The sequence below is a fragment of the Meriones unguiculatus genome, chromosome 10 (genome assembly GCF_030254825.1).
Source record: "Meriones unguiculatus strain TT.TT164.6M chromosome 10, Bangor_MerUng_6.1, whole genome shotgun sequence".
Classification (NCBI taxonomy): domain Eukaryota; kingdom Metazoa; phylum Chordata; class Mammalia; order Rodentia; family Muridae; genus Meriones; species Meriones unguiculatus.
Genome location: NC_083358.1, coordinates 45,971,976 through 46,260,333, shown reverse-complemented (window position 1 = coordinate 46,260,333; position 288,358 = coordinate 45,971,976). Strand labels below are relative to the sequence as shown.

Below are 288,358 nucleotides of genomic sequence, written 5' to 3'. Positions count from 1 at the left end.
ATTCTTGTTCCCATTCATACCTCCACCCCTTACTGCCTGTCCAGCCCCCTTTCCCCATCCATCTACAATGTCTATTCTATTTCCCCTTCTCAGTGAGATACATGCATTTCCTCTCCCCTTCCCCTCCCCCAACCAGTGCCTTCCTTGTTACTTAGCTTTTTTGGGTATGTGGATTGCAACATATAATCCTTTACTTTATAGCAAATATCCACTTAAAAGTAAGAACATATTATACCAAGTGTGTCTTTCTGGGTCTGGGTTACCTCACTAAGGATGATCTTTTCTAGTTCTACCCATTTACTTCCAAATATCATGATGTCACTGTTTTTAATGGCTGAGTAATACTCCATTGAGTAAATGTACAATGTTTTCTTAATTTACTTTTCATTTGAAGGACATTTAGTTTATTTCCAGTTTATGGCTATTGTAAATAAAGCTGCTATGAATGTAGTTGAGCAAGTGTCCTTGTGGTATGGTGGAGCATCTTTTGGGTATATACCCAGAAGAGGTATAGCTGGGTCTTGAAGTATATCTATTTGATGGTTTTATGGGAGACCATAAAATTGATTTCCAGAGTGGTTGTACAAGTTTGTACTTTCACCAGCAATGGAGGAGTGTGCCCCTTGCTTTATATTCTCTCCAGCATGAGCTGTTGCTTGAGTTTTTGATCTTAGCCATTCTGACAGGTGTAGGATGGAATCTCAGAGTCATTTTGATTTGCATTTCTCTGATGGCTAAGGATGTTGAACATTTCTTTAAGTGCTTCTCAGCCATTTGAGATTCTCAGTTCCCGTTTAGTTCCCATTTTAAATCTGGTTTGTTGATATCTAATTTACTGAGTTTTTAAAATATATTTTATATATCAGCACTCTGTCAGATGTGGGGTTGGTGGAGATCTTTTCCATTGTGTGCTGCCATGTGCAAACAATTTAGCTAAAGATGATTCTCTGATCTATAGTTGAGCAGGTGAAAGGCATCAGTCTTTTTTTACAAGTCAGTTTGGGCTGTATAATCAAACTTTAATATAAATTTCTATCCATGTCTTATGAAAGGGTGTCATATAATAATAAGTTCTGAAGAGTCCATAGTCGATGAAATTTATTGGTTGTGCAGAGACATTTTCATGTCTCAGCCAATCTCAGAGCTATTTCCATGTTGAGGGATCAGCATATACATGGCCTGTTTTGTTGTTCTTTCTGGTTTCTTCCTTTGTTTCTATAGCCAAAATTTTCAGATCTCCCTCGGTCAAATATAATCTTTATTAATTTTGAAGGAATCCATAGTTTTTGTTAAAACAAAGGCAAAACCTCTCCTCAAACACAACACATTTCCTGACTTCCACCCTGAAGTTAGTATATCTAAGCATAGCTAGATCCTGACCTATAGGGTTGTAAGATATATCTGTAACATGTTTTATGCCATAATGTCTAAAAAAATTGCTGTATTCTAATGGATACATGTGCTGGATTATCATCAGCATTAACCTCTAAAAGCATTTCCAAGGTAACCATTACCTTTAATAAATGTGTAATCTCAGAATCATTATTTTCAGAATCCAAGAAAAATGGCCATTGTAATTCTGAATATGAATCTATGGTATGGTCCACATACTTTAATTCTATTGTATGACACTGCTCCAAGGTGGCATCTTTAGTCAGGATCTGTATTTTTAAATTACCATGTAAATCATTAGCTACTAAATGATCCTTGATAATATTAATATAATATCTAGTCTGACTATGTTGGTTTATAGCCGAAGCTTTTTTATCTAGCATCTCTATGGGCTGCCATCCTACAATTTCCTTAAGTCTTTATGGATTTCTCTCATCTGTTGTCATTGTTGGTTCCAGAATGGATTCCTCTGAAGATCATTTATTCTGAGTCACAGGATTTTCCAAACTCATTTCTATAGCCTCCACTCTAGTATTTAATTTTTCAGTCTTTTCCTTCTCTGTTTGTTTTCTTCTGATCTGTCTTAAAGAGAATATATAAATTGCAATCATTACTGAAAATATGATTATGTGTATGCTGATAACTGAAACTGCTATATACAGTCCAAGTGCCCTCTGCCCTTGTGTTTTCATTTTTTAATGTGTAAAATATTTTTTCTTTTTGTTCTAACTCTCTCCTTTATTTTGGAGATGTTATTATGTACCTTTATGGAATAGTTTTTGCTTATTTCTTTCTCTTTCCTTTCTTTGGAGACTTTTCTCTCGTTTCTTTGAAGATTTTACTTTCTATATGTATTTATATATCTCTCTTTTACCACTTTTTAACTTAATATCTTTTTCTGTATTTAATTTTCTCTAAATTCTTTCTCATCTTTATGTGGCTTACTTTTTAAAATTTTTACTTAACCATTTTTTTGTGTACTTTTGTTAGTGCATATCTGCTGTGCGAAGTCTCTCTGCCCTGCTGTCTTTTGACAGTAGGAAAGGTGCAAAGGTGCAGGGTTTTTTTTTTGTTTTTTTTTTTTTTTGTGGTTCTGTGGATATCTGCTAGGTCCATTTGATTCATAACGTTTGTTAGTTCCACTATTTCTCTGTTAAGTTTTTGTCTGAATGACCTGTCCATTGGTGAGAGTGGGGTGTTGAAGTCTTTCACTATTAATGTGTGAGGTTCAATGTGTGAGGTTCAATTAAGTTTTAGTAATGTTTCTTTTACAAATGTGGGTTCCCTTGCATTTAGGGCATAGATATTCAGAATTGAAATGTCATCTTGCTGAGTTTTTTTCTTTTCTTTGATGAGTGTGAAGTGTCCTCCCCCTCCCTTGTTTTTTTTCAATGCAGTTTATTCAGGAACCTTGAACAATCCTCGGACCCTGGGGAAAGCCAGCCCACAGCTTAAATAGCCTCTGGGTAGCCAACCCAGGCATGCCACGTGGGCAATGCAGATAGGTCCACATACATGGAAGCAAGCCAGATCCTCAGCCTTAGCCAAATGTGGAATTGTTCGTGACAGAGAGCACTCACCATCGGGAAGGTGGAAGGCGGAAACCAGCTCCATCTTTAAGGCATAGCATTCCGCAGCTCTCTACAGTTCCCCCTTTTTGTTTTAGATGCATCAGGCAAGAGTAGAGGTCTGATCTCTGATATTAGAAATAAATTGGGACTTTGTACAGATGTTCGTTTAGGTGTCATCCACCCAAAGAGCATCAGACCCGTCCATTACCTTTTTCTCAGAGGCGGGACCTGGGGCATCAACCCGCATGCAACTAGACATGCTCTTCTCTGGGTCCAAAGCGGCTGACCCTGAGTGCAGTGCTTAGCCTCTCATCCTGAGCGTAACATTTTAGCTTTTTATGGTATCCAACCATGCTTGGGGAGAATGTCCTGCTTCAATGGCTGTAAAGGTCTGAATGGTCATGGCTGCATTACGCTGTTGTGAGACTCTAATCTTGCATATATACCACAGGCAAACCAAGGAGACCAACACCAGAAGGCCTGCTAACGCTCCCATGCCCGCCCATTCCTTCAGATGATTCATGGCTGCAGCAATCCATGATGATAATCTTGTGGCTAGTCCTGCGTCCACTCTGGTAGAATTTACTGTGACAATGGCCACTCTCAGCTGCTCCATCGTAGTATCGAATTCTCCAGTCCAATTACCTAAAATATAGCTCGACAATTGTTTAGACAGATTTGCAGCACAGGAAAAATTCTCATGTTATATGCTAGTGACTCAAAGTCCAGCATATTTTCATTGACAGCCAAGTTGAGCGATTTGCCATAGGGTATCAATTTGCTCCTGCACGAGGTCAATCCTCTGATTGAACACCATCAAGCTTCCTTTTAGTTGAGCATTAATTCCTTTATGTACAACTAAGGCATGAGCTACATTGGCTAAATGATTGTTCAGGGTCTGAGCAGTCTGCCCAGTATGACTCATGGCTAATGCCCCGGTGGTAGCTCCAACAGCCGCCAATGAGCTCCCCCTCCCTTTTAAGATTGATTTGTTTATTTATTTATCTATACAGTATTCTGTCTGCCAGAAGAGGGCACCAAATCTTATTGTAGATGGTTATGAGCCACCATGTGGTTACTGGGAATTGAATTCAGGAGGACCTTTAGAAGAACAGCAGTGCTCTTAACCTCTGAGCCATCTCTACAGCGCCTCCCCATCTTTTGTGATTAATTTTAGTTGGAAGTCTATTTTAATAGATATTAGAATGGCTACTCCAGCTTGCTTCTTGGGTCTATTTGCTTGGAAAATCTATTTCCACCCTTTACTCTAAGGTAATGTTTATTTTTGATGTTGAGGTATATTTCTTGTATGCAGCAGAATGGTGAACCCATTTTCAGATCCTGTGTCTTTTTATTAGAGAATTAAGTCTCCTAATATTGAGAAGTATTAATGACCAATAATTGTTAATTCCTGTTATTTTTATGTCAGCCGTGGTACTGTGGGTGAGTGAATGAATGTGTGTGTGTTTCCCTTCTTTTGGTTTTACTGCTGTGAAATGACTTATTTCTTTATTTTCTTGGGTGTATTTAACCTCATCAGGTTGGATTTTTCCTTCTAGTATTTTCTATGGGGGTGGGTTTCTGGATAGATATTGTTTAAACATGTTTTTATCATGGAATACTTTTTTCCCCCATCAATAGTGATTAAAAGTTTTTCTGGGTATAGTAGTCTGGGGTGACATCTATGTCCGCTTAGAGCATGGAAGACATCTGCACAGGCCCTTATGGCTTTTTTAGAATCTCTGTTGAGAAGTCGAGTGTAATTTTACTAGGTCTACCTTTATATGTTACTTGGCCTTTTTCCCTTGCAGCTTTTAATAGTCTTTCTTTGCTCTGTACATTTAATGTTTTGATTATTATGTGGCAAGAGGATTTTCTTTTCTGGCCAAATGTAACTGGTGTTCTGTAAGCTTCTTGTACATTTATCTCCTTCTTTAGGTTAGGGAATTTTCTTCTATAACTTTGTTGAAATTTTTTTCTGGGCATTGTTGTTAGGTCTTTTCATCATATTCCAGATTTCCTAAATGTTTTGTTTCAGGAACATTTTAGATATTAACATTTTCTTTGACCAATATATCCATTTCTTCTATCATATATTCTATGACTGAGAGTTCATCTGTTATATTCTGTTGATGATACTTGCATCTGTAGTTCCTGTGTGATTAGCTAGGTTTTCCATCTCCAGGATTCTGTGTTTGGCTTTGTTTATTGTTTCTATTTCCATTTTCAGGTTTTAAACAGTTTTGTTCTATTTCTATTTTGTTCTATTTCTGTTTAATTGTATTTTCCTACATTTTTTAAGGAATGTATTCATTTGCTATTTAAAGACGTCATCATCTTTAAAAGATTGGATTTAAGGTCATTTTCTCATGCTTCAGCTGTGTTGGAATACCTAGGGATTGCTTTAATAGGCTATATGGGCTCTAGAGGTGCTATTGTTGATTAAATTCTTATGTTGGCCTATAGTCATCTGGGTTTAGGGGTTAGTATAGGTTTAGGTGCTGATTTCTGTATTTATCTTTGTTAGATGTGTGTTTATTTTTTTTTTACCCTCCCCTTGGTTTTTGTTTCCCTGTATAATTTTCTGGCCTGTGTGGCCTGTCTTTGGATCCAGTAGGATGTCTCCACTAGCATTTTTGTAGCAACCTGTGCAACCTCTGAGATTTTGCCTCTGGGGTTCTTAAAAACTGTGTAGTTTTTAGGAAAGTAGCGATCTTCTGTCAAAGTTGTGGGCTGGAATATGAAGCTGAGGGGATGGGATGTAGTTTATGGTTGTTGTGTGTGCTTTTATGGAGTTGGCAGGAATAGAACATAGGCAGGGTCATATCTGGGGTCCCTGATGCTGGCATGATCTCCAGAAAAGCAGGCATAGTTGGGGGGTGGAAAATCAAGACCAGGGGATGGGGTGCAATTTATGGCTGTTTGGAATGCTTTAAGGTGGGGGTTGGTGAGCAGAGGACATAGAATAGAATCCCTGGTGCCAGCATGGCCTCCAGAAAAACAGGCCACTTGAGTATGTCTTAATCTATCATAATGGATCATACCAATAATGATAATAATGCCATATCTTCAGAGTTTTAGTCTCAGGAAGGAAGGACCCTAGATGTGTTAACCATTCTTTGAAGTTATATCTTACCAGACCCAGATTGCAAAGCTCCCTCTGTTTGTTGTTTTTTTTTTATTCCAAACAAAGTCTAGCTTACAAGATTCCCATTCCACTGCCCTTTTTAGATGGCAACATCGTCATTAAGTGGTTAGTTACATCATAGGATTGAAAGTAATAAAACAAACTTTTTCTTAATTCAGAATGGTCTTCTCTCTAATTAGAGCAAATTATTGAGGTTTTTGATATACATACATAAGTGTTTTTGTTTGCAAAGTTCTATGGATGAATAATGATCATACATTCCACACAGAGACAAGATGGAAATGATTATAGATAATTAAATAAAATACCATTAGGTCATTTTCAGCATGTAATCACAACAATGGTTGTGGTTAGACTTATTATACAAACATATGGTGAAGAGGATGACTCATGAATGCCAGGATTATGGAGGCCTTAGGCGTTCTCAACATGGACCTTCTAAGAAATTAGTTAGAGGATTGCTGAGCATGCACAGTGGAGCTAAAGAGTAAAGGACGTGACTAGCTCTTAGCCATTGCTCATTGAGTGTTAACTATGGCTTAAGTCATAAAAAAAAACATATTCTCTTCCTTTCTTATCCTTCATTCCTTTCATCTTGTATTCCTTCTCTCATTTCTTCCATCTAAAAAGTAGTTACTGACAGTCAAATATGTACCACTCATTGGCTAGTTATTTTAAAAGTCATAATTTAATTACCACCAAAACCACCCTGGTTCTGTGGCCTTGGCCAAACCAATCAATCCTCTAAATCTCAGTTTCTACACTAAAAAATAAGACTGGAAATATAGCTCAGGGGTAGAGTGCTTGCCTATTATGCATTTTGCCCTAGACTTAGTTCTGACCACAAAAAAAAGAAGAAGGAAGAAATAAAAATAGAAAGAAAAGAAGGAGTAAAGGAAAGAAGGGAAAGAAAGATGCCTCTGTGTTTGTACCTTTTAAATTGATCAATTAAATTAGAAGATTAAAAACAGAAAGCTGAGGAGGAAGTAATGGGAAGAAAGCAGGGAAAGAAAACTATAATCAGAATATAGAATAAATTAATTAATTAATTTAAATAAGATAGTCAATAGGATAAAAAAAAAGAAAATTCAAAATTTTTGTGACAAATACCATGCTTAACACCCAAAAGCTTTCTAGTCATAGTGATAGCATCCTAGTGCTTAGCTTTAGGGCATACCATGAGAAAACACAGTTTCAATTTTCAGCTCCATGATTTAACAGCTGTGGGATTATTTTAAAATTCAAGCTTCAACAAATTGTTCAAGAAGAATGAATGAATAGGGCTGGAGAGATGGCTCAGTGGTTAAGGGCGCTGTCTGCTCTTTCAAAGGACCTGGGTTCAATTCCCAGCACCCACATGGCAGTTCACAACTGACTGTAACACCAATTTTCAGGGATCTGACACCTTCACACTAACGCACATAAAATAAAAATTAAATTATAAAAAAAGAATGAATGAATAGAGATAATTCAGAATTTTATTTTTGTTTCCATTTCTTTATTAGATGAATTACTTCAAGGGCTTACAGATTGAATTTTTGAAATTACATTGTACCAGAAGCCATTAGGATAGGGACCTTCTGAATACCAGACAATCTTCTTAAGCTCTTTCTCTGTGCATGTCTGCTTCTCTCTTGTCCTATGTATCCCATACAGTATCCTGAAGTGAACCAACTTGAATGGTTTAGTATGGTATTGTGGCATCTCTTTATTCCAAAATAAGAAACAGGTGGGAATAGCATGTTGGGCAAAAAATAGGAATAGAAAATCCCTATGCTCCCTTCATGTATACTGGTATTCTAAGAATGAAGATGTCCTAGTTTTGTGGAAGAGATTTAGATTGTGGTCAGGAAAGAACTGTTCTGCGTAGGCATGGAAGCTCTTCTTTGCATGAATAAGGGATAAAGCAAAGAGAAAAGTATAGGAGATAAGGAGAGAAATAGAGGCAATAATAATAATAATAAGTAGAAGATAATAGATAATAGTAGATACACTCAGTGCATAGTATTGAAAGGAAATCATAAAATCAAAGGTAAAATTTCATAGCCATTCTCCAATTGGGTTACATAGTAATGTGAAGAGGGACTGCCTCTGACATAATCTGATTGGCCTGCTCTTTGATCACCTCCCTCTGGCGGGGAGCAGCCTTACCAGGCCATAGTAGAGGACAATACAACCATTTTTGATGTGAACTGACAGACTAAGATCAGAAAGGAGAGGAGAACCTCACCTATTAGTGGACTTGGGGAGTGGCATGCAAGTAGAGGGAGGAGGGAGGGTGGGATTGGGATGGGAGGAGGGAAGGGCTTATGGGGGGATGCAGAATGAATAAAGTGTAATTGATGAAAAATTTTTTAAAAAAGGGGGAAAAAATAATTTAAGAACCTTAAATGACTTTCAAAAGTGGAGGAAAACATGGAGTTAGTCAATTGGCATGGAGCACGTCTCGCCCCTGGGGGCAATGGTCTCCTGAACCTACTCAGACCTCGGACACCACCACTGCTAGTTCTAGAATTGACGCAGGATGTTCCAACGAGGGGTTAAGGCTTCTCATAATATTTCCTATAAGCCCACACCTGTTTGTCTATATCCCCCATTTTTATTCATTATTAGCCATTCTCATTTTAAACAGCAGAGAAAGTCAGAATTTCACACAGAGTTTAGGGGATATAATCTCTACAAAAATATTAATAAAATTTGAATAGAAACATGAATTTTGAGAAATGGCATAAGAATTCTTGCTAAGTGCCTTTCTTAGTCTGATATAGCAAAATGACATAAATTGTGTGGCTTATACACAAATGTTCAAAGGCTGGGGAGCCTAAGAGTAAAGTGTTAGACATGCTGATGTCTAGCAACTTCCCATTTTTTTTAATTGGTTTGATGTCCTCATGTGGTAATAATCCTGAACAGGCCCTAGGTTCTCTAAAATGGCTCTAGACTTCTGACCTAAACCTCCCCAAAATTCCACCTTCTAATATCCTGACCTCAAGGGGAAACATTCTTAGGAACTCAATAATTAGATGTTTATGTTCAAAAAAGAGAAAAAGAAATCACTATATGCCTCTGACAAAAATGCTCTATTTTGTGTCTGTCTTCTTTAAAAAAAAAAAGCATTTATTTATTTAGTAGTATGAGTGTCCTATCTGCATGTACAGATGCATGCCAAAAGAACGCATCAGATCCCATTATATATGGTTGTGAGCCATAAACACTGAGCCATCTCTCCAGCCCTCTCTTTCTTCTTGATGAAGATAAAAGACTTTTATAAAAGTTCATAAAAGTAATCTTAGAAACACTGGGAAAGAATATACACCCAATATAGGCCAGCAAGATGGTTCAGTGGTAAGGGTCTCTGCTGCTAAAACTGATCACCTGAGTTCTGCAGAATCTATATGGTGGAAGAAATAAATGACTCCTAAATTTGTTCTCCAATCTCTACTAGCATGTTGTTGCACTTGCATGCAACACACACACACACAAACACACACAGTTCTTTAAAAATGAAAAATATATTAAAGGCAGGTATAGAAAGAGATTGGAAGGGAGAAATGAAAAGGGAAAATGATATAATGTTTAACTTATAATATTTTTTAGATTGTTTTTTTTTAATTTTTCAAAATTATTAATGTTTTTATTAATTACAGTTCATTCACTTTGTATCACAACTGTAACACCCTTCCTCATCCCCTCCAGATCCCACCCTTATTCCTTCTTCACATCTAATGCCCCTCCTCCAGTCCGCTGATAGGAGAGGTCCCTCCTCCCCTTCCATCTGACCATTGCCCATCAGTTCTCATCAGGACTGGCTGCATTGTCTTTCTCTGTGGCCTGGTAAAGCTGTTCCTCCTTTAAGGGGGGAGGTGATCAAAGAGCCAGCCACTGAGTTCATGTGAGAGACAGTCTCTGTTACCATTACTAGGGAACCCAGTTGGACACTGAGCTGCCATGAGCTACATTTGTGCAGGGTTCCTTCACAAGATTTCCTGCACTCTGATCAGAGCTTGGCTATGAGTCTCAGCATCTGCTTCAATACCCTCCTAGGTAGAGACTTCCAGAGACCATCTGTGGTAGGCTCCTGTTCTGTTCCCTGTTTTCTCCCTCTTCTGATGTTCATCCCATTTTACTTTCTGAGTGATTGATCATCTTACCCAGGGTCCTCCTTCTTCCTTAGCTTTTTTTTTTTCTTTTTTTTTTTAATGCAGTTTATTCAGGAACCTTGAACAATCCTCGCACCCTGGGGAAAGCCAGCCCACAGATTAAATAGCCTCTGGGTAGCCAACCCAGGCATGCCACGTGGGCAATGCAGATAGGTCCACATACATGGAAGCAAGCCAGATCCTCAGCCTTAGCCAAATGTGGAATTGTTCGTGACAGAGAGCACTCACCATCGGGAAGGTAGAAGGCAGAAACCAGCTCCATCTTTCAGGCGCGGCATTCCGCAGCTCTCTACAGTTCCCCCTTTTTGTTTTAGATGCATCAGGCAAGAGTAGAGGTCTGATCTCTGATATTAGAAATAAATTGGGACTTTGTATCAATGTTCATTTAGGTGTCATCCACCCAAAGAGCATCAGACCTGTCCATTACCTTTTTCGGGGGCGGGACCTGGGGCATCAACCCCCATGCAATCAGACATGCTCTTCTCTGGGTCCAAAGCGGCTGACCCTGAGTGCAGTGCTTAGCCTTGCATCCTGAACGTAACATTTTGGCTTTTTATGGTAGCCAACCATGCTTGGGGAGACTGTCCTGCTTCAATGGCTGTAAAGGCCTGAATGGTCATGGCTGCATTACGCTGTTGTGAGACTCTAATCTTGCATATATATCACAGGCAAACCAAGGAGACCAACACCAGAAGGCCTGCTAACGCTCCCATGCCCGCCCATTCCTTCAGATGATTCATGGCTGCAGCAATCCATGATGATAATCCTGTGGCTAGTCCTGCGTACACTCTGGTAGAATTTACCATGACAATGGCGACTCTCAGCTGCTCCATCGTAGTATCGAATTCTCCAGTCCAATTACCTAAAATATAGCTAGACAATTGTTTAGACAGATTTGCAGCACAGGGAAAATTCTCATGTTGTATGCTAGTGACTCAAAGTCCAGCATACTTTCATTGACAGCCAAGTTGAGCGATTTGCCATAGGGTATCAATTTGCTCCTGCACGAGGTCAATCTTCTGATTGAACACCATCAAACCTCCTTTTAGTTGAGCATTAATTCCTTTTTGTACATCTAAGGCATGAGCTACATTGGCTAAAAGGTTATTCAGGGTCTGAGCAGTCTGCCCAGTATGACTCATGGCTAATGCCGCGGTGGTAGCTCCAACAGCCGCCAATGAGATGGCAGTAACAATGGCAGCTGTAATTCCAAGATCCCTTTTCTGTCTGAAGAGAGTCATAGCGTGAGGGGCATCAACGAGCACAGGCCCCCAGCTAGGCATGCGAGTAACCAGCTAGTAAATTTACTAGCATTGCAGCATTGGGCAAAAAAGCAAGTATCATCACCACAATTACTTGGCTCTATCTGGCTAATAATGAATACAAATGGGGGATATAAACAAACAGGTGTGGGCTTATAGGAAATATTATGAGAAGCCTTAACCCCCTTGTTGGAACATCCTGCATCAGTTCTAGAACTAGCAGTGGTGGTGTCCGAGGTCTGAGTAGGTTCAGGAGACCATTGCCCCCAGGGGCGAGACGTGCTCCATGTAAATTGACTAACTCTATGTTTTCCTCCACTTTTGAAAGTCATTTAAGGTTCTTAAATTATTTTTTCCCTTTTTTTTTAAATTTTTCATCAATTACACTTTATTCATTCTGCATCCCCCCATAAGCCCCTCCCTCCCATCCCAATCCCACCCTCCCTCCTCCCTCTGCTTGCATGCCACTCCCCAAGTCCACTGACAGGGGAGGTTCTCCTCTCCTTTCTGATCTTAGTCCATCAGTTCACATCAAAAGTGGCTGCATTGTCCTCTACTATGGCCTGGTAAGGCTGCTCCCCCTCAGGAGGAGGTGAATAAAGAGCAGGCCAGTCAGTTCATGTCAGAGGCAGTCCCTCTTCACATTACTATGTAACCCAATTGGACTCTGAACTGCCCTGGGCTACATCTGTGCAGGGGTTCTGGGTTATCTCTATGAATAGTCCTCGGTTGGAATATGAGTCTCTGGGAAGTTCCCTGTGTTCAAATTTTCTTGTTCTGTTGCTCTCTTTGTGGAGACCCTGTCCTCTCCAGCTCTTACTATTTCCCAGTTCTTACATAAAATTCTATTCACTCTGCCCAACAGTTGCCCATCAGGCTTAGCATCTGCTTTGATAGTCTGTACGGCAGAGGCTTTCAGAGGCCCTCTGTGGTAGGTTCCTAGGTTGTTTCCTGTTTTCTTCTTCTTCTGATGTCCATCCTCTTTGCCTTTCCCGATGGGGATTGGACGTTTTAGTTAGGGTCCTCTCTCTTGCTTAGTTTCTTTAGATGCACAGGTTTTAGTGGGTTTGTCCTATGTTGTATGTCTATATGAGTGAGTATATACCATGTGTGTCTTTTTGCTTCTGGGACAACTCACTCAGGATGATCCTTTCCAGATCCCACCATTTACCTGCAAATTTCATGATTTCCTTATTTTTCATTGCTGAGTGATATTCCATTGTGTAGATGTACCACAATTTCTGCATCCATTCTTCAGTTGAGGGGCATCTGGGTTGTTTCCAGCTTCTGGCTATTACAAATAAAGCTGCTACAAACATGGTTGAGCAAATTTCCTTTTTGTGTGCTTGAGCCTCTTTTGGATATATGCCTAGGAGTGGTATGGCTGGATCTTGGGGAAGCACTATTCCTAGTTGTCTGAGAAAACGCCAGATTGATTTCCAGAGTGGTTGTACCAGTTTAAATTCCCACCAGCAGTGGAGAAGGCTTCCCCTTTCTCCACAACCTCTCCAGCATGTGTTGTCACTTGAGTTTTTGATCTTGGCCATTCTCATGGGTGTAAGGTGAAATCTCAGGGTTGTTTTGATTTGCATTTCCCTAATGGCTAGTGAGGTTGAGCATTTCTTTAAGAACTTCTCTGCCATTCGGTATTCCTCTACAAAGAATTCTCTGTTTAGCTCTGTTCCCCATTTTTTAAGTGGGTTACTTGGTTTGCTGCTTTTCAGCTTCTTTAGTTCTTTATATATACTTGATATGAGTCCTCTGTCAGATAAAGGGTTGGTGAAGATTCTTTCCCAATCTGTAGGAGGTCGCTTTGTTTTCATGACGGTGTCCTTTGCTTTGCAGAAGCTTTTCAGTTTCATGAGGTCCCATTTATTGATTGTTGCTATTACAGCCTGTGCTGTTGGAGTTCTGTTCAGGAAGTTTTCCCCTGTACCAATGAGTTCTAGGGTATTCCCCACTTTTATTTCAAGCCGATTTAATGTGTCTGGTTTTATGTTGAGGTCTTTGATCCACTTGGACTTCAGTTTTGTGCAGGGTGATAAATATGGATCTATTTTCATTTTTCTACATGTAGACATCCAGTTGGACCAGCACCATTTGTTGAAGATGCTATCTTTCTTCCATTGCATGGTTTTGGCGTCTTTGTCAAATATCAGGTGTTCATAAGTGTGTGGGTTTATTTCTGGGTCCTCTGTTCGGTTCCATTGATCCACCATTCTGTTTCTATGCCAGTACCATGCAGTTTTTAAAACTGTTGCTCTATAGTACAACTTAAGATCAGGGATGGAGATTCCTCCAGAAGATCTTTTATTGTAGAGGATTGTTTTAGCAATTCTGGGTTTCTTGTTATTCCATATGAAGTTGAGAATTTTTCTTTCCAGGTCTGTAAAGAATTCTGTTGGTAATTTGATGGGCATTGCATTGAATCTGTAGATTGCTTTTGGTAAGATGGCCATTTTTACTATGTTAATCCTACCAAGCCATGAGCATGGGAGATCTTTTTATCTTCTCATATCTTCTTCTAGTTCTTTCTTCAGAGATTTGAAATTTTTTTCATACGAGTCTTTGACTTCCTTGGTTAGGGTTACTCTGAGGTACCTTATGTCATTTGTGGCTATTGTGAAGGGTGTTGTTTCCCTAAATTCTTTCTCAGCCCTTTTGTTTTTTGTATACAGGAGGGCTACTGATTTTTTTGAGTTAATTTTGTATCCTGCCACTTTGCTGAAGGTGTTTATCAGCTGTAGGAGTTCCCTGGTAGAGTTTTTGGGGTCACTCACGTATACTATCATATCATCTGCAAATAGTGATAATTTGACTTCTTCCTTTCCAATTTGTATCCCCTTGATCTCCTTCAACTGTCTTATTGCTCTAGGAAGGACTTCCACAACTATGTTGAAGAGATATGGAGAGAGTGGGCAGCCTTGTCTTGTCCCTGATTTCAGTGGGATTGCTTTAAGTTTCTCTCCATTCAGTTTGATGTTGGCTATAGGTTTGCTGTATATCGCCTTTACTATGTTTAGATATGTGCCTTGTATCCCTGATCTCTCCAATACTTTAAACGTGAATGGATGTTGGATTTTGTCAAAGGCTTTTTCAGCATCTAGGGAGATTATCATGTGTTTTTTTTCTTTCAATTTGTTAATATGGTAGATCACATTGAAGGATTTCCATATATTGAACCACCCCTGCATACCAGGGATGAAGCCTACTTGGTCATGGTGGATGATATCTTTGATGTGTTCTTGTATTCGGTTTGCGAGTATTTTGTTGAGTATTTTTGCATCAATGTTCATAAGAGAGATTGGCCGGAAATTCTCTTTCTTTGTTGAGTCTTTGTGAGGTTTAGGTACCAAGGTGACTGTGCCTTCATAGAATGAGTTTGGTAATGTTCCTTCTGTTTCTATTTTGAGGAATAGTTTGAAGAGAATTGGTGTTAGCTCTTTTTTGAAGGTCTGGTAGAATTCTGCGCTGAAACCATCAGGTCCTGGGCTTTTTTTGGATGGGAGACTTTTGATGACTGCTTCTATTTCCTTGGGTGATATAGGACTATTTAATTTATTTACCTGGTCCTGATTTAGCTTTGGTAAGTGGAATCGATCAAGAAAATTGTCCATTTCATTTAAATTTTCAAATTTTGTTCCGTATAGACTTTTGAAGTAAGTCCTAATGATTGCTTGGATTTACTCAGTGTCTGTAGTTATGTCCCCCTTTTCATTTCTGATTTGGATGGTGTCTGGCTGCCTTTTAGTTAGCTTGGCTAAGGGTTTGTCTATCTTGTTGATTTTCTCAAAGAACCAGCTCTCGGTTTCATTGATTCTTTGAATTGTTTTATTTGTTTCTAATTGATTGATTTCAGCCCTGAGTTTGATTATTTCCAGCCGTCTGCTCCTTCTTGGTGTGTCTGCTTCTTCTTTTTCTAGGGTTTTTAAGTGAGCCATTAGGGTGCTTGAATGAGCTGTCTCGAATTTCTTCTTGAAGGCACTTAGTGCTATGAACTTTCCTCCTAGCACTGCTTTCATTGTGTCCCACAAGTTTTGGGTATTTTGTGTCTTCATTTTCATTGAGTTCTAGGAAGATCTTAATTTCTTTCTTTATTTCTTCCCTGACCCAGCTGTCTTTTAGTAGCAAGTTGTTCAATTTCCATTTATGTGTAGGCTTTTTGCTATTTTTGTTGTTACTGAGGTCCAGCTTTATTCCATGGTGATCAGACAGGATACAAGGGATTATTTCAATCTTCCTGTATTTGTTGAGGCTTGCTTTGTGACCAACTATGTGGTCTATTTTGGAGAAGGTTCCATGATGTGCTGAGAAGAAGGTAAATTCTTTTGTGTTTGGGTGTAAGGTTCTGTAAATGTCTGTTAGGTCCATTTGATTCATGACCTCTGTTAGAGATATTGTTTCTTTGTTTAATTTCTGTTTTGTTGACCTGTCCTTTGTTGAGAGTGGGGTGTTGAAGTCTCCCACTATTAGTGTGTGGGGATCTATATGTGGTTTAAGTTTTATCAATGTTTCTTTCACAAATGTGGGTGCCCTTGTATTTGGGGCATAGATGTTCAGGATTGTGATGTCTTCTTGGTGGAATTTTCCCTTGATGAGTATGAAGTGTCCTTCCCCATCTCTTTTGATTAATTTTGGTTGAAAGACTATTTTATCAGATATTAGAATGGCTACTCCTGCTTGCTTCTTGCGTCCATTTGCTTGAAAAGCCGTCTTCCATCCCTTTACCCTCAGGTAATGTCTATCTTTGTGACTTAGGTGTGTTTCTTGTATACAACAGATTGCTGGGTTTTGTTTACATATCCATTGTGTTAGTCTGTGTCTTTTTATTGGAGAATTAAGTCCATTGATGTTGAGAGAGAGTAATGACCAGTGGCTGTTAGATCCTTTGAATTTGATGTTGGCTGTGGTCATACGGTTGTGTGCTTGGTTGCTTTTTGTTTTACTGTAGTGGGGTTATTTATTTCCTGTGTTTTCTTGAATGTAGCTAGCTTTCTTGGGTTGTATTTTCCCTTCCAGTGTCTTCTGTAATGCTGGATTTGTTTGTAGGTATTGTTGAAATTTGTTTTTGTCATTGAATATCTTGTTTTCTCTGTCTATGAGGACTGAGAGTTTTGCAGGTTATAGTAGCCTGGGCTGACATCTGTGTTCTCTGCATGATATCTGTCCAGGCCCTTCTGGCTTTCATAGTCTCTGTTGAAAAGTCAGGTGTGATTCTAATGGGTTTGCCATTATATGTTACTTGGCCTTTTTCTCTTGCAGCTTTTAGTATTTTTTCTTTGTTCTGTATACTTACAGTTTTGATTATTATGTGGTGGGAAGATTTTCTTTTCTGGTCTAATTTATTGGGTGTTCTATAGGCCTCTTGTATTCTTATTGGCCTCTCCTTTAAGTTGGGAAAATTTTCTTCAATGATTTTGTTGAAAATATTTTCTGAGCCTTGGTGCAGGGAATCTTCTTTTTCCTCTATTCCTATTATTCTTAGGTTTTGTCTTTTTATGTTGTCTTGAATTTCTTGGACGGTCTGTGCCAGGAATTTTTTAGGTTTATCATTTTCTTTGACAGATACATCTATTTCTTCCATTGTATCTTCCACACCTGAGATTCTTTCTTCCATTTCTTGTAGCCTATTGGTTATGCTTACCTCTGTAGTTCCTGCTTTCTTCCCTAAGTTCTTTCTCTCCACAATTTCTTCCATTTGTGTTTTTTTTTATTTTTTCCAATTCTATCTTCAGGTCTTGAGCTATTTTGTTGGTTTCCTTCCCCTGTCTGACTGTATTTTCATGTTTTTCTGTCAATTCCTTCAGCTGTTTGTTTGAACAATCCACTGTTTCTTTTATTTCATTCAGTGATTTAAGCATTTCCTCTCTAAAGGCCACATACTTTTTGGCTTCAGCTTCTTCTATTTCTTTTCGTATTTTATTTGTTTCCTCTGTTATCATCTTCTTGAGCATAGATGTTAGGTCGTCTCCTTGAATTTCATTTATGCTGGGGTGTCTAGGGCTATTTGCCCCTGGATAACTGGGTTCTGGAGATGCCATGATGCTCTGGCTTTTGTTGGTTGAACTTTTATACTGTCCTCTACCCATTGGGCTATCTTAGTTGTTTGAATTTAGTTTCTGGTTGTTTCTGGACTGTTGTAGTGGAGAGAATCCCTTTGGTAGGAAGATGGTTTTTCCTCCAGGAAGCCTTCCCTGCTTTTTGGGTATAGTCCCTGGATGTCTGGTGTTTTTCAGGAGTTGCTACAGCTCACCTCAGGCATAGAGACCTGGGTGGTAACTGTGGTCCTGATTAGTCAAGAGGGCTCTCCTCTCACCGGGAGAAGTCCTGGGGGCAGCTGCCCTCCTTCTGGGTTTCTTGCTGTAAATTTAGTGATGAGCTGCGGTAATCTGTGGCGGGTGAGTACTGCTCTGGTGTCTTGGGGCACTCAGTTCTGTCTGTTTGCAATCTGCAGTCTGCTAGACTTTCCCTAGGTGACCCCAGCAGCACGGTTTCTTCCTTCTCTGTGGGGTCCTCTCCGGACAGGGGTTCCCAGTCCCTGTTGTACTGGGGCGCACAGCTTGTCTGTACCGCTGAGCTGAGCGCAAAGCTCTCCGCTCATGGCAGGAGCTCGGCTGTGATGGTGGCAGAGACCTTCCGGGGAAAGACAGGGTGACCTGTGATCAGACCCGCAACCCTGCTTCCCCGTGAGGTCCCCCCGCGACTGGGACTCCCAGTCTCAGGTACCCTTGTGCCCACGGATCAGCCTGGGAAAGTGGCTGGGACACGCTCGCTTGCGGCTCCAGCCTGGAGACCCAAAGCCTGCGTTACCCGGGATTTCTTCCGGGTTCTGGCTGGGTAGCCGTGAGTGGACCCGACCGATTCCCACGCCGTGGGAGCCTCCCCTCACCTGGGAAACACGATCGATGTAGTTTCAGGGCCCCAAGTTCAGTCTCCTGGTCTCTGCACGGAAAGTGCTGTCCTGCTCCTCAGATGCGCTGTTTTCCCGGCGCCGCCATCTTGGCTCCCCCCCAAGTTATTCAATATCTTTGAACATGAGAAGCAAAAAAAAAAAAAAGTATGTCAAGGTAATTCAAGCAATTTAGAAACTTTTTTCATATAAGGAGAAGTCTTAGAGCTGGTTAAACCAAGAAGAGCAAGGGGATCTATATTTGGACATCATTTTGCTCTGCTTCCCCTACAAGTACCCTACCTTGTAGCCCTGATGGACAACTTCTGTCCTGCACATATGCGAAGCTGTTTTCATCCTTTTTTATTTCAGTTTCTCTTTGGGATACTCTTCCTTCTCATTTTACCAGCTGTCTTAGTCAGCTTGAAGCTGCCTTAACAAAGCACTGAGTCTACTGCATTGTTCAGATAACAGATTTATCTTCTTACAAGTCTGGAGACTAGAAGACCAGTGTGTGTTTTGAGCCCTTTTGTTTTCTGGTTTGAGTTCTCCTCCTGGTGTGGAGAAGGCACCTCCTTGCTGTGTCCCTAAGTAGCAAACATTGTGAATTCTATGATGTTTTTTATGAAGAAACTAATTCTATTTAATATCACCCAGACTTTATAACCTCATTTATTCTAAAAGTCCCTATCTCTAAACGCAGCCAGTGGAGATTATGCCTCTAACATAACAGATTCAAAAGTGCACAGGCATTTACTCTACACCACCCAAAAGGCTTCTCTTAATCCTTTAACATATAATTCAAACCTCATTTTCTTTTACAAAGCCTTCTTGACCCCCATGCTAGAAATCACTTCCTTCTAAGTTTGTATATTTTATATGATGTAGTGTATTCACGCAGAAAAATAATGGATTTTTATGTGCTACCATCATTAGATTATAAGGCATTTAAGAGTAGGAACAGTACTCTGCTTTTTATTCTAACTCCTAGAACAATGTTTGGCACTAAAATGCTATTTAACAAATACTTCGAAAAGGGGGAAAGGAAAGAAACATTGTAACCTCAACTTTCCAAACAATTGAATTAAAATGCTGTAATGTCAGTGGTCCTGCTAGTTCAATGATAAATCCAAGTTTTAGTAGTTAGGGTAGCTGAGTTAAAATGATATATTTTAAGATAGGTATGGTGGCTCACTCCAATACTATTAGCGCTTGGGAAACTGAGGCAAAAAAGGTGGGCACAAATTCAAGGCAATTCTGGGCTACATAGTGAAGTATAAGTCAACCAGAATGACTTCTTATTTCAGAAACAGACAAACGAAAACCAAAACAAATAAGTAAGTAAAATGTTTTTTGACTCACCAGATATATGGCTTCATTACATGCTGTGAGAGATTTACAATAATTCTTTATAAGGTGGACAAAGTCTCACATGTAACTCTACCTCACCTAGAATTTGTAATCATTCCTCTGTCTCCCATGTTCATATTGAAGGCTTGTGATTCAAAATTTTTAATTTTGTCAATAAACCTCCTATTTAATAGAACTGGATTTTTCTCTTGGATCTCAGCTAGTCTTAGTTAGTTGTCTATACCAGAAGTCATCATTTAGTGTTTTTGATGCTGACCTAAACACTCTGCAGGCTAAGGAAGAAGGCTAACAAGTTCAAGTCCAGTCTAGTCTGCATAGCATGACCTTGTCTCACAGAAGAAGGAGAAAGAAGAGCATAAAGAGAAAAAGAAGAGGTAGGTGGAACAGAGAAAAATGAGGAATGCAGTACAGCACAGTGCCCTTGAAGTGCCTCTTCCTGGAGCCCTGTTTATAATGGAAAGAATTTAGCAATCTTGAGATGACCGTGTTCTAAAAAAGCTCAAGCTCATTGTGTGTAGAGACCCTGAAGTCATTTCAGCCACAATTCTCAACTTCATGGAGCATCATGGAGCAGAAGTAGGCAGGTTTGTTGTACTCTGTCCCCCAAAGTGTAAATAACATCTTTATATTGCTGTTGTAAAAAACGTTTGTGTACAAACGTTTGAGTGGCAGTAACTCATGTAACACTTATTCCACCATTCCTCTGGTCTTATGTGAAAGTAGAAATATGACTATTTCCTGCCTCTTGCCACTACTGTAAGAGATAAATGTATTAGAATTTGCAGAGCACTTACAACATCTGCAACATTTGGGCCAAAATAAGTACATATAAACACTGGATATTATTTTTATGGAAATGTTTTATTTCTGTGGATCAAAACAATTTTGTTGGGGCTGGAAAGATGGCTCAGTGGTTAACAGCTCTGTCTGCTCTTCCAGAGGTCCTGAGTTCAATTCCCAGCAACCACATGGTGGCTCACAACCATCTATACCTTCTACTGCCATCTTCTGGCATGTGGGTTTACATACAGATAGAGCTTTCAAAATAAATAAGTAAAATCTTTAAAAACAAAAATAAATTATTTAAAAAAAAACAGTCTTGTTTGGGTAAAATTAATGATGGCCCATAGATAAGATTTATAAATTTCTGAACAAAGGTCATATTAACCCTTTGATGACTTTATACTTTGTGGTATTTGATTAATAGCCTACGTAGATATTGAGCCCTATTGCTCAAGGAACAACCATGGCCATAAATACTAACTAATTTCTTCCTAAGACTTCAGAGCTCTGACCTGGACAGAAAAGAGTAGTCTTCACATACTTTATTTTTTTTTTCCTTACTGGGATAATATGACACTAACAGGCAAAGCTCTGAAGAATAGAAAATGGCAGTCCTTCCTTCCTGTGAGCTATGAATCCATCATCAGAGGATAAGAAAAACAAACAGAATATTAAGAGACTTCCATTGTCCCCAGTCCTACTGACTTTACAGCAGTAATACTCTTGGCATCAAGACTTCTTACTGCATATCCATTAGTGTGGGAGAAATGAGTGTGTGGTTACTCTCACCTCCTGACTCTAAACCACCACAGCACCTCTCTCCTAGCCCTTCCCTTTAGTCATCATTGTTTAACACACTTAAGGACACAATTGTGGTTTTTACTTCATAAGAAAGTAAAATATACTGATGTTTTCCAAGCCTGCCACCTCTGGGCATATGATGATTTCTACTATATGATGAAGAAGGCCTCTGTGACCCCTTGATTCTCTTGTGCTCCTCCATAACTCAGACTGATTGACCAGTCACTTCCCTCTTTGAGTACTTGGTGATATGGTATGATCCTACCAGTCTCCTCTGGGGCAACATTAGAACTCTAAACCACAAAACAGAGAAGCAGAAAGAAACAAAGGGGCCATACTACAGCACTTTCTATGACTGCAACAAAATACCTGAGTTAACTTAAGAAAGGCTCACAGTGTCAGGGATTTTAATATGTAGTCACTGGCCCTACTCTTTCAGACCTATGGCAAGGTGAACATCATGGCAAGAAACACATGGGGAAGTAAAGCTGCATTCTTCATTATGGCCAAGAAACAATGAAAGAAGAGGGTCCAGGGTCCAATATCTCCTTCAAGGGAATATTCTTGGTGACCTTATTTTTTTGGCCCAGGTCCTACTTTCTAACCTTTGTCCCACCTCTGTTATCAACTAAGCTTTTAGCATATGGCTTTTCAGGACAAATCAGGCACGAACAATAAAAGGGTCCAAGTAGTGGACACACAAAATGAGTAACTACTCAACTGATTTATGAGAAAAAGGGGGGTACTAGGTGGTATAGATGTTAGGTCAATTTCGAGGTCATGGAAAAAGTATTAGTTTTAAAACCACAGATCTGGGTTTTAAGTCTGCCTAACTAGCTGTTAGACCTTGAAAAAGCAATCTGGAACTCAGCTTATTTGTAAAATATAGTATTTAGCTCAGAGGACTATTTTTTACAGTTAAATGAAATGGTGTTGACCTCATGCAATGCAGCTTCTGCAGACATCATCTATTAGCGGAAAATATTTTTTAGTATTTAGGTTGCTGGTATCAGACTGGAAATGCTCTTAGAACCCAGAGATTGCCATAAACTATTTGATTGTTTTTGGTCCCCACAGTTTGAAGTCACATATTATGTTTTATGCTCTCTTTCATGAGTTTCCTTTCTGTCTGAGCCTAAGACATATCTTACTTCAGTGAATTCTAAGTGAGAATCCTGAAAGAAAATAAAAATTGTATCCATCTCAATTGCTTCCCCTTAGCATAACTTTGGTAAAAATCAGAAAAATTTAAGGACAGAAACACCCTGACAAAAGTAACATAGAGCAGAGATTTGTTAATATGATCCTGCTTTCCTTTAAGTTTAATTAAATTCTTATCATAGTCCATCAATCTTTTAACTGTATGACCTTGAATAAGTTGTTTAAGCTCTCCTGCCTCTGTTTACTCAGGTGTTAAGGATAATGGGACCCAGACCATAGAATTACTTGAGAAATTAATTCGATTTATATACACTGAGTTGTCAAATATTGTGTAGAAAATAGAAAATGGCATTTATATATTTACTGATATTACTTTTATTGTCATTATAATCACATATTACATAATTATATATAATATTTTTGTGACAGAGTCTTACTATTTACTTCAGGCTGGCCTATAGTTTATGACATGGCCAAGGCTTGCCTTGAATTTTTGCTTTTTATGCCTCAGCCTCTTCAGTGATATAATTAAAGTATATACCGTTACACTGGCTTAATTAAATATGTTGATTGCATTTTAATGGTCATTTATGTAGTTTAACACAATTTGAAATATAGGTTCAAGCAATTCAAGCTCATCCTTCTCTTTCATATATTATTCAAACATTTAAAAAGTTTATTATTACTCTTCTAATTCACATTTATGTTGGTTTTGGGAGTCAAGCTAGAAATATAAATGCCTGACATCTTTGTAACCTGAGGTATCTACCATCTGATTTTCTGTCTACAATGGAAAGAAAGCTCTCCCTAAATTACATAGGCAATCAATTCATCCTATGCTCCAAGAAAAAGAAATCAGTATATTCGTGATACTGAATCCACATCTCTCTTTCAACCTGGATTCTAGACAAGGCCTGAGGCAGCCTCTTTTCAGCAGCTCAGCTTTCACTAGAGGAGGAAAATCTGCCTTTAGATGTTTTCTTCTCTCTGGCTTTCCCTGAGATAAGCAGCAGCAGCCCCCTTCACCAGACTGTTTGATTATCAAATGTGTCAGTGGTACTCTAAAATAGAAAAAAAAAAAAAAGCAACCAGTCTTCCAGGAAGACCTGAGGGTTGACTTTGAACAAATTGAAGGAGCTTCAGTGAATTAATGGATACATCCTCATTAAGCTGCAGATGCAGGTCACTGGGAGGCTGACTCCTAAGCTGGATGTACAGTGCCACTGCAGGTGGCCAGGATGAGGTATCATAATTTTCCACCCCCTGCAGAGCATTTGCCTCCAACATCTTTATACTCTCATGGTGATACCTGTAGAATTTTTTTTTCTTTCTTTCCTTTAATCTTTCTCTCCAAAGCAGTCTGAAGCCCCAGCTATGCACCAAATATTGTGCTTACTGACAGTTACCAGGAAGATTAAGACACCATTCTTGCTTTCAGAAAATTCACACATCAGTAGAAGCTAAAATGTAAAGAATTCTGTATCGTAATGCCAGGTTAAATTCGATACCCTGTTAATACTCTAATAACACTTGAAACTTTCTCTTTCTGTCACTGATTGCTAGTTGGTAAATGTGCTCGTACATTTCATTAATTAATACATTTACTCCCCAATTCACAATAAAAAGTATGAATCTTTGCACTACTTACTGATTAACACAGACAAGACATTAAATGTCCTCCCTGTAGTAACTTAATCTTTACAACTATTTTAGAAAGAATACTCTAATATTGTTTTCATTCTACAAACAAGGAAACTGAGACATGAGGAATGTATGTGTGTCAGATTATACAACTGGTAAGTCATAGCCAAGACATAAACCTAAGCTTGACTACAAATCTCTGCTCTCAATTACTCAGCTCTGAATAAATGGGAAGATATAAACTCTTTTCTGAAAGATGTCAACTGTGATGACATATAGTTGTTAATTGTTTGGAAGAAGGGTTCCTGAGTATAAACACATTACAATTATTTTAATTAAAATATAATTACATAATATCTCACCTTATTGTAATTCCTCTCATGTCCAACCTTAAATCCCTCACCTGGTATGAAGAAACCAGATGAGGAATCTGGGGTTGATACACACACACACACACACACACACACACACACACACACACATAAACACACACGCTACTGAGTTCATTCAATATTACTTGCAAGTACAAACTTTCAGGACTAACCGCTTAGTATTGGATGACTAATGAGGGGCCTCCTACCTGGGGGATGACTACTTCTGCTCTCAGCTTCCCTTAGTTGCCCTTGGTTTTTTTGTCTAAGGGTGGATGTCCCTTAGACTAGCATGTGTGTTGGTGTTGTTTAGGTCTTGTTTAGGTAGTTATATTCCTGAGGTATCATGAGTGAAATTCCCATATCATTTGTAACAGGTATAATTTTACTACAGATTTCCTGGTTCTCTGGTATGAGTTGTATTGTAGATTGTAGCTAGGCACCCCATAATTAGTTGTTCTCTGCAATTTGACCAATTGTGGTTTTGTGTAATGGTCTCTGTAAGTTGCAAAGAGAAGCTACTTTGATGAGGTTAGAGCTACATTTACCTGTGAGCTTAGATATCAAGACTTCCTAAGCTATTAAACAAATATGGTCAAGGAAGATTTTCTTCTGAATTATTAATTTTTTTTATTAGTGATAAGCCGGGCACAGTGGCACACACCTGTAATCCCAGCACTCAGAGAGGCAGAGGAGGACTATCTCTGTGTGTTCAAGGGCAACCTGGTCTACAAAGCAAGTCCAGGACAGCCAGGGCTACACAGAGAAAGTTTGTCTCAAAAACAAAAACAACAACAAAAAGATAATTCTCTTTCTTATAACATCCCCTCATGCTCAGTGTCAATTCCAGGTAAATGATGTTTTAGATGCAGTCAATATAAAAGATAGAGGGGAAATAGCACCACTTAAACCAGAAGTTAAAAGAGTATTTACTGCAAAACACCCCTGGGAAAAATTTTCAACCCAAACACAAAGTTAACATACACATTGTCATATTTCCAACATGATGCTTGTTGTTATGACTGTCAAAAAAAATCAACCAGCTATTTCCTAAGAGAGACACACTTCACTACCACTAAAACAGCTCAGTTTATTAGCCTATAGTCAGTAGGCATTTCCCTGAAAGGTTCTTATTATCCTCTCCTCAACTAAAGTATGTTATAATTAAAAACGAGCCAGTGAAATGGCTCAGCAGGTAAAAATCACATATACCTCAAATATAACAACATGAATTTGATTCCTGGGATTTACATGGATGGTAGAAGAAGACAACCAATTTCTTCAGGTTGCCTTCTAACTGCATACTGTAATTTAACACATTGTTAAATTTTTAAAATTAAAGTGGGTCTTTTTCTGTAATTGTATAATCTTACCAGATTTGTAAACTATTTAATTACTGCATACCTATTGAAAGCAGAGTGTTGAAGAATCTTATTGATGGGTTAAATTTTTGTTGGTATTTAAAGCAAGAGGTCACAAAAATTAGGTTTCAACTAGTTATCTACGTAGATTTTGAAACATTGTTTGGCTTCTCTTGGTCTCAGTTTAGTTAACTGCAAAATTAAGAGACGGAATTAGGGTTGAAAGCTTCATTTGCTCTCCCCTAACTTTCTCAAATTTGAGATTGTATCAACTTTTATTTTTCTTTTAGTGCTGGGCATTAGACCCAGATTCTTGCACATGCTAAGTACACATTCTACCACTGAGCCACATCCCAGGCCTGGATTACCTTTTTTTTGTTGTTGTTTGGTTTTGAACTTACATATTTATTTCATTCATCAATATTATTTTGGTACCTTACAGAGTAAACAAAAGCAAGTACAACAAAGTTTAAAACTTAGCTCCTTGGATTGAAAAAGAAAAAAAATAAGTCAAAGTCAAGTCTTTATTTTAATATGGCACAGAGTAAAGAGTGATGGATGATTTCTTCGGTGAATACTCTTGGGTGGCCAAAAGATGAAAATAATTTCATATTTAATGACATAGTGGGAGAAACATAAAATAACTCAATATCGTAAATCATTGAGTTTTTTTTTCTTCACAGCAAAAGAAAATTTAACGTGAAGTTCTACATTATGAACTATACTATTCTTGCTTTAAAGCACAATGACCATTTTCAATGTTGTTTAAAGCTAAGCAGAGTAATTTATTCCTTATAATAACATTCACTATTTAAATATCTATTTGAGAGTAAGAAGTAGAAAAGCTGAAAATGTTGAAGAAAAAACACTGCAGACACACTAATAGATAAACTAGAAGGGAAACTTGAAGCCAATGGTTTTAAATTTTCTACTTCCTGAATTTGCTGATTTTACCTTACAATGTATGTAGTAATGATTTTGATAGAGACACATAAATTGTTGTGAGCCATTGTTGGCTTCCTTGAACAACACAATCATCGTTACACTGTGGCTAATTAGTAACTTACAAGCTAAGCTCTGGGCAGACAATGGGGAGAAACTCCATCAAACTGATAAGTAATAAAATAGGTCATCTCCCAACCAATTTAGAGTGTCTGGTTTTATGTTGAGGTCTTTGATCCACTTGGACTTAAGTTTTGTACAGGGTGATAAATACGGATCTATTTTCATTTTTCTGCATGTAAACATACAGTTGGACCAGCACCATTTGTTGAAGATGCTGTCTTTTTTCCATTGAATGGTTTTGGCTTCTTTGTCAAAAATCAAGTATTCATAGGCTTGCGGGTTTATTTCTGGGTCTTCTATTCGGTTTCATTGATCCTCCTTTCTGTTTCTATGCCAATACCATGCGGTTTTTATTACTATTGCTCTGTAGTACACCTTTAGATCGGGGATGGAAATACCTTCAGATATCTGTTGTTGTACAGGATCATTTTAGAGATTCTGGGTGTTTTGTTTCTCCATATGAAGCTGAGAATCTTTTTTCAAGGTCTGTAAAGAACTGAGTTGGTATTTTGATGGGAATTGCATTGAATCTGTAGATTGCTTTTGGCAGGATGGCCATTTTCACAATGTTAATCCTACCAAGCCATGAGCGTGGGAGATCTTTTCATCTTCTAATATGTTCTTCAATTTCTTTTTTCAGATACTTAAAGTTTTTGTCAAACAGGTTTTTTCACTTGCTTGGTTAGAGTCACCCCAAGGCACTTTATGTTATTAGTGGCTATTGTGAAAGGCATTGTTTCACTGATTTCTTTTTTTTTTTTTTTTTTTATGCAGTTTATTCAGGAACCTTGAACAATTATCTGACCCTGGGGAAAGCCAGCCCACAGCTTAAATATCCTCTGGGTAGCCAACCCCAGCATGCCACGTGGGCAATGCAGATAGGTCCACATACATGGAAGCAAGCCAGATCCTCAGCCTTAGCCAAATGTGGAGTTGTTCGTGACAGAGAGCACTCACCATCAGGAAGGTGGAAGGCAGAAACCAGCTCCATCTTTAAGGCATAGCATTCCGCAGCTCTCTACAGTTCCCCCTTTTTGTTTTAGACGCATCAGGCAAGAGTAGAGGTCTGATCTCTGATATTAGAAATAAATTGGGACTTTGTACTGATGTTCATTTAGGTGTCATCCACCCAAAGAGCATCAGACCCATCTGATACCTTTTTCTCAGAGGCGGGACCTGGGGCATCAACCCGCATGCAATCAGACTTGCTCTTCTCTGGGTCCAAAGCGGCTGACCCTGAGTGCAGTGCTTAGCCTCGCATCCTGAGCGTAACATTTTGGCTTTTTATGGTAGCCAACCATGCTTGGGGAGACTGTCCTGCTTCAATGGCTATAAAGGCCTGAATGATCATGGCTGCATTACGCTGTTGTGAGACTCTAATCTTGCATATACACCACAGGCAAACCAAGGAGACCAACACCAGAAGGCCTGCTAACGCTCCCATGCCCGCCCATTCCTTCAGATGATTCATGGCTGCAGCAATCCATGATGATAGTCCTGTGGCTAGTCCTGCATCCACTCTGGTAGAATTTACCGTGATAATGGCCACTGTCAGCTGCTCCATCGTAGTATCGAATTTTCCAGTCCAATTACCTAAAATATAGCTAGACAATTGTTTAGACAGATTTGCAGCACAGGAAAAATTCTCATGTTGTATGCTAGTGACACAAAGTCCAGCATACTTTCATTGACAACCAAGTTGGGCTATTTGCCATAGGGTATCAATTTGCTCCTGCACGAGGTCAATCCTCTGATTGAACACCATCAAGCCTCCTTTTAGTTGAGCATTAATTCCTTTTTGTACATCTAAGGCATGAGCTACATTGGCTAAATGATTATTCAGGGTCTGAGCAGTCTGCCCAGTATGACTCATGGCTAATGCCCCGGTGGTAGCTCCAACAGCCGCCAATGAGATGGCAGTAACAATGGCGGCTGTAGTTCCAAGATCCTTTTTCTGTCTGAAGAGAGTCATAGTGTGAGGGGCATCAACGAGCACAGGCACCCAGCGAGGCATACGAGTAACCAGGGCATACCTAAATTCACTAGCGTTCCAGCATTGGGCAAAAAAGCAAGTATCATCATCACAATTACTTGGCTCTATCTGGCTAATAATGAATAAAAATGGGGGATATAAACAAACAGGTGTGGGCTTATAGGAAATATTATGAGAAGCCTTAACCCCCTCATTGGAACATTTTGCATCAGTTCTAAAACTAGCAGTGGTGGTGTCCGAGGTCTGAGTAGGTTCAGGAGACCATTGCCCCCAGGGGCGAGACGTGCTCCATGTAAATTGACTAACTCCATGTTTTCCTCCAATTTTGAAAGTCATTTAAGGTTCTTAAATTATTTTTTTCCCTTTTTTTAAATTTTTCATCAATTACACTTTATTCATTCTGCATCCCCCCATAAGCCCCTCCCTCCTCCCCTCCCAATCCCACCTTCCCTCCTTCCTCTGCATGCATGCCACTCCCCAATTCCACTGATAGGGGAGGTTCTCCTCTCCTTTCTGATCTTAGTCCATCAGTTCACATCAAAAGTGGCTGCATTGTCCTCTACTATGGCCTGGTAAGGCTGCTCCCCCCCAGGGGGAGGTGCTGGATTACCTTTTTATATCTCTAATTGATACTTTCTCTACATTCAATGACAGTTAAAAACAACATTCATGTTTCACTACAGTTCAAATTCTTTCCAATAGCACTTACTATAATAAAAACTATTGCATTCACTTGAATAAATTATATGTTAGCCTTAGTGTCTAATGAACAATGCAGTTTCCAAAGCACCAATAAATAGACAGGAGGAAGACTTACGTGGTACAGCTTGCCAGTGTTTACAAATACCAGTTTTCTGCTTTTTTCATGGGCCTATGGCTAGATCACATCCTGAAATTAATTGAAATCATGTGTCTGAATTTCAGCAAATGAAATATAAACCTACCTGGCCTACACCACATTCAGGCTTGAAATGTTGAGAACTTCTTGAATGCATTCTTGAATTTTCTTCCCCACTCATTAGTTAAGAAGGCAAATATGAGGAATATAGAGAAAAGGAAAAATACAAGACAACAGAAACCTCCATTCTTGCATGACCATCTGGATCAAAACTTTTTTGTAGACTTTGTTTGGACTGTCACCATGAAAAAGATGTTCAACCATGTTGAAGCACTGAAGTTGAGGCATCAGCTTATCCTGATCTTTTAGATTTTAATTCAGATAAAACTGATTTGTTATGAGTACCTAATTCAGTCCTGAAGGAAAGTGACACCACTAAATTGAGAAAGTATTTGTGGTGGGTACACACACTCCTAATCTCATAATAATGTGGTACTGCCATCTAATAAAATATTTTACTTTTTTTTAAAAATAAACAGTTCTGTGTATCTCAAACTTGCTTTGAAATCAACACGTAGCCAAAATGATTCTAAACTGATGCTTCTGCATCTACCTCCTAAGTACTGAGATTATAAATTTACATTATCATGCCACATATATGTGGGTGCTGGGGATCAAATCCACAGTCTTTTGCATGGTGAACAAAAACTCTTCTACTAAGATACATCCTTAGCATTTTATCCTCTTTAATCACAAATAGGTTACACTAGTTTTTCCACAAAATTAGCTGTACTGCTAGTACCTTTCTACAGCACTTAGCTTTTTCCTCCCTGTCCAGGTCTTTCATAATTTCCCTAATTGCTTCATTATTCAAATCTGCTCTTTCTTTTTTTTTAAATATTTTATTCATGCATGTATTTATTTAGTGTATGAGTATTCTATCTGCAAGTATGCATCATGCCAGAAGAGGGCATCAGATTCCAGTATAGATGGTTGTGTGCCACCATGAAGTTGCTGGGAATTGAACCCAAGACCTCTGAAAGAGCAGGTCTCTTATCTGGTGAGCCATCTCTCCAGCCCTCTTTCTTGTTTTTTTAAACCAAATTTTAGTTATTTGTATGTATGTATGTGTTTTGTGCTCATGAGTACAATGTCTGTGAAAGCCAAAAGAGAACATTGGATGCTCTAGAGCTGAAATGACAGGCAATTTTGAGCTGCTAGATATGGGTAGTGGGACCAAAACTCAGGTCCTCTGGCAGAGCAGAGAACTGCTGAGCCATCTCTCTATCCCAAAATCTCTTTAGCTCTTTGTCATTCATTTGTTATCCTTTATGGCATCACTTCAAAATCTTGAGTTTTCAAATCTATCACATTCTTGACTAATCTCTCACCTTAGTTAAAATTTATAAATGAAGCCAAGCATGGTGATGTAGACTTTTGATCCCACTACTCAGTAAGCAGAGTCAGGTGGATCTCTGTGAGTTAGAGGCCACCCTGGTCTACATTTAAGTTCCAGGGCAGCTAGGGCTACATAGAGAGATCCTATCTCAAAATGAAAAACAAATAAACAATCTTTTAGATGCACAAGAAACATATTTGTAAATCTATCTATTTCTCCTATAGTTCAGTTAACCTTTTCTTCATTAATTTTAGAGCTCTATTATTAGGTACACATGCATTTATATATGTATTTGAGATCCTTATGTTCCTTAAAAGAATGATTCCTTTATAATTATGATTGTGGCATTCACTGTTTCTAGTAGTATTCTCTGCTCTGAAATTCACTTGGCCTAAGTTCTGTCTCTCTGAAGTATTTTGGTATTTCTTAGAACTCCTAAGGGCAATAAGTAAGTAATTGCAAGGCTTCCCATGTTTCAGTGACAGTGTGGTAGTATGCATCTGTAATCCTAGTACTTAGAAGATGGAAGCAAGAGGGATATAAGGTATATTTACAGATGTATTTATTATATTTATGAGTGTTTTGCCTATATGCATATAAGTATAGCATGTACATGCTTTGTGCCCACAAAGACCAGAAGAGGACATTAGACTCCCATAGAAGCAGAGTTATAAATGTTTGTGAGCTACCATGTGGATGCTGGTAGCTGAGCCTGGGTCCTCTGCAAGAGCAGCAAGTGCTTTTAATTTCTAAGCCATCTTTTCAACATCAAGAGCTCAATTTTCATGCTGGCCTGGCCTGTGCTACTAGACAATGCCTCGCCTCAACAAAAAAAAAGAAAAATAAAAGAGAAAAATTATGAAGAATTACTGTCATTTCCTTCCTGTTACCTAATGTCTTAAAATAATTATTTCATTTGGTCAGTTCCTTGTTTTTCAGCCACTATAGTAAAACTGGCTCTTCTTATACCATTTTGAGCTCAATGCTCTAAGTACTATTATATAGTGTCACACTTGATCCTAATTGGAATTTCATAAAATGGTTTTTATTCCTTTCTTCTAAGTCAAAATCCCAGACTCTTGGGTAGTTTAAATAATTAGTGTTAGGTTTCATTGCCAACAAAATCACTTGAAATGAATAAAAGTGCAAAGATTTGAGTGATAGGTTCACTCAAGTTATGCATAGCATAACTTTTCTGTGATTTGTGAATTCATTTACAAAATCAGTGTTACAGAACAAAAAGATCAAAATTAATTAAGTAATAACTTATCTAATCTAGCAATAGTTGCAGTATATGAAATGAAGTCAGTCTCTCTGCCCTATACATTCAAGGATTTGGTGAGAAGAATGAAGAGATATTGCAACCAATCAGACTGAAAGAAAAGGATAAAAAGCAATAAAAGTTGTTTTAAATGGGGACTTCACTGCACCTCTGCTATATTTAAAAATTGTCCTTAAACACAACAATCCTGAAACAAGCTTAAGAAAAACAAACCTGTGTGTGTGTGTGTGTGTTTCTAATATCCTGTTCTTTTTCCTTTTTGAGTGAAGGAAGTAAATAACCTGCAGTGATTAGGAGAAGTCACAAAAGAAATCCTAGGGTATACATGCCTCAGTTTAGCAAAAGTTCTACAGTAGGCTGAGTAGGAACAATGAAGTTTCTACTTCAAAGATTCCTCTTTCTTTTAAAGCATTTGTTATCTTGTCTGGAACATCAGACACACTAGAGTCCCCTTCCATTCTTTCTATAGTCAGAATGGATCAGACCAAACGCTTGCTGTTTCACAAAGGGAAAGAAACTGACATACTTCCATGCAAGGCTGGAAGTTAAATTAAAGCTATCAGGTTTAATTTATCTTTATCTTTGAGATCCTTCACTAAAAAAGCCTCTTTTAAAACATTAGCTATATAAAATATGCCCCATAAATGAATGTTTACTAATATGTAATACTCTTATCAAAAAGCAGCATCTCTTTCCCACATCTAGAAGGAAACCTTGCTGGTCTGCTAGAAGTAGTATTATTAGGAACAAGAGCATTTTCCTGTCCATTCATGTTTCAGCTATTATTTAACTGAATTGTGTCTGGACAAAGATCCTTGATTTTTACATAGTATAGATTTTATATTCAGAGACATTCTGCTATTGCCACAAAAACTCAAGTCAGCACTGTTTCTCTGAATGTGTATAATGTTTCTGAGCATCATTAAACAGTTCTTTAAAAAGAAAAAAAGAGAGATAAAGTATTTGCTTGTCCAGTATGCAAGAAACCTTGAGTTTGATCCTCAGCACCATATCAGCCAAGCATGATGTTACAGGCCTGGAGGAGGAGGATCAGAAGTTCAAGGTCAGCCTAAGTTTTAAGAAACTCTGCTCCAATTATAATGTTAATTTTATCCAAAAATATTTGCACAGACAGAATCACCTTTGACAAAATATTTTGACTACCCTCTGGAGCAGTCAAGGTGTCAGACAATTTTCAAACTTTTGTACAGCACATAGTTTGTGATGGGAGCATCGTTTGGCCTTGAAAATAACACACATATAATATAACAAAGCATTTTTTCAATTCAAGCACAATGCAAATAGTGTATTGACAGAAGATAATGTCTGCATAAGTTTGGGCAGGAATTTGTCACTGTTTTCATACAAATTTTTAAAATAATATAAAATCCAATGGAAGCCACAACTGAACTTTATTTAGTAATTGCTTAGATTATTTTTTAATTAATTAATTTTTTTATTGATTACAGTTTATTCATTGGCAAACAAAAGCAAGTTGTTATCTGTTCCCCAAATAAATAAGCAAACAAAAAGAAGCTCAAGGTCATCCAAGGCTATCTAGAGAGTTTAAAACCAGCATGGGACAAAAGATAATGAGAAAAGAGAAAAGAAAAAAGAAAAGAAAAGAAAACATGGGGGGGGGGGAAAAAGCAAGCTAGTTAAGCAAGCTTTTTTAATCCACTGACACTAAAAGAGAAGTCAGTATGGAGAGTCATTGGAAATCCTGGCTTTCTCTAATTGGAATGCAAAGAGAATTGTTATACTAAATAAACCAAATCATAATTACCCAAATGTCTGATTAGAAACCCATGTTGTCCTTGAATACAAGAATTGAATACAAGTCCTTGAATACATGAAAAGCAAGAATTCATGTGCTTAGACCTAACTTTTCTATTTCCTTCTCACCTTAGGTTACAGGATAAGTCCATCAAGAAAACTGTTTTATTAAGACAATAAGTCCAATTAGTTCATGTCAGAGACAGTCCCTGTTCCTATTACTATGGAACCCACTTGAACACCAAACTGCCATGGGCTATGTCTCTGCAGAAGTCCTAGATTATCTCCATGCATGGTCCTTGGTTGGAGTATCAGTCTCAGGAAAGACCCCTGTCCTCAGATTTTTTGGTTCTGTTGCTCTCCTTGTGGAGTTTCTGTCCTCTCCAGATCTTACTGTTTCCCACTTCTTTCCTAAGATTCCCTGCACTCTGCCCAAAGGTTGGCCATAAGCCTCGGCATCTGCATTGATAGTCTGCATGGCAGAGCCTTTCAGAGGTCCTCTGTGTCAGGCTCCTGACTTGTTCCTTCTTTTCTCTTTCTTCTGATGTCCATCCTCTTTGCCTTTCTGGATAGGGATTGAGCATTTTAGCAAGAGTCCTCCCTCTTGATGAGTTTCTTTAGGTGTACAGATTTTAGTAGGTTTATCTTATATTATATGTCTATATGAGTGAGTATATACCATGTGTGTCTTTCTGCTAATCACCTCCCACTGAGGGGGGAGCAGCCTTACCAGGCCACAAAAGAAGACAATGCAGCCACTCCTGATGAGACCTAATTGACTAGGATCAGAAGGAAAGAAAAAAAGACCTTCCTTATCAGTTGACTTGGGGAGGGGCTTGCGTGCAGAGGGGAGAGGAAGGGAAGGATTGGAACGGGAAGAGGGAGGGAACCGCAGGGGGATACAAAGTGAATAAAGTGTAATTAATAAAGAATGAAAAAAATGAAAAAAAAGACAATAAGTCTTCTAATTCTTAATGTTTATGGTATTTTTAGTGTTGTAATTTAAAAGGATTAAAAGATTTATATAGCAGTCTCTACTAATTAGTTTGAAATATGTAGATAATGCTGTTTCTCTTTTCAAGTTTTTCTGTGTCCTCTTGGTCTCTCAGGCACACTGTTGCTGATTGGTACAAATATTAAGTGCACACAATGACTTTTATAGTGTTAGGACACACTGAAAATAATGTTCTCAAGTTTTCCAGTTAGCTACCTGCTCATTGTGATGCAGTCCCTTCACGTTCTCAGAAGCTTACTCTGCTCTGCAGAGCACCACTATGATCACACATCTACATTGGCACTTTCTCAAGCATCAAATAGGGATCTTATTCCAAAGATAAGTGTAGGGACTACACCATAAATCAGATGATGAGGTTGTGGACAATGTGGACAAAGATGTAGCCCATGGCAGCTCAGTCTCCAAGTGGGTTCCTAGTAATGGGAACAGGGACTGTCTCTGACATGAACTCAGTGGCTGGCTCTCTGATCACCTCCCCCTGATGAGGGAGTAGCCTTACCAGGCTACAGAGGAGGACTTTGAAGCCAGTCCTGATGACAGAAGGGGAGGAGGACCCCCCTATCAGTGGCATGGGAGGAGATGAGAGAGGGAGGGTAGGTTTGGGAGGGGATGAGGGATCGGGCTACAGCTTGGATACAAAGAGAATAAATTGTAATTTATAAAAACATAAATATTTTTTTAAAGTGAAGAAAAAAAGAAAACTAATGTCATAAGCAGTTCTTTCTTCTTGGGAGATCATTACTCTTTTCACAGAGGAAGCAATTATAACTGACCTCTTACTGAACAGGTTCTCTCAAGAGATGGTGCTATACTGATGACTCAAAATCAGCTTTTTCTGGTGAGAAAAAAAATGGTCTCATAACAATGCATGTATTGATGAAAGGAAGTACATATTCTTAAGTTATCTAGCATCTTTATCCCTGCTATTTCATTCATGACTATTGTATTACTGAATTATTTCATTAGCCATGGCTAAGAAATAAATTAAATTCGCAGTCATTATATCCACTTAGTTAACTGTTCAGTGCTGTATCTGCAAGGTATACTCCAGTGAGCATCAAACAGAGACATAAAGATCTCCACACTTTGTACCCACCCCTATATAGATTAGTTTGTATACCTCTGCAAAACAATTTTTGTCCTTGAGCTTCTAATGGTGTTACTTCCAGGCTCCCAAGCTCTCAAGCAACTCATTTTCTACTTACATGAGATTGGTATCTCAAGCAGCATCTTATTATATTCAAACTGAATAACTGATAGTACTGTTTAGCATTCCCCCCATTGGTAGGATTTTCCTTCACCACTGTCCCTTACACATATCCTTAAGTGAGTTTCTAATAATAATTATTCACTTTTTATTTTTTCAGTCTATCCCAGCATATTCTTGCAAATGCTGAAGCAACTTCAAGCTCTTTTCTTCATCCTCTCCTTCAACCCTTCACTTTGGATCAAAACATCTCTTCTCTCTCTCCCTCTTTCAGCATATGAGAAATTTTATTTGTTTTAAGAAATACAAATACAAAGAATATATGCAAAGAAGAGCAGAGCATGTAATAGTAGTCATCTATGCCGGTTTGGGGGGAGGTGGTTATTGTTTTGTTTTTGAGATTTACTTCCTTCTTTTCCTTAATTTGTATGTAGGGTATATGTGTATAGAGGAGTGAGTACACATGAGAGATAGGTGTTTGCAGCTGTGTGGTCCTCTGTTGCATTTGCTATTATTGCCTTGACGAACCAGAAACCCACCAGCTCTTGACTAGGAAGCTCTTCAGAGTTGCCTGTCTCTTCCCCAACATGCAGAAATTCTAATACACATATTAACACCTCACATTTTATGTGGGTGATGAAAATTAAAACTCAGGTCATCATACTTATGGAGGAAAAACTCTTACCCATTGAGCAATCTCCACAGTCACTCAATTTTAAAAAATTATCATAAAAATACTATATCATAACATTTTCCAATATAGCTTATTTTTGTTGATTCTCCTTCTTATTACTGCTCCCACAGACTCCTGCTGTCCAACTTTCACCTATGGTAATCTCTTTTTTGGATTTCAAGTCACATATGCACTATTGTCCTATCCCTCTTTCTCTGACTTCTCATGAAAGTCAGAGAAAAACTTCTTCTTTTCCCCTCTCATGAACCCCTTTCAAGTTCTACAATCTATGCCCACAGTCACTTCCACATAAATATACATACATAAAATTTAAAAGCTAGGATTCATACATAAGATGGAACATACAGTCTTTTTAAGTCTGGGATACCTCACTTAATATGAACATGAACAAACATGGATGTAAAAATCTCCCTTGTGTATTCCCAGAAGTAGTATAATATAGTAGTTTTATTTTATAATAGGGTAGTTTTAATTTCTGAAAATGTCTATACTATTTTCCTTAGTGACTACACCATTTTATTTTTAGCCCAGTAGTAATGAATATGGGTACGTCTTTGCCCATAACTTCATCAATATTTGCTGTCTTTCCGCCCCTCTCCCCCAATAACCATTCTGACTGGGTGAGAAGGAATCTCAAATAACCTTAATTTGCATTTCTCTGTTGGCTAAAGTCATTGAACAAGCAGGTAGTAGAGGCTCAGACCTTTAGTCCCAGCACTCAATGAGACAGAGGCAGGCAGATCACTGTGAGTTCGTTCGAGGCAGCCTGATCTACAAAGCAAGTCCAGGACATCAAAGCTACACAGAGATACACTGTCTCAAAGAAAAAAAAAAATGAAGATGTTGAACATTGTTTTAAATACTATTTTTCTTCACTTCACAACCAGCTGCTCAGTTCATTAGCCTGCTTATTGATCATTATCATTTTTTTATTATTTAGTGTTTAGTTTTTTCAGTTTTCTATATATTCTAGCTATTAAACCCCCTATATTTGTTTTCTTTCTATTGTGTGATAAGATGGCCATATAATAGAAATTATTTTATTGGGTTTATAGTTTCAGAGGGATAGAGTCTATGATGGTGAAGTATATTGTACTTTAATGAAGTTGGGAAGACCTGCCCATGGTGTGTGGCACTATTCCCAAGGAAGGGGATTCTGAACTGTGTAAGAATAGTGAAAGTGAGGCAAGCACAGAATGGGTATATTATGTCACTGCTTTCTCATCTTGACTATGGATATAATGTGATCAGTTCTCTCAAGCTCCTACCACTGTGAGTTCTTGCCATGATGGACTATAACTTGGGATTGTCAACCAAATAAGCCCTTTCTTCCTTAGTATGATTTTGCCAGGGTATTTTACTGAAGCAGCTGAAAATGAAACTAAAACAGGTGTCAAAAACATTTAGTGATATCAGATATTTTGATACCTCCAGCAGCATTCTTTTTTGCTTAGAATTACTTTATCTGTGGTTTATTCTGTTTTCATATGAATTATAGGATTGTTTTTCGCTAGTTACATGGATAACAAAAACACAAACTACTTTGTGAAGACTTAAATTTATATCACTGATTAGCCCTCTCTGAGTTCTAAACTTTCTTTTTTATCCATCTGTCTGCTTAGCATATCTGCTTGGCTATTTCAATGACATCTCCAACTTAACATTTCAAAAGTAAAACATAGGATTATCCATTTATCCCACTTCTTCATGGATTATACTACAGATTTCTCTCTCTCTTTGAAAATTATGGCATGAATTTAATTGACAAGACCTAAAATCAAGATTCTCTGAGTTTTCACAGTCTGATAGCAATTTCTAATAGCTCTTCCTCCAAAGTAAATGTTCAGTCTCTCATCCTCTCTGTTCTTTGCCACAGTCTATTTTTAATGCAGGCTATATTGGGGCTGTACCACTGCCTCTACCTTCAGTCTACTTAGGATTTTAACATCTATCATGCTCTATTTCAGTATAAGCCATAATTCTCATCAGCAGTTTTCAAGTCCAGAAGCCATCAGTGATCCAAGCCTCATCTTTGTCATCAAGAATAGAGATATGTGTAGCCTCACGTTACATGCCTACCATGTGATAAATATTTTAAGGTACCCTGTATTCTGCAAGTTATATCCACATAATCTTCACAACAAACTTATATAAAAGACTTTAGCCCAATTAATAGATGAATAATCTAAAGCTTAGAGAAGTTATGCTATATCTGGTAAGAGAAAAAGTTGAAATTAGTCTTCTAACTACAAAAGGAGGGAGAGACAAAGAGAAATGTCTTGTTTTCCAAGTTGGTTTATGTAAGTAGGCACCTTAACATTCTAGTTGACTAGAAGAAAAGAGGTAGAAGCTCTTTGCCAAGGAAATGAAATTAGAGAAATATGCCCCAGCTATAAGAAGAGCTGCTGTATTTAATGAGAACATAAATTTAGTACCAAAAAGACTGATATAGGTATGAGAGAATAAGAACATTGTTTCAGGAGCTGGAAAGATTACTCAGACATTAAGAGTAGATTTTTGTTGCTATTGAAGAGGATTTGGGTTTAGTTCCTTGCATGTACATAGTGGCTCACAACCCTCCGTAGTTCTAGTTGTAGAGGATCTAATGTTTTTAATAATGGGAATACATCCTAGTAGCAGAGCATTTGCCTGGGTTTGATTCTCAGGCCATTAAAAAAAGAAAAAGAAAGAAAGACACTGAACTAATGTGGGTAAATATTAACAAAAAGTTGCACATACACACGTATACACACCCACACCCACACACAAAAGTGTGATAGTGTTCCAAAAAGCTAAAATAAACCCAAAACTAAAAATTAAAAAAAATCCTCAAACACTTTAGAGTTATTTATCACCAGTATTTTACTCACTTTTTAAAAAGTTTTAGGGGGTTAAAGAGGTATCTTGTTGGTTAAGACCAGTGGCTGCTCTTCCAGAGGACCTAGGTTGAGATATTGGCACCTACAGGGCAGTTCAGTTCTAGAGGATCTGATGCCCTCCTTGTGTACTAAATATGCAAGTGGTACACAGGCATATATGTTTTTATTGTTTTTAAAAAGATGTATTTATTATTTTTACAGCATTCAGCATATATATATATGCCTGTGTACCAGAAGAGGGCACCAGATCTCTCTATAGATGGTTATGAGCCATCATGGGGCTGCTGAAAATTTAACTCAGGACCCTTGGAAAAATAACCAGTTTCCTTAACTTTTGAGCCATCTCTCCAGCCCCATGTTTTTAAATTTTTAAAAAAATACTTTAGAAGCCTAGAAAGATTGTTCAGTGGCTAAGAGCACTTGGTCTAGTAAAAGACCCAGCTTCTGTTCCCAGTATCCATATGATGGCTCACAATCATTTGTAACTCTAGGGTAACTCTGGTTTTAGGCTATCTGATGCCTTCTTCTGACCTCTAAAGGTACAAGGCACACACTTAGTACACACACATACTTCTAAGCAACAAACATATATATATAAATAACAAAATAAATTTTAACAAATTAAATAACATTATTTATTTTATTTTATTATTATTAGTATGTATATGTGTGTGTGTTTGCATGTGTGAGTAAATGAGTACACATGAGCACATATGGAAATAAAAAATAACTTGAGGTAGTCAGCTCTCAACTTTCATCAAGTTGGTCCTGTCATCAGCCTTGGCAGTAAGCACCTTTACTTGCTGAATCATCTCACTATTCCTTACTTACATATTAAATTTAAATTCTTCTACAATCAAACACAGATGTATTGACCTTAAGTCTAATGTACCTAAGTCTGTGATAATGTCTAATGATTTTATGTCCATCTTATCAACATCATCATTACAGAATGGAAGTATTTTTCCTCTGCTAAACCTATTAGTGTTGGTATGGTCCAGAAAATAGTCCCACTAACCTGTCTCTCATAACTCCACTGACAATCCTGACCATTTACCAACATCCCTTTGTTGGTATGTTCTTGTGTCTACCTTGCAAGTAGGTTTAGGTGTTCCAAATTTTAAAAATCCAAAACAATATTCTCTCTCTTCCAAATTTGATCATCTTCAATTTTGCATCTCAGCTAAGGATTACATCATACATTCCTAAAATCAACAAAAACATCTTGCTTCTTCTCTGTCGTACCCTTATGTCTTTGCCCAGTATTTACTTTACCTTCTAAAATTATACTACCCATCTAGTTCTCTAGATCTTCCCAGCTGCTGCTTTAGTCAAAGACACCACCATATTTTCCCATGTAAAATCATTCTGCTGAAGTCCTGTTGCCTCACACAGTATTCTCTCCAGGTATCAATCAAAAACAATATTTGTAAAATGTAAATCAGATCACATCAATCTTCTGCTCACAACTTTCTGAAGGTTGTCAATTATACCAAGAATAAAATTCAGATTTCTTTGCTATGATCTAAGACAGAGTTTTCCAAACCAAATCGTTTACTAGCTTATAAAACCAACTAGTATACTAAGGATTAACTTAAAATAAAATAGAACACATGAAAATATCAATGTGAATTTTATGTGGTAAGAATCAATATTATTTCATAAAACTTCTTCCTGGTGTATGTTAGTTTACAAATCTTGATTTACTAGCCAACACCCAGGTTGCTTAGGTGCCTATGATATCATCATTGGTTGCTGCAGCCATGAGCCTGGGAGAAAAGAACCCCTGCTTTTGTGTCTCTCTCTCCTCTCTTGCACTCTCTCTGCCTAACTTTCTTTCCTGGGCGACTACAACCATGTCTCTCTCTCTACTTTTCTCTCTCTCCAACTCCACCCAATAAACATCTTTCATATAATATCTGTTATATGCATAGCATCATTTTTTTAAATATATCGTAACAGTGTGTGCATGCATGTGTACATGAATGTGTACTGAACCTAAATGGAAATTCATTTTGAAAGGGGACCTTTGAGACAGGGTCTCTATGTAGCGTTGCCTATCCTGGAACTCAAACTCACAAAGATCTGCCACCACATCTGGCTTGCATTTCTCACTATAGGTTATATCAAAGAGTTTGAAAGTATTGTCCTACAAGGCCCAAATGATATTTTTGCTTTTATCACCTTACTTATTTTCATTCTATCCCCACTCTCTCAAATACTTAATCGTAACAAACTTCTTACTGTCTTCCAAGAAGCCAAATTTCTCCCAGCCTCAGCTCCTTTCACTTTATGAAATAATCTCTTTCTAATTATCTTCATTGGTGGGTCCTTCATGTTAGTAAGTGTTCTACCATGAGTTCTACTCATGTCTCCTATAATGGAGTTCTTAAATAATTATGTGAACTTTATTATGAAAACAAAGATGCTACTGAGAGGGCTGGAGAGATGGCTCAGCAGTTAAGAGTACTGACTGTTCTTCCAGAGGACCTGGTTTCAATCCCTAGCACTCACATGGCAGGACACAAGTATCTGTAATTCCAAGATCTGACTCCCTCACACAAACATATATGCTTGCAAAACACCAATACACATAAAATAAAAATAAATAAATTTTAAAAAAATGCTCCTGAATGGTAGCTAAGAGGCAGTGTCCCATGAAAAAGCCTGATCCAGGAACCCAGTTTTAGTGTAGAGTTACGTTACTTGGTCTACAGTGTAAAAATACAAGTTGGTTAACATTGAACACTGAACATTCTTAGTTTGTACATGGTACCCAGTGGTTCTGATAACAAGCAACAAAACTTTAAAACAAGTGTTGAACTTGAATTCCCATCTAATATAGTAGAGCCAGAAATAAAACTTTTCGTTCTAAACATAGAGGAACCCAAGAAGATATACAAGACCTGGCAACTTCCAGAGTGACAGGCAAAGAATGGAGAGGAGAGAAACTAAGGAGGAATCCAGGCTTAAAGTAGACTCAGAGATCAAGAGAGATGGACCCCTGGACCCCAGTCCTTCCTGGGCTACTCAGCAAATCCCTCTTAAAGAGTTTTAGGATTATCTCTCTTGTAGCCCAGTTATCAGAAGGCTTGTGTAGTGAGTTGAATACCTCTAATTTTCTCTTAGGTTCTGTGGAAAGAAGGGAAGGTTTTAAACAGGAAAGTGACAGCTTCCTTATCACTCAAGCAATAAGTACAGGAAGGAGTCAGCCTGTGTGGCTCCGGAAGTTCATTATGAGAGACCAAAAGATAAGCAGCAATTGTTAGGACTGTGTAGAGTAGGCGCGGTATAGCTAGTAATGCCCTGAGGGGAAGGACCACCTCGCTGCATGCTTTCCCCACCCACGAGAGATACAGTTGCTAGGAAACTGGACCCTCCCCCTAGGGAGGGACACCTGGTCAGGATCAATAGTCTGGGAACCTTCCTATAGCCAATCGATTCAAAATGTAGCACCTTGACCAATAGATGCTTGCCAGGCAGGAATTGCCCCTGCCTTGGGCATGCTGGGATGGACCAGAATCTATAAATCACCCAACTAACCTGGGCCTGAGCGCTCAGCTCTCACCGCTTTGGTGGGGCTGTGTAGGCCCGAGCTGCAGCTTGTAATTTTCAATAAAAAGACCCTCATGTGTTTTGCAACGGAGTCGATTCCTGGAGATCTTTTGGGGGCTCGTGAACTGGTTATAACAATTATAAGCAAGGAGAGAAGATTCTAACTCCACCTACTTGTTGACCATTGCTGATAAATGGAGCTATCTCCTAAACCTCCAAACTAATGCTGTCTACCTAAGATGGGAAAGTTCTGTGAGATTTAAAAATGGCAATGCAGGGGAACTCTTAGCAACTGGCACATAATACACGATCAACAAATGTTACAAATTTTGTTCCGGCTCTATATTGGCTATAGAACAGCAAAAGAACCCTAATCAAGCAACAGAGGAGGAGGTCCACTCTGACCCACAGCAAAGTTTATTCTTGCCAGTGGGGAAAGTGCACAGGGATGAAGCTGGAGCTGTGAGAGAAAAATAGCATTTGGGGAACTTAGACTGGACTCTCAGTTATTCCAAGGCAAAGGCTCCCAAGGAGAGGGTGAGCTGGTGGCCAGAAAGTCCAGGCAAGAGCCTACTTGACTCAGGGACAGTAAGAACTCCAGACCCTTCTGGATCTGGACTCTCCTTTTTGAGACAAGAAACAATCCTAAACTAATGGAATAGACAGTCCTGGCCCTCAATAGCTCGGGAGTAGAGGGCCGCTAGCCACTGATTTTTGTCTGCAAACTGCATTTCTGAGGTGCTTAAAAGTGTACAAATAGTAAAGCCAGGCCCTGAGAGGCAATTTATCCCACCCCTCGCCAGGCAAGCTGATTACGGCTCTCCATATCACCTCTCCTCAGGGGTGCTCAAAAGAATCTGCAAATCCTCAGCATCACAGCCACCAATCCCCAGCATTGCCCATTCACACGCAGCGGGGTGGCTGGGGATTAATTGGAGGGGGAATGTTGTGAATTCCAGAGAGTTCTTTCTCTTTGCGGCACAGTCGGTGGCCCGGGATATTACTACATGAAAGCTTCGCTGTCAGTATCAATCATCATTGCGCGGGCTGTCACATTCCATGGAATGAATTGGCCTCATTTGATGACTCCACCAGAGGGGGGTGGGCATTCCTGAAGGGCTTGCGCTGATAAGGCCAAATCTGACTCCATAAAATACATAGCGCAGCTTCTTTCTCACTGAGGATGGCTGAGAAAGGACAGACGTGGAGGAGGAATGGAGCCCGGGTGAGGGCCAGATCTAAGAGGATAAAAGCAAACAAAAAGCCCAAAGCCTTCTCCCAGCTTTGATTAAAAACTGACCTTCTCTGGCTCTCTTTCACTTCATCCTGACAGAGTGAGAACCAGAGGACCTCCGCACAAGGGAAGCCCAAATTTTGCACCATCTTGAAGCCGAAATGCTTCAAGGAAGTAAGGGATTTGTTGCCATTGTTGTTATTTGTTTATTTGTTGTTGTTTTTTAAGTAATGCAAAAAACAGATACCTTTGTTAACAAGAATTCCTAAACTGTCTAAACTGTCTCTTATTCCCTTTAAGGTGAGACCTATGTTGACACCTTTATGGAGGAAGCAAATACTGTCAGGGAAGGAAGAGGAGGGACCCTTTAGGGCTTCTCTCTGAGGTTTGCAGACTCCCTGTGTAGATCTTTCACTAATTTTTAAAGGTGAAACTTCGAATTGGCTTCTCCCTTACATCAGCTAAGCACTCCAACACTCATTACATATTTTTTTAGATTTTTTTTTCCAGAATTGCCTGAAACACTCACCAAGTTGAAGACCCAAAGAACATACACTATGGTATCCATCCATATGTTAGCCATTGCTCATAGTGAGAGAAGCTGCATCTTAACTGCCCTGGACCAGTCAGGCTACTGACACTGTTGTAGTCAGCTGTTAAAAAAAAAAAAAAAAAGCACTCTGCCTAGTCCAAAGACTGTGTGGGGTTAATGGAAAATAGACAAAAAAGGGCCTGCAATCAGTAAGGTCTTCAAAATAAGTTGGTATGATGGTTAATTCCTTTCATTTCAAGAGGTATGGCATGAGTTAGTGATTCTAATAAAAGACTTCCTCTGCATCAACCTGCCAAGAGAGTTCCAGTAAAGTGATCTTAGGGATCGACAGCTCAAGAGAAGCTATTGACCCGTCCCGCAGGTCTGTCACCGGAGATCTTCAATTGGGGGAGTGGGAATGAAAACAGGGACAAGGGCATGAGAAATGAAGACCAAGACAGAATCTCTGATCAAAGTCTCTGTTAATTCGAATTTTCCATACAACTATATAGGCAGAAGGGAAGGAATGTAATTGCCTTTGGCAGGGTTACTAAGTGACTAGAAATCACAGGATGGCCCACCAAGATGTGCTAATAATGGTAATTTGGAAAGTTCCTCAGAAGAGTTACTTAGGAAACCCTGAGGGAGAGGAGGATTTAAGGTATTTCAGGAAGATGATCTTATCGAAAGCCCCAGGTCAGCCAGGAATGCACTAGTGTATCCAGGCAGTAGTCTGGTCAAACCAGATGCCAAAATTTAGGGGGCAGCAAGGTGCCAGAAGACCCCCGACAAGCTATGATACATACCCTGCCTTCCCAAATTCCTCCAAAGTAGGACAGTTGTTTTCAAAAAGTAAAAGCAGCAACATCTCTGCAACATTTCAAATTATAGATATCAAAAAGTTGACACTATTATGTGGATAATATTCTTAGACATAAGTCTCTTTTCTGGAATTTCTTCTGTTGTTTGTTTACTTGTTTTGACATGGCAGCAAGTAAGCATTGCTTGAAAAACAGTCAATTTGGCTCCAAAATATTGAAGAAATTGCTTCCTCTCTCTGGGCCCCAGTTTCCCCATCTTTACAATGTATGACCTCACCGTTCTGTTTTAATAGTTCCTTGGATGTTTCCTTAGGCATCCTGACTCAGTTAACAACTAGGACTTCAAGGGCATTCCACTCGGAATAAAATACCAAAGTATTATCAATCCCAAATCTTAGAGGAAAGATTTAAAAGAGCATTTCAAAATTACACCTCCCACTGAGGAACCTTGCATCCTACCCAGTGATAAGTGGAACTTTTCAACATTTGGAAAGAAGTAAGGCTTCGTTCCTTATAGCACTGAAACACCATTAGCAGTTTCCCTACTGATGTGCTTACTTTCTTAGGTTGCTTTTAAAACTGAAAACTAAAATCCATAATCTTAGTGATGCAAGAATTCTAAAGAACACAAGGTCAACAGTTCTGTCACCATTGCATCAGGCTAAATCAAACCCTCCCAGTTTCTCCCTCCCAGCTGAATTTGTTCCCTTACTTCTCAGAGATGCTTTTTTTTTTCTTTTATCTTTCTTTCTTTGTTCTTTTAATTTCATTCCTTCCCGGTTGCTGTGAGCTGACCCATCTGTCCTCAGTGGGAATCTTAGGATCAAAGCTGGAGAATTTATATACAGCATTGACAATATATTTACTTTCAAGGATTTAATTCTTCTCATTTGGGTCCAGCCAGTTTCCACAATAAACAAGGCTCACCAGAAGTGCTCCTGCACTCTCAAAGGCAAACACACTTGGCTTTGCATCATAGACACCAAAGAACAGAATTCTTCAGCTATTTTAACCATTGGCAGCAGAAGTTTCTCATTTATCACTTTGCCTCCCTTCCTTGCAACCAAAGGCTTTTTAAGGCTCCTCAAGAGAAATACAATAGCTTCCAACCTTTCATTAAGGAAGAATCCAAGTATCAAGTGTCAGATGCAGTACAAACACACACACACACACACACACACACACACACACAGACCACAGCCATGCCTTGGTTAAAGAACCTTCACTCCAACTGCTCTGCAATTCAGAGTAACTCCAGTTAATAAAAATAGCTCTGAAGGTCCTGAGCAGGTTTAAGCCAGTTTAGAAATCTCATTTAATATAACAAAATGTGAAGCTGATGAAACAGGTATTATGCCAACCTTACAAATGAAAAAAAAAAAAATCAAGGTGATAGACACAAAGTTTTTTAAAACTAGGTTAGAGTGATGCTGGAGCTTAAGCCTGGAGCATTCTGCCTTCAGAGGCAACCCCCACCTGCCCTTTTTTTCAGAGTTCTTATTTTGTTTTATTTTTAATTTTTTAAAATTTGCTCACTTTACATCTGATTACAACCCCTTCCCTTGTCTCATTCCAGTCCCATCCTCCCTCCCACTTTCCCCCTATCCCTCTTCCATAGTCCTCAGAGAGGGAAAGCCCTCCTTCTTTACCATCTGACCCCAGCCTGTTAAGTCTCATTAGTACTGCCTGAAAATCCTCTTCCTCTGTGACCCGACTAGGTCGCCCCACCAGGGGTAAGTAACCAAAGAGCAGGCATTAGAGACAACCCCTATTCCCCTTACTAGAGAACCCACATGGAGACTGAGCTGCCTATCTGCTACATCTGAGCAGGGCATCTAGGTCCTCTCCATGCATGGTCCTTGGTTGGTGCATCAATCTCTGCAGGCTCCCCAGGGCCCAGATTTGTTGACTTTGTTGGTCTCTTTGTGAAGCTCCTATCTTCTCCAGGTCCTTCTATCCCCCAACTGTTCCCTAAGACTCACTGCTGCTATGCCCAAAGTTTGGCTGTGAGTCTCAGCATCTGCTTTGATCCCCTGCTGGGTGGAGTCTTTCAGAGGGCATCTACAGTAGGCTCCTGTCCTGTTCCCTCTCTTCAACCACTTCCTGTGTCTATTCTATTTGTTCTTCTGAATTAAGCATCCTCCTTAGGGTCCTCCTTGATATTTAGCTTCTTTTGGTCTATGTATTATAATATGCTTTTCCTGTCTTATATGAACAATAACCACTTATAAGTGAGTATTCAAAGAGCAACAATTAATAAATGGGACTTCATGAAACAGTAGAAAATCCTAATGTGAAAATAATCAGTGCTAGACTTTTAATATCCATTCTGTTGTCAGTTTTAGTAAGCTCAGGCTTGAAAATAAAGAAGTCTGAGATTAAGTCTCTGACTAGCTATCAGCAAATCAGTCTATGCCTTGATTTCCTTGATTCGGGGTAGAATCTTCTTCTAATCTTCATTCATTCATTATTATTTTTGTCTTATACAATTTATTTTATACTGACTTTTTCACTAAAACAATAACATGTCTTAAACTTTATGAAACTAAAAAGATAAATTAATTGGACATATGTTTTTCATCTCAGCACTAGGTGTATCAACCAAGTCAGACAAATTTTTGTAAGTTCGAGCTAGCCTGGTCTACATATTGAGTTTCAGGCAAGCCAGGACCAGCTAAATAATAAAACACTGTTTCAGAAAACAAAGAAAGAAAGCAAAATAAAAACCTCACTACCCACAAACAAATAACAGGCATACATCTATATGTATACACACACATTCCTGTGGTGCTGTCTTCCAGGACTGCACAGTACAGTTCTAGCCTATCTTTTAGGCATGAGGTAATTTTTCACCATACCAGTGGGATTTCAAAACTGACTGAAGGCCATGGAAAGCCCTGCTTCCTCTCAGGTCAAAACCATTTTGACAACACTAGGATGTTTCTGTGCTTTTCATTCTCAGTACTCTAATGTATGGAATGAAATAATAGATATAAGAATCTATCTCTCTTCCACAGAACCAGATATTAAAGATATTACCAAAGCACCGAACCATTCCTCTTTTTAACCTAATTTTTTATTTGGACAATAATGTTTTCTAAAAATTAATTTATTTGCAATAACATATAATAGGTTTATTATTTTTAAAAGTGCTTACTGTTACATGTCTCAGATATCTTAATTTCAAATATGGATAATGTTGATATATCTATTCTCCATACCAAAAGATCTTTGGATCCTTTTTTTTTTTTTTTTTTTTTTAATTTTTCAGTGCTGGGAACTGAACCTAGGATTTTGAATTAATTGGGCAAGTGCTCTATCACTGAAATAACTCCCCAGTGCCTCCAAGTAATTCTTAAGACAATAAACATTTGTTTTGAAGCCAAGATATCTGACCATGTCTGAGGCCATTAAAAACGTCAGATCTGTAATGCACCAGCTGGACTATGAATTGGGTGAAGCCAAAGTAATTTGTTACAGAATTTCCTAGAATGTGAAAAATAGGAAACAACTCAGCCATAATAATTAGTCATGATAATAGTTGTTTTTTTCTGGACAACTAGGATAATTATAAAGAGACTGAGAAAACAAAGGGAAATGTAATAACAATTGATGTATAATCAGGAGAGAACTGAACTTCACCAGCTGAGCCTGCAACAATGTAAAACATGGTTGCCTGGCCCTCTCCTAGAAAAGACTATGGAAAGTTTTATTGCAAAAAGATTGCGTACTTATCTTTCCAAAATTATTTTTAGGAACTTGCTTTATTTGTTTTATAACCACAATGAACTGGCTCCAAAAAATTAATTCTTTATACTGTCAAGAAACTGATAAAAACTTCAAGATACCACAGCCATAATTTTTAATCATATACTTAGTTAAATCAACAACTTAAGCAATGTATCTTCAAAACTTTACCAGCTAAAGCCTATAACTACCTAGTCATAAACTGATTGTGACTACCAGCTAAAAACATTATAACTGAAAATTAACATGTTTCATATAGATAGGCCCAAAGAGTGTTCCTGTCTACACTGAGTGTCCCAAAAAAAAGGTTATTTTGATTCCGGGATCTCAATTTAACAAAGAGAATTAACATTTCTTTTTATTTTAAGTGGTTTCAATGGATACCACCTATCAAGAATTTCATTCATTCTATCTAATTTAAGTTTCTCACTTTAAATCAAATACATTTCAGTTCCTTTCAAGTCTGTGTACACACAACACACACACACACACACATTTATGCACTTGCACAACCATGGTTCACCTTTTAATAATAACCAATAAAAACATGTATATACATAAAATTCTACAATAATATGGTTAAAGTTTTACAATGAGAGAAAAACTCCTGCAGTACAGAAATTTATAATCTCTAAATTAAAAACCTCTTTACATAAATAATTTTATCCAAATTCTGATCTTTAATCCTAAATATCATATTTTCTGTTTTAATAATTTGTTTTTATCTTTTTCTTTTTTTGCTTGTTCTTTATTTATTTATTTGTTACATTGAAGTTTTTCTTGCTTAGTAAAGTGTGAATTAAAATGTTTTGGTTCCTTTTATATTTAAAGGTCAATAGCAAAGCTAGGAATGTAGCACAGTGGTAGGATCCTCACCTGAAATACATAAAGAGCTTAGGATGAATCCTCAGTACCACCAAAAAAATAATAATAATATAATAATATAAAAGTCAATAATAAAAATGTTATTAATAAGTCCTAAGTTTATACTTAATGTAGAAAAAAATGAAAAATAAAAGTTTTAAAGAACACAATCTTATATAACTGATATAATGCTGCCAAGGTTTCTTATCTAATGAAAAAAAATAAATCTGCCATATGTCATCAACTATAATTTTTAAGTTTATCATCTGCCTAAAAACTGAAGCCCTAGGACTTCTGTTGTCTTTACCCTCATCTCTATGTAAAACCCACCATACAGAAAAATAGGCCTAGTGAGTTCTTAGGGGTTTCCCTTGCTGACATCTGACCTTTGCACTCAACATTCTGGAAATGCCTCCTTTGGGCCCTATTCACTGAATCTTATTTAATACTTGTTCACAATGCTACTTTTTAAGAAATCCTTGCTTTATCTTCAAGCAGTGGTTACTGTGATCTGAACAGACAAATCAATCCTGTGATTCTTTCTAACACACTTGAAGATATCCTCTATTTCAAAATGAAAAGTCTTTCATATTATTTATTTCATTTTGTTTTAGTAAGTAATGTGCTTATATAATATCTAACAAGGGATTTACAAAGAGAGGGTTTCTCCTCTCCAAATTGTCTTCAGAAATATTTTGTTTTCTGTGCACATTTAAGAAACATAAACCCAAAAAGTGGTATGTTTGATATCAAACTGCAGTGGTAAGGGTAACATTGGATAGGTCAAGTTTTACCTGGATTGATGTTCTATAGGAACTAAATTGGTGCCTATGCCCATCTGGTCAACTATTAATATATGCTCTGATGCTCCTGTGGCAAAACAAATTAATAAGAGGAAAACTGAATATTTTAATGATGCAAACGCAAAGAAGAGGGAAACTATATTTTTGTGGACAGTTGTGTATAAGTATGACTGGAGATTAGTGAATCTGCTAGAAGAACTTAGAAAAGTGGGCTGGTTGTCATGAGACATTTTTTCCCCTGAAGAATAAGACCAGACAGAGTTTAGCTTCCTGGGAAAAGGGAGGAAGTTTAGATGACTCATCTTGCTAATGTTTATGGCATGTGCTTGGGAAAAGGATGAGAAGAAAGAAAAAGACATTTCTCAGTTACCAAGAAGCAATGTTTCTTTCTTCATATTGCCACAAACATAGCCTAGAGAACAACAGTTGCAGATTCTACTTTTCTACTTTGTTTTCCTTTTCTTTTTTTCTTTTTTTCTTCCTTTCTTTCTTCTTTTTTTTCTTTGTTTTGTTGTTTTGAGATAGGGTCTCTCTTTGTAGTCCTGACTATCCTGAAATTCACTCTGTTGACCAGGCTGGCCTCAAACTCACGGAGATGTGTGCCTCTGTTTCCCTAGTGTTGGGAGTAAAGTCATACACCACCACTGTCCTGCTAATCATAATTATTTTTGAAGCAAAGACTGTTCAAAGTTTTACTACACTGGGTTGTTTGCAGTTTACTGAATCTAAAAAGAATGTCATATTGCAATAATCACATCTTTTGTTTTCAAAATTAATTTAAGATACTGGACAAAAGTGTAACGTGCAATTTTCATACCCTTAGGACTCACTAGGTACCAGCTATAAAACATGTCAAAATTTTAGCCTCTTATAGTTCCATAGAGAGCTCTTTTTTACTGCCTTGCACTCCAGGGGTCCCCTTTGATATGCTTCTGGCCTAATTTTCCAAGACAGAAATTTCAACCTGTTTCTTCTCAGAAAATATGTCATTTCACTTTGAAGACTAAAATTTTTCTGGCCAAGGCCACATTTCCTATGATGAGATCCCAGAGATTCATTCTAAAACCCAGACACTTTTGTGCATTTGAAGTGATCCACATTATAGACCATAGCTTCATTCTCCAAGACTTTTATTTCAAATGGCTCTGCCACTTATTAGTAATTGATGCATTAAACTCACGACTTCATAAAGACACAAAGGCGTTTTCCATGCCTATGAAGTAGGTACATGAATAATTGCAATGTCAGAGACATTTAATATTTAATCCTATTTTATGATCTTAGAAAATAATTAAACCTTTAGATTTTTTTAAACAAAGGTAATGCTAATCAATATTTGCTACTTTTACATTAATTATCCTCTAAGCTCACTCAGGCCTGAGGCTCAGGGAAAAATATGCAGGATGGTAGTAGTGTTCAGGAAAAGGAGCAATGTGCTGGGTGTGGTAGTCCATGTCTATATGCCTAGTACTGCAGAGATGGAAGCAAAAGGATTCATAGGTTCAAAGTCAGCCTCCACTACATAAAGAGTTTGTGAGTGAAAGATTTGCCTGTGCTTGCCTGTTTAAAAGAAGAAGCAATATTTCAATGTTTAGGTGTTTAAATTTTTTATTGCATTGAAGGAATGTAGAATACACCATTATAGCATACTTCTGTGTTACATGTGTTCTGCCCAGTTTGTGAACCCCAAAAGACCAGGATTCCGTTGTAAATACATGAGGTTATTTTCATTGTAAATTACAAGCTGCAGCTTGGGCCCACACCCCCCACCACTGAAGCCGTGGAAGTCGAGCGCCCTTGCTTAGGTTAGTTGGGTGATTTAAAGATTCTGGTCCCTCCCAGCATGCCCAAGGCAGGTGTGATTCCTGCCTGGCAAGCATCTATTGGTCAAAATGCTACATTTTGAATTGATTGGCTATAGGAAGGTCCCTAGACCATTAATGACCTGGTGTCCCTCCCTAGGGGGATGGGCCAGTTTCCTAGCAACTGTATCTCTAGTGGGTGGGAAAGAATGCAGTAAGGCGGTCCTTCCCCTCAGGGCATTACTGGACTTCACCCACGTAGTTCAGGCCTTAATTAATAATAGCTGCTAATTTTAAATCTTTTGGTCTCTCACATGCAATTGAGAATACATCCCACCTAAAACTTTCTTTTTCTTTTTTGATTTTTTTTTTTTTGTTGTTGTTGTTGAGGCAAGGTCTTGAATTCATGATAGCAGCAATCCTTCTATTTAAGCTACCATTGATACTAGTATTACAGGGATAAGCCACCATGCCTGGCTTTTAGTTTCCTTATTTACAGCAAAACAAGGTCAAACCAAAGTTGAATTGTCTTATGAAGCTTCACTTGATAACAGAAAGAAGTCAGCTCCACACCCAAGCAAACAATCCCTCATTTATTGGTCCCTTCTTGCTCATTCATTAGAAAGGTCAAGGCCAACAAGTCTGTTTCAGGATATCTTATACCCTTGTGAACCCTAAGATTGTGAACTGTGAAACCTTTTTTCCTGCTTGGTGTTGTTGAGCCCAAACACACAAATCCAAGAACTTTCTGTTTATTGTAAACAGGTGGTTATGGTATGGGTCCGTCAACCCTAGTATACACCTTTAATCTAAGAGCTTTTTGTACACAGGATTTAATAAAGTTAACCCTAGGTCAACAGGCAGAGCAAGAAACCAGCTGAAAAGTATTAAAGAGTAGGAGGGACACTGAGTTGAGGGGCATTGAAGACAGTGTGTAGAAAAAAGGTAGAAGAAAAGCTCTCTAGGTCTTAAGCTGTAGTTCTTGGGCTTTTTCCATTGAGCTATCAAGTCTTTGGTCTTGTTTTATTGTTTGTTTGTTTATATTTTTGTCATTGTTGTTGTTTTGGGCAGTAAGGATGGCTTTTCCTTCTGGGCTGTCTACTGAGCTAGTGAGCCTTTTGGTTTTTTCCATCTTTCCATTGGGACATGAGTTGAGAAAGAAGGTTAGCTGGATGCTTTTCTGCCTTTCTGAGCTAGCTGGTTTTCATCTGAGCATCTGGCTCCTGAGTATTTATTGGTAAAATAAAATGGTGGGGATTCTCATTCTTTTATAACAACACACATCAATAAGTAAAAGATAACAGGAGAAAATTATTATAGTCTCATTTAATCACATATAACATGATCAGAGAGACTTCAAAAATAAAGAATCAGGAACATAGCACAATGGCATAACCTGTAATCTCAGCAATAGATATTTAGAGGCAGTGGGAATCAGGAATTCAGGGTAATTCTCAGCTCTGGAGCAAATTTGAGGCCAGCTTGGGCTACACGAGACTGCATCAAAAGATAAAAAATAATAAAAAAGAAATAAGGACCTAGGTAAAGCTGTTTATTTTCATGCTTAGTTTTGAGGGAGAATGGACAACTATGAAGAGATGTGATTAGAAATATGGTCAGATCTAGTTATAGTGGCAGAAGGGAGCCAACAACCATCATGGCCTACATGGAAACATGCTCATTTGACCTCTGTGCAATATTAATTTTTTTACTGGTATGGGACAGGAGCATGAATCTTCAAGGGAGATACGAAAGAAAGATATTTCTAAGTTTCATGGTTTACTTTTGATAAAAGCAAAATTCTAGGTTCTATGATTTACTGTGAGAAAGAGAAATTTATTCCCTTATTCCCATAACCCAATTCAGGGCAGCAAAGTTTTTGAAGTTAGTAAGAAAAGGTCAAAGATACCCCACAGACCTTTACAACTCTTTAGTTGAAAGAACCTTCTGCATGCCAAGTTGCCACACACACTTCTAGAATTATTTTCTGAAACCCTACACGTAAAATTTTTTATTGATTCTTTTTGAGTTTCACATCATATATCCCAGTCCCACTCATATCCCTGTCCCCCTCATATCTGTGCTCTGCCCATGCAACCTCCCCCTCCAAAAGAAAATAAAAAATAAAAATTAAAAACAAACAAACAAACAAAACAAAGCATAGACAACATCTCATTGTGGAAGGTGTTGTGTGTCACAGTGTGTCCCTCAGTATATCCCTTTGTCCACATATCTTTACTTGCACATGTTCATTGCAGTGACTCCTTGGTCTGGTTCAAGGTCTCTGGCTCTTCCATCAATACTGTATCTTCACCAGGACTGCTCTCAGTTACCCTGTTGTTGTGCTGTGTCATAGACTACCTGCAGCTTTCAGTATTGCAGAACCAGTTTTTTCACATGCTCCAGTAATTCATAGATGAGGTAGATTTGGGGGTGGGCCAACTCAAAGTCCTGGATCTGGGCCTGGGTTGTAACTAAGTTGAGCAGCCTGTCAGCTATCCTGTACCCCCAGGGCTAGTTCTTCAGCATTGCCTTAGCTAGCTCCCCCCATTGCGATACCTAGCAGGGGACAGGGTCAGCAATCCCTGTCTCATGCTCTTGGGACCTACTGTACATCTCTACTGTGCTGCTTAGGCAAGATGAAGGAAAGATCTGCTCTCCCAAGTGTTCCATCCTGCAACCCTACATTTTTAAGGCTCATTTATCTTTCTTAAGAGTAATATCCTCCTAGGATCCTACTCTGTCACAGGTCTCCAGCTTGTCTCAGAGCTGTCCTCCCCCTCAGTTTCTCTTCTCTCTCCCAGGCCTCTCCTACCCCAATCCCCGATCTCCACACATCTGATACTCACCCTCATTCTTCTTTCCACATCTTCTCCCACCCAATTCCCTCTTTTCATCAATTTTCGATTCTCATTCTGTTTCCCCTTCTGAGTGGGATTCAAACTCCTCCCTTGGGCCCTCTTTGCTACTTAGCTTCTTTGGGCCTGTACATTATAGCATGGTTATCCTGTACTATATGGCTAATAGCCACTTATGAGTACATACGTGTGTATCTTTCTGGGTCTGGATTACCTCACTCAGGATGATCTTTTTCTAATTTTATTTATTTGCTTGAAAATTGCATAATATTCTTGTTTCTACAGCTAAGACTGCTAGCTGCAGGGGTCATGGAGACTGAAGGGGCCACCTCCTAGCCAGGTAATATTTCCACTGGAGGGAACCCACTCATAAAACCTTCTACCCAAAATTTACCTTGCCTACATGATGTGCAAGTATAAAGATGGAGCAGGGAATGAGGGAATGGCCAATCTGAGACCCACCCATAGAAGAAAGCCAACTATTAACAATGTTCTGCTGTGCTTCACAGACAGGAACCTAGCATGACTGTCCTCTGAGAGGCTCCACCCAGCAGTATATTGAAAGAGACACTGAGACTCACAGCCAAATATTAGGCTCCAGAAGTCTGTGGAGGAGTGGGGGTGGGGAGAATAGAAGGTCCCAGAGGGGGCAAGAACTACTCAAGAATATCAATAGTGTCAACTAACCTGGGCCCATAGGGGCTTACAGAGACTGAAGCACTAACCAAAGAGCATACATGGACTAGACCTAAGCCCACGACACATATGTAACTGATGGGTAGCTTGGACTCTGTTGTCTGTCTTTGGATCTCACCTTCCCCTAGCAGGGTTCCCTTGGCTGGCCTCAGTAGAAAAGATCGTGTTTAGTGCTGATGTGACTTATGTGCAGGGGTGGGATTGTAGCGGGGGGAACTCCCTTTTTCTGAGTAGAAGGGGAGGAGGGAAAGAGGGTGAGATGGTAGGACTGGGAGGAGAGGAGAGAGATGCTGTGATCAGGATGTAAAATGAATAAATTTAATAAAATTAAAAAATAAAAAAGTAATTATTTTTTCATAAATGTGTTATACTCCTTTTAAAATGGTTTGTATTAGTTTCAAATTCTATCTAGCTGTAGTGTTTCCATTTGGTAAGATGGGATTTATAAACTGAGGTACCAGCAGAGTGGCTAGAAATTTCAACGACACTATAGATGTTTTCTGAATGATATGTGAATGAGAGGAGGCCCTTCACCTATCAATGTATCATTTGTCACATGGAGACAATGCTCCTACATCAAAGTTTTGGGAGTGGGTTCCAGTGGAAGATCATTGTAGTACCAATATAGTATTAACGTCAACAGATACTACTTAATAATACATAAATAATTAAACATTTTAAATGTTTAATTTTGCTTCTTAAACAAGTAAAGAGGGGGAGAAGGATATATATCTAAGCACCACGTGCTATAGTACTCATGTTACAGATGGAAAAACATGAAGAATGAGGAGCACATACTACTTCAATATCTAACCTAACCTTAGCCTTACATCCTTACATTTCTTTTGCTTAGTTTGTCTTAATTTCTTAAGGACACCCAGCAGAGAACTTAAACTTGTGATTCTCCTGCCTCAGATATACAAGTTACTAGAATTATAGGCTTATAACATCATGCCTAGCTGTCCTTCTTTTTCTTCCTGATCATCTCTCTAGAATACTCTAAAAATATTAATATTGTGCCAAACAGTTTACGTATTATAAAGGACTACATGCGATTGGATAATCTAAGACATAATTTCAACCTCCAGCCCCAGGAAACCAAGTTTCATTTCTTTGGCAGCAAGACCATCCCCCATCAACAGGAAAGCACTGTCAACAATTTCTACAGACCTTTTATTTTGATATTAAAAGCTGTGGTATGAGAAACTCTCCTACAATGCTGCACAAACAATATGGTAAAGAAAGATTCTAATTATTTCCTCCAGCTTCTGAGATTCTGTGCTTGAGTAGTGGTTGTGGAGGTATTTGTGCAAATTGGAAACTGAGTAACACCAAACTGACTGCCCTCAGCCAGAGATTACTGTTGCACTTATTAAGAGAAGTCAGTTTTTAATTATGTGTGTTAATGAGGTTCAGGAACAAGATGGATAATTGTAATTTACAAAGAATTCCCTAAATTAATTTGAAAATATTTTAAGCTTTTCTTAAGCTTTTGAACATAAAAGAACACCATCTAAATAATTGCTCACCTTCTACTGTTTCAAGCCTTGGAGGGAGAGGGATGAGCCATTATTATTCTGCACCGTTGATATGTGTTTACTTCATTTGTCCTCTGTGCCAGGCACTCATAAGATTCTTTCCCTGAGCTATCCAGCTGGTGCCCCTGATCTATATATGGCAGAGCCATTCTTTCCTTTCCATTTTAAAGCTGCTAAATGTTTATTACCAGGAAATGGCACCCAGGGTTCAAAATCAGTTATTTCTTTATTTTATTTTATTTTATTTATTTTTATTAATTACAGTATATTCACTTTGTATCTCACCAATAGCTCCCTCCATCCTCCTCTCCCAATCCCACCCTCCTTCCCCTTCTCCACCTATGTCCCTTCCCCAGTCCAATGAGAGGGGAGGTCTTCCTCTCCTTCCTTCTGATCCTAGTCTATCAGGTCTCATCAGGAGTGGCTCCATTGTCTTCCTCTGTGGCTTGGTAAAGTTGTTCCCCCTCAGGGGGAGGTGATCAAAGAGCAGGCCAATCAGTTCATGTCAGAGACAGTCCCTGTTCCCATTACTATGGAACTCACTTGGACACTGAGCTGCCATGGGCTACATCTGTGCAGGGGTTCTAAGTTATCTCTATGCATGCTCCTTGTTTGGAGTATCAATCTCAGAAAAGACCACTGTGCCCATATTTTTGGGTTCTGTTGCTCCTGTTCCCTCCAGGTCTTTCTATCTCCCCTTTCTTTCATAAGATTCCCTGCATTCTGCCCAAAGTTTGGCTACGAGTCTCAGCATATGTTTTGATATCTTGCTGGGTGGAGTCTTTCAGAGGCTCTCTGTGATAGGCTCCTGTCCTGTTCCCTGTTTTCTCCCTCTTCTGATGTCCATTTCATTTGCCTTTTTGAATGAAGATTGAGCCTCTTACGCAGGGTCCTCCTTCTTGATTAGCTTCCTTAGGTGTACAGATTTTAGTTTGATTATCCTATATTATATGTCTAATATCCACTTATAAGTGAGTATATATCATGTGTGTCTTTCTGCTTCTGAGATACCTCACTCAGGATGATCTTCTCTAGATCCCACCATTTGCCTGCAAGATGACTCAGAGGTTAAAATCAGTTATTTCTAACTCCAACTATAATCGTGTATGGCGAAAGTCTTATGGCTCAGCAGGTTAAGAGCAGTTGGTGCTCTTGCAGAGTATCTAGGTTCAGTTGCTGGAATTATAAGCTTCTAAAAAATCATGCATAGCTACTAACAACCATCTGTAACTACAACTTCAAAAGAGCCAATGCCTTCTTCTGGCCTCCTCAGGTACTGCATGAACCTACATATAGGCAACACACACACACTCATACATAATAAAAAATAATTTATTTTTAAGTTGGGAAAACTTAGAAAAATATCAGTCAGAGTAATCTGACTTATTAAACAAATTCAATATTTATATTTTAAATTTTAAGATAAACTTGTTTTATTTCTTCTTAAGCATGTGTCAATAAGAAACCTTCTTCTCTTCTTCCTTCCTCCCTTCATTTCTCCCTTCCTACCTTCTCTCCCATCTCTTCCTTTGTATTTGTTAGACCCTCACTATGTAGTCCAAGCTGGCTGACTTGGATCTTGTTATATAAAACAGGCTGGCCCTGAACATCCTCAGATTACACCTGGTATAATTACACAGCAACTGGTGATAAAACTGTCCTATTGTGAGGACTACATGAGGTAAAATTTAAGTCCCTGATACAGATTCTCAATTTTTATTATGGTTCTATCTCATAAACACATTATAAATTGAAATTTTTGCAATTCACATAATATACTAGCCTTCTTAGCATTATCTTACAAGCACAAGGTATCATGGAGGGTTTGTGTTATCTTCATGAACTCAGTCTGAGCTGACCAGATTATCAGTGACTCTGGACTGCTCTGCCACCACCTAGCCTTGCAAAAAAAACAAATCAATGGAAAAGGTGAAAAATCAAGTCATCGTTTCTATTGAGTGCACATTACATTAGTACCATGCAGTACCAATTCAAGTCATCATAAATTGAGGACCATCTATACATTTTGTTTCTGGTCCAACTGTCAGTTTGGTCCCTGTACCACACTCATTCCACCTTTGTCCTATAGCATCCTTCTCTATTAACTGCATTTTAAGACATTTTCCAAGTCATCATAGCTGAATTGTAGCAATTTTAATATACATAACAATATGTTATATATAACAGTATAAAACATATATAACATTTTATATAGCATACAAACATTTTATATTATATATAAATTAATTTTTAAATATTTATATAGTATATCATATATTTACACTGTAAAATATTACAATATATTATACATTACATATTTTATAAATATAAATATAATTATAAGTGGTACTGGGAATGTAGCTTACTGGCAGAGCACTCGCCTTGCATGGGTAGGGCCCTGATTCAAGCCTCAGTACTGCACTTGTGAGCATACACACGTGTGTATGTATAAATACGAACAGATAACACAATGAGTTAATCTCATAAAAGTGTGCCCTGGTTTGCTTTCTATAGCTATAATAAATACTATGATATAAAGCAAATTGTGGGAAAAAGGGTTTATTTCATTTTATAGCTTACAGTCTATTCTGAATGGAAGTCAGGGCAAGAACAGAAAAAGAGATCATGTAGAGGATGTTGCTTACTGGCTTGCTTTTCATAGTTTATACAACTTTATATATATAATTCAGGATCATCTGCCTAGGGGTAGCACCACCCACAGAGGGCTGGTCTTTCTGATATCAATCATTAATCAAGAAAATTCCACACAGACTTGCCCAGAGGCAATCTGATATAGGCAATCCTTCAATTAAAGTTACTTTTCCCCCAGATGGCCCTAGCTGTTATCAAATTGACAGAATCTTAACCTGAACAGGTGATTTTATATCACAGTTGTATTTTTTTAGCATGTGAGCCTATGTAGCTTGCACAGTGACACAGATCTAAGAACTCAGTTAACTTCAGACTTTCACCATTACCCACAGATGAAGGATTTGAATGGTCAGTAGTAGTGGTATCTCTTACCATGGTAGATTCTGCTAGATGACATCATCTTTGAGTAATGAATTTGTTTTCTATTAGTTTGAAATGAGAACTGAATTTGCCTTTCTAACTCTATGACTTGGAAAAAAAAACAAAATAGATAAGTAAAATAGTGACATGTTACAGGGTATCTTCCAAATTACAGATTACTGGCCTCAAATGGATGATTATTAGACTTAAGTATCTATTAATGTCTAATATGTTTCTATAAAAAGGATGAGTATAAAATAAAAGGGTACACAGAGAACACTGGAAGTCCATCTTCTCAAACTCTGCCTAAAACAAGAACAATAAGATGTGAGGCATGAAGAATTCTCAGACTATGATTTCTAATCTTCATAAAAAATCATTGTTGTGATTCAGGGTTCAGGAACTCAAAGGAACAATAGGGATGATGCTTACACAGATTCTTCACTCAAGAAAGGTCTGCCAGAGTCCCTTTCATTTTGACTAAATAAATAATTTTCAAAAAATCAAAAAATTGTTTTGTTTTAAGACTAACTCTTTCAGTATAGAATTGACTGGCATTGAATTTACTGTAACCTTTCTGCCTTTCTTCCCAAGTGCACAGCAATGTAATACCATATCTTCAAGTAGAAAGTAAGTTTCTTGAAGGTTAGGATGTTTGTTTGGTTTTTTGTTTTTGTTTTTGGTTTTTTTTTTGTAGTTTTTTTTTTTGTTGTTGTTGTTGTTTGTTTTTTGGGGTTTTTTGTACTTTTATTTTTTATTTTATTTATTTAATTTTATTTTTTAATATTAGCTATAGTTTATTAACTTTGTATCCCAGCTGTAACCTGCTCCCTCATTCCCTCCCAATCCCACCCTCCCTCATCTCCTCCCTGCCCCTTTCCAAGTCCACTTATAGGGGAGGACCTCCTCCCCTTTCTTCTGATCCTAGATTAGCAGGTTTCTTCAGGACTGGCTGCAATGTCCTCCTCTGGCCTGACAAGGCTGCTCCTCCCTCAGGGGTTGGGGGGAGGTCAAGGAGCCAGCCACTGTGTTCATGTCAGAAATAGTCCCTGTTCCCCTTACTAGGGAACTCCCACTTGAATACTGAGCTACCATGGGCTATATAACTTAGAGGTTCTAAGTTATATCCACACATGGTCCTTGGTTGGAAATACAATCGCATAAATGACCCTTGTGCCCAGATATATTTGGTCCTTGTGGAGCTCCTGTCCTCTCCAGGTCATACTAACTCCCAGCTTTTCTGTTTTATTCTTATTCCCAACCCCTTTCCAAGTGGGTTCCCTAGTAATGGGAACAGGGACTGTCTCTGACATGAAACCAGTGGCTGGCTCTTAATCACCTCCCCCTGAGTAGGGAGCAGCCTTACCAGGCCACAGAGAAAGACAATGCAGCCAGTCCTGATGAGACCTGTTAGGCTAGGGTCAGATGGAAGAGAAAACAATCTCCCCTATCAGTGGACTTGCAGAGGGACATGGGAGGAGATGAGAAAGGGAGGAAGGGTGAGATCGAGAGAGAATGAGTGAAGGGGCTACAGCTGGGATACAAAGTAAATAAACTGTAACTAATATAAAAATTAAAATAAAAATAAAAACGCAAAATTACAATTATGAAGTAGCAACAAAATAATTTTATGGTTGGGAATCACCACAGCATGATAGGAAGATTGAGAACCATGGGAAAGGAAAGAAAAATTACATTAATTAGTACTATGGGCAACAATAAAAGATTCATAAACACAGGTAATACAATTCTTCCCCTGCTAGAAAGTAATAAGTGATATTTATACACTCACTAACAGGCCTTTAAAATACATATATACATGCATACACATGCATATTTTACACACACACACACATATATATATATAAAATATATATATATATTTGCCAGTATGAGTTTATGGACATCACATATACGCAGAGGCCGATGAGACTAGAAGAGAACATCAGATCATTTAGAACTGGAGTTACAAGCAATCTCCAGCCATTATGTGGGTGCTGGAACTGAACTTCATCCTCTTCAAGAACAATAAGTGCTCTTAATTGCTGAGCTTTCTCTACAGTTGCTAACATGCCTATTTTTGTCACACTTCTTTTTTTTTTCTGGAAGACATAACATTGCTTGATGGCCTCAAATTTGCAATCTTTCTGCTGAGATTAGAGGCCCTTACCAGCAGCCCTGTCCCTTAGCTTTAATATATTGTCCAACCAATATTTTACTAACAGAAAAAAAAAAAACAAGTAGCAATCTTTTAACCAAAATGCAGAAATTTATGTTTTGTGATCCTTTTCCAGATATATTAAGTGTAAGTCCGTAATTTTATTTATACATTTGCTTCTCATTTGTTTATGACTTTGTGATCAGTCCCCAAGTCATGTGCATTTTAAGCAAATAATCTACCATTGAGCCACATCCCCAGTCTGAGCTATTAATTTTACCTATTAATTATTCACTTTATCTTTCATAAGCATAGAAACCAGTTTCGTAAATCATGAAAGTAGAAATGACTGATCCTTCTCTCCCTGGAAACTTGTAGGGAAGGCTACATGTTATGGACAGATGAAGTCCTAAAGTATGTTATTTGACATGGCACAGCAACCACCTCAGTACTCAGACTTATGAGATGGCAAAGTCTTCCTCTGTTCCAAACAAGCATTTGCTAACTACTGACTTGAATGTGCAAAAACTAGCAAGTACTTTCTTCAAGTACTACAACCTGAGAATTTGCTTCTACAGAGACCTCATACTATAATTAGTCAAACTTACCTCTTTGTTCAGCTTTATACAATAAAACTGCCTCCTCAATGTAGATGAATAAAATAAATTTGCTTTTTTTCTGGGTTGTGCAGTAGGTACCCTTCATCAGAGAAAGCACAATGCACCCATCCCATATTTTCTGTCGGTGTGTCTGTCCTTCATTCCTTTATCAACCCAGTTAGCTCAATCCCTAAAGGCATTCAGAAGATAGTAGCTGTATATAGCTTCATTTATTTAGTTGATAAACATTGTTGCAAATATTTAGGTATGTTCTATTTCTTAACATTCTTCAGGGATGTAATATTCATTGGTCTTCTGCCCAATTAAACTATAACATATATATGAGGCCAGATCTGCCTTTCTTTACTCACTACAGTTTTCCATCATCTAGCACCTTGGGGGGCATTACACAAATATTTGATAAATTGAAATTTAGACAACACATTCCAAACTAGAGAAGAAAATTGTTGCTAAATTTAACCATGGGTAAGGCTGGACACATTAACAGGAAAGTAAGTATACTATTACAGTATATTATACAGTCCTGTATAATAAATGTGGTCTATTTGATTAATGCTGTTTTAGTTAGGAATGTAGGTCTTTTAGAATAAAAATGATGAAACCTTCTCTTGAGACATTGCATATTCAGTTCATTTAATATTGATATCCAGCTTTTTAACTCAGCCTCCTCCAGGAAACTAGCTGATCATTGGAATATGCAGTGTGATACACAGGAGGATAGAGTTAGGAGGAAGAGCATCACCATTCTCCCAACCCGAGTAAAACCAGATTGGTTAAATTAGTCAGTTTATAAAGGGTGGAGGAGTATTCCACAATATTCATAAGGGAAATAATATCCTTTCTATCCCGTTCTCTTGAATAAGAATTTTATTCCAGCAACATGGCAGTTCTGGCAAAGATGTAGGTCTGTGTGATCCTGCTGGAATACAAACACACCCTTAGTACACACCTTTAATCCCAGATAATGATGTCTAGTTGAGGAACAGACAAAGTGACAAATCAGAGAAAGATTTAACAGAATGAGTCAGAGATAGGATATACCCAACTCTCTCAAATACAGACAGGAAAGAAAAGTTACTCAAGAGGAGCAGAGAGAGAGGGAAAGAGAAAGATAGGGTGAGGGAGACAGGCAGGGAGAAAGGGAAGAAGGGAGAGGGAGAGAGCAAGAGGGAGAGAGAGAGATTGTGTTTGGGGAGACAATACAATAGAGTTTGTGGAGACAGTATAGTGGAGTTTGGGAGTACAGGATATTTCGGTGCAGTTCAGTACAATTTAGTTGCATCCATTTGAGTTCTATTGTTCAGTTCCTGGAGTTCAGAGGTGGTTTTTCTGAGCAGAGCAATTCAGCGAGAATCACAGAAAGGTCAGTTTGAATCAGTCAGCTTGGAGAGGCGTTTTTGAGACAGAACAGCTGAGTTGAATCAGCCAGCCAGAGTTCAGAAAGAACTAGGAAGGGTGAGCTTGTTCAGCACTAAGTCTTAGAGGATGAAAACATTCTAGGCCTAGGTTAGTAGATGGAGGTTGGAAGCTGAAGCCTTCAAGGTCCGGTCTTACAGAGGGTTAGATTGTATGGAAGCTAGAAGCTTGCAGGCCTAGGCATAGGGTTAGTTAAAACAGAAACAGAAATGCTCTGGGCTCAACCAAAGCCATCTATTTGTAAAGCTTGAGTATGGCTCTCATCTCACTCTCTCTTCTAAGAAAATAAACGTGACATTCACATTCTCTGTAAGACTTTAAGAGCATTACAAAGGGAATTTGGTATTTGAGAGGATTAAAAATTCTTTGAGTCAAAAATGGATTCCCAAATTTAGTGGTCTAAGTAACACAGAATTGTAAGATGCTTTCTTCTAGCATTATAGGTAGGCAAACTGGGTTAATAACTCTACTCAACAAAATAATAGAACTTCCATCCTGTCACTCCATCAAACTCTACCACGTACATCTTAAATGTTGGCATTCCTTAAGGTTACTAGTGGATTGTGCTACACTGCAGAGTCTGATTGAGTAGGCCTGGAATGGGCCCAGAAATACAGGTACTGACATTCTGTGGGCCACCCTCTGAATACCAAGGCCCAGGGATGCTGACATCTGCAAGGCTAAATTTGGGATGACTGGAATATCTACATTTTGGGTTTTTGGAGAGGAAATAAGTATGGGTAAAAAAAATTTTAAGCAAATAATATAGACACATTGTATGTCATTCCACACGTATAGCAGTCAAAAATTTAGTACCATGGCCCAATTGGCTTCAAGAGGAAAGAGTATGCTCAGTTTCTAGTGGAAGAGCACATAGAAGGGAAAACAACTGTCACCCTAGAAAACGAAAACTTAGGATATAGTAAGCAGTCCATGCCACAAAAGAAAAAAAATCAATAGCTTATAATTAAATGACAGAAGTATAACAACAATAAATAAACACTGCTCTAAAAACCATGAAAACAGATTTAGCAAAAAGAAAATAAGTCTGAAGTCTGATGGCATTCCCACAGTCAATTCTCTTCACATTTTGGTTGTGAGCATAGCCTTTAATGGCTGAATCACATCTTTAGCTCCCACTGTCAGTTCTCAAAACTGGGCATTCTGGGCTTTATGACTTTCTTTTAGACTCTAAAATTTAGAGGTTGCTGAAGATAAGACAAATAATAGGGAATGATTCTGGAACTACATAGATAGTAAGTAGACTCTGGCATCTGCCTTTCATTTGAGAAAGTGTAAACAAAATTCAGCTGCAAAACTTTCATTGAAGACAATTATGCAAACTATTAAAACAACTTAAACATTAATTTGGAGCTTTTGAATTCTACGCAAGTAGCCAACAATTCATCTAGGATACACTTAAAAATTTGTTTGTTTCTAACTATATGAAACTTTGTTCAACTCCTTGAATATGACCACTTTAACTCAATAATCAGTTTCAATAAGGAAACTTGCATGACCTCTGCTGGTGCTCCTACACTAATTTTATCATTTCAATAGTTTGCCTATACAAAGTCTTTTTGTACATAGTGGTTGTACTAGTACTTGTACATTTAACAGTTGGGTTAAGTAAATGATCAGCTGTAAACCTGGATAAATATATATATTTTTTTAAGATTTTTATTTATGTATGTACACAGTGTTGTGTCTGCATGTATGCTGCATATCAGAAAAGGGTACCAGATCTCATTATAGATCGTTGTGAGCCACCCTGTGGTTCCTGGGAATTGAACTCAGGACCTTTGTAAAAACAACCAGTGCTCTTAACCTCTGAGCCATCTCTCCAGCCCCCCTCGATAAATATCTTTACATCCTTAGACTTAAAAGACTTACTGACAATCTTTTCTCTCTATCTCAATGCCTGCCCCCAAATCTTAGGTAGATTTATGTATATTAATTACTGTATTAATAAGACTTTTTGGTTTTTTGTTTTGATTATTTGATTGAAGAAGCATGTTCTGGAAAGGACTCTTATGAGGATGGGGTTAATTCAGAACCACATGGCCTATAGAAACTAAAATATAAAAGAGAGGAAAAAAAATACTGCCTCAAAAAATAGAGACTCAGATGCTGATCTTGAATGTGGTTCCCAAACTCAGGTGTGCAAGGTGAGGAATGAGGGGTATATAGTCAAGGTGATGCATTTGTGATAGGACTTGAATTCCCTATATTCTGTGAAGAATCTCTGCATGTGTATCATGACTTACTTCAATATGGTAGAAAATAATCCTAACCAAAGAAAAAGGAACCAAACAGAGAAAACATATGATTTCACAGAACGACAAGGCATGTTTTGAGATATTCTACAGACTCATTACTGCCCCAAAGAAGATGATAGTAAAATACTATATAGCCAGCACTTAGAAGTTTTCTCATAAACTGATACCCAAAGAAATGGAATCCTAGGAAAGCACATGGAGTAAATAAATACTTGGGGCTTTGTTCCAAATGTTAACAAGCTGAAAATCTAACTTTTCCTCTTTCACACAACACAGAACAAGGCCTATTAGGAAATCCACTTTTCAGTATTTTTGACAAGCTAAAAACATTACTATTTATTCAACTTGCTAATTTTAGGCACAGTGTGTCCCTCTCAAGAAGAATCAAAACCAACGTTGGACATATAAGAAAGAGAAAAGATAATCAACCAGAACAGATATAGATTACAGCTAATAAGCAAGAATTAGTGTTTGCTGTGCCAACGATTATATAGCTAGCTATTCATCAAATTTCCATGTATTCTACTTGAAATACATTCCAGTGCCTTTTCTAATTAAATATGCTTGTGTATACAGTAGCTAATAGATTATGAAGCAAAGTGATCCATGCCAATTGCAGAACTGCCCAGTGATTTCTCACTTCTCTAATATATAAGCTTTGTTTTCTTTACAGTTATCCTGGTTGAATTACCACAAACATGGTAATCTGGGAATATGCAAGTTAAAGATGAGAAAGTCACTATATATATATTATATATATAACTTTTACACCTACATCTTTTGAAATATCTGGATTACTGAAAAGCAAACATCTTTTTATTAAGTCATATTTTATCTTGTTTCTACAACTATACTCTTACACTAGCTGTTTCATATAAACATGAAGACTCATGAAAATCAAGGCCAGGCGGAGCCTAGATGGCAACTAGCATTCACAGTTTCTGAGCTGTGGAAGAGCTGAACACCTGAGTGAGTGAGTGGAAGGACTTCTGAAGCCAGGGAAATAACAGGGAACATCGCACGAGGTGAGAACTTTGGTCTCGGGGTCACCAGTGGAATTGTTTGGGAAAGGAGAGAAACAAATCTTTGTTCTCCCGGCACTCCCCTTTCTTGGACCTCCCTCCTCCTCAGCACAGCCATCTCACTGAGATTCTCAGCTCAGAGCTCACAGCCAAGAAGTCTGCAGCAGCTAAGATGGAGCCCTTAGCCCCTTAGCAGCAACTGCTAGCTGTACTGGTCTGGGAGTCTCAGACCCATGGCACCATCCTCCCAGGGTCCTAGGTGGGCTAGCCGCCATACTGGCTCCAAAGGGTCTCTCAGCCACTGACTGAACGGCCCGCCCAAATCCCAGCCTCCAGCTGCAGCTGGACTTCCTAACCTGGCAGCTGTAGCAGCACTGAGCTGGCAGAGCAGGTCAGTCCTCTAGCAGATCAAACAGGGTCAAACCAGAGAGCAGAGAGCCCAGATACCTCAATCCTTACCGATGTGACCTGCTTGAGAGTGAGTGTGCCCTTGAGTGTGTACAGAACCCCAGATCCAGGGTCCTTCTAAAATAGAAGCCCGGCATCAGACCCTTCCCTCCCACATACCCACTGTGGGAAACAGAGGATCACTTGGGACATTGAAGCCCCTGCTCTGCGGGTCCTGAACAGAGGCACCATCTTCCCAGGGCTCCAGGTCTGCTAGCCATAGGTTCCATAGGTTCACCCAACCACTGACTGAACGGCCAGCCCAAACCCTCAGAGACAGATAATTCCCTATATACCCACCAAAGCCCAGCAAACAAGCTAGGAACACCAGGCGCTGGACCTCCTAGGCCTGAAGAGCACAGTGGAGGGCACCCAGGACTTCCCAGAAGGCATCTGGACCGGCATCCCAGTCTCCAGCTGCAGCTGGACTTCCTGACCTGGCGGCTGCAGCAGCAGTGAGCTGACAGAGCATGTCAGCCCTTCTGCATAAGAACAAGCAGGGCCAAACCAGAGAGTACAGAGCCCGGATACCCCAATCCTTGCCGATGTGACCTGCTTAAGAGTGAGTATGCTCTTGAGTGTCTGCAGAGACCCAGATCCAGGGTCCTTCTAAAATAGAAGCCAGGCATTGGACCCCTCTCACCCACATACCCACTGTGGGTCACTTGGGACATTGAAGCCCCTGCTCTGTCGGTCCAACTGAGGAATTAAGGCAGTTAATGCCAGAAATTGCACAGCAAACATCACCAGTGCCTGCTAGTGCATATGCCTGCATTTGTCCTTCTGCGCCCACATACTCTCCTCCCACAGGTATAGATACTGCACCAACACACACACTGAGGCCACGGGACCTCTCTCAGGTTCCTGAAGAACTCTCCAGATGCCAGAAAGAGACAGTACCAGTCTGAACTGCAGAATCCAGAAACAAATAGGGAAGGTTCCAGATAAGCCAATGGCCAGGGGTAGGCAAAAGAACACATCCAACATAAATCATGACTTCACCAGCAACCCCCAAAATTGATGGATACTCCAATTCATCAGAAGCATAGGAAAATGACTTTAAAGCTAAGCTTATGCAATTATTTGAGGCTCATTAAGAGGAAACAAGCAATTCTCTCAGAGCAATAGCCATGCAAATTCAAACAGTTAAAGATGAAATGAACAAATCTATCAAAGATTTGGCCAGTCAGTTGGAGGCAACAAAAGAGGAAATGGACAAAATTCTTAAAGAAACACAGGCAAATATGGCCAAACAAATAGAGGCAAAAGTAGAGATACAATTAGTGGCATATAGAGAGGAAATGAACAAAAAAATAGAGACCATCATAGAGAGACAAGAATCCACATTCAAACAGATGAAGGAAATGGTGCAAGGCATGAAAAAATAATTAGAATCAATAAAGAAAACACAAACTGAGAAAACCCTGGAGCTGGAGAACTTGGAGAAAAGATCAAGAACCACAAAGGTAAGCATCGCCAACAGAATACAAGAGATGGAAGAGAGAATCTCTGGAGCTGAAGATACACTTGCAGAAATTGATACTTCTCTCAAAGAAAAAGTCAAATCAGAAAAGTCCCAAACACAAAATATCCAAGAAATCAAGGACGCCATGAAAAGACAAAATCTAAGAATAATAGGAATTGATGAAAAAGAAGACTCCAGGCTCAAAGGTCCAGAAAATATTTTCAAGAAAATCATGGAAGAAAATTTTCCCAACCTAAAGAAAGAGATGTCCACAAATATACAAGAAGCCTACAGAACACCAAATACACTAGACCAGAAAAGAAACATATCAATTCACATCATAGTCAAAACACTAAATCTACAGAACAAAGAAAAGAAATTAAAAGCAGCAAGGGAAAAAGGCCAAGTAACATATGAAGGTAGACGTATCAGAATCACACCGACTTCTCATCAGAAACTATGAAAGCCAGAAGGGCCTGGGCAGGTGTCATGCAGACTCTAAGAGACCACAGATGCCAACCCAGACTACTATACCTTGCAAAGCTTTCAATCAACATAGGTGGAGAAAACAAAACATTCCATGACAAAACTAAATGTATGCAATATCTACATAGCAACCCAGCCCTACAGAAGATACTAGAAGGAAAACTCTAATCTAATAAAAACAACTTCACCCAAGAAAACATAGCATACAGATAATATCCCAACAGATTTAAAATAAAACAAGCAATGGAACACAGTAAGACCACCGATATAAAAGGAACTAATGTTCATTGGTCACTATTATCTATCAACATCAGTGGACTCAACTCTCCAATAAAAAGACACAGACTAACAGAATGGTTGCGGAAACAGGATCCAACATTCTGCTGCATCCAAGAAACACACCTTGCAACAAAGACAAACACTACATCAGAGTAAAGGGCTGGAAAAATGTCTTTCAAGCAAACAGACCCAGAAAACAAGCTGGGGTAGCTATCCTAATATCTAAGAAAATAGACATTCAACCAAAACTAATAAAAAAAGATGCAGAGGGGCACTACATTCTCACCAAAGGAAAAATCCACCAAAAGGACATCACAATTCTGAACATCTATGCCCCAAATCCAAGAGTGTCTACATTCATAAAGGAAACATTATTAAAACTCAAATCACACATCGATCCCAACACCTTAATAGTGGGAGACTTCAACACCCCACTTACACCAAGGGACAGATCATCTAGACAGAAGCCTAATAAAGAAATAAAGGCACTTACACGGGTCCTAAATCAAATGAACCTAATAGATGTCTAAAGAAATTTCCACCCAAACTCAAAAGAGTATACCTTCTTTTCAGCACCTCATGGAACCTTCTCCAAAACAGACCATATAGTTGGTCACAAAGCAAGCCTCAACAAATACAAGAGGATTAAAATAATCCCTTGTATTATATCTGACCACCATGGACTAAAGCACCTCAACAACAATGGAATTAGAGTGTTTACATGGAAACTGAACAACTTGCTGCTCAATGACAGCTGGGTTAAGGAAGAAATAAAGAAAGAAATTAAAGACTTCCTGGAATTCAATGAAAATGAAGGTACAACATACCCCAATTTATGGGAAACAATGAAAGCAGTGCTCAGAGGAAAATTCATAGCACTAAGTGCTTTCAAGAAGAAATTTGTGACATCTCATACAAAGAACTTAATGGCCCAAATGAAAGCCCTAGGAAAAAAAAGAAGCAAATACACCCAAGAGGAGCAGATGGCTGGAAATAATCAAACTCAGGGCTGAAATCAATCAATTAGAAACAAATAAAACTATTCAAAGAATCAGTGAAAACAAGAGCTGGTCTTTGAGAAAATCAACAAGATAGACAAACCTTTAGCCAAACTAACAAAAAGGCAGAGAGAAACTATCCAAATCAGCAAAATCAGAAATGAAAATGGGGACATAATTACAGACAGTGAGGAAATCCAAACAATCATTAGGTCGTACTACAAAAGCCTATATGCCACAAAATCGAAAATCTAAAAGAAATGGACAATTTTCTAGATAGAGTCCATCTACCAAAATTAAGTCAAGATCAGGTAGAAAGATTGAATAGTCCTATAACCCCCAAGAAAATAGAAGCAGTCATGAAAAGTCTCCCTTACAATAAAAGCCCTGGGCCAGATGGTTTCAGTGCGGAATTCTACCAGTCCTACAAAGAGTGTTAACACCAATTCTCCTCAAACTATTCCACAAAATAGAAACAGAAGGTACATTACCAAACTCATTCTATGAAGCGACAGTCACCCTGATACCTAAACCACACAAAGACCCAACAAAAAAAAGAGAACTTCAGACCTATCTCTCTTATAAACATTGACACAAAAATACTCAATAAAATCCTTGCAAACCGAATCCAAGAACACATCAAAGATATCATCCACCATGACCAAGTAGGCTTCATCCCAGGCATGCAAGGGTGGTTCAACATATGGAAATCCATTAAAGTAATCTACCATATAAACAAACTGAAGGAGAAAAACCACATGATTATCTCCTTAGATGCTGAAAAAGCATTTGACAAAGTCCAACACCCATTCATGTTTAAAGTCTTGGAGAGATCAGGGATACAAGGCACATATCTAAACATAGTAAAAGCGATATACAGCAAGCCTATAACCAACATCAAACTCAATGGAGAGAAACTTAAATCTATCCCACTGAAATCAGGTACAAGACAAGGCTGCCCACTCTCTCCATATCTCTTCAACAGAGTACTTGAAGTTTTAGCTAAAGCAATAAGAAAACTAAAGGAGATCAAGGGGATACAAATTGGAATGGAAGAGGTCAAAGTGTCACTATTCGCAGATGATATGATAGTATACATGATCAACTCCAAAAATTCAACCAGAGAACTCGTTCAGCTGATAAACACCTTCAGAAAAGTGGCTGGATACAAAATCAACTCAAAGAAATCAGAAGCTCTCCTGTATACCAAAGACAGGGCCAAGAAAGAAATAAGTGAAACAACACCCTCACAATAGCAACTAATAACATAAAATACGTTGGTGTGACTATAACCAAGCAAGTGAAAGAAAGTCTCTGAAGAAATTGAAGAAGATATCAGAAGATGGAAAGATCTCCCATGTTCATGGATTGGTAGGATTAACATTGTGAAAATGGCCATTCTGCCAAAAGCAATCTACAGATTCAATGCAATTCCCATCAAAATACCAACCCAGTTCTTTACAGACCTTGAAAAAAGATTCTCAGCTTCATATGGAGAAACAAAAATCCCAGAATCTCCAAAATTATCCTGTACAACAACAGGTCATCTGGAAGTATCTCAAGCTGTACTACAGAGCAATAGTAATAAAAACTGCATGGTATTGGCATAGAAACGGAAAGGAGGATCAATGGAAATGAAAAGAAGACCCAGAAATAAACCCATACACCTATGAATACTTGATTTTTGACAAAGAAGCCAAAACCATTCAATGGAAAAAGGACAGCATCTGCAACAAATTGTGCTGGCCCAACTGGATGTCCACATGCAGAAAAATGAAAATAGATACATATTTATCACCCTGCACAAAACTAAAGTTCAAGTGGATCAAAGACCTCAATATAAAACCAGATGGTCTAAAGTGGTTAGAAGAAAAAGTGGGGAAGACCCTAGTACTCATTGGTACAGGAGACAACTTCCTGAACAGAACACCACCAAAACAGGCTCTAAAAGCAACAATAAATGGGACCTCATGAAACTGAAAAGCTTCTGTAAAGAAAAAGACACTGTTGTCAGAACAAAACGACAGCCTACAGACTGGGAAAGTATCTTCACCAAACTTATATCTGACAGAGGGCTGATATCTAGCATATATAAAGAATTAAAGAAGTTAAAAAGCAATAAATCAAGTAATCCAATTTAAAAATGGGGTACAGAGCTAAACAGAATTTTCTGTAGAGGAATCTAGAATGGCAGAGAAACACTTAAAGAAATGTTCAACATCCTTAGCCATCAGGGAGATACAAATCAAAACGACCCTGAGATTTCATCTTACACCCATCAGAATGTCTAACAGGGAGGAGCAGTCCTGCTAGGCCACAGAGGAGGACTTTGCAGCCAGTCCTGAAGATACCTGATAAAACAGGGTCAGATGAAAGGGGAGGAGGTCCTCCCCAATCAGACTTGGAAAAGGGCAGGGAGGAGATGAGGGAATGCCGGAGGGAGGGTTTGGGAGGGAATGAAGGAGCGGGATACAGCTGGGATACAGAGTTAATAAAATGTAACTAATAAAAAATAAAATAAAATAAAAATTTTAAAAAGAAAGATATATTACCAAAACATTTGAAACTAAAGTCTAAAAGAAAAGAAAAAAAGAAAAGAAAATCAATGCCAAATGGATCCTAAAGATTATCGAATCTCTATGAGTATTCAGAAATGTGGTACAGGCAAATTAAATGATTTTTCAGGGTAGAAATGATTCGAGAAGCAGAACCCATGATAATCCTAACCCTTAGTTAGGATTAACTGAAACTGTACTAAGTGTACAAGTACAGGTTAAAATTAATTAACATAACTGAAGAGTTCACAAGTGGGGCTACATCCTAGGACTGATGTAGCATCACTAAGAATTCGCTCTGGTCCTTCCTTTTGCTATTTCTCCCTCATGTCAACTCTGCTCTCAAGCAAGCTTTCCACTTCTGGTGCCATAATGGCTTTTAGCATCTCTAAGACAACACCAACAAGAGAGTTTATTTTTAGCTATACTTATAACAGAAATCCTAGAATGACTGGTTCTGATCCCTCCCTAGTCAATTATCATCTCTAAACTAATTACTAGATGTCAACAATTTCAGACTCATAAGATCAAAGAGCTCTAGATATCAGCATTCTTGTTTTATTATCTTCCTTTACCTGCTTCTCCCCCAAACCCATTTTCATTAGAGTACTGACTAAGAGTTCATCCATTGGTCATCTACAATGTGCTTGACTCTGTACAAGACACCATGGCTAAAAGGAAGATATAAAACATAAAACACTCAATCCTATGGGTCTGTTTGAACATGTACACAAATAATTACCTTATAACCCCACAATCATAAGAGCAAGCCATCAATTATAACTAGTTTGTGGCTGGGATTTTCTACCATGTAAACATCTGAATATAAAAAACAGTTTCACTTAAAAGACTGCAAGAGTATATATATATATATATATATATATATATATATATATGAAATGGCAAATTTGAGGAAGATCAATGAAAACATCACAAATGGAAAATGTAGAGTAGATTTGGGTTTCTTTTTTTAATTCTAACGTGCAGCTGATACTGATAAACAAAAACACATCTCAGCAACACTAGTTTAAGTAAAATAGAAGTGTATTTATCCATTATAAAACACTCTAAAATGGGGGGGGTAATAAAGCATCTTCACAGCCATAAAGAACCCAGCTTCCTTCCATCTCTACCATTCTGGGTGGCTTGGTTCACTTCTGTGTGGTAGAAGGAGAATTACTAATGCAGTTCTCCAGCCAGCATTTCAAAGCAAAAATAGGGAAAGTCCCAAGAGAAAGGGATGTGTTTTGCTTCTAACTGTACAACTCAAAGTTATATTACTGTGAGGTTTACTCTTCAAAGCCAGCAAAGGAGGGTCACAGGAATCCAGGAAAAAAAAAAAAGAAAGAAAGAAAAGAAAACATGAGGAGCTATTGGCAAATGGAACATACTTTATTCACTCTAGGTGAAGATGCACACCTTTCGATTCAAGAACATATTTATACAAAATCACACAAAAATAACATTTGGCCAGAAATGCTTATGTAATAGATTATATTATTCATGGTTCCCAAGATATATAGTATTTGCCATCTTTAGATGACTTATTTCAGATGTCCCCACTAGTACCATGATGTCTAAATCTTTCTGTGGTCATCACAGCCAGACTTCTATTCCCTTCAATCAGTTCTGCCTACCTCCTACTGATGACAAAGGATATTAGGGACTGTCTTTTGTAATTGCAAGTGCTAGTACAGGATAAAAAAGAAGATATCAGGGTACTACTAACACCAAACCCATCTAATAGAAACAATAATTTAAATGAATAGAGAATGGTTAGAGAGAACCTACAAGCATTAGTTGTAAATGCTGAGGCTTAGAAAGTTGCATGGTTTATCTAAGGCCACACAAGTAATTAAAGGACTTACGGTACAAATGTGCCAATAACTTCATAATGGGTTGCTTGTCTCTTCTTATGCTGTTGTTCCAACTATTTTCTCATATAAAATTATGAAATGTGAAAGAGAAATAACTGTACCTCAAAAGAGTGTATACAAAAACTAAAAGATAAAAATATCAATTTTCTGTTGTATGTGCAGTTGCTGTTATATAAAATTTACAATTTTGATATACTATTCAATGTAAAGTAGTGTAGTCATAAAAACTTGATCTAGGTAGCGAGTAAATGCAGACCTTGGTTTGAGAGTAGTTTTGTGAAAGGGAGTTTTCTAGCACATGGGCAAAGCTGTCAATGAAGGCAAGATCTCCAAGTAAACATATCTTGCCGATGTCTAGCTGCCTGCAACCACCCTTCAAGGGAGATGGGGGTCATTAAAGGAAGCTGAGCATTAACAACATAAAAAAATGTCAAATTATCACTCTCCTTAATAGTAATGACCATGTACAATGCTTGTGCATTTAATGGTTTTCAAAATTCTTTTGACTACTCTGAAAGTGAGAATGCTATTTTGATCTTTTTCTAGTAAGACTGAGAAAAAAGGGAATGCACAATCAACAGAACCTTTCTTGGTCCCTGCAAACTGGGGTAATTCTCTGGTAGGGATGCTTTGGCACATATGGGTCTAGGTTTTGGAGCAGAGATGGGCATATCTATGCTTAGAATCTAGCCAGCTAGGACTACATACTTGAATACTTAGCATTTCTTCCTTCCTTCCTACCCAAGCAAAAATCTATACCCAAGTTGATGTCCTTAGAGACCCAAAATACTGACTTTCCCAATCAAGTTGACTAGAAGATGTTAAAGGTAGGTTATGACAGAGAAGAAACATGAATATTCTATGTAATTTTTTGGTTATTGAGAACCAGGATTCTTTCCCCTAAGCCTCAGGCTATACAAAAGTGAGAATAGCTCTGTGATGACCAGTTTCAAGTGTCAGCTTGCCACAATGTAGACACTATCCAAATCAACAAAATCAGAAATGAAAAGGGAGACATAACAACAGACAGTGAGGAAATCCAAACAATCATTAGGTCTTACTTCAAAAGACTGTACACAACAAAATTTGAAAATCTGAATGAAGTTAACAATTTTCTTTTTTTTTAATTTTTCATCAATTACACTTTATTCATTCTGCATCCCCCCATAAGCCCCTCCCTCCTCCCCTCCCGATCCCACCCTCCCTGCTCCCTCTGCTTGCATGCCACTCCCCAAGTCCACTGATAGGGGAGGTTCTCCTCTCCTTTCTGATCTTAGTCCATCAGTTCACATCAAAAGTGGCTGCATTGTCCTCTACTATGGCCTGATAAGGCTGCTCCCCCCCAGGGGGAGGTGATTAAAGAGCAGGCCAATCAGATTATGTCAGAGGCAGTCCCTCTTCACATTACTATGTAACCCAATTGGACTCTGAACTGCCCTGGGCTACATCTGTGCAGGGGTTCTGGGTTATCTCCATGAATAGTCCTTGGTTGGAGTATGAGTCTCTGGGAAGTACCCTGTGTTCAAATTTTCTTGTTCTGTTGCTCTCCTTATGGAGACCCTGTCCTCTCCAGCTCTTACTATTTCCCAGTTCTTACATAAAATTCCATTCACTCTGCCCAACAGTTGCCCATCAGGCTCAGCATCTGCTTTGATAGTCTGTACGGCAGAGGCTTTCAGAGGCCCTCTGTGGTAGGTTCCTAGGTTGTTTCCTGTTTTCTTCTTCTTCTGATGTCCATCCTCTTTGCTTTTCCCGATGGGGATTGGACATTTTAGTTAGGGTCCTCTCTCTTGCTTAGTTTCTTTAGATGCACAGGTTTTAGTGGATTTATCCTATGTTGTATGTCTATATGAGTGAGTATATACCATGTGAGTCTTTTTGCTCCTGGGACAACTCACTCAGAATGATCCTTTCCAGATCCCACCATTTACCTGCAAATTTCATGATTTCCTTATTTTTCATTGCTGAGTAATATTCCATTGTGTAGATGTACCACAATTTCTGCATCCATTCTTCAGTTGAGGGGCATCTGGGTTGTTTCCAGCTTCTGGCTATTACAAATAAAGCTGCTACAAACATGGTTGAGCAAATGTCCTTTTTGTGTACTTGAGCCTCTTTTGGATATATGCCAGGAGTGCTATGGCTGGATCTTGAGGAAGCGCTATTCCTAGTTGTCTGAGAAAGCACCAGATTGATTTCCAGAGTAGTTGTACCAGTTTACATTTCCACCAGCAGTGGAGAAGGGTTCCCCTTTCTCCACAACCTCTCCAGCATGTGTTGTCACTTGAGTTTTTGATCTTGGCCATTCTCATGGGTGTAAGGTGAAATCTCAGAGTTGTTTTGATTTGCATTTCCCTAATGGCTAGTGAGGTTGAGCATTTCTTTAAGTGCTTCTCTGCTATTCGGTATTCCTCTACAGAGAATTCTCTGTTTAGCTCTGTTCCCCATTTTTTAAGTGGATTACTTGGTTTGCTGCTTTTCAGCTTCTTTAGTTCTTTATCTATACTGGATATGAGTCCTCTGTCAGATAAAGGGTTGGTGAAGATTCTTTCCCAATCTGTAGGCAGTCGCTTTGTTTTGATGACAGTGTCCTTTGCTTTACAGAAGCTTTGCAGTTTCATGACGTCCCATTTATTGATTGTTGCTCTTAGAGCCTGTGCTGTTGGTGTTCTGTTCAGGAAGTTTTCTCCTGTACCAATGAGTTCTAGGGTATTTCCCACGTTTTTTTCAAGTCGATTTAATGTGTCCGGTTTTATGTTGAGGTCTTTGATCCACTTGGACTTCAGTTTTGTGCAGGGTGATAAATATGGATCTATTTTCATTTTTCTACATGTAGACATCCAGTTGGACCAGCACCATTTGTTGAAGATGCTATCTTTTTTCCACTGTATGGTTTTGGCGTCTTTGTCAAAGATCAGGTGTCCATAAGTGTGTGGGTTTATTTCTGGGTCCTCTGTTCGGTTCCATTGATCCACCATTCTGTTTCTATGCCAGTACCATGCAGTTTTTAAAACTGTTGCTCTATAGTACAACATAAGATCAGGGATGGAGATACCTCCAGAAGATCTTTTATTGTAGAGGATTATTTTAGCAATTCTGGGTTTCTTGTTATTCCATATGAAGTTGAGAATTTTTCTTTCCAGGTCTGTAAAGAATTGTGTTGGTAATCTGATGGGCATTGCATTGAATCTGTAGATTGCTTTTGGTAAGATGGCCATTTTTACTAGGTTAATCCTGCCAAGCCATGAGCATGGGAGATCTTTTCATCTTCTCATATCTTCTTCTAAATCTTTCTTCAGAGATTTGAAATTTTTTTCATACAAGTCTTTGACTTCCTTGGTTAGGGTTACTCCGAGGTACCTTATGTCATTTGTGGCTATTGTGAAGGGTGTTGTTTCCCTAATTTCTTTCTCAGCCCTTTTGTCTTTTGTATACAGGAGGCCTACTGATTTTTTTGAGTTAATTTTGTATCCGGCCACTTTGCTGAAGGTGTTTATCAGCTGTAGGAGTTCCCTGGTAGAGTTTTTGGGGTCACTCACGTATACTATCATATCATCTGCAAATAGTGATAATTTGACTTCTTCCTTTCCAATATTTATCCCCTTGATCTCCTTCAACTGTCTTAATGCTCTATCAAGGACTTCCAGCACTATGTTGAAGAGATATGGAGAGAGTGGGCAGCCTTGTCTTGTCCCAGATTTCAGTGGGATTGCTTTAAGTTTCTCTCCGTTCAGTTTGATGTTGGCTATAGGCTTGCTGTATATCGCCTTTACTATGTTTAGATATGTGCCTTGTATCCCTGATCTCTCCAATACTTTGAACATGAATGGATGTTGTATTTTGTCAAAGGCTTTTTCAGCATCTAGGGAGATTATCATGTGTTTTTTTTTTCTTTCAGTTTGTTAATATGGTGGATCACATTGATGGATTTCCGTATATTGAACCACCCCTTCATACCTGGGATGAAGCCTACTGGGTCATAGTGGATAATATCTTTGATGTATTCTTGGATTCGGTTTGCAAGTATTTTATTAAGTATTTTTGCATCAATGTTCATAAGGGAGATTGGCCGGAAATTCTCTTTCTTTGTTGAGTCTTTGTGAGGTTTAGGTACCAAGGTGACTGTGGCTTCATAGAATGAATTTGGTAATATTCCTTCTGTTTCTATTTTGTGGAATAGTTTGAAGAGAATTGGTGTTAACTCTTCTTTGAAGGTCTGGTAGAATTCTGCACTGAAGCCATCTGGTCCTGGGCTTTTTTTGGATGGGAGACTTTTGATGACCGCTTCTATTTCTTTGGGGGATATAGGACTATTTAGTTGATTTACCTGATCCTGATTCAGCTTTGTTAAGTCAAATCGATCAAGAAAATTGTACATTTCATTTAGATTTTCAAATTTTGTGGCGTATAGACTTTTGAAGTAAGTCCTAATGATTGTTTGGATTTCCTCAGTGTCTGTAGTTATATTCCCCTTTTCATTTCTGATTTTGTTGATTTAGGTGGTGTCTCTCTGCCTTTTAGTTAGCTTGGCTAAGGGTTTGTCGATCTTGTTGATTTTCTCAAAGAACCAGCTCTTGGTTTCATTGATTCTTTGAATTGTTTTATTTGTTTCCAATTGATTGATTTCAGCCCTGAGTTTGATTATTTCCAGCCGTCTGCTCCTTCTTGGTATGTCTGCTTCTTCTTTTTCTAGGGTTTTTAAGTGAGCCATTACGGTGCTTGAATGAGCTGTCTCGAATTTCTTCTTGAAGGCACTTAGTGCTATGAACTTTCCTCTTAGCACTGCTTTCATTGTGTCCCACAAGTTCGGGTATGTTGTGTCTTCATTTTCATTGATTTCTAGAAAGACTTTAATTTCTTTCTTTATTTCTTCCCTGACCCAGCTGTCATTTAGTAACAAGTTGTTCAGTTTCCATGTGTGTGTAGGCTTTTTGTTATTTCTGTTATTGTTGAGGTCCAGCTTTATTCCATGGTGATCAGAGAGGATACAAGGGATTATTTCAATCTTTTTGTATCTGTTGAGGCTTGCTTTGTGACCCACTATATGGTCTATATTGGAGAAGGTTCCATGAGGTGCTGAGAAGAAGGTAAATTCTTTTGTGTTTGGCTGTAAAGTTCTGTAAATGTCTGTTAGGTCCATTTGATTCATGACCTCTGTGAGATACATTGTTTCTTTGTTTAATTTCTGTTTTGTTGACCTGTCCTTTGTTGAGAGTGGGGTGTTGAAGTCTCCCACTATTAATGTGTGGGGATCTATATGTGCTTTAAATTTTATCAATGTTTCTTTCACAAATGTGGGTGCCCTTGAATTTGGGGCATAGATGTTCAGGATTGTGATGTCTTCCTGGTGGAATTTTCCCTTGATGAGTATGAAGTGTCCTTCCCCATCTCTTTTGATTAATTTTGGTTGAAAGTCTATTTTATCAGATATTAGAATGGCTACTCCTGCTTGCTTTTTGGGTCCGTTTGCTTGGAAAGTCGTCTTCCAACCCTTTACCCTCGGGTAATGTCTATCTTTGTGTCTTAGGTGTGTTTCTTGTATGCAACAGATTGCTGGGTTTTGTTTACATATCCATTCTGTTAATCTGTGTCTTTTTATTGGAGAGTTGAGTCCATTGATGTTGAGAGAGATTAATGACCAGTGGCTATTAGATTCCTTGATTTTGATGTTGGCTGTGGTCATCAGGTTGTGTGCTTGGTTGCTTTTTGTTTTACTGAAGTGAGGTTATTTATTTCCTGTGTTTTCTTGAATGTAGCTAGTTTTCCTGGGTTGTATTTTCCCTTCTAGTGTCTTCTGTAATGCTGGATTTGTTTGTAGGTATTGTTGACATTTGTTTTTGTCATTGAATATCTTGTTTTCTCCATCTATGAGTACTGAGAGTTTTGCAGGGTATAGTAGCCTGGGCTGACATCTGTGTTCTCTTAGGGTCTCCATGATATCCGTCCAGGCCCTTCTGGCTTTCATAGTTTCTGTTGAAAAGTCAGGTGTGATTCTAATGGGTTTGCCATTATATGTTACTTGGCCTTTTTGCCTTACAGCTTTTAGTATTTTTTCTTTGTTCTGTATACTTACTGTTTTGATTATTATGTGGTGGGAGGATTTTCTTTTCTGGTCAAATTTGTTGGGTGTTCTGTAGGCCTCATGTATTCTAATTGGCCTCTCCTTTAGCTTGGGGAAATTTTCTTCAATGATTTTGTTGAAAATATTTTCTGGGCCTTGGAGAAGGGAGTCTTCTTTTTCCTCTATACCTATTATTCTTAGGTTTTGTCTTTTCATATTGCCTTGCATTTCTTGGACGGTCTGTGTCAGGAATTTTTCGGATTTAACATTTTCTTTGACAGATACATCGATTTCTTCCATTGTATCTTCTACACCTGAGATTCTTTCTTCCATCTCTTTTAGTCTGTTGTTTATGCTTACCTCTGTAGTTCCTGTTTTCTTTCCTAGATTCTTCCTTTCCATTATTTCTTCCATTTGTGTTTTCTTTAATTTTTCCAATTCTATCTTCAGGTCTTGAGTTGTTTTGTTTACTTCCTTCACCTGTCTGATTGTACTTTCCTGTTTTTCTTTTAGTTCCTTCAACTCTGTTTCTTTTATTTCATTCAGTGCTTTAAGCATTTCTTTTCTAAAGGCCATAAACTGTTTGGCTGCAGCTTCCTCTATTTCTTTACGGATGGCAATATTCTGTTTGAGTTTATCTTCCTCTATATCTTTACGCATCTTATTTGTTTCCTCTGTTATCATCTTCATGAGCATAGTTGTTAGGTCATCTTCTCGGATTTCAGTTATGGTGTGGTGTCCAGGGCTACTTGCCCCTGGGTAACTGGGTTCTGGAGATGCCATATTGCTCTGTCTTTTGTTGCTTGAGCTTTTACGCTGGCCTCTACCCATTGTGCTATCTTAGGTGTTTGGGGTTGTTTTCTGGAGGTTCCTGGGGATCCTGTGGTGGAGAGAATCCCCTTTGCAGAAAGCTGGTTTTTCCTGAAGGATGTCTTCTCAGCTTTTTGGGTATAGTCCCTGGATGGCTGGTGTTTTTTCAGGAGTTGCTCACTGAAGGGATATAGACCTGAGTGGTAACTGTGGTCTTTGTTAGTCGAGAGGGTTCTCCCCTCACCCAGGGAAGTCCTGAGGGCAGCTGCCCTATTTCTGGGTTTCTTGTTGTAAAGTTAATGATCAGCTGCTGTGACCCAGTTGGACATCAGGTGCGCAGCAACTGTTTGTGCCTGTGTCTGGAGCACAGCTGAGTGCTGGCGCCTCGGCCCCACTAGTCTGCTAGACTTTTTCTAGGGAAGGATTGGGTGATTTAGGTCAGTACAGTTTCTTTCTTTCCCTGTGGGTTCTCTGGAGACACGGACTCCCAGTGTCTTTTTTTGCCCTGGTGCACACTGCTCAGTGTCTGCCAGTTGGCTGGCTGCAGAAACTGCCTGTGCCTGGAGCACAGCTATGTGATGGTGGCTCAGTCTCTGCCAGCTGTCTGGTGCGCAGAAACTGCCTGTGTCTGCCTTTGCGGCCTTTGGGAGCCTGGGTGCCTCCCGAAGCTGGGTAATTTTCCAGGGACCTTTTCAGGTTCTGGGTGTCAGCTGAGTGCTCTGAGATCAGACCCTCCATTTCCCTCCCTGTGTGTTTGCACTGGACAGTGGAACTCATTCGCTGGTACCCTGGTGCCCACAGTTCTATCTCCGGCGGGGAATCAGGTGCGCAGCCAGGCAGGAACCTGGGTCCCCGGCTCTGGCTCTGGGCTGGGTCCTGGGGTTCCCGTGGAACCCGAGTCTTTCCCAGGGGATGTCTGGGTGACCTAAGGCCGGTCCCAGTTGTTTCCTGTACCCTGGGGTTATCTCTCGACTGAAAATTCCAGTCTCTGATAGTGTGGGGCATACGGTTCAGTCTGGGACAGTGACCAGAGACACTGGCTTGTGGCTCTAGGCTGGGGCTGGGGCTGGCGGCCGGCAGCCAAGCATCTGGTGGAACCAGGATCTCTTCCGCGGTTTAGCCGGGTGAATTAAAAGCTGATTGAATCCCTCACTATGGGGTATCCTCTCACCTGGGAAACACAATGACTGTGTTTTATGGCCACGAGTTCTGATTACAGGTCACTGTGCTGATCCTGCTGCTGCTGCTCAGAATGTGAGTCCTCCCGGCGCCGCCATCTTGCCCCTCCCCTCAACAATTTTCTTGATTGAGTCCACTTGCCAAAGCTGAATCAAGACCAGGTAAATTAATTAAATAGTCCTATATTCCCCTAAAGAAATAGAAGCGGTCATCAAAAGTCTCCCATCCAAAAAAAGCCCAGGGCCAGATCGTTTCAGTGCAGAATTCTACCAGACCTCCAAAGAAGAGCTAACACCAATAGTCTTCAAACTATTCCACAAAATAGAAACAGAAGAAACATTACCAAACTCATTCTATGAAGCCACAGTCACCTTGGTACCTAAACCACACAAAGACCCAACAAAGAAAGAGAATTTCAGACCTAACTCTCTTATGAATCTTGATGCAAAAATACTCAACAAACTACTTGCAAACCGAATACAAGAACACATCAAAGATATCATCCCCTATGACCAAGTCGGCTTTATCCCAGGTATGCAGGGGTGGTTCAATATATGGAAACCCTTCAATGTAATCCACCATATAAACAAACTGAAAGAAAAAAAAAACCCACGATAATCTTGTTAGATGCTGAAAAAATATTTTATATAATCCAACACCCATTCATATTAAAGTCTTGGAGAGATCAGAGATATAAGGCATTTACCTAAGCCTATAGCCAACATCAAACTAAATGGAGAGAAACTTAAATCAATCCCACTGAAATCAGGGACAAGGCAAGGCTGCCCACTCTCCATATCTTTTCAACCTAGTTCTTGAAGTCCTTGCTAGAGTAATAAGAAAATTAAAGGAGATCAAGGGGATACAAATTGGAAAGGAAGAAGTCAAAGCATCACTATTTGCAGATGATATGATAGTATACATGAGTGACCCAAAAATTCTACCAGAGAACTCCTATACCTGTTAAACTCCTTCAGTAAAGTGGATGAACACAAAAAGAACTAAAAACAAAAACAAAAACAAAAAACAAAAAACAAAACAAAACAAAACAAAAAACCTCAGTAGCCCTCCTGTATACAAAAGACAAAAGGGCTGAGAAAGAAATTAGGGAAAAAACACCCTTCACAATAGCCAGAAAGGACATAAAGTACCTTGGTCCAAGCAAGTCAAAGATTTATATGAAAAAATTTTCAGTCTCTGAAGAAAGAAATAGAAGAAAATATCAGAAGATGGAAAGATCTCCCATGCTCATGGCTTGGCAGGATTAACATAGTAAAAATGGCCATCTTACCAAAAGCAATCTACAGATTCAATGCAATTCCCATCAAATTACCAACACAGTTCTTAGCAGACCTTGAAAGAAAAATTCTCAACTTCATATGAAATACCAAGAAACCCAGAATTGTTAAAACAATTCTCTACAATAAAAGATCTTCTGGAGGTATTTTCATCCCTGATCTCAAGCTGTACTGTAGAGCAACAGTAGTAAAAACTGCATGATACTGGCGTATAAATGGACTGGTAGATCAATCGAATTCAGTAGAAGACCCTGAAATAAACCCACACATTTATGGATACCTGATTTTTTTATAAGATGCCAAAATAATACAATGTAAAAAAGATAGCATCTTCAACAAATGGTGCTGGTCTAACTGGATGTCTACATGTAGAAAAATGTAAATAGATCCATACTTATCATCCAGCACAAAACAAAGCCAAGTGGATCAAAGACCTCAAAATAAAACCAGATACTCTAAGTCAGTTAGAGAAAAAGTGGGGAAGACCCTAGAACTCATTGTCATAGGAGACAACTTTCTGAACAGAATACCAACAGCACAGGCTCTAAGAGCAACAATCAATAAATGGGAGCTCATGAAACTGAAAAGCTTCCATAAAGGATGTTGTCGTCAGAACAAAACGACTACCTACAAATTGGGAAAGGATCTTCACCAACCCAATATCTGACAGAGGTCTAATATCCAGAATATATAAAGAACCCAGGAAGTTAAAAAACAACAAATCAAGTAATCCAATTAAAAAATGGGGTAGAGAGCTAAACAGAGAAATCTCTGTAGAGGAAATATTGAATGACCGAGAAACACTTAAAGAAATGTTCAACATCCTTAGTCATCAGGGAAATGCAAATCAAAATGACCCTGAGATTTCATCTTATACCCATTGTAATGCCAGGTTCACAGGACCCTCAGAGACCACCAGGAGACAACTTGATGCAATAGCAAGAGAGCTTTATTACGAGAGCAATCAAACTCGGGACCCAAGTCTCACTGACTCAGCAGTAGAGAAGTGGAACCCCGAGTTCTGAGTGAACAGGATTTTTAAAGGGAAAGTCTGTGAGCAGGGGGTTTCCATGGCAGCAAGCATGAGGGCACAAGCCTTGGCATTACAGAATTGGGTGAAGTTTAGTAGGGTGGGGTAACCTTTTCTGAGGCACACAATTACAATGGCTAAGGCATATAATCACAATGGGTAAAGCATATAATCACAACGGCTATTTTTCTAAACTATATCTGAAACACGGGGGAGAATTTTCCCACCCAATTTCCAAACGATTCCCATTGATTATTGCTAGAGAGTTTGTCTCTATTTTCTATGAAGTATTTATTCTGTGATATTTTCTGGAGGCTGTTGCTAGGAGAGTTAACTTTGTTTTCTGACAGGTGCACATTTTGTGATATTTCCTGGTACCTGAATTCAGCTCCCATTCAAGATGGCTCTTTATTTAAAAATGGAGTTATTCTCAGGCTAACTATACTCAAGCTAACTTAAACTCTTCACCATCAGAATGGCTAAGATCAAAAACTGAAGTGACAACACATGCTGGAGAAAGGGGAACTCTCGTCCATTGCTAGTGGGAATGTAAACTTCTACAACCACTTTGCAAATCAATCTGGTGCTTTCTCAGACAATTAGGATAGTGCTACCTAAAGATTCAGCTATACCACTCCTAGGCATATATCCAAAAGATGCTTGAGTATACAGCAAGGAAATTTACTTAAACATGTTCATAGCAGCTTTATTTGTAATAGCCAGAAGCTGGAAACAACCCAGATGTCCCTCAGTTGAGGAATGGATACAGAAATTGTGGTACATTTACACAATGGAATACTACTCAGCAATTAAAAAGAAGGAAATCATGAAATTTGCAGGCAAATGGTGGGAACTAGAAAAGATCATCCTGAGTGAAGTATCCCAGAAGCAGAAAGACCCACAGGGTATGTACTCACTGATAAGTGGATATTAGACATATAATATAGGATAAACATACTAAAATCTGTACACCTAAAAAAACTAATTAAGAAGGAGGATTCTGGGTAATATGCTCAATCCTCGTTCAGAAGGCTAAGCAGGATAAACATTAGAAGAAGGAGAAAACAGGGAACAGGACAGGAGCCTATCACAGAGGGACTCTGAAAGACTCTACCTTGCAGGGTATCAAAGCAGATGCTGAGACTTATAGCCAAACTTTGGGCAGAGTGCAGGTAAATCTTATGAAAGCAGTGGGAAATAATAAGACCTGTACAGGATAGGAGCTCCACAAGGATACCAACAGAACCAAAAAATCTAGACACGGGTCTTTTTTGAGACTGATACTCCAATCAATGTCTGTTCATGGAGATAACCTAGAACCCCTTCATGGCAGCTCAGTGTCCAAGTGGGTTCCCTAGTAATGGGAACAGGGTCTATCTCTGACATGAACTGCTCTTTGATCACCTTCCCCTCAGAGAGGTGCAGCCTTACCATGCCACAGAGGAAGACAATGCAGCCACTCCTGATGAGGGGTGATAGTCAGACGGAAGAGGAGGATCTCCCCTATCAGTGGACTGGGTGAGGGGCATGGGAGGAGATAAGGAGGTAGAGTGGGATTGGCATGGGAAGAGGAAGGGAGCTACAGGTGAGATACAAAGTGAATAAACTGTAATTAATAAAAAATAAAAATGAAATATATCTTATAAAAAAGATAGTATGGCAGATGCTATTTATAGTTAGTGAGTATCACTAAGTCAACCTCCCTTTTCTTATTTATGAATTTCTGTGCCAATGCTTTTCATTTGTTTCTAGATTTATTTATTTCATGCGTATGAGTGTTCTTCCTGCATGTATGTATGTGTGCCACTTGTAATCCTGGTACCTATGGAAGTCAGAAGAGGACATTGAATTCCATGGAAGTGGAGTTACAGATGATTGTAAGCTATCATGTAGATGCTAGGAACCAAACCTGGTTCTTTTGTAAAAGGAACAAGTGCTTTTAAGCACTGGACAATCTCTCCAACCCAATCATTTTTTTTTTAACTAAAAAAAATACTACTTTAACACTACCTTGTTCTTGATGGGAATAGGGTGAATTCCAAACATTATAATTGTGCTTTGAAATATAATTTTAAATGAAAGGCAGATCCCCTACCCCAAATTCTTCAAACAAATGCCATTTACAGGGTTACTAGCTTGTAGTTTATGGTGTTGGCACTGTTGTAATTGTTGTAAATTTCTGTCTTCAGAGAACTTTTAAGGTAAGCAAAGCCATCTTCCTTTCTGTCTCTGCAATGAGAGCCTTTGTGAACTGATTCTGACTTGTTACAGATACCAGCATCCCTGTTCATGACCCATTTTTGAGACAGACTAAAGCATACACTATTTCTTTCCATTTAACCCTTTGACAATGGGTGCAAGATGGAATCTCAGCGTCATTTTGATTTGCATTTCCCTGATGATGAAAGAGGTTGAACGTTTCTTTAAGTTTTATTTCTCTGTCATCTGATATCCCTCTGTTGAGAAGTCTCTGTTTGGCTCTGTATCTCATTTTTAATATCAGATTATCTGGGTCCAGGGGGTCCTGCACAGATTGGTATACCAAAAAAGGCCATACAAGGAGAGGACCTAGGCCCCCTGCTCAGATGTAGCCCATAGGCAGCTCAGTCTCCATGTGGATTCCCTAGTAAGGGGAGCAGGGCTTGTCTCTAACATGGACTCAGCAATTAAAAATAGGGAAATCATGAAATTTGCAGGACAATGGATAGAACTAGGAAAGATCGTCCTAAGTGAGGTAACCCTAACCCAGAAAGACACACTGGTTTATACTCACTTATATGGTGATATTAGCTATATAATACAGGATAACCATACTAAAATCCACAGACTTAAAGAAGCAAAATGACAAGGAGGACCCTAGGAAGGATGCTTAATTTTCATTCAGAAGGGTAAATAGAATAGACACCAGAATGGTTGAAGAGAGAGAACAAGGTGGGAGCCTACCATAGATGTCCTCTGAAAGACTCCACCCAGTAGGGAATCAAAGCAGATGCAGAGACTTATAGCCAGATTTTGTCTAATTCCCAGCCAAAACCTCCATAATTATTTGCATATGTTTTCCATTTGGTCCATTTCACTCCATCATGCCAATCCTTAGAGCAAGCTTCTCCCAGCCACTTGCTCCTAGTTCATTTAACCCAAGGCGACCTGTTCCTTTTTCTCCTCCTTTCTCTTCTTCCTCTAGGTCTCTCTGCCACACCCAAGCTTGGCTCTGCCTACCTCTCTTCTGCTCAGTCCAGGCAGTAGGTGACTTTATTTAGCCAATCAGGGATAATTTTGGAGGCAAAGTTTATATAACGTCATTTTGGATATGTGAGAATTTGCTTTTAGAACAGTTAAGGATCTTTGGGAGCAAGCAATTAACATCTGAATACATAGTAGTTCCAGATCAACCCCAACACCCCTGGAACTGGAATTAAAGACAGTTGTGAGCTGCCATGAAGGTGCTAGGACCTGAACCATGAGTCTATGAAACAAGTGCTCCTAATCAGTGAGCCATCTCTGTAGCTCCTAATCTTACATTATTTATGAAGCATACGTTCATTAGTTAAATTAAAGCTACTTCTCTGATACATTAAATCTTGTCAGATTATTAAATCTACAAAGAGCTTTAATCACCTGTAGTGGGAGCTGAAAATTATAATTTTGTTTATTTTTTTCTTATGCTAATTTTATGAATTTTAGTTCCATCTAAAGAAAACTAGGCTGTCAAATTCTAACTTGGCAGTAAAATAAAACAGGTATATTGTTTTAAAAATTTAATATTTCAGGCCTGTAGAGATGGTTCAATGGTTAAGATCACTGTCTATTCTTCCAGATGTCTTGAGTTCAATTCCTAGTAACCACATGGTGGCTCACAACTATCTATAATGTGATTTGATGCCCCCTTCTGGCATGAGGGTGTACATGTAGATAGAGCATTTATATATGAAAAATAAATAAATAAATCTTTAAAAAATACCCTTGCATTAAAAAAATAAGATTTCATATGTTCAATGCACATTCCATTTGTCTTTCTAAACGAGGATTGATCATCTTACCCCATGTCCGATCTCTTGATTATCTTTTTTAGGTGTATAGATTTCATTATGTTTATCATATCTTATAGATCTATATAAGTGAGTATAAACTGTGTTTGTCTTTGGGAGTCTACTGAGGGCATCTGAAAGACTCTAACTAGCAGTGTTTTCAAAGCAGATACAAAGATTCATGACCAAACCTTCGGCAGGGTACAGGGAATCATATGAAAGAAGGGGAGTTGGTATGATGGGGAAAGGATAAGAGTTCCACAAGGACCAAATATATCTGGACACAGGGTCTTTTCTGAGACTGACATTCAACCAAGGACCATGTATGGATATAACCTAGAACCTCTGCTCGGATGTAGCCTATGGTAGCTCAGTAACCAATTGATTTCCCATAGTGAGGGGAACAAGGACTATTTCTAACAGGAACTCAATGGCTGGCTCTTTGACCTCCCACCCCCGAAGGGAGGAGCAGTCCTGTTAGGCCACAGAGGAGAGCTTTGAAGCCAGTCCTGAAGATACCTGATAAAACAGGATCAGATGAATGGGGAGGAGGTCCCCCCCTATCAGTGGACTTGGAAAGGGGCACGGTGGAGATGAGGGAGGGAGGGTGGGATTGGAAGGGAATGAGGGAGCGGGATACAGCTGGGATACAGAGTTAATAAAATGTAACTGATAAGAAAAAAATAAAATTAAAAAAAATTAAAAAAAAAGATTTCAGATTTGTTAACATAATTGTTAATGATGCTACTTGTGTTAATACAGTAGATTCACTGTGCTGTTTCCACATATGCACATATCACACATTGATCATATATGCCCTGTTTTCCTTTTCTTCTCAGTCAGCAGCTACTTTCAAGTCATATTCTCTCTTTCTCTTTCTCTCTCAGCAACAGAGATACTAAGACAAGTAGCATGCTCATGTATTTAGAAATATAGATTTCATTTTTTCATTATCAGTTGGTACTATTATATTTGAGTGTTGTAGGGTGTATGAAATATAAAAGTCTAGTTTCTGATAAAATTCTAATGCCAAATGTGTCTCAGTTTTGTCTTTCTTTCCTGAGATAATTTCTTGCTTTGTGGTCCAGGCTGGCTTGGAACTCATGATGATCTACCTGTCTCAACATCAAAAGCACTAGGATTATAGGTATGAACCACCATGCCAATGTCTGAAATAATTGTGTTAGCAAAGAAAATATGATGTTCATACAGAATGTTATATAATACCTCGGAGGAGTATGAGTAGAATTTCAAACATAGCTATTTTGTCTCAATAATTTCTTATAATAAAACATACCCAATTTGATTTGGAGTACAGTGTATACCTTACTGATAGAGCTTGTATTTGGCTTGTGCAATGATTAGGGGCTGGCTTTATCTATATTTCAGACTTAAACTTGAAAGAAACTCTTAGTACCATAGATAACTAAATGTGAGCACAGATAAAACCTATCTGATGACTCACTGTGATAACTGCTCTGCCTATATATTACAGATCCACAAGGTTTTATACACAAATCACAAAGGACTGAAAGCAAAGCTATCCTAAAGTTATTTGTAGTTTGTATTTTTCTACTTGATGTGGATATATTAATATATTTTACTAAAGATATGTATTTATGTGTATGTTAAATTTACTTATACCTAAGTGTAACTAAAGTAAGTAGTGGCTTTAAACAAGCTTGTGGTGTTTGAATCTAGCTTGCTTCTGGTCTTTGCAAGATTCATCATGAAAATACCAGCTCCGTGGAATGAGAAGAAATGTAGAACAAGCTTCTCCAACTCTAGGCTTTTCTGAGGGGGCTCAAATAAGGTAAAAAAGGGTTACATATATACACCATTGAAAAACTTTTGTTTTGTTCATTTAGTTTTCCTGTGTTATACATTGAACCCCAATCAAGTGTATGGCCCCTACACAAATGTAGCAGATGTGCAATTTGTTCTTCATGTGGGTTCCCTAACAATTGGAGTGGGTGCTGTCTCTGACCCTTGCCTGCCTTTGGATCTTTTTCCAGTAGCTGTTTGCATTGTCTGGCCTCAGTGGGAGAGGATGTGCTTAGTTCTGCTGAGACTTGATGTGCCAGGGTGGTACCCATGGAAGGCCTCCCCTTCTTTGAGGAGAAAGGGAAGGAGGAATGGGGTAGAGGGTGGAAGGGTGGAACTGGGAGAGAAGGAGGGAGGGCCTTCTCTCAAGCTTTAAAGTGATTAAATAAAATAATTAATGAAAAGAAAAATAAAAGAACCCACTGAGTGTTGTTGATATATACATCAGTTTGGGCCCATTCACTGGAGCATTTCAGTCTGCCAGGGAGCACACATCTGAAGAAAACTTACTCTTCTCCTACCAGCCATTAACTGTCAGTAGCAAGGGCGGGGCTTGTATGACCCTCCATCTACATGATAAAATATTTAATGGCTTGATCTTGTGCAGGCAACTTCTGCTGCTCTGAGCTTATGAATGCAATGGTCCTGCCGTGTCCACTTGTGCCTGCTTGTGTGGATATTAAAGGACAACGTATGGAGTCTGTTCTCTCCTTCCACCGTGTGGGTCTGAGCAATCTTACCAGCCTCCAAGCAAAAGAAAATTTTATTTTATTTATGGTAAGGGAGGCTGTGTGCATGTCGCAGTGTGTGTGTGTGTGTGTGTGTGTGTGTGTGTGTGTGTGTGTCAGTCAAAGGACAATTTGTGGGTCCTGGTTATTGAACTCAGGTCATCAGTCTTAGTGAGTGAATGCATTTGAAGAAGTCTCCCACACATGTTGTTTGGTGTTTGTTTGTATTGAGACAGGGTCTTTCTATATAGCCCTGGATGGCCTGGAAGTCGTTATGTGGACCAGGATGGCCTCTTATAAGAGATATGCCTGCCTCTGCTTCCCAAGGAATTATTTTTTTTGAATTTTATTTTTTTCTTATCAGTTACATTTTATTAACTCTGTATCCCAGCCGTGTCCTGATCCCTCATTCCCTCCCAGTCCCTCCCTCATCTCCACCGTGCCCCTTTCCAAGTCCACTGATGGGGGGGACCTCCTCCCCTTTCATCTGATCCTGTTTTATCAGGTATCTTCAGGACTGGCTGCAAAGCCCTCCTCTGTGGCCTAACAGGACTGCTCCTCCCTTCGGGGGTGGGGAGGCCAAAGAGCCAGTCATTGAGTTCCTGTTAGAAATAGTCCTTGTTCCCCTCACTTTGGGAAACCAATTGGTTACTGAGCTACCACAGGCTACATCTGAGTGGAGGTTCTAGGTTATATCCATACATGGTCCTTGGTTGAATGTCAGTCTCAGAAAAGACCCTGTGCCCAGATACATTTGGTCCTTGTGGAGCTCCTATCCTTTCCCCATCAGACTAACTCCCCTTCTTTCTTATGATTCCCTGTACTCTGCCAAAGGTTTGGTCATGAGTCTTTGCTTTGAAAACACTGCTAGTTAGAGTCTTTCAGATGCGCTCAGTAGACTCCTGTCATACGTTCAATGCACATCCCATCTGTCTTTCTAAACGAGGATTGATCATCTTACCCCATGTCCACTCAATTGATTGTCTTTTTTAGGTGTATAGATTTCGTTATGATTATCATATCTTATAGGTCTATATAAGTGAGTATATACCGTGTTTGTCTTTCTCCTTCTGGGATATTTTACTCAGAATGATCTTTTCTAAATCCCACCATTTGCCTACAAATTTCATGATTTCCTCCTTTTTGATTGCTGAGTAGTATTCCATTGTGTAAAAATACCACAATTTCTGTACCCATTCCTCCGTTGATGGATATCTGGGTTGTTTCCAGGTTCTGGCTATTACAAATAAAGCTGCTATAAACATGGTTGAGCAAGTATCCCTTTTGTGTACTTGAGCAAACTTTGGGTATATACCTAGCAGTGGTATAGCTGGGTCTTGAGGAAGCACTATTCCTAATTGTCTTAGAAAGCGCCAGATAGCTTTCCAGAGTGGTTGTACCAGTTTACATTTCCACCAGCAGTGGAGGAGGGTTCCCCTTTCTCCACAACCTCTCCAGCATGTGTTGTCTCTTGAGTTTTTCATCTTGGCCATTCTGATGATGTAAGGTGATATCTCAGGGTCGTTTTGATTTGCATTTCCCTAATGGCTAATGAGGATGAGCATTTTTTAAGTGTGTTTCTGCCATTTGATATTCCTCTGTCGAGAATTCTCTGTTTAGCTCTGTTCCCCATTTTTTAATTGGATTACTTGGTTTGCTGCTTTTCAGCTTCTTTAGTTCTTTGTATATACTGGATATTAGTCCTCTGTCAGATAAAGGGTTAGTGAAGATTCTTTCCCAATCTGTAGGCAGTCGTTTTGTTTTGATGACGGCGTCATTTGATTTACAGAAACTTTTCAGTTTCATGAGGTCCCATTTATTGATTGTTGCTCTTAGAACCTGTGCTGTTGGTGTTCTGTTCAGGAAGCTGTCTCCTGTGCCAATGAGTTCTAGGCTGTTCCCCACTTTTTTTTTCCAATTGATTTAGAGTATCTGGTTTTATGTTGAGGTCCTTGATCCACTTTGACTTTAGTTTTGTGCAGGGTGATAAATATGGATCTATTTTCATTTTTCTGCATGTAGACATCCAGTTGGTCCAACACCATTTGTTGAAGATGCTGTCTTTTTTCCATTGAATGGATTTGGCTTCTTTGTCAAATATCGAGTATTCATAGGTGTGTGGGTTTATTTCTGGGTCTTCTATGAGGTTCCATTGATCCTCCTTTCTGTTTCTATGCCAATACCATGCAGTTTTTATTACTGTTGCCCTGTAGTACAGCTTGAGATAAGGGATGGAGATACCTCCAGATGATCTGTTGTTGTACAGGATCGTTTTGGAGATTCTGGGTTTTTTGTTTCTTCATATGAAGCTGAGAATCTTTTTTTCAAGGTCTGTAAAGAAATGAGTTGGTATTTTGATGGGAATTGCATTGTATCTGTAGATTGCTTTTGGCAGTATGGCCATTTTCACAATGTTAATCCTACCAATCCATGAGCATGGAGATCTTTCCATCTTCTGATATCTTCTTTGATTTCTTTCTTCAGAGACTTGAAGTTTTTCTCAAACAGATCTTTCACTTGCTTGGTTAGAGTCACACCAAGGTACTTTATGTTATTAGTGGCTATTGTGAAGGGTGTTGTTTCCCTAATTTCTTTTTCAGCCTTTTTGTCTTTGGTATATAGGAGGGCTTCTGATTTTTTTGAGTTGATTTTGTATCCTGCCACTTAGCTGAAGGTGTTTATCAGCTGAAGGAGTTCTCTGGTTGAATTTTTGGGGTCGTTCATGTATACTATCATATCATCTGCAAATAGTGACACTTTGACCTCTTCCCCAAGGAATTATTTTAAGGCACAATGCTTGACTCCTCATATACTTTTTTTTTTAACATGAAGAACAAATCTCAAACCTTGTGTCAAGGATTAGTTATGGAAAAATATTCATAGGTACACATGTATACATATTCACTTTCATAAATATGTTTGCATATAAAAGTAGAACTTCTGTAATTGTATTTTTAACATCTGTATAACCTAGTTGTCAATCACAATTCATCTGCTTTCTGCTCCTAAATACTAAGATAATCATTGATGCATTGTTACATTAATGTACTACTGTTCAAGGCAAAAGCTTCTGCAACTATTGCACTCCCAAAATCTTCAGGGTGGCTTGGCTATGTCAAATGTCATTTTTCTTGTATTGCCCTCACAGGATTTACCAGAGTTTCCAAAGCCAATAGTAGTCCATAGGAGAGATTAATGTACCATTTACCAAGAAGACTGCTTACCCAATACGTACTGACTGTGATTGTGATATGGTATAAAGATGATAAACCTGTCACATACTCCTGCCACTTGTTTTGTAACTCATCCTCTCTTACTCAGATCATCTTTCTACTTAACTAACTTCTTAGTAGTTTGCAGGTATGCCAATTAAATTATATTTTCTATTAAATAGCTGATAATCATCTTTAACTATAAAGTCAACTTTGATGTCAATAAACTTAAATAAAAGAAAGTGAGTTTTAACATTAAAGTTGTGTGCATTTTTAAGGCTACCATAGTTAACAACTCTACAATTTTTCTGCTCCCTCAACTGAGAATCATGTTTCTAAGATTTGAGGTGGTACTGTAGCTCAGTGTTTAAAGAAGAATATTTCCCCATAACACTACTGTCTAATTTATATTTATCCCTAGGCCTTCTGACTTAGAGTATAATTTAAAACGCAAGATTATTAAAATCATATGGTTATTTCTTGTTCTACTTTATAGAAGGTTGATAGAAATCTTCTTAAAAACATAAATTCAACTTTAAGGGGTTTAAAAAATTATTTCATTATAACTCTTGTTTATCTGTCTCTTTTTAAAAATAGACGTAATACTACGTATCTCACATGGGCCTTGAGATCACAATCTTACTACCTTATAGCCTTCCTTGTAAGTGCTGAGATTTCAGGCGTGTGCCAGGATGTGTGACTAATATAATCCTTGAGTGTAGAGCCTTTCAAAAGCCCTCTGTGATAGGCTAGGAGGCCCTTTCAGAGGATCCTGGGACACTGCAAAGAAGACTCTGAGGCCAGACCAGTTGTCTAGAAGTTTAGACCAATTGAGGAAAGCAAACTCATTAACCTCTTGAGCTACCTACAGACTGTGCTCTGGGTTATCAACTTTGAAGCTGTCCCACATTGAGGTGGGCTTTGGTGATACACCTATCTTTGGGTCATTTCTGTTATGCTAAGTAACCCTTTATCCATATTCCTCTAACCCCAATAAAACTCCATGGTTCACCAAGTTGAACTTTGGTAGTCTCTTTGTACTTTGGTCTGTCATGGGTTCCCTATCTGAGTAAGTATATATGTGCATGTCTCCCAGGAAAAGATTAGTCACACAACAGCATCATGGAGCCTGGCTTATGTGGTGCTTGGGATGGAACCCAGGGCTTTGTGCATACTGGGTGAGAACTTTACAAACTAAGTTTTGTCTCCAGTCCCCAAAATAGTTCAATTCACAGGATGTCTGTGAATTCGAGGATAGCCTAGTCTCCAAAACAAATTACAGGACAGCCAGAACTGTTACACAGAGAAACCCTGTCTCAACACAAAACAAACAAAAAAAAAATGTTAATAGGCAAATGTTGCTTTTTTAGGTAAACAGAATATGCATGTAGGTGGTAAATTATAAATTTATACATCATTCTCCTTCCCTAGAGAAAACCATAAGTAAATTTCACTTTTACTATTTATATTGATCTTCTAGTGTAGATATAACAAAATACAAGTCTGGATGCCTAAAACAACAGCAATTTTCTTCTTCACATTCCTGAATTCTGAGGCACAGGATAAACATGTGTGTTACGGAAGAGTTTTGCTTTCTTTAAAAACTCAGTTACTTTATGTAAACAGGTTTTGTTTTAATCCCAAATGTGGAATATGGAGCTGCTTTTAGTTTGGCCACAGCTAATTGCCTCATTGAGCTCAAAGAGGGGGGTGGTCTTTGCCAGCTGCAGATTGTTTAATTCTGAGGACTCTGAGAGGGTATAAATACCAGGTCCCAGAGAGAAAGAGTACTTAGAGGGATGGGTGCTTCAAAAAGATGGTCAGAAGAGGAAAAAGGCTGCTAGTTCAATGAACTGCTGGAAATAATGATGACTGTGACTGGAATGTTCCCAAAGAAACTTACAACCCTAACCAGCTGGAAATGGTCTAAAGAGGTCTGTGTTCTCTGTCCCTTCTAACCTTCTTTCTCTCCTACCTAGGGTCAGGGAGTTGGAAGGGAGGTAGAGGCATTAAGAAACAAATAAAATAGTTTAAAAAGGAGCACCAACAAAGATGTCACCAGTCCTAGTGCCTTCTAAAACCAGTGATTCTCAACCTTCCTAATGTTTCAACTCTTTAATATAGTTCCTTATGTTTTAGTGACCCTCAATCATAAAACAACTTCGTTGTGTCCTCAGAACTGGAATTTTGGTACTGTTATGAATTATAATGTAAATATTTGATATGCAGGATATCTGATATACAACCCTTGTCAGGGTCTTAAGGCTATCTTTGCCTTCTCCCATGTGCTTTTCCCAATTTGATGTGGAAGGGTCATGATTCCCAAGGTTTGGATTAGAATTTATCCAAGCTTATCCAACCTCTTTTTTTTAAAAAAAAAAAAAAAAAACAACTGTGAGTATTACTCCTTTAAAAAGAAAATTTCTATTAACAAACATTTTAAAATATGTACATATGTGTACAACTGAGTGTGGGTTTATGTGCATGTGTGTAGTGCCCATGGAGGCAGAAGAGGAATCAGATGCCCTGGAACTCAAATGACAGGCAGTTGTGAGTTGCTGGATGTGGGTGCTGGCAACTCAACTTGTATCTCTGGAAGAACATCAAATTCTCTTAGTTACTGAGCCAATTTCTCCAGCTTGCAACTGAAACTCTGGAAACTCATAATTAATGTCATTGTGGTTGTGCTTCTTATAGACATCAGAAGTTTCCACCTCATGTTCTCAGTTATTTTGAACATTAGAACCTTTCCCAGTGAATATCATCCAGGTTCACATGGATTCTTCTCAAAGGAATAAGTTAGAGGCTGGTGGGCTGGTGTAGGAAGTAACTGGATGCCTTTCTCTGATCTCTATACCCACACACAAGCATATGCACCACACACCCACATACTCCACCACCACCATCAGCAGCAGCATTTTTAAAAATCATATATCAATGGAGGAAATAAAATAATTGTGTCAACATATTGAAATGTCAATTCTTAATAAGCTGACATAAATATTCAATTTAGTCTTAGAGAAAATCCCATCATAAGTGCAGAGATGTTAAAATTTTCATTTAAGATGAGTCATGGGCCTTTGTGTGAATACAGAACAATAAAAGTACAGAAGAGTATTTTCATAAAACTGATATAATTTTTTAATGAAATAGCCACATAAAGCAATAAAAATGGAAATTAACATATCAAATTTAGCAGATATGATAGCACATGCCTAAAATTCCAAATACTTTTGAGGTTAGTGCAAGGTTAAGGCAAGAATATTGAAAGCTTGAAACATGCCTGGATAACATAGTGAGTTCAAGGCTACTTTGGACTTTTAGCAAGACTCTGCCTCAAAATAGAAACAAACAAACAAACAAAAACCACTAAGGGTGCAGCTCAGTGATAACATCAGTATTAACAAAACTCAAGGTTCAATTCATAGACACACACACACACACACACACACACACACATTTCTGCTTATAAAATAAAAAACTACTAAGAGAAAAGATAAGCTATAATCCTGAAAATAAATCTGCATTCAGAGTATATAAAGAATTTTCACAAATACATAAGAAAAGGCAACCAGTTTAAATATTTAAAACATAATTAGATATTTATTTAAATCATACCTAAATGACCAAAAGTCATCAGAGTTAAACAAATTAAAATCTCTAAGGATATGCTTCTATGTCCCCACCAGAATGGCTCAAATTTGAGACTAACACTATTGAGTGATGGTCAATAAGGAAAACAACTGGAGCCCACATTGCTCACTTGAGTATGTTAGCATACCCACTTTGAGATATTGTTGGGCAGAATATGGTAATATCAAATGCACCGGCATTTTTATTTATATGTTGAATGGAATAATCATGTGTCCACCAAAAGATGAATAGAAGAGTGCTTATAATAGTTTTATTAATAAAAGCCCAAAATGAAACAACTCAAATATTATATGAATTGATATATATGTACACATTAAATTAAATAAATTGACATACGCAATAGCATGGTGGATTGCATAATATTACATTGGAGGGGAACACTAGTTAATAAAGGATACAAATATAGGTGAGACATGGTGGCACACACCTTTAATCTTAGCATTCAGGAGACAGAAGCAGGCAGATCTCTGAGTTCAAAGCCAGCCTGGTCTACAGAGCAAATGCCAGGACTACACAGAAAAAAAATGTGTCTCAAAAAGCCAAAAAAAAAAAAGAAAAAAAAAAAAAAAACCAAAACAAAACAAAAAAAAACCAAAACAAAACAGAAGAAAATTTGTTATAAAATTCAAGTAAAAATGAGACTTACTTGTTAGATAAACCCAATGACCTGAGTTTGGACCTTCAGAATTTACATAAAATTCAGATACACACAGTAATGTAAGTCGTAAATCTATGTAATCCTATCCTGACTCTACAGAAAGACAGGAGGCAGAAGCTTGAAGACCAGCCAACATGGTAGTAGTGATGATGCAACACTGTCTAAAGGTAGAAGGTGAGGATTCATATCTGAAGGATATCCTCTGACCTACACATATGCACTATGGCAAGTGAGTCCCACCTCCCCAGGAATAAGCACACACATAAAATATATGCATAATAAACAAAAAAGAAAATGTATTATGGTGATAATTGTAAAAAATGAGTTTAAATATATTTTAAAGATTATAGATTATTAAGAGAGGTAGCATGGAAGAGCCTTGAGAGATGTCTACATCCCATCTCCATCTTTGTTAATGGCTGAATTATGAGCCTGTATTCATATATAAAATTATCAACCCTTAATACCTTAGACTGTAAGCCTACTGGAACATAAGGTGGTTAAATATATGATTAGTTTAACAAAGGCTTTCTTTGTAAGGGGCTTATCCAACATGTCATAGGACAGGTGCAACCTGAGACAAGCCCAAAGTGCCACTATTTACTAGTCCTTTAATCTTGGCTTTCCAGCCTCAGAGCTGAGAAAAAAATAAAACTTTTGTTTTCATACAATCTATGATATTTTGTTATGACAATCCTCAAAAATTAATACAGTATTAATGTATTATCTGTGCTTTATGTACTTTGGTTAGGCAGTAACTTTAAAATTACAGCAAACTTGTTTCTTCTTGGCAAATAGCACAATGTTTTACCAGCATATCTAGTCTACTCATAGTTTTCTGCATGCTCAGCACTATTTCTGTTTTTCTACACAAGCCTCTTCAACTATAGCACTCTGCCCCATGTTTTCAAAGAAAAGCAGAAAATAAGGTGTTGAGGGTTGTTGGAAACGGTGCAATTTTGTTATTTTCAACATTGAAATAAGCTGCAAACTCGACTCTCACTCTGGATCAACAAGTAACCTTTGAGCAGCTCTGATGTTTGTCTTCCCTTCCTTGTGTAACTGCTTTCCCATTTAGACAAAAGTGATAATTAAATTGGAAAGACCTCCAAGGTTGTGAATATTACTGAGATAGCATCTTAAAATTGTACAAAAAAAATCATTCTAAACAAATAAAAAGAAGGTGTTATTATCACCAGTCCAGATTTAAAATGATAGCTTTCAGAGGCATATAATTTTAATGAGAACATTTTTCCTCCACCTTTGTGTTTTTGTCTCACATGGCTGTATGACTTCAACTCAGTCTGCCAGGATCACAGATGTACCTACCAACTTTTAAGCCGGACCATGATTTGTAATTGTTACTATTCTCTGATCTTAAGTTTATCCATCTATGTAGTTTTTTCTATTTGAAAAGTAACTACTCATATTTCATAACAACTAGACTTATCTTTTTTCTTCTGAAGACTTAGTGGTATTTTTCTTCTTTAGTGCAAAATAAAGGGCTCTCTCCTTATTCCTGTCCTGAAATGCCAGCATAGCTCTATGTGGTAACATAATAACAACACCTATTGTTGCTACTATAGCTGTCCTTTAGGTAGTGAATACAAAGATAACCAAAACAAACAAACAAACAAACAAAAATCCTTACCTATTTCATAGAAAGTGCTATAAAAATTAAATAGGTATTTAATACATAATATATATATACATAAATATATGTACACATATATCAATGCTTGGAAGACATAAGTCCATACTGGCTGTTACTTTATTGCTATTAGAGTAAAACTCAGAAGACAGTCACTGTTTAAGTGCTTGAACTTTGTCACTTCACTGACAAAGTCAGCTTAAATTATTGACAGCCCTTAGCTTTTCTTGTGGTTAAAACAAAATACTGCATGAAACATAATAACAATTGTGTGTATCTTTAGAGTTGTGGTTACACTTGAAACATTTAATCCTCACCGCAATTATTAGAGATTAACAGTTATCATGCTATTTTAGTTCTAAGAGTTGTGTATTTAGACATTGTACCTCACTTCACACAAGGGCTGTCACATAGTATGTACAAGTGTTTGTTGTTATTATTATACATCTTTATGGTTTCTTACGTACACATTGATAATGAAGTTCACAACATTGATAATGAAATCTAGATATTGGGGGAGGGTTGTGTTGGATTTCTAGATAGCCAGTTTTTGGATTAAGTAATATAACTGGCAGAACATTGCAAGATAGCAGCTTGGTGGTACCTCCCTCCATAGGTTTAATTGCTTTGTTCCCATAGCTAGGTTACAACAGGTAATGCCTGAAGTTGAATGTGAATTACACATAATGAGTATAAAGAAGTGCCTTGGAGAATCTAAGTACAAAAGTCATGAAATATTAGAAACATTAGATATTTCAGTGAGATATCGGTGGTGTGGCCCTAATAAGGCAGGCTTTATTCATAAGCAATAGGAAGACATTGCCAAATTATGTTCAGGAAGTAAGGAAGACAGATCAGTGTTTTATAATGATGGATATGCTGGACTGTCTATTTAAGAAAACTAGAGACTGGAGACCTAATAGAAATATCTTCTGCAGTCCAATTTAGAGAGGTGATGAAGGTCAGCCATGTAGAGAAGTAAGGCTGCCTTTCCATGAATAAGATAGTGGAATCTGGCATAGACAACTGATAGAATAAATGGGTAATAGACAAACGATGACTTTGACTTATATAGTTGGAGTCACTAGAGTGCTGGAAAGACTTGATTTGGTAGCACATGTGGTTTTTCTAGGCAGAAAAGTCAAGGAAACATTTGGCTTAAATATTTAGGTTTAAAGTTTAGGTAAGAGATCAAGTTCAAAGCTATTGATACTTTAAGAAGAAAAGAGGTGAAGGAAAAACTGCTCAGAAATACTAGTGAGTAAAGGAGCTGGAGCCAGATTAAGAAAAGAGATTATGGACCAGTAAGAGAAAATAAAAGAGAGCAAATTTGCTGATGCTGGGGAAGGGAGGAAAGTTATAAGATTTCAAGAAGCAATATCACCAGAGAGTTTACTGGTGGCATTTCCTAGACAGTCAGTGGGACATATATTGTGCAAATGACTAGGGATGACAGTAGAAGTGCGGTTTCAATGCCAGGAAAGGGAACTTCCCAGATGTTGGATTCTAAGAGAAGGAAGCTAGTGAAGGCAATGAATAGGATAATATATGGGAAAAAACATTTTCACTGTGGGAAAACTTGTAAGACTAAGGGAAGACATGAAACAAAATCATTGAAAAAGAAAATTGCAGAAGATGATGCGAAGGTAGCATTGATGATAGCAAATATGTATTTCCTCTGCCAGAATGTGACATCTTATAAACACAATGTATATGAGAAAATGAAGATGGATACTTAAGATGGATATTACTTAAGATGGATATTTATAGCCAGGCATGGTGGCGCATACCTGTAATCCGAGCACTCAGGGAGACAGAGACAAGCAGATATCTGTGAGTTTGAGGCCAGCCTGGTTTATGAAGTGAGTCCAGTACAACTAAGGACACGTAAAGAAATTCTGTCTTGAAAAACAAAACAAAACAAAAAATATGAACATGCATAAGAGCTACAAAGGTGGCTCAGAAAATGAAACAAAAACCACTTGCTGTTAAAGCCAGTGACCTCAGTTTGATTCCTAGAACCAACATGGTAGAACGAAAGGACTGATTTCTGTATGTTGTCTCCTGAGTTCCACACAGATGCTGTGCATGCATGGTCCCATACACAAATACACACAACACACATAAAAAATAAGCAAAAAAAAAAAAAACCTAAACAAATATTTGTAAAGTACCTAGAACTTTTAGGCAAAAAAGAATTCACATCATGCCAAAAGAAAAAAATGTTTAGATTATGTGAGTCAAATTTACTTTTATGCTGCATATCTTCTGCTAATGTGTATTGTTCAATGGTGCATTCAACACACTATGGAATTGTGTTTAACAGTTACTTGTATGAGTCATTTAACTTGAAAATTAATCTTTACCTTGAAAAAGCCCTTAGCAGAAAATACTACCAGCAAAGCAAGCACTGTCAATACTTAAGGTTTCAGTGGAGGAAATTTGCTCTGAATGGGAGTCAAATCTTATGAAAGAGACAAAAAGTAAGACACATGTGTAACCGGACTTCTGGCTACTTTATGGGATTCCTTTTCCTTCTTCACCCAACACTAAGTAGGAGAAAAAGAAAGAGAGCTACTGCCGCCTTTCTTGGGGCTCTGGCATTGATAAACCTTCTGCAGAGTCATCAGAATTCCAAATGTAAACTATCCTCATTGGCAAAATCATGCCCCTGCCAGACCACAAAACAAACTATAGTTAGGTGCTGTGGATAATGTGAAGCAGCGCCATACCCCACATCTGGGATTAAAACAAAAACATATTCCCAACATAACTGGATTTTTTAAGAAACCAAAATTCTCACTACACTTTGCTTACAGTTTGTAAGCGAAGGAGAGGCTTACAAACTCCTAAATGTTTATCTCAGAAACAGCAAGAAGAGTTTTCTTGGAACTCAAAAGGAACAGGAATGAACATCTGGGGATGGCAGGGCTTGAGTTTTACTGTTTTTTGTTTTTTTTTTTTTTTTTTTTTTTTTTTACACCATTGCATGGTATTTTAAGTTGTCTCTTTTTCTAGGTTCAAGATATAGCTGACATGAAGGAGAGCTGAGACTAGGTCACAAGATCTTTCGAACATGAACCACCTGTTGAGTTCTCTCTTCTCAAGTGCTCTTAAATGATGCATTGGTGACAAGGTAACTGTTGTCTTGTATCTACTTGAGAATTTCAGGTCTCTAGTTTATTAGCAGTGTCTAGACCAACTGTCCTTATTAGGATGCTCATAAAAGAACCTATTTCATAGTTAAATGGATTAATGGCAAAATTTATGCATTTAGCTGATTTGCTGTTAAACAAACAAACAAACAAAAAACAACAATTACAGGGTCTCCTTGCAATTTTAGTTGTTATTGGTATTTCCAGTGCAAACTGTTAGCTTCTACTACATGGGGTGGGTAGGAACTACCTGCCCCCTACTCTCAGCTATTCAAGTTTCTTGTACCCAATTCATGGTAGAAGTAGGAGATTGCTTTCATGTATTCTATTCTCATATAATTCTTGTATTTCTACTTTGTCTTTCACCGTATACTCCAAGTTGTATTTAAGAAACACTACCTTTGATGTGCTCTACAGTGATTTTGAGCTACTCAGCAAAGACTTTGTTGGGGTAACAGTAGAATTCTGGACTGTGTCAGGGCCACTTTTTCCCTTGCTGGGGCATGAATTGTGGCTGTGGCTGTAGTTGTCTAAGGTATATTTCCTGTCATTAGCTATCTGTGTGTCAGGAATGGAGAGCTTTCTGAGCTTCTGAGCAGCTAGGGACTGGACCCTGTCCATTTATTATTCACACATTTACAAAATCTCTACAGTAATTGTGCCATGGTGCAGGGTATTGTTGGTCAGTAGGACATGTATCCCTTTGTACTGCTGCCATACATATGGAGAAACAGAAAGAGGATCTGTTAGGTTCTGGGAAGGCCAAAAATCATAAGGATGTTGGGGGCTGGATAGTTTGGATCCTTTATCTACATGATGAAAAAAGAGTAAGGTCCTTGAGCAACCCTATTAAAGACACCCCAGTTCTCTACTGCAGCCTCTTTCAAGCCTGGGAAACAACAAAAGGCTGTCTACTTCAAGCTACTGGCTGCATCACACTAAGAGGTTTCTGGAAACCTATAAAGATTTTTACCTGCCCTTCCAGGTTGCCTGAGTTCAAAGAGGTAATTTAATAAGAGAGACTATAATTAGGGGATTTATGGTTTGTTTTGTTTTGTTCTGCTCTCTGGGAACAGAAACTGCCTCCCTTATAATTGCAACATTTGTTGAATGTCTACTCTGTGTTTTGCACAATTATATTATTTTATTTAATCTTCATCATGACTTATGTTTGATATTATTGATATTTTTTAAATAATTGAGAAAAATAAGATTTAAAAGGTAAGGCATATTCCTTGTTTATATAACTAGTAAGACATAAGGCTAGGATTGAATAAGACTAATGTCTGTAATATATATGAAATGTGAATGGAAAGGCAAAATGGAAATTTTTTGATGGGATTGATGTCTTAAAGGGAAGAGGATGGGGTATATGTGAAAAAAAATTCATATGAAGATCAGGTTGACTGTTCGGATTTCAAGAATTCCCTTTCTAAATTTAGTGTATAAAAAAAATGTGCTAGGAAAGATCCTTTATTTCCATATAAAATAAGACAATTAGGTAGAGGGAGGGTAACACTAAATAACAGAGTGTAAACTCATAGTGAGGCTCATTCGCACACACAAACATAAAGTAGAGGGCCATAAAGGGGTGTTTTTTAATGGATAAAAGCTACTTAAAAGAACAGAAGCTTCAGAGTGGGTTACTGTTCTTGTAAGGTACCTCTGTGAAATAAAATCAGTATTTAATCAGGTATGTTTAATTATTTTAGATTTCCACAGATTACCTTCTGCAAAGAGAATAACATCACATTGCTCTTGGCTCCTAAAAGGACCCGAACATTGCTCTATGCCAGGAACTTTGCTTCAGTCAGTCACTGTCTTCTGTTTAAAAACTTATAAGATAGCTAGGGTCACAACACACCACAAATAGAGCCGTATGTGCAAAATATAGCCTAGTTAATAGGAATGTATAAGAAGCTAGCTAGTAAACTCTGTGGGGGAATTGGCATGAGAAGAGGGGTTTTTATCTATCCCAGTTAGCTATTCACTCATCAACAACGTATTTCACATCTCTTTGACTTTCCATATGTCAAAAATTAAAATAAAATAATAAACAACAGGCTATAAGTAGAACAATCACTTTCTCCTATTAGAGTTGAATTTTGTACTTTAATTATTTTAGTATCTTTGTCAAAATATTTTTTATTTAATGTGTTTTTATGTATGTCTGTGTACCATGTATATTCAGTACTCATGGATCACCTAGAACTGAATTTTCAGACAGTTGTTAGACATCATGTGGGTGCTGAGAATCAAACTGAGATTCTCTGGAAGAGCAGCCAGTGTTAATTGTTGAACCATCTCTCCAGCTCCTCTGTTTGTTGCTATTGTTTGTTTGCTGTGTGTGTGTATGTGTGTGTGTGTGTGTGTGTGTGTGTGTGTGTGTGTAATAGTGTGGTGTGGTATGCAGGTGCCCATGGAGGCTGACAGAGGGTACTGGATTCCCTGAAGCTAAATCTTGCTTTTATAGGTGAAAAAAATTGAGCCTTGGAGCTGACTAGTAACTATAATGTACTGTGATTTCAGACAACTGGGGCAGGGATCTAGATTCCACACCAAACCTACCAGGAAAAACATTCAAGCTTTTTAATCTACATATTCATGTTATCACATTGGGAAATGATGATCTGATAGTCGCTATTAATATTTACAAAATAACAGAAAATGACATCTTAAAAGCATCTCATGGAGATATTCCTATCCCAAAACCCACTTTATGAGAAAAGAGTAACAAGTTTACTCAAAGCTTTCCTTTACATGCAAAGGTCTATTCAAGACCAAAGACACAAGGAAGGTACCTGTGGTGATTTGAATGAGAATGTCCCACTCTGTAATAGTTTGATTGAGAATGCCCCCATAGGCTTATATGTCTGAATACTTTTGGGCCCAAATTGGAAGGAGTAGGAGTAGTCTCTTTCGGAGAAAGTTTGTCACTAGGTGTAGGGTTTGAGGTTTCAAAAAGCTCAAGGATTCCTAGTTAGCTTCTCCTCTACCTCCTACTTGGAAATCAGCTGTTGCCATGGCTTTACTTTCAACCATGAACTCATTGACACTGTAAGTCCATATAAACTCTTTATTCTGTAAATTGCCTTAGTCATGATGTGTTATCACAGAAATAGAAAAGTAACTAAGACTCCATCTGATTTTGTGCTTAGGTTTGATGACGTAAGGACAGCTATACAGAAAGGTGATTTTTAAAAGGCCATGAGCCAATAGAAATGAACACTTTAATTTTAGCAATCCCACTACACAGCGTCTAGCAGGAGCCCTATGGAATCAGGATTTCTATTTCTTCCTCTCTTCCCTCCTTTTGTGTACCTCCTTTTTCTCTCTTTAACACACACACACACACACACACACACACACACACAAAACTACCACATAGTAATTATACAGTGAATGACAAGTAGCATGAAGTTTCTTCAGAATACTCTTGCAGTTTTGGTATCCTCTAGTGCTCAGGAAAGAAAGAGGAAAACACATTAACTTAGTAAGTAACTGTTAGGCAATGGACTGAAGGAAAAAAAAAACAATATTTAATAGCAGCTATAGCCATGGAACTGTTAAGGTCTGCTGGAGGCCAAGAAGCTAAAATAAAGTTTTATATAGGTGCAGCCCAGTACCTGTCTAAAGGAGTATCTGACCTAGTTGGGGACTAAGAATGACCCTGTTCATGTATCTTACATGGTGTCATCTATAAGGCAATGCAGATGCAAAATATATCAGAGGAGGACAATATTTCCTCCACAGGAAGAAGACAAGAAACAAGGAATCAGGTATGCTGGTGGCTTTAGAAAACCTGTGTTGGAAAGACAAGGAGGCACCTTTATAAAGCTAAGGTGTGATGTGAGTTGTATTGGCAAAATAGACAGTTTATGAAACATGGAAGAAAAGAAAAACAACAGCAACAACAGCAAAAACAGGCCCTAAGAGTTTAGGACAGACAGCTCAAGAAATCTTTTAAGATCTCTGGTCACCACTTTTCCTTGAACGTAGTATATAAATATAAATACATCTCTCAAAGTGTCAATATTGTCTTTTCTCCTTCTCTGCCTTCCATAGGGTTTCAATCTAGGGCCTCAGACCATGTGTTAAACAAGGGCTTTCCCACAAAGCTACATCCCCAGATCGCTTTTTAGTTTTATTTTGAGATAGGGTCTGGAAAAGTTATCCAGGTTGGTCTTAAACTCCTATTCTTAGCCTCCCAGTAGCTGTGACCACCCACCTGAAACTCTGACAGGTTCTACTTAATGTATGTACTATCTAACCCAAGTAAAATCCTTTAGGCTTTTGAAATGCAAACTGTGGGCTTGGTTAAACATTCATTCATTTATTCATTCCACAATACTTCGTGCAGTATCTCCTAGTGTGAGAATTTTGTTAGGCACTATGGGAGGGTATACAAAGAGAATTTAACTTGGTCCCAATCTCTCAGCACTCTACAGCTTAGTAATGGAAACAAATGTGCGTACACAAAATCTTATAATAGAAGGTGAAAGTGTGAAAGCAGTGTTGGAGAAACCAACTCTTAGCAAGAACATAAAAGGGGTGTTAAAAAACAAAACAAACAGTTTTAAAACGAATTTGGTTACGAATTAACTTTAAAGCATTTAGGTAATAGTCAAGACCAAGACCGGAAATCCAGGGTGGAGTGAGGAACAGATCTGATTTGACTGGAGAGCCAGCCCTCCTAAAAAGGACAATGCAGCCAGGTATAACCCAGGCTAGGGACAGGCAGAAGGAACCTGAACCGAGACCTTATTTCTTCTCTTTATAATTTGATTTAATCTTCATTAGTTTCCTTTTTAAAATTCACCTTTTTCCTAGAGCTTAAGTACTTGGTGGTGGGGTGGGCTCAACGGGTAAGATAAGGGTTTACAAATCGGCCCATGTGCAACTTAAATCCCACACTTTGGGAACCAGACAAGGAAACATGTTAGAGGCTGTGTATGCCAAACCAATTTAACAACACAGCCACCCCACCCCCACCTCCCTCAAGATAACAGCTGTTGCCGGGGCAAGCTAGAGGCCAAACCTAAGGGCGGGTAGCCAGAGCTGGCGGGAGCTCAGATCCCTGAACTGGCGGGCCAGGGTTGAGGAAGAGAGGGAGGGAGGGAGGGAGGGAGGGAGGGAGGGAGGAAGCGCGAGAGGGAGGGAGGAAGAAAGAGAGGGAGGCGTGTCATGTGATCCGCTTCCCTGCTCCTTTAAGCGTCCACTGGCTGCCGAGCGGCCGCAGTCCCAGCTCTGGGCATCTGGGGTATCCGAGCGGCTTCGCCCAGGGATCTACGTGGGCGCCTGGGGTCTGGGTCTCACCTCCTCTGTGCCATTGCACCCTTGAAGTTTTGCAGCACCAGGAAAAGAGGACAAGAAAGAAGAAGAAGGGAAGCGGAAAGCATACCCTAAAACATTTACTTAAAGGAGAAAAGAAAGGGGGGCGCAGAAATGGCTGGGGCAATTATAGAAAACATGAGCACCAAGAAGCTCTGCATTGTTGGAGGGATTCTGTTGGTTTTCCAAATCGTTGCCTTTCTTGTGGGCGGCTTGATCGGTAAGTGTGAGAGCTGCAAACTTTCTCCTTTCCCTTTCTTTGGCCCTTCCCTCTTTTGCCTCTTGGGCTACTTGTTACAGTATCGCTGCCGTGCTTCTATGATCTAATTAGTCCGGCTATTGTGCTTAAGAAAGCAGAGCTCCATGGGGCTCCATGGGGCACAATCCAGTCTAGTGGCAAAGAGAAAAGGAGGGGAAAAGTTTTGGCCTAGTTTCAGTATCCACTTGAAAGGCAGGAGGGGGTGGGGGTGGATCTTAAGCATGGCGACGGATCGCGAGGAAGTGCTGGGTCGCAAAGTTGATTGCTCCCCCTGCTCTTTCCCTCGCCGCCCCCGTTTCCTTCTCGGTTCCCTTCCAATCAGCTCCGGGAGGGCAACGTAATCGACTTTATTAGGAATAACAGGAGAGTCGGGAGCTAAGCCTTGAGCCAGCCGCGAGCTGTTACTGGCTCTGGCTTGTGTAAACGCATTCGGCTGTCTTGGCTAGAGACTAGGGCTGGTTTTAGGGTCTCAACCTTTAAGCCCTAGGCCTTCACGCTGCACCCCACCCACCTCTGGCAGTGGACTGGTCTGAGCTGAGGATTAGTAGCTGGCTGGAGTAGAGTGGCTTGAGAGAGTCCTGGCCCTCCCAGCACGAATTTGGAGAAGGCTAGCAGAAAGGTGTTGCTTTTGCCTCTTGTCCGCTCTGCCATCTCCCTTCCCCCTCTGCTTTGAGCCCCAATATCCAGTGAGTCGGAAACCTGGGGACCTTCCCTGGCGCCAGGAGGACGTTTCCTGCTCCTTCCTGGGCTGCCCTCTGGTGACAGCTCCCAAACCCCAGAGACGGCGCCAGGGTGACTTTCCCAGAGCGCACTGACCAAAAAGGCTTCCGACGTAGGAGACCTGCTTCAGTATCCACTCGAAAAACTCAGCTTCCTCCTACTGTCCTTTCACCTCATGTCCCTTTCTCCTCAAGATTCTGGACAACCTTGGACAAACTTTAGTGCCAACTTCGAAGCGGGCGCGTCTGGGCAGCTTGGCTTCCTTAGGGCTGGCTGTTGCTCTTGGCTGGGTGAAAGAGCACAGGCGCGCGGGGGGGGGGGGTGTCTGTGCTTCTTGTAGGAGCCTCTGAGCAGCTCAGGAGCTCTTCAGAGGGGTCTAGAGTAGTGGACACGTTATTTTCCCTCTAGACCCGGGTGTGTTGGGTTCGCATTCCAGAGAGTCTGATATTGCCAATCTTTGTAACAGCGAGGCTAAGTATTTTAAACAAAGGAGAGTGGGAGAAGCTTCAAGAAGGGAGTTCTGAGGAGGTAGAGACATGTATCTGTAAAACCAGAGTTTTCCAGCCTGCGTCCTCTGTATGGGTGAAACATCTTTATCAGTGTATAAACACACACACACACACACACACACACACACACACACACACACACACCGTTTTGGCTTTTGTTTCGCTACGCCATGTACAATCTCTTTTCTCTGTATTGGATTTTCCAGGCTCTTAATACTTCTCTGCTGGGAGCTGTAGGCAGCATCAGTCTCCGGTGCGCTCACAGTGATTATATCGCGGTTACAATTACATCTCTTGTTTCTCTTGATGAGCAGTTGCAGTTAGATGCTATTGGATCTTATGTGATTTCAGTGGCAGACCATAATAAAATTTCTTGCACCTTGTGCTTTCAGAATTAAATTGGCCTATTATCCTTGTCTGACCTTCTCCTTTGAGGTTTTTGCACACAGTAAACCATTACTGTTTCCTGTAGCTGCAGGCCCACTCCCCCACCCCCACCCGCTCGCCCCCGAAGCTGATGTGGATCCATAGAGCTCTTGGTTCCTGTAGTAGGTTTCCTAGAGTACTTCTGGAACTAGCATGTTTCTGACCTTAACCGTTTCAACAGAGGAGATCCAAGGGCACTTGTAAGTACCTGCTGGACATTAGAATTACCAGACTTAGAGCGATTCAAATTAGGGTTGTCTGTAGGAATTAAGTATTGCTAATGTTGTCCCCTCTCCCCCCCCTCCTGGCCCATACACACACACTTTTGGTAGAACTTGGTTAGTGAAGCTGCAGGGCCTGCCCTGCCTACATTAACAAACTACTAATTTTTCTTAGAAAAGAAACATCTGTAACATTTCTTGGAGAAGTTTTTGCATAATTGTGTCATGAAAAACAATTATTTCCTTCTCTTCCAGTTGTGGTGACTGTCCTCAGTTCTGGTCCTGAGAGTTAGTAGATTAGATGTAGCTACACTGTAAAGTGTTTTAGTTTGAACTTCTTCCACTTGGAGAGTAGCTTTTTTTTTTTTTTTTTTTTTTTTTTGCTTTCAAATAAGTTTAGGTAACCTACGCTCTCTATATGACCTAAATACAGAAAATGAATATAAACAAGTACATTACATGTTTTTCACTCAGCTTCTATAAATTGAAAACTAGATGAAACTGTTTAAAGCAGGCTAGTTGAATCAGTGCTTGGAAAAAACAGTTTATAGGCTAAGTAGTAAAGGAAAAAGATCAGACACTTCTGCTCTCAACAGTGAAAACAGAACTCTGCTAAATGCCTCTGCTACTTATGTGGCCAGGTACACTCATCATAAACTAGTCGTCCTAAGGTATCTGTTCCTTCAACTATAGTCAGTGTGTTACTTTTGGATCATTGTAATCCTCCATGAGAGAAAACATGGCAACTCGAGGACGAATCTCAAGGGAAAGGTCCTCATTGTGGAAACACATGGCACAAAAAAACGAAAGTCCTCATCTCCTAAGCAGCCATAGCAAATCAAGAGTCTCAGTGACCAGGCAAGTCGCTCCTCTCTTTACTGATAGGCTCCTCTCTTTACTGACAGATGAGTTTAAGATCCCTTTCATCTCTGATTGTAAAATCTTTTAGTATTCAGAGTTTTACATGGTGTTTGGATTAATATTAAATGGTAGCTTCATAAAATCAAGGGGAAAATTTTCAAAGCAGCCATAAAAGCAAACAGAAGGGATTGAGTTTTGGTTTTCAAATTCCCTGTATCTTAAAGGCCTTCTTATCTAACTAGTTTCTTTGCTTTCTGATTGCATTTGTGTTTTTTTCATATATCAGGGTCTAGATATTGCTGAACTCTTCATAAAATTTTACAAACAGGCTCTGTAAGGAATATCTTGCTTGGTACAATTTGGTAGATTTATAATTTCAGTGATTTATGTTTTTGTTAAAACATTGAGATGCTAACCATAAAATTAGGCATCTTTTTTATATATTCAGAAAACTTAATAAATGACTGGCTTTTTCTTTTTTTAATTTTTAAAAATTTGTTTAATTTAATTTTTGTATTCAAATTAGTATGAAGGTATCAGATCCCTTGAATTGGGGTTACAGACATTTGTGAGCAGCCATGTGCATGCTGGGAATTGAACCCGGGACCTTTAGAGGAGCAGACAGTGCTCTTAACACTGAGCCATCTCTCCAGCCCCAGTGACTAGCTTTTTAAATACATTTAATACTTTAGAACTCTAAAAGAAAAAAAATATTTTGACAGGTATAGCTTAATCTTATCTTCCTGAAAACCAAACCTGAAAAAAAATCTTAATTTTTTTTTAATGGTGTCGTGCTTGATAAATTTAGTTTGTGGATAAGTAGCTGTAGAAATTATAGAAGGGATGGGGAAGGAGGCCGTATCAGAAAACAAGAATAGAGCTCACTAAAAATCATGAACTTGAGTATATGGCTCATCATGTGTAGTTTGTTTATCTTCAGATTAATAATTTCTGGAGATATGATGTTTGAAGAATCAGGTCACTGTTTCACCTCTTCTAAAATTATGAAGTGAGCAGAAATCGCAACTGGACGAAATGGATTATGGTTAAATTGTTTTAAGCAAATTTCAAATAAAAATATTTTAAACTGAAGTTGAAAGTAAAAGTAAACATTAGTTATAATTTCTTGGTGAAGAAGCATCATTTTTTGTCAAGTCACAAGTAGGTCACTTTTTAAATGCTGATATAATAATATTGTGCAAGACATGCATTCATTTAACACATTTTCTCAAACAGGCCTGTCAAGGTGCAGAACTCCCTCCCCATTATGCTATTAAATGGAAACTGTTGATGTCTTGATTGTTACCCATTCATATGAGCATTTGTCTGCTGCAGTTATTCATTTGAAAGTTGAAGAAAATTGAAAAATTGAATGAAATCATGGTTAAAACATGGTGCACAGTTGTCAGCACATTAATTTTGCTATATGTATTATATATTAATGTGTATTAATGTTATGCTAGTTATAATCCTGAAATTTTTGAGTATTGGTAAGAATCTTTTGTTTTGTTTTGTTTGCTTTTTTGAGAGAGTTTCTAGTACCGCAGTCTGATTTCTCACTGGCTGAGGGTGATCTCCAACACCTGATCCTTCTTTCGCCACATCCCAAATTCTGGGCGAGACTGACCGCATCAGGCTATATCTTGTGAGAATGTTTAAAAGTACTAATTGGCTTTTGGTTGATACTTGTTATATTTTCTACATTTGATTATGCTTATTTTATAAAATTACATATCTGATCAAACTATACTATTTTCTCTTTGTTGAATCCTAGAGAAATCATAGTACTGTGATTTATGGAAATCCTTTGTAATCTCATATATTTATTTAGAGTAATCAGGTTTTCATTATTAAAATAACATTAATTGATGTTTAGCAAGCTAAACCTCTTGATTATTACAATGAGACAATGCTTGGGCTAATAGTCACTAATTGTTCTCTCATCTGATTATTTTAGTACCTCCCATCTGCAAATTTTCTTTCTGTAGTAAAAAGTGAGAGATATTTCCTGGAGATAATTATGAATAGTTTTCTGAAGTTTACAAATCTTCTGCTTATAAACTCTGCCTTATTTTATAATAATTTGGCTTTTATTTTTACATTTTTATTTTATTATTTGTTTGATTGCTTGCTTTTTTGTTTGATTCGAGACAAGGTCTCAGTATGTACACCTGGCTGGCATGGAGATCCCTATGGAGACCATGCCCCATAGACAGATTTGTCTGCCTCTTGCTTCTCAAGTGCTAGAATTAAAGGTATATGTTACTACTCCTGGCAAGCTTTATTTTTAAATATGTTAAATTATAAATATATGTTAAATAAATATATGTTAAATAAATAAATTAACATATTTATTGTTAAATATGTACTGAGTGAGGAAAGATTTATACATATCTCCTTCATAAAGTAATTTTATAGAATGTCCTTAGCTCAAAACTTAGCCTAATGTCCAAAGTGCCCATAGTATGCTCAGGACAGGGCTGTGAGGGAACATAGACCCTAAATAAATTAGGAGAGTTGAGAGCCCCTCCTGACCCACAGAAAATTTTCTATAATGAGGTTTCTCAGAACCACTCATTTAGTAAGAATTTGAGAACATATGAAACTGGAGGCTGTGCTATTCATCAAATTATTAGCTAGCTAATATTTCTGAAATATATAGATAAAATATATTGAACATATATTGAATGTATGTACACTGTGAGCCTTATTTTGTATAATTTAATCAATAAGAAACTTTTTAATGGTATTACAATTTTTGAAAAACATTTACTTTGTTTGTGTGCATGTGGTTGTGTATGCCATATTCAATGTGTGGATCACAGAGGACAACTTGTGGGAGTTGTTTCTATCCTTTCACCATGTGAGTCCCAGGAACTGAACTCCCGTTGTCAGACCTTTACCTGCTGAACCTTTTCACTGGGCCATCATTAGTATTTTTGTACTCATTTTATTAGGTAAATAAATCAAGATGCAGACAGTTCTAGTAAAATTTCTCAGGATTAACTGTTTTAGTCAAGTATGGAAGTAGACTCCAGTTAGTCTAATATCACAAACCAGAGTTTAATGATCCTTCCTAAATCATGACTTCAGGGTCTAAATAGAAATAATTTTAATGAAGAGAGGTATAATGAGAAAGAAACTGTAACTGATATATCATTGTTAGTTATTGGATAACAAGGAAGGGAAGAGGAAGAATAATCTTTTTAATAAAGAAAGTCTAACTGTAGTGCCAAAGTAGTATCTTAGGAAAGATACATATCTTTAGGAAAGAAGGTATCTTTTTGAAAAATTCAAACACCAGTCTTACTCCTTTCTTACAAGTTCTATTCAGCCCCATAAATGTATGAATGATCCAATTATCTGAGCAGCCTGGTTCATTAACCAGAAAGAAAGATTGCTTGATTTTATATTCTCCAGATGGTAGTTTGACATATTTTTGTAGTTACATAAGAAGCTTGGACTTTTCCAAAGGAAGACAAGAGATAGAATCACTGGAGATTGAGAGGTTTTTGGAAGGTATGGATGGCAGTAATGGGAGCAGTTAAAACTTAAAAAACAAACAAACAAACAAACAAACAAACAAACACCAGTCAGGTGGTGGTGGCACAGGCCATTAATCCCAACACTTGAGAAGCAGGCAGCTCTCTAAATTTGAGGACAGCCTGGTATACAGACTGAGTTTCAGGACATCCAGTGCTACACAGAGAAACCCTGTCTTCAAATACCAAAACCAAAACAAACAACAACAACAAAACATTATCTTCCAAAATGACAGCTTTTATGTCAATGTACAAGACCTTAAGAGTCAAGCTCTTAAGAGTATGAGCTGGTACATTTTATTCCTGGAAAAATACTATTAGATTTTTTTTTCTACAAGGAAAAAATTGAAGGTCTTGATTCTGATAGAAAGTTTAACAGATTTGCACAATCATGCTAATTTCATTTGGGTAGATCTTTCCTCTGAGATTTGGAGATCATGGCATAATGGTACAAGTAGGCCAGATACAGGCAGTTCCTAATAGCAGTGGGAGGACAGGACTTGAAGATAAAGAAATGTTTTGTGATTTTCTCTTTGAATAAAGAAACAAACTGAAAAGATTATTAAATTATGAAAAAGAAGAAGCCCTCTGAGACTTTTGCTTTTTCCTATGGCTTCTCAGCTCCTGCATCCAACCACCACATTCTATCACTGACACAGTTTTGTAGAGGAACAAAAGCAAGAATCACGCTGATGTCTGACCAGGAGCAGATGCTTGCCTTACAGTGACTGTTGACTTTTGGCGACTATGAAAAACATTTCAAATGTATTGATTTATTTAATGCTCATTACAATCCACAATGACATTACTGCTACTTTCTCCAGTTTTCAATTGAAGAAACATTTAAGAAAATTTTTGAAGTAATCTTTATTGAATCCTAAGCCGTGCTCTTAATGTGGGATATTGCTTTTCTCCCATTGTCCCTTCCATTTCTAAGATACACAAAGAGGCAAGGGTGAAGTTTCACAGAGACAAAATAGGACACAAAAGCTCAATCACCTTTTTTGGCTTGTGCCCCTTCCTCAAGCTAAGTATTTTCATTGCTACCCAAGTACCCAAAAAACTGAGCTATTTCCTAAACAAACAATTTCAATTCCTGGCATATAACAGCCCTCATACCAACTGTTATGATTGTGACTATGCTTATAAGCCATGCTGAAGAGGGCTAGGCCTGAAAAACTCAACATGCCACCTTAGTGACATAGCATCATGCAGCAAAGGGAGGATGAGCATTACAGAAAACTTGGGAAATGAGTGTGGAAGAGTGCCCCTGGGCTTCCTCCCACAACGAACTAGTATTTCCATCTCCATTTAAATCTTGTACTTTCAACTGGAATTTTCTATTGCCTTTTTTTCTTCCAGCTGTTTACTATTGATATTCTCAGGCAAAGGAGTGCTTTTTTTGTTTGTTTTTGTTTTTAACTGGCCCAAACAAATTATCAGACTTAGTCTGATTAAGTCCCTTGTATAGCTTAGAGGCTTTATCCTTGATGCATATGTCTAAGATAAATTAAAAGAAAAGATCAAGCCTACTGTGTTAGTTTTGGCAAGTAGTAACATTTTTCTTTACAAAATAAAAGGTAATTGATCTGAAAATGGTTGACTCAGAGTTTTTCAAGCTCTACATTAATAATTCCAATCTCATGGATAGTACTGCAAATTCCTTCTCCTTTGTCTTTTCTTGAACCAAGCAGTCATGAAGCAACATGTAATTTAGTTGACATGATATCCACTTTCAGTCTCTCCCTACCTAGCATGTTTGCCTTCAGGTGATCATAACCAAAAAGCTGGGTTCCTACTTTGTTGAATCCAGCCTTCTCTAAAAGCAAGTATGCATTCTTGAAATCCAGTTTCTTTTTAATCTGCTTCTCAACATGTTTTATGCCGTCCTTTAGGCTGTAACTTGCCTCTAATGGGAAGGACACACCCTCACATTCCTTTCTTTGCTCTGTTCTTTTAAGCTGGTTCTGTGCTGCATGAAAGCCAGGATCCTGCTTTAGCTTTGCATTCCTAGTCTAAGAAGTTACAGATAAAATTCTTGAGGAGGTTATAAGCAAACTGCTATCACCTACAGAACATGTCTCTACTTGGAAAAGATAAGATTCTTCATGTTGTTGGAGGTCAGGGATAGCTGCAATGGAAAACTGTGAGACCTAAATATCTTTGGTTGTTTTAATCTCTGGCTGCATAGAACCCACAAGTCTTTAGTACCTGCTCAGGGAGAACAGAGATTTGCTCTAAGAAAATGATATTTCTACATAATAGCTAATAAAAAGAAAGAAAAAAATATTTTGTTGATTTTTAAGCTGAAAGAACATTATCATCTTTTAATTAGCATTTGTTTCCCTCTTCTCTCCTTTTTTCTTTCTTTTTCTTTTCACAAATACCAAAAAACAGGACAGAAGGTCCTCTGAAAGGCTCTACCCTGCAGAGTATCAAAGCAGATACCGAGAATTATAGCCAAACTTTGGGCAGAGAGCAGGGAATCTTATGAAAGGGGAGATAGTAAGACCTGGAGAGGATAAGAGCTCCACAAGGAGAGCAACAGAACCAAAAAATCTGGAAACAGGGGTGTTTTCTGAGACTGATACCCCAACCAAGTATCATTTATGGAGATAACCAGGAACCTGTGCACAGATGTAGCCCATAGCAGCTCAGTGTGCAAGTAGATTCTCTAGTAATGGGAACAGGGCCTGTCTCTGACATGAACTGATTGGACTGCTCTTTGATCACCTCCCTCTGAGAGGGGAGCAACATTACCAGCCACACAGGATGACAATGCAGCCACTCCTGATGAGATCTGATAGACTAGGATCAGAAGGAAGGAGATGAAGTCCTCATCTATCAGTGGACTAGGGGAGGGGCATAGGTAGAGAAGGAGAAGGGAGGGTTGGATTGGGAGGGGAAGAGGAAGGGATCTACAGGTGGGATACAAAGTGAATAAACTTTAATTAATAAAAATAAAAATTAAGGGCTGGAGAGATGGCTCAGTGGTTAGGAGCACTGTCTGCTCTTCCAGAGGTTCTGAGTTCAATTCCCAGCAACCACATGGTGGATCCTAGCCACCTATACTGGGGTCTGATGCCCTCTTCTGGCCTGCAGATGTTCACGTAGAACACTCATACATAAAATAAATAATAAATAAAGTCTTTAAAAAAAATAAATAAAAATTAAAAAAATTCCTCCATTACTTTCTTCCCTTACTCCACTCATTCAAGAAAATAGATTTTAGGAGGAGGATGAGTATGGCTTAGATTTTTATTAAAGCCAGGTTTAGCATGTCTATGAGACAGTATCTTTAATGAAATAGGACTTATCTCAGTTCTGTCTAAGAAAGCCATTAACTCTTCACACTAAGAGAGCTGTTAAAGTTTTGAAAGGTGCTTGTGATTACTTGGGTGTATTGCAGTATTCTTGAGATATAGCTACTTATAAAACAGCTAAAGGTAGTGGGTAGCTAAAGGTTTCTTGTATGATGGATTTTGTTTACTGAAAAACTGAGTTATAAAGGTCTTTATCTCAGCATCTAGGAGGCTAAAGCAGAAAGGTCCCTGTTAGTTAGGAAATGACTTCAAGGCCAGCTTCAGCAACTTAATGTAAGTAAAAAGGGGACCACAAGTATAACTCAGTTATACTAGAATACTTGTTCATTATATATGAGAAAATAAAAAAAAATGCACTAATCCCTTTTTTAAAGTTTTTCTAGTTCTAGATTTTTTATTTTATCCACCAGCAGTAGTGATCTGATTTATCTATTTGTTATCAGACTTCCTTTGAAGCCTTGGTAATATGTTACAGGCGAAGCATAGAATTTAAATGAGACTGTAATTTATGCATTTGCTCCAGGTGTGCCTGCCAATAGGCATTAAAGAAATCACTATATGAGAGTTACTTTTCTGGATTAGAAGTTACCACCAAGTAACTTCTTAGCACTCACTTGCATACATTTTTATTCATCCTATATCTTGTTAGTTTTTGCTTCTCAGTTGGTTAGGCGTTACTACTAGAAACCCAACAATACTACTTTATGACCTTCCTATTGGCATAGACCCCAATAGTTCAAGAAGCATGTCATTCACATATTTGATAATCACAGTGGTTCTTTTATTTTGTTTTGTTTGTTTAATTTTTAATAGTTTTGACTATTACATTTTTATCTTAAATATTTTCCTTTTAATATTCTGGCTTAGGGTTGGGGATATAGTTCAGACAAGGCTATAGGTTAAATTACCAGTACTGCCTTCAAAATCTAAAATCCTGGGTCAATATACAGGGCTACTTATAGCATAGGGAAGCCTGGGTAACAATACTTTTAAAGAAATTTTTCTTACATGTTCTACCTTTTCTTGTTGTTAACACAAGCCTTAGCTGTTCTTCTGTTTTACAATATAAAACTGGAGCCATGATCCAGTATGACATTTTTTTTCTTTTTCAAATGCATAATATATGTTATAGACTTTTGAACATCAAATTGGAAGGAAAAAGATGATCTTTTACTAATGCATTATCAGCTATTGGAAAATTAACTAGAACTATAGAGCTGTAATGTCAGCATTTTTTTTTTTTTTTGGTGGTAGTGGTACTAAAGACATGTGCATGCTAGGTAAACACTCTGCCAGTAAATGTCTCTAGCATCATCTGAATTTTAAAATAAAAATAATATAAATTATAACATAATATAAAACTCCACCTTTAAGCTCCACCTTGATGTGTAGTTTTACCATAGTCAAGTACAATATGAGTACCAGAAATATGATTGAAGAAATGCATAGATAAATGTACAAGTATACTTTGAACTTACTGCAAAGGTATAAAAAATGTACATCTTTAAGGTCTGCCCTAAATTTTCTAGTGTTGTATTCCAGGCTGTATTTTCATTGTTTAAACAAATAAAAGGTCTTTGTTTTTCTCTTGAGCATGTTAACAAAAGTTCATGCATACCTTCACAGTACGTATTCTGGGACATGTAGAAATTTGTACTATTTTTGGAGTTGAGAAGGGACCTTCTCTTATATTGTGGAAACCAAGGCCAAGAAGAGACCAATGGTTTAAACTAAACTTCCTGTTCAAGGTCATTCTCTCTTGTTTATGTGTTTTTAGCTTTCAGTGGGCATAAAGACAGAGAATTGACTGTGGTTGCTTGTTCATACTTGATAATTATAAAGGGGATATGCTCTAGTGAATATATTTCTAAAGTTTCAATAGTCAAATAGAGATGCTAAGTGATAGTGGAATACTTGTGATTTATTGTGTTTACAAAGTAAATATTTTTCTTCTGTTTCTGTTTTTTTTCTGCTTCTGTTCTGAAAAAAAATATTTTAGAAAACCCCCAGTTTGACTACAAACTCTTAAAAATGGGAATTTGGTTTTTTTTTTTTCTTTTTTACTTTTCTAAGAATTTTGCAGATACATGGTAGTTTTTGAGATTGAAAGATTAGATTTAAATGGGAGTTTAAATGTTAAACTTTTTTACTTATAATGCTAGGTATAATGCTATTCTCTGGGAACACTAAGCAAGCACCCTGCTGGTGAGCCACGAGAAAGTGTGGGTTCAAGTCTTGGCTCCACCATGTATTGGCAATGCAACCTTGAATAATGACTTAATATGAGACTGATAGTATTCTTCAAAAAGGGAAAATTAGGATTTACTAGGCCTATAAGATTATAAGATTAAAGATTATAAGATTGCTAAGATTAAATAAGATGTTAAAAGACTTCAGTATATGATGTGTCATGTAGTGAATCCTTAAAATTAAATAATGACTATTTTATTGTTAGTCTTAGGCCTTTTACCCAGTGTCCTGGGGAACCTGTTGCAAAGATTCCTAAAATGTGGATGGTTTTAGACTGTTTCTTTGAATTTAAAATCTGGTGAAAAGTAATAAATTTTCTTTCTCTTATCTAAATTTTTGATTAGGAATATAACAGCATTAAAAGAATTAAAAATAATAAAATAGAAAAATCTTTCTGAAATTCATCATTTTAATGCAACAATTTTGTTTTTCTCACCTCTACTGTCTGAAATTCAAGCCTCACTAAGTCACACTTAACAGAGGCTTTCTGTTGTCTTTCTGCCAGCTGCACAATTACTTTAGAAATTTAGCAATTCTTCCTCCTTCCTCCAAGCTCTGTTCTACTACTTAACTCAAGATTGCTATTGAGCCATTGAACCATGGGAAATTCATTTTCAAAATCTGCTTAATTGCTGTGAGACTTTAATTTGTTCTGGATGATGGTGCTAATGTCTGGGAACTGGGACTGAAGCCCTCCGAAGTTGTTAATTTAATCAACCGCTGTGCCCTTGCTTAATGAAGGGGCACCAGATCCTCCTCACAAAGAGGCTAGGTCCCTTCTGACCACCTCGTTCATGATGAATAACAGAAGCCCCACAGTCAGGTTGAGCACTTGGGGCAAATTATCAGGATGTCAGTCATGGAATCCTGGGCTGAGCTTTCTCAAATTACTGAGTAGATTTTTATAGGAATTTAAGAGTTTTTAAGGTAGGGTTTCTTGTGTGCTTGTGTTCATACCTGCTAATATGAAAAAATTTTTTAATCATTGAGGTTCTGTTGCAGCTGGTCTAACATCTATAAGATCCTAAGCATCATCTCAGACTGCAGAGATGCTTGTTAACCACTCAAGTTTTCCATGGCTAGACTGGTGGTGAACACTTGCTCTGGCCTCATGATAAATTAGCTTGTTTATTCCTCTTCTGCTTATTTCTATCCTGCTGTTGGTTAGTGTAATGAAGCAGAAGCCTATTGTGTATGTTCATTGGGTAGCAATCCTCTGGCACCAAAGAGGGTAATTGAGTAGAAAGGCGGATGCTGTTGGTGCATGGGAGAAGCTAACACCACATGAGGTCACCAGGCTTCCAGCTTTAACCAATGTGGACACAATGCAATTGAGATTCTGAAAGGGGTTTGTTTATAGTGTGAGAGTAAGGGTCAGTAGTTAATTTGAAATGCTGTAGGTGTGTTTTCCTATAACCAAGAAGGTACAGAGCATGTGTCATGGAAGATTGTAAATATCCTGGGGGGAGGGAGAGTAGAGTTGGGAAAGGGCTTTAAGACAAAGTGTTCTTAATAGTTCTAGTATACTTCTTATTACCTATCCATGTTTTCTTAAAAATTTTACATTCTTGAAAATGAGTTCACTGTAGAAAAAGTACTATATAAATCCATGATTTAGAAGCACAATCCTGCCAAAGAGCAACTTGTTTTAAAGTAGTCGTTCTTATGATGTGAATGTATTGGAGTCCTGTAAAATATTTTTAATATTATTCTAAAGACTGCCCAAATTCAGAAATTTATGTCTTTTATTACTTATAGTTGTCCTTACTTTAATGAGATAATATGAAAGCCAGTAGCCCTGTGTTTGTTCATAATGTGGCCTTTTGCCCGTTTTAGGTACCCTTCCCAAACACTTCTGTTGTTTAAGATTTTCTTTGGTATTTATTATTTAATTACCTTTTTGAGATTATAGAACTATGATTTTATAGTCACTCCAGATAATTTAAAGTTAGTGAGAGCCTACCCCTATACTACAAAGATATGTTATAAGCAAATATCCGGTTTTCAGAAATGACAGCAGGAAAAAACAAAACAAAACAAAACAAAAAAAAAACATCGAGATTATGCAGGAACCAAAGATTTGCCATGACCTTTATCATCCTTTGTGGAGTATATGTTAAGTCTAGGAAATGTATTTGATATTTCTGATAACTCAGATTTGTAGAGAGCTTTTATCCTTCTTCAAAGTGCTTTGGAGAAATCATCTCATTTGATCTTGTTAATACTCCAAGATAGTCTAGTCTACCAGGGATCTTCATATTTAAAGTCATGGGAACTAAAAAAAGAATTGTTTATGGTGTGCTTTGTTTGGTAAGGTGATTTGTGGTGATTAAAACTTGAAATTTAGAATTTATTGGCTACATGGTAACAGGTATAAGAAAAGTAAAAAAGGCATAGTTGTATTTTTAATGTAGAATTATTTATTGTAGAATTTCCTGTACATTTACAAAATGTTACTTTTTGAGCCCTTTTCTAGGAGAAGTAAATGCTGTCTGTAGTCTATTTTCTTCATCTTTCTGTATCTAACTTATAGTTGCTTCAGTGAATTTGGCTATCGCTCTAAGTATTGTTTGGATAAACTGTAGTCTGTTCAGGCTGTCAGATATTATTTGTTTTTTTTTCTCCAAGCAGAATCTGGTTCTTTAAATACTTGAATAAATTTTGAGCCAAAAAGCACTCTCAAGAAAAAGTTAAAAAGCCAGTTGATTAGGTCTTGCTGAAGTTTGGTCATCTGCAGTATTAACCCTTTTGTGATGTGCTTCCTTATCTGTACCATGCCAATAAATGGCATGGTCCAGATCACAATTGAATTATTCAGTTCTTTGACTTTGGTTCACAATATTGGCAGATTAGAAGCTATTATAAAATATTTTTAAAACCTTTAGGGATTATTATTCACATCTTATGGTTTAATTAGCAGTTTCAATTGTATGAATTTACCTTAAAAGAATAATGATTAGTGATGATCACCATGTAACATACTAGGTAAGTCCAGGAGTGAACAACTCCATGTTTGTTGTCTAATATTGGGCATTTCTTAAAATTTTAAAGTTTTTGTTTATGTGCCAAGCCATATCTTACTCTTTTCTTCTACAATCCCTTAATTGTGAAGGCAAGCTTCTTCCTTGTTAGTGACCTGATTACCTGATTTGCTTAACTTCTTTCCTTTATTGTTGTGTTTTCAAAGTTGATCATTTCAGGAATGAAACTTTTTGAAGACTAGGAAAATGAGGAGTTCACTGGAAGTTTTGTTTAGTTGTATGTCTTTTTGTTTTGTTGCTTTATTTTGTGTTTTTTTTTGGGGGGGTGGTTGTTGTTTTGAGGAGTAGTTTGGTTAGGTTCAACTTTCTACGTGAAACAGCACAGAATCAGCAGATAGAATCCAGTTCCAGGATAGCCTGAGCTAAATAGAGAAACCCTGTCTCATTAAATAAATACATAAATAAAGAGAACAGTATTTGAAATTGTGTACGTGTGTGCATGTATTTAGGTATCACTGTTGAGCATCAAATTGCTAGTGGAGATCATTAGTGATATTTTTTCTTTCTAAAAATTTTATTAATTTTTTTTATTAATTATAGTTTTTTCACTTTGTTTCCTAACTGTAACTCCCTCCCTCGTGCCCTCCCTATTCTGCCTTCCCTCTGTCTTCTCCTCCCATGTCCCTCCCCAAATCCACTGATAGGGGAGGTCCTCCTTCCCTTCCCTCCAACACTAGCGTATCAGGTCTCATCAGGATTGGCTGCATTGTCTTCCTCTGTGGCCTGGTAAGGCTGCTCCCCCCTCAGGGGAAGGTGATCGAAGAGCCAGCCACTGAGTTCATGTCAGAGACAGTCCCTGTTCACATTACTAGGGAACCTAATTGGACACTGAGCTGCCATGGGCTACATCTGTGCAGGGGTTCTAGGTTATTTCCCTGCATAGTTCTTGGTTGGAGTATCAGTCTCATAAAAGACCCCTGGGCCCAGATTTTTTGGTTTTGTTGCTCTCCTTGTGGATTTCCAGTCCCCTCCAGGTCTTTTTATCTTCTCCTTCTTTCATAAGATTCCCTGCACTCTACCCAAAGTTTGGCTATGAGCATCAACATCTGCTTTAATACCCTTCTGGGTAGAGTCTTTCAGAGGGCCTCTGTGGTAGGCTCCTGTCCTTTTCCCTGTTTTCTCCTTCTTCTAATGTTTATCCTGCTTAGCCTTCTGAATGAGGATTGAGCATGTTACCCAGGGTCCTCCTTCTTGCTTAGCTTCTTTAGGTGTACAGATTTTAGTATGTTTATCCTATATTATATATCTAATGTCCACTTATAAGTGGATAATTTTTAAAATTTGACTGAACTTTTGATTTTGAAAGAAAGCTTATTGTAGCACATGTTCTATCTGATTTTCATGCATGTGAAAGACAGATGGCCACATGGTGTCCAAACAGCTGAAATGAACTTACTGAAGGCAGAAGAGAATTTTTTTAATGATTGTATAAGCAGAACAGTATCTCTGGGGACAGCTGGAATTTTTCATTTGTTTTTATGATGACTCTTGGGAGGTTTCTTTAAGACATGGTAGAGACTATGAAGCAGAATAAGCAACAAATGTTACTATAGTTCTCTAACTGTTGTAGTTCTGGGCTACATAAGAGTATGCATTACTAGATCTTGTCTTTCAGCAACTTCAATTTTATTAGAAAGACAAGACCAATAAAACAAGTTGCTGTTAAGAGCTAAGTTAGTTGCAGTAGACCAAGAGCTCCAAGCATATCTTAGAGAAGATGAAAAGATATTTTGAATAATTTGAGTCTGACATAGATTGTAAAAAAATTAATTGAAATTCAATTTGATATTCATAACTGAAAACAAGATTTGTATCATTCAGTGTTCTAAATTAATAATTAATAGAAAAAGCCTTGTGTTTAGTATGAAGAAGTCTGGCTTGTGTGTCATTTGCCTCTCTGAACATGTAGTCCTTCATGCTTCTTCCTATCTTTGCTTGGAGACATTTCCTTTGGCAATTAAAACAGGGGCATATCTTTCCTCAAAGCTAAATATATTTGTTGATTTTCCACACACACACACACACCCAATATTCTCTCTCTTTTCTCCCTCCCCCCTTTTTTTTGAGACAGGGTTTCTGTTTATCCTTGGCTGTCCTGGCCTCACTTTATATTCCAGGCTGGCCATGAACTCACAGAGATCTATTTGCCCCTGCCTCCCCAGTGCAATGATTATAGGCATCTGGCTAAACAGAAGTATTTTTAACTCACTGATTTGGACCTCCTTAATTTGTTCATTGCATTTTTTTAAAAAAGGTCTAGCTAGGAGTGGCAAGTGGCACATGCTTTTAATCCCAGCACTGGGGGATGGGGCAGTGAGGACAGAGGCAGAATGATCTCTGAGTTTTGAAGCTAGCCTGGTCTACAGAGCTAGTTCTAGTACAGCTTGGACTACACAGAAAAACTCTCTCTCTTTTTTTTTTGAAACAATCAAGCAAGCAAACAAACAAATCCAAAGCAACAACAATAAAAAATAATTCTAAAATAAACAAAGTTTGGAGGGCAAAATCTGGAGGTGGCTGCAAATTGACCAGAAAGTTGACAAGTCCCCATAAAGATTGGCTTTGTGTTAGCCATTGTGAGCAAATCCATTCAGCTTAGGGCCTCTGTCTGTATTTTCCTTTGAATTCTTCTTCTACTGAATGTCCCATCATCTTTTGTTAAAATGAGGTTCTACTAGTTCTGTTTGCTTTTACCACATAAATGTTTTAGGAACTCTCTACAGACTGGCTAAATTGTTTGTGTGGGCTGTGAACAGATTGTGTGGGTGATAAGACAAGTAGGAAAGGACTCAGTAATCAAAAAGGAGTTGGGGCAGGGAGGGGTAGCTCTTTCTCTGTCCCTCAGAATGAAGCTTGAACACAAAGGGTACTCCCTTAATCGTGCTTCCTTTGTAATCTGAATTGAGAAGCACTTTTAAAAACCAGGGCTATTTGGTTCCCTGTCTCGGGTGAGTTAAGTCAACTACCTAATAACTAATCGATTGGTTAAAAATTTCCCAGAGGCACCCTGACAGAATCAAGTTGTACTGATAAAGTAATGGTGCTGGCTTTGCCCAAGTTTTTTCACAGTGACCAGCTTGCACTTAGATGGTAAACACCAGCTTGCACTTAGATGGTGGTGGGAGAAAAAAAAAATAGGAAAGAGATCCGTAAGACTTTGGAGTTTTGATGAATTTACCAGACTTGAGTCACTTTGTACTAAGCCTGTAAAATAAGTACTAAATGCAGAATCAAATCATCCCATTTACTGGATAAATTTGGAAAACTTGCTTTACCTTTTGGAAGTTCCTTTGTTAGAAATCAAAGGTTAGTACTCTTAATGTTCACTTAATCAGTGTTGTGAAAGAAAATAAGATCGTAAATACTCTGAGGGCCGTACAGATGAAGAAATAGGGGAAATTCTCTTCATATTTTTCATGTTCAACAGGGAAAGGTGAATTAGTATAGTTTTATTGTTGTTTTTAAAGAAAACTTGTTCTTTCAACATGTTTTTCTTTTTTTCTTCAAGCTAGGTTACATGCCTTCTCACAGGTTAATTTTCTAGTTCTATGAGCACAAGTTTGGAAATTTACAGTTTGTATGCTTTGTAAGAATGAATTTTTAATTTATCCCTGCTATATTCATTCAACCCATCAGTCTAGCAGTGAGATGTTTTGTAATGAATTGTTGCTATTGAAAAAATAAGGAATGATGAAAACAGAGGCAACAGTAGTGTGTTGAAAAGGGTCCTGCCTACTTATTGTTATCTATTTCCCATTTTACTATCTTTCAAAAGTAAAACACTTTTGAAATAACAAGGTGGCTGTAAATTCTAGGCATCTGAGTGTCTTATATTTTTTTAAAATTTGTTTCTTTGTTTTATTTTTGTTTAAAAGCTCTGACTGTCCTACCCCTTGACCGTGTATTCAGAACAGATGGAAAATGATCCCTTGCAAATTTCTTTTCCTATTGGGTCTTTTATCACCTAATGTACTTTCCTTTCACATGAATATTTGCTGGTATTTTCTTCTCAGTGAAAATCTCTAGCCTTCTCCTTCCATTTGGCTTTTTCAACAATGTGGATTAACAAAATCCGTGTTTCGCTAATTATTTGGAGCAAGAGAGATTTTTATTTTAGGAAGAGTCTGAGGATTTATCTAGTTCTGCTTCACCCATTCTATGGTCTTTCTACAGCGACCTTCCATTCTAGTGACATTTTGTTCTTTTTCAATCTACTTAATTTTTTAATCCAGTTTACATGCTGCTATGGATGAATATTCTTTCTTACTCCTCAGTGTAAAGTGCTTCTGTGACCACATTTGATTTCTACTTATGAATCTTAAATTATTTTTTTTAATTTGGAGTAATTTAGAACATGTATTTCACACAACTGAAGATATCTGTTATTTCCCTCCTTTGACTTTTTTTTTTCTCTTCATGAGGTCAACCTTGTGTAGTTTAGTTAGACCCCCTAACCATGCTAACTATCCCTTTTCTGGTGGTTGCATTTTCAGTCAATGTTAAATGTACTTTCACTACCACAGTAACTAGTTACTACTTGTTTCCTGTTTTCAATAGATCTATAATTAAAGAGTCAATGTATGGCTGTCATTATAGCAAAGCTGTGAACGGTGATCAGCTCCATATTGGAAATATAACTTCTTACAACTAGACACTTAATAGACCTCGCCATTTTAACTCAGTGACTTATGGCAAATGCATTTCTCATGTATCTCTTTGTCTACTTTTCTCATTAGTAGACTCAATGGGCCCATATGGATTTGAGCTCATTCCCAGCATAGTACTTACTTGTTGACTATGATATAGGATAGTTTTCAGAGCCTCATTTTTATCCATCTCTGAATAGAGAGAATTTTACTTACATCTATGTAAGAATAAAAATGAACTAGTTCCTAACATAATCTGTGGCACTTAAGAAATGATGTACAAATAGATAGCTGCTGCTGTCTTTCATAGTTTGTAAATGGCAACCTGATGTAGCCAGGCTGACATATGATTAAACTAGAATGGGTGTCAGCTTCTGGGGTTTGGAATCCTAGTTACTCTATGGCAAGTAACATTGTAGAATGAGTGAAGCATATATTTTTTAATTACTTATTATATTTTTAGATTTATTTATTTTGTAGTGTGAGTGTTTTGCTTGCATGCAACTGTACTACAGCTTGCAAGTTGTCTGCAGAAATCAGAAGTAGGCATTGGGTTTCCTTTAACTGGTGCTGGGAGCTGATACCAGGTCCTCTATAAGAGCAACAGGTACGAACAGTCAGCAAGCCAGCTTTCTAAATTTTTCTTTTAAGAGTGAGTAACTGAGTTTTCAAGCAGGGTTAAGGTGAAAATCCTAGTGTGGGGTAGTCAGGGAAGTGAAGAGGGACATAGCCAGAACAGCACTGTATGATAAGCTTAGACTTTGAGTTAAATATTAATGTTAAAATGTTAGAATGTTTGAGTTAGAGTGTTATAATGAATCTAGTGCAGCCATAAATCCACCATAGAAGGGTCTAACACTGCATTCCACAAAGCCCTTTGGCTAACAAGTTATAAATTTTGAGGCACTGGCTCTAGCCTAGAAATATAGCTCAAATGTCTGGTTTGCAAAGCAGTGAGCATTAACAGATGAGTCATTTGGTCTTTTTGTGGAAGCCTTTTGTGCTCATTTCATGTGTGTTTAATTTTTGCTGTTTTAAGAATCATAGAGTGATGTAATAGCAGACTTTTTTTCCAGGAAAATAGCTTAGAGTTATAATTTTATGTACTTCTGTCAAGCTTTTGATTTAGTAGATACTAAAGGTGAGTATTAGGGTACTTTTTTTAAACCATTTTTAGGCCATTAGGTTGCTGTTCTAATTAGTGTGCTTAAGACTGGCAAATTTTATGTGCTGAACCTCTTGTGGGACCTTTTCTGTGCATTTTTTAATTTTATTTGAAAAGAAAAAAATTGTCACCAATCTAAGATAATTGCATGTTTACCATAGCATTTCACATTCTATGTAAGAGTTTGGCCCACTGTCCTAAAGCACTTCGATTTAGAGAGTCCAAACTGAGCAAGTAATGCAAGCCAAATGGAACTCCTTATTTGCATGTGGATTCTATAAAGCAGTTCTAGTCTTTTATTTTTGGCACCATGACTGAGATTATAGGCCAATCATTTAAAATACTTATATGTTTATTCTTTTCTTTTTCTTTTTTTCTTTTTGTTTTGTTTTGTTTGTTGTTGTTTTCTTTTTTGAGACAAGGTCTTTTTGTGTAGCCTTGGCTGTCCTGAAACTCCCTCTGTAGACCATACTGGCCTCAAACTTTTAGTGATCTGCCTGCCTCTGCCTCCTGAGTGCTTGAGTGTGCCACCAATGCCCAGCCATAAAATATTTTTTAAACTTTTTAGAACCAGAATGAATTGTATAACTGCTTGCTGCAATTTCTGAAATTTTGCTACTAAACTGTCAGTGCCATTTATTCATAGCTTTGTTTCACAGGGAACAACTTTTAGTAAGTGCTTGCTACAGAAAGTTACTTTGCATTCAACTTTTGATACTCGTGGATTGTGTGTTGCTGTGTGAGTATTTATGTTTGTTTTGATGTGATTGTGTGTCTATGTATATTTGTGTGCTGCCATGCATGTTGTGGATGTAGGTTACCATATGTTAACTTGTGTGTTAACATATGGGTTGTGTGTGCTAACCTGTGAAGTGCATGTGAATCTATAGCCACACACATGTGTGTACTAGGTACTTTTCTAGTTGCTGTGATAATATCCTTGACAAAAGCAAGGAAGGGAGAATTTATTTTAGCTTATACTTTTAATATAGTCCATTATGGTGGCAGGAGTTTGAGGTTTCCATTCACATTGTATCCACAGTCAGGAAGCAGAGAGAGATGGTAAACTCTGGTGTTATGGTTACTCTTTTCTTTTTATGAAACTGTATATTGTATAGTGTTTAAATCTGTGTGTCATTGTGAAAGTGCACATGTGGGTCTAGGTGTTGCAAATATTTGCATGCCTCTCAGTGTTGGGGTTAAAGAAGTGTGACACTATACCCAGCTCTATGGTATGTGTTTCTATGAATTTCTATGTATGCATGGTGTATGTGTGTGTGTGTGTGTGTGTGTGTGTGTGTGTGTACTTCAGTTTGTTGATTTTTGGACTGTGTTAACATCTATGTGTTGCTTTTTGAATGCATCTCTGAGCTGTCGTGTGAATGCATTTACATACCTGTTTGCGTGTATTTACATCTATACATTGTGTTGTGTGCATGTGTGTCTGTTTGCCTGCTATTGTTTGGGCGCATGTGAGAAATACATCTTAGCATAAGAACCATATTTGTCTGTATGACCTGGTGGCAGTCATTCAGTGTAGTTAATTTTTTGCTTTATTCAATAAATAGATTTCCTATAACAGATGTTAGTGTGAATATTCATTGAAAGTGGCTGTTAAGAATGAATTGCATCTCATTAAGAATACATCATTTCACTCACAAGGGCATAGCTAAGGTGTTTTCTAAAGTCCTGCCTTTAGTTCTAGTTTCTGAAGATACACTTGCTTTGAAGTAACTGTTACTTAATTGTGAAGTAATAATTTGTCCAGTAATCTGGTAGATTTATTTAGCATGGTTGAAATGCATAAAAATTTCATCCTTAAAATAAATGACAGTGTTAAAAGTTGTGTCTGAACATCATTTCTACAGAAAAATTTCAGTCAAGGAATTAACAGACTGTTAGTTAATTCCTAAGTGCTAAATCAGTTTAACACAAGTATTTGCATCTTCTGTACCTGACCTTTTTTTTCATATTAATTTTATTATAATAGCATAACTGCAATATACACTAGCTCCATTTTTCTCTTTTATGAATATACTATAGCATTTCCCCTTAAATAATTTATTACACTTATTCAGTCTGTGTGCATATGTGAACATGAGTAAGCATGCACATGCCACAATAAAAGTGAAGAGGACAGAAGACAACCTGAAAGAGCTGGTTCTCTCTGTCTACCTTGTAGTTCCTGGGGATGAATTTTGAGACGGTTGTCTTATTTAATGAAGTGTCTTGCTGGCTTCTTTCCTCCCTCTTTAAACTGCATATCCTTTTTTTAAAAACTTTTATTAATTACACTTTATTCACTTTGTATCCCCACATAAACCCCTCCTTCCTCCCCTCCTAATCCCACCTTCCCTCCCCCTTCTTCATGCATGCCCCTCCCCAAGTCAACTAATAGGGGAGGTCCCCTTCTCCTTCCTTTTTGAGCTGTCATTCACACACACTCTGAAGACTTAAATATTTGCAAAGGACTACAGCAATGTTTTCAGGAATTTATCTTTGATGGCTAATGCACAGGTTTGGCTCATAGAATTATTAACTGTTTTACAATTCAACCAAATAATCATATCTATCCACTTAAGTTGTACAGTCTACTTCATGTTTCTTTTTAATCGGAATTAAGGCTTTTGAACTTAGGAAAGGCCAAGAGGAATGTCTCAGTGAATTACATTGAAAATCCAGCTTCTAAGTTTGAGGCAGGAGGATTTTCCTGAGTTCAAGACCAGCCTGGGTTAAGACAGTTAAAAGCCAACTTCTAAACTTAGGATTCTGTTATGCCAACCAAGAGCTTTGGGGCCATTTGAATAAAAGTCACAAATGTGTTAATAACACAAACATCAGTTCAGATATAAATTCCCTTTCCTCATATTTTCTTCCATCCTGTGTAGGCTGTCTAGTTCTAAGAACCTAAGTACACAGTATGTATTACATGAGATTTCATTGGGCACATACTTTATTAGTAAATATTTGGGAGTAAAATGTCCTGTCTTTCTATGTCTAACAGGTTAACACTAGCCTCCTGAGTACTAGAATTATAGTCCTGTACCACTATACTTGGCCTATCTTCTGGGCAATGAAGGTTTTTCTTTACATTTCAAGGTGAAGTAGATATTGAACCTTTTACTTTCATAGTTCATGTGAAAGCTTTGGGAACTGGCATTATCCATCTATTGTTTCTATTATCTATTTTAAATCAGTCTGTTTGCTATTCCTTCAATATGAGCTGTTATTTCTAATAGCCTGAAATGATTTTGTAGGACAAGGTGGAGAAAACGAAAGTGAAACTATGAAGTCCTAGATAAATAAGTTATTTATATTTTTAATGGTATAGAGATGTTGATTATCAATTTTAACTGAGATTATTTAAAAGTTTACTCAACCTCCTTTTAGAGTCATAGAAGAAAGTATTTCTGCATCATTATTTTCTCATTGTTTTTAGTTGCTAAGTACTCATGGAAAAATAAAGTATTTCTGAAGTTGTTGACTATTTCACTTAGAATCATCACACATTTCAGATTTCAAAGTTCCGCTTATTATTTTGTAAACATAATTACCCATATAAACTAATTTATTCTCCATATTCCTTCCACTCAGTCCAAGCAGATTAATATTCAAATATTGTGTTACAAGACAGGCATTTCTGGCCTAAGTTAGGAAAAGGGTGTTATGACCTGATAACTAAGATTTCAAAGCTCTCTTGGAAAAATGGAGGTCCTCTATTCTTATTCAGACCAACTTCTGGGGGGCTTTTATTCTCCCAGCGGATCTCCTGTTTGCTTGTGAGTAGGTACAGAAGGAGTAGGGAGAGGAAGACAGGGAGAGAGGGAGGGAGAAGAGTAGAGGAAGTAAGAGAAGGGGAAGGTGTGGGAGGAATATAGGAAAGAGGTAGAAAAAAAAAGAACTTGAAAGGGAAGTGTCACTTTAGAAGGAGAAGGAAAAGAGTCTCTAAATAAAAACTCTTTGTTCTGTGTGTGTCTCCTATTGCTTCTTTTTAACAGTGCTTTGTAGAGCTGAGCAGGGACTATTGAGAGTAGTAAGCAAGATAATTGCAGGAATGTACCCTTGGCTAGAGAATCAAAGGGCTGAAACAAAGGTAGGAGTGACCCTATTGAATGTTCCTTCTAATGCCAAGTGTGGTGATAGTTTTAGTCCTAGCAGTGAGAGGCAGAGGAAGTAGTTTTCTTAAGTTCCAGGCCAGCTAGAGCTACATAGCAAGAACTGTCTGAACCAATCACTCAATTAACTAAGAATGTGTTTTGTTTTTTTTTTTCTAGTTTTCCAAATTCAAGCATGGACATCTTGTAAAGCAGGGTGCCTACTTATTTATGCCTTTCTAACCTGGTGGTGCCCTTGCTCTCTCAATTCACACTTCCTCTATTTCAAGAGTAAGCCTTGTAAGCCATTCCAGACTCCTTTTACAGCCAAAACTTTGTTTAGACACTTGTTGGAACAATTTTCTATCAGGATGTGGCTGTCTGTCAAGTGCTCCAATAATATTGTCTCTGTCTTTAGTTACACACTCCTGGGTATTTTCAAAGGGATGCTTTGTTGCTTGTTTTAAAACCAAAGAAATAAAAAGTTCCACTTGAGCTAAATGGAAACTAGTCGTCATTTTTGTGTGTTGTTTTGGTTTTATTTTAACTTTTGTAGAAGGCAACTAACTCTTGGAATAGGGCCAATGATTTGACATTGACTCAGCTTTGAGTATGAAAAATAATAGTGGTTGTCTAGATAGTAACTTATGAACCAAGGTATCATTTGCGATAGTAATAAGAAGCCAATGAATCTTCTTCCAATAGAAATACATTTGTAATGTCCATTGGATTACATTTTTATTCAGTTAAGTTGGTGATGATGGCTGGAATTTTTATATAACTTTATTCATTCCTTCTATATCTGAAATAATTAACTTACCCTTTCTCAGGTTAAATGCAGCAATTCATCATAATTATAATTAAAATGCATAGTAACTGCCTATTGTCTGTATTCTTCATCATTCATATATCTATTAGGTCTACTGCTGTAGCTGACAGTGTCTAGCACATACCTGGTACTCAATAATCAGGGATGAAGTAATGTGTCTGAAAGATCATTTTTTATTTTCTAAAAAGTACTTTCCCAACCTTGAAATCGTCACAGATTTTACTGATTTCATATCACTTTAAAATTAAATAAAATACAATATCTTATAGCCTGTATTTGCTGTAGTACTGAGAACAGCAAAGACTGAGCATACATTTTTTTCAAATTTATTTTTGTTTTATGTGCCATGGCGTTTTGCCTGCACATATGTCTGTGTAAGAGTGTTTGATCCCCTGGAACTGGAGTTACAAACAGTTGTGAGCTGCCATGTGGGTACTTGGAATTGAACTCTGGTCCTCTGGAAGAACATTCAGTGCTCTTAACCTCTGAGCCATTCCTCAAGTCCCCCTGAGCTTACATTTTTATGAATGGTTTCTATAGCTTATTTGCATGCATACTTTCAGTGTTCTTAGCTGCCAGTATGAGCGGTTAACATTTCGGAGTGACAGGACATATTTGGTTTTGGCTACATTGTCCTTCTTGCTAAATTGTATTGATATAGAATCAGCTTCTAGCCCTTATATTTTTAATTAAGTCATCCTCTATGGATGTGTACAGAGAACTTTTATAATATGTACTGAGGCAGCTGGGTGATACGGCTTTATTAGCCTTCAAATACTAGAATAGTAGTTTTTATTTTTCATTTGAGCAAACATGACTTATTTTGTTGATTTGAAAATAGGTAACCCCTTTTTGACACTATAGATCCCCAGAATCACAGTAGGAACTAAGACTTTTGTTGTAAATACAGTGAACTATGGCTTGTTCAAAAATTGTAGATAATTTTGACTTTGTTTAATTTTTTTGTTATACTATAAAATCATTTTTAAAAAACCTTAAATTCAAATGTTTTTGGATTTTTGTTTGTTTGCTTTTTTTTTGAGACAACATCTCACTATGTAGGTCTGGCTCTTCTGGAACTCCCTTGTAGATTAGGTTAACCTCAAACTCGCAAAGATCCTCCTGCCTCTGCCTCCTGAGTTCTAGGATTAAAGGTGTGTGCTACTATGCCCAGCTCATTTTAAATTTTTTGTTTCTAGATACTGTTTTATGATTATGTAATCACATTTTTGGCTGCATCTAATGAAACACCATCTATAGCAGGCAGCCAGCATAAGCTGCGCATTTGTGTTTTTGTTTTCTTTCTATGATGTAAACACTCAGTATCCACTCTTAACTGCAGGTGAAATGTCATTCTGAGTTGTAAAGATATTGCCAAAGGAACTTTAGGTATTTATGCTTGAATATCAGCATGTCATTTACTTTCTCAAATAGTATAAACATTGTTTTCCTTGTGAGTACTACTGGAAGAGTTGAAATCTTGAATTATGTACAATTTTTAATTTTAAATGTTTTTTTGAGGCTATTTTATTCCAATGAATAAAAAAAAATTCACATTGTCCTAGACGAGCTAAAGATATGTATTTGAAGCTTCTTCAGGTCTGTTGCCAAGATCTTTTAAAACATGTATATTCCTGAGAATTTTGTTTCATGGATGACATACTGGGCTAATACAAAAATATATACCAGGTTTGCTGGGCTAATACAAAAATATATACCAGGTTTGCTGCTGCACAGTCTCCCACACTGAGAAAGCAATAGTGCTCTATTTTTCATGTGGAATGTGGTTTTGGAGCTTAGCTGGGGAACTCAGTTTGTTATTTTCACTTTTGTCTGAGGGGTGAAAGACTTGTTTGTCCAAGCAAATAAAGTAAATGAAAAAGGTTAGGTTCATTTTGGAATAATAGAGGTTTTAAAATGTAAGTATTTTCTGCAACCAATAGTTTGACTGTGTTATTTAAAATGGAATTTATGACTTTTGCGTTACTGCTTAGTTTCCAAACACATTAAGATGGATCCAATTAAATGTGTCATTTGGTCTTTCTAACATCAGGGAACTGCTTGGACGACCAAAATAACTAATGTTTGACTGATTTCTAATAATAAGCTGGACAGATGGCTTTAGATAAATAAGGTATACAAAATCTTTGTGATTGTATGGTTTTGAGTTTTGAGAAAAATCTCCCATAGCCTGAATCCATAAAGATACCATTCTGATGGAGCCAATACCCAAGACTTTCAGTTAAACATCTTTAGTACAGAAGTTCCTAGCATTTTTACTTGTTATTGGTTCATTTTTCTGAAAACACATTTACCACCAATATAGATATTATAATATTAACACATTTACTGTTAATATAGATATTAATATGATATTATATATTAAGTAAAGAAAGATAATGTTTTGATGCATTTTAAACAGTAGTTACTTTCCTCTAGGAAGATTTTTTTTAATTATTTTTTATTTTTTTACTATTAATTACACTTTATTAATTTTGTATTCCCCCATAAGCCCCTCCCTCCTCCCCTTCCGATCCCACCCTCCCTCTCCCTTCCTCATGCATGCCCCTCCCCAAGTCCACTGATAGGGGAGGTCCTCTTCTCCTTCCTTCTGATCTTAGTCTATCAGATCACCCCAGGAGTGGCTGTATTGTCATCTTCTGTAGCCTGGTAAGGCTTCTACCCCCTCAGGGGGAGGTGATCAAAGAGCAGGCCAATCAGATTATGTCAGAGGCAGTCCCTCTTCCCTTTACTATGTAACCCACTTGGACACTGAACTATCATGTGCTACATCTGTGCAGGGGTTCTAGGTTATCTCCATGAATAGTCCTTGCTTGGAGTATGAGTCTCTAGGAAGTTCCCTGTGTTCAAGTTTTCTGGTTCTGTTGCTCTCCTTGTGCGGTTCCCATCCTTTCCAGCTCTTACTATTTCCCATTTCTTACATAAGATTCCATGCACTCTGCCCAACAGTTGGCCATAAGTCTCAGCATCTGCTTTCATTGTCTGCAGGGCAGAGTCTTTCAGAGGCCTTCTGTGGCAAATTCCTAGGTTGTTTCCTATTTTCTTCATCTTCTGATGTCCAGCCTCTTTGCCTTTCAGGATGGGGATTGAGTATTTTAGTCAGGGTCCTCTCTCTTGATTAGTTTCTTTAGATGTACAGATTTTAGTAGGTTTATCCTATGTTATATGTCTATATGAGTGGGTATATACCGTGTGTGTCTTTCTGCTTCTGGAAGAGCTCACTCAGGATGATCCTTTCTAGGTGCCACCATTTACCTACAAATTTCATGATTTCCTTATTTTTCATGGCAGAGTAATACTCCATTGTGTAGATGTACCATAATTTCTGCATCCATTCTTCAGTTGAGGGGCATCTGGCTGTTTCCAGCTTCTGGCTATTACAAATAAAGCTGCTACAAACATGGTTGAGCAAATGTCCTTATTGTGTACTTGAGCCTCTTTTGGATATATGCCTAGGAGTGGTATGGCTGGATCTTGGGGAAGCACTATTCCTAGTTGTCTGAGAAAACGCCAGATTGATTTCCAGAGTGGTTGTACCAGTTTACATTCCCACCAGCAGTGGAGAAGGGTTCCCCTTTCTCCACAACCTCTCCAGCATGTGTTGTCACTTGAGTTTTTGATCTTGGCCATTCTCATGGGTGTAAGGTGAAATCTCAAGGTTGTTTTGATTTGCATTTCCCTAATGGCTAGTGAGGTTGAGCATTTCTTTAAGTGCTTCTCTGCCATTGGGTATTCCTCTGCAGAGAATTCTCTGTTTAGCTCTGTTCCCCATTTTTTAAATTGGATTACTTGGTTTGCTGCTTTTCAGCTTCTTTAGTTCTTTATATATACTTGATATGAGTCCTCTGTCAGATAAAGGGTTGGTGAAGATTCTTTCCCAATCTGTAGGCGGTCGCTTTGTTTTGATGACGGTGTCTTTTGCTTTGAAGAAGCTTTTCAGTTTCATGAGGTCCCATTTATTGATTGTTGCTCTTAGAGCCTGTGCTGTTGGTGTTCTATTCAGGAAGTTTTCCCCTGTACCAATGAGTTCTAGGGTATTCCCCACGTTTTTTTCAAGCTGATTTAATGTGTCTGGTTTTATGTTGAGGTCTTTGATCCACTTGGACTTTAGTTTTCTACAGGGTGATAAATATGGATCTATTTTCATTTTTCTACATGTAGACATCCAGTCAGACCAGCACCATTTGTTGAAGATGCTCTATTTTCTCCATTGTATGGTTTTGGCATCTTTGTCAAAGATCAGGTGTCCATAAGTGTGTGGGTTTATCTCTGTGTCCTCTGTTTGGTTCCATTGATCCCCTATTCTGTTTCTATGCCAGTACTGTGCAGTTTTTATTACTGTTGCTCTATAGTACAGCTTAAGATCAGGGATGGAGATACATACAGAAGATCTTTTATTATAGAGAATTGTTTTAGCAATTCTGGTTTTCTTGGTATTCCATATGAAGTTGAGAATTTTTCTTTCTAGGTCTGCTAAGAACTGTGTTCATAATTTGATGGGAATTGCATTGAATCTGTAGATTGCTTTTGGTAAGATGTCTATTTTTACTCTATTAATCCTGCCAAGCCATGAGCATGGGAGATCTTTCCATCTTCTGATATCTTCTTCTAATTCTTTCTTCAGAGACTTGAAATTTTTTTCATACAAGTCTTTGATTTGCTTGGTTAGGGTTACTCCAAAGTACTTTATGTCATTTGTGGCTATTGTGAAGGGTGTTGTTTCCTTAATTTCTCTCTCAGCCCTTTTTTCTTTTGTATATAGGAGGGCTACTGATTTTTTTTTTTAATTAATTTTGTATCCGGCCACATTGCTGAAGATGTTTATCAGCTGTAGAAGTTCCCTGGTAGAGTTTTTGGGGTCACTCATGTATACTACCATATCATCTGCAAATAGTGATAATTTGGCTTCTTCTTTTCCAATTTGTATCCCCTTGATCTCCTTCAATTGTCTTATTGCTCTAGCCAGGACTTCCAGAACTATGTTGAAGAGATATGGAGAGAGTGGGCAGCCTTGCCTTGTCCCTTATTTGAGTGGGATTGCTTTAAGTTTCTCTCTGTTCAGTTTGATGTTGGCTATAGGCTTGCTGTATATCGCCTTTACTATGTTTAGATATGTGCCTTGTATCCCTGATCTCTCCAGTACTTTGAACATGAATGGATGTTGGATTTTGTCAAAAGCTTTTTCAGCATCTAGGGAGATTATTATGTTTTTTTTTCTTTCAATTTGTTAATATGGTGGATTACATTGATGGATTTCCATATATTGAAACACCCCTGCATACCTGGGATGAAGCCTACTTGGTCATGGTGGATGGTATCTTTGATGTATTCTTGTATTCGGTTTGCAAGTATTTTTTTGAGTATTTTTGCATCAATGTTCATAAGGGAGATTGGCCTGAAATTCTCTTTCTTTGTTGGGTCTTTGTGTGGTTTAGGTACCAAGATGACTGTGGCTTCATAGAATAAGTTTGGTAATGTTCTTTCTGTTTCTATATTGTGGAATAGTTTGAAGAGAATTGGTGTTATCTCTTCTTTGAAGGTCTGGTAGAATTCTGCACTGAAACAATCTGGTCCTGTGCTTTTTTTTTTTTTTTTGGATGGGAGACTTTCCATTACTGCTTCTATTTCCTTGGAGGATATAGGACTATTTAATTGATTTACCTGGTCCTGATTCAGCTTTAGTAAGTCGAATCGATCAAGAAAATTGTCCATTTCATTTAGGTTTTCATATTTTGTGGCATATAGACTTTTGAAGTAAGTCCTAATGATTGTTTGGATTTCCTCAGTGTCTGTAGTTATGTCCCCCTTTTCATTTCTGATTTTGTTGATGTGGATGGTGTCTCTCTGCTTTTTAGTTAGTTTGGCTAAGGGTTTGTTAATCTTGTTGATTTTCTCAAAGAACCAACTTTTGGTTTCATTGATTCTTTGAATTGTTTTATTTGTTTCTAATTGATTGATTTCAGTCCTGAGTTTGATTATTTCCAGCTGTCTACTTCTTTTTGGTGTGTTTGCTTCTTCTTTTTCTAGGGTTTTTAGGTGAGCCATTAAGTTGCTTGAATGCACTGTCTCGAATTTCTTCTTGAAGGCACTTAGTGCTATGAACTTTCCTCTCAGCACTGCTTTCATTGTGTCCCACAAGTTTGGGTATGTTGTGTCTTCATTTTCATTGAGTTCTAGGAAGACTTTAATTTCTTTATTTATTCCCTAACCCAGCTGTCATTTAGTAGCAAGTTGTTCAGTTTCCATGTGTGTGTAGGCTTATTGCTATTTCTGTTGTTGTTGAGGTCCAGCTTTACTCCATGGTGATCAGACATGATACAGGGGATTATTTCAATCTTCTTTTATCTGTTGAGGCTCGCTTTGTGACCAACTATATGGTCTATTTTGGAGAATGTTCCATGAGGTGCTGAGAAGAAGGTAAATTCTTTTGTGTTTGGGTGTAAGGTTCTGTAAATGTCTGTCAGGTCCATTTGATTCATGACCTCTGTTAGAGACATTGTTTCTTTGTTTAATTTCTGTTTTGTTGACCTGTCCTTTGTTGAGAGTGGGGTGTTGAAGTCTCCTACTATTAATGTGTAGGGATCTATGTGTGGTTTGAATTTTATCAATGTTTATTTTACAAATGTGGTTGCCCTTGTATTTGGGGCATAGATGTTCAGGACTGTGATGTCTTCTTGTAGGAGTTTTCCCTTGATGAGTATGAAGTGTCCTTCCCCCATATGTTTTAATTTTGGTTGAAATTCTATTTTATCAGCTGTTAGAATGGCTACTCCTGCTTGCTTCTTGGGTCCATTTGCTTGGAAAGCCGTCTTCCAACCCTTTACCCTCAGTAATATCTATCTTTGTGACTTAGGTGAGTTTCCTATATGCAACAGATTGCTGGGTTTTGTTTACGCATCCATTCTGTTAGTGTCTTTTTATTGGAGAATTGAGTCCATTGATGTTGAGAGTGATTAATGTCCAGTGGCTGTTAGATCCTTTGATTTTTATGTTGCCTGTGGTCATAAGGTTGTATGTTTGGTTGCTTTTTGTTTTGATGTAGTGAGGTTAATTATGTCCTTTGTTTTCTTGAAAGTAGCTAGTTTTCTTGGGTTGTATTTTCCCTTCTAATGTCTTCTGTAATGTTGGATTCGTGTGTAGCTATTGCTGAAATTTATTTTTGTCATTGAATATCTTGTTTTCTCCATGTATGAGGACTGAGAGTTTTGCTGGGTATAGTAGCCTGGGCTGACATCTGTGTTCTCTTAGGATCTGCATGATATCTGTCCAGGCCCTTCTGGCTTTCATAGTCTCTGTTGAGAAGTCAGGTGTGAATCTAATGGGTTTGCCATTATATGTTACTTGGCCTTTATCCCTTGAAGCTTTTAGTATCTTTTCTTTGTTCTGTTTTGATTATTATGTGGCGGGAGGATTTTCTTTTCTGGTCTAACTTATTGGGTGTTCTGTAGGCTTCTTGAATTCTTATTGGTCTCTCCTTTAAGTTGGGGAAATTTTCTTCAATGATTTTGTTGAAGATATTTTCTGGTCCTTGGAGCAGGGAATCTTCTTTTTCCTCTACACCTATTATTCTTAGGTTTTGTCTTTTTATGTTGTCTTGAATTTCTTAGATGGTCTGTGTCAGGAATTTTTTAGATTTAACATTTTCTTTGACAGTTACATCTATTTCTTCCATTGTATCTTCCACACCTGACATTCTTTCTTCCATCTCTTGTAGTCTATTGGTTATGCTAACCTCTGTGGTTCCGGTTTTCTTCCCTAAGTTCTTTCTTTCCACAATTTCCCCCATTTGTGTTTTCTTTAAGTCTTCCAATTCTATCTTCAGGTCTTGAGCCATTTTGTTGATTTCCCTCACTTGTCGGACTGTATTTTCCTGTTTTTCCATCAATTCCTTCAGCTGTTTGTTTGAACAATCCTCTTTTTCTTTTATTTCATTCAGTGATTTAAGCATTTCCTCTCTATAGGTCACTAACTGGCTGCAACTTCCTCTATTTCTTTACAGATGGCCATAAACTGTTTGTTTTTATCTTTCTCTATTTCTTTATGCATTTTATTTGTTTCCTCTGTTATCTTCTTCGTGATCATAGATGCTAGGTCCTCTTCTTGCATTTCAGTTATGCTGCGGTGTCTAGGGCTACCTGTCCCTGGATAACTGGGTTCTGGAGATGCCATATTGCTCTGGCTTTTGTTGGTTGAACTTTTACGCTGGCCTCTACCCATTGGACTATCTTAGGTTTTTGAAATTGGTTCCTGGTTTTCCTGGAATCCTGCGGTGGAGAGAATCCCTTGGCAGGAAGATGTTTTTTTCTGAAGGAAGATTTCTCAGCTTTTTGGGTATAGTCACTGGATGGCTGGTGTTTTTCAGGAGTTTGCAGCTGCTCACCTCAGGTGTAGAGACTTGAATGGTAATGTGGTCCTTATTAGTCGAGAGGGCTCTCCTCTCACCAGGAGAAGTCCTGAAGACAGCTGCCCAGTTTCTTGCTGTGAATTTAGTGATCTCCTGCTGTAACCTGTGTGTTCTGTGGTTTGGTCAGTTTTGTTAGGGATAAGTAGTTGCCCCGTGGAGCAGTTTCTGGGGGTTGATCTCGGGGATCCGAGGCTTTTGAAGGTCTGAGGTTGGGGCTCTGTACCCCAGTACCCAAGCAGTAATCTGTGGCGGGTGAGTACTGCTCTCCTGGTAACAGGGGAGGCTATCTGGTGCACAGAAGTTCCCTGGGTTGGGGCAGTCTGAGAGACCTTTTCCAGGGATATACTGGGTGGCCTAAGTCTGTACCCTTTGCTTAGTTTCCTGTGCGATTTCTCCAGACAGTGACACCAAGTCTGGTGTCCTGGGGCGCACAATTCTGTCTGTGAGGAATAGTTGGTACAAAACAGGTCTCTGGGCTGGTGGCATGTGTGCCTGCCTGCTAGTCTGCAGGAGCTGGGTGCCCAACTACTCTTTGTGCTTCAGGCTTGGGGCCAGGTCGGTGATGGGTCTCTTACCTGCTGGTTTGTGAGAGACTTTCCCCAGGTAAAGCCTGGGTTGCCCAAGTCAGTACTGTTTCCTCCCTTCCCTTGGGGGCCTCTCCCAACAGGAATTCCCACATGTGTTGCACTAGGGTGCGCAGCTGTCTGTGCAAGAGAGCTGGGCGTGCAGTTCCTCTCTGTGCCGGAGCTGGCACTGGCACTGGCACTGGCGGCGAGAGCCCAGTTCAGTGATGGGGCTTATATCTGCAGGTCTGTGAGAGACTTTCCCCAGGTAAAGCCGGGGTATTCCAAGTCAGTACTGTTTCCTTCCTTCCCTGTGGGGCCCTCTCCGGACAGGAACTCCCTGTCTCTGTTGCAGTAGGGCGCACAGCTCTGTCTGTGCTAGAGAGCTGGGCGCAGCCCCTGTCTGTGCTGGCGGTGGGAGGCCCGTTCAGTGATGGCGGCGGGTACCCGAGGTCTGTGAGACTTTTTCCAGGGAAAGACGAGGTGACCCGTGGTCAGTCCCGCTGCTTTCCTTCCCTGTGGGTTTTTCTCACTACTGGGACTCCCTGTCTCTGATATTTTTGTGCCCACCGATCAGCCTGGGAAGCTGATCAGGACATGCAGGCGTGTGGCTCTGGTCTGGCCTGTGAGACCTGGGATCTCTTCCGGGTTCTGGCTGGGTGGCCTGAGCTTGGACCCACCTGATTCCCAAGCGTGGGGGTTTCCTCTCACCTGGGAAACATGATCGCTGTTGTTTTAGGGCCTAAAGTTCAGTCTTTTGGTCGCTGCTCGGAAAATGTTGACCTGCTTCTTAGATGCAGTGTTCTCCTGGTGCCGCCATCTTGGCCTCCCGTTCCCTCTAGGAGGATTTTAGGTAAATGTTTTAAACTTCCAAATGATATTTTGCAATTTTATTATTATACTTATATAATTGTTTTGTAACAAAACAGTGCTTTCATATTATATTTTTTAAATTTGATTTTCTCTCTTGATAAGCATGGGTAATATTTTAGTTTGTTTAGGAAGTATTACTATTTGAATGTCCATCTTCAGACAGGTCCCAATCTAAGGGGGGTTCTAAGGTCAGCATACTTCCTTTTGTACCTCAAAGTCAGTGGTTATAAATGATAGAACTAAGAGATACCTTGGAAGTTAACCAGCTGGTTTCTTAAATGAGAGTCCTGAAACTAGATGCAACTGAAACTGAAGCACAGATGCAACTAAGTGAAGTTTGTCTACCAACTCTAAAATGCAGTATCTGAATTCAGAGATGAGTGCTCCTCATTCAATCCCCAAGCTCTTGGAGCACATTGGAATTTTATAACAAAGATTTGAATGAAGATGGTAACTGAATTATATTGTTTATAAGTGTGTAGTCTAATTAACTGGAAATACAATGGTAAGGCTTGTAGAGATACTTTTGTGGTCCTGTAGGGGTGACAGGAAGATCCCTCACTTGGATTTGGAGGATCTCAGAGAGCAATTGCTCCTCAGCTGTAGATGGCAGTGTACAAATGGAAGGCAGAACTGAAAAGAGCATTAGCTAGAAGTGGCCACTTCAGTAGATTATTTTCTAAAATAAGAAAACACTCTCTTTTCAGCTCCAGCACCAACGACAGCAGTGCCCTACATGTCGATAAAATGTGTGGATGTCCGTAAAAACCACCATAAGACAAGATGGCTGGTGCCTTGGGGACCAAACAAGTGTGACAAGATCCGTGACATCGAGGAAGCAATTCCAAGGGAAATTGAAGCCAATGACATTGTATTTTCTGTACACATTCCACTCCCTTCTATGGAGATGAGTCCATGGTTCCAGTTCATGCTATTTATCCTGCAGTTAGACATCGCTTTCAAGCTGAACAACCAAATCAGTAAGTACCCCAATTGATTTGGTCATCTCTGGGAATTTCCTTCTTAAGAATGCTAATGATGATAGTTATTAACTGTTTGCTGTTTCTTATGTACTTTCTGAACATCTGAATCAACCCATTTAATTTTTCCAAATCCCTTGAGGCAAATTGTCACGGACCAGCCCAGTCAGGCTCCTGTCGTCTGCGGGAGAACAAGGTTTTAGACAGGAAGACACGGTTTCGGTGAAGAATTGACAGACAGAGACACCTTGATGGTTTTGACTCTGCTGCAACTTTACTGAAATCAAGCTAGTATTTTTATAATGATTTCACAAAAGGCACCTTAAAATTGGCATACTTCCCAGAACATTTACACTTTTACCAAGAATACAAAGTTTACATTTTAACTTAAAATGCAGTCAAACATAAAGCAGTACCCACGAATAATCTTGGCCTAAAAACTTTTTGATCAGAGCAAACAAAAGAAAAGAAACCTCAAATATAGTTTCATTATTGCTAACCAATGAAGAGGAAAGTCAGGAGCTAAGTCAGATGCCTGCCAAAGTCCCTCTCTATATCAAAATCTAACTACACCTTTGTTAACCCTCCTCCCATATGTCCTGCCCAAGATTTATGATCTTCTCTAGGAACAAGGCACTGAAGGGAGGGGGAAACTCCCACCAGCTGCACCACTCATGCTATTATTTCTTAAGAAGGAGCCTATTATTATTTTACTGTTCTTAATGCCTATTAATACTAAATCTAATTCATTACTTTCCTTAAACTTATTTTTATTAAAGCCTTTAACAATCTACTACTAATAAATTTCTTTATAAAGTTAGTTGTGCTGTTTCAGGTGTCACAGAGAAAGATCAAAGAATTCATTATTCCAGCCCCAGAGCCACAACTGAAGAAGCGTAGAAATCTCAGAACACGTCTCTTTTCCAAGTGGGATGAGTTTGCCAGAGACCTTCCAGGGGGCATTATTTCCGGGGAAATCATATCCCCCGCCCTGTAGCTTATGCTACTATGGCGACACTGGCGTGGGTGTGGCAGTAAATATCCCTATTATTTCATTTTACATGTAGATCACTTGGGTCCTGGTGAGGTTGCCCACAGTCATACCTCAGATTGGAAAGGTTTGAGTCCAAACCTTAAAGATGCCCCAGCTACTAATCTCCCTCTCCCAGTACTAAAAGAGAGCTTACTCCAGGAGAGTGAAGTCCTTGTGTTTAAGTGCTTTTCCTCACTCCTATGGAGTGAGGCTGTGGCCTTAGAAAAAGAATCTTATTGGAATGGGACTGCTAGTTCAGGAGTATCCATGATCCCACTAATCCAATTTGTTTTTTTAATTTAATTCATTAATATTTTCATCTCACTTGGTTGCACCTGGGGATAGGATAGAGAATCTTTGATTAAGGAGTTTTTGTTTGATTGTTTTTTGTTGTTGTTTTGCTTTTCTGAAACAGGATCAAGAACATGAGGAATAAGCATAAACATACTGAAGATAGCTTTGTCTGGTGCCTGTTCTTGTAATAAAGCACCTTTTTAAGCTTAACTTTTTATGTTAATAATAAATATGATTTTAATTATATTAATGTTACTCTGTCCAGGAATTGGAGCATCCTGGATTTTTGACATTTTATTTGAAATGAGCAAATAGAATATTCTAAGATTCTTTTTTAGGATGTAACACTTTCTTTTCCTCATGTACTCAGTCTATTACCTGTAATTTCGAATTTGAGTGCCTGTGGCAGATGTGGTTCTTTAGCTGCATGTGCAAATACACAAAGAAAAACTTTCCTTAAGGGACTTATGATTAGGTGAAAATGACAAACAAGTAACCAACCATGACAATATGGTAATATGATGTAACACTGGATTCTGTACCACGGTATGCACGGGAGTCTATGAGCGCACCAAGGAAAGCTTTATTTAGAGTGAAGCAAGCAAATAATATGAATGCAAGTTTTGTAAATAAGAGTGACAAGCTCTTTAGGTGATTATCAAAGAGAAATAGGTCTGGTAAAACTTGGAATTAAGTGTAAAAGTAAGCAAAACATTCTAGAGACTAGCATTAGCCTTAAACCTTACCTGTAACATTCAGAGGAGTTTTCAATATTCGTAGTCTCTTGCCTGTTGACTTCCTCACTCTTTCATTGGTTGAACAATGCATTCATTAACTGATTAATTTAAAATTTATTAAGTTATGTCCATGTTTTAAGTACTGAATACCAAGAATATATGTTTGCACAAGACTTGGTTCCTATAAAAAGACTGAGGAGAGGGTATCTGCAAAGCAGATCTAAAACCACAAATAAGATAGACTGTGTATTTAATAAGAATGTGACATGAGATTTTGGAAAGACACATTTTGCTATGAGGTGAGTTAAACTGTTTTTCCAATTAAAAAAAATTTGGGGTTTAGTACTCCTAGAATTCCAACAATACATTTAGGAAAAGATAATTAAAGAAGTGACACAGGAGGATGAAGTAGGTAGAGGCCTTGATTCACAGATGTTTGGATAGAGCAGTCAAGGACACAATATTCTGTTATCTAGGCTGTCTGCTTGTGGTTCATTTCAGGAGTAATCTAATATCTCTTAGGCAGATTCCTACCTCCCATCTCTGTCTTACTTAGAAAAAAGAAAATATTTACTCTGTAATAACTTAAAACAATTGCTGTCCACTGTTAGTATCTAGGCTAGATAACAAATCATCCAAAATTTAACAACTTAAATTAAAGCATCATTTCTTATTTCTCCATTTGTGTGTGTGTATGTCAGAAATCCAAGTCCAACTTAGCCACAAAATCCCTGGTTCAGGTCTTTCAAGTCTACCTAGACCTCATCAGAAGATTTTGAGGGATGGTGTTCAACTAATGTGGTTGGCTAGCTCTTGTCTCTTCCCATGTGGGCATCTCAAGCTGCCTCACAACACTATAGTTAGCTTTCTTAGGGACAGCCACATGACAAACATGGGCCAAACGCCAATCCAACTTCTAAGTGGTATTCTATTACTTCTGATACCTTCTGCTGGCTAGATTCAAACCTGTAAGTTCAGCCCAAACTCAGGAGACTCACTGAAGACCATAGTATGTCTCCTGAATGCACTTTCCAGAGGAGCCAAGATTACATTTAAAACATGTTTCTATTTAAATTTTGTTTGTTTGTTTTGTGTATATGTCACACAAAATAAGTGCACACAGTGTGCTTATGGGTATTAGAAGACAATGTGTGGGATTTGGTTCTCTTCTTTCATGATATGGATCCTAGGGGTTCAACTCTGGTCAGTGGGCTGGGTGGCAGGTGTCTTTACCTGTTGATCCATTTTACTGTCCCCTGCATTCATATTTATGTTCAGATGAGTAGTATAATAGAATGTTCATGAGAATGGGCATAAATTCTCTTGAGATAGATTTAAATCTCTGAATTATTTATTTTCAAAAATTAAATCACTTAATGCTTGTGTGTGTGTGTGTGTGTGTGTGTGTGTACATGTGCATATATGTGAACTTGTGGGTACATTCATACATTCATGTGTGGAGGTTAGAGAACAATTTTCAAGTGACAGTTCTCCCATTCCACTATGGGTTCTGGGGATAGAATTCAGGTTATAAGGCTTATGTAGCATCTTAGTTATTGTTCTATTGTTGTGAAGAGAAACCAGGGCTAAGGTAAGTTTTTTAAAATATTTTTATCTATTCATTTTACATACTGGTCATAGCACCCTACCTTCTCTCCCCCCCAGTCCTACTTGCTCTCCTTGTTTCCCCTATCACTCCTCCCCTACTCTTCAGAGAAGAGGAGCCCTCCTACCCCACCCACCCCAGCATATCAAATTGCATCAACATTGAGCCTTAAGGCAAATCTTAAACAAACAAACAAAACAAAACAAAACATTTAAGTCAGGTATGATGGCACAAGCCTTTAATCCTAGTACCTGAAAAGCAGAGGCAGGAAAATCCGAGTTTAAGGACAGCCTGGTCTATAGAATGACTTCCAGGACAGCCAGAGTTATAAAGAGAAAACCTGTTTCAAAAAACAATTTCATTGAAGGTTTGCTTACAATTTTAGAAGGTTAATTCATGATCATCATGATGGTAAGCAGACAGACATGGTGCTGGAGCAGTAGATAAAAACTCACATTGATCCTATGTGTAGGCAACAGGTAGATAGAGAAACATTGGGCCTGGCATGGGCTTTTGAACCCTCAAAGCCCATCTGTAGAGACATACTTCCTCCAACAAATCTACACCTACTCCAACAAGGCCACACCTCATAATCCTTTCTAAACAGACCCACTAACTAGGAACCTAAACATTCAAACATGAGCCTATGGTGGCAATTTTCACTTAAACCACCACATGCAGCAAGTACTTTTACTTACTGCCTTCAAGTACCATTTCTTTAAAGTTCTTCAATGTTGAACAATTTATAAAACCGCTACGAGCCACTTTTTTATGTGAATTTTTTTAATAAAAATACCTAATTAACCAAGTCCTTGTGAAGAATAAGTTTGGGTAATGTTCTTAGGATGTAGCAATTTTTTCAAAATAAAAAAAAATAAATCAAAGTAACTTTCTTATTCCTGAAATTCAGCCCATTTTCCTTTCCCCCACTACATCTTGGCTAGTAGAATTACGTTTTTACAAGATAATTTTATCATTTAATCTTAATCATTTTATTGTGTGAAATATTTTAATGACTAACAAATAATATTTAACAATTCAGAGTTATCTCCATTCTATTTCAAAGCTTTTTTGCTGCTTTATTTTTTTATTGTTGACATGCATATATTATCCACATTCTCATATTCTGTAAACACACCTAGAGATTGCCTCTCTTAACATCTTTGCTCTTGCTGATGATTCTTCCTCTAACTTTTCATCCTCCTCCCCACTCCTTGTCCTTTTTCTTTATCATTCTGAGAAGAGAGCCCTAGGACTTCATGCATACTATACATACGCATATTTTATCACTGGAACACACATAAGTCTCAGTATCTGCTTTGATACCCTGCTGGATAGAGCCTTTCAGAGGCCCTCTGTGGCCCTCTGTCCTGTTCCCTGTTTTCTCCTTTTTCTGATGTCCCTCCTCTTTGCCTTTCTGAATGGGGATTGAACATTTTAGCCACAGTCCTCCTTTTTGACTAGTTCCTTTAGGTGTACAGATTTTAGTAGGTTTATCCTATATTACATGTCTAATATTCATTTATGAGTGAAGCTCACCCTTTCTCTTTCTGAACTCTGCCTGCCTGGTTTAACTCAACTGTTCTAGTTCAAACTACTCTAAGCTGACTGGTTCAATCTGGCTTCTTTTAGCTTCTCACTGAATTGCTCTGCTTGGAAAACATGCCTCTAAACTCCACAAACTGAACTGCACTGACTATACAACTGAATAGAACTAAAAGGAACTGTATGAACTCAATTGCATTCAACTGAACTGCACCAAACTCAGCTCCCAAACTGCACTGTACTGTGTCCACATAACTCTCCCCTCTCTCCCTGCACTGCTCTTACATAGCCTCTCTTTCATGTCGGTTTTCATGATAATGGGATATATGCTAGCTCTGACTCATTCTGTCAAAACTTTCTCTGTTCCATCACTTTGTCTGCTCCTCATCATTGTTTGGGATTAAAAGTGTATATTCTGTATTCCAGCCAGAGGGATTAAAGGTATGTGGTGTTTCTGTGTTCCAGCAAGGTCACACAGACCTAGATGGTCTTTGGATGTGATCCCTTGTCAGAGCAGCCATGTTGCTGGACTAACATTTTTCTACCGAGAAGCTTCTTGTTGAAAAACCTACTCATTCCTCAAGATATTCCAGTTGTCACATGACCCTAGATATGTCCCAGGTATTTTCTCCTTCCCTTCACATATATAGTTTATCTTCCCTGAATTTCATTATTGGCAGAGGAATGTCCACTCTGCCAACTTAGCACAACTGAATTATTTTCTGTGGCTCCAAGGTAGATCAGTTTTCTGATTGTGATCGTGTTTACATTGTTAAGCTGTAGCTGTGTGTAGGCAACTGTGAGTGAAAATGTCTCTTGGATCAGATCAGTCACCTGCTACAAAAATGGATATCGAAAAACTGATGGAGGTGTTTGCCCCTTTCCACTCCAAGACAACACTTTTATTGTTCATCAGCATTTCAATAACCAGCAACACTAATTAGAGTTGGAACTACCTAAATTGTGCTTGGGTGATTAAATTATGGCTGAGATGTTTACAACTGACTAAAAGGGTAATGCATTGGTAGGGATAACAGCTTGTTGCCATAGCAGATACTGTTTGTTGTAATGCTTAGCTTTTTAGTGCATGGATCTTTTTATCAGGTGGTGAAAAAATCCAGATCATTTGATACTCTGCCTTTTGTGTTTTATAAAATGCCTGACCTAAAATCGGTTTCATTTTAAACATTAAAGTTATTAAATAAAATAAATCACAGATGCTGGTAAGTTTATGTGAAGTTTTGGAAGTTGATAATACATTTCTAAATTTTATTCCACTGAATTTATAAAAGTTTTTAAGTAAATACATGAATACAACTGTCTCCATCTGTATAATGTTACCTGTATGTATCTCAATGATCTCAGGCTGATCACTTGATATTGGTATTGAGTAACCAATTGAAGCATTCATCTCTGGGGAAGATAATTCCGTCTAATCTCAACACTCCCTGTTTGCCAGTAGTTTTTTTGTCTACCATTGAGATTTAGGCAGCCATGTTGGTGAGGCTTCATAGATGTAACCTGTTTGATATTATTAGGAGATGCCACAATTTCACAGCAAAATCCTATTCCTCTGGGTCTCACAATCTTTCTGTCCCATCTTCTGCAAATGTGTTGGGACTAGGAACCATGCCATCTCTTATTCTCTACATTTTGATCTGTTTTCAGTAATAGTCTCCATATGTTGCAAAGAGAAGCTCCTATGATAAAAGGTAAGAATGACACTTACCTGTAGGTATAAGGATACACACTTAGAATGTTAGGAATTCTGCTGGTTTAGTAAAATGAAAGATGTAGGTTCTCCTTCAAGATCTATGACTTTACTAGTCTAGAGTAGTTGGCTAGGTTTCTAGTACCAGGTATGGTTTCCCTCTTGTTGAGTAGGTCTTAATCCAATTAGAGTACTGTTGCTTACCACCAAGGCATGCATGCCACTATTGTATCATTAGGGTTAACATTCCATGCTGGTCATTGTTTTGGTTAATGTCATGCTTGAGTAAAACCGTTGATTGCTTTCCGTACTTGGAAGCTTGCACGGCACTTTTTCTTATCATAAAGGCTAATCCTTAGGGAGGAGGATTTCAGGTCAGGTCCACTGGGTCCTGTTTCTGAAATGCATGGTGTCTTCAGCAGTAGAGTCTTACGTTCTACTTCAGGGAGTCAACCAAGAGCAACAGCAATAGGACATAATGTTTTGGGAATCTTTTGTACATCGTTGACCAGTAATTCACAAGGGGATTTCTCATGACTCGTGCTGGTATTTTGCATCTTGGGGGAGCATATCAACACATTTTTTGAGAAAATAATCTGAGAATATTATTACTGTAGTATTCAGCATTTTTTTAAAGTAGCAGAACTAAGAACACACACACACATAGAGAGAGACAGAAGAGAGAATATTTAAAAAGGATTTATTAGATTGGTTTACAAAATGTGATAGCTATCTCATATTGGAGAGGCTGAGAGCCCAGTATTTCTTTATCTAAGAGGCTGGATGTCTTAGCACTCTGAAACTAGTACTAAAGGCCTAGAGGATTCTTGGAGAGCTGTTGGTGTTCAGTCTATTTTGGAATTCCAAAAAAGTTGGTACTAATATTGATGAAGGTATATTGTAGCAACAGAATAGAGGGACGTAGCAGCAAGAGTGAGGAAAAGCAAGCAAAACACTATGACCTTTTATCTGAACTACCACTACCACTAGGTTCAGATTTAGGGTAAATCTTTATTCTTCAAATAATCTGTTAAGAAAATACCTCACAGAATGACCAGAAATGTGGTTTTTAGTTGATTCCTGATACAGTCAACTTGATAACCCAGATTAACCATCACAATACCCAATGAATTCTTAGTAAGATGATGTCATCTAATATTTAGGAAAGGATTACACATCTGTTACAGAAAACTAGGGAGATATAAAGTGAAAGAATTGGACATGCTAAAGTAAATAAATGAATAGACTCAAATGATCTAAAAGCATGAGGAATAAATTTGTAGAAAGAAGAAAGTCAAGATATGAGCTAAATGTTGACCATTGCCGATAGTAGTGTCTTAACTCTCTGATGCTTTTGGAGAGAAGGGTCCATAAAAGCATTTCAGTGGGGCAAAGGATTCCATCTGCATAAATAACTAAAACTGATATGATGGGAGAGACGAGACAGGACCAGATGCACAACCATTCTTCAAGAACAATAAAAAATCAATACAATAGTCCCCCTTTCCTAATTTTCACTTCTGCTTCCTTTCAGAAGAAGCCATCTTTGAGCACATTTTCTATATTTTATAGGAAACATTTCTAGTTAGATAGCTTTTAAATATTCAAGGATTTTTGAGTTATGTTTTGTGTTTATGTACCTGTCATAATCAGAGTGCATATAAGCAGAAGTAAACAGATTAAGCATCATTCATAAAAATTCAAAATCTTAAATATTATAAAATCTAAAACCTTATTGAGTGCCAACATGATGCTATAAGTAGAGAATTTCTCATGTAACCTCATGTAACAAATTATAGTCAAAACATAGGACAGCTAAATATTTGTGTAAAATTTTAGGATATGTGTATATAAAATACATGATTTTCATTTTAGAATTGTTTTTTTTATCTTTAACTCATCTCATTACATATATTAAAATATTAGAAAATATTAAAGAAAAAAGAAATTTAGGCATTTTTGGTTTGAAGTATCTTGGTTAAGGAATATTCAGTTGCATTGTTTATACTTTGATATATCTGTTCTCTCACACTTTCTTCTACTACCCATTGGCTTGCTGGTCAGTTTTACATTGTACAGATTGGTATCAACTATGAGTGATTTATAATTATATATTATGCTACATATAATAATACTGTATTATTTATAATTATAATTATTTAACAGTAACCATCTTTTTGTAGACTTTGAGCACCTACTCTATGAGTAAAATTCAAGAACAAACACAACTTCTTCATATTCAATTCAGATGCTAGATAGGTCATATGTTCTTTTTTTTTAGTATCTCAGTTATTTTAATGAATATTTATATAACCTTTTCAGCTTTTGAAAGTTTTCATACAGTTTCAGAAACAAAGATTATACAAATTACATAAAACAAATTATGTATGATTAAATAAGCTAATATAGATATTGATTTGATATATATATCAAATATATATTCTAACACTGGGTATGATTAATTTTTTGTACATTAAGGCCACCTAGAATCTGCTCTTAGACAATTGAACACTACAGAAATTTTAGGCGTGGTACCAACTGATCAATATGTTCTGTAGGTATACAAAGATGCAATATATCTTGAATAATCAACTGAGAGTTTCTGCATCTTTGTATACCTATAGAACATATTGTAGGTCATATGTTCTTATAAGCATTTTTGGTATAAGGATTTGTGGCTTTGGTTTTCAGGTCAATGCTTGATCTAATAAATTTAGTTTAATTTACTAAACTAAAGATAAAGATATTTTAACTTTTAACAGATAAAGAAACTTTTAACTCTGTCATACCTGACAACTGTCCATGCAGCTGGTTGGGTCTAGAGCAGAATCTCCTCAATGTACAGCAACAGTATGGACTGCCTGGAACCTGGCCGCAAGTATGTCAATAAGTCTGTCATAAGACAGTGGCCTTTTATTACTTTTGGACAAAAGTTGTATTGCCTGATCTGAACTGTTATGTCTGCAGTGTTTTTAAAAAAATCCCTCAGTCTATAGTTTAGGGAGAAAACTGAGGTTGAATCTAGACGAGGTGCTAGGTTCATAGTCTTACAGCTCTGGGTCACCCACATGTCATTTTCTTATCTGAGCTTAGAATATAAATGAGGAGATTCTGTTTGTAGATATAGCACATTTTTTTTTAAAGCTTACCTATATAAATATTGAAAATAACAGAGCAGACAACATCACAGGTTGAGTAATGGGTCTCTATATAGGGAAAGTATCTTGGTACTTCTATCTCCTCTTTCAATTTTGGGTCATGATGTCAGTTATATATGCTCTCTATTCATGAAATATAATACGAGGCTCCTTCCCAAGGGAAAGTTAGAGGTGAAAAAAAAAATCTTTGATAAGAATTCTGTGTTCTTGATATTGGAAAAAGAACAAGCCACCCCTACCCTAAAACTCAAAAACCCAAACTAAACATTCCACCAACATCTATTTTCTGTCTACATACTAAAGCTAGAAAACATTTTGAATTTCTCTTTACTTTTATGAGTTAGCAGTAATAATGTCAGTAGAAGGGGTACCAGTAATTATTTCTTTCCTTTTATTGAAAATTTATTATTTTTTTATACAATATATTCTAATTGCAGTTTCACCTCCCTCTCCTTCCAGTTACTCCCATCCAGATTCACTCCCTTTCTGTTTCTCATTATAAAATAACAGGCTTTTAAGAGACAATAACAAAATAAAATATGATAAGGTAAGACAAAGGCCATTACATCAAAGTAGGACAAGGCAAACCAACAGAAGGAAAGAGTCCCAAGAAAAGCCACAAGAATCAGACCAACACTTAGAACTCCTATAAAAACACTAAACTGAAAGCCAATTAAACACAAAGGATCTAGTTCAGACTGGTGTTTCAGAGAGTCCATATGAGCTTTACTCAGTTGATTTAGAGGGCCTTGTTCTCCTGGGGTCCTCTGTCCCCTCTGGTTCTTTTTTCTTTCTTTCTTTCTTTCTTTCTTTCTTTCTTTCTTTCTTTCTTTCTTTCTTTCTTTCTTTCTTTCTTTCTTTCTTTCTTTTTTAATTTTATTTATTTATTTTTAATATTAGTTACAGTTTATTAACTTTGTATCCCAGCTGTATCACGCTCCCTCATTCCCCCCCCCATCCTCCCCCATCATCTCCTCCCTACCTCATTCTAAGTCCACTGATAGGGGAGGACCTCCTCCCCTTTCATCTGACCCTGGTTTATCAGGTATCTTCAGGAATGGCTGCAAAGTCCTCCTCTGTGGCCTAGCAGGGCTGCTCTTCCCTCGGAGGGAAGGGGTCAAAGAGGCAGCCATTGAGTTCATGTCAGAAATAGTTCCTGTTCCCCTTACTAGGGTACCCACTTGGATACTGAGCTGCCATGGGCTCCATCCAAGCAGGGGTTCTAGGTTATATCCATATATGGTCCTTGGTTGGAGAAACAGTCTCATAAAAGACCCCTGTGCCCAGATATATTTGGTCCTTGTGGAGCTCCTGTTCTCTCCAGGTCATACTTACTAACTCCCCCTTCTTTCATATGATTGCCTGCACTCTGTCAAAGGTTTAGTTATGAGTTTCAGTATCTGCTTTGATACACTGCTAGGTAGAGTCTTTCAGAGGCCCTTTGTTGTAGGCTCCTATCCTGTTACTTGTTTTTAAGATTTATTTATTTATTATTTAGTATTCTGCACGTGTGCCAGAGGAAAGCACCAGATGTCATTATAGATGGTTGTGAACCAACATGTGGTTGCTGAGAATTGAACTCAGGACCTTTGGAAGAACAGTAAGTGCTCTTAACCTCTGAGCCATCTCCATAACCCCCATACATAAACCTTTTTATTTTTTGCATACTAATCTTTTTATTTAATTTAAAATTTATTACAATATATTCACGTTGTATCCCCGCTGTAGCCCCTTCCTCATCTCTCCTGCCCTCCCTCCCTCTTCTCCTCCCATGCCCCTCCCCTAGTCCACTGATAGGGGAGGTCCTCCTTCCCTTCCTTCTGACCCACCTATCAAGTCTCATCAGGACTGGCTGCATAGTTTTCCTCTTGGCCTGGTAAAGCTGTCCCCTCCCCCTCTTCAGGGGTAGGTGATCAAAGAGCCAGTCACTGAGTTCATGTCAGAGTCAGCCCCTGTTCCCCTTACTACAGAACCCACTTGGAGACTGAGCTGCCATGGACATCTGTGCAGGTGTTCTAAGTTATCTCTATGAATAGTCCTTGGTTCAGTCTCAGAAAAGACCTCTTGGCCCAGATATCTTGGCTCTGTTGCTCTCCTTGTGGTGCTCCTGTTCCCTCCAGGTCTTTCTATTTCCCCGTTCTTTCATAAGATTCCCTGCACTCTGCCCAAAGTTTGGCTATGAGTCTCAGCATCTGCTTTAATACCCTGCTGGGTAGAGTCTTTCAAAATCCCTCTGTGGTAGGCTCCTGTCCTTAGTTTCCTTAGTTTTCTGCCTGCATGTGTGCCTGCACACTGGAAGAGGGCACCAGATCTCAGTATGGGTGTTTATGAGCCACCATGTGGTTACTGGGAATTGAGTTCAAAACCTTTGGAAGAAAAGCCAGTATTCTTAACCTCTGAGCCATCTCTCCAGCCCCATCCCCTCTGGTTCTTTTTTTTTTTTTTAAGATTTATTATTTACACAACGTTCTGCCTGCACACCAGATGTTATGAGCCACCATGTGTTTGCTGGGGATTAAACTCAGGAACTTTGGAAGAACAGTGAGTGTTCTTAACCTCTGAGCCATCCCTCCAGGCCCCCATCTGGTTCTTAAATGCTTTCTGCCTCCTCTTCCTAGCTGTTTCCTTAGCTCTGACAGGAGGAATTTAATGGAGACATCACACTTAGAGCAGAGTGTTCCAACATCTCTCTCTCTCTCTTCTCTCTCTCTCTCTCTCTCTCTCTCTCTCTGTGTGTGTGTGTGTGTGTATGTGTGTAATATCTGTACTTGTTCCTGTATGCTGCAGGAGGAAGCTTCTCTGATGATGGCTGAATAAGTCATTGACCTGTGAGTATAGCAAAATATCATTAGGAGTCAGTTTATCACCTTTTTTTTTTTAAGACTAGTAGTATTTGGTTTTATACTAGTTCTCTGGAGATGAGTTTTTAGTAATTCTTTAAAGGAATGATTTTATGTTTTTAAAATTGTTTGCTACAATTTGTTTATTCAAGTAATTGTCCAGTGAGCTTCTCTTCTTTTTCTGACCTTTTGGTAGGAGGAAGTTAAGACAAGGTCTTACTCTAACCCAGGCTGTGAAGAAACTCTGTACCCAATGCTACTCTTGACCTCACAGAAATATCACTGGCACATGACTAGTGAGTTCTGTGATTACAGTCATGATCTAACAAGTCTAGAAGGATACTGTTTTATTTGTGGAATGTCTTTGTGCCAGACTTCCTGATGACAGTCTTTGTTGTCAACAATTGGCTTCAATTTTATACTCTCCCCTTACAGGACTTGTTAAAATTTCCTCTCTGAGTTTTGACTACCACAAATGACTGAATAATTTGTCAAATGATTAACTACAGATGACTAAATTAAGGAAGGGTCCTTGACCCATGGGCAATGAATCAAAGTATCCCTTGAAAGAAATTTGAACCCAGAAGTTCTATGTTTCCCTCCATGATCATTCCATGCAACCAATGACCATGTGACAGTGGAACAAACAAACTTGCCTGACAGAAGAAGACAATCAGATGGAGAAGAAAGTTCAGATCTGTATTTATGATAAGGGATAAGGTTATTCTACTCTGAACATTTTTTTGCTCCTGATTCCTGTTTTCTTTTCAGCTTGTGACACCTTTATTATCTTAAAATATTCTTATAGTTTTGTAGGTATATGCTTATGCTACGATAGCATAGTATTACATGTGTGTATCTATCTATGTATATATTTGTTATAGGCTATGAAGATAGTTATCAAGTATGTGTATGTATGTGTGTGTGTGGGTGTGTGTGTGTGTGTATTCCATCACCAACACAGAAAACAGTTTTTAGGCTAATATATAAACAGTCCCAGAGTTGTGTTTTTTTTATATGATGGTAGAGCTTTAACAGTGTAGATTTTTAAGCCCCTGTCCTAACTTCATTTATTCACTCACACACTCACTAAGTCATTTATTAACATTTCATGTGCTGACATTTTGCTTAGAGTTTAAGGAAAAAGATAAATTCTTACCCCTCATAATATGATTACAAAAATTCTAGCTGCCCTTTTGTATTTATTCTGTCCTGTAAGACTGAAATCTTTACACCAAGTGACTATAGTATACATATGTAACTATGGTCTAATCAGCACCATGGATCAAGTATAGTTAAAGTGATTAGATGTCCACAGTCTAACTCTAAAAGGAGAGGTAAAACAAAACTAAAATAACATCAATGTGTTTTCAATACCACCCAAGGTAATTTGTAAACAGAGAAAGAGAAGAGATTAAGTAAGAAAGATAAGGCAATTTTTCAGTTGAGTCTTGAAGAATGGACATTTCAAAGAGATGACTGATTGATGATTCTATAAATAAGGCAAAGTAACCAGTCCAGAAGTTATCTGTTTTGCCTTTGAAGTACAAGTACTGGGATTGCTGCAGTTCTGGGTTTAATACTTTCAGGCCAGAGTGTTCAAACTTCTCTTGGATATGCCCCTCAAAAATTATTTGACTTTTAGCAAGTAAGTCTCAAAAACTCCTATGTCTTTGCTATACAATAAAGATATTTTTATAGGACTATTAGAATTAAACTATATAATTCATAGAGAGCTTTTATAATGCATAAATATTCAGTGAAGAGTGTAATTGTTTTGGGTGTAGTGGCACATGCTAGTAATTCTAACACTTGAGAGTCAGAGACAGATGGATCTCTGTAAATTCAAGGCCAGCTTGGTCTAGATGGTGAGTCCCAGTATAGCCAAAGCTACATAGTGAGGCCCTGTCTTGAAAACAAAACAAAGTATAAGTCATTCTTTTTTTTTTTAAGATTTTATTTATTATGTTCTGTGTTCTGCCTGCATGTATGCCTGTACACCAGAAGAGGGTAACAGATCTCATTACAGATGGTTGTTTCTGGGAATTGAACTCAGGACCTCTGGAAGAGCACTTAACTTCTAAGCTATCTCTTCAGCCCTTCATTTTTCTTTTCTTTTTCTTTTATTTTCCTTTCTTTTTCTTTTTAAAGTCATTATTCTTGAACTTATTAAGAGACATTTGATTTCTGAGAAGAACTTTGAAGCCAACAAACATACTGGCTACAGATCTTTCTTATGTCTTATAACATTAATTGCTAACATAAGCCAAGGACTTTAATCTTGGGAAGTAAACATGCTTAGGCCTATTTATACACTTAATATTCATATTTTAATTCCAGTCATGAAACTTATTCATGAAAGTCAGAGGTTTATAAATCCCAAGATGAGAACCTCAAATCTATAGTATTTGAATACCAAATCGTGTGTTGGTCATCAGCTACATCTTTGGAGAACACCATAAATTATGAAGCCTGGGAAATTTTCAGCAGCCTTAGGAGAATGTATAAAAAGTACACGAGTTGATTGTATTTAACTGTAGACATAATAACATGTTCACTGTGGTGTACAAGACATGAATTAGCAAATGTTCCTTTGAGGTTTTCTTTTTTTAGATTGAGGGAAGAAATGTTTCTTAATACATCTCTTATGTATGCTCAACCCTTGATGTTCAAGGTTAAATCTTTGCTCTCCTCTATGAAGCCATTACCAGAGGACAAGGTTTAATACTCTTACAAACTAAAGTTATGAAATTAAAGTGATTTTTTTTCCTGAGTTCCCTCGTTTGCAGGTGAAGAAATCATAACTATGGTCCATATTTTTCTACCAAGAAGTGCTGCCATGACTCCTAATGACATACTGCTATTCCTATAGAACAGTGCATCTCTAAACCCTCATCAGAGAAGCTTCGCAAAGTAGCTAACAACTAATACAGAAACTCCTAGCAGGTTAACATGCAGTGAATAAAGACTGTGGAGTGTTAACCCTAAAAGAGATGTATATACCATACATCTTCCCCAAGACTCAGGGAACTTCAGGGAAGGGGGGGGCGCAGAAAGATTGTAAAAGCTAGAGGTTGGTAATGACTTCAAGAAAATAGTGTTTTCTGAATGCAGCAGTTACACATATGAGCTCACAACTATTTTAACAACATGCATAAGAATTGTGCAAACTCAAGCCAGGCATTACTCTAGCATGGAGTAGGGGAGGTGAGCACAAAATTCCACCACTATTTGAACAGATATTGACATTTGATCACTGCTGAGAGGATAAGGCCATATGAGAAAAAGAGTGTTGCAGGGTATTTGATCCCATTGTGAATCCCAAAATTGTGGACTGTAAAACAGTTTCTTGTTTGGTGTGGTTGAGCCCTATCACAAACCTTTAATCCAAGAACTTTCTGCACCCAGCTTTAGCACACACCTTTAATCCAAGAGCTTTCTGTACACAGGATTTAATATAGTTAACCCTAGATCAAAAGTTGGAACAAGAAGCCAGCTGACAGAGATTGAAGAGTAGGGGATACTTTGAGTTGAGGGATATTTAAAATAGCTTTTGACTTTAGCTCTTTGGCTTAGGCTTAGGCTTTAGTTCTCTAGCTTTTTAGGCCTTTGGGGCTTTGAGCTAGCAAGACTTTGGTCTTGGTGTTTTTGACCTTTTCCTCTTGGGCTGTCAGCTGAGCTATTGAGCCCTTTGGTTTTTTCCATCAGGACCTGAGCTATGAAGGAAGGTCAGGAGGTCTATAAGGAGAGCAACAGGACCAAAAAATTTGAACACAGGGGTCTTTCCTGAGACTCATACTCCAACCAAGGACTATGCAGGGAAATAACCTAGAACCCCTGCACAGATGTAGCCCATGGCAGTTCAGTGTCCAAGTGGTTTCCATAGTAAAGGTAAGAGGGACTCTGACATGAATTGATTGACCTGCTTTAATCATCTCCCCCTGAGAGGGGAGCAGCCTTACGAGACCACTGAGGATGACAATGCAGCCACTCCTGATGAGATCTGATAGACTAAGATCAGAAGGAAGGAGAGGAGGACCTCCCTATCAGTGGACTTGGGGAGGGGCATACATGAAGAAGGGGGAGGGAGGGTGGGATTGGGAAGGGAGGAAAGAGGGATTTATGGGGGGATACAAAGTGAATAAAGTGTAATTAATAAAAGTTAAAAAAAAAGAATCTCATGTTCTACCAACTGAGCTAGCCAGGCTCTTGGTATGGGACAAAGAAAAAGGAAAAAGTAAGGAATTATTGCCACTCATCACAAACATGTTTTGCTTTTCATTTGACTCTCTAATTTTTAAGGTACAAATATTATCTCAAAATATATAAAATTATTATGTATATATAAACTTTCTGTCATGATACTAGTAGTCCTACACAGTATTAACTAATTATAGAAATAAGCTTCATCTAGCTTCCTGTACTTGTTACCAGGTTTTAGTCTGAAGCAAGTATGAGAAACAAAGTTTATGTACCTCAGATACACTTAATAGGTTATGGTCATCAAATCTTTTTAAGATCTGTTGAATATGGCATTTCTTTTTCTTTTTCTTTTTTTTTTTTTCAATGCAGTTTATTCAGGAACCTTGAACAATCCTCGGACCCTGGGGAAAGCCAGCCCACAGCTTAAATAGCCTCTGGGTAGCCAACCCAGGCGTGCCACGTGGGCAATGCAGATAGGTCCACATACATGGAAGCAAGCCAGATCTTCGGCCTTATCCAAATGTGGAATTGTTCGTGACAGAGAGCACTCACCATCAGGAAGGTGGAAGGCGGAAACCAGCTCCATCTTTAAGGCATAGCATTCCGCAGCTCTCTACAGTTCCCCCTTTTTGTTTTAGACGCATCAGGCAAGAGTAGAGGTCTGATCTCTGATATTAGAAATAAATTGGGACTTTGTATCAATGTACATTTAGGTGTCATCCACCCAAAGAGCATCAGACCCGTCCATTACCTTTTTCTCAGAGGCGGGACCTGGGGCATCAACCCGCATGCAACCAGACATGCTCTTCTCTGGGTCCAAAGCGGCTGACCCTGAGTGCAGTGCTTAGCCTCGCATCCTGAGTGTAACATTTTAGATTTTTATGGTATCCAACCATGCTTGGGGAGAATGTCCTGCTTCAATGGCTGTAAAGGCCTGAATGATCATGGCTGCATCACACTGTTGTGAGACTCTAATCTTGCATATATACCACAGGCAAACCAAGGAGACCAACACCAGAAGGCCTGCTAACGCTCCCATGCCCGCCCATTCCTTCAGATGATTCATGGCTGCAGCAATCCATGATGATAATCCTGTGGCTAGTCCTGCGTCCACTCTGGTAGAATTTACTGTGACAATGGCCACTCTCAGCTGCTCCATCGCAGTATCGAATTCTCCAGTCCAATTACCTAAAATATAGCTCGACAATTGTTTAGACAGATTTGCAGCACAGGAAAAATTCTCATGTTATATGCTAGTGACTCAAAGTCCAGCATATTTTCATTGACAGCCAAGTTGAGCGATTTGCCATAGTGTATCAATTTGCTCCTGCACAAGGTCACTCCTCTGATTGAACACCATCAAGCTTCCTTTTAGTTGAACATTAATTCCTTTATGTACAACTAAGGCATGAGCTACATTGGCTAAATGATTGTTCAGGGTCTGAGCAGTCTGCCCAGTATGACTCATGGCTAATGCCCCGGTGGTAGCTCCAACAGCCGCCAATGAGATGGTAGTAACAATGGTGGCTGTAGTTCCAAGATCCCTTTTCTGTCTGAAGAGAGTCATAGCGTGAGGGGCATCAAGGGGCACAGGCACGCAGTGAGGCATGCGAGTAACCAGGGCATACCTAAATTTACTAGCATTCCAGCATTGGGCAAAAAAGCAAGTATCATCACCACAATTACTTGGCTCTATCTGGCTAATAATGAATAAAAATGGGGGATATAGACAAACAGGTGTAGGCTTATAGGAAATATTATGAGAAGCCTTAACCCTCTCGTTGGAACATCCTGTGTCAGTTCTAGAACTAGCAGTGGTGGTGTCCGAGGTCTGAGTAGGTTCAGGAGACCATTGCCCCCAGGGGCAAGACGTGCTCCATGCCAATTGACTAACTCCATGTTTTCCTCCACTTTTGAAAGTCATTTAAGGTTCTTAAATTATTTTTTCCCTTTTTTTTTTTAAATTTTTCATCAATTACACTTTATTCATTCTGCATCCCCCCTCTGGAAATCAATCTGGCGCTTTCTCAGACAACTAGGAATAGCGCTTCCTCAAGATCCAGCCATACCACTCCTGGGCATATATCCAAAAGAGGCTCGAGTACACAAAAAGGACATTTGCTCAACCATGTTTGTAGCAGCTTTATTTGTAATAGCCAGAAGCTTGAAACAACCCAGATGCCCCTCAACTGAAGAATGGATGCAGAAATTGTGGTACAACTACACAATGGAATATTACTCAGCAATGAAAAATAAGGAAATCATGAAATTCGCAGGTAAATGGTGGGATCTGGAAAGGATCATCCTGAGTGAGTTATCCCAGAAGCAAAAAGACACACATGGTATATACTCACTCATATAGACATACAACATAGGACAAACCCACTAAAACCTGTGCATCTAAAGAAACTAAGCAAGAGAGAGGACCCTAACTAAAATGTCCAATCCCCATCCGGAAAGGCAAAGAGGATGGACATCAGAAGAAGAAAACAGGAAACAACCTAGGAACCTACCACAAAGGGCCTCTGAAAGCCTCTGCCCTTCAGACTATCAAAGCAGATGCTGAGCCTGATGGGCAATGTTGGGCAGAGTGAATGGAATTTTAGGTAAGAACTGGGAAATAGTAAGAGCTGGAGAGGACAGGGTCTCCACAAGGAGAGCAACAGAACAAGAAAATTTGAACACAGGGAACTTACCAGAGACTCATACTCCAACCAAGGACTATTCACGGAGATAACCCAGAACCCCTGCACAGATATAGCCCAGGGCAGTTCGAATATGGCATTTAAAATGTTTAGGTTTTCTACTACTCTTTTTTTATTTTTTATTTTATTAATTACACTTTATTCCCAAATAAGATTTCCCCCCCCATAAGCCCCTCCCTCCTCTCCTTCCGATCCCATCCTCCCTCCCCCTTCTTCACAAATGCCCCTCCCCAAGTCCACTGATAGGGGAGGTCCTCCTCTCCTTTCTTCTGATCTTAGTTTATCAGATCACATCAGAAGTGGCTGCATCTTCTGTGGCCTGGTAAGACTGCTCTCCCCTCAGGGGGAGGTGATCAAAGAGCAGGCTGATCAGATTGTGTCGGAGGCAGTCCCTCTTCCCTTTACTATGTAACCCACTTAGACACTAAACTGCCATGGGCTACATCTGTGCAGGGGTTCTAGGTTATCTCCATGCCTGATACTTGGTTGGAGTATGAGTCTCTGGGAAGACCCCTGTGTTCAAATTTTCTAGTTCTGTTGCTCTCCTTGTGGGGTTCCTGTCCTATCCATAACCTGCTATTTCCCACTTCTTACATAAGATTCCATGCACTCTGCCCAACAGTTGGCCATAAAGTCTCAGCATCTGCTTTGATAGTCTGCAGGGCAGAATCTTTCAGAGGCCCTCTGTGGCAGGTTCCTAGGTTGTTTCCTGCTTTCTTCTTCTTCTGATGTCCAGCCTCTTTGCCTTTCAGGATGGGGATTGAGTATTTTAGTCAGGGTCCTCTCTCTTGATTACTTTCTTTAGATGCACAGATTTTAGTAGGTTTATCCTATAAGTCTATATGAGTGAGTATATACCGTGTGTGTCTTTCTGCTTCTGGGACAACTCACTCAGGATGATCCTTTCCAGGTTCTACCATTTACCTGCAAATTTCATGATTTCCTTATTTTTCATGGCAGAGTAATACTCCATTGTGTAGATGTACCACAATTTCTGCATCCATTCTTCAGTTGAGGGGCATCTGGGCTGTTTCCAGCTTCTGGCTATTACAAATAAAGCTCCTACAAACATGGTCAAGCAAATGTCCTTATTGTATACTTGAGCCTCTTTTGGATATATGCCTAGGAGTGGTATGGCTGGATCTTGAGGAAGCACTATTCCTGTTTGTCTGAGAAAGTGCCAGATTGATTTCCAGAGTGGTTGTACCAGTTTACATTCCCACCAGCAGTGGAGGAGGGTTCCCCTTTCTCCACAACCTCTCCAACATGTATTGTCACTTGAGTTTTTCATCTTGTCCATTCTGATGGGTGTAAGGTAGGAAAATAGAGTAGTTTATTTAGACAAATGAAAAAATGTTGCAGGATATTTGATCCCACTGTGACCCCCAAAATTGTGAACTGAAAAAAACAAAAGAGAGGTATGGGGAGTCATCTTTCTTTAATGACATGATTCCAGGTAGGTGGACCATACTATAGGGCATGACCCATCCCAAAAGTAGTTTGGCAAATGCAGGCTGGACTCAAGGTGTGGGAGGAGGGAGAAAACTCAAAATTGAGTGTGTATAGAGTTGAGGCTGAAATGGTAGATTTAGGAGGACTGGGGGTTATACTCAAAATACATTGTATAATATTTCTTAAAAATTAATAAAATATTTTTATTTACTGCCAATAGGGGAGGTCAGACTAGAGGAGGGGCATAGGCGAAGAAGAGGGAAGGAAGGTGGAATTGGGAGATGAGGGAGGGGACCACAGCTGGGATATAAATTGAATTAATTGTAATAAATGAAAATAATAACAAAGCCACACTGCAAATAATAGTAAATTTGTCTATAAGGCTATAAAAAAAGTCTATTGAATATAAAAGATAAACTTCTCAAAGACGGCAGAGCTCTTTAGTGAGTTACCAATGTGTCATATTTGACTAAAAAATTGGGAATTTAATCATGGAAAAAAATAAAAATTACATATGTAATGTAGAACTGAAATGTAGATCCAAAATTAGAGACCCATTTGTCCTTTAATTAGACAGTAGCTGGAGACTGCATTTCTTCTTTTCTGTCTGGATCTCTCGCTTGGTGGTACTCCTGACAGGAAGCTACCTATGAACTTTCTAATGGGAGAAGTTACCAAGCTGAGCTAGGCTGGCTTCAGAGGCAAGTGGAAACACTCTTTCTGCTTTTCAACTAAAGACACAGCCCAGCTGAGTGACTCAGATTCCAAAGGATGCTAGTAATTGTGGATTTTAGTCACAGAGGATAAAGATAAGAGGAGAGACAGGCTGTTTTTTTCCACAATTAAATGCTGCCTCTCAGACTCCTGTTGGTAGGAATCTGAAGGTCAGGAACCTCCAGCTGTATTATTTTTCCCCTGGTTGCCTGCTGTCATTCGAGGGAATGAAGAAAAGGTAAGTTGGAAAGAAAATCTTGTTCTGATAGTGTTTTAGATTTTTGCCCTCGTGAAATATTAGAACAAGAAAGTATGTTAGTAATTATATGAGGCAAAGTCAGAATTTATTGAGAGAATACCATATGTAAAGTTAAGTCATACCATATGACTCAACTGGACTTGGAATGTGGATTGAGGCCTTCCTAGTGTATGGAACAGGCTTCCTAATTTCCTTATTGTGACATAATGAGAAATAAGTTGTTTTTTGGAGCCTGGCAAAAGTGGGCTTATATTGTGTGTCCTTCCCACCATAACAGGCCTCATTCTCTTCACTTTGAGATTATAAATGGGTTATTCTATCTGTCTGATCTCTGTGTGGATGAAGATGTTTAAATATGTAGTAAGAACTCAAAGAATATGAGTTTTAAAGAATTAGTGTTTCCTTTTCAAACATTATACTGACCTTATAATAAAACACATTTCTGAGAGCTCTTCAATTCATTATCAGAAATTGTTCCCTCCTAAGAAGTTAAGAAGGAGAGCTGACTAATAAGACTGATAAAAGAAGAATCACTATCTACTGGAAACAGAAATTGGTTCCACCTATAGAAAAAAACCTTGTCTTTTTCTTGTCACCCTCTGGATAAGGGAGTTGAGCTTGATCTAAAACAGTGAGTAATACAGCATTTACCTCCCTTTCTTAGGAGTGGGCAAGAGGCTGATTATGTGAAATGGTCAAGAAGAAAAAGAAGAACAAAAAACAAAAAAACACCAGACTCTACTTGCTTCCAGAAGTAATATGAACACAAATGATTGTGAACAATGGAAAGGCACGGAAGCACAGGGCTCTAGCAGGAATGCTCATCAGGACTCTATGCTCAGTGTAGTTCAGAAAAGTATGGAGGTCTGCACAATGCAACCACCCACACAAATATAAGGGTGCTGATATCACCTGCAAGGCAAGAAAGGCAAGGAAGAAGCATTCTTGGAGTGCAGACCCGAAGGGCAAATCTACATTCTTGGTGGCTTTTATTTAGGGAATAGTAACTGACATCTTTGAGGCTCTACCAATGATCACATTTGTGTTTTGTTTTTTTCTCTTAATGGAACAAGCATATGTCTTCTACACTTTCTTTGCAATGTTATGAATCTGTCCATCTCCAGGAAAACTGGGTAGCAGCGGAATATTTTTCTATTGTCATCAGGGCTCAGCTTAGGGAATGTGTGGCTGTCTGATCAAGAGGGGATGGCCTTATCTGCAAAGAGAATTCTGAATCCTAAGAGCAATAATTTCCTACATTCACAGTACAAAGCAAATATTCTGTGTGAGTAACACTGGCTTGGCTCCAGCAATAACACAGCTGTTGAAATAGCTTAGTCACCGGGGCGATGGAGGCAATGTGGTGAGAGAATGCTAGGGTACAGTGAGCTGACATTTAGCTGGCTAGCGGGGACTCTGAGAGCCAGAACAGATCTGTGGGAGAACTATGGAGAGGCTGTTCCCCGCCCACAGGCATCCCCTTATTTCTTTTGAAGCTGAGCCATAATCCCTTCCTTGGGCAGGGTGCCCGAGGAAGAAAACTGAACGTATTTTATGACTGATGGAAGGGAAAGAACTGATTCCATCTTTCTAGACACCTGGTTTCTCTCTCTTACAATGACCTTTTGTTTGTGTATTTGTTTGGTTTTTGTTTTTTAAATGCCTCAGGCTAGTTTGAATGTAATGTGTAATTTAGATCTAGTATGTGTGTGTGTGTGGGGTGATATCCTTCACTTATAAAACAAAAACCTCAAGTAGCTCTTTAGTTTTTACTTTCAAGTAACACATGAAAAAAAAAATCAAATGGGAAAATCCCAACCCTTCTGACTGGTCTTGCCTGGATCCCTATAGCAAGTGCATCTGCTAGAGCTTTATCCTGAAGTTCTGTGGACAGATAAAATAATAAAATACTTGTTGTTCACAATGGACTTTGGGAAGGCCTGATGAATTGCAGTACAGCTACCCTGCTGGTCTTTCAACCTTTGAACAGCTGACCTTCATGTTTTTTTTTTCTTTATCCTAGGCTTCTTTTGCACTGTTTGTTTTGGAAGTTGTTGAGTTAAATTAGCCATCTCTTTCCTGGTTACTGTATGAGAATGCAGCTGTCAGTCTGGGAGCACTGCTATTGTCTATTTTTAGATTCAGTGTGAATAAAGCACTGCCAGAGAGAGAGATAAAGAGAGAAAGAGAGACTGATTTTTACAACCATCAAATCAGCTATTGTGAGTTGTCCCGGGGAAAAAGCAAAAGGTAGCCACTGTGTTCTTCTATCTCTCAGTTGTTAGGTTTGTCTTCTCTTGGCATAAATGTTGATTTTGGTCAGATAGGAGTAAGTGTGACTACATTTTCCAGTATTTGCCCTCTTGGATGGTTCTATTTTTCTATAGATTTGTTATGAAAAAGAAATTACTATAATTGAGTTCAAGTCTTTACAAATTAGTTTTCTTTAGATGTTTTCTGTGGCATGCAATCACATTAAATAAACTGAGAGCTATGAAATACAATGGGCTGTGATTTTTCTCTATAGAGCTTTCTAACCAGCATCCTATGTTCCTTAATCTAGGACTGCTTTTTATGTAACTGCTAGGAGTGCTTCAATATCTTTCTAAGTGGAAAACCATGATATTCAGTATAGCTTGGACCCTTAGTGATCAGACTCTTTCTGCTGCTTAGCCCTCTATCTTTCCAGTCACTCTTGTATTCCCTCCACATTGAATTAGTTTCTTTCTCTGATCATTTAGTGTTTTTTTAATGCTTACATAGATTTTTAGTTGTACAGCTTTCTTTATCTGCGGTTGCTTCTACCCCATCAACTATCATCCTGTGGTTAGTATATAGATACCACTTTGAATGAGCTGACTCTGAAAGTCACATTCTGTGCTCCATTGCTTAATCCACTGTGCTAAAATGCTTTGAGCTACCTGTGTACATAGGGTTGTTTCTACTGAAGTGCTCAATTTTCCCAACTTATTGTGAACAATTTGAGGGCAATGATTTTGCCTTAAGCATTTTTAAAATTTTAATTCATTTATTCACTTTATATCCCAGCCGTAGCCCCTTCCCTCCTTTCCCGGTCCCACCCTCTCTCCCTCTTCTTCCATACCACCTCCCCTATTTCTCAGATAAGGGGAGCCCCCCTACCAACCCACCCCATCTCGTTAAGTTAAATCAGGTCCCCTGTGGCCTGGTGAGGCAACCCTACCAGGGAGGAATGATGGGAAAGCAGGCAAAACGGTCCATGTCAGAGACAGCCCCCTGCTTCCCTTACTAGGGAGTAACACATGAAATCTGAATTGCCTATCTGCCACATCCTGTGTAGGGGGTCCAGGTCCAGTCTATACATGGTCCTTGGTTGGTGCTTCAGTCTCAGCAAAGGCCCTCTGGGCCCTGGTTAGTTGGCTCTGTTGGTCTTTTTGTGTAGCTTCTGGCACCTCCAAGTCTTTCTATTCTTCTCCCCTACACTTTTTCACAAGATTCCCTACACTTCACCCAATGTTTGGCTGTGAGTCTCAGCATCTGTTTAGATCCACTGCTGGGTGGAGCCTGTCAGAGGACAGTTATGTTAGGCTCCCATCTGCAAGCAAAGGAGAATATTGTTAATAGTGTCAGGAATTAGTTCTTTCCCATGGGGTAGGTCTCAGGTTGGGCCAAGCATTCATTAGACATTCCCTCAATCTTTGCTCTATCCTTATCCCTGTACAACTTGTAGACAGGGTATATTTTGGGTCAAAGTTTTTGTGAGTGGGATGGTAATCTCCTCCCTCCAACTAGTAGTCCTGTCTAGTTAGAGGGTATCCTCTTCAGTCTCCATGACCCCTGTTACTAGGAATTTCAGCTAGTCACCCCCATATTCTTCCAGAAGCTTACCCTGTCTTAGGTCTCCGGCTTGTGATAGAGATACCCCTGCCTATGCAGGATACCTTGTGCCTGGTATCCAGGAGGTGTCCTCTGGGAGGTAGAAGGAGTCTGGGCTCTGGATTCTGGAGCCTTGCATTTCTGGAACTCAGTAGGCCCTCTTCCCCCTCCTCCACTCCCTTGCTCTCTCTAGGTCTAGTGTCTACTCTCATTTCTCTCTGCCTCCCTCTCCTACCTTGTTCCCTCTCTTTAGCCACTTCGGCTTTCTATTTTATTTCTCCTTCTATGTGAGATTTGAGCATCCTCACTTGGGTCCTCTTTATTAATTATCTTCTTTGGGTCTGTAAATTCTAGTATGTCTATCCTGTACTATATGACTTAAATCCGCTTATAAGTGAGTACATATAATGTGTGTCTTTCTGGGTCTAGGTTTCCTCATTCAGGATGAACTTTTCTAGTTCTATACATTTGCCTGAAAATTTGATGATATTCTTGTTTTTAGTAGCTGTGTAGTATTCCATTGTGTAAAGGTACTTTATCCATTCTTCGGTGGAGGGACATCTAGGTTATTTCCAAATTCTGCCTATTACAAGTAAAGCTGCTATGAACATAGTTGAGTAAATGTCTTTAACATGAGCAGTTGGGAGAGCTGTCTAGGCCTTCTCCTTTCTCCAGGGAAACACCAACAGTCAGCCACTTGGTCACCCTGCAGACACTATGCTCCTGGTACTCAGACTCCACTGGGTGCCACCATCTTGGAACCGGGACCCTATATGTTCCTATTGTCCAGCCGGTTGCCACAGGAAAACTGGTAGAACTGTGGACTGGAAGCTGGGACCCTGTGCCTGGTATTCAGGAAGTGTCCTCGGGGAGGTGGAAGGAGTCTGGGGTCTGGATGCTGGAGCCTTGCATTTCTGGAACTCAGGAGTTGTGTTCAAGTAGGGAGAAGGTGCCAGGTGCTGGAAGCCTAATGTGACTCTTGGATGCAGGAGTCATCCATGGAGGTGGGAGTGGGGCTGGAACTGTGTGTCCCTAGCTACTGGGGTACCTCGTCTCTTCCAGGAACCACAGATGTTGGCATTTTGTAGTCAGCAGCTAGGTATGTCCTGGGGTGACTTTCTTGAAAAAGCCTGCTTTATGTATTTTTATCCCTAGTACTGTTTCCATAAGAAACCAGTAGATGCTTAGAAATATGTGGTTGAGGTAAAAGAAATCGATTTGGGTGGTACATATAGCATTCAACTTTTAGAAGAAAGTTCTAAAAGTTCATTGTCCCACCTCAGTGACAATGAAAACTGTTACATTTTTGTCTCATCAAGGGATTTCCCTCCAGCCCTAGCAAGCCAGGTTTAATAGATTGTCATGGCTTGCTGTACCTAGAAGAATGCTGTACCGTTTTTCTTCTCTTAAATCTCTTAGAAGTTTAATCTATGATCTTATTCCTGTGGGCTGAAGAACAATGTTGCAGACCCAATTTATTGCTTCATTTAAACATAAAACTTTAGAACAGCATTAGGACAAAGGGGTTGTTGGTTTGTAACTTCTGGAATTATATTTTCATTTTTCCCTTTAACCTCACTGGCACTTTCTAGCAAAACTTTAATACATTATTACTATATTATTATCCAGAAAGGAGAAGGAGAAATAATCACTTTCCTTAGAAGTTACTTTTTCTTACTGACTCAGAAAACAGGTATATTCATCTTGGGGCCTGTGGAGGCCTGCTGGAAACAGGACTTCTAAGCAGCAAACATGTCTGGAAGGCTGTGGTGCAAGCCCATTTTTGCTGGCTGTAAACGAGGTCTCCAGAACCAAAGAGAGCACACAGCTCTTCTTAAAATTGAAGGTGTTTATGCCTGAGATGAAACTGAATTCTACTTAGGCAAGAGATGCGTTTATGTGTACAAAGCAAAAAGCAATACAGTGACTTATAGAGGCAAACCAAACAAAACCAGAGTGATCTGGGGAAAAGTAACTCATGCCCATGGAAACAGTGGCATGGTTCACACCAAATTCCAAAGCAACCTTCCTGCGAAAGCCATTTGACACAGAATCCATGTGATGCTGTACCCTTCCTGGATTTAAACTAATGAAAAGTAAATAAATAAAAGTAGAAAGAAAGAGAGAGAGAAAGAAAGAAAGAAGGAAGGAAGGAAGGCAGGAAAGAAAGAAAAAGAAAGAAAGAAAGAAAGAAAGAAAGAATAAAGAAAGAAAGAAAACAGGTATATTTATTATTTATTTTACAACTGTGATTTAAAAATAGTGTTGAAGACAACTTATAGAAAAAGAGAGTTTTTTTTTTTGGCTTAAGGTTCCATAGAGATAAGAATATGTCATAGGAGGGAAGCATGGCAGCAACAACCAGTCATGACACACAGCTGAAACAGGAGCTGAGAGCTCACATCTTGAACTATAGTATGAAGTAGAGAGAGAAAACCAGAAACGGCATATGGCTTTTAGACCTCAAAACCTGTGACCAGTGACATACTTCCTGCAGCAAGGTTATACCTCCTAAATCTTCCCAAACAGCTCCACTAACTATGACCACGTAAGAGTGATGAGTAGAACTTAACCAAACTTGTGAGCCTTTGGTGTCATTCCAATCCAAAGCATCACAGGAATTACAGACCAAATTAGAGGAACATCATTTCGTAAGTACTGCATGTGAATGTATGCCTGTGTATGCATAAATATATATGGAGGTAGGATTTGGGATAGGAAAGTAGGTGACAGGCAGGTGAGAAAGTATAATGTCACTATAATAAAATAACACAGTTTGGTGTATAGAATATGACAAAGTGACAGGAAATTTGAGGTGTAAGAATATTTGACATAGGATTGAAAATCTGAGTTCAGTCTCAAGAATCCACTTGAGAGTGGAAGAAGAGAAATGACTTCGTAAAGTTGTCTTCTGATTTCTATGTAGGTGCTACGGCATTATACACCCTCCTGCATTATATACACACAATAAAAGCAAATGAAATTTATAAAAGAATAGTTGATGGAAGGGGCTATTGCTTAACTTGGTAAATTTGTAATCAATACATCTTGTGTTAAGACATGTTATGGTAACTGTAAGCAGGACTGAGGTAGACTCTGACACTCAGGAGCTTCTAGTGTAGTGTGTTCAAATGACAGCATTGAAATAGCAGTGCACATATTCTGAGTCTTCTGTCAAGTATTTTACATTCATTGCCTTATTTATTTCTTATGGTCTTATGAAACATAGCTTACCATAATTCCCATTTCATAATTGGGGAAATTCAGACATTAGCCCAGTATCGCATTAGTCTCATGTGGCCAAAGTGGGCTGAGATCCCAGATAGCCTGTCTCCAGAGATGACCTCTTTTTATATGCCAAAGTTGGAGAGGAAGGGATAACCCGGATGGAAGAAGAGAAGGGATAATGAGTATGCACCTGGGATACTACAGAGCCAGATGATAGCTTACTGTGCCATTGATAGTGTTTCCATTTTAGACTGAGGACAGTATAAAGGCATGGCAAGTATGTTTTGTTTTGTTTCAGAAGATGTCTCATTATATAGCTCCAGCTGGCTTAGAATTTGCTATGTAGACCATGATGGTCTCCAATTCACAGAGATCTGCCTAGCGTAGCCTCTCAAGTGCTAGAATTAAAGACATAGGCAACTGAACATATTTTAGAAACTACCTTTCTGGCTGCAGTGTGAAGAACTATCTCAACTAGGCCATAGGTGGGTGGTAGCAGTATGAGGATGAGTGAAAAGAATAGTAAGTCTGAAAGATATGAATCAGAACGAATTGCAATCTGTGCCAATTCAGATTCATTAATCAACAGCTGATGTTCCAATAGTGTTTCCAGTTGTGCAGACTTCATGTAGTAGCTGTCTTGACTGCAATAAAAGACAGATATTTTCTGAAAAGTTATATCTTTGTAGAGGACTTGACATCAGACATGTTTTATCCTTTTGTCCTTGTCAAATTGCATTTGCAGATTTTAATTTCAGCTAGGAGATGATGCATCAGAATGTAAAAAGGGAAATACTTCTCCACAATATGTGGACCAAATATTTGACCAAATGGAGAAAGATGAAAGAGATGTATAAAGAAAGAACTGTTGGCTGGTTTGTTAAACAAATGCTTATTCATTTGTATAGCAGTTCACACCCAACCCTTGAGGACATCTTAATAACAGAGGCAGGGCCAAATTTATAACTAGCTCAAGTCCAGTTTTGGCAGACACTCCATGGGTATAAGACAGGGTTTGTTTTGCTATTTTCTTAACTGAAAGCATCAGGAAAATACCAGCCAGGTCAGGGAGTTTTTGATTGGAGAAGGAATGCTGACATAAATAACCACAGATTCTATGTCTACTGGAGGCTGGAAGCAGGCTGGTCTGAGTCGCTTCCATTTGAAGTTACCAAACAACCACTTGTGACTGGCAATGTGGGAATGCACGTGAGGGTTGTGAAAACTTTTTAGTATTTTTTTCCCTGGGGAAAGGACCTAAGCAAACCAAAGTTTCTCTATGAAGCTATAAAAGCTTTTGACACCATGTAACAATTCTTTATTTCTTCTAATATCACTTGCCTTCCCCTTTTTATTTTCACTTACTTGGTCAGTAGTATGGAGCTGGACGAAAAGGAAACATTTTTAAGCATATTCTATATGAATGTCATATATGCAAGATCTGTGAGAGCAGGCCCTATGTATCTATGGTACTGAGTGGAAAGTTGTTCTTTTTAAGGTTTTCTCGCCAGGAGATTGAAAATATGATAGATACTAACACCATTGCACACCCAGCTCTTGTCTTTATACTATCTGGCTGTCTAGTACTAGTTTTGAACAATAAAGCATGAGAAGCATTCAGATGATTTCTTCTATCACTATTGCTCATATCATGCACATGCAGGAGCCAAGCTTTTGTCAGTCACCATGTTTTTTTGTTTGTTTGTTTGTTTGTTTTTGGTTATTGGAGTATATTTAGCCCTTTTTTTTTTTAAAGCACTTTCACGCACTTCCACGAATTACCATCCCACCTATGACTTTCATTTGTTTAGCAGGGTAGGGTAGTATAACTAGTTTGCAGCCCCTTGAGGGCATTATATTTCATGTCCTTCCTAGTGTGGAAGGACATGGATATTTCTGAAATCTTTTTGTCTGTGATGACCCCCATAGACCATATCTGCTCTTACAAAATCCTGTAAATTTCTTCATGTGAGTATCACTCCTTAATATGAAGGAAGTAGTAATTCTAACAAACTGTAGTGCTATATTCCCTATATTCTGAAATGAATTTTTCTTCAACCCAAATATGTCTCCGAATTTGTTTGAGAAACATGAAGTTTGCACAGCCTAATGGAATGATAGGCTTCCACAATAAAGGGCCAGTCTAGAATAAGAGCAAAAACCATAGATTTCAGATCTAAGTACACTTTATAAATACTGTATTCCTTTATTCCATAGACTTAATATAATCAGTGTCTTTATAGGTAGCTTTTCTCAATGTCATTTGTAACCTTGTTTATCCTGCCCTTCTCACAGGAAGTTCAAAAAAGGTATCCCAGGAGCCATGAGATTTCCTACTCCATTGAAAGGCAGAAGAGAAGTTCATTAAAGAACAGCACAACTTTACTGACTTCTGCCTAGTGCTCTCCTGTTAGAGTTTTGTGTTTCATGTTTGGAATAGGTTTGGAGGGAAGTTCCATGTTTTTCTCACCTGCTATTTTATTGAATGAAAGGTAGATTTGAGAATTCACTTCCCCCAATAAAATGACAGAAATTGCTATCCTTGATGCTTTATACACTGTTCTAAGCAATTTTCATGATGTGATTAGTTTAGTGGTTATAAAATGAGCTAAAGGAAGAGTTCTATTGTAACAGGAGAGGAACCCAAAGTATCTAACCTGGGAACAATAGCGTTGATTTCAGTGAGGGAGCCAAAAGGTTATTGGAACAGCCATTTTTCCCGTATTTCTGTACTTCACATATATCAAGGAAAAATATCAAAATGCTGAGGCTACCAGCCAGGACACATTAGCCACTGGAATATTTTGAGAACTTGGACTTTCTGAGTTCTTCTTCATACATAGGAAAAATAATACCCTTGTCCTCAACACAGGGAGTAAGCAGATAATGGGTAAAATAACAGGCTGTAAATATAGTAAACGGCTAGAGAATTTTGAACTTGACCTGTTGGCAAGATGGGAAGAAACAAAAGGGTGATGTGTTGGCCAGCATGAAAAATATTTGCTTTGTCTGAGGTTTCCTGGTGCTCTATTAGAGCACCTGCACTGAGATTTTGAGGAAGGGAGTTTTAATCATCATGTTACTAAAAAAAAAAAAAAAAAAAAAAAAAAAAAAAAAAAGTGTTTCTCTCAATATTTGGAAAGAACAATGGCTTCCTTATCACATGTTAATGTGTTTCCATGTTTTCTCTTTTGGAAAGAGATTGCATAAATTGCCCAGAAATACATGACTAGTGAATGAGGAGAATCTTCAACTTCCATCTAAATCACCCCAAGTTCTGTTCTCCCTACAACTTTTGTCAGAGAAAACAGATTTCAAAAGACATCAAGGCAGTTAAATTAAGCATGCTTTATGGAAAAGGTACTCAACTCTGACCAGACTCTTATTTTAAAATAACAACAAAAACAACAAAACCTCTTAATTTCTGGCTTTTCTCTTTTAACAACGAAACTCAGACAGTCTGTTAATACAGGCAGTCTGTTAGTACCACTGGCTACCAAAGGAGCACATAGTGCTTTCTCCTTAGACAGCCTCATACACCACCTACGTTAATCTGTCTTTACTACACATGCAGTGACAGACAGAACCACATCAACTGATTCCCCAGGTTTCCAACTTGGTACTCTTTGGTTTACTCTGCAATTTCCACACAAAAGTATTTTTGACCCCAGGCTTGGGTTAGAGGGTTTCAGAGATGATTTTCAGCCATCCTTGCCCCTGCTAGAAACACATTAGAAAGCTTTGATCAGAGCTGAGTAGATCTTCCATGAAGCATGCGAAATTTTGCTGCTGGATGTTTTTCTAATTCTGTTTTATCTGACAAAAGTAGTTAGGCCAGCAGGGACAGAGGTCATTTATATGGAAGTTGTAGTCTGTGACTAACTTAGGAGCATTTTCTATAACAAGTTTGACAATTTTCTTCAAGTGATACAAATCAAGTAGTGATCTTTAGAAATTTCTGAGTACATTTAATATATACAATATGGTGTTTTAAGATGTATATAGCAAAAAGATTACTTATAGTAAAGCAAATTAATTAGTCATTACTCTTGCAGCAAAGCTGAAAAAAATGGGTAAACTGATATGTTTTCCTTCTTTCCCTCCTTCCCTCCCTCCCTCCCTCCCTCCCTCCCTCCCTCCCTCCCTCCCTCCCTCCCTTCCTTCCTTCCCTGTCCCCTTCTCTCTGGCAGTTCTAGGGCTTGAACCCAGGACTTGTCACTGAGTTGTTTCTCAGTTATGATTTTCTTTTAAGGCAACTTCAGATTCATTATCTTCCTTATGTTAATATCAACAAATATAGCTTTATGCAAAGTTACTTAATATCTGAAAGCTTCAGTTTGCTTATAAATCAAAAGGAGATATCAATGTCTATATATCAGAGTTGATTGAAAATTAAACTAGATTATTTAAATAAGGCCTCAGAGGTTATTTTTATTTAAAATAGAGTAATTGTATACTAATAGTGTGTAAATTTTTTATTGCTTTACTTTTGAGCATTTTCAGCAGACTAGAAGAACTGAGGAAGCTAGAGCCAGGCCAGGGATCAAAACTGTTTTGTCTTCTCTCTGCCAGAGATATCTGCTCTAAGTAAACCTACTGCTGCTTTTTGTGGGGCCCAGGGTAGGGGTATCCCTGAAGACATACTGACTGTAGAAGTATTTCACAGTGATATATTTGACCAATAAAATGTGTAAATATAATCTACTTTTTGATTATAACAGATTTACTTTGATAATGAGCTGGAATACCAGTTTTGAATTGGGGAGTCTTGGACTTCACAAACTTATGTGCCAGTATATGACTGAGCAGAAAGCCCCTTTGCCCACTTTTAATCTCCTACCCATCATCCTACCCACAGAAAGGAGTCTCATTGATTGTTCAAGAGTATTTCAAACTCTGAGTTCTAGTTGTGTAGACCTTTCTGTAAACAGAAGCCTTTTGATAATTCTTGACCATCCAAATGGTTATTTAGAGGAACTAAACAACCATCTGGGGAAAATCATAGAAATCCCCAGAGGAAGATCAGAGATCAGAGCTGTCCAAGAGTATTTCCAGAATAGCACAAGACAAAAGTGGGTCATAGGTAGGCTCTGCACATTTCCTGTCCTCTAGAATCAAGTCCTTTAAAGAGGGAAGAGGTAAAGAGAGTGACACAGAGTGGAACTCTTTAATAAGGTGAGGCGCAAATTAAGTTTTCCCTGTCCATGTATAAGACATGCATATGCTTCCAAGGAGAATAGTCTTCCAAGGAGAACAATATGTGAGCTACTATTGTATTCAAAGGGAGTTAATAACTTCTATTTTTTTACATTTGTGCTCTTAAGTCTAGTGATTATCCAAGTGTTGCTTCAATATTACTGAAAGTCCTAGCTCTTTCTTTCTTTCTTTCTTTCTTTCTTTCTTTCTTTCTTTCTTTCTTTCTTTCTTTCTTTCTTTCCTTCCTTCCTTCCTTCCTTCCTTCCTTCCTTTCTTTCTTTCTTTTTTTCTTTTTTATTTTTAGTTACATTTTAGTAACTCTGTATCCCAGCTGTATCCTGCTCCCTCATTCCCTCCCAATTCCACCCTCTCTCCCTCATCTCCTCCATGCCCCTTTCCAAGTCCACTGATTGGGGAGGACCTCCTCCCCTTTCATCTGACCCTGTTTTATCAGGTATCTTCAGGACTGGCTGCAAAGTCCTCCTCTGTGGCCTAGCAGGACTGCTAGCTTCCTTGGTGGGTGGGGAAGTCAAAGAGCCTGCCATTGAGTTCCTGTCAGAAATAGTCCCTGTTCCCCTTACTATGGGAAACCAATTGGTTACTGAGCTACCACGGGCTACATCTGAGCAAGGGTTCTGAAAGTCCTAGTTCTAATGTTAGTGTTACAAGTGAAAGAGGATATTTTTACTATTAAATTTACCATTGGGAGTACAGACCAGTTCTTCTTCATAAGCACTGAGACAACCTAGCTGTCCCTCAGCCAAAGAATGGATACAGAAATTATGGTACATTTACACAATGTAATACTACTCAGCTATTAAAAACAAGAAAAACATGAAATTTGCAGGCAAATGAATAAAACAAGGAAAGATCATTCTGAGTGAGATATCCCAGAAGCAGAGAGACACTCATGGTGTATACTCACTTATAAGTAGATATTAGCCATATTATATAGGCAAAGTGGTAAATTAACCCTAGTAGAGTCTCTGTTGATGTGGAATTTTATGTACATCTACCTATACTCACTATCTATCTATAAGTTTTTGCTTTTTAAAGCATTAATTTTACACATTATGAAGAGGAACTTTTTAGTTTCAGAGAAATAGGTTATAGACTTTTTGGTACAGTTTTTTGATGGATACTTCCTAGAGGTTAGCACTGAAGGAATTCAAATGTCTAAGTTATTTTTCTGTTATGCTACAAGTGAAGAAAGAAGTTTATTTAATATACAATTTGGGGGGCTGACAAGCCATGACTAAATATTCAGTCTCTAGTAATGGCCTCCTAGGTACATAGCAACATGTTGAATGTCATAATGGGAGTAAATAAGAGAGAGAGAACATTCACTCCATAAGATAGGAAACAGAGACTGAAGAGGGCTCAGACCTTCTCTATGACAACCTATTCTGGTGGAAAATGAATCACTTCTTTGAAGGTGGAGACCACAGTGATCTAATCAAAATCCACTAAACCCACTTAAGGGTTTTACTATTTCAACACTACTCCACTGAGGACAAAGCCTCTTGGGAGATAACGTCAAAACATTTCAAAACTAAAGCAGAGAAGTGAGAAAAAAGCAAACAACAAGCAAATATCAAGTGTAATATCAAGTATCAAGTATAATCAAGTATCTAAGGTACCTTTGTAGAAATATGTTACACAGCAACTTCCATGTGGCTCTTATAGGTGTATTTTAGACCAGTGGTCCACGTTACAGAAGGATAAGTTCTAATCATGATTCAGATTTTTAGCAACTGAGCTGCCTCAGAGAGAATAAAGTTCTCATCTCTGCTAAAGTTTACATGGAAGATTTTGACTGGCAGAGTAGTCATAGGAGGAGCTCCTGTAACTTCAGTCTTCAGGTTTGGAGTTTGATAATAATATCTCTTGTGTCTTCTTGGATTCCATGGCAGAGCCTGTAAAAATTTTGAAATATTTCCAATCTATATTTCCCCAAATTATTTCTGAATTGTGCATCTTTTCTCTTGCAGGAGAAAATGCAGAAGTTTCGATGGATGTTTCCTTGGGTTACCGTGATGATATGTTTTCAGAATGGACTGAAATGGCCCATGAAAGAGTACCACGTAAACTCAAATGTACTTTTACATCTCCCAAGGTAGGGTACCTTTATTGCTGACTTGATAGTCTTTGATTCTTGGCATGGAGTACTACCAATCAAGTGACTTGTGATGTCCCATAAAGAACAGAAGGTTTTCGATTTGCTTTTTTGAAGTGAATGAGAGGCTAGGCTTTCCACTGAATAAATTTTGGTCATGTTTTGTTCTCATCTTTTGTCTTCATCTTGCTCCTGAAAAACTTGTGTAGAATCAGACAAATTTGATTCTTCTAGCACTGGCTTTTTGAAACTTTGTTTTTGCCTGTAAGTGTAAGGGCAAAGTTAATAATGAGAATGATAGGTGGAAGCCTCTGAATACCATGCTGAGCATAAATAGCCATGTATTTTTAATGTGAATTAAAATCATGTTTTAGAATAAAACATATGTGGCCTGAATTCAAGGTTCTGTCACTAACTTGTGATCACAGTCGAGCTTTATAATTTTTCTATTCTTTTTTTTCTGCAAAATGAAAGATAATGTATAGTAACCTTGTTGGTTTTTATTTGTTTGTTTTTATAAGAGCCAGAGGAAGTAAGGAACATGTACTGTGGCTTTATAATTTAACAATAATTCTGAGTTATGTTTGTGAATGAAATGCAAGATGGGCTGCCTGGACAAAAAGTGTCAACTGTAACTCTAACTCTCATAGACAAACTATTCCCCAAAATGTGATTTGTTTTCTAGGCTTTCACTACACAAAGGTGGTCTGAGGATCAAGGACATCAGTACGAATTGAAAGCTTATGGAAAATATAGATTGCCAGGCCACACATAAAACCTACTATTTTCTTATGACATGTGAATAAATTATAAATAATAGAAATTTATATGGTTCATACTTGTAGAGGCCGACAGTCTACAAGCATGACACTGGAATCTGTTCAGGTCATTTGTGTTACACTAAGCCATGGTAGGAGGGCAATCAAACCTATATTGGAGAGAATATGGGACAAAAGTGAGCTTCACATAGCAAAACATTTTGCTTGATAACTAATGCATCTCCACAATGATAGTACTAATTCTTGCATGAGAGCGGAACCGTCATGACGTAATCATGATAACAACTAAATTTCAACATTAGTATTGAGAGGGGAAATTCAAGCCATAATAACTACTGAGTCAAATCATAGAGACAGGACCAAAAACTTTATTTTAGAGCACTTTGAATTCATACTCATAGATTAAAAAATCTTGAAAACTCCTAACCCAGGCTCTTTCTTTGCTCACGGTCTAAATATAGAGCTATCTGTTAAACAACCTTGAAGAATTGTTTCTTGAAAGTAATTTATAGCTAAAAATGAGAGGTGTCTGTAAGCTAGGGGAAACTGAAAGATAAATACTACATTTCATATTTTTTTATGAAATTGAAAACTTTTTTCTGTATGTGATGTAAGCTGATTGTATCTTTCAGAGGAGGCCTTAGTTAAATATAAGTTATAGGCCTTTTGGATATAGAAAATTTTCTTCTCAGGAAAAGAAGTAGTTATTTTTCACTTTCCTTACACACTAGGAGGTGTGTGTATGGAGGTGCTGCCTGAAACTGCTTCTCAAGGACAGGGGCTTAATTATCTTTAAGATGTGTTGATCTCTTTTTAGTAAGAGATTAGACCTTGAAAGGTGTGAAGAAAATGAATTATCAAATCTATGCATTTTGATTATGATGAAGTTTAATCTTGATTCTGAAGATTAAATGAGAAATTGCTATAAAGCTCTTTAGTCGCTAATGGATTGTGAAGTAAAAAAAAAAATAGTCAAGTTGCTACCTGCTGTAATTTTCCCTAATTAGGCAGTCTTATTCAAGAGCTGGGGGAAGATAGGGAGGCAGGAGGAAGGAAAGGAAAGAGGGAAGGCTGGTGGGAGACAGAGAGAAAGGGAGAAAATAAGAGTATCTTTTTAGTTTTTTTGAAATGGGTGTTTCTCTGTATAGCCGTTACTCTGTACAGCCCTGGCTGTTCTGGACTTGCTTTGTAGACCAGGCTGACCTCGAACTCACAGAGATCCACCTGCTTCTACCTCCCTGAGTGCTGGGATTACAGGTGTGCACGACCCTGCCCAGCTTCATTTTTCTTAAATGCCATAAATACTGGTAGAGGATGAAATTTTAAAAGAAAACCTCAAGCTTGGCACACATGTGGTACACATACATATATGCAGGCAAAATACTCAATACATATAAAATACAAATAAATAAATATTTTAAAAAGAAAGGAGGAGGGAGGGAGGGAAGGAAGGATCAAAGGAACGAAGGAAGGAATGAAGGAAGGAAACAAGCAAGACCTTCAGCCCCTATGGTGAGTTTGACACTGATCCTGGTAGACAGCTCATAGTTTATTTTCATTAATTCCTACAGATTTCTACTTCTAGACCCACTTGTAAGTAAAGGCGAAAAGAAAAAAACAGAGGGGGGAGCTCAGGTGCAGAAAGGCCATTATGTAGGAATCATTATATAAAAAGAATCATATAAAAATTCTAATTTGAGAAAGAAGCAGAACTCTTTACACAGAATTATTTTACTTTAAAAATCTTATTTGATACCCCTAAGTAATTGGTAGTGTCTGACAAAAGCATTCATGCCTTAGAAGATAAGTTTTCATGACTCATTACTAATGTCTGTTCGTACTAGGAAGGGACTAACTAGTGATGTCTGACCAGGCAAGAAAAGAGAAAAGAATGCAGATGTGCATGAACTGTTTGCCAGTTTTATTCTGCCTAGTCTACAGATGTCTCCTCTCTCTCTGCACAGTTATGTTCATTGTATTTTTAAGTCCTGATGTTCCTTAAAGAGGCCCTGCCACCATTATATAAGGCACAGAATACGGAATCTACTATAGATTCCTGATCATCTTCTCACTGGATTAATATATATTTCTGCACATTTAGATATTTTTCTCTAATTTGACAAATTATGAATGTCACATCAAACAACTCAGATCTAGAAATGAAAAATAATTCACCTCCATTCACTTATTCAGGGCACATAAAAATTTTCCTACTTACATCTACTTTTCAGGAAAAGTTCCTACTGCCTGCTACATACAGCTCATGCTTCTGCACGCCATGGTCACCCACCACTTTGCAAATCCACCTTTAATAGGCACATACTCAGGATGCCTTGAGAAGTATAACAGAATTTAGTTCCCCACTACCACAGTCACTCTTAAATTGCTAAGAAGTTCAAGAGGCTTTCCTGGGAACACGGATAAATTTCTATTTAGGTAAAATTTTAGCTTTCTCCTGCCAACTTGCCTCTTGGGTTGTTAGAAGGTTCAGGGTAGGTGCAGAAAACTCTGAGTGAGTATCTCTAGCAAAAGGATTCCATTGTTCATGGCACTGTGTACATCTTCTTTTTATTTTTATATATTTTTATTTTACAAGTATTAATTTTTCCTGTATTTATGTGAGTATGGCACATGCATGCAGCCAGCCCATGGAGTGCAGAATAAGGTACCTTTGAACTCAAGTTATAGTCCATTTTGACGTATTGTGTAGATGCTGAGAATGAAATCTGAGCAGCAAATGATCTTAAATTTTGAGCCACTTTCCCCCAGCACCAATACACTGCTACGTTTTTTTTGTTGTTGTTGTTGTTTTATGTCAGATCATTTTAGCTTTTTATTTTTCACTGTGAAAACTATTAGCTATCATCTAGATTGTGATGGACTTCAGCAAAGACTTTCCTCCTCTACACACGTGGAGTCTTTGGAGGTCTCTGGTGACCTTCTCTAAAATAGATTTTCCTAAACTATAGTAGTGGTATGATGCAAGCCTCTGATGTGGACTTTAATGAGGAAGGTGTCAAAAAACAAAAGAAATATCTGGTTTTTAGCTAAAATTCTTTGGTTTTATCTGAATTGAGGTTGATATATCTCACCTTCCCTTCTCTCCATCTTTGTGGAGTAGTTCAGTGGGCACCAGTATTCCAGCGTGTCATGTAGATCTGTTCCTTTAATGTGTACCTTAACACATTAGTATTTTAAAAATTGTTGATATGAGCTCAATCAAATGAATGCATTTAGTTTTATGGAAAAAATAATCTGCCTCAAACTATCTAATCATTTTCCAGACCCTAGAGCATGAAGGTCGTTATTATGAATGTGATGTCCTTCCTTTCATGGAAATTGGGTCAGTGGCTCATAAATACTACCTTCTAAATATCCGGCTACCTGTAAATGAGAAGAAGAAAATCAATGTTGGGATTGGGGAGATAAAGGATATTCGGTTGGTGGTAAGTGAATGTAACTAAACCAGTAGGCTGTCACCTTGAAGCAGGGGTCAAGAATGCAGTGATCATATATGTGTAAAAAAGAGTTCTGTCTTACTTCTTCCATCTCTATGCACACACAGGGCCCTGAGATCTTACAAGATGGGAACTACTCTATTAGTCCTGCCATCTAACCCTAACCCTAACCCTAACCCTAACCCTAAATGCTTATCTGTTGATTTATCTGAAAAGTGAGAATAAAAACATAACCATGATGGCCAAAATACTAAATTAAAATTATTTTCCTGGGACTATAGAAAAAAAATAAATCCTTGTAGTTCTTTGAGAGTTTTGAGTCTTATATATGTTTAGATCATATTCAGCCTCCCAACTCTTCTCAGATCTGTCTCTCTTTTTCTGTCTTCCCAGTTTTGTGCCAAACTAACAAACAAAACCTAAAAATCAGCAACAACAAAAAAATCCTTCAAGACAAATTTGTGCTGCCCTAAATATTATTGTGTGTGTGTTCTTCCACTGGTGCTTGTTTCACTTACCAAAGGCTGAACTTTAAAAACTACCCTTCCTTTCCCAGTAGCTAAGATGCCAGTTGCTTTGTGGCTAGGAATAGGATTATATAACTCTTTTCCATGCTGGGATTGGGTCTGGCTCAGGTTTGTACAGGTTTTGTGTATGCACTGAAAATTGCTATGAGTTCATATGCCTTGATGTGCCCAAATGATGCCTCCTTATGGTGGTAGATGACCACATCTACCTTTTCTGGATCTTTCAACCCCCTTTTCTGAAATGATCTCTGAAACTTAAGAGGATGTGTATGGTACATTTTCCTTTAGAGATGAGCATTCAGCCTATTAGTCTCTGCACTTAGTATATTAAGTGATATTTTTAAAAAGTTTACCAAAAGACCATATTGTTAAATTGATAATTCAACATCTAAATACAGAGAACATGCAAAAATCTATCTGACTTTCAATTTGAAGCTTCACGCCTCCTGGATAGCATTCATAGTTCTAGAGGGTGCTATAATACTACTGGAAGATAAAAACAATCTCCAGTCTCAACTAGCAAACTACAATAATGACTTTCTTGTGAGATATAACCACCAGTGGAATAGTATCACAAATATTAATGTAAATAACTAACTACTTTTTTATTTAAGGCCTGCTCCTTAAGGTGGAGCCAAGAACTTGAAAATAGGTCATGAGTCCTAGGAAAAACTTATTATTGTTATTCTGCCAAATGAACACAGTGATAAAATGGCTTCTAGTAAGATATTGTTATACCTACAGATGAGTGCACCACTCAACCCTTAACCCTCAACCCTTAAGGGATGAAGCTTTTTGCAGTTGATGGTAATTAACACAGAGCCCCACAACTGGACAACATTTAGAGTGAGAGACTTTGGAATTCTCAGCTCTAAATGGGATGTCTTTATCACATACCTTCTCAAGGTTCAGGAGTCTTTGTAGAAGAGGGGATAGAAAGATTGTAAGCGGCAAAGGTGACGTATAACTTCAAGGAAACAACATTTTACAGATACAACAGGTTAGATTCACATATAATAGTTATACAAGCTAAAGCCAAACAAAATCCCAGCACCGAGGAGGGGAAATGAGCACAAAATCCCCCTCCTAGCCAAGAAGCTATTCATAATTTATATAATTTATAAATTTATAATTTATATTTTGCTAAAATAGGGAAAAATCAGTTTTCATCAATGGAGTGACAAATGCTTGCATATTATCCACACTCCATGGCAAGCCCCATGCTCAGGAGTAGTTGGCCACCATAGATTGGACTCCATGTTTTGTTTAATTTTTGATTTTGCCTTTGTTTGTTTGTTTTGTGATATTTTTGTTTTTAAACAAGAGAAAAAGTACAAAAGGTTAATTGTGTAGTGAGGTAAGGGAGGATCTGGAAGGACTTGGAAGGAGCGAAAAATATGATCAAAACATATTGTATGTCTCTGACATGAACTCAGTGGCTGGCTCTTTGATAACCTCCCCCTGGGGGGTGGTGCAGTCTTGCCAGGCTACAGAGAAAGAGGATGCAGCCAGTCCTGATGAGACCTGATAAGCTAGGGTCAGACCGAAGGGGAGAAGGACCTCCCCTATCAGTGGCCTAAGGGAGGAACATAAGAGGAGAGGAGAGAGGGAGGGTAGGGCTGGGAGGAGATGAGGGAAGGGACTACAGCTGGGATACAAAGTGAATAAATTGTAATAAATAATAAATAAATGAATTATTCTTAAAACATATAGTATGAAATTCTCAAAGAATAAATAAAATCATAAAAGTTAAGTCATATGGGAAAATCTAAAAAAAAAAAAAGCTTTGTTACTTTGTTTCCAGCTCAAGCTGTAAGAGCGACCCTAGTGTGCTACAGCTTTCTTTTGCTCATGCACACATGATGGTACAGATAACTATGCTGATGTGCTGGGGACTTGGCACCTGCAACCTCAGGTTGGAGCTCAGTGTTTTACCTTCTCTGCATGAATGTGATGGGCTCTGTGATGTTTAACTTGCCTTACTATCACATACAATTATTATAATTTTTATAAGATCATAGGATGATTGTGGTTGCATAACAAATAAGAGTAAAATAATTAACATGGTTTACCATGAAAGGTACAGATGTTAATGAGAACAGAGACACTTAAGTTCTTTCCATGGTGTTTGTTTAATGATGTAGAACATAACATAAAGAGGCCACATATTAAATCAAAACTCATTCACACACGTGCAAGAAAATTAGAAAATAAATTAAAAGTACAAAATGGCATGTTATGAGCATAAATTTAAATCTCCTTTCCAATACTGCTTATTGGACATATGGTATCCCCAATGTTTGAATGAAGACCCTAAGAAAAATCTTTGATTATATTCTTAATCAGTCCCTTGGTATAGCATGGCTCATATTTATGATTTTCAGTATATGTCTACAGTATTTTTAGAGGTGTCAGAGGTTATGTGAGGACAGTAACTTCTATGACTATAAACATATTCAGGTAGACAAACTGCTCATTTGCATTTAGTTATAAAAATAACACCAATATATATTCATCTTCATAATTATACTTCGTTTCTGTTTAGGGAATCCACCAAAATGGAGGCTTCACTAAAGTGTGGTTTGCTATGAAGACCTTCCTCACACCCAGCATCTTCATCATTATGGTGTGGTATTGGAGGAGGATCACTATGATGTCCCGACCCCCAGTGCTTCTGGAAAAGTAAGAACTGATTCAGATCATTCTTAGCAAATGCTAGCTTCCCATAATTTGCTATGCTCCTATTTTTTGTTTCTACCTCGAGCAGCCAGTGTGTGATTTAGAATCATCTTGGATTCTGTGTCTCCTTCAGATTTCACATGCAAATTATTTGTAAGTCTTCAGAGTGCTTATTCCCACACTGCTGTCTTTGCAGTTCAGCCCCATGGTCAGCTTTCAGATATTTCTCTGTTAATGGACAAATTGTTCCACTCCCAACTGAATTCAAAACCTCCCACACACAGGATGATACTCCTGTAAATAAATTCTCTTTCTTTCTAATACCAACAACTTCTCCTTTTTGCTGTCTTATTTCCACTTAGAATTATACACACGTATGTTGTACCATGAGAAAATTATCCTTTTCCGCTTCCTTCTGAAGTCATCACACCATTTTCTACTTTTTACAAGAATTCTCTTCTCAAAAATCTTCCCACATACTTGCTCCAGTTCTCCTTGGTTCCATTTTAATATTGATTGACCTCTACTGTGTCATTTCATACGATCACAAATCAGAGCCTCAGTTCAGTCCAAATTTAATGGCTGTCTTCTAGTCCTTACCATCCTTGACCCATGAGCATCAGTCTACATAGCTGCTCACCCCCTTTCCTTCACACGGTCTTTTTGGTGTTCACCTAGTCTCCATTACTGTTTCCTCATATCTCTAGCCTCTTACACTATTGAGCCAGGCAGAGATTTTGGACTTTATTTAGTTCTGCTTATTCCAAGTTGATATCTGGAAATTAAAAATTATGTACTGTGTGATAATTCTTATTTTACATATTTAGTCTTAGTCTCTCCCAACTCTAGTTACAAACACCTCAGCTATTTAACATCTTCTTGCACTGAAAAAAATGTAACAAATATAAAGAATACTTGATTTTTTTTCTGCTGCCACCTAAGCTTCACCCATATTAATGAAAGGCAACTCCTCTCTTTTACTTACTGGACTTGAAAGAAGGAAGCTACTCAGTGTTCTACTTGTTATTCACACCTCTCTCCAATCCCCAGGAAGTCTTACTGTCTCCACTGCTACCACCCTAATCTAATTACCTACATCACTTCTCATCTGGGTTATTACAAGCAGCCTCTCAAGTGCTCCTCTTTCTCACAATATTTTCTTCAGTACAGTTTATTCACTAAAAGCGTTTTCCCTCCCTCCTTTCAAGTGTCAGTAGATCATTCCACTCCTCTACCAGTGTTCTACTAGTTATGGCTTGTCCTGTAAATGCCATTGAGTTTTATGTCCTGTTCTCTGGAGCACCTGTGATGGTGCTTGCATTTTAGGTGAAACCCTTTGACCTTCTTGTTTTTGTTATCTGAAATAATATTTCCCAAGTATCTTAAAACCTTAATTATTCCTTTAAGCTCTGCTTTGATGTTTCTCGTTGTTATGTTTCTTTCCCTATTCACCATATATAAAATCACTCTCCATTCTCTTATAGCTTTATTTTTCTTTATAACATTAAAGTTAATATTTATTCAGTGAATATATGGTGTAATTTTATTATTTAAATGTTTTAGTGGATTGCTACTCTCTTTTAAGATAACTTTAAGATGAAGTTTCTTTATGAGCTCGTGCTTGTTTTATTTCTCTGCTCTTATGTCCTATTATTTTCCTAAAATGTGCTACAAATAGATCTGTAAATATTTCTGCCTCTTTCAAGCCTTTCTGCATCCACTAGGAAGGGGCAGTCAATAGTGTGGTAGAGAAAAAGCAAAACAAGTAGCTAATTGGATTTATGTGTAGTTGTATAATTTATTATTGGAACAAATATACTTACATAATTAACAATCACCAAGTATATCACAGTAATGATTAATGATGCATATTCTTAATTATTAGGGCAGTGATATTATAAAGAGGTAAGAGGATACTGTTATACTCAAGAAGGCAATAGGGTTAAAGTGTGTATCTCTAAGGGGGTTCCATTTACTTATATAGGAGTTAGTATGACATTTTCAGAGTTGCATTTCAAGGTAGAAACTTGCTAAATCTGAATAAAGAACATCTCAGTTCCCAAAATTAAATTGATATTTTTAAGGTTTGCTCTCTCCAGAGTAACCTGGCACTTCTGGGTATTTTTCCCACCATTAGAGTCATCTTTGCCCTTGGGATTTCCATGACCTTTATCAATATCCCTGTGGAATGGTTTTCCATTGGGTTTGACTGGACCTGGATGCTGTTATTTGGTGACATCCGACAGGGCATCTTCTATGCAATGCTTCTTTCCTTCTGGATCATCTTCTGTGGCGAGCACATGATGGTGAGTAGTTGTGGGGAGGGATACCTGTCTGTCCATAGCTGCTCTGAGAAGGTTGCTGCCTACTTCTTTCTTCAGCTGTAGAAAGGTTAAATAAATGAGAGGTCACAGATCGACTTCATTCCCTTCAGGTTCAAAGTCTTTCTTCACTAGTAACTTGCTGAGTGTTTTGAGATAAGCATGCTCTAATATCAGGCCCTTTGTTTGTGAAATGTAGTAGAAAGGCTTAATATGATATTGTAATAGAAGAGAAACATAAAGTCTGATAATTATTTTTATTTCTTGTCCTTGACTTCTCTTCTGCTTGCTCTGGCCTTAAGAGCAAGTTTGCCACTAGGGAATGTGGTTTTGGCTTTTTCTGCTGGCAGCTTGACCAAGTGACCTAGTAACCCCTATTACCCAAGAATACTGACCTTTTTTTCATGGCATCAAGTTCTACTTTAAGATAGGCTGAGTTATCATATGAAAGAAGGGGGAGTTAATATGACATGGAGAGGATAGGAGCTCCACAAGGACCAAATATACCTGGGCACAGGGGTCTTTTCTGAGACTGACAGTCCACCAAGGACCAGGTATAGATATAACCTAGAACCTCTGCTTGGATGTAGTCCGTGGTAGCTCAGTAACCAGTTAGTTTCCCATAGTAAGGGAAACAGGGACTATTTCTGACAGGAACTCAATGGCAGGCTCTTTGACCTCCCCACCCACCAAGGGAGGAACAGTCCTGCTAGGCCACAGAGGAGGACTTTGCAGCCAGTCCTGAAGATACCTGATAAAACAGGGTCAGATGAAAGGGGAAGAGGTCCTCCCCAATCAGTGGACTTGGAAAGGGGCAGGGAGGAGATGAGGGAGGGAGAGAGGGAGGGTTTGGGAGGGAATGAGGGAGCGGGATACAGTTGGGATACAGAGTTAATAAAATGTAACTAATAGTAATAATAAAAAAAGATAGGCTGAGTTACTACAGTAAAAATAAGAGTGATGTCAGCCTTACATTGTGGCTAAGATGTAATTATGTCAGCAAGAACTTTGTTTTCATGTTAGGCTTCAGAGAAGGGTCTTTTATTTTTTTTTCACATTTTTTTCATTATATATCCCAATTAAAGCACTCTCCCTCAATTCCCCCCAGTCCCACTCTCCCTCCCTCTTTCCCCCATCCACTTCCCCTAGTTCACTGAAAAGGGGAGTTCTCCATCATTGCCATCTGCCCATAGTTTGTAGTTAAGTCTCATCAGGTCTACTTGGGTCCTCTTCTTCTGCGAGGCCACATCTTCTTCTTGCCAGGCCACATCATCAAGGGAGAGTGATCAAAGAGCATGATAGTATCAGCCCCTACTTACCTCACCTGGAGATACACATGGAGACTGAGCAGGGGATCTAGGTCCTCTCCATGCATAGTCTTCATTTGGTGCATCAGTCTCTGCATGACCCCCTGGGCTCAGATCCTTTAGCTTGGTCTCCTTGTAGGGCTCCTGTCCCCTCCATGTCCCTCTATCCCACACCCTTCTTCCATTAGATTCCCTGTACTCTATCCAAAGCTTGGCTATGAGTCTCAGCATCTGCTTTGATTCCCTGTTGGGTGGAGCCTTCCAGAGGACCCATACTGTTTCCTCTCTTCCACTGCTTCTGGTGTCTATCCTGTTTGCCTTTCTGAATGGTATTCTGCCTTAGTGTTTAGCTTCTTTTAGGTCTGCAGATGGCTATCTTGTATTATATGGATAATATCTGCTTATAAGTGAGTGTATACCATGCCTGGCTTTCTGATTCTGGGTTACCTCACTCAGGATGACTTTTTATAGTTCCATCCATTTCTTGGCAAATTTCATGATTTCCTTGTTTTTTTTAATATCTGAGTAGTATTCCATTGTGTAGATGTACCACAATTTCTGTATCCATCCCTCTGTTGAGGGACTTCTAGGTTGTTTCCAGATTCTGGCTGTTACAAATAAAGATGCTATGAACACCATTGAGCAAATGTCGTTATTGAATGGTGGGACATCCTTTGGTTATATGTCCAGGGGTGGCATATCTTGATCTTGAATGATTTCCAAAATGGTTGTACAAGTTTGCACTCTCACCAGCAATAGAGGAGGGTTCCTCTTTCCTCCACATTCACTCTAGCATGTGTTGTCATTTGAGTTTTGTTATCTTAGCCATTCTGATAGGTATAAGAGGGAATCTCAGAGCTGTTTTGATTTGCATTTCCCTGATGACTAAGGACATTCAACATTTCTTTAAGTGTTTCTCCACCATTCTATATTCTTCTGTTGAGAATTCACTGCTTAGCTCTATTCTCTATTTTTAAATTGTATTATTTGGTTTGTTGGTGTCTAATTTCTTGAGTCTTTATATATTCTGGATATTAGCCCTCTGTCAGATGTAGGGTTGGTGAAGATCTTGTCCCAGTCTGTGGGCTATCGTTTTGTTCTGTTGATAGTATCCATTGCTTTACTGAAGCTTTTCAGTTTCATGAGGACCCTTTAATTAATTGTAGATCATAGATCCTGAACTGTTGGTGTTCTGTTCTGGAAATTGTCTCCTGTGTTAAAGAGTCTGAAGCTCTCCCCCACTTTTTCTTCCTTCAGATTTAGTGTGCCTGGTTTTATATTGAGATCTTTGATCCACTTAGACTTTAATTTTGTGAAGGGTGATAGATATGGGTCTATTTGCATTTTTCTATTTGTGGACTTTCAGTTAGACTAGCACCATTTTTTGAAGCTGCTGTCTTTTTTTCCATTGTATGGTTTTGGCATCTTTGTCAAAAATCAGATGTCTATAGATATGTGGATTTATTTCTGGGTCTTCTGTTCAATTCCACTGATCCACCAGTCTGTTTCTATGCCAGTACCATGCAGTTTTTATTACTGTTGCTCTATAGTACAGTTTGAGATCAGGGATGGAGATACCTCCAGAAGATCTTTTATTTCAGAGGATTGTTTTATCTATTCTAGGTTTTTTGTTATTCCATACGAAGTTGAGAATTTTTCTTTCAAGGTCTGTAAAGAATCGTTTTGGTAGTTTGATGGGAATTGCATTAAATCTGTAGACTGCTTTTGATAAGATGGCCATTTTTACTATGTTAATCCTATTGAGCCATGAGGATGGGAGATCTTTCCATCTTCTCATATTGTTTTCAGTTTCTTTCTTCAGACACTTGAAGATTTTTTCATACAGGTCTTTGATTTGCTTGGGTAGAGTTACATCAAGATACTTTATATTATTTGTGGCTATTTGAAGGGTGTTGTTTCCCTAATTTCTTTCTCAGCCTATTTCTCCTTTGTATATAGGAGGGCTACTGATTTTTTTTTTAGTTAATTTTGTATCCAAACACTTTGCTAAAGGTGGTTCCCTGTAGCTGTAGGAGTTCCCTGGTAGAAATTTTGGAGTCACTCATGTATACTATCATGTCATCTGCAACTAGTGATACTTTGACTTGTTCCTCTCCCTTTTGTATCCTGTTGATCTCCTATTGCTCTACTTAGGACTTACAGTACTCTGTTGAAGAGATACAGAGAGAGTCAGCAGACTTGCCTTGTCCCTGAGTTCAGTGGGATTGCTGTAAGTTTAGTTTGATGTTTAATTTGATGATTGCTGTATATTGTTTTACTAGAAGATGCCTTGTATCCCGATCTCTCCAGAATATGAATGAGTGTTGGATTTGATTAAATGCTTTTTCAGCATCTAAGGAGATGATTATGTGTTTGGTTGGTTGTTTGTTTTCTTTCAGTTTGTTTATATGGGTGGATTACATTGATGGCTTTCCATACATTGAACCACCCCGGCATACCTGGGACGAAGCCTACTTGGTCATAGTAGATGATATCTTTGATGTGTTCTTGATCTTTTTGAAGTTTAGGTATCAAGGTGACCGTGGCTTCATAGAATGACTTTGGTAATGTTCCTTCTGTTTCTACTTTGTGAAATAGTTTGAAGAGTATTTGTGTTAGCTCTTCTTTGAAGGTCTGTTAGAATTCTGTGCCCAAAATATCTGGCCCTGGACTTTTTTTTTTGGATGGGAGACTTTTGATGACCACTTCTATTTCCTTAGTGTTAGGATTGTGCAGCAAAGCTACACGGCAGGTTCACAAATCATACCACACAACTGGTTCTATATGGAGTTTTATTAAGGAATGGGGAGGGGAGTCAAAGAGACCATCTTTGGGCACAGCAGGAGAGAGTGAGAGAGACAGAGAGAGGAGGTAGTGAAAGTTCTCTTATAAGGTGACCCAGAGAATGGACAGGTGGTTTCATGTGGTCCGAAGGTAGTCTACAGGTGGCCTCACAGATATCTGATATCCCGTTTGTCAGGTCCCTTGGGGCTGGCCATAGGATGCCTGCTTACAGATCCCAGCACTTAGGGGATATAGAACTATTTAATTTATATACCTGATCTTGATTAGATTTGGTAAGTGGAATCAATCAAGAAAATTGTCCATTTCATTTAAATTTTCAAATTTTGTGGTGAACAGGCATTTGAAGTAAGATCTAATGATTGTTCGAATTTCCTCAGTATCTGTTGTTATGTCCACCTTTTCAATTCTGATTTTGTTGCTTTGGATAGTGTCTGTCTGCTTTTAGTTAGTTTGACTAGGGGTTTGTCTATACTGTTGATTTTCTCAAGGAAACAGCTCTTAGTTTCATTGATTCTTTGAATTGTTCTATGATATTGTGGAAAATATTTTCTAGGCCTTGAAGACAGGAATCTTCTTTTTCCTCTATTCCTGTTATTCTTTTTTTTTTTTTTTCAATGCAGTTTATTCAGGAACATTGAACAATCCTCGGACCCCGGGGAAAGCCAGCCCACAGCTTAAATAGCCTCTGGGTAGCCAACCCAGGCGTGCCACGGGGGCAATGCAGATAGGTCCACATACATAGAAGCAAGCCAGATCCTCGGCCTTAGCCAAATGTGGAGTTGTTCGTGACAGAGAGCACTCACCATCGGGAAGATGGAAGGTGGAAACCAGCTCCATCTTTAAGGCATAGCATTCCGCAGCTCTCTACAGTTCCCCCTTTTTGTTTTAGACGCATCAGGCAAGAGTAGAGGTCTGATCTCTGATATTAGAAATAAATTGGGACTTTGTACAGATGTTCATTTAGGTGTCATCCACCCAAAGAGCATCAGACCCGTCCGATACCTTTTTCTCAGAGGCGGGACCTGGGGCAGGAACCTGCATGCAATCAGACATGCTCTTCTCTGGGTCCAAAGCGGCTGATCCTGAGTGCAGTGCTTAGCCTCGCATCCTGAGCGTATCATTTTAGCTTTTTATGGTAGCCAACCATGCTTGGGGAGACTGTCCTGCATCAATGGCTGTAAAGGCCTGAATGATCATGGCTGCATCACACTGTTGTGAGACTCTAATCTTGCATATATACCACAGGCAAACCAAGGAGACCAACACCAGAAGGCCTGCTAACACTCCCATGCCCACCCATTCCTTCAGATGATTCATGGCTGCAGCAATCCATGTTGATAATCCTGTGGCTAGTCCTGCGTCCACTCCAGTAGAATTTACTGTGACAATGGCCACTCTCAGCTGCTCCATCGTAGTATCGAATTCTCCAGTCCAATTACCTAAAATATAGCTCAACAATTGTTTAGACAGATTTGCAGCGCAGGAGAAATTCTCATGTTGTATGCTAGTGACACAAAGTCCAGCATACTTTCATTGACAGCCAGGTTGAGCGATTTGCCATAGGGTATCAATTTGCTCCTGCAAGAGGTCAAATCTGATTGAACACCATCAAGCTTCCTTTTAGTTGAGCATTAATTCCTTTATGTACAACTAAGGCATGAGCTACATTGGCTAAATGATTATTCAGGGTCTGAGCCGTCTGCCCAGTATGACTCATGGCTAATGCCCTGGTGGTAGCTCCAACAGCCGTCAATGAGATGGTAGTAACAATGGTGGCTGTAGTTCCAAGATCCCTTTTCTGTCTGAAGAGAGTCATAGCGTGAGGGGCATCAATGGGCATAGGCACCCAGTGAGGCATGCGAGTAACCAGGGCATACCTAACTTTACTAGCATTCCAGCATTGGGCAAAAAAGCAAGTATCATTACCACAATTACTTGGCTCTATCTGGCTAATAATGAATAAAAATGGGGGATATAGACAAACAGGTGTGGGCTTATAGGAAATATTATGAGAAGCCTTAACCCCTCGTTGGAACATCCTGCGTCAGTTCTAGAACTAGCAGTGGTGGTGTCCGAGGTGTGAGTAGGTTAAGGAGACCATTGCCCCCAGGGGCGAGACGTGCTCCATACCAATTGACTAACTCCATGTTTTCCTCCAATTTTGAAAGTCATTTAAGGTTCTTAAATTATTTTTTTCCCTTTTTTCTTAAATTTTTCATCAATTACACTTTATTCATTCTGCATCCCCCCATAAGCCCCTCCCTCCTCCCATCCCAATCCCACCCTCCCTCCTCCCTCTGCTTGCATGCCACTCCCCAAGTCCACTAATAGGGGAGGTTCTCCTCTCCTTTCTGATCTTAGTCTGTCAGTTCACATCAAAAGTGGCTGTATTGTCCTCTACTGTGGCCTGGTAAGGCTGCTCCCCCCCCCCCAGAGGGAGGTGATCAAAGAGCAGGCCAATCAGAGTATGTCACATTACTATGTAACCCAATTGGACTCTGAACTGCCCTGGGCTACATCTGTGCAGGGGTTCTAGGTTATCTCCATGAATATTCCTTGGTTGGAGTATGAGTCTCTGGGAAGTTCCCTATGTTCAAATTTTCTTGTTCTGTTGCTCTCCTTGTGGAGACCCTGTCCTCTCCAGCTCTTACTATTTCCCAGTTCTTACCTAAAATTCCGTTCACTCTGCCCAACAGTTGCCCATCAGGCTCAGCATCTGCTTTGATAGTCTGAAGGGCAGAGGCTTTCAGAGGCCCTCTGTGGTAGGTTCCTAGGTTGTTTCCTGTTTTTTTTCTTCTTCTGATGTCCATCCTCTTTGCCTTTCTGGATGGGGATTGGACGTTTTAGTTAGGGTCCTCTCTCTTGCTTAGTTTCTTTAGATGCACAGGTTTTAGTGGGTTTGTCCTATGTTGTATGTCTATATGAGTGAGTATATACCATGTGTGTCTTTTTGCTTCTGAGACAACTCACTCAGGATGATCCTTTCCAGATCCCACCATTTACCTGCAAATTTCATGATTTCCTTATTTTTCATTGCTGAGTAATATTCCATTGTGTAGATGTACCACAATTTCTGCATCCATTCTTCAATTGAGGGGCATCTGGGTTGTTTCCAGCTTCTGGCTATTACAAATAAAGCTGCTACAAACATGGTTGAGCAAATGTCCTTTTTGTGTACTTGAGCCTCTTTTGGATATATGCCCAGTAGTGGTATGGCTGGATCTTGAGGAAGCGCTATTCCTAGTTGTCTGAGAAAGCGCCAGATTGATTTCCAGAGTGGTTGTACAAGTTTACATTCCCACCAGCAGTGGAGAAGGGTTCCCCTTTCTCCACAACCTCTCCAGCATGTGTTGTCACTTGAGTTTTTTATCTTGGCCATTCTCATGGGTGTAAGGTGAAATCTCAGGGTTGTTTTGATTTGCATTTCCCTAATGGCTAATGATGTTGAGCATTTCTTTAAGTGCTTCTCGGCCATTCGGTATTCCTCTACAGAGAATTCTCTGTTTAGCTCTGTTCCCCATTTTTTAAGTGGATTACTTGGTTTGCTGCTTTTCAGCTTCTTTAGTTCTTTATATATACTGGATATGAGTCCTCTGTCAGATAAAGGGTTGGTGAAGATTCTTTCCCAATCTGTAGGTGGTCGCTTTGTTTTGATGACGGTGTCCTTTGCTTTACAGAAGCTTTTCAGTTTCATGAGGTCCCATTTATTGGTTGTTGCTCTTAGAGCCTGTGCTGTTGGTGTTCTGTTCAGGAAGTTTCCCCCTGTACCAATGAGTTCTAGGGTATTTCCCACTTTTTTTCAAGCCGATTTAATGTGTCTGGTTTTATGTTGAGGTCTTTGATCCACTTGGACTTCAGTTTTGTGCAGGGTGACAAGTATGGATCTATTTTCATTTTTCTACATGTAGACATCCAGTTAGACCAGCACCATTTGTTGAAGATGCTATCTTTTTTCCATTGTATGGTTTTGGCGTCTTTGTCAAAGATCAGGTGTCCGTAAGTGTGTGGGTTTATTTCTGGGTCCTCTGTTCGGTTCCATTGATCCACCATTCTGTTTCTATGCCAGTACCATGCAGTTTTTAAAACTGTTGCTCTATAGTACAACTTAAGATCAGGGATGGAGATACCTCCAGAAGATCTTTTATTGTAGAGGATTGTTTTAGCAATTCTGGGTTTCTTGTTATTCCATATGAAGTTGAGAATTTTCCTTTCCAGGTCTGTAAAGAATTGTGTTGGTAATTTGATGGGCATTGCATTGAATCTGTAGATTGCTTTTGGTAAGATGGCCATTTTTACTATGTTAATCCTACCAAGCCATGAGCATGGGAGATCTTTCCATCTTCTCATATCTTCTTCTAATTCTTTCTTCAGAGATTTGAAATTTTTTTCATACAAGTCTTTGACTTCCTTGGTTAGGGTTACTCCGAGGTACCTTATGTCATTTGTGGCTATTGTGAAGGGTGTTGTTTCCTTAATTTCTTTCTCAGCCCCTTTGTCTTTTGTATACAGGAGGGCTACTGATTTTTTTGAGTTAATTTTGTATCCTGCCACTTTGCTGAAGGTGTTTATCAGCTGTAGGAGTTCCCTGGTAGAGTTTTTGGGGTCACTCACGTATACTATCATATCATCTGCAAATAGTGATAATTTGACTTCTTCCTTTCCAATTTGTATCCCCTTGATCTCCTTCAACTGTCTTATTGCTCTAGCAAGGACTTCCAACACTATGTTGAAGAGATATGGAGAGAGTGGGCAGCCTTGTCTTGTCCCTGATTTCAGTGGGATTGCTTTAAGTTTCTCTCCATTCAGTTTGATGTTGGCTATAGGCTTGCTGTATATCGTCTTTACTATGTTTAGATATGTGCCTTGTATCCCTGATCTCTCCAATACTTTGAACATGAATGGATGTTGGATTTTGTCAAAGGCTTTTACAGCATCTAGGGAGATTATCATGTGGTTTTTTTCTTTCAGTTTGTTAATATGGTGGATCACATTGATGGATTTCCGTATATTGAACCACCCCTGCATACCTGGGATGAAGCCTACTTGATCGTAGTGGATAATATCTTTGATGTGTTCTTGGATTCGGTTTGCAAGTATTTTATCAAGTATTTTTGCATCAATGTTCCTAAGGGAGATTGGCCGGAAATTCTCTTTCTTTGTTGAGTCTTTGTGAGGTTTAGGTACCAAGGTGACTGTGGCTTCATAGAATGAATTTGGTAATATTCCTTCTGTTTCTATTTTTGGAATAGTTTGAAGAGAATTGGTGTTAGCTCTTCTTTGAAGGTCTGGTAGAATTCTACGCTGAAGCCATCTGGTCCTGGGCTTTTTTTGGATGGGAGACTTTTGATGACCGCTTCTATTTCTTTGGGGGATATAGGACTATTTAGTTGATTTACCTGGTCTGATTCAGCGTTGGTAAGTCAAATTGATCAAGAAAATTGTCCATTTCATTTAGATTTTCAAATTTTGTGGCATATAGACTTTTGAAGTAAGTCCTAATGATTGTTTGGATTTCCTCAGTGTCTGTAGTTATATCCCCCTTTTCATTTCTGATTTTGTTGATTTGGGTGGTGTCTCTCTGCCTTTTAGTTAGCCTGGCTAAGGGTTTGTCGATCTTGTTGATTTTCTCAAAGAACCAGCTCTTGGTTTCATTGATTCTTTGAATTGTTTTATTTGTTTCCAATTGATTGATTTCAGCCCTGAGTTTGATTATTTCCAGCCGTCTACTCCTTCTTGGTGTGTCTGCTTCTTCTTTTTCTAGGGTTTTTAAGTGAGCCATTAGGGTGCTTGAATGAGCTGTCTCGAATTTCTTCTTGAAGGCACTTAGTGCTATGAACTTTCCTCTTAGCACTGCTTTCATTGTGTCCCACAAGTTCGGGTATGTTGTGTCTTCATTTTCATTGATTTCTAGAAAGACTTTAATTTCTTTCTTTATTTCTTCCCTGACCCAGCTGTCATTTAGTAACAAGTTGTTCAGTTTCCATGTGTGTGTAGGCTTTTTGTTATTTCTGTTATTGTTGAGGTCCAGCTTTATTCCATGGTGATCAGACAAGATACATGGGATTATTTCAATCTTCTTGTATCTGTTGAGGCTCGCTTTGTGACCCACTATGTGGTCTATTTTGGAGAAGGTTCCATGAGGTGCTGAGAAGAAGGTAAATTCTTTTGTGTTTGGGTGTAAAGTTCTGTAAATGTCTGTTAGGTCCATTTGATTCATGACCTCTGTCAGAGACATTGTTTCTTTGTTTAATTTCTGTTTGGTTGACCTGTCCTTTGTTGAGAGTGGGGTGTTGAAGTCTCCCACTATTAATGTGTGTGGATCTATATGTGCTTTAAATTTTATCAATGTTTCTTTCACAAATGTGGGTGCCCTTGTATTTGGGGCATAGATGTTCAGGATTGTGATGTCTTCCTGGTGGAATTTTCCCTTGATGAGTATGAAGTGTCCTTCCCCATCTCTTTTGATTAATTTTGGTTGAAAGTCTATTTTATCAGATATTAGAATGGCTACTCCTGCTTGCTTCTTGGGTCCGTTTGCTTGGAAAGTCGTCTTCCAACCCTTTACCCTCAGGTAATGTCTATCTTTGTGTCTTAAGTGTGTTTCTTGTATGCAACAGATTGCTGGGTTTTGTTTACGTATCCATTCTGTTAATCTGTGTCTTTTTATTGGAGAGTTGAGTCCATTGATGTTGAGAGAGATTAATGACCAGTGGTTGTTAGATCTCTTGATTTTGATGTTGGCTGTGCTCATCAGGTTGTGTGCTTGGTTGCTTTTTGTTTTACTGAAGTGAGGTTATTTATTTCCTGTGTTTTCTTGAATGTAGCTAGCTTTCTTGGGTTGTATTTTCCCTTCCAGTGTCTTCTGTAATGCTGGATTTGTTTGTAGGTATTGTTGAAATTTGTTTTTGTCATTGAATATCTTGTTTTCTCCATCTATGAGGACTGAGAGTTTTGCTGGGTATAGTAGCCTGGGCTGACATCTGTGTTCTCTTAGGGTCTGCATGATATCCGTCCAGGCCCTTCTGGCTTTCATAGTCTCTGTTGAAAAGTCAGGAGTGATTCTAATGGGTTTGCCATTATATGTTACTTGGCCTTTTTCCCTTGCAGCTTTTAGTATTTTTTCTTTGTTCTGTACACTTACTGTTTTGATTATTATGTGGCGGGAGGATTTTCTTTTCTGGTCAAATTTGCTGGGTGTTCTGTAGGCCTCATGTATTCTAATTGGCCTCTCCTTTAGCTTGGGGAAATTTTCTTCAATGATTTTGTTGAAAATATTTTCTGGGCCTTGGAGAAGGGAGTCTTCTTTTTCCTCTATACCTATTATTCTTAGGTTTTGTCTTTTCATATTGTCTTGCATTTCTTGGACGGTCTGTGTCAGGAATTTTTCAGATTTAACATTTTCTTTGACAGATACATCGATTTCTTCCATTGTATCTTCTACACCTGAGATTCTTTCTTCCATCTCTTTTAGTCTGTTGGTTATGCTTACCTCTGTAGTTCCTGTTTTCTTCCCTAGATTCTTCCTTTCCATTATTTCTTCCATTTGTGTTTTCTTTAATTTTTCCAATTCTATCTTCAGGTCTTGAGTTGTTTTGTTTACTTCCTTCACCTGTCTGATTGTACTTTCCTGTTTTTCTTTTAGTTCCTTCAACTCTGTTTCTTTCATTTCATTCAGTGTTTTAAGCATTTCCTTTCTAAAGGCCATAAACTGTTTGGCTGCAGCTTCCTCTATTTCTTTACGGATGGCAATATTCTGTTTGAGTTTATCTTCCTCTATGTCTTTACGAATCTTATTTGTTTCCTCTGTTATCATCTTCATGAGCATACTTGTTAGGTCATCTTCTTGGATTTCAGTTATGGTGGGGTGTCCAGGGCTACTTGCCCCTGGGTAACTGGGTTCTGGAGATGCCATATTGCTCTGTCTTTTGTTGCTTGAGCTTTTACGCTGGCCTCTACCCATTGTGTTATCTTAGGAGTTTGGGGTTATTTTCTGGTGGTTCCTGGGGATCCTGTGGTGGAGAGAATCCCCTTTGCAGAAAGCTGGATTTTCCTGAAGGATGTCTTCTCAGCTTTTTGGGTATAGTCCCTGGATGGCTGGTGTTTTTTCAGGAGTTGCTCACCTCAGGGATATAGACCTGAGTGGTAACTGTGGTCTTTGTTAGTCAAGAGGGTTCTCCTCTCACCCAGGGAAGTCCTGGGGGCAGCTGCCCTGTTTCTGGGTTTCTTGTTGCAAATTTAATGATCAGCTGCTGTGACCCAGTTGGACATCAGGCGCGCCTCAACTGTTTGTGCTTGTGTCTGGAGCACAGCTGAGTGCTGGCGCCTCGGCCCCACTAGACTGCTAGACTTTTTCTAGGGAAGGATTGGGTGATTTAGATCAGTACAGTTTCCTTCCTTCCCCGTGGATTCTCTGGAGACACCGACTCCTAGTGTCTTTTTTTGCCCTGGTGCACACTGCTCAGTGTCCGCCAGCTGGCTGGCCACAGAAATTTGCCTGTGCCTGGAGCACAGCTGTGTGATGGCGGCTCAGTCTCTGCCAGCTGTCTGGTGCGCAGAAACTGCCTGTGTCTGCCTTTGTGGCTTTTGGGAGTCTGAGTGGCTCCCTAAGCTGGGTAATTTTCCGGGGACCTTTTCAGGTTGGGAGTGAGCTGAGTGCTCTGAGATCAGACCCGCTGTTTCTATCTCTGGCGGCGAATCAGGCGCGCAAGCAGGCAGGGCTCTGTGCTGGAACCTGGGTCCCCGGCTCTGGCTCCGGGCTGGCTCCTGGGGTGCCCGTGGAACCCGCCCGAGTCTTTTCCAGGGGATGTCTGGGTGACCTAAGGCCGGTCCCAATCGTTTCCTGTACCCTGGGGTTATCTCTCGACTGAAAATTCCAGTCTCTGATAGTGTGGTGCCCAAGGTTCAGTCTGGGACTGGGACCAGAGACACTGGCTTGTGGCTCTGGGCTGGGGCTGGGGCTGGCGGCCGGCAGCCAAGCCTCTGGCGGAACCGGGGTCTCTTCCGCGGTTTAGCCGGGTGAGTTAAAAGCTGATTGAGTCCCCCACCGTGGGGTATCCTCTCACCTGGGAAACACAATGACTGACTGTGTTTTATGGCCGAGAGTTCTGATTGCTGTTCACTGTGCTGATCCTGCTGTGCTGCTGCTCAGAATGAGAGTCCTCCCAGCGCCGCCATCTTGCCCCTCCTATTCCTGTTATTCTTAGGTTTTGTCTTTTCATGTTTTCTTGGATTTCATGGATGGTTTGTGTCAGAAATTTTTTTTTGTAAATGAAATATTTTTTAAATTTTTTATTAATTACACTTTATTCACTTTGTATCCCCCCATAAGACCCTCCTTCCTCCCCTCCTGATCCCACCCTCCCATCCCCTTCTTCACGCATGCCCCTCCCCAAGTCCACTGATAGAGGAGGTCCTCCTCTCTTTCCTTCTGATCTTAGTCTATTAGGTCTCATCAGGAGTGGCTGCATTGTCATCTTCTGTGGCCTGGTGAGGCTGCTCCCCCTGAGGGGGAGGTGATTAAAGAGCAAGCCAATCAGTTTATGTCAGAGGCAGTCCCTCTTCCCATTACTATGGAACCCTACTTGGACAGTGAACTGTCATTGGGCTACATCTATATAGGGGTTCTAGGTTTTCTCCATGTATGGTACTTGGTTGGAGTATGAGTCTCTGGAAAGACTCCTGTGTTCAAATTTTCTGGTTCTGTTGCTCTCCTTGTGGAGTTCCTGTCCTCTCCAGATCTTACTATTTCCTTTTTCTTTCATAAAATTCCATGTATTCTGCCCAACAGTTGGCCATAAAGTCTCAGCATCTGCTTTGATAGTCTGCAGGGCAGAACTTTTCAGAGGCCCTCTGTGGCAGGTTCCTAGGTTGTTTCCTATTTTCTTCTTCTTCTGATGTCCATCCTCTTTTCCTTTCGGGAAGGGGATTGAACATTTTAGTCAGGGTCCTCCCTCTTGATTAGTTTCTTTAGATGTACAGATTTTAGTAGGTTTATACTATATTATATGTCTATATGAGTGAGTATATTCTGTCTGTGTCTTTCTGCTTCTGGGACAACTCATTCAGGATGATCCTTTCCAGATCCCACCTTTTACCTGCAAAGTTCATGATTTCCTTATTTTTCATGGCAGAGTAATATTCCATTGTGTAGATGTACCACAATTTCTGCATCCATTCTTCAGTTGAGGAGCATCTGGGTTGTTTCCAGCTTCTGGCTATTACAAATAAAGCTGCTGCAAACATGGTCAAGCAAATGTCCTTATTGTATACTTGAGCCTCTTTTGGATATATGCTTAGGAGTGGTATTAGGAAGCGCTATTCCTAGTTGTCTGAGAAAGTGCCAGATTGATTTCCAGAGTGGTTGTAAAGTTTACATTCGCACCAGCAGTGGAGGAGGGTTCCCCTTTCTCCACAACCTCTCCAGCATGTATTTTCACTTGAGGTTTTGATTTTGACTATTCTGACGGCTGTAAGGTCTCGTTTTGATTTGCATTTCCCTGATGGCAATGACGTTGAACATTTCTTTAAGGGTTTCTCTGCCATTTTATATTCCTCTATCGAGAATTCTCTGTTTAGCTCTGTTCCCCATTTTTTAATTGGATTACTTGGTTTCTTGCTTTTCAGCTTCTTTAGTTCTTTATATATACTGGATATTAGCCCTCTGTCAGATATAGGGTTAGTGAAGATTCTTTCCCAATCTGTAGGCAGTCGTTTTGTTTTGAAGACGGTGTCCTTTGCTTTACAGAAGCTTTTTAATTTCATGAGGTCCCATTTATTGATCGTTGGTCTTAGAGCCTGTGCTGTTGGTGTTCTGTTCAGGAAGTTGTCTCATGTACCAATGAGTTCTAGTGTCTTCCCCACTTTTTCTTCTAACCGATTTAATGTGTCTGGTTTTATGTTGAGGTCTTTGATCCACTTGGACTTTAGTTTTGTGCAGGGTGATAAGTATGGATCTACTTGCATTTTTCTATGTGTAGATATCCAGTTAGACCAGCACCATTTGGTGAAGATGCTGTCTTTTCTCCATTGTATGGTTTTGGCATCTTTCTCAAAGATAAGTGTATGGGTTTATTTGTGAGTTTTCTGTTCGATTCCATTGATCCACCATTCTGTTTCTATGCCAGTACTGTGCAGTTTTTATTACTGTTGCTCTATAATACAGCTTAAGATCAGGGATGGAGATACATACAGAAGATCTTTTATTGTAGAGGATTGTTTTAGCAATTCTGGGTTTCTTGTTATTCCATATGAAATTGAGAATTTTTCTTTCCAGTTCTGTAAATAACTGTGTTGGTTATTTGATGGGAATTACATTGAATCTGTAGATTGCTTTTGGTAAGATGGCCATTTTTACTCTGTTAATCCTGCCAAGCCATGAGCATGGAGATCTTTCCAACTTCTGATATCTTCTTCTAATTCTTTCTTCAGAGACTTGAAATTTTTTTCATACAACTCTTTGACTTGCTTGGTTAGGGCTACACCAAGGTACTTAATGTCATTTGTGGCTATTGTGAAGGGTGTTGTTTCCCTAATTTCTTTCTCGGCCCTTTTGTCTTTAGTATACAGGAGGGCTACTGATGTTTTTGAGTTAATTTTGTATCCAGCCACTTTGCTGAAGGTGTTTATCAGCTGTAGGAGTTCCCTGGTAGAGTTTTTGGGGTCACTCGTGTATAATATCATATCATCTGCAAATAGTGATAATTTGACTTCTTCTTTTCCAATTTGTATATCCTTGATCTCCTTCAACTGTCGTATTGCTCTAGCAAGGACTTCCGAGAACTATGTTGAAGAGATATGGAGAGAGTGGGCAGCCTTGCCTTGTCCCTGATTTCAGTGGGATTGCTTTAAGTTTTTTCTTTTTTTTTTAACATTTTCTTTGACAAATACATCAATTTCTTCCATTGTATTTTCAATCCCTGATATTCTTTCTTCCTTCTCTTGCAGTGTGTTGAATATGCTTACCTCTGTAGTTCTTGTTTTCTTCCCTAAGTTCTCCCTCACCATGATTTCCTCTGTTTTTGATTTCTCTAATTTTTCATTTCTATCTGCAGGTCTTGAACTGTCTATATTTTCCTTCAATTCTTTCACTTGTTTATTTGAATTTCCCTCTATTTCTTTTTTATAATTATTTTTATTTTTATTAATTACAGTTTATTCACTTTGTATCTCCCCTATAGATCCCTTCTTCCTCCCCTCCCAATCTCACCCTCCCTCTTCCCCACCTGTGTCCCTCTTCTAGTCCACTGAAAAGGGAGGTCCTTCTCCCCTTCTCTTTGACCCTAGTCCATCAGGTCTCCTCAGGAGTGGCTGCATTGTCTTCTTCTGTGGTCTGGTAAGGCTGCTCCCCCTCAGGGGGAGGTGATCAAAGAGCAGGCCAATCAGTTCATGTCAGAGACAGTCTCTGTCCCCATTACTATGGCGAGTACTTGGATACTGAACTGCCATAGGCTACCTCTGTGCAGGGGTTCCAGGCCATCTCCATGAGTGGTCCTTGGCTGGAATATCAGTATCAGAAAAGACCCCTGTGGCCAGTCTTTTATGATCTGTTGCTGTCCTTGTGGAGCTCCTGTCCTCTCCAAGTCTTACTATCTCCCACTTCTTTTATAAGATTCCCTGTACTCTGCCCATAGTTTGGCTATGAGTCTCAACATCTGCCTCCATACTCTGCAGGATAGAGGCTTTCAGAGGCCCCCTGTGGTAGGCTCCTGTCCTGTTCCCTGTTTTCTCCCTCCTCCAATGTCCATCCTCTTTGCATTTCTGAATGGAGATTGAGCATCTTAACCAGAGTCCTCCTTTCTGAGTAGCTTCTTTAGGTGTACAAATTTTAGTATGTTTATCCTATATTATATGTCTAGTATCCACTTATGAGTGAGTATATACCCTGTGGCTAAGAGCAACAATCAACAAATGGACCTCATGAAACTGAAAAGCTTCTGTAAAGCAAAGAACACTGTCATCAAAACAAAACGACTGCCTACAGATTGGGAAAGAATCTTCACCAACCTTATATCTGACAGAGGGCTAATAAAGAACTCAATAAATTAAACAGCAACAAATCAAGTAATCCAATTAAAAAAATGGGGTACAGAGCTAAACAGAGAATTCTCAATAGAGGAATATAGAATGGCAGAGAAACACTTAAAGAAATGCTCCATGTCCTTAGTCATTAGGGAAATGCAAATCAAAACAACCCTGAGATTTTACCTTACACCCATCAGAATGGCTAAGATGAATAACTCAAAAGACAACACATGCTGAAGAGGATGTGGAGAAAGGGGAACCCTCCTTCACTGCTGGTGGGAATGTAACCTTTTTAACCACTTTGGAAATCAATCTGGGACTTTCTCAGACAATTAGGAATAGCGCTTCCTAAAGATCCAGGTATATTACTTGCTAGGCATATATCTAGAAGACGCTCAAGTATACAACAAGGACATCTACTCCACCATGTTTGTAGCAGCTTTATTTGTAATATCCAGAAGCTGGAAACAGCCCAGATGCCCCTCAGTTAAGGAATCAATACAGAAATTGTGGTACAGCTACACAATGGAATATTACTCAGCAATTAAAAAACAAGGAAATCATGAAATTTGCAGGTAAATGGTTGGGAACTTGAAAAGATCATCCTGAGTGAGGTGACCCAGAAGCAGAAAGACACCCAGGGTACATACCCTCTATTTATTTTATTTCTTTCAGTGATTTAAGTATTTCCTCTCTAAGGGCTATAAACTGTTTGGCTGTATCTTCCTGTATTTCTTTATAGATGGCATAATATGTTTGAATTTATGTTCCTCTCTTTCTTTCCAAATGGCTCTAATATGTTTGACTTTCTCTTCTTCTGTTTCTTTATGTATTTTATTCATTTCCTCCACTATCCTCTTTGTAAGCATAGATTTAATGTCATCTTCTTGAATTTCACTTCTGTTAGGGTGTCCATGCTACCTACTCCTAGATAATTGGGTTCTATAGATGCCATTTTGCTTTGGTTTTTGTTGGTTGTCCTCTACCCATTGGCTGTCTCAGGTGGTGGCTGTTAGTTTTTGGTGCCTGCCAGAATCATGGGGGGATGATTTTGGCAGGAGGATGGTTGTTCCTGGAGGCGCCCTCCTCAGCTTTTTGGGTATGGTCACCAAATGACTGGTGCTTCTCAAGGAATTGCCACAGCTCTCATCAGGTGTATGGTCCTGTGGACTCATTGGGAGTCCAGAGGCTCTCCTCTCAACAGGAGAAGTCCTGGAGATAGCTGCCCTGTCACTGGGTTTCTTGCTCTTAATTTAGCGAGGTGCTGCTGCCTCTATACTGTTTGCTGGCCCACCCCTCTTGAAAAACCAGGGAACCCCTAGATTTTGTCAGTTTAGCTAGGGAGACAGGTTGTGCTTTGGAGCATCTGGGGGCTGATCCTGTGGGACTCAGGCTTATGTAGTTCTGAGTTTGGAGTCTATACCCCAGTACCCAAGTGGATGAGTGTATCATACAGCACACAGGCCTGTGACTGGAAGCTAGAGCCCCAAGTCTGTGGGAACTCAGGAACTTTTCCTGGAATTAGCTGTGTGTCCTGATGTCAGATCTGATGTTTCCCTCACTGTGGGAAGGCCCACGGTGGCAGGAAGGCCCAATCTGTGGTGTTTTGGGGTCTACAATTCAGTCTGGAATGGTGAGTAAAGCATGCAGACATAGGTGAGTGGCTCTGAGCTGATGACTGAACACCTGCAGGAACCCGGGAACTTTTCCAGGATGGCTGGGTGTCCTGAGGTTGGCCCTGATGTTTCCTTCACCATGGGGTTTACTCCCAACAGGGAAACCAAGTCTCTGGTGTTTGGGGCTCACAGTTTTGTCTGGGAGGGTGATTCAGGCATGCATGCATGTGTTTCTAGAGTAGCAACTGAGTGCCTGCCAGAACCAAGGACCTTTTCTGGGCATTGTCTGGATGACCTAAGGCTGGTCAGCCTGATTGCTTCCTTCACTGTGGGGTTTTCCTCTCCATTGAAAAACCAAGTCTCTGGTGTTGTGGGGTGCACAGTCCTGTCTGGGATGGTTATCAGAGCACACTGGTGTGTGGCTCTGAGGTGGCAACCAAGTGCCTTCTGGGCCACATCTGGGAACTTTTTCAGGCTTTAACTGGGTGACCTGAGATTGGGCCTGATTGCTACCTACACCATGGGGTTTCCTCTCAACTGGACACACAGTTGCTGGTGTTTTAGGGTTCTCAGTTCTGTTGGTCATTGTGCAGTCATTGCTGTCCTGCTTGTCAGGCATAGTATGCTCTTGGTGCTGCCATCTTGGATTGAGAAGGATTTTTAATTTCTTATTTAAATTGCATTTACTTAATTATCTGTTTATTTGTGTGTGGTCGCACGTGTGTGCACATGCGTGTGTGTGTTTAAATTTCTTATTTAAATTGAATCTATTTGTGTGTGTGTGTGTGTGTGTGTGTGTGTGTGTGTGTATGTGTAAGAAGTCAGGGGTCCTCTCCTTCTGGAGTTCTCTCCTTCTACCATGTGGTTCCCAGGGGCTGAATTTATATTGTTAGGCTTGATTGCAACTGCTTTGAACCATGAGCCATCATGCTAGTACAGGGCTATTTTTAAGTTCCATTATGACCTGATCATTAAAACCAAAGCCAGTTCCCCATGCAGGAGAACAGTAAGAAGAGGAGAAATTACCCACAGATAATTTCCACCTAAGGGCTCTTGTAACATGAAAGCTCCTCTAGCAGAGATTCCTTGGAAATGAGATAAGGATAGCAGGGCCCTAACCAGGGTGATTGTCCAGAATAAGATGATATAGGCCACCATCTCTGCCTGGAGGCTGAGATATTTCATATATGTGCATTTTTTCACTGTCCATCAAAAGAAATACTTCATGCTGGACTGGTGGAAAATTTAAGAAGCTTAAGCAGGAGGATTTTAAGTTTCAGGCTAAACTGTGCTGTATCCTAAGACACTGACTGTCTGGAAAGCAAGTGATGGGGGTGGAAAATTGTGCCTTGTGATGATGAAGATAAGACTGACTTAATGTTTTTATTCCCTGCAATTGTTTTACAAAAGTTATTAGCTAAACAACAATTTATTTTATGGGACAGAAATTACCCTAAGACTATTCTCTGTTATCTCTCAGTGCAGCATTCATTCTTATTGACAGCCTCATTGAATAGACTTGTAATGAATGTTCTCCTTTAGCTGCCATAAACAGTGAGTTTTCTCTCTTTTGTTTCTAATGCTGTGGTTTATCCAGCATACAATACGTGATAAGCTGGATCACCTATGGAATTTCTTTGCTCTCCTTTTTCCTCAATTTTTTTTAAAGGATCAACATGAACGAAATCACATTGCAGGGTATTGGAAGCAAGTTGGACCAATTGCTGTTGGCTCTTTCTGCCTCTTCATATTTGACATGTGTGAGAGGTGAGCAGGTATTAGAGTCACTATAATATGAAATGGGCCTTTCTGTGTCCACTTCCATCTTACTAGGAGGGGTTTTGAAATGAAGAATTGTGGTTGGGGTCCATGGAATGAAATATTAGAGAGGTTAATATGCTCAGATGAAGCCTGGGACTAAGTCAGAAGCTCAGTCCTTTATACATGCAATGTGCTTGGGCTCCTCATAGTCTAAAACTCTACATCCCCTTATGCTCTCTGAAGTTTATTTTCTAAATATAGCACACTCACACCCAAACCATACTCCATTGTTGCAATGCTGAGGAAAGCTCTGTTCTGCCTTTGTGTTATGTCTTTCATCTTTGTTTTTATTTTACAGAGGAGTACAACTTACAAATCCTTTCTACAGTATCTGGACTACAGATGTTGGAACAGAACTGGCTGTATCCTTCCTTGATAGATTCGAGATTTCATTTTTCTTTCCCTATCTGCCTAGTTTCCATGATCATTTTCTGTAGCTCAGCTGATGCTTTCTGTTATGAAGTCAGCCAGGGCTTTGACCTTGAGACCAATAGTAACAATTGGAGATAAATAATGAGAATTACTATGTTTTCAGGCTGTGAAAAGAGCCAAAGTGGGGAGCTTGCAGGATTTCCCTGTGGCTGGGGTTTTAGATTTAGTTTAAAGTTTCTGGTCTTAAGTATACCCTAAACAATCTAGTCTATAAGATCCAGAAGCATCTTCTTGAACCTTCTGATTCCTGTGGAAGAACTATAACAGAAGTCACCTGCATGGGAGACTTCTGCTGTAGAAAGTTTGGGACCAAATTTATCACTGGGAAAGCTGGGCTCTGAGGTCACTTGTATGCAGGACTTATATGGGAAAACCAATCCTGTGTGTAAATCTTTGAAAGTGGCTTCACTGGATAACCATCTTTAATTCCTGAGGCTCTATGGGAATGAGACTAATGTAATTAGTTCTTGAGCAGTGCTGAGACTTCTGGTTGGTCTACATAATCACTATCTGCATCACTCCTGTGAAGAAAAAACTGAGTCCTAACTTATCTCTCTAAGGATGCTAATATTAAAAACTAATATTCCAAATACCATGTTTAATATTCTAAGAGAGAGAAAAAATAAAACTTCTTCTCTGGAGTGAGGGAGTACCCTGGTGTTGTGCTCTTCCTTAATAGCCAATGCCTTGACATGTACTCATGAACATACTTTGTCAGGTGGTAATGCTTATATCAGTTTCTTAATGTTGAAGAATTTTTTGAGCAAAAAAATACATACTATCAGTACCTTTAAGTTGAAAGACTTGAACTTCCTCTACTCCCCACCATTCACAAAGGTAACTGTATAAGAAGAACAATTACAATCTTTAGTTCAACCCTTTCATTTTACACATAATATGAAGGACAAGAGAAGCAAATGAAATTTTAAGTCTTGCAGCAAATAACTGTCTTCTCTTTATTACATGTACATACTGTTGGTCATAGAAAAGAAAAAGGAATTTCATTAAATATACTACTTAATGAAAATGGATGTAGAGGTCACACCTGTCAAAATATTAGAAAATATTGGGCTCTAGTGGCATGCCTCAGTATTTCCTCAGTGAGTGTACTATCTGCATTCACAATCCTTACCCTCACTCTGTGTCCTTCTTCCCTTGCCAGGAAACCTTACATTTTCTACAGAACCTGACCCATTTATACCTCCTCCAGGGTAACTCAGTTTTGTTCTTAGAAAAGTCCAAACACAGAACAACGGTTTCTAAACATGTTTACATGTGTTTCCTGGTTCTAGGAAGTCTGATTAAGGTATATGTTGGGTGGAACTGAAGTATCTTTAAACTTTTCAGTGATTTTAAAACAGCTTCCCATTTTGTAACCTTTACTAGTGTGTTTCAATTTATGATACATTTGAGTCTCCTCAAAATACACTTGGAAGACAGGTTCTGATTTACTAGCTCTAAAAGGGACCCACTGCTTTTGTAAAAATAGACTGCAGGTTTTTTTCTTTTTCTTGACTTAGAAAAGTTTGAATATTCCCTTCTATGAAATTGTTTGTCAGAAAACCCCAATCGGTGGCATCAGAATACCAGGTTTTAATAGTAGTGCTTTCATCGAAACCTCTTGAACACTTGGAGACAAAGATGAATGTCACCAACACAGCTGGGAAGAGTGCTGTGCCCTCTTAGACATGCCCTTGGTGAACTTGCCCTTTCCTTCACTGTATACTTGCAGATGGCTTTTATCATTGTGGCAGGTATCTGTCTCTGCCTCTACTTCCTGTTTCTGTGCTTCATGGTATTTCAGGTATTTCGAAACATCAGTGGGAAGCAGTCTAGTCTCCCAGCCATGAGCAAAGTCCGGAGGCTGCACTATGAGGTAAGAAGCTCTCTTGGCTTCTTCTAGAGCTAATGCTCATAATCTCCAGCTGGGTGTATAAACATACAGCTCTGAAAGTTAGAAATTTTAGTCTCAAATACACATTAAGGGGCCATAGAAATGATCTAGTCAGTAAAGGTGCTTGCCACACAAGCCTGACAACCTGAGTTTATTCTCTGGAACTCACTGTAGGAGAAAACTGACTCTTGAAAATTGTTCTCTGACCTCTACAACTCACTGTGACATGTGTGTGTTCAAATTCTTACATTCTTATTTCTCATTTTTTCATATTCTTTCTCTCTCTCTCTCTCTCTCTCTCTCTCAGACAAATAATAATAATAATAATAATAATAATAAAATGGACTTCTCATATAGGGTCCTTGGGCAAATAAAAAAGCATCCAAACAACTATTTACTGGGGTTTTCTAAGGTATAAATGTGTTCTCATTGTAGGCTTAAAATTTTCAACAAATCTACTTTATTTAGGGTTTTTAAACACTTCTACTTCCCTTCTAACCCACTGACCAGCTATAGGGAAGAAAGAAGATTATTAGGAAAAGGAGGTTGTAGACCTCTTTTTTTCAGTAATTCAATAATTTATTTCTCTATAGCTCTTATCCACAAGGTATATATGAATGTCAATTAAAATGGAAGCCTTTATCATTTTTTTAATCAAAGTCTTTAGTGCATTCAATCAGCACTGTGCTGTAGTTCTTAAATGAACATCACATATTTTTTTCTTCCCAGTTGTTTGCTATATATAAAAGAAGTTCACGGCAAAATGCTTGAAGAAAAAAGGAAACAAAAAATCAGAACTTCTGAGAAATGTACGGCTTTTACATAAAAAAATGCTCTGAAATATACATACAGGCATGCCAAACAAGCCTTCCCTGCTCCTCTCCCACTACCCCTTTTCAAAGTATGGTAGGAGTTCTGATTTCTGCAGAATTTTCAAAATTAAAAAATAATAATAAATTAAAATAACTTCTTACTCTGTAGCAAATCCAGGGCTTGTACATTTCAAATTAATTCTGTAAAAAACTCACACATAAAATAATGCATATTTAAGGGAAATATACAGACTTTTTCACACAGAAGTACATAATAAGATTTTTTAAAATATATTGCCATTCATTTATTTTTGCACAAAAACATATGGGCTGTAGACCTTTTTATAAGTAATTCCTTAGTGTGAGTCCACTCTTGTCCAGATAACAGCAGTCCAGTCCAAATGCCAACACCAAACAGCAACATAAATCAGCAAAGCCAGCAGAAACAGTAAGACTCCACTGAATCTGAATGAATCACCAAAAGCTGAAAGACTCATTTGGATTGTCCCAAGAAGTTCTCTGGAACGTTTCTCTTTACAAAGTGAGTGTCAAAGAACAATGACCAACAAAGTGATATTGATCCAAAAAGTTTTCTCTCACTGTCCATGGGCTTCCATATATCTCCTTTCCTCAAAGTCCACCCACACATATTTTCAACTGGCCAAAGTCACACACCTAGAAGAGGACAGCTCGCAGCAAAACATCACATGGCCTCTCACAAGACAGCTGTCAGCAAAACATCACCATAACACAACTGTTTCTTCCAAGAAATCAGAAACTTCTACTTCATCTCATAATAGTAAGATAGAAACCTGTGCAATGGGTTCTTTCAGAGCAACTTTTGATGAGACCTAGGTGCTTACTGGATGGGATACTGGTATATGTAGAATTGGAGCTTAGCTTGGGGTATGACTTCCCCCCTAACTTTTGCAGATTTCAGCCCAGATGATCTGCTTAACAGGCTTTTTAAAAAATCAAAATAACTAATTTTTATTTTTTGTGTGTGTGTTCATGTCACAGCACAAGCATACAGGTCAAAGGATAATGGTGTAGATTCAGTTCTTCACTTTGGTTTTTACAGGGATTCAACAGATTAAATTCAAGTTGCTAAGGTGTGTGTGTGGCAAATACCTTTATCCTCTGAGCAATCTTTTTGACCCATACTTCTCATACTCTTAGTAGTTCATCCTCTCTAAAATAGTCAGCAGGTGCTCATGTAGAGTTCAACAATATGCTTGTAGGTTATATTCCTTATTCAAGAGAAACACCTTGCCTCCTCCAGTCTCTAATGCAGATGACATTGATTAGATTCATTATTTAAATGGATTGTTATAAAAGAAAAGAGAGAAACTGAAATCATAGGGTTCTGCATAGCCAATCTGCACAGAAGATAACCTAATCATTACTGATTAGGTTATTCCTTAAATCCTGATATTTTGGAAACCAAAAGTACTTTCTCAGGTTTGTCTATATTTTCAGAGCTGGAATGACAAATGAAAAAATTCAACCAAATTGATTTTACTTGTATTAATATGCACCCCCCAAAGCGGAGACGAATTTTATTACAACTGTGGAAATCTTGCATTTGGTAACTTTAAACCTTTGTGGATAACCTGTTTATCAGGGAATTTGGCAGCCTCATGACATGTTATAAATGTAATTTCCTAGACTCCAGAATCACTGTTTAGTGAGAGATAAGAACATAAAAAATGTTTTGCTCAAGAATTTTCTGACTTACATTTACCTCTGCAGAAAGGGTGTTAATTGTGAAATTATTCTACTATCATTCTTAGAGATTTGGTGTTGCAGATTTATAAAAACATATATACACATGTGGAGAGAGAGAGATTGAGAAAATGAGACAATGAGAATATATTAAACCACCTTTTCTGTCTTTATTAATAGGGTCTGATTTTCCGGTTCAAGTTCCTCATGCTTATCACCTTGGCTTGTGCTGCCATGACTGTTATCTTCTTCATTGTTAGTCAGGTGAGTGGATCCGACCTATGCCTTCTCAAGAGACTATCCCTGGAGTGGTTCCCACCTATAGCAAAGGACATTTTGCAGAGCTACTGAGGACAAAAGTAGAGGGTCTTATTTTGTTTAGCTACATAAGCCTTGTTTGTTTCAGACTACTCTTTCATGGGACTTTCCACAAGCTGGCTTCCCCCCTCTGTAGACATATTAAAGGGACATTTCACTTAAGAGAGTAAAAGTTTCAAGCCCTGTGGAAAAAACTGACAAGCATGTGGTAATTTGGTTTTACATCCTTACTTAGCATTAACAAAGATCCTTTAACAGGCCTTTAGGCCATTCTCTGTGTTAATTATACTGCCATCTAAATATGGACATAACTCAAAAGTCCCATCGGCAGAAACTTAGCTTTATACTTGACTATTTCTAAAACTCAAGAGTTTTGATGTACTTTAATATCTCATTAATAATTATAATTTTTGAATATTGATTACTTACTTTGAAAATTAAAAATGTCATCTAAAATCTGGTTTATTTATGTACATATTAGCCAGTCGGATTTTACAAAGTTCTTCTGAAGTAAGTAGTGTAGGAACTCTAATTCATATTTGCAAAAATATTGACTCCATGGCTTCTGGGTGTTTCCATATACTCTGTTTCCCAGAAATGTAGTAATTTAATGAGTTATTTAATATTTCTTGGGTTTAATCTTTTTGAACTGTACAATGTGCCATATATGGAAGGAATATTGGCAAGTATTTAGTAGAGTCTCTTGTGTGTCATAAGCATGAACAACTACATTAGTAACTGACCAAAATGTATACAAGTTGGAGATTAGAACTCAATCATTCTGGATCTTTTGCTGAGTTTCTACCATTGCTATCTTTGGCAGCATAGAGCAGCATTCAGATAGAACCTTAGGAGAATAGTGATTCATCCATTCATCTGCCAGCATATTTCTCTTTAGTTCCTCAACTCTGTATGGATTCTTTTGGCAATCTAATGAAGCTATGGTTCCTTTTAGAATGCTTCTAAATAAGTAAAATAAAATATTTTAGATTTCAAAAGGAATCATGTATGTATACATATATCATATACATGTGTGTGTGTGTGTGTGTATATATATATATACACACACATTACAGATAACTCAGACTTACTATAAACATGTCCTCAGCACTTAATTGGTATACAAATATGATTTCATGAGTAGTGCTAATACCAAGATTTGTTTTGGACATTCATAACTAAAGTAACAACTTCAATTAGAAAGTAATAAAAATAGGGATACTTTTTTTTCCCCTACCCAGGTAAGGCCTCTTTAATTCCATACAGGGGAACAAGTAATGAACCTCTAGTGCTAGGTTGGCTATTCTCACTGGGATGTATTGTGTTTCTGGCTATGTTCAAGGTTAACTACATATAGTAATAAATAAAATAACATACCAACATGGGTTTTACAATGTTTACCCTATCTTCTTTGACTTGTAGTAGGAGTGTATTTATATCAAAAAGTTTGCTTCACTCTAAATGGAGCAGAGCTGTTGCCAATATTGAATTAGTGTTTCAAAAAAATTTATTACCCATCTGTGTGTTTGTGTGTACCTGTGCATGTGTCGGTGTATGTCTGTGTATCACATGTACCACAGGAGTCAATTTTTTCCTTCTACCATGTGGATCCCATGGATAAAACTCAAATTACCAGTTTCGTTGACAAACACCTCCTATCAGCTGAGCCATCTCTGTGGTTCCTGAATGAATCTTTAATTCAGTAAAGGCTCAAACACCCATATTCAAGCAGAGGGTTTGGGTTAGGCTTGACTCAACCTTTGGATAATTTCCTCAAGTGACCACTGTGTTTCCCAGTTTCTCCAACCCCTTAGCAATATGCTGTTCTTACACAGCCTACTGAATTCCCTAGCTATGAGAATAGAAAACCCTCATTCAGACATGGAGTATCCAGTAAAATGGTCATGTTCTCAGGAACATGAAAGAGAAAGGTACTTCCATTCTTGAGGCCTGCCTTTGTCTTCCCATACCCACTTTTGTACCACTGCCTTCTCCACTGACTTAAACTCTGCAGAACTCTTTTTACCTGAATTCTAGAGGGGCTAATTCCTAAGATGACAGTACCAAGACTGATACTCCAACTAAGGATCATTCATGGAGATAACCTAGAACCCTTGCACAGATGTAGTCCATGGCAGCTCATTCTTCAAGTTGGTTCCCTAGTAATGGGAACAGGGACTGTCTCTGACATGAACTCAGTGGCCTGCTCTTTGACCACCTCCCTCTGATGGGGTGCAGCCTTACCAGGCCACAGAGGAAGACAATGCCGACAGTCCTGATGAAACCTGACAGGCTAGGGTTAGATGGAAGAGGAGGCGGTCATCCCCTATCAGTGGACTGGGGGAGGGGCATGGGTGAATAAGAGAGAGGGAGGGTGGAATTGGGAGGGGACGAGGGAGTGGGCTACAGTTGTGATACAGAGTGAATAGGCTGTAATTAATAAAAACTAAATTAATTCCTAAAAAGATGACTGTACCTTGCTAGAATTTAATCTTGTACGTGTTTAACTGTTGCACATTTTAAACTGATGGAAACTGTCTTACCACAAAATTTGCAGTCTTTTTCTTTTTTGAGATAAAGATTAATTCACTGTTGTTCCAGTATTGGGCTTCAACTTGCTTTTTATATTAGCTGCAATAGTCAAATGGGTGGACTTCAACTCTGAGGAGGTATAATGTCTTTGAATTCCATTAGTACAACACATTCTTCCTGCTGTAATAAAAGGTTTAAAAAAGGTTTATTTATAGATACCTAAAACATTTTTCCTGCACAACTGTGTCCTGGGTACTGTTAGTATAGTCATCAGAGGATTTCTTTTCTAATTTCACTGTGCAATGTCAGAGCAATGAGCTTACCTTAAAGAAAATCTCTTGGGTAACTTTTTGAAATGTAGCTCAACCTTAGGTAAAAGGTATGTTTTTTAAAACTTCCATTATATTTGTTGGGAGAGCTTCCATTTAAGCCCCATGAAATATATGTGGGGAATCTTGCCAGGATATTGAAGCTCTGAGGCCAGGAATAAAAGGCACATAGGAAGCTGTTAGAATGACCTTGAAGCTTTGTAACTGAGGCTGTGTTTCAATATTTAATGCCTGCTATTTTAATGATCTGAGTCATGGCAATGAAGAAAAGGTATAGCAGAGTGTTGGCAAGGAACAGAAGTACAGTGAAGGAAAGAAATACAGTGAGTTAAGGAGCCTCCAGCGGTCTGATAAAATGCAGGTCAATATACATGTAATAAACTCTCACAGAGTATGTTCCCAAGTTCTGTTTTTGTGTGTAATCACTTCATTCTGTGTCTAACACAGATGTAAGTGAATGTTTCTTGTAAGAAAGCCTGTGTTGGGAGTTTGGAAATCTTATTTAACAGTGGGATGCTGGCTGTTAAAACTACTGAGAGTAAAAGGATTTCGCCACATTTTGCTGCAGAGGTATGTGGATGACAGGCTATATCTCCTAGTGAAGGAAAAAGCCTAAGTCCTGGGGTAGCCTTCAAACCATAAAAGTAAAGATGCTAAGACCTTTTAATTTTTCAAAATTTAGGCCTTAGCTGGGGAGATCCTCAGCTGTCTCACCTAAGTTAACCTGTCCACCTTGCTTCACCCAGCACTCTTCTCTCTTCCCTTCCCAGAGTTTCTGTCTCCCTAGTAGAAAGTACTGCCTTCCACTTCCTGTCCTTCTGCCATCTAATTGGGCAATCAGTTCTTTATTGACAGATGCTTTAGACAAGAAACTACAGGCTTAGACAAGAAACTACAGGCAACTAAGGAATGCTGGGAGCAAAAGAAATAGACTTCTGAGGGAAGCGCATACCAATTGGTTACCTGATACCAAATAGTCAGCCCAGAAAGCACATACATACAAGTAACATTGATTATAAGGCCAAGGTGATTGTATTTATTCATTTATTTATAAGTACACATATATATTTAAATGAAAAAGAGGCTGTGAATTTGAAAGAAAGTGGGTGTGAGGCAGTACATAAAGTTTGGAAGAAGAAAAAGGGAAGGGAGAAATAAGTATATTACGATATTTTTTGTATATTATAATCTTAAAATTAAAAATTCTAATGCAGCCAGGTGTGGTATCACAGGTTGGCAGATCTCTGTGAGTTTGAGACCAGACTGGTCTACAAAGTGAGTCCAGGACAGTGAAGAAACTCTGTCTCAGAAAAACAAACAAGCAAACAAATCAAATGCAAATCTTCATAGAAATTGAAAAAAAAATTCCAATTATATTAAATTAAATTTCAATTAAATTAAAAATAGCAATTATTAATTTTCTCAGCTTAGCTTGCAAAATGCAACCTCTTACATGTCCCTTCCTTAGTTGATAGTCCATTGCCTTAACAGAACAGAAAAGCTGCCTTGTTCAGTTTTTCTTATGTCTTAATGAGTCCAGCCTCCCTATTAACTGGACTAGACCTGAAGAGTAGATTTCTGGAACTCTAAAAACTTTTTTCCCCTACCATCATATTCATTGAACATCAGTCTATGTTCCACATGGTGTAGTTTTTATAAATTGGGCACAATTTATATATTAATGTTAGAGTGGCATTTGGAAACGTTGCTAAGAAATCATAAAAGCTTGAATGCTGACACATGACCTAAAATAAGTAATATATAATTTCTAAAAATTGTGTGACTGACAGTAACAATATATTGTACTTATTTATGAAATGTCATTTTAGGTAAGCCATTCATAAAGGTAATTAGGAAACTTCCATTTACTTTCTATTTTTTGCCGGGGATGTTCAGAAATTGCTTCTGTTTGAGATAATGACTTGGTAATTGTTTTCAGAGTGTTTTGAAGATACATGGGTTACACTAAAAACTGCTACAAAGCTCTTGTGCTGAGTGACTAATAATTTGTTCAAGCATTGAGATCAATGAAACAATTTTGAACACTTCTGCTTGCTATAGGAAAATTTTAAATGTGGATAAAAGAAGGTACTAGGTATGTGTTCCTTTGACAGCTTAATGAAACTGGTTTATACAAATTTTATCTTGGAGCCACTTTTAAGTTGAAAAAGGGCAAGCTGTATCTAACTCTTAATAAAGGTTGAACTTGGCTCCTGTTTATGCTATAGAAGATATGTGTTCCTTCAGGCCTCCCTAAGGGTACCTAAGCCTTGTAAAGCATAGAAATTATATATATATTCCATTTCAATCTAAAACCCTGCAGATTTTTAAGGAAACTGAATATCAGAGTCTTCACTCTTCCTTATTAAGTATACGTGCATTTATGTTTACTGCATACACATGAAACATCAAGTACCAATGATGTTGCAGCTGCAACAAGCAAACTAGGGATAGTTTTGCCTCAGGGAGCTTTTGTTTAGATAGAAAGAAGGCAGAGAAGAAATTGTAGTGGATGGAGTCAAATGCAGTCCTTTAACTAAAGAATAATTGCACTTAAGTTTCTAGGAAGAGATACTCTCAAAGTTATACTAATATATAACCAAAATTAGAACCATTGACTGCTCCCCCCCCTCCAGGCCACAGAAAAAGACAGTGTAGCCAGTCCTGATGAGGCCTGATATGCTATGGTCAGAGGGAAGGGGAGGAGGACCTCCCCTATCAGTGGAGTTGGGGAGGGGCATGGGAGGAAAAGAGGGAGGGAGGGGATGAGGGAAGAGACTGCAGCTGGGATACAAAGTGAACAAACTGTAATCAATAAAAAATAATTAAAAAAAAATTGCATCTGACACTAGTAAACCCTCAGTAGACTTTAATTTATATGGATTTCATTCACATAAAAATATGGAGTCTTATATGGTCCTTAACTTGTCCATTTGAAGAAGAGCCTTGGCTTTCATGTTGATTGATTTCCATACTGCTATTATGCTTTTCTGTTTCACTTAGATGTCTTATTTTCTTTGTTCATAGGTGACTGAAGGCCATTGGAAATGGGGTGGTGTTACAGTTCAAGTGAACAGTGCTTTCTTCACTGGCATCTATGGAATGTGGAACCTGTATGTCTTTGCTTTAATGTTCTTGTATGCACCATCCCATAAAAACTATGGGGAAGACCAGTCTAACGGTGAGTCTCTGTCTTTTCATTACAGATTTATTCAGGATAAAGTACATTTGTCTGCAAGATTTAGACAGCTAAAGAGCCCTGTGTTCATCAGTTAAACTTTTTTCAGGTGTCTTTCTATTACTAGCAGAGATTAACTGAGGAGATTCAGGAGCCATAAAACAAAAATTCAGCACAAGCTAGGTAGCCCTTGAAATACTTACTTTTTTTAATCTCTAAAATATATTGAGAATATTTCACTACTATAAAATGTTGTCCAGTTCCAGTAGTAAAGAATAAAATTTGTTTTTCTTGCTTTTTTGTAGTTTTTTTTTTTTGTTTTGTTTTGTTTTTATGGGCTTTCTTTCTTTTTCTTTCTGTCTTTCTTTCTCTTTCTTTCTTTCTTTCTTTCTTTCTTTCTTTCTTTCTTTCTTTCTTTCTTTCTTTCTTTCTTTCTGTGTGTTTTTCAAGACAAGGTGTCTGTGTAACAAGCCAGGGCTGTCCTTGGACTTGCTTTGTAGACCAGGCTGCCCTCCAACTCACAGAGATCCACCTGCCTCTGCCTCCCGAGTGCTGGGATTAAAGGTGAGAACCACCATGCCCAGCTCATTTTTCTCACTTTTATGTGAGCAAAATAATTCTTTGAAAGTCTGCCACATTTATTCCTCCAATGTGGCAGACGTACAGAGCAAAGGTACCTGGGATTTGCTTTCTTCTCCTTGGGTCTCTTTATGAGTTTTGGCTGTGTATGCATGCATATGCATGTGTTTGTGCGTGCATGTGTGTGTGTGTGTGTGTATGTGTGTGTGTGTGTGTGTGCGTATGTGCTAGGATCAACCCAGGACATTATATGTTCTTTTCAAGAATTTTTTTTTCCAAACCAATTTCTCTTCTACTGCTCAGAATGCTACCTTTTCCTACCTTATGATCACAGGCACCCAAGACATTGATCTAAAGCTATATTGTATTTAGCCAGTCTGATCATGTCAGAGGAAAGGAAACTGAGGACCAGAGAAGAGAAGAGATTATTAAATATTTACCCTCGTTATCACAAAGGGAAATGATTGTCCCTGCCCAATGCTGTTTATATGTAACATATGGCCAATAAACTGGTTTAATAGCTCTTCTTTTTTTTTTTAAAGGCTCTTTTGGCTTTTTTATACCTGCTTTACCCTAACTGTATCCTCATTATTATGTAACATAAGACTTCTCTGAAGTTAGTACTAGTTTGAACTGTCTGCCTTGGTTCAGAGATGAGCACCCTGGCATCTCCTTGCATTAAGACCTGCCCTCACTTTTTAAGTATTCAGTGTGTGTATATGTTGAATGAGTGGATTTTGTCTTCACCAGAGCCTGTGAAACTCTATCCTCTTTGGGGCACAGTCTACATACATATTGCCTTCTCTTTGAAAACCATTTCTAATATCACACACACATTGGATCACAGAAAATTATGCTAAATAAAACATTTCTGTAAGCTGGTGTCAGATTGTGCTAATTAGTTAAGTCTGAGTCAAGTTGATAAGCATCAATGAAGTTTTCACTGCAAATCATCTTTTTTAAAAGAAATATTTATTAATTAATTTATTTATTATGCATACCTTATGTATTATTTATTATGTATGCATAATAAATAGTGCATGTACACCTGTGTGCCAGAAGGGGGCACTAGATCTCAATGGTTGTGAGCCATCATGTGGTTTCTGGGAATTGAACTCAGGACCTCTGGAAGAGCAGCCAATGCTTTTAACTTTTGAGCCATCTTTCCAGTGCAGGAAGTCATCTGAATGCTTTAAGTAAACTAACTTTTACTGGGGTTGGGGAGATGACTCAAATACACAAGTGGGGGTCATTAAGACCAGATAAAACTAGGCATGGTGGTATGGTGGCAGTAACCCAGACAATGGAGTAAGGAATATCAGGGAGGAGACAAAGACAAGCAGATCCTTGAGATTTGCTGCTCCCTACGACTATCTAAAAAAGTGAGTTGCAAGTTCATTGAAAAACCCTGTCTCAAGAAATAAGGTGAAAAGCATTTGAAGATGATACCTGATATCTATATCTGGCCTCTACCCAAATGCATATGTACATGCACTCTATGCAAATGCACAAACAAATATGTATACATACATACTAAAATTGTTTGTCTTAGAAGAAGTTAAAATAAACAGATTTTCTCAGGTTTTAATTTGTATCCATTTTCTTACATATGGAACTAGAGTCCTAAAGAAAAGACTTGAAGGAATATGATTGTGCTTTTTATGGCATAGATGTCGGAGGTGATCTAGCCCATGCCTTCTCTCTTCTAATGGAATCTTGACTCCTTAAGAGCAGGATTGATTCTGGTTTTGGTTTTTGGCTTTGTTGTTTTTCTCTTTTTGTAGATAAGGTCTCACTGTGTAGCTCAGGCTGTGCTAGAACATGAAATTCACTTGTCTTAGTTCTGATAATAGAGGCATGTAGCAGTAATAATTGGCTAAAAAATAAATGGAAATGAGGAGGAGCCAAGAAAGGTGACTCTGTGTAGTGTCCAGAGCAAGGACTGTTCAGTCCCACTACTATTTGTTTTCATACTGTACTGTTGCTTCTATGGGACAATGTCCTGGGAAGAAGCTTTATCTTTCTTCTTATATACCTGGACTTCTTTGAAATGCAGAGCTCTTGTCATTCTGTTTTTAATAAATCTCTGGCCATGAGTCCTAAGTGAGTCAGATTACCCACTTCCTGCTTTTCTAGAGGGTTTGAGACCTAAACATCCATTAGCTGCTATTCCATTGCTTGTTCATGTATTACAATATGTAGCAAACTGGGACATTCAGCTGTTTAAACAGCCAATCTTCATAGTGCCAGCATAATGGGACTCTGGATTATAGACAAGAACATTGATATCCTGCTAGACTTTAACAAAAACCACATGGCCTTGGCCATGACTTGATTTTGAGATTTTTGTCTTTCGAGGAAATATCACATAAAACAATTGCTATGTTCTCAAGATGTTGTAATAAAAATGCTAAAAAGTTGTAGTTAATGAGCACTGACTGTATTAACCCTTTTGGTTTTTCTTGTTGTTGTTGGCAAATCTGTTAACCCTCTGCAGTGCTTTTATCTATTGTAAATGATAGAAGACCACATAACAGGTCCTGTGAATTCTGGAGCTTTAGGAAATATCCCAGAGCTTCTGGGAAGGGTCTAATTTGAAATATTCCAGAAAAAAATGCAAACAAACTCAGGAAGAGACACTGTACTTTTAAATTCTCTCAGTGTATGAGTAGCATTTATTCTCTGAAGCTTTACTGTGTTTCTTTTTCTTTTTCTGGAGTATTTTCATTGTTAAGCTGTCTTAATAAATAGATCCATGCTTTCTGTACCCTGTTCCACCAAAACTACCTTCACTCATGAGGGATCCTTACCCTCAAGGGAAAACACAACTGCTTTCCAGTGGAGGGTTTGTCCCTAAACTCCAGAAAAGAGTGACAGTGTCAGGATGTTAAGCTCATCCTAGCTGGGCAAAGGTAAAAGGAACCAGGGTAGGCACATATTGATGAATGATTGAAGAGTATGTACTACATGGATAATATTGTCCTGTGTAATTGACTTATTTTAAAAAATAATTGAAAAACTCTACTATTCTTTATTCTCTTTTTAAACATAATCACTACTACCATCGTATTAACTCCCAAAATGTAAAACAAACATAATGCTAACATTAGTGCTTTACAGTGAATCAACTTAGATTTACAAATATAGTATTCTTGTTTGTTTGTTTGTTTTTTAATTCAACTCTGAACCAGAAATTTCCTTACAAAGAATTACCATTTAGATTTAGCTTCAAAGGTGAATAGGGAAAAGGCTGATAAGGGACCAAGAAAAAGTACATAGTAAGTGATAGAGTCAATTAAAACTATGAGGACAAAGCCAGGCACTGACGACAATGACCAAGAAGAAGATGATGACAATGTTTATGTGGAGAAAACACAAACTTTGAAAACAGTCACAGATATCTCAGGATCCTGGCTCCAGCACAGACTATATTTGATCTTGAGAAACAAATATGAGTTCACAGTATAGAAAGTCTCTGGGAGTAGCTCTTGAGCAAGTGTTATTTGCCCTTGATGGATATAAGGTTGCAATTATGAGGTCCCTTATAATATGAGACAACCTTAGTTTTCACAAAGAATCTATGAAACATTCGAGATGGCCACAGCAGTTTCTCTTCTTTTTATCAAAATATTTACAAGCACAGATATGATAAATATTTCCAGTTTTAGCAGGCTGCATCCTGTCAATGGCTTTCTTGGCACCAAGAAAACACAATATGCCATTAGAACTGGGCAGCACTACATCCCTGTGATGATACACCAGAGGTATATATCCTCTTCCAGTGTCCTTGGATATCAGCTAGGTACCAAAGGGCCATATTGTTAAAAAAAAATGAACTTTCCTGTATATTAATGTTATTATCAAAGACAAACTAGTGTGATAATAGCTAAAGAGGATTGTTGTTACATGTCGAAGTTCCCTTAATTCCCCCATCTACCCCAAATAATGTTTTCAAAGGGTTCTTTTTTGTGTTGGATGGGAAGAAACTTTGAGCACTCAGAAGCCAAGAAAGATAGACTAACAGATGGAGCAAGACTGGCAGAAATAGGGGTTAATGGGATTTGGAGACAAATGAAGGAATCCTACTCCCCTTCTGTTACTGGAGTATTGCTAATCCTATCCCCTAAGAGGAAAAAGTTGCCCTGAAAGATGCAAGAATCATATTTTGCCGCATAGATTTTCCCTGTCTTGAGTCTTCAGCTAGTACATCAGGTAAGCTAATAATGCTTCAGTATTCTCCCATCTTACAAGGTAACACATGGCATGCTAAGCCTCCAACAGTACACTTTGCAAATATACATAGACAGCAGCTCCCTTGTCTTTGCTCTGATTTGTATGCTAAAAACATATCAGTTATTAAAAGAAAATTAATATTCCAAAGGTCTCTCCACATTATTAGATGTGTATATTTATAGCTGGCATACATTACACTGAACCTCATACTTCATTGGTGGTCTGTAAAATTGAAGAAGAGATGGCTTAACCTAAAGGTCAAGAGCCTGGATAGAGCCTAGTCCATATTACTGTGGTGTATTTCTGCATCTAATATTGCTGAGTTGATTTCAGCCTTGGGCACTTTACTTAGCCTATGCTTTTTCATCATCAGAATGTTAATGATAAGAATATTACCTCCGTTAGTACAATGCACCAGTGTCTTTGTTTGTCTTTGATAATAACTGAAGTTAAACTTGTGTTAGAGCCAGGAGTGATAGTGCACAACTGTAATCTCTGCAGTTCAGAGGCACAGGTGGTGGGTGAGATTTTGGGTTTGGGCCCAGCCTTGACTAAATAGTTAAATCCCATCTCTTAAAAAAATAAAAAAGGACAAAAAGAAAAAACTAAGAGGAAAAAGGAAGAAAGAAAGGAGGGGCAGGGAGAAATGTTAGAACATAAAAGCCTATTTTTTGTTTTAGTTTTGTTTTTGGTTGTTGTTGCTTTTAGGTTGTTGTTGTTGTTTTAAGACAAAGTGTTTTGGCTATTTCTTTAAGTAACCTGCAACATCATACACATTTTAAGGAGAAATAAATCCATTAGGTAAACACTGTTAGTATTTTGGCCAGGATTGTCTTTCAAATTCTTGTGAATGGCACAAACCTTCCTGGCTTTGATATGATGGTTCATCCTAAATGTAAATCCATAGCTTACTTTCTTGGCTAGAAGTGTGAGACTTTTGCTTTCTCTGATCAACTGAGTCATGGACTAGATATAGATATATAGCTCTAACTCACTCATGTGCCTGCAAGTGTGTGTGTGTGTGTGTGTGTGTGTGTGTGTGTGTGTGATGAAAGTAGAAGAGGAACCATGAAAGAGCAATGAGAAAAAGGATGATGACATACATGTGACATGAAAGCAAAAGAGGGCCATTTGAGACGAAGAAGTTGACAAATGATCAAGAGAAAGAAGGGATAGTGGGGAAAAAGGCATGAACAAGATATATATTTGAAACTAATGATGAAACACATTAGTTTTTAGTCTAATTTTTAAAAAATAAGAAAAACAACAGAAACGTGTGACTGGAGAGAATGTTCTTGTAAAAGTAGTGGTTGTCCTTGGCTTGAGGTAGTTTTAGCAACCTCTCACCAACTTTGTTATACATTTTCTTTTTTTTTTTTTTTTTTTTTTTTTTAAATTTTTAATATTCTTTTTTTATTTTTTATTTTTTTATCAGTTACATTTTATTAACTCTGTATCCCAGCCGTGTCCCGATCCCTCATTCCCTCCCAGTCCCTCCCTCCCTCCCTCATCTCCACCGTGCCCCTTTCCAAGTCCACTGATGGGGGGCAACCTCCTCCCCATTCATCTGATCCTGTTTTATCAGGTATCTTCAGGACTGGCTGCAAAGCCCTCCTGTGTGGCCTAACAGGACTGCTCCTCCCTTCGGGGGGGGGGAGACCAAAGAGCCAGTCATTGAGTTCCTGTTAGAAATAGTCCTTGTTCCCCTCACTTTGGGAAACCAATTGGTTACTGAGCTACCACAGGCTACATCTGAGCAGAGGTTCTAGGTTATATCCATACATGGTCCTTGGTTGAATGTCAGTCTCAGAAAAGACCCTGTGCCCAGATATATTTGGTTTTAATATTCTTTTTTTTTTTTTTTTTCAATGCAGTTTATTCAGAAGTACATTTAATGAAAGTTCTGGAGGCTGACTTAAAGCTTTTTTATTTAGAATAGTCTTTTCAAGAGTCTTGAGAGCTAGTATTTAATGATATGATTGATTATGATATACCATACAGAAAAATGGATCTATAATAAAAACAAATGCCACATGTTATGCATGAACACATCAACCAAACACTGTGTAATGTCTGCGTGAGATAACCTGTGGGAGTCTTAGACTTTCAAGCCTGTCAATGCTCATGACAGTATCTAAAGGGCTGTTGGTTCCCTCTCTGCCCCAACCCTGAATTTAATTATATGTATTAAACTAAGAAAAGTTTTAGTTCTAAAATATATTGTAGTTGTGTAGCATGAAAATCACACATGCATATGTTCATATGTACATTTCATGCTCTTTTTCCCTGTACTCCTATCTACAAAAAAAGTATGTATGTACCTTTCACAGTTAAACTGACCATTGATGTCAGGTATTTTTTACTCTTCTCACTAGTTTGCTAGATCATTTATATAATCGTTGGATATTGACTAGCAGACTTAAGTGTTTAACATTATTTTTCCTGCTAATTAAGGAAAGGCCATGTGTAAAATGCAAGAATTTTTCTATGCCTGCCCTAACTCAGAATAATGCCACAGAGACCTTTATATTTATTAAAACCTTTAAGCAAGATAGCTGGACAGATACTCAGCTATTCTACTCTGACAATTCTGGCCTGGCCCACTTCCTAGCCATGCAGCCCATTACCTGCCATCTTAGTCTCATCCAGGCTGCTCCTTCTGTATCCGTGTTCTGATGGCAACTCTGCCTCTCTCTGGTTCCACCTGAGACTCTCTCCCTGGGCTTGGAAGTCCTTCCTTATCCTTTCTGCCCAGATATCGGATGTTTGGCTCTTTATTTGACCAGTCAGAAGGTGATGGAGAACAGTGTTTACAAAACACTGAGATAGCAGATGCTTCATAAAACTCACAGTGCCAAACTCCAGCCTAAATTAAAACTCTGCTGGTCACAGTGCACAAAGACATCACTCCCAACAGTCATGTTATTCCATTTAAGACAAACAACTCTGTGTTCTGATGATGAATTCAAGACCTTGATGTGTAGGGAGTCCTGAGGGGCAGGAGAAAATTTGGCATGTTTTTGCTTCTTTGTTTCTGAAGAAAGCCCCTAATTACTGTTGGTATTTTAGATATGAGACTTTGCTCTAATATTTGGTTAGGGTAGGTCTTGTTTGTAGGAGACATTGTCATTGAATATGTTATCATCAGTAGCTGCTATGTGCCTACTCATCCCTATACATCCGCTGTGAGGTATCCCTTACTGACTTAGTTCACTACATTGGCCTCAGAGTCAGATGCTGCTTGCCAAGCCTTACTGCTGTGCTATTACACACCTATTCCTCCATGGAATAGGTGCTTTTCTTTCCTGGGCTCTTCATCTATTTCATTTGTATGATCATAGATGACTGCACCTTAGCCTGTGCTTTGAGGATTAAATAAGATTGGATAGTAACTATTTATAATAGCATTAAGTTCAAGGTAAGCTTTTATTAAATGTTAATAATACCATGAATGCTATCAGCAGTGATTTAAATCATATATCATTAATGACCTGTCTGTGGGCTAAAAATGATATTTAAAATATATAACAAATTCTAAGCAAAAAGGTTGAGAGAGCCTATTAGGTATAGAACATGACGTACCTCACCTTCATCCTTGAAAAACTGTAATACCAAACACCTTGTTTCAGGTGACCTGGGTGTCCACAGTGGGGAAGAACTTCAGCTCACTACCACAATCACCCATGTGGATGGACCGACTGAGATCTACAAGTTGACCCGTAAAGAAGCACAGGAATAGGAGGCTATGGTATGGCACTGGGCTGGAATTGTGTCTCTATCCCTCTTCCCCTAGAATGGGGAGCCTACTATACAGAACTCACTGAAAAGTGAATGCCTAGTGCTTTATAGGTATGATTTCTTAGACTAATGGATGGACATTTGTCAGATGACCTCTGATGGTGGCTGTTGTAAGACCTCTGCCACTAATATATAGTAAATGATAACAAAAGCTGGTATGACACATTTTTTTGTGATCATTGTTAATTAGTGACATAACAACATCTGTAGCAGGTGGGTTAGTAACCCTCACATGAAGGGGTATACTCCATGGGATGGTTTGGGCCAATGGGGGCTATATTGAGTAGGTTATGACTTTTTTTTTCTGTTTTAGATTCTGGGATATGTTTAATCATTCTTTGCAGTCCAACATTTGCTGATGTCATAGTATTTTCACCCTCCATCACAGGCACGTTTTTTTGTATTTACTTCACCAAGTAGCCAAATGAGTAATAATTTAGGTTCTCAGTACAAATGTGTCCACTTTTTTTTTAATGGCTTACTATAAAATAATCACATTTCATCCTATCAGAGGCATTTCAGCTTTGAAACCAAATCACTGTGTTTGATACTAATCTGTCTCATTGGTTGTGAATTTTGAGAAATATTTGCTAAACTACCCAAGTAGGATTTCTGGTATTAAATGGCCTTTAGGTCCTAAAAACTTTTTTTTAACTTCTTGCTTGAAATGTGTTTCTTTTGGTAAGATGCTTCAAACAACCTCCAAAACTGTAAATCCAATCATTTGAATAAATGGAATGTAAATATGCACCCCTTTCTGCTCCAACAATGCTGAGGCATGTAGGCTCAAATCTTTCTGGATCTTACAGTGGCCAGGTGCTGGCAGAAATACCCTGACTATCTATTCCTGGAAGTGCAGCAATACCTTCTGTAGCAGGCAGTAAGTCTTTTAGGCCAGCAAGAAATACTCACATACGTGAGAAATCAGATGCTTTAAGCCCTCATACATACAAATCTTATTGCCACACCCCGTATTAACCTATGACAGTGTTTTTTTGTTTGTTGTAGGTTTCTGTATGTGTGTGTGCTTTTATTTTTTATGCTGAAGAAGCCACATGTCATAGCAAATAAAAAATACTGGATCCTGGACTTAGAAGGAAGTTTTCTATCAAATGTCTGTCATGCACTAGTTGTGTTGACCTTGTTCAAGCTGTCTGACATGGCTATTCCCTCACCTATAAGCTAGCACTCATAAAGTGTAACTGTATGCAGGGTCACAGTGAAAGAAATAATTAATTTACATGGAAATGCTTCAACAATTATACATTTATATAAATAGATTCACTTTGCATTCTAACCAGAATTTCATGAGAGTCATTTTTAGATATGGCTGACTGAAACAAAGTTTGTGGTATATTCTCTTTAATTGTCCTACCTGGCAAACCCCATCCTGCCTTTCTCCTTACTTTGACTAGAACCATGGTAAACAGAGAAAACACTTAAGTGTTTGCTGTTGTCTTTATGCTTTTTTCTAATCTGGTGAATGTTGGATAGGTATGTGGCCCATTGTACCTGCATCTACTTACTGATCTTCCACCTGAGTATAAAGAATCAAGTGTGGCCTGTGCCTCTGTTTCTATTAACAAAAAGAAACTTTGAACATTATAGTCATCTCCTCGTCAAGACCATGGAGGAGTCTCTATTCTTTAGGATGGGATAAGAGCCTGAGATAGCATTAAAGAAGTATTATTTTTTTCCAAGAGCCAAATGACAGAGTATTTAAGAAAAAGCCATTGAAACAATGTGATATGGAGAAGGTTTGGATAAGGTTTGGTGTCAAGCCTAGATGGTATGTAGAAAGGCACAAGAGGAGCCTCTTGCCCTTGGAGCCAGAATAAATATGCTTACCAGACTGCCTCAAGTTTTAGACAGAGAAGAGATGTGGTCAGAGTCACCTCTGAAGCAAGGGAAAGATTTATGGATCCAGCCACAAGCTCACAGGCCAGAGCCAGTCAGCAGCAGAGAATGTGGAGAAGGGAGGAATATTTTGGAGATAGAGCAGAGGGATATGGTTTGAATGCTCTTATTGTGCACTTCATAAAGAAGCATAAAGCAGAGTCAGATTTCAGATTTCAGCCTATCAGGTCCCCTGGCTCATGTAGAGATTCCTGTATGAGATATCCATATGTCCATAAATAGTAGAAGCCAGCCAGATATGGTGGTGCATGTTTTTAATCCCAGCACTCAGGGAGTCAGGGAGGGAGAGGCAGGCAGATCAATGTGAGTTCAAGGCCAACCTACTCTACAAAGTGATTCCCAGACAGCTAAGGCTACACAGAGAAACCCTCTCTAAAGAAGAAGAAGAAGAAGAAGAAGAAGAAGAAGAAGAAGAAGAAGAAGAAGAAGCCAGGTTAGGTCAAATAGGACCTTTCTAAAATAATTCATGGTTCCCTTTACAAATTGCATTACCCCAGAAAGAATGGGCTTGGGAAAGCTCTAAAGAAGCTCAGCTTCAGAAACTCATATTTCATTTACAAGTCTCTCTCCTGAAAACCAGAGGTGGTATGTCCTAATGCCATTCCAATTACACAGGGAAACATGTCAAATAGTATAACCATATGAATAGTAATCAGTCTGCAAAGGAAGGAAAACACTTTTAGCTATACAAACCATCATAAAACATCTACCACGATAGGAACAAAGAAAAATTTATGTTTGTCTAGACTAAGTTTTAATTATTACTTTCTGGGGGGGAATAATGAACAGAGTGTTTATGGCAGACTTGGCCACCACTCTCATCAAGAATAAGAAATATGCCTGGGTAGAGCATCAGAGCATCATATAAGAATATCAGTAATGTGAAACCAGGCATGACTACATTCAATAAGAGAGAAAAATAAGGTAGTTACAGAAAAAATATCCGGGGGCCTGGCTCAGCAGTTAAGAGCACTGACTGCTCTTTCAGAGGACACGGGTTCAATTTCCAATATCCACATGGCATTTCACAACTGACTGTAACTACAAGATCTGGCACAGACATAAATCTAAGCAAAACACCAATGCACAAAAATTAAAAATAAATAGTTTTTTTTAAAAAAAGAAGGAAAGAGAAAACCATGCAGGTTTCAAAAGTTAGAGAACTCAAGTGATACAAACAAGGCAATGCTGGACTGCCTGAGACTCAGAAGCTCCTCAGAAGTGAATGGAGCCTAATGGATGTGGTTTGGGGTATGTATAACCTTCATATGTATCAGGGGAAAAATTGGGCAGAGAAGCAGATTAGAGTCAATGGATGAATATTCTGGCCAGCAAGGAGGAAGATGGTTGCTCTGAGTGGAGCCTTAAGGAAGGCACTGATTTTGAAATCTGAGACCAGCCATTAAGGAAAGACAATGATAAGATGAAACAAAATTCAAATGTTAATGATTAGGATCTAGAAATAAGTTGAGTTAGCTCTGAAGGATTAAAAGGCCAATTTCATTGCCCACAGTAGAGAAATACTAGTTAGACAGTAAAGGATAAAATTGAGGTAAAAAGGAGAAAGTTTTCAGCCCTGGGAGGGCCACAAAGAGAGCCTCACCACTAAGAATGCAGTTGAAGCCCAACTAGCTCCAGTCACTGGAAAACATCCTAGAATTTCAAAAACTGATAAAAGACTATTAGAGACAATCAGATCTGGAAAAAAATAGTTATGGGTACCAGTTTTACATACACATGCCTACAAAAAAGAATTCTCTTAAGTATTCTTAAGAATTCTTAAGAATTTTTATTAAATAAAAAGAATTCTCTTAAGAAAAGTATAAAAGTATGTACAAGTGTCTGCCTACAAAATAAGATTCACCAATATATTCAACAAATAAGTATAAAATAAAATCACTTAAGTTTGGCTATCACATTGGGTTTTTTTGTATGTATGTTATGACTACATTTTCCCCTGAGGGGAAGAGAAATAGTCATCAAAATGAAGTAAGTGGTTCCTTACTATGACCTTCACATATTTTTTTCATTGTCCAGAAGTGAGATAATTCATTCTAACAATCCTAGTGCCTGAGTTCAGGCCATACAGAGCCTGTGCAAAGGCCTCTGGAGACTGAGCTTCTCATGTAACATTAGAGTGAAAGCATGCAGATGTCCTTTTGCTTCACCATTCTTGACATATCCTCCTGTCAGGTAATCACTGAGGCTAACAGAGAAAGTAGAAAGTTTTTTGTTGGTGTGTGAAGAAAAATCGCTACTTTTAAGAGAGATCTTGTTCACTGCTACCTCATAAGGAGCTATTTTACTGTAGGACTGTGGTCAGGAAAGGGGAATGAGTTCAGTGAACACATTTTACTGACCCTTATCTCACTCTGAACGACACATTGGCCAGTGTTTTTCAGAATTGCCTTCTTGGTTTGAGTTTACTTTTTTCCTGCAGGCATTCATCCTCAAGGCAGGTGAGGACACCCAGGTGCCCATGCACGCTGACTGTGCTTTTGAACCTTTATCCCCCAGGATCATTTTTATCCTGACATGTTTACAAGAATATTTCTGACTTGTAAAAGTTTACTTTCACTATGTATTAGTTACTTTCCTATTTCTGTGATAAAATACCATGACAAATACAATTTATAAAAAGAATTTAATTTGGAGAGGCATGTCAGCAATATGCAGGAATGGTGGCAGGAACAGAAAGCTGAAAGCTTACATCTCAACCACAAGCACAAAGTAGAGAGAGAAAACTGGAAGTAGAGCAATGTTTTAAGCTCTCAAAACTGACCTTCAATGAAAAACTAACTCAGCAAGTCTGCACCACTAACCCTCCCCAAGCAGATACATTAACTGTATTCAAATATCATTTCTCATCTAAACCTCTATACCTTCTCTTCTAAAAACTGATGGATTTCTTGGTTTGTAATTACATTGGTAGCTCATTTTCTGCTGATATCAGAGGAGTCTTCCAGTGATGTTCAAACTATTTTGTGTAAAGAGTATCCTCTTTTTCACCAATGCACTTAGCTCTTAGAGTTAGGAATGCCCCTCAGTATTTGTATCAGGCCTTTCCTTCTTGACTTTCCATGTTTCTACTAACATGTTTTCTATTAACTATGTGCCTTTCCATAGTTCCGTATGCTCTTCTTCAGACATAATTTCCACAAAGCTTCCCCATTACTATTGATTAACTTCAGTTTTGTTTTCTCATTCTCCCAAAATATTACTCTAAGAGTAAAACTGTATTCTGATTGAAACAGATTAATGTGAAAATGACACCTTCCCTATGTGGAGGTTTGAAAAGGTATGGCCCACATAGACTTGTGTGTTTGAATGTTTGGCTATAGGGTGTGGCTCTGTTAGGGGATTTAGACTTTTTGGAGTAGGTGTGGCCTTGTTGGAGGAACAAGGTGAGTGGGTTTTGAGGTCTTGTATACTCACTGTGAGTGGGTTTTGAGGTCTTGTATACTCAAGCCACTCCCTGTCACTTCTGCTGCCTGCAGATCAAGATCTCTCAGCTCCTCCAGCACCATGTCTGCCTGCATGCTGCCATAATGATAATGGCCTAAACCTCTGAAACTGTAAACCAGCCCCAATTAAATGTTTTCTTTTAAGAGTTACTGTTGTCATGGTTTCTCTTCATAGCAAAAAGATACTGTACTAAGGACAAATATTTTTAAACAATAGCACAACATTTTTAATTAGTTCTCATGACCTGTGACCATATAATCACTAATGTACTTAGAGATTTAAATATTATTATCAGTATTGTGTACATGATCACACACTGAAGCCCATTATTAACAGGAACCTCTTAAGATAAAGTGCTGCATATGAGCCACCACACCTGGCTCATATTTTTTTATCTTAATTTTAGAATGCATACCTTTCCCTTTACTTTTCTCATACACAAATTCAGTGAGTAAAGTGTATCTTTAGCTTTTAAGTATATTTTTGTTTAGAATTTGCTATCTTTCCAAGTACAAGGTGCTTTCAATTGTTGAGATATATATGTATACATGCATACACTTACTCAAGACCAGAAAGCCTCCCTTTTCCCTATACTTTTGCTATGTCTAGTTTTGTCCTGTACAAACATACAAAACACATTTTAGAAAATTAGCATACCAGAAAAGCTGGAGAATGGTTCAGTGGTTATGGACTTCGGGTCTTCCAGAGAACCCAAGGTCAGTTCTTAGCTCCCATGTTTGATAGCTCACAACTGCATATATCTCCAGGACTAGGGGATTCAATGCCATCCACCAGGACCTGCATTCACATGTACACACTTACTTCCCCCCCCACATACTTAAAATTCAAAAATATTTTTATAAGAATGTCACCACAGTTAAGTGTGCAGAAATATGTACCATGAATTTTCCTCTGATATTACCTGCTCATAGTCAGTGTCACACTTCATAAGCTACAATGTTCAGGCTTATTAAGTGAAACATACAAATCAAGTTTGTTTAAGAGATAGGTAGAACTGCAGGGATATGTTAGCATTTGAAGTATACTGTTATGTCAGTAGGAAAAATTTAAAAATTTGTTTTGAGGTGCAACTTAAAAGGCATTATCATGAGAAATATTCCAGCCTTGGGAACTACCAGCCTTTTCTTCATTTTCACAAAGAAAGCTTTGCTGGTAAAAAAAAAAAAAAAAAAAAAAAAGTTGGGATCTGGGAAAATTAGTCACTTCTGCAATTCCTACATTCTTAGTCTGGGCTGTGGACCCATACATAGGACATCTTCTTTGCAGCCTTACATGAACTAGGTGATTATCCTAAGTCAAACAGAAAATGGTGCCAGTGATGTCCACACACATTGGGTACATGATCTAGATTTTCTATGGACCAGGTATTGATTTCAGGCTAGTGACCTGAATTTCATACACTCTGGATGGCATCAGCCTCACAGTTGATGGTGTAAATGAATGCCACTTACTGATCCTGCAGCTTCTGCAGTGACCTTCCCTAGGTGTCTCTCAGTGCCTCTTTTGAAGCAACTGTGTCCTGAAAATTCTTTCCATCAGGATGAGTCAAGTTTAAGAGAGTGTATTCTTCTGAGCTAAGCAGGACTATTTAGAGATTCTGAGAGGCACAAGGTGACTGCAGTGATATATTTGGCACCAGGTCTGGACACAAAAAGATGTTGCACAGGCAACATGAGGTACAGAAAACTCTAAATGGAGAATTTTCTTTACAAACATCTTTTGTTTGGGAAAGGCTTGACAAAGGAGGCTATGCCTGAGTCCCTGACTTCTTCCCAAAGGCAGGTCTGAGGCAGAGATTTGAATGCAATGTTGAGAGCTTGGAAGGTGATACAAGAAACAGAGATATAGAACAGAAATGGAGAGCAGGGGAAAGTGAACTTTTGTTGGAACCTCCGAGCTGCTGTCATAACCTGCTACAGCATTGGACTATTATGCAGAGGAAGTGAAGAGAATTGACCACTGACTCCAAACCCCTGATTTTGCCAAAATCTGATTTGGCTATAATCTTAGCAATTCAATATAATTTGATCGTGATAACCTAAAGAGAAAGCCTTTTCTCTTTCAAATCATTTTGGCCCCATTTAAGAGCAACTAGTACTTAATGGTGCCCTCATTATAAGATCCTATTACAGTTAGACTTTCTTTCTAAAAAAGAAGAGAAATGTTTCAATTGTCACTAATACAGAGTTTCTTGGTGCCCTAGCATGATTGTTGCAAGTGAGCCAAGCAAACAAAAAAGAAAGAGGACATTGAACTTCATGGTAACATAGTACGTGATCTGTTCCTGCGCTCCATATTGCATTAGGATGACATTGGTCCCCACTGTCATTCTGCTTTAGTGTTCATCCATGATAGACTAACATTGTAATGAGGTCTAATATGATGTCTATAAGAGACATTTTCTCACTTTGATGGAACACACCTATGTCATGCTTCCACTAATAAATTGCAAATGCCTTTATTCTTAACTTTCTGTGTTGTTTTATTGTAGGTGAAAAAGAACCTATGAGACTGTTATTATACAAGAACAGATAATTTGTATTAATCTATTCCACATTACAAAGTCATAGTCACACTTGGGGAGGGGCATGGGTGGAGAAGAGGGAAGGAGGGTGGGGTTGGGAGGGGACAAAGGAGGGGGCTATATCTGGGATACAAAATGAATAAACTGTAATTAATAAAAAATAAATACAAATTAAAAAATATATTTAAAAAAAACAAAGTCATGGTCACTGATATTTGGCTCCAGAATTAACATTTATGGTTTGAATATGAAATATCTTCAATACTTTATGTGTTTGAACAATGGATCCCAAGCTGTCAATGCTGTTTTGTGGTTGTGCAACCTTTTGTAAATGTAGCCTCCTTTTAGAAATGGATTGCTATCAAATATTCAAGGTTTATAGCTGTTGTTTCTATTTGATCTCTGACTTATGACTTCACTCTGGTTATTGAGCTAGATTCCCAACACTGTCCCCATAATGTCTACCATAATGGAATATTTTCCATGGAACTATCAGCTAGAATATACCTTTCATTCTTTACATCACATATTGTCAGTTACTCTCAGAGGACCAATTTTTTCATGTTCCCTTGTAGGACAGAAGTATATTTTATAGTAACAATTTTTCAATATATATGTCACGACTCACAGAAAACCTCACTATGTAATCACCCAAGTCAGTGCCAGATTCCAGCTTATACCCAACTAGTAAAATGTGTATATTCTGTGGAAATATAGTTACAGACTGTTGTGAGCTGCCATGTGAGTCCTAGGAATGAAACTGGTTCTAATACTTGAATACTTATTTTCCAGTTTGTGCCTCTGTTTGGGAAGGCACACACCTGTGGTGTTTTTTAAATTGGTGTGTCACATGGGTGCACTTTGAGGCTTTAAATTGGTATGTCACTTTTAAAGCCTCAAAGTGCATCCATGTGACACACCAATTTCATGACCATGCCCATTGTGCTCTATACCTCTTATCTGAGGTTCAAAATGTAAGCTCTCAGCTTTTCCTCTTGCCATGTGTTTATGCTACCATCATTGACTCTAACCCTTTGGAACTGTAAGACAATTTGATGCCTTCAGTTATAATTCACCTTGGCCACCGTGTGTTTTATAACAGCAATAGAAAGGTAATTACAGAGAGGTTCAGAACATAGAAGATCTCCCCCTCCCACTTCAAAAATCAGGTAGGAAGTTTTGCTTAACTTTAGCTCTAGAGAAAGTAGCAACAGACCCATGACTTTGAGGTTAGGAGTGTCCCATGATAAACTAGTCTAAACTTCCACGAAGAAGCAACCCTGTAAAGAACATCCTCTTTTGTATCTAATCAGTTGAATATCAAATAACTACTCAGATCCCTTTTCTGTAGAAGACTGTCTTGCTAGGAATGATGGTCCAAAGGCACAGGATTAAATATATTCTACTATTTATTACAGATTCAATGTGTATTATACATTATAGTGTACTTAGTGAATCAATATCAGCTGCGTTTCTAAGTGAGACCCTGTCTCAAACCAAGAAAACAAATAAAAGTTGTATTTCTGACTGACTCCATTTTCTACTTTCTTTCCATAAATAAACCTAATATTAAGGTTTGATTTATTTCTACATTGTTCCCTATGAGGGTTTCTCTAATCATGTCTCAAGTTAAAGGTCAACTTGTTTTTGTGACTTGCTCTTTCTCTGTAATCTTGATATTTACACAACATATATATTTTCCATTGTTCATGGTATGTTCTGAGAACTGGCTGATAGGTAACTAAATTACTAACTGCAACAAAAAAATATGTTTTTGTAATCACTTGCTATGCACCTCAGGCTTGTGCATGACTATAAAAAAAACCTCTCCTACTTTTAATAAGGGCTATTTCTTTTTTTATTTTTATTTTTTTAATATTAGTTATAGTTTCTTAACTTTGTATCCATGCTGTATCCTGCTCCCTCTTTCCCTCCCAATCCCACCTTTCCACCCTCATCTCCTCCCTACCCCTTTCCAAGTCCACTGATAGGGGAGAACCTTCTCCCCTTTCATTTGATACTGGTTTAAAACCAGGTATCTTCAGGACTGGCTGCAAAGTCCTCCTCTGTGGCCTAGCAGGGCTGCTCCTCCCTGGGTGGGGGAATGGGGGTAGGGGGAGGAGGTCAAAGAGCCTGCCATTGAGTTCATGTCAGAAAGAGTCCCTGTTCCCCTTATTAGGGTTCCCACTTGGATACTGAGCTACCAAGGGCTACATCTGAGCAGAGGCTCTAAGTTGCATCCATACATGGTCTTTGTTTGGAGAAGCAGTCTCATAAAAGACCCCTGTGCCCAGATATATTTGGTCCTTGTGGAACTCCTGTCCTCTCCAGGTCATATTAACTCTCCCCCCCCCTTTTTTTTATTCCCTGCACTCTGCCGAAGGTTTGGTTATGAGTCTTAATATCTGCTTTGATACATTGCTAGGTAGAGTCTTTCAGAGGCCCTATGTGGTAGGCTGCTGTTCTGTTACTTGTTTGCTCCTACATCCAATGTCCATCCCATTGTCTTTCTAAGTGAGGATTGATCCTCATATACCCTGGGTCCTCTTTCTTGTTTATCTTCTTTAGGTGTATAGATTTCAGTATGTTTATCCTATCTTATAGGTCTATATAAGTGAGTATATACCATGTGTGGCTTTCTGCTTTTGGGATACCTCACTCAGGATGATCATTTCTAGGTCAATAGGGGCTATTTCTCTCTACTACTTCAGAGGAGACTACAAGTTTGGTCCAGCCATGAAATAAAATAATTTTTACCTTACAGTATTTTGGTGGTTGCTTCCTGCTTTGGGACACCACAGCAATATTCACCTTTTGAAACATTTTTAGGTCCATTTAAGTTGAGTTATGCTATGGAAGTGACTAGGTAGACATGTGTGGCCTCAAATTTGTAGGTATGAATTAGCCTCCAAAGTGCTTCTATTAATGGCATGTGCTACCATGCTTGGCAATATTCATTTTGAAATTGACTGTATGGGCACTAACACCTGAAATGACTTTAAGGGATATTGTTTTTTCCTTGATCTCCAATGCTCCTTTTTATCTGTTATTTAATTTTGTTCTTCCTTTCCAATGTGTGTGTGTTTGTGTGCTGACTATGTAGCACAGGCTTTCCTCAAATTCACAATGATCTTCCTGCCAGAGTTCCTAGTGCTGGGGTTGAAGAAATGCACTACTATGCCCAGTTTCAACAATAAGTTTTAAGTTAGAAGTTCTCCTTCTCTCTCCTTTTTTGTAAAAAAGAAAAAAGTCATTATTTTTTGTGTATTAGTATTGTGCCTGTGCGTGTGTGTGTGTGTGTTTGTACCTTGTTCATGCCTCTTGTCCACAGAGGCCAGGAGATGGTGTAAGAACACCAGGAACATGAGTTTCAGATACTAGTGAGCTGCCTAATGTGCTGGGAATGAAACCAGTGTGCTCTGGAAGAAACTCAGTGCACCTAGCTTCTGAGGCGTTTTGACCCTCAAGTTTTCTATTCATGATTGTATTTCTTGTCCAAGGCATTCTAGGTCACTTGGGGGTCAACTTCTGCTGAGGCGGTCCCTGCGGGTATCAGATAGTGAAGCAAACCACACCAAGAGATGAGAATGAAAACCTGATGCAGATTGATTTTGTCAAAATGGATCAGACTTGGGGGAGTCTAATACTCAGCAGTTTATTGCCAGCATATCTAAAACACAGTACAACTTGGGAAAAGATTTCCAGGCAATAATCCATCCAATCAGTCCAATTCCAGCATCACAATAAAGGAGTGCCTACATAGAAACTCCTTTATAAAGTACATGTGACCATGAAGGTAGTTTCTATAGCTAAAAATCCTAGAATTTAGTGTGGTCTGGTCAGCCAACCATAAATTATGTGTGACATATCCCCTAAGAATGAATAACAGCCTAAAAAATTAAAGAGTTGGGATAATCATTCTGGAGAATTTGAGTAAGCTCTGCCTGTAGCAAAAGATAGGTAAGGTCTGCAGCTACAGATAGCAAAGTGGCCACCAGGTCATTTAAAACATCCACTTCCAGCCTTTTGTATTGAATGAAAGTATTTTATCACCTTTACTGGGAAGAAGCCCCTGTGTATTTTACATTTCTGGTTTCCCTAGTAATCTATGGTGAATGGACCTTTGTCTTCCCAACATCCTGTTGCTCATTAAATAATGGAAGTCTCCTACAATTGGGAGAATTAACCTCAGGGAAGGCTGAGATCCCTGATTATCAAATGCAATGTGGCCAGTCCTGAAACCATATCCAAACAAACAACAGAAATGGACTCAGGAAATTTTATTCATATATTTGAGCATATATATTCATACATACTCATCAAGGATAAAATTATTTCAGGAGAATTTGGGAAGGGATGGAGTGAGGACAGGAAAGGGGAAAGTGATATATTTAAAATGTATAAAAATAAATTTTAAATAAAGGAGTGGACTAGAGAAATAACTTAGCAGTTAAGAGCATAGGGTGTTGTGACAGAGGACACAGGTCTCATCCTCAGAAACAACATGGTAGCTAACCATTTGCTGTAACTCCAGTCCAGAAAAGGATTAGGGTCAGGGTTTAGAGTCAGAGTCACAGTTGCTTTGGAATCAGGGTCAGAGTTAGGGATTAGGGTTAGGGTTGTTAGGTTTAGGGATAGGGTTAGGGTTTAGGGTTAAGGTTACAGTGTTAGGGTTAGAGTTAGGGTTACAGCATTAAGGTTAGAGTTACAGTGTTAGGGTTAAGGGTTAGGGGACAGGGTCAGAGAGGGTCGGGGTTAGGGTTAACATTAGGGTTAGGGTTTAAGATTAGGTTTAGGGTTAGGGTGTTAAGGTTAGGGATAGGGTTAGGGTCAAATTCAGGGTCAGAGTCAGGGTTAGGTTTAGGGATAGTATTAAAGTTCCATTTACGGTTATGATTAGGGTTAGGGTTTGGTTAGGCTTATTCTTAGCAATAGGGTTAGGGTTAGTGTTATGGTTAAGGATAGGATTAAGATTTCTGTTATGGTTAGAGTTAGGGTTAGGTTTAGGGTAAGGACTAGATTCAGGGTCAGGGATAGGTTTGGGTTAGGGTTAGGTTTACAGTTAGGGTTCCTGTTAGGGTTATGATTAAGGTAAGGATTATGGTTAGGGTCCTGGTTAGGGTTATGATTGGGGTAAGGGTTAGGGATAGGAATTGGATTAAGATTAGGGTTAAGGATAGGTTAATGGTTAGAGTTAGGGTTAGTGTCACAGTCAGGATCAGAGTTAGTAAGGTTATGGATAGGATTAAGGTTATGGATAGTGACAGGTTTAACATTAGGATTAGGGTTATGTATAGGCTTATGGTTAGGTTTTAGGCATCCGGATAGGGTTCTGGTGAGAGTTAGGGTAAGGTTTTGGGTCAGGCATAAGGGTAACAATAGAGTTAGGGATAGGGTTAGGGTTCTGGTTAGGGTTGAGGTTCATGTTAAGAACTTAGGTGAGGGTTAGGGGGTAGAGTAGAGATGAGGTTTAGGGTTTAGGTTTAAGGCTAGGTTTAGTGTTAGGAATATAGGATGAGAGTAATGGATAGGGTTAGTGATAGGGTTAAGGTTAGGGATACTGACAAATAATTTTAGGATTAGGGTTATGAATAGGCTTTGATTTAGGGTTAGGTTTAAGGTTATTGTTAGTATTAGGGTTAGTACTAGTGTTAGGTTTAGGGTTAAGTTAGGATTAGGGTTTGGTTAAGTCCTAGGGTTAGGGTTGGCATTAGTTTCGGTTAGGCTTATTTTTAGGGAGAAGGTTCAGGATAGTTTAGGATTAGTGTTATGGGTAGGGGTAGGATTCTGGCTAAGGTTAGGTTTATTGTCAGGGTTAGAGTTAGATTTAGGGTTAAGATTAAGGTTAGGAGTAGGGTCAGGTATAGGTTAGAGTTAGTGTTAGGGTCATGGTCAGGGATAGGTTAGTGTTAGGGTTAGAATTAGGGTTAGGGTCAGGATTAAGGGTAACAATATGTTTAGGGTTAGGATCAGGTTTTGAGTTAGGATTAGGGGTAGGGTTATAATTCTGGTTAGGGTTAGGGATAGTGTTAGGATTAGGGATACTGACAGGATTATCTTCAGGATTCTGGGTATGTTTTGGGTTATAGTAGACTTTGGATTAGGTTTAGGGAATAGGCTTATGGTTAGCTTTAGGCATCGTGTTAGGGTTTCAGTTAATATTAAAGTTACGGTTAGGGATAGTGTTAGGTTTAAGATTATAGTTAAGGTTAGTAATAGGGTTATGTTTAGGTTTTGGTTTAGGATTAAGGTTGGGCCTAGGTTAAGGGTTAGCGTTATGGTTAGGAAGTGTTAAGATTAGGGTTAGGTTTAGGGATAGTGTTAAGGTTAGGTGTACGGTTAGTGTTTGGGTTACGGATAGGGTTAGGTTTCGGGGTTAAGGTTAGTCGGGTTAGGGTTAGTACAGTTAGGGTTAGTAGGTTTAGGGTTAGGATTAGTAGAGTTAGAGTTAGGGTTAGTGTTGATAGGGTTAGGGTTAGTAAGGTTAGGTTTAAAGTTAGGGATAGTGTAGGTTTAAGGTTTGGTTTAGGGTTCGGGTTAGGTTAGGGTTAGTATAGGGTTAGGGTTATGTTTAGGGTTAGTAGGGTTAGGGTTAGTAGGGTTAGAGTTAGGGTTAATAGAGTTAGGGTTTGTAGGGATAGGGTTAGGGTTATCTTTAGGGTAATGGTTAAGGTTACTTTTAGTAGGGTTAGGGTTAAAAGGATTAGATTTAGGGTTAAGATTAGATTTAGTAGGGTTAGGGTTAGTAAGGTTAGAGTAGGTTTAGGGTTAGGGTGGGGTTAGTTTAGGGTTAGTTTTAGGATTAGTAGGGTTAGTTTGAGGGTTAGTGTTAAGGTTAGTAGGGTAGGGTTACTAGGGTTAGAGTTAGGATAAGGGTTAGAGTTTATGGTTAGGGTTAGAGTTAGGGTTAGGGTTAGGTTTAGGATATGGTTAGGGTTATGGTCACGGTTAGGGTTAGTAGGGTTGGATTAGGATTAAGGTAAGTTAGAATAGTGTTAGGGTAAGGGATAGGTTTAGGGTTAATTGTTTTAGGGTTAATAGGGTTAGAATTAGGTTGAGGGTTAGGACTGGTTTAGGGTTAAGATTAGTAGGGTTAGGGTTTGTAGGGCTAGTGTTAGTGGGGTTAGGGTTAGTAGCAATAGGGTTAGGGTAAGATTAGGGTTAGGGTAAGGTTAGATTTAGAGTTAGGGATAGGGTGGGGTTAGGGATAGGGTTAGTAGGGTTAGGGTTATAAGGATTTGGGTTAGGGTTAGAGTTAAGGTTAGGATTAGTGTTAGGGTAGAGTTAGGGTAAGCGTGAGAGTTCAGGTTTGCGTTAGTAGAGTTAGGTTTAGAGTTAGGATTAGGTTATAGTTAGGATAAGGGGATAGTAGGGTGAGAGAATTAGTAGAGTTAGTAAGGTTAAGGTTAGTAGAGATAGGATTAGGGTTAGTAGGGTTAGGGTTAGTTATAGGATTAGAGTTAGGGTAGGGTCAGGGTTAGGGTTAGTAGGGTTAATTTAATAGGGTTAAGGTTAGATTTTGGGTTAGGTTAGGGTTAGAGTTAGGGTAAGGTTAGGGTTAGCATTAAGGTTATGGGTAGGGTTAGGATTATGATTAGTAGGTTTAGGGTAAGTAGGGTTAGGGTTATTGTTAGGGTTAAGGATAGGGTAGGGTTACTGTTATTATTAGGGTTGGAAGGCTTAGGGTTAGGGGTAAGGTTAAAGTAGGGTAGTCTTAGCATTATGGTTAGGGTAGAGTTAGGGTTAGCGTTATTTTTATGTTTAGGAGGGTTAGGGTTGGGGTTAGGGTTAGGGCTAGTGTAGGGATATGGATGGGGTTAGGATTAGGGTTAGTAGGGTTAGGGTTTTAATGTTAGGGTTAGTAGGGTTAGGGTTAGTAGGATTAGAGTTAGGGTGGGTTAGCAGGATTAGGATTAGAAGCCTTAGGATTAGGGTTAGAGTTAGGGTTAGTAATGTTAGGGTTAGCTTTAGGGTTAGAACAGTTAGGGTTAGTAGAATTAGGGTTTGGGTTAGTAGAGTTAGGGTTAAGATTAGTAGAGTTGGAATTCGGGTAAGGTTTAGGTTAGGGTTAGGGTAGGTTTAGGGTTAGGATTAGTAGGGTAAGGTTTATTAAGGATAGGGTTGGCTTTAGTTTTAGGGTTAGTAGGGTTAAAGTTAGTGTTTCGGTTAGTAGAGATAAGATTAGGGTTAGTAGGGTTAAGTTTAAGGTTATGGTTAGGGGTTCGTGTTAGGTTTACAGTTAAGGTTAAGGATAGGGTTAGTAGGGTTAGGATTAGTCGAGTTAAGGTCAGATTTAGGTTTAGTGTTATGGTTAGGATAAGGGTTAGGGTTTGGTATGGTTAGGGTTAGGGTTTCAGTTATGATTATGTTTATTGGGCTTAGGGTTAGTAGGGTTTGGGTTAGTGTTAGGGTTAGCATTAGGGTTAGGTTAGATGGGTTAAGGATAGGTTTAGTATGATTAGGATTAGTAGGGTTAGGGTTAATAAGATTGGGGTTAGTAGGGTTAGGGTTAGGTTTAGGGTAAGGTTAGGGTTAGAGTTAGTAGGGTTATGGTTAGGGTTAAGGTTAGTAGACTTAGGGTTAGTGTTAGGTTTAGGAGGGTTAGGATTAGTAGGCTTAGGGTTATATTAGTGTTAGGTTTAAGGTTAGTAGGGTTACAGTTAGGGTTAGGGTCAGTAGCATTAGGATTAATAGGGTTAGGGTTAGTGTTGGGATTAGCTTTAGAGCTGGGTCAGTGTTAGGGATAGGGTTAGTAGGGTTAAGGTTGGAGTAGGATTAGTATTACTGTTAGGGTTGGGGTTATTGTTAGGTATAGGAGGGTTAGGGTTAGTACGGTTAGGGTTAGGATTAGAGTTAGAAGGGATAAAGTTAGGGTTAGTGTAGGTTTAGGGTTGGGGTTAGGGCTAAGGTTAGAGTTAGTAGGGTTAGGGTTAGCAGGTCTAGGGTTAGGTTTAGTAATATTATGTTTAGTAGGGTTAGGGTTAGATTTAAGGTTAGGGTTAGGGTTAATAGGGTAAGGGTTAGATGGGTTAGGGTTAGGGTTTGTAGGGTTAGGGTAGGGTTAGTATTAGGGTTAGGCTTATGGTTAGAGTTAGGTCTAGGGGTAGGGTTAAGGTTATGTTTAACAATAGACTTCTGAGTTAGGGTCAGTAGGGTTAGGGTTAGTGTTAGGCTCAGTGTTAGAGTTAGTAGAGTTAGGGGTAGGGTTAGTAGAATTAGTACTATTAGGGGTAGGGTTAGGGTTACAGTTAAGGTTAGGGTTAGCAGGGTTAGGGTTAGTAGGGTTAGCTTTAGGGTTAGGCTTAGGGTTTATGTTAGTATGGTTAGTGTTAGAAGGGTTATGGTTAGGGTTATGGTCACGGTTAGGGTTAGTATGGTTGGATTAGGATTAAGGTAAGTTAGAATAGTGTTAGGGTAAGGGATAGGTTTAGGGTTAATTGTTTTAGGGTTAATAGGGTTAGAATTAGGTTGAGGGTTAGGACTGGTTTAGGGTTAAGATTAGTAGGGTTAGGGTTTGTAGGGCTAGTGTTAGGTTTAGGGTTAGGTTTAGGGTTAGATTTATGTCTAGGATTAGTGTTAGGGTTAGGGGCTAGGTGTTTCAGTTAGTGGGGTTAGGGTTAGGGTTAAGAGTCCTAGGGTTAGGATTAGGGTTAGTAGGGTTATGGTTATGGTTAGGGTTAGGATTACTAGGGTTAGGGTTAATAGGGTTAGGGTTAAGGTAGGATTAGGGTAGGGTTAGGATTAGGGTTAAGGTTAGTAGGGTTAGGGTTAGTAGGGTCAGGGTTAGGTTTAGGATAGGTTATAGTTTGGGTTAAGGTAGGGTTAGGGTTAGTTTTAGGGTTATTAGGCATAGGTTTAGTAAGGTTAGAGAAAGGGTTAAGGTTATGGTTGTAATGGTAAGGGTTAGGGTTAGTAGGGTTAAGGTTCTTATGGTTAGGGTTAGTTTTAGGATTAGGGTTAGGGATAGTAGGTTTAGGGTTAGGTTTAGGGTTAGGGTTAGTAGGGTTAATGTTAGTAGATATAGGGTTAGGGTTACGGTAAGAAGGGTTAAGGTTAGGGGTAGTATTAGTAGGGTTAGAGTTAGTAGAGTTAGGGTTAGGGTTATTGTTAGTAGGGTTAGGGAGAATAGGGTCAGGGTTATGGTTAGTGTTTTAGTTAGGGTTATTAGGCTTAGGGTTCGTAGGGTTAAGTTTATTAGGGTAGGGTTAGTAGGGTTATGTTAAGGAGTTTAGGGTTAGTAGGGTTAGGGTCATGTTAGGTTTAGGGTTAGTTTTAGGGTTTGGGTTAGGGTTATGGTTAGTAAGGTTAGGGTTAGGGTTATTAGTGTTAGCATTAGGAGGGTTAGGGTTAGGTTTAGAGTTAGTAGGGTTAGGGTTAGTGTTAGTGTTAGGATTAATAGAGTTAGAGATACTAACTCTATTAGGGTTAGGGTTAGTGTTAGGGTTTGTAGAGTTAGTGTAGGGTAATATTTGATTAGGATTAGTAGAGTTAGGGTTAGTTGGGTCAGGGTTAGTGTTACATTGAGGATAGGGTTAAGGTTAGGGAAAAGGTAGGTTATGATTATGGTTAGGGTTAGGGTTAATGTTAAGGTTAGTGTTAGGATTTGGGTTTTAAGGGTTAGGACTAGGGTTAGGGTTATTAGGCTTAGGGTTGGTAGGGTTAGGGTTAGTTAGTGTTCAGGTTAGGGGTCATAGGGTTATGGTTATGGTTACTACGGCTATGGGTAGTGTTATGGTTAGTAAGGTTAGGGTTAGTAGTGTTAGGGATAGGGTTAGTATGGTTAGGGTTAGGCTTAGTAGAGTTAGGGATAGTAAGGTTATGGTTAGGTTTAGGGTTAGGTTTAGGGTTTAGTAGAGTTAGGGTTAAGGTTAGGGTTAATAGGGTTAAGGTTAATAGGTTTAGGTTTAGGGTTAATGTTAGGGTAGGTTTAGGGGTAGGGTAAGTTTAGTGTTATGGTTAGTAGGGTTAGGGTCATGTTTATGGTTAGGGTAGGATTAAGGTTAGGGTTAGGGTTAGGGTAGGGTTAGGTTAGTGTTATTTTTAGGGTTACTAGGCTTAGGTTTAGAAGTGTTACAGTTAGTAGGGTTAGGGTTAATAGGGTTAGGTTTAGTAGGGTTATGTTTAGTTTTAGGGTTAGAGTTACTTTGAGGTTTAGGGTTAGTAAGGTTAGGGTTAGTAGGGTTGGGATTAGTAGGCTTAGGGTTAGCGTTAGGTTAATGTTAGGGCTAATGGTTAGAGTAAGTATTAGGGCTAAGCCTAGGGTTAGGGTTAGGGTTAGGGTTAATGTTAAGGTTAGGGCTAGGGCTAGGGCTAGGGCTAGGGAAAGGTTTAGGGCTAGGGTTATGGCTAGGGTTAGGGTTAAGATTAGGGCTATGGTTATGGCTAGGGTTACGGTTAGGGCTAGGGCTAGATATAAGGTTAGGGTTAGGGTTAGGGTGAGGGTTAGGGGTTAGTGTTAGGAATAGGGTTCCTATTAGGGATAGGGGTAGGGTTAGTGTGAGGGTTAGCAGTTAGTGTTTTGGATAGGATTACTGTTAGGGATAGGGTTAGTGTGAGGGTTAGTGAAAGGGTTAGGTCTATGGCTAAGGGTTAGGACTAGCTTTAGGGTTGGGGTTAAGGTTTAGGTTAGGTTTAGGATTAGGGCTAGGGTTAGGTTTAGTGTTAGGGTTAGGGTTAGCGTTAGGGCTAGTGTTAGCATTAGGGTTAGGGCTATGACTAGGGCTAGTGCTAGGGCTAGGGCTATGGCTAGGGTTAGGTGTAGGAATAGGGCTAGGGTTAAGGTCAGTGTTAGTGTTAGGTTTAGGGGTTAGGGTTAGGGTTAAGGCTAGATTTAGGGTTAGAGCTATAGCTAGGTCTACTTGCTAGGGGTAGGGCTAGGGCTAAGGCTATGTTTAGGTTTAGGGTTAGGGCTAGGGCTAGAGTTAGGGTTAAAGTTAGGGCTAGGACTAGTGGAAGGGTAGGGCTAGGGCTAGAGCTAGGTTAGTGTTAGGGTTAGCTAGGTAGGGTTAGTGTTAGCTAGGGTTAGTGTTAGGGTTAAGGTTAGGGTTAGCACTAGGGCTAGTACTAGAGGTAGGGTTAGGGCTTGGGCTAGGGTTAGAGTTACTGTTAGGTTTAGGGGTTAGGGCTAGTACTAGGGTTAGGTTTAAAGGTAGGGCTAGGGCTAGTGGAGGAGTAGGGCTAGGGCTAGAGCTAGGGTTAGGGTTAGTTTTAGGATTAAGGTTATGATTAGCGCTAGGCTAGTGCTAGGGGTAGGGGTAGGGCTTGGTCTAGGGGTAGAGTTTAGGGTTAGGGCTAGGGCTAGGGTTAAGGTTAGGGCTAGGGTTAAGGTTAGGACTAGGGCTAGGGTTAGGGTTAGATTTAGGGCTAAGGCTAGGTCTAGTGGAGGGGTAGGGTTAGGGCTAGAGCTAGGGTTAGGGTTAGTTTTAGGATTAAGGTTATGATTAGCGCTAGGCTAGTGCTAGGGGTAGGGGTAGGGCTTGTTCTAGGGGTAGGGTTTAGGGTTAGGGCTAGGGCTAGGGTTAAGGTTAGGGTTAGGTTTTAGGGTTAGGTTTAGGGTTTGGGTTAGCGCTAGGGCTAGGGTTAACGTTAGGGCTAGGGTTAAGGTTAGGACTAGGGCTAGGGTTAGGGTTAGATTTAGGGCTAAGGCTAGGTCTAGTGGAGGGGTAGGGTTAGGGCTAGAGCTAGGGTTAAGGTTAGGGTTAGCACTAGGGCTAGTACTAGGGGTAGGGATAGGGCTTGGGCTAGGGCTAGGGCTAGGGCTAAGTCTAGTGTTAGTGTTAGTGTTAGTGTTAGTGTTTGGGTTTGGGTTAGGGCTAGGGTTAGGGTTAGGGCTAGGCCTAGGGCTAGGGCTAGGGCTAGGCCTCAGGCTAGGGTTAGGGCTATGTTTATGGGTAGGACTAGGGTTAGGGGTTAGTGTTAGGGATAGGGTTACTATTAGGGATAGGGGTAGGGTTAGCAAAAGGTTTAGGGCTAGGGCTAGAGTTAGGGTTAGGACTAGCTCTAGGGTTGGGGTTAGGGTAAGGTTTAGGGTTAGGATCAGGGTTAGGGTAAGGGTTAGGGTTAGGGTTAGGGTTAGGGTTAGGCTAAGGGTTAGGGTTATATTTAGGGCTAGGGCTAAGTCTAGGGGTAGGGCTAGGGCTAGGCCTCAGGCTAGGGTTAGAGTTAGGGTGTGGACTAAGCCTAGGGTTAGGGTTAGCGCTAGGGTTAGCGCTAAGGCTAGGATTAGGGTTAGGGTTAGGGCTAAGCCTAGGGTTATGGTTAGGATTAGCTCTAGGGTTAGGGCTAGGGGTAGGATTAAAGGTTAGTGTTAGGGATAGGGTTACTGTTAGGGATAGGGGTAGGGTTAGTGAAAGGGTTAGGGCTAGGGGTAGGTTTAGGGTTAGGGCTAGCTCTAGGGTTGGGGTTAGGGTTAGGATCATGGTTAGCATAAGGGTTAAAGTTAGGGTTAGATTTAGGGCTAGGGTTAGGGTTAGTGCTAGGGCTAGGGCTAGGGCTTCAGCTAGGGCTAGGGTTTTGGGTTAGGTTTAAGGCTAGGGCTAAGGTGAGGGTTAGGATTAGGGTTAGGGTTTGGGTTAGAGCTAGGACTAGGCTAAGGTTAGGGTTAGGGATAAGGTTACTGTTAGTGGTAGGGGTAGTGTTAAGGAAAGGGTTAGGTCTAGGGCTAGGGTTAGGTTTAGGGTTAGGAAGAGCTCTAGGGATGGGGTTAGGGTTAGGATCAGGGATAGCATAAGGGTTAGGGTTAGGGTTAGATTTAGGGCTGGAGTTAGGGTTAGGGCTAGGACTAGGGCTAGGGCTTCAGCTAGGGCTAGAGTTTAGGGTTAGGTTTAGGGCTAGAGTTAGGGCTAGGGTTATGGTTAGGGTTAGAGTTAGGGTTTGAGTTAGGGCTAGGACATAGGCTAGGGTTAAGTTTAAGGTTAGAGATAGGATTAGGGTAAAGGTTAGGGCAAGGGCTAGGCCTAGGGCTAAGGTTATGGTTATTGTTACAGTTAGGGTTATGGCAAGGGCCAGGTTTAGTGTAGGGCTATGGCTATGGATAGGGCAAGGTTTAGTGTTAGGGTTAGGGTAGGGCTAGGGCTAGGGTTAGGGTTAGGGTTAGCATTAGCATTAGGGTTAGGGCTAGGGTTAGAGTTAAGGTTACAGTTAGAGCTAGGGCTAGGGCTAGGCCTTGAGCTAGGGTTAGGGTTAGGGCTAAGCCTAGGGTTAAGGTTAGGGTTAACACTAGGGTTAGGGCTATCATTATGGCTAGTGCTAGGGTTAGGGTTAGGGTTAGGGTTAGGGTTAGGGTTAGGGTTAGGACTAGGTTTAGAGTTAGGGTTATGGTTACATTTAGGGCTAGTGCTAGGGTAGGGTTAGGGTTCTGGTTATGGCTAGGGCTAGGGTAGGGTTAGGGTTTTGGTTAGGGTTAAAGTTAGGGCTCTGGTTAGTGCTAGTGCTAGGGGTAGGGCTAGGGGTAGGGTTAGGCTTAGGGTTAGGGTTAGTTCTAGGATTAGGGTTAGAGTTAGGGTTAGGTATCAGGGTTAGTGTTAGGGCTAAGGTTAGAGTTAGGGTTAGTGTTGGTGTTAGGGTCAGCTTTAGGGCTGTTAAGGTTAGGTTTATTGTTAGGGCTATGGCTTGGGCTAGTGCTAGGGTTACGGCTAAAGCTAGGGGTAGGGCTAGGGTTAGGTTTAGGGCTACAGTCAGGGTTAGTTTTAGCTTAATGTGTAGGGCTAGGTTTAGGGTTACAATTAGGTCTACAGCTAGGTCTATGGCTGGGGGTAGGGCTAGCATTAGTGTTAGGGTTAGGGTTTGGGTTAGGGCTAGGGCTAAGACTAGGGCTAGGGTTAGGTTTAGGGTTAGGCCTAGGCTTAGGCTTAAGGTTAGGATTAGGGCTAGGGTTAGGGTTAGGGTTAGGGTTAAGGTTAGGGCTAGGGCTTGGGCTAGGGGTAGGGTTAGGGCTAGGGGTAGGTTAGGCTTAGGGCTAGGGCTATGCTTAGGGTTAGCATTAGGGTTAAGGTTAGGGCTAAGCTTAGGGTTAGGATTAGGGTTAGCACTAGGGCTAGGGCCAGGATTAGGGTTAGCATTAGGCTTAGGGCTAGGGTTAGGGTTAGGTTTAAGGATAGTGACAGGGATAGGCGTTTGTCTTGGGCTAGGGTTATGGCTCAGGTTACGGCTAGGGTTAGGGTTAGGGTTAGTGCTAAGGTTAGAGTTATTGTTAGAGTTAGTGTTATGGTTAGGTTTAGGGCTATGGCTTAGGCTAGTGCTAGGGTTACAGCTAGAGCTATGGCTATGGCTATGGCTAGGGTTAGGGTTAGTGTTAGGTTAATGGGTAGGGCGAAGTTTAGGGTTAGGTTTAGGGTTAAGGTTAGGACTATGGCTTGGGCTAGTGCTAGGGTTAGGTTTAGGGTTAGGGTTAGGGCTACTGCTAGGTCTACAACTAGGTCTATGGCTAGGGGTATGGTTAAGCCTAGGCTTAGGGTTAGGGTTAGGGTTAGTGTTAGGTTTAGTGGTGTGGCTAGGGTTAGGGTTAGAGTCAGGGTTAGGGTTTGGGTTAGGGCTAGGTTTAAGACTAGGGGTAGTAGTAGGGTAAGGGTTAGGCCTAGGCCTAGGCCTAGGGTTACATTTTTTTAAAATAATTTAATTGTATTTTATGTGCTAATGTATGAATGTGCCTGATCCCTTGGAAATGGACAGTTGTGAGCTGCCATTTGGATGCTGGGAATTGAATCCTGGTCCTTCGGAAGAGCAAGCAGAGCTCTTAACCAGTGAGCCATCTCTCCAGCTCCTCAGGGTTACATTTAAGGTTAAGATTAGTGATAGGTTTACAGTTAGGGTTAAGACTAGGTGCTAGAGCTAGGTGTAGGGCTAGGGCTAGGTGTAGGGCTAGGGCTAGGGTTAGGGTTAGGTCTAGGTGTAGGGTTATTTTTAGGGTTAGAGTTATAGCTAGGTCTCAGGTTTAGGGTTAGGGTTACGGCTAGGGCTAGGGTTAGGGCTAGGGCTTGGGCTAGGGCTAGGTGTAAGGCTAGGGCTAGGGTTAGGGTTAGGTTATGTTTAGGGTTAGGGTTAGGGTTAGGGTCAGGGTTAGGTCTAGGGCTAGGGTTATTTTTAGGGTTAGAGTTATAGCTAGGTCTCGGTATTAGGGTTAGGGTTTGGGCTAGGGCTAGGTTTGGGGCTAGGGTTAGGGTTAAGGTTAGGTCTAGGGCTAGGAGTAGGGTTAGGGCTAAGGCTAGGGTTAGGTTAGAGTTAGGGCTAGGGCTAGGATTAGGGTTAGCATTAGGGTTAAGTTTAGGGCTAAACCTAGGGTTAGGATTAGGGTTAATGCTAAGGTTAGAGTCAGGGCTAGAGCTAGGGTTAGAACTAGGGCTATGGCCAAGGTTAGGATTAGCATTAGGGTTAGGTTTAGGGCTAACGTAAGGGTTAGGTTTAAGGATAGTGATAGAGATAGGGGTTGGGCTAAGGCTAGGGTTAGGGCTCTGGTTAGGGCTAGCGTTAGGGTTAGGGTTTGGGTCAGGGTCAGTGTTAGGGTTAGGGCTAGTACTAGGCCTTGGTTTAGGGTTAGGGTTAGGGTGAGGTTTGGGGGTTATTATTAGGGATAGGGTTTCTGTTATGGATAGGATAGGGTTATTTTTAGGATTAAGGCTAGCTCTAGGATTGGGGTTAGGGTTAGGTTTAGGGTTAGTGGTGAGGGTTAGGTTTAGGGTTAAGGCTAAGTTAAGGGTTAGCGTAAGGGTTAGGGTTTGACTTAGGGTTAGGGTTAGGGCTATTGTTAGGGCTAGGGTTAGTGTTAGGGCTAGGGCTAGGGCTAGTGCTTGGGCTAGGGCCTGGGTTAGGGTTAAGGCTAGCTCTAGGATTGGGGTTAAGGTTAGGTTTAGGGTTCGTGTTAGGGTTAGGTTCAGGGTTAGGGGTCAGACTTAGGTTTAGGGTTAGGATTGGGGTTAGCACTAGGGTTAGGGCTACAGCTAGAGCTAGGGTTAGGGCCAGGGCTAGGGCCAGGGTTAGTGTTAGCATTATGGTTAGGGTTAGGGCTAGGGTTAGGGTTATATTTAAGGATAGTGATAGGGATAGGGGTTGGACTAGGACTAGGGTTTGGGCTCGGGTTAGGGCTAGGGTTATGGTTAGGGTTAGTGCTAAGTTTAGAGTTAATGTTAAGGTTAGTGTTAGGTCTATGGCTTGGGCTAGTGGTAGGGTTATGGCTAGAGCTATGGCTATGGCTAGCACTAGGGTTAGGATTAGGTTTAGGGCTAAGGTTAGGGTTAGTGTTAGGTTAATGGGTAGGGCAAAGGTTAGGGTTAGGTTTAGGGTTAAGTTTAGGTTTAGGGTTAGGGTTAGGGCTATGGCTTGGGCTAGTGCTATGGTTACGGCTAGAGCTATGGCTAGGGCTAGTACTAGGGTTAGGGTTAGGGTTACGGTTAGGTTTATGTTTAGGTTAATGAGTAGGGCAAGAGTCAGGGTTACGTTTTGGGTTAAGGTTAGGTTTAGGTTTAGGGTTAGGGTTAGGGCTACTGCTAGGTCTACGGCCAGGTCTGTGGCTAGGGGTAAGGCTAGGCTAGGGTTAGGGTTAGTGTTAGGTTTAGGGTTAGGGTTATACTTAGGGTTAGGATGAGAGTTTGGGTTAGGGCTAGGTTTAAGACTAGGCCTAGGGTTAGGTTTAAGGGTAGTATTAGTGTTAGGTTTATGGTTAAGGTTAAGTCTAGGGCTCGGGCTAGGGTTAAGTATAGGGCTAGGGCTAGGGCTAGAGTTGGGGCTAAGCCTAGGTTTACGGTTATTGTTAGCGCTAGGGTTAGGGCTAGGGCTAGGGCTAGAGCTTGGGCTAGGGTTAGGTTCAAGATTAGGATTAAGTTTAGGACTAGGGTTAGGGCTGTCCTAGGGTTCAGGTTCAGGTTATGGTTGTGCTAGGATTAGTATTAGGGTTATTCTAAGGTTGTACTAGGTTTAGGGTTAGGGTAAGGGTTGTGCTAGGGTAGGGTTAGGTTTAGGTTTAGAGTTAGCTTTGTGCAAGGGTTAGTGTTAAGGTTAGTGTTAGGTTTAGTGTTTTGCTTATTTTAGGTTTAGTGTTAAGCTCAGTGTTAGTGTTGTACTAGGGTTATTGTTATGGTTAGGGTTATGAATGTACTAGGTTTAGAGTTAGGGTTAGGGTTGTGCTACAGTTAGAGAGAGGGTTAGAGTTGAGCAAGGGTTAGATTTAGGGTTAGGTGTTAGGATTGTTCTAGGGTTAGGGTTAAGTTTAGAATTGTGCTAGGGTTAGGGTAAGTTTTAGAGTTAGGATTAATGTTAGGTGTGTGCTACAGTTAGACTTATGGTTATGTTTAGGGTTAGGGTTTAGCCTTGGGCTATGGTTAGGTTTAGGGTTGTTATAGGGTTAGGGTTAGTGATAGGTTTCAGCTTAGGTTTAGGGTAAGGGTTGTGCTAGGCTTAGGATTAAGGTTAGTGTTAGTGTTTTGTTAAGGTTAGGGTTAGGACTTAGGGTTAGGTTTGTCCTAGGGTTAGGGTTAGGGTTAGTGTTAGGGTTGTGCTAAGTGTTAGGTTTAGGGTTAGGGTTGTGCTAGGGTTTTGGTTAGGATTAGGGTTAGGGTTGTGCTACTGTTAGGGTTAGGGTCAGGGTTCGTGTTGTGCTAGGGTTAGTATTAGGGTTAGGTTTAGGGTTGTGTTAGGTTTAGCATTAGTGTTATTGTTAATGTTAGGGTTGTGCTAGGGTTAAGGTTAGGGTTAGGTTTAGGGTTGGGCTAGGGAAGGGTTATGTTTAGCGTTAGGGATAGAACTAGGGCTAGGGCATGCTTAGTCTAGTGTTAGGGTTAGGGTAAAGGTTCTTGTTGTGCTAGGGTTAGGGTTAGGTATAGTGTTAGGGTTAAGTGTGGGTATAGGGTTAGGGTTAGTGTTAGGTTTGGGGTTGTTCTAGGGTTAGGTTTAGGGTTGTGCAAGGGTTAGGGTTAGGGTTAAGGGTGTGCTATGGTAAGGGTTAGGGTTAGGCCTAGGGCTACAGTTTGGGCCAGGGTTAAGGTTAAGTTTAGGGTTAGGTTATGGGTTGTGCTAGATCTAGGTTTATGGTAAGGGTTAGGGTTAGGTTAGGTCTAGGGCTAGGGCTAGGGTTAAAGTTAGGGTTAGGTTTAGGGTTGTGGTAGAATTAGGATTAGGGTTAAGGTTGTGCTAGTGTTAGGGTTAGGGCTTGGGTTAGGGTTGTCCTATGGTTAGGGTTAGGGTTAGGGTTGTGCTAGAGTTAGGTTGTGAAAGTGTTAGGTTTAGGGTTATGGTTAGGGTTGTGCTAAGGATAGGATTAGGGTTAGAGTTAGGTTTAGGGTTCTGCTTTGGTTAGGGTGAGAGTTAGGTTTAGGGATAGGGTTAGGCTTGTACTAGGGTTATGTTAGGGTTAGCTTTAGGGTTAGGGTTTTTCTAGGTATTGGGTTAGGGTTGAGCAAGGGTTAGGGTTAAGTTCAGGGTTAAGCTTGTGCTAGGGTTAAGGTTAGGGTTTGGGTTAGGGTTGTGTTAGAGTTAGTCTTAGGGTTAGAGCTAGGGTTGTGGTTGTCCTAAGGTTAGGGTTAGGGTTGTGCTATGGTTAAGGTTAAGGTCAGGGTTCATGTTAGGGTTAGGGTTAGGGTTAAGGTTAGGGTTGTGCTAGTGTTAAGGTTAGGGTAGCACAAGGGTTAAGGCTAGGGTTAACATTAGGTTTAGTTTTGTGTTAGGGTTATGTTTAGGGTTAGGGTTAAGGTTGTGCTAGAATTAAGGTTAGGTTTATGTTTAGAATTAGGATTGTTCTAGGGTTAAAGTTAAGTTCAAGGGTCAGGGTTAGGGTCAGGGTTCATGTTGTTCTACTGTTAGGATTAAGGTTATGATTAGGCTGTGTTAGGTTTAGAGTTAAGTTAGTGTTATTGTTGTGTTAGTGTTATGGTTAAGGTTAGGTTTAGTTTGTGCTAGGGTTAGGGTTATTGTTAGGGTTAGGGTTACGGTTGTGCTAGGGTTAATGTTAGGGTTAGGGCTAGGGTTATGGTTGTCCTAAGCTTAGTGTTAGGGTTAGGGTTGTGCTATGCTTAGGGTTAAGGTTTTGCTAGGGTTAGGGTTAGGTTTATGTTTATGTTTAGGGCTACGGTTGTGCTAGGGTTAAGGTTAGGGTTAGGGTTGTGCTATGGTTAGGGTTTGGGTCAGGGTTCGTGTTAGGGTTAGGGTTAAGGTTAGGGTTGTGCTAGGGTTATGTTAGGGCTAGTGTTAAGGTTAGGTTTAGGGTTAGGGTGGTGCTAGTGTTAAGGTTAAGGTAGCGCAAGTGTTAAGGTTAACATTAGGTTTAGTTTTATGCTAGGGTTATGTTTAGGGTTAGGGTTAGGGTTCCAGGGTTAAGGTTCCAGGGTTAAGGTTAGGTTTACGTTTAGAGTTAGGGTTGTTCTAGGGTTAAAGTTAGGTTTAGAGTTGTTCTATGGTCAGGGTTAAGGTCAGGCTTCATTTTGTTCTATGGTTAGGATTAAGGTTATAGTTAGGCTGTGCTAGGTTTAGAGTTAGGGTTAGTGTTATTGTTGTGTTAGGGTTATGGTTAGGGTTAGGTTTAGTTTGTGCTAGGGTTAGTGTTAGAGTTAGGGTTAGGTTTAGTGGTATGCTAGGGCTTAAGATAGTGTTAGGGCTGGGGTTAGGTTTGTGCTATGGATAGGGTTAGGGTTAGGATAGGTTTAGGGTTGTGCTAGTGTTAGGGTTAGGTTTAGGGTTAGGTTAGGGTTAGAGATAGGTGTGAGCTAGGGTTAAGGTTACTGTTAGGGCTACGGTTAGGGTTCTGGTTAGGGTTGTGCTAGGGTTAAGTTTAGGGTTATGGTTAGAGTCAGGGTTAGGGTTAGGGATAGGGATAGGCATAGGTTTAGGGCTTGGGCTAGGGCTAGAGCTAGAGTTATGATTAGGTTAGTGTTAGGGTTGCGCTAGGTTTAGGGTTAGGGTTAGGGTTATGCTAGGATTAGGGATAGGGTTAGGATTAGGTGTGAGCTAGGTTATGGTTACTGTTAGGGCTACGGTTAGGGTTAGGGTTAGGATTAGGATTGTTCTAGGGTTAGGGTTGTGCTAGGGTTAGGGTTAGGGTTTTGCTAATCTTAGGTTTAGGGATACGTTCAGGGTTAGTGTTGTGCTAGGGTTAGGATTAGGGTTGTGTTAGAGTTAAGGTTATTGTTAGGATTAGGATTGTCTTAGGGTTAGTGTTAAAGTTGTGCTAGGTTTAGGGTTAAGATTAGGGTTAAGGTTAGGGATACAGTTTTGCTAGTATTAGGGTTAGAGTTAGGGTAAGGTTTAGTGTTGTATTAGGGTTAGGATTAGGTTTAGGTTTAGGATTAGTGTTACGGTTAGGGTTAGGGTTGTGTTCCGGTTAGGGTTAGGTTTAATGTTAGGGTTATTTTTATTGTTGTGCTAGGGTTAGGTTTAAGTTTATGGTTAGGGTTAGATTTAATCCAGAAATGCTGCTATGTGTTCTTTTTTACCTTGTTCACTAAACTGTTGTTTGCGTTTCTGTTCTTTCCTTTTAAACACTTTCAAGCCCGCTGGTGTACTTTGATAGATATTACTTTTCTGTTTTCTTCTGAACTCAGTTCAGAAACACGGCTATGTGTTTTTCAGTACTTAGTTCAAAAAAAAAACTGTTCTTTGAGTTTCTGTTATTACCTTGAAAACACATGTGTGCACTCTTCTGTATTTTGTTAGATATCACTTTTCTATTTTCTTTTCAACTTAGTTCAGAAACACTGCTATGTGTTTTTCTCTGCTTAGTTCACAACGCTATTTTTGTGTTTCTGTTCTTACCTTGAAAACATGTTTCTGTGCTCTTCTCTACTATGCTAGATATCACTTTTCTGTTTTCTTCTCAACTTAGTTCAGAAAAACTGTTATGTGTTTTCTTTACTCAGTTCACAAAACTGTTCCTTGCATTTCTGTTCTTTTCTTAGAAACAAGTTCATGTGCTTTTCTCTATGATGCCTGATATCATTGTTCTGTATTCTTCTCATCTTAGTTCAAAAACAATGCTGTGTGTTAGTATTAGTGTTATGGTTAGGGTTAGTTTTGTGGTAGAGTTAAGATTAAATTTAGGGTTGTGCCAGAGTTAGGGTTAGAGTTAGGGTTGTGCCAGGGTTAGGGTTATGGTAAGGGTTAGAATTAGGGTTGGCTTTAGGGGTATGCTATGGTTAGGGTTAGTGCTAGGGCTAGGGCTAGGGCTAGGGCTTGGGCTAGGGTTAGGTTTAGGATTAGGTTTAGGGCTAGGGTTAGGGATGTCCAAATTAAGGGTTAGGGTTATGGTTGTGCTAGGGTTAGGTTTAGGATTAGGGTTAGGTTAGGTTAGGTTAGGTTAGGTTTGTGCTAGGGTTAATGGTTAGGGTAAGGGTTGTACTAGGGTTAGGGTTAGCTTTGTGCAAGGGTTAAGGTTAAACTTAGTATAAAGGGTAGTGTTTTGCTAATCTTAGGTTTAGGGTTAGGCTCAGTGTTAGTGTTGTGCTAGGTTTAGGGTTATGGTTAGGGTTAGGAATGTACTAGGTTTAGGTTTAGGGTTAGGGTTAGGGTTAGGGTTGTGCTACAGTTAGAGATAGGGTTAGGGCTGAATAAGGGTTAGGTTTAAGGTTAGGTGTTAGGGTTGTGCTAGGGTTAAGGTTAGGTTTAGGATTGTGCTAAGGTTTGGGTTATGGTAAGTTTTAGAGTTAGGATTAGTGTTAGGTGTGTGCTATGATTAGACTTATAGTTAGGTTTAGGGCTTCGGCTAGGGTTAGGATTGTGCTAGGGTTACGGTTAGGGTTAGGGTTAGTGATAGGTTTCAGGTTAGGTTTAGGTTGTGCTAGGCTTAGGATTAAGGTTAGGGTTAGGGTTGTACTAGGGTTAGGGTTAGGACTAGGGTTAGGTTTGTCCTAGGGTTAGAGTTAGGGTTAGGGTTGTGCAAGGATTAGGGTAAAGTTTATTATTAGGGTTAGGGTTTTGTTGTGTTAGGCTTAAGGTTAGGGTTAGGGTTAGGGTTTTGCTAGGGTTAGGGTTAGGGTCAAGGTTAGTTTTGTGCTAGGGTTAGGGTTAGTGTTAATGTTGAGCTAGTGTTAGGTCTAGGGCTTGAGCTAGGGCTAGGACTAGGGCTAGGACTAGGGCTAGGGCTAGAGTTAGACTTAGGATTAGGGTTAGGGATAGGGTTAGTGTTAGTGTTCGGTTAGGTTAGGTTAGGTTTGTGCTAGGGTTAATGGTTAGGATAAGTGTTGTGCTAAGATTAAGGTTAGGTTTAGGTTTAGGGTTAGCTTTTTGCAAGGGTTAGGGCTAAGGTTAGTTTAGGGTTAGAGTTAGTGTTTTGCTAATCTTAGGTTTAGGGTTAGGCTCAGTGTTAGTGTTGTGCTAGGGTTAGGGTTAGGGTTAAGAATGTACTAGGTTTAGTTAGGGTTAAGGTTGTGCTACAGTTAGAGATAGGGTTAGGGTTGAACAAGGGTTCGGGTTAGGGTTAGGGTTAGGTGTTAGGGTTGTGCTAGGGTTAGGGTTAGGTTTAAGATTGTGCTAGGGTTAGGTTATGGTAAGTGTTAGAGTTAATATTACTGTTAGGTGTGTGCTATGGTTAGACTTAGGGTTAGGATTAGGGCTAGGGTTAGGGCTTGGGCTAGGGTTAGGGTTGTGCTAGGGTTACGGTTAGTGTTATGGTTACAGTTAGTGTTATGGTTACTGCGAGGGTTAGGGTTATGGTTAGAGTTGTGCTAGGGTTAGTGTTAGGGTTGTGCAAGGGTTAGGGTAAAGGTTATTGTTAGGGTTAGGGTTTTGTTGTGTTAGGGTTAAGGTTAGGGTTAGGGTTACGGTTTTGCTAGGGTTAGGGTTAGGGTCAGGATTGGTGTTGTGCTAAGGTTAGGGTTAGGTTTAGGGTTTTGTTAGGGTTAGTGTTAATTTTGAGCTAGTGTTAGGGTTAGGGCTAGGGCTAGGGCTAGAGTTATGGTTCGGGTTAGGATTAGTTTTAGCATTTTCTAGGGATAGGGTTAGGGTTACGGTAAGGACTATGGTTAGGGTTAGTGTTCTGTTAGGGTTAGGGTTTTGTTGTGTTACGGTTAAGTTTATGGTTAGGGTTAGGGTCAGGGTTAGGGTTGTGCTAGGGTTAGGGTTAGGTTTATGGTTGTGCTAGGGTTAGGGTCAGTGTTAATGTTGAGCTTAGGTTAGGGTTAGGGTTGGGGAAGGTATAGGGTTAGGGCTAAGGCTTGGGCTAGGTCTAGGGCTAAGGTTAGGGCTAGGGCTAGGGCTAGAGTGTGGGTTAAGTTTAGGATTAGGGTTAGTGTTAAGGTTGTGCTAGGGTTAGGGTTAGGGTTACTGTAAGGATTATGTTTAGGTTTAGTGTTCCAGTTAGGGTTAGGATTACAGATAGTATTAGGGTTATGGTTAGTGTTAGGTGTGTGCTAGGATTAAGGTTAGGGTTAGGGCTAGCATTAGGGTTGTCCTAGGGGTAGGGTTATAGTTAGGGTTGTGGTAGGTTAGGGTTAGGATTAGGGTTAGGGCTAGGTCCAGGGCTAGGTCTAGGCTTTGTCTAGTGTTTTGGTTAGGGTTAGGTATAGTTTTAGGGTTAAGGTTAGGGATGGGGTAAGGATTAGATTTACATTTAGGTTTGATCTAGGTTTAGGGTTAGGGTTGAGCACGGGTTAGGGTTAGGGTTAGGGTTGTGGTAGATTTAGGGTTAAGGTTTGGGTTGTGTTAGAGTTACTGTTACGGTTGTGCCATGATTTGGGATAGTGTTAGGGTTTGGAATGTACTAGGCTTAGGGTCAGGTTTAGGGTTAGGGTTATGTTTGTTCTAGAGTTATTGTTAGGGTTAGGGTTGACCAAGGGTTGCTGTTAGGGTTAGCTTTAGGGTTTGTGTTAAGTTTGTGCTAGGGTCAGGGTTAGGATTAGAGTTAGGGTTGTGCTAGGGTTAGGGTTAAGGTAAGTGTTAGGGTTAGAGTTAGAGCTAGGGCTAGGGCTAGGGCTTAGGGTTAGGGATACAGTTAGGTTTAGGGTTAAGGTTAGGGTTGTGCTAGGGTTAGGGTTAGTGCTAGAGTTATTATTAGGGTTATGGTTGTGCTAGTCTTAGGTTTAGGGTTAGGGTTGTGCTAGAGTTATGGTTATGTTTAGGGTTAGTGTGAGGTTTGTGTTAGTTTTAGGGTCATGATTACAGTTAGGGTTAGTTTTAGGGTTAGGGCTAGGATTAGGGTTAGGGGTAGAGTTAGGGTTTGGGTTAGGCTTAGGGTTGTGCTAGGGTTTAGGGTTAGGGGTATGGTTATGCTACGGTTAGGGTTAAGGATAGGGTTAGGTTAGTTGTGTGTGAGTGATAAGGTTACCATTTTGTAAGGATTAGGGTTAAGGTGTAGGGTTCTGGTTAGGTTTTTGCTAGTGTTATGGTTAGGGCTAGGCCTAGGGTTAGGGCTACTGTTAGGATTAGAGTTAGGGTTAAGGTTAGGATTCTAGTTAAGGTTATTGTTAGGGATAGGGTAGGGTTAGGTTTAGGGATTGTGCTAAGGTTAGGGTTATGGTTAGTGCTAGGGTTGTGCTAGGGTTAATGTTAGTGTTAGTTTTGGGGTTGTGCTAGGGTTAAGGTTACAGTTCATTTTAGATGTGTGCTATGGTTAAGGTTAGGGTTAGGGCTAGGGTTAGGGTTGTCCTAGGGTTAGGGTTAGGGTTAGGGTTGTGCTAGGGTTAGGGTTAGTGTTAGGGTTGTGCTAGTGTTAAGGTTAGTGTTAGGTTTGGGCTTGTGCTAGGGTTATGGTTAGGGTTCGTGTTAGGTGTGTGCTATGGTTAGGGTTAGGGTTGTGCTAGGGTTAGGGTAAGGTTTACGTTAAGGGTTAGGGTTGTGCGAGGGTTAGGGTTAGGGTTGTGTGAGGGTTAGGGTTAGGGTTGTGCTAGGGTTAGGTTTAGGGTTGTGCTATTGTTAGGGTTAAGTTTAGGGTTATGCTAGGGTTAGGGTTAGAGCTAGGCCTTGGGTAGGGCTGGAGTTTGGGTTAGGGTTGTGTTAGGGTTAGGGATAATGTTAGGGTTAGGTGTGTGCTAGGGTTAATATTACTGTTAGGGCAAGGAATAGGGTTGTCCTATGGTCAGGGTTAGGGTTAAAGTTGTGATATGTTTAGGGTTAGGTTTAGGGTTGTGCTTGTGTTAGGGTATGGTTAGGGTTAGAATTAATGTTAGGGTTGTGCTAGTGTTCGGGTTAGGTTTAGGGTTACAGTTGTGCTAGGATTAGGGTTAAGGTTGTGCTAAGATTAGTGTTAGGGTTAGGGTTAGGGACAGGGATAGGGATAGGGATAGGGATAGGGCTAGAGCCAGAGGTAGGGATTGGGCTGGGATTAAGGCTAGGGCTAGAGTTAGGGTTAGGGTTAGGGTTATGCTAGCGTTAAGGTTAAGGTTGCGTTTAGGGTTATGCTATGGTTAGGGTTAGTGTTAGGATTAGCATTAGGGTTGGGGTTGTGCTAGGGTTAGGGTTAGTGTAAGGGTTGAGCTAAGGTTAGCTTTAGGGTAAGGTTTGAGCTAGGGTTAGGGTTATGTTTAGAGTTAGGGTTGTACTTGGGTTAAGTTATGGTTAGGGTTGTGCTAGGCTTAGGGTTAGGGTCAGGGTTCGTGTTGTGCTAGGGTTAGATTAGGGTAATGGTTATTGTCGTGCTTGGGTTAGGTTAGTGTTAGGGTTGTGGTAGAGTTAGTTTTAGGGTTAGAATTGTTCTATTTTTACAGTTAAAGTTAGGGTTGATCAAAGCTTAGGGTTAGGGTTGTGCTAGGGTTAGGGTTAGGATTAACGTTACAGTTAAGGTTAGAATTGTGCTTGGGTTAGGGTTAGGGTCAGTTGTAATGTTGTGCTTTGGTTAGGATTAGGTTTAGGTTTAGGGTTGTCCCAGGATTAGGGTTATGGTTATGGTTATGGTTAGGGTTAGCGTTAGGTTTATGGTTGTTCTAGGGTTAGGGTTAAGGTTAGGGTTAGGGCTAGGGCAAGTGTTAGGGTTAGGGCTAGGGCTTGGGCTTTGGGTAGGGTTAGGGTTAGGTTAGGGTTTAGGTTTAAGTTTATGCTATGGTTAGGGATAGGGTTAGGGTTAGGATTAGGGTTGTGCTAATGTTAGGGTTAATATTATTGTTAGAGTTAATGTATATGGTTGTGCTACTGTTAGGGTTAGGTTTAGGGTTATGGTTAGGGTTAGGGCTAGGGCTAAGGCTTTGACTAGTGTTAGTATTCAGGTTATATTTGTGATACGGTTAGGGTTTGAGTTAGGGTTGTGCTAATGTTAGGTTTAGGGTTAGGGTTAGATTTAATCCAGAAATGCTGCTATGTGTTCTGTTTTACTTTGTTCACTATGCTATTGTTTGCATTTCTGTTCTTTCCTTGTAAACACTTTCAAGCACTTTGGCGTACCTCTGGCATATTACTTTTCTGTTTTCTTCTGAACTCAGTTCAGAAACACTGCTATGGGTTTTTCTGTACTTAGTTTACAACATTTTTTTTGTGTGTGTGTTTCTGTCCTTACCTTGACAACATGTTTATGTGCTCTTCTTTACTACCCTAGATATCACTTTTCTTTTTTCTTCTCAACTTACTTCAGAAACACTGCTATGTGTTTTTCTTTACTTAGTTCACCACGCTGTTCTTACCTTGGAAACAAGTTTATATGCCTTTTGTACTTTGCTAGATATCACTTTACTGTTTTCATCTTAACTTAGTTCAGAAAAACTTCTATGTGTTCTTCTTTACTTAGTTCACAACGCTGTTTCTTGCATTTTGTTCCTACCTGAAAAACATGTTTATGCACTTTTCTGTACTTTGATAGATACCACTTTTCTGTTTTCTTCTCCACTTAATTCAGAAACACTGTTATGTGTTTTTCTGTACTTAGTTCACAAAGTTGTTTCTTGAGTTTATGTTCTTTCCTTGAAAACATATTCATGTGCTCTTCTCTACTACATTAGATACCTCTTTTCTGTGTTCTTCTCAACTTACTTCAGAAAAACTGCTATGTTTTTTTTCTGTCCTTAGTTCACCATGCTGTTCTTTGCCATTCTGTTCTTATCTTGGAAACACATTTATGCACTCTTCTGTAAATTGCTAAATATCACTTTTCTGTTTTCTTCTCTACTTATTTCAGAAACACTGCTGTTTTTTTTTTGTACTTAGTTCTCAATGCTGTTATTTGCATTTCTGTTTTTACCTAGGAAACACGTTCATGTTCTCTTTTGTCACTTTTCTGTTTTCTTCTCAACTTAGTTGCGAAACATTGCTATGTGTTTTTCTATACTTAGTTCACGAAGCTCTTCCTTTAGTTTCTGTTCTTTTCTTAGAAACCAGTTTATGATGCCTGATATCATTGTTCTGTATTCTTCTCATCTTTGTTCAGAAACAATGCCATGTGTTAGTATCAGTGTTAGGGTTAGGATTAGGGTTAGTGTTAGGGTTGTGCTAGGGTTAGGGTTAGGGCTATAGTTAGGGTTGTTGTATTGTTAGGATTAGGTTTAGGGTTGTGCTAGGGTTAGGGCAAAGGTTAGGGTTAGGGTTTTGTTGTGTTAGGGTTAAGGTTAGGATTAGGGTTAGGGTCAGGGTTAATGTTGTGCTTGGGTTAGGATTAGTGTTAGGGTTAGTGTTTGAGTTGTGCTAGGATTAGGGTTAGGGTTAGGGCTAGGGCTAGGGCTTGGGCTATGCTAGGGTTAGGGTTAGGTTAGTGTCAGGGTTAATGTGCTAGGGTTAGGATTAGAGTTAGGGTTAGTCTTGTGCTAAGGTTAGTGTTGTGCTAGGGTTAGGGTTAGCACTAGGGCTAGGGCTAAGGTTAGGATTGTGTTATGCTTAGGGAAAGTTTTAGGGTTAGGCTTACAGTTAGATTTAGGGATAGGTTTATGTTTAGGGTTAGGGTTAGTGTTAGGGTTGTGCTAGGGTTAGGATTATGGCTAGGGCTTGGGCTATGGCTAGGGTTAGGTTTAGGATAGGATTGTGTTAGCGTAGGGGTTAGGGTTAATATTTGTGTTAGGGTTAAGGGGTAGGGTTGTGCTAGGGTTAGGTTTACGGCTCAGGCTAGGGTTAGGGTTGGTTCTAGGGCTTTGGCTATGTTAGGTTTAGGGTTAGGTTTAGATTTAATTCAGAAATGCTGCTATGTGTTCTGTTTTACTTTGTTACCTATGCTGTTGTTTTCACTTTTTTTCTTTCCTTGTATACACTTTCAAGCACTGTGTTGTACTTTGCTACATATTACTCTTCTGTTTTCCTCTGAACTCAGTTCAGAAACACTGCTATGGGTTTTTCTGTACTTAGTTCACAACGCTCTTCTTTGTGTTTCTGTTCTTACCTTGAAAACATGTTTTGATGACTGTGTCCTTTGCTTTACAGAAGCTTTTCAGTTTCATGAGGTCCCATTTATTGATTGTTGCTCTTAGAGCCTGTGCTGTTGGTGTTCTGTTCAGGAAGTTGTCTCCTGTGCCAATGAGTTCTAGGCTGTTCCCCACTTTTTCTTCTAACAGATTTAGAGTATCTGGTTTTATGCTGGGATTGGGAAAGAATCTTCACTAACCCTTTATCTGACAGAGGACTAATATCCAGTATATAAAAAGAACTAAAGAAGCTGAAAAGCAGCAAACCAAGTAATCCAATTAAAAAATGGGGAACAGAGCTAAACAGAGAATTCTCGACAGAGGAATATCGAATGGCAGAGAAACACTTAAAGAAATGTTCAACCTCATTAGCCATCAGGGAAATGCAAATCAAAACGACCCTGAGATATCACCTTACACCCATCAGAATGGCCAAGATGAAAAACTCAAGTGACAACACATGCTGGAGAGGTTGTGGAGAAAGGGGAACCCTTCTCCACTGCTGGTGGAAATGTAAACTGGTACAACCACTCTGGAAATCTATCTGGTGCTTTCTAAGACAACTAGGAATAGTGCTTCCTCAAGACCCAGCTATACCACTGCTAGGTATATACCCAAAGTTTGCTCATGTACACAAAAGGATACTTGCTCAACCCTGTTTATAGCAGCTTTATTTGTGATAGCCGGAACTTGGAAACAACCCAGATGTCCATCAACGGAGGAATGGGTACAGAAATTGTGGTATTTTACACAATGGAATACTACTCAGCAATCAAAAAGGAGGAAATCATGAAAATTGCAGGCAAATGGTGGGATCTAGAAAAGATCATTCTGAGTAAAATATCCCAGAAGGAGAAAGACAAACACGGTATATACTCACTTATATAGACCTATAAGATATGATAATCATAACGAAATCTATACACCTAAAAAAGACAATCAATTGAGTGGACATGGGGTAAGATGATCAATCCTCGTTTAGAAAGACAGATGGGATGTGCATTGAACGTATGACAGGAGACTACTGAGCGCATCTGAAAGACTCTAACTAGCAGTGTTTTCAAAGCAAAGACTCATGACCAAACCTTCGGCAGAGTACAGGGAATCTTAGTCTGATGGGGAAAGGATAGGAGCTCCACAAGGACCAAATATATCTGGGCACAGGGTCTTTTCTGAGACTGACATTCAACCAAGGACCATGTATGGATATAACCTAGAACCTCTGCTCAGATGTAGCCTGTGGTAGCTCAGTAACCAATTGGTTTCCCAAAGTGAGGGGAACAAGGACTATTTCTAACAGGAACTCAATGACTGGCTCTTTGGCCTCCCCACCCCCGAAGGGAGGAGCAGTCCTGTTAGGCCACAGAGGAGGGCTTTGCAGCCAGTCCTGAAGATACCTGATAAAACAGGATCAAATGAATGGGGAGGAGGTCCCCCCTATCAGTGGACTTGGAAAGGGGCACGGTGGAGATGAGGGAGGGAGGGAGGGGCTGGGAGGGAATGAGGGAGTGGGACATGGCTGGGATACAGAGTTAATAAAATGTAACTGATAAGAAAAAAATAAAATTCAAAAAAAAGAAAACATGTGTATGTGCTCTTCTCTATTAAGCTAGATATCACTTTTCTTTTTTCTTCTCAAATCAGTTCAGAAACACTGCTATGTGTTTTTCTGTACTTAGTTCACCATGCTGTGCTTTGTTTTTCTGTACTTACCTTGGAAACAAGTTTATGTGCCCTTTTGTACTTTGCTAGATAGCACTTTTCTGTTTTCTTCTCATCTTAGTTCAGAAACACTGCTATGTGTTTTTCTCTACTTTGGTCACAACACTGTTCTTTGTGTTTTCTTCTTACCTTGAAAACATGTTTATGCGCTCTTCTGTACTTTGATAGATACAACTTTTCTGTTTTCTTCTCAATTTACTTCAGATAAACTGCTTTGTGTTTTTCTATCCTTAGTTCATAATGCTGTTCTTTTCCTTTCTGTTCTTACCTTGGAAACATGTGCTCTTCTGTAAACTGGTAAATATCACTTATCTGTTTTCTTCTCTACTTAGTTCAGAAAAATTGCTTTGTGTTTTTCTGTACTAAGTTCACAACACTGCACTTTACGTTTCTGTTTTTCCCTTGTAAACACATTTATGTACTCTTCTGTACTTTGCTGGATATCACTTTTCTGTTATTTCTCAACTTATTTCAGAAACATTGCTATGTGTTTTTGTGTACTTAGTTCAAAATGCTGTTTTTGTATTTCTGTTCTTATCATGAAAACATAATTAAGCACTCTTCTCTACTATGCTAGATATAACTTTTCTGTTTTCTTCTGAACTCAGTTCAGAAACACTGCTATGTGTTTTTCTCTGCTTAGTTCACAACGCCATGCTTTCAGTTTCTATTCTTATTTTTGAAACACATGTACTTTGCTAGACGTCACTTTTCTGTTTTCTTCTCAACTTAGTTCAGAAAGACTGCTTTGTGTTTTTCTGTATTTAGTTCACAAAGCTGTTCCTTGTATTTCTGTTCATTCTTTTTTTTCAAATGCAGTTTATTCAGGAATCTTGAACAATCATCTGACCTTGGGGAAAGCCAGCCCACAGCTTAAATAGCCTCTGGGTAGCCAGCCCCAACATGCCACATGGGCAATGCAGATAGGTCCACATACATGGAAGCAAGCCAGATCCTCAGCCTTAGCCAAATGTGGAGTTGTTCGTGACAGAGAGCACTCACCATCAGGAAGGTGGAAGGCAGAAACCAGCTCCATCTTTAAGGCGCGGCATTATGCAGCTCTCTACAGTTCCCCGTTTTTGTTTGAGATGCATCAGGCAAGAGTAGAGGTCTGATCTCTGATATTAGAAATAAATTGGGACTTTGTACTGATGTTCATTTAGGTGTCATCCACCCAAAGAGCATCAGACCCATCTGATACCTTTTTCTCAGAGGCGGGACCTGGGGCATCAACCCGCATGCAATCAGACATGCTCTTCTCTGGGTCCAAAGCGGCTGACCCTGAGTGCAGTGCTTAGCCTCGCATCCTGAGCGTTAAATTTTAGCTTTTTATGGTATCCAACCATGCTTGGGGAGACTGTCCTGCATCAATGGCTGTAAAGGCCTGAATGGTCATGGCTGCATTATGCTGTTGTGAGACTCTAATCTTGCATATATACCACAGGCAAACCAAGAAGACCAACACCAGAAGGCCTGCTAACGCTCCCATGCCCGCCCATTCCTTCACATGATTCATGGCTGCAGCAATCCATGATGATAATCTTGTGGCTAGTCCTACGTCTACTCTGGTAGAATTTACTGTGACAATGGCCACTCTCAGCTGCTCCATCGTAGTATCGAATTCTCCAGTTACCTAAATTATAGCTCGACAATTGTTTAGACAGATTTGCAGCACAGGAAAAATTCTCATGTTATATGCTAGTGACTCAAAGTCCAGCATACTTTCATTGACAGCCAAGTTGAGCGATTTGCCATAGGGTATCAATTTGCTCCTGCACGAGGTCAATCCTCTGATTGAACACCATCAAACCTCCTTTTAGTTGAGCATTAATTCCTTTTTGTACATCTAAGGCATGAGCTACATTGGCTAAAAGGTTATTCAGGGCCTGAGCAGTCTGCACAGTATGACTCCTGGCTAATGCCCCAATGGTAGCTCCAATAGCCGCCAATGAGATGTCAGTAACAATGGCAGCTGTAATTCCAAGATCCCTTTTCTGTCTGAAGAGAGTCATAGCGTGAGGGGTATCAATGCGCACAGGAACCCAGCGAGGCATGCGAGTAACCAGCTAGTAAATTTACTAGCATTCCAGCATTGGGCAAAAAAGCAAGTATCATTACCACAATTACTTGGCTCTATCTGGCTAATAATGAATAGAAATAGGGGATATAAACAAACAGGTGTGGGCTTATAAGAAATATTATGAGAAGCCTTAACCCCCTCGTTGGAACATCCTGCATCAGTTCTAGAACTAGCAGTGGTGGTGTCCGAGGTCTGAGTAGGTTCAGGAGACCATTGCCCCCAGGGGCGAGACGTGCTCCATGTAAATTGACTAACTCCATGTTTTCCTCCACTTTTGAAAGTCATTTAAGGTTCTTAAATTATTTTTTCCCTTTTTTTTAAAAATTTTTCATCAATTACACTTTATTCATTCTGCATCCCCCCATAAGCCCCTCCCTCTTCCCCTCCCAATCCCACCCTCCCTCCTCCCTCTGCATGCATGCCACTCCCCAAGTCCACTGACAGGGGAGGTTCTCCTCTCCTTTCTGATCTTAGTCCATCAGTTCACATCCAAAGTGATTGCATTGTCCTCTACTATGGCCTGGTAAGGCTGCTCCCCCTCAGGAGGAGGTGACTAAAGAGCAGGCCAGTCAGTTCATGTCAGAGGCAGTCCCTCTTCACATTACTATGTAACCCAATTGGACTCTGAACTGCCCTGGGCTACATCTGTGCAGGGGTTCTGGGTTATCTCTACGAATAGTCCTTGGTTGGAGTATGAGTCTCTGGGAAGTTCCCTGTGTTCAAATTTTCTTGTTTTGTTGCTCTCCTTGTGGAGATCCTGTCCTCTCCAGCTCTTACTATTTCCCAGTTCTTACCTAAAATTCCATTCACTCTGCCCAACAGTTGCCCATCAGGCTCAGCATCTGCTTTGATAGTCTATAGTGCAGAGGCTTTCAGAGGCCCTCTGTGGTAGGTTCCTAGGTTGTTTCCTGTTTTCTTCTTCTTCTGATGTCCATCCTCTTTGCCTTTCCGGATGGGGATTGGACATTTTAGTTAGGGTCCTCTCTCTTGCTTAGTTTCTTTAGGTGCACAGGTTTTAGTGGGTTTGTCCTATGTTGTATGTCTATATGAGTGAGTATATACCATGTGTGTCTTTTTGGGACAACTCACTCAGGATGATCCTTTCCAGATCCCACCATTTACCTGCAAATTTCATGATTTCCTTATTTTTCATTGCTGAGTAATATTCCATTGTGTAGATGTATCACATTTTCTGCATCCATTCTTCAGTTGAGGGGCATCTGGGTTGTTTCCAGCTTCTGGCTATTACAAATACAGCTGCTACAAACATGGTTGAACAAATTTCCTTTTTGTGTGCTTGACCCTCTTTTGGATATATGCCGAGGTGTGGTATGGCTGGATCTTGGGGAAGCACTATTCCTAGTTGTCTGAGAAAACACCAGATTGATTTCCAGAGTGGTTGTACAAGTTTACATTCCCACCAGCAGTGGAGAAGGGTTCCTCTTTCTCCACAAACTCTCCAGCATGTGTTGTCACTTGAGTTTTTGATCTTGGCCATTCTCATGGGTGTAAGGTGAAATCTCAGGGTTGTTTTGACTTGCATTTCCCTAATGGCTAGGGAGGTTGAGCATTTCTTTAAGTGCTTCTCTGCCATTCGGTATTCCTCTACAGAGAATTCTCTGTTTAGCTCTGTTCCCCATTTTTTAAATTGGATTACTTGGTTTACTGCTTTTCAGCTTCTTTAGTTCTTTATATATACTTGATATGAGTCCTCTGTCAGATAAAGGGTTGGTGAAGATTTTTTCCCAATCTCTAGGCGGTCGCTTTGTTTTGATGACAGTGTCTTTTGCTTTGAAGAAGCTTTTCAGTTTCATGAGGTCCCATTTATTGATTGTTGCTCTTAGAGCCTGTGCTGTTGGTGTTCTGTTCAGGAAGTTTTCCCCTGTACCAATGAGTTCTAGGGTATTCCCCACATTTTTTCAAGCCGATTTAATGTGTCTGGTTTTATGTTGAGGTCTTTGATCCACTTGGACTTCAGTTTTGTGCAGGGTGACAAGTATGGATCAATTTTCATTTTTCTACATGTAGACATCCAGTTAGACCAGCACCATTTGTTGAAGATGCTATCTTTTTTCCATTCTATGGTTTTGGCGTCTTTGTCAAATATCAGGTGTCCATAAATGTGTGGGTTTATTTCTGGGTCCTCTGTTCAGTTCCATTGATCCACCATTTTGTTTCTATGCAAGTACCATGCAGTTTTTAAAACTGTTGCTCTATAGTACAACTTAAGATCAGGGATGGAGATACCTCCGGAAGATCTTTTATTGTAGAGGATTGTTTTAGCAATTCTGTGTTTCTTGTTATTCCAGATGAAGCTGAGAATTTTTCTTTCCAGGTCTGTAAAGAATTGTGTTGGTAATCTGATGGGCATTGCATTGAATCTGTAGATTGCTTTTGGTAAGATGGCCATTTTTACTAGGTTAATCCTGCCAAGCCATGAGCATGGGAGATCTTTCCATCTTCTCATATCTTTTTCTAGTTCTTTCTTCAGAGATTTGAAATTTTTTTCATACAAGTCTTTGACTTCCTTGGTTAGGGTACTCTGAGGTACCTTATGTCATTTGTGGCTATTGTGAAGGGTGTTGTTTTTCTAATTTCTTTCTCAGCCCTTTTGTCTTTTGTATACAGGAGGGCTACTGATTTTTTTGAGTTATTTTTGTATCTGGCCACTTTGCTGAAGGTGTTTATCAGCTGTAGGAGTTCCCTGGTAGAGTTTTTGGGGTCACTCACCTATACTATCATATCATCTGCAAATAGTGATAATTTGACTTCTTCCTTTCCAATTTGTATCCCCTTGATCTCCTTCAATTGTCTTATTGCTCTAGCAAGGACTTCCAGAACTATGTTAAAGAGATATGGAGAGAGTGGGCAGCCTTGTCTTGTCCCTGATTTCAGTGGGATTGCTTTAAGTTTCTTTCCGTTCAGTTTGATGTTGGCTATAGGTTTGCTGTATATTGCCTTTACTATGTTTAGATATGTGTCTTGTATCCCTGATCTCTCCAATACTTTAAACATGAATGGATGTTGGATTTTGTCAAAGGCTTTTTCAGCATCTAGGGAGATTATCATGTGTTTTTTTTCTTTCTATTTGTTAATATGGTGGATCACATTGATGGATTTCCATATATTGAACCACCCCTGCATACCTGGGATGAAGCCTACTTGGTCATGGTGGATGATATCTTTGATGTGTTCTTGTATTCGGTTTGCGAGTATTTTGTTGAGTATTTTTGCATCAATGTTCATAAGGGAGATTGGCCTGAAGTTCTCTTTTCTTTCTTAGACACCTTTCTGTGTGCTTTTTCTCTATAATGCTTTCTATCATTGTTCTGTATTCTTCTCATCTTAGTTCAGAAACAATGCTGTGTGTTAGTATTAGTATTAGTTAGTCTTAGGGTTAGGGTTAGGGTTTTGCTAGGGTAGTGTTAAGTTATTTTTGTTCTAGGGTTAGGTTAGGGTTAGGGTTGTGCAAGAGTTAGGTTTAGGGTTAGGGTTAGGATCAGCGTTAGGGTTGTGCCAGGGTTAGGGTTATGGTTAGGATTGTGTTAGGGTTAGGGTTAAGGCTAGGGTTAAGTTCAGGGTTAGGGTTTTGTTGTGTTAGGGTTAAGGTTAGGGTTAGGGTTAGGGTTTTGCTCATGTTAGGGTTAGAGTTAGAGTTAATGTTGTGCTAGGGTTAGGATTAGGGTTAGGGTTAGGCTAGGGTTAGGCTCAGAGTTAGGGTTGTGCTATATTTAGGGTTAGGGCTAGAGCTAGGGCTAGGACTAGGGCTAGGGTTAGGGTCAGGGTTAATGTTGTGGTAGGGTTAGCATTAGGTTAGGGTTATGGTTAGGTTGTGCTAGAATTAGGATTGTGTTAGAGTTAAGGTTAGCTTTAGGGTTAGGTTTAGGGTTAGGGACAGAGGTATGTCTAGGCCTAGGGCTTGGGCTTTGCCCAAGGTTAGAGTTAGTGTTAGGGTTAGGGTTGTGCTAAGGTTAGGGAAAGGTTTAGGGTTAAGATTAGAGTTAGCGTTAGGGATAGGGTTAGGTTTAGGGTTATTGTTAGTTTTAGTGTTGTGCTAGGGTTAGGGTTATGGTTTTGTTAGGGTTATCGATACAGATAGGACTAGGGCTTGGGCTATGGCTAGGGTTAGGGTTAGTTGTAGGGTTGGTGTTGTTCTGTGGTTAAGGTTAGGGTTAGGGTTATAGTTATGGATAGGGTTAGGGATTGGTTTAGGGTTAGGGTTAAGATTAGGGTTGTGCTGGGATTAGTTTTAGGGTTAGTCTTTGGGTTAGGGTTGTATGAGGGTTTTTGTTAGGCTTAGGGTAAGTGTTTGGGTTGTGCTAAGGTTAGTGTTAGGGTTAATTTTAGGGTTAGGAATAGGGTTATGGTTTTGGTTGTGCTATGGTTAATGTTAGGGTTAGAGTTGTGCTAAGGTTAGTGTTAGGGTTAGGGTTAGGGTTGTGCTAGGTTTAGGGTTAGGGTTAGTGTTGAGCAAGGGTTATGGTTAGGTTTCAGGTTGTGCTAGGGTTTAGGGTTAGGGTTAGGTTTCAGTGTATACTAGTGTTAAAATTAGTATATGTTAGGGCTAGGTTTAGAGTTGTCCTAAGGTTAGGGTTAGGGTTAGGGTTAGGGTTGTGCTACAGTGAGGGTTAGGGCTAGGGTTAGCTTAAAGGTTGTGCTAGGGTTAGGGTTAGGGTTTTGCTAGGGTTAGGTTTAGGTTTAGGTTTCTGGTAGGGTTAAAATTAGGGTTGTGGTAGGGTTATGGTTATGGTTAGGGTTAGTGTTAGGGTTAGGGTCAGGGTTACTGTTGTGCTAGGGTTAGGATTAGTGTTAGAGTTAACGTTGTTTTATGGTTAGGGTTAGTGTTATGCTAGGGTTAGGGTTATTCTTATGCTAGTGCTAGGGTTAGATTTAACCCAGAAACCCTGATATGTGTTCTTTTTAATTTGTTCACTATGCTGTTGTTTGCATTTCTGTTTTTCCTTGTAAACACTTTCAAGCCCGCTGGTATACTTTGCTACATATTACTTTACTGTATTATTTTCATCTTACTTAAGAAACACAGCTATGTGTTTTTCTGTAATTAGTTCACAGTGCTTACTTTACAATGTGTTTCTGTTCTTACTTTGAAAACATGTTTATGTGCTCTTCTCTACTATGTTGGATATGACTATTCTGTTTTTTTCTCAACTTAGTTCAGAAATATTGCTATGTGTTTTTCTGTACTTAGTTCACAACACTGTGCTTTACGTTTCTGTTCCTACCTTGGAGAGACATTTATGTGCTCTTCTGTACATTGCTAGATACCAGTTTTTTGTTTTCTTCTCAGCTTACTACAGAAACACTCTTATATGTTTTTCTGTCTTAGTTTACAACGCGGTTCTTTGCGTTTCTGTTCTTCCTTGTAAAGAAGTTTATACGCTCTTGTGTGGAAATTGCTAGATATCACTTTTCTGTTTTCTTCTCAACTTACTTCAGAAACATTGCTATGTATTTTTCTGTACTAACTTCACAATGCTGTTCCTTGCGTTTCTGTTCTTACTTTGAAAACATGTTTCTGCGTTCTTCTCTACTATGTTAACTACCACTTTTCTGTTTTCTTCTCATCTTAGTTCAGAATCAGGACTATGTGTTTTTCTGTACTTAATTCACAATGCTGTTCTTTGTGTTTCTGTTCTAACCTTGGAAATAGGTTTATGTGCTATTGTGTACTTTTATAGACAACACTTTTCTGTTTTCTACTCAACTTACTTCAGAAAACATTACTATAAGTTTTTCTGTACTTAGTTCACAACACTGTGCTTTGCGTTTCTGTTCTTACCTTGAAAACATATTTCTGTGTTCTTCTCTACTATGCTAAATACCACTTTCCTGTTTTCTTCTCAACTTAGTTTAGAAAAACTGCTATGTGTTTTTCAGTACTTAGTTTTCAAATGTGTTCCTTGCATTTCTGTTCTTACCTTGGAAACATGTATCTGCTCTCTTGTGTACCTTGCTACACGTCACTTTTCTGTTTTTTTCACAACTTAGTTAAGAAACATGACTATGTTTTTGTTGTTGTTGTTTTTACTTAGTTCACAATGCTGTATTTTGCATTTCTGTTCTTTCCTTGGAAACACGTTTATGTGCTCTCCTGAACTTTGCAAGGTATCACTGTACTGTTCTCATCTTAGTTCACAAACATTGCTGTGTTTACTGTACTTAGTTCACAAAGCTATTCCTTGTGTTTCTGTTCTTTCCATGAAAACATGTTTATGTGCTCTTCTCTACTACACTAGATACCACTTTTCTCTTTTCTCATCTTATTTCAGAAACACTTCTATGTGTTTTTCTGTACTTAATTCACAATGCTGTTTTTTTGCATTTCTGTTCTAACCTTGGCAATAGGTTTATGAGCTCATGTATACTTTGCAAGACATCACTTTTCTCTTTACTTCTCAATTTACTTCAGAAACATTGCTGTGTGTTTTTCTATACTTAGTTCACAAAGTTGTTCCTTGTATTTTTGTTCTTTTCTTGAGATCATGTTTATGTGCTCTTCTCTATATGCTAGATATCAGTTTTCTATTATCCTCTCAACTTCAGAAAAACTGCTGTGTGTTATTCTGTACTTAGATCACAAAGCTTTTCCTTGCCTTTCTGTTCTTTCCTTAAAAACATGTTTATGTGCTCTTCTCTACTATGCTACATATCACTTTTCTGTTTTCTTCTCAACTTCAAAAACATTACTATGTATTTTTTTGTACATAGTTTGCAAAGTTGTGCTTTATGTTTCTGTTCTTACCTTGGAAACACGTTTATGTGCTCTTGTGTAAATTACTAGATATCACTTTTCTGTTTTCTTCTCAACTTACTTCAGAAACATTGCTGTGTTTTTCTGTACTAACTTCACAATGCTGTTCCTTGCATTTCTGTTCTTTCTTTGAAAACATGTTTCTGTGTTCTTCTCTACTATGCAAATTACCATTTTTCTGTTTTCTTCTCATCTTAGTTCAGAATCAGGACTATGTGTTTTTTTCTGTACTTAGTTCACAACTCTGTTCTTTGTGTTTCTGCTCTTATGTTGAAAATATTTTTCTGTACTCTTCTCTACTATCCTAAATACCTCTTTTCTATTTTCTTCTCATGTTGGTTTAGAAACACTGCTATGTGTTTTTCTATACGTAGTTCACAACGCTGTGCTTTGCTTTTCTGTTCTTTCCTTGGAAACTAGTTTATGTGCTCTTCTCTACTGTGCTAGATAATACTTTTCTGTTTCTTCTCAACTTAGTTAAGAAACACGATTATGTGATTTTGTACTTATTTCATAACGCTGTGCTTTGCGTTTCTGTTCTTACTTTGGAAGCATGTTTATGAACTCTTGTGTAAATTGCTAGATATCACTTTTCTGTTTTCTTTTCAACTTAGTTCAGAATCAGAATCAATGTGTTTTTCTGTACTTAATTCACGACCCTGTTGTTTGCCTTTCTCGTCTTACCTTGGAAACATGTCCATGTGCTGTTCTCTACTATGCTAAATGTATCACTTTTCTGTTTTCTTTTCAACTTAGTTCAGAAATACTGTTAAATGTTTTCCTGTACTTCATTCACAATGCTGTGTTTTGCCTTGTTGGGATCCCTCTGGCACCTTGATGCCCTCTGAATTTTTGGCATCTGGCCTGACCTGGCTTAATGGCCTACTGCTTGGATACAGTAGTGCATTCCTGGCTGACCTTGGGCTTTTGATAAGATCATCTTCCTGAAATATATTAACCCTCCTCTCCCTTGGGGCTTCCCAAGTAACACTTCTGAGGAACTTTCCAAATAACCATTATTAGCGCATATTGTGACTCTTCTGGTGATCCATCCTGTGATTCCTCTAGGACTATACAGGATATTCAGGAGCAGTTAGACTCCTTAACAGAAACGGTATTACAAAACAGAAGAGGATTAGACTTACTAACAGTAGAAAAGGGGGTTATCATCTTGGCTTTACAGGAACAATGCTGCTTCTATGCCAATAAATCAGGCATAGTGAGGGACAAAATAAAGAAGCTACGAGAAGGCCTGGAGAGACAACGAAGGGAGTTGACTGAATCCCCCTACTGCAATGGATTAAACGGGTTCCTTCCCTATCTCCTTTCTTTCCTTGGTCCCCTGCTTGTCTTGCTGATATTCTTTCAATAGGACCAGTTCTCTTCAAAAAAATTATGGCTTTTATTAAACAGCAGATTGACATCTTAAAGGTACAGTTCATCCAGGTGTACTATCAAAGGCTTGAAATGATTGACCATGAGGTTTACAATTAGGCCTGATACTAATCATCCCAGTGAGCTGAACCAGTTAGCCAGTGACAGGTAAGAGAATCCACAGTGATCTTCTGTCCCTCCCTTTTGCCACCTAAGGAAGGAGCTCAGTCAATCACTGCTGATGTATCCAATGAAGGGCTTAGCAGAGTTTGAAGACTCAGGATTCCAACCTAAGACAGGCACAGTTACCTTGGAATTACGGCCTTGCAAAAATGAAAGAATAGGGGGACCTGTAGGGAGCCTTCTGGCACCTTGTTGCCCCCTGAATTTTTGGCATCTGGCCTGACCTGGCTTAATGGCCTACTGCTTGGATACAGTAGTGCATTCCTGGCTGACCTGGGGTTTTTGATAAGATCATCTTCCTGAAATATCTTAACCCTCCTCTCCCTTGGGGCTTCCCAAGTAACACTTCTGAGGAACTTTCCAAACAACCATTATTAGCCCATATTGTAACTTCTCTGGTGGGCCATCCTATGATTTCTAGTCACTTAGTAACTCTGCCAAAGGCAATTAATTACACTCCTTCTGCCCTGCCTATAAAGTTGAATGAAAAATTTTAATAAACTGAAACTTTGATCAGAGACTGTCTTGGTCTTCATTTCTCACGTGACTTGTCTCTTTCAATACCCACTTCCCCATTCAGGGACTCCTTCAACAGACCTGCAGGACAGGTCATTGCCTTTCTGTTTTTACCTTGGAAATTCGTTTATGTACTCTTCTTTTTTTATATATATTTTTTTATGTACTCTTCTTTACTAAGCTAGACATCACTTTTCTGTTTTCTTCTCAACTTAGTTCAGAAACATACCTAAGTGTTTTTCTGTACTTAGATCACAATGCTGTGCTTTGTGTTTCAGTTCTTACAATGGAAACATGTTTCTGCACTCTTCTCTACTATTCTAAATACCTCTTTTCTGTTTTCTTCTCAACTTAGTTCAGAAACATTGCTATGTGTTTTTCTGTACTTAGTTTACAGTGCTATTTTTTGCATTTCTGTTCTTACCTTGTTAACAAGTTTATGTGCTCTTCTCTACTTTGCTAGATATATCACTTCTCTTTTTTTCTTCTCAACTTACTTCAGAAACACAGTTACATGTTTTTCTGTGCTTAGTTCACAACACTGTGCTTTCCGTTTCTGTTCTTATCTAGGAAACACATTTATGTGCTCTTCTGTACTATGCTGGATATCACTTTTCTGTTTCCTTCTCAACTTAGTTCAGTAACACTGTTTACATGTTTTCTTGTATTTAGTTCACAACGTCATGCTTTCTGTTCCTGTTCTTACCTTGGAAACACGTTGATGTGTTCTTCTCTACTATGCTAGATATATCACTTTTCTCTTTTCTTCTCAACATATTTCAGTAACATTGTTAAGTGTTTTCATGTACTTAGTTCACAACGCTGTGCTTTGACTTTCTGTTCTTACCTTGGAAACACTTTCATGTGCTCTTCTCTACTACATGAGCTATAACACTTTTTTGTTTTCTTCTCAACTTAGTTCAGAAACAACCTTACCTGTTTTCCTGTGATTAGTTCACAACACCGTGCTTTGTATTTCTGTTCTTACCTTGGAAACACGTGTATGTGCTCTTTTTTATCACACTATATATCACTTTTCTGTTTTCTTCTCAACCTAGTTAAGAATCATGGTGATGCATTTTTCTATACTTAGTTGAAAATGCCTGTGTTTTGCATTTCTGTTCTTACCTTGGAACCACATTTATGTGCTCTTGTGTACTTTCCTGCATATCCATTTTCTGTTTTCTTTTAAACTTTTAAGCACAACTATGTGTTTTCTTGTACTTAGTTCACAACCTTGTGCTTTGACTTAATGTTCTTTCCTTGGAATCACATTCATGTGCTCTTCTCTACTACGCTAGATATATTCACTTATCTGTTTTCTTCTCAACTTAGTTCAGTAACATTGTTATATGTTTTCATGTACCTAGTTCATAACACTGTGCTTTGACTTTTCTGTTCTTACCTTGGAAACACCTTTATGTGCTCTTCTCTACTATGCTAGTTATCCCTTTTCTGTTTTCTTCTCAACATAATTCAGAAATACAGCGATGTATTTTTCTATACTTAGTTCACAATGCTCTGTCCTGCATTTCTGTTCTTATCCTGGAAACACATTTATGCTCTCCTGTGTATTTTGCTAGATATCCCTTTTCTGTTTTATTCTCAACTTAGTTAAGAAACACTGTTACATGTTTTCCTGTAACTAGTTTATAACGCTGTGTTTTCCTTTTCTTTTCTTACACTGGACACACTTTCATGTGCTCTTTTCTACTATGCCAGATATCACTTTCTGTTTACTTCTCAACTTAGTTCAGAAACATTTACGTGTTTTCCTGTATTTAGCTCACAACGCTGTGCTTTGTATTTCTGTCTTACTTTGGAAATATGTTTATGTGCTCTTTTTTACCACACTAGATATAACTTCTCTGTTTTCTTCTCAACGTAGTCAATAATTATGGCAATGCGATTTTCTATACTTGGTTAGCAATGCCTGTGTTTTGCATTTCTTTTCTTACCGTGGAACCACGTTTATGTGCTCTTGTGTACTTTCCTCCTACACATTCCTTTTCTGTTTGCTTCTAAACTTAGTTAAGAAACACGACTATGTTTTCTTGTATTTAGTTCACAACGCTGTGCTTTGACTTTCTGTTCTTCCTTTGAAAACACACTCATGTGCTCTTCTCTACTACACTAGATATATATCACTTTTCTGTTTTCTTCTTAACTTAGTTCAATAACATTGTTGCATGGTCTCATGCATTTTGTTCGAAGTGCTGTGCTTCCATTTCTGTTCTTACCTTGGAAACATGTTCATTTGCTCTTCTCTACTATGCTAGATATATAACCTTTTGCTTTTCTTCTCAACTCAGTTAAGTCACATTGTTATGTGTTTTCTTGTACTAATTTTACAACACTGTACTTTGACTTTCTGTTCTTACCTTGGAAACACATTCATGTGTTCTTCTCAACTATGCTAGATATATCACTTTTCTGTTTTCTCCTCAACATAGTTCAGTAACATTGTAACGTGAATTCATTTACATACTTCTCAAGGCTGTGCTTTGACTTTCTTTTCTTACCTTGGAAACATGTTCAGATGCTCTTCTTTACTACACTAGACACATCACTTTTATGTTTTCTTCTCAACTTAGTTCAGTAATATTGTTACGTGTTTTCATGTACTTAGTTCACAATGTTGTGCTTTCAGTTTCCATTCTAACCTTGGAAACACCCAAGTGTAGTTGGGTCTTCCCAACTACACTTAATGTATCACATTTCTCTTTTCTTCTCAACATAGTTCAGTAACATTGTTACCTGTTTTCACGTACTTCCTGCACAACGCTGTGCTTTCAGTGTCTGTTCTTACCTTCGAAACAAGTTCATGTGCTCTTCTCTACTACACAAGATACATCACTTTTTGCTTTTTGACTCGACTAAGTTCAGTAACATTGTTACATGTTTTCATGTACTTACTTCACAATGTTGTGCTTTCAGTGTCTTTTCTTACCTTGGAAACATGTTCATATGCTCTTCTCTACTATTCTAGATATATCACTTTTCAGTTTTTTACTCAACTTAGTTCAGTAACATTGTCACATGTTTTCCTGTACTCAGTTCACAATGTTGTGCTTTCAATTTCTGTACTTACCTTGGAAAAATGTTTATGTGCTCTTCTCTACTAGACTAGATACATCACTTTTTTCATCTCAACTTAGTTCACTAACATTGTCACCTGTTTTCATGGACTTACTTCAAAACATTGTGAATTCAGTTTCAGTTCTTACCTGGGAAACACTTTCATGTGCTCTTTTCTACCATGCGAGATATATCACTTT

At 38.9% G+C, this 288,358-nt stretch overlaps 1 protein-coding gene and 1 pseudogene across 3 annotated transcripts; both read left to right on the top strand.

The window, feature by feature from the left end:
• The first annotated feature begins 111,558 nt into the window (after positions 1 to 111,558).
• On the top strand, positions 111,559 to 243,155 carry Wls (Wnt ligand secretion mediator). 3 transcript variants are annotated; one of them, XM_060392412.1, is made up of 13 exons: positions 111,559 to 111,962; positions 148,197 to 148,469; positions 184,997 to 185,121; positions 189,185 to 189,346; positions 192,431 to 192,567; positions 194,702 to 194,870; positions 215,303 to 215,400; positions 215,753 to 215,816; positions 217,619 to 217,762; positions 220,498 to 220,581; positions 226,524 to 226,677; positions 235,116 to 235,234; positions 242,891 to 243,155. In XM_060392412.1, exons 1-12 carry the CDS (start codon positions 111,857 to 111,859, stop codon positions 235,223 to 235,225), a joined length of 1,626 nt encoding a protein of 541 aa, XP_060248395.1. In that variant the 5' UTR covers positions 111,559 to 111,856; the 3' UTR covers positions 235,226 to 235,234; positions 242,891 to 243,155. The 3 variants fall into 3 exon arrangements, with proteins under 3 accessions (XP_060248395.1, XP_060248393.1, XP_060248396.1); XM_060392410.1 differs by lacking the exon at positions 242,891 to 243,155 and having other exon boundaries at positions 235,116 to 240,811; XM_060392413.1 differs by lacking the exons at positions 189,185 to 189,346; positions 242,891 to 243,155 and having other exon boundaries at positions 111,589 to 111,962; positions 235,116 to 240,811.
• On the top strand, positions 174,990 to 181,902 carry LOC132656860 (large ribosomal subunit protein eL33-like; annotated as a pseudogene).
• Positions 243,156 to 288,358: the final 45,203 nt, after the last annotated feature.

Coding starts and splice junctions, on each gene's coding strand:
- Wls (XM_060392412.1), top strand. CDS start 111,857: ATGGCTGGGGCAATTATAGAAAACATGAGCACCAAGAAGCTCTGCATT. Junction 189,347..192,430: donor TAAAGGATATTCGGTTGGTG/GTAAGTGAATGT, acceptor GTTTCTGTTTAG/GGAATCCACCAAAATGGAGG. Junction 215,401..215,752: donor ATATTTGACATGTGTGAGAG/GTGAGCAGGTAT, acceptor TTTATTTTACAG/AGGAGTACAACTTACAAATC.